This window comes from Bos grunniens, chromosome 6, assembly GCF_055505025.1.
Source record: "Bos grunniens cultivar Pamir isolate PY7600 chromosome 6, Bosgru_T2T1.0, whole genome shotgun sequence".
Classification (NCBI taxonomy): domain Eukaryota; kingdom Metazoa; phylum Chordata; class Mammalia; order Artiodactyla; family Bovidae; genus Bos; species Bos grunniens.
The window spans coordinates 29,304,809-29,593,166 of NC_141170.1; the positions used below are offsets into that span (position 1 = coordinate 29,304,809).

The 288,358-nt window shown below is 37.7% G+C and overlaps 2 protein-coding genes and 1 long non-coding RNA gene across 33 annotated transcripts; 2 read left to right on the plus strand and 1 right to left on the minus strand.

Annotated features, from left to right (window-relative positions):
* Window positions 1–18,714: 18,714 nt before the first annotated feature.
* On the minus strand, window positions 18,715–29,816 carry LOC147370489 (uncharacterized). Its single transcript, XR_015165314.1, has 2 exons — window positions 29,537–29,816; window positions 18,715–19,005 (listed from the first exon to the last, which is right to left on the minus strand). It is a non-coding gene; the product is annotated as an uncharacterized LOC147370489 (long non-coding RNA).
* A 49-nt stretch (window positions 29,817–29,865) lies between these two features.
* Window positions 29,866–195,628, plus strand: ANKRD17 (ankyrin repeat domain 17). Of its 15 annotated transcripts, none has more exons than XM_086405419.1 (35): window positions 66,795–66,920; window positions 95,227–95,362; window positions 106,497–106,650; window positions 111,531–111,687; window positions 116,325–116,472; window positions 116,732–116,879; window positions 118,041–118,274; window positions 120,982–121,076; window positions 123,003–123,240; window positions 124,342–124,533; window positions 124,895–125,028; window positions 127,160–127,247; window positions 128,654–128,781; window positions 129,026–129,169; window positions 129,812–129,914; window positions 131,379–132,131; window positions 136,513–136,661; window positions 144,731–144,842; window positions 144,972–145,117; window positions 147,892–148,034; window positions 148,445–148,658; window positions 149,684–149,859; window positions 150,908–151,070; window positions 154,363–154,458; window positions 157,233–157,349; window positions 168,095–168,266; window positions 169,538–169,985; window positions 170,435–170,590; window positions 172,610–172,759; window positions 174,105–175,741; window positions 183,352–183,549; window positions 192,583–192,831; window positions 193,377–193,555; window positions 193,956–194,120; window positions 195,023–195,628. In XM_086405419.1, exons 2-35 carry the CDS (start codon window positions 95,360–95,362, stop codon window positions 195,080–195,082), a joined length of 7,449 nt encoding a protein of 2,482 aa, XP_086261545.1. In that variant the 5' UTR covers window positions 66,795–66,920; window positions 95,227–95,359; the 3' UTR covers window positions 195,083–195,628. The 15 variants fall into 15 exon arrangements, with proteins under 15 accessions (XP_086261540.1, XP_086261541.1, XP_086261547.1 ...); XM_086405420.1 differs by having other exon boundaries at window positions 136,516–136,661; XM_086405414.1 differs by lacking the exons at window positions 66,795–66,920; window positions 95,227–95,362 and adding an exon at window positions 29,866–30,754.
* Window positions 195,629–200,870: 5,242 nt separating this feature from the next.
* On the plus strand, window positions 200,871–212,975 carry COX18 (cytochrome c oxidase assembly factor COX18). 17 transcript variants are annotated; one of them, XR_015165312.1, is made up of 6 exons: window positions 200,871–201,288; window positions 201,898–201,998; window positions 204,828–204,991; window positions 205,700–205,807; window positions 208,206–208,317; window positions 211,221–212,975. XR_015165312.1 is itself a non-coding variant. In XM_086405438.1 (6 exons), exons 3-6 carry the CDS (start codon window positions 204,847–204,849, stop codon window positions 211,404–211,406), a joined length of 564 nt encoding a protein of 187 aa, XP_086261564.1. In that variant the 5' UTR covers window positions 200,871–201,288; window positions 201,894–201,998; window positions 204,828–204,846; the 3' UTR covers window positions 211,407–212,975. The 17 variants fall into 17 exon arrangements, 15 of the variants coding, with proteins under 15 accessions (XP_086261564.1, XP_086261566.1, XP_086261568.1 ...); XR_015165311.1 differs by having other exon boundaries at window positions 208,206–208,313; XM_086405438.1 differs by having other exon boundaries at window positions 201,894–201,998; window positions 205,683–205,807; window positions 208,206–208,313.
* Window positions 212,976–288,358: the final 75,383 nt, after the last annotated feature.

The window sequence follows — 288,358 nt, forward strand, 5'->3', positions numbered from 1 at the left end:
AATTATATCATGATCCTCAGAGCTCATTAAAAACTTGTTACAATGGTTTGTCATAACTCTTCCCCTCCACATAGATTTTGTATAATTCTTAGTACTCCCACCAAGATGGGGCACAAGGTATCTTTTCCATTAGATCACATTCTGCTTCAGAGCTTTCTCCCACTTAGTTGGTAAGCTTAATAACAATAGGGGCCATGTCTGTTTTTATTCACTATTGTATCTTTATTCTAGCCCAATGCCTAATACATATATGGTAGGTGCTCAATGAGTATCCGTTAAATAAATGAAAGCTTAAGTTGACAGTCTCAAACACTAAGTGAGATAATACAGAGAAAAGACTTTGTGGCTCTTCTCATAACAGATGCATACCACCTATTATTCCTATTACTACTTTCTAACCTACACAAGAACATGGCTTCTGACCCATAAAGTAGGGGCCCTTTCACTTCTAGGTTTTCCATCCTTGCATCCCAAATTCATTTTCACTAATCCTTGTGCACATGTCCCTAGAATTTCACTCTAGTGAACTCAAATCCTTTGCAATTTACCCCAGCTGCCAGAGACAAGGAGCCAAAATACACACTAGAGAATGATCTGGACTTTGCCATTATTATAGCTAATTCTGGTACTTCATCTGGTACCTAGCAGAGGAAAACACCTATAAACAAGTATTGTGAATTTCTCATGTAGGTTCCAGTGGTTTGGATTGAGGTATGACTCCATGATCAGAAATATGGGTTATGGTCCCTACAGAAGTAGGGATTGAATACTTACAGAATAATGAAAGTGAAGCAGTTTGAAGTGGGTGTGATTATTAGAACACTCTTTTGAGAACAGGCCAAGAATCAAAAAGAAGAGACCAAACAACAAAGTCTAGTTCAAAGGACAGGAGAACTATAAATTGGGAATGGAGCCACAGTCAAAGGCCAGATGAACTATGGAATGAATGAGTGCAGATCAGAAATCTGGGAGATGTCTACACAATAATTACAGTGAACAGATCAGAGCAGGCAAATGCCTGGGGCCATAAGGTACAAAGGTGGAATAAACCTCCTACTAAAGAAAATTGATTCCTTCAAAGGCAATCCCTGGGAAAGTCTTCCCTTCCTTGAAAGGGCAAGCCGGGGTGTTTGTATAGTAGTCAGAAGGAAAATCAACCCATAATTAATTTCCTTTCATTCAGCCCCACCCTCCACATATTTAGCACATGACCCCACATCCAATAACAATCAAGCTTCAGTAATAGGCAAGCTTCTCTGGTAATTAACAGGGAGCTTCAAGTGACCCAGCTCATTTCACACTGAGAATGCTAAATCCGTTAGCCTCATTACCATCTTACTCCTTTCTCCTACTGTCTTCTTGTGTCACGCCAAATCATGACCTCTGATTTGTCTTCCAGTATTCAGCCAGTCATTCCTTGCAGCTGACAACAGATTCAGTTTCATTGACTTATTCTACAGGTTTTTGACTTCAGTTCAGTTCAGTCGTTCAGTGACTCTTTGCGACCCCATGAACTGAACGCCCCTGAATGCCAGGCCTCCCTGTCCATCACCAACACCCTGAGTTTACCCAAACTCATGTCCATTGAGTCGGTGATGCCATCCAACCATCTCGTCCTCTGTTGTCCCCTTCTCCTCCTGCCCTCAATCTTTCCCAGCATCAGGGTCTTTTCAAATGAGTCAGCTCTTTGTATCAGGTGGCCAAAATATTGGAGTTCCAGCTTCAACATCAGTCCTTCCAATGAACACTCAGGACTGATCTCCCTTAGGATGGACGGGTTGGATCTCCTTGCAGTCCAAGGGACTCTCAAGAGTCTTCTCCAATGCCACAGTTCAAAAGCATCAATTCTTCGGTGATCAACTTTCTTTATAGTACAGCTCTTACATGCATAAATGACTACTGGAAAAACCATAGCCTTGACTAGACAGACCTTTGTCAGCAAAGTAATGTCTCTGCTTTTTAATATGCTGTCTAGGTTGGTCATAGCTTTACTTCCAAGGAGCAAGCGTCTTTTAATTTCATGGCTGCAAATCACCATCTGCAGTGATTTTGGAGCCCCCCAAAATAAAATCTGTCACTGTTTCCATTGTTTCCCCATCGATTTGCCATGAAGTGATGGAACTGCATGCCATAATATTAGTTTCTAAATGCAAGGAAAGCATTTGACACAATTGAACATCCTTTCATGATAAAAAAAAAAAGAAAACTCACAAATTAGGTATAGAAGGAATGCTCCTCAACAATAATAAATGTCATATATGTCAAGCCCACATCATATTCAAAGGTAAAAAGCTGAAATCCTTTCCTATAAGATCAAGAACTCCAAAAAAAAAAAAAAAACACCTAATATATAGTCAGCTAATCTTCTACAAAGGCACCAAGAAAATAAGGCAAGAATAGATTCTTCAAGTGTTGGGAAAACTTAATATATACATGCTAAGAGTGAAACTGGACCCTTATATTACACCATACAAAAAAATCAACTCAAAATGGATTAAAGATTTAAATGTAAGATCTGAAACTGTAAAACTTACAGAAGAAAAGATGGGAAAAGCTCCTTGACATGTGTGTTAGCTATGACTTTTTGGATTTGACACCAAAAGTCAGGGCAACAAAAACAAAACTAACAAAATATCAGAGTAAAGAGTTTCTGCATAGTAAAGGAAACAATCAACAACATTAAAAGGCAACCTATGGATTGGGAGAAAATATCTATAAACCATATATCCAATAAGGGCTTAATATCCAAAATACATATGGAACTCATATAGTTCAATAGCAAAACCAAACAACCCAATTAAAAAATGGGCAAAGGATTTGAATAGACTATTTTCCAAAGAAAACGTACAAATGGTAAACAAATGTATAAAAAGATACTCATATTAGTCGTTATCAGTGAAATGCAAATCAAAATCACAATGATGTATCACCTCACACCTATTAGGATAGCTAATATCAAAAGATATCTAAAGTTGAGAGGATATGGAAAAAAGGATCCTTTGTGCACTACCGGTTGAAATGTAACTTGGTATGATCATTATTAAAAACACTATGGAGGCTTCTCAAGAAATTAAAAATAGAACTACCATATGATCCAGCAACCCCACTTCTGGATATATATTAAAAAACAAATGAAATCTATCTTGAAGAGATATTTACATTTCCATATTTGTTGAAGGATTATTCACTATAGCCAAGATATGGATCACATTAATTGTAAGTGGTCTAAATAGTCTCATTTTAAAACTGGAGACTGTACGATTGGGTAAAAAGCAAGATCCAACTATATTAACATATAGGTCTTAAAAAAAAAAAAAGGATGAAAAAAACCACCCCATGTTAAGATTAATCAATAGAAAGCTGGGATGATTATATAAATATCTAACAAAATAGATTTCAGAGCAAATATTACCTGAGTTGAAGAGGACATAAAACAGATAGGTTGCTTGAAATATACAAACTACCAAAGCTCATTGAAAAAGAAACAGATAATCTAAATAACTTTATAGCTATTAAATAAACTGAATTTTCAGTTAAAAACCTTCCTATGAGAAAACTCTAGGCTCATATAGCTTCACTGGCAAATTCTACCAAATATTTAAACAAAGAATAATACCAATTCTATACAAACTCTTTCAGAAAATTGATGAGGAGGGGATACTTCCCAAATCATTCTGTGAGGATTACATTACTCAATACCCATTTCATAAAATTACATTTTAAGAAAACTACAGACCAATATATCTCATGCTTATACATGTAAGGACATGTAACCTTAAATGGCAAAGGGGACTTGACAGGTACTATTAAGGCTCTTGTGATGTAAAGACTATACTGTATTATCCAGGTGAGCCAATGTAATCTAAGAGTTCTGAAAAGATGAAAGAGAAAGAGAGTTAAGGAAGATGTGATGATGGAAACAGAAGTTGGAGGATTGTGCTCTAAGATGGAAGAAGAGGTCACACACCAAGGAATGCAAGCAACTCTAGAAGCTAGAAAACTCAAACAGAATTTCCCCTAGAGCAGGCAAAGAGAATGCAAGCCTGACAACACTTTCCCAATTTAGCCCAGAGAAATCTATTTCAGACTTCGGATCCCAATTGTAAGATGATAAATTTGTGTTGTTTTAAACAACTACGTCTGTAGTAGTTTAATGCAACAACAGTAGGAAACAAATACCCTTGACTTACGAGAAGATTATTTTTAGAGCTTCTATTTTTGCTTGAATAAACTTATATTCTGTACAATATTGCTCTTTACAGCATTGGACCTTGCTTCTATCACCAGTCATGTCCACAGCTGGGTATTCTTTTTGCTTTGGCTCCATCCCTTCATTCTTTCTGGAGTTATTTCTCCACTGATCTCCAGTAGCATATTGGGCACCTACTGACCTGGGGAGTTTCTCTTTCAGTATCCTATCATTTTGCCTTTTCATACTGTTCACGAGGTTCTCAAGGCAAGAATACTGAAGTGATTTGCCATTCCCTTCTCCAGTGGACCACATTCTGTCAGATCTCCACCATGACCTGCCCATCTTGGGTTGCCCCACGGGCATGGCTTAGTTTCATGGAGTTAGACAAGGCTGTGGTCCTAGTGTGATTAATCCCAAAGAAAGGCAATGCCAAAGAATGCTCAAACTACCGCACAATTGCACTCATCTCACACGCTAGTAAAGTAATGCTCAAAATTCTCCAAGCCAGGCTTCAGCAATATGCGAACCGTGAACTTCCTGATATTCAAGCTGGTTTTAGAAAAGGCAGAGGAACCAGAGATCAAATTGCCAACATCCACTGGATCATGGAAAAAGCAAGAGAGTTCCAGAAAAACATCTATTTCTGCTTTATTGACTATGCCAAAGCCTTTGACTGTGTGGATCACAATAAACTGTGGAAAATTCTGAAAGAGATGGGAATACCAGACCACTTGATCTGCCTCTTGAGAAATTTGTATGCAGGTCAGGAAGCAACAGTTAGAACTGGACATGGAACAACAGACTGGTTCCAAGTAGGAAAAGGAGTACGTCAAGGCTGTATATTGTCACCCTGTTTATTTAACTTATATGCAGAGTACATCATGAGAAACACTGGACTGGAATCAAGAAAAGCTGGAATCAAGATTGCCGGGAGAAATATGAATAATCTCAGATATGCAGATGACACCACCCTTATGGCAGAAATTGAAGAGGAACTAAAAAGCCTCTTGATGAAAGTGAAAGTGGAGAGTGAAAAAGTTGGCTTAAAGCTCAGCATTCAGAAAACTAAGATCATGGCATCTGGTCCCATCACTTCATGGGAAATAGATGGGGAAGCAGTGGAAACAGTGTCAGACTTTATTTTTGTGGGCTCCAAAATCACTACAGATGGTGACTGCAGCCATGAAATTAAAAGACGCTTACTCCTTGGAAGGAAAGTTATGACCAACCTAGATAGCATATTGAAAAGCAGAGACATTACTTTGCCAACAAAGGTCCGTCTAGTCAAGGCTATGGTTTTTCCTGTGGTCATGTATGATGTGAGAGTTGGACTGTGAAGAAGGCTGAGCGCCGAAGAATTGATGCTTTTGAACTGTGGTGTTGGAGAAGACTCTTGAGAGTCCCTTGGACTGCAAGGAGATCCAACCAATCCATTCTGAAGGAGATCAGCCCTGGGATTTCTTTGGAAGGAATGATGCTAAAGGTGAAACTCCAGTACTTTGGCCACCTCATGGGAAGAGTTGACTCATTGGAAAAGACTCTGATGCTGGGAGGGATTGGGGGCAGGAGGAGAAGGGGACGACAGAGGATGAGATGGCTGGATGGCATCACTGACTCGATGGACGTGAGTCTGAGTGAACTCCGGGAGTTGGTGATGGACAGGGCGGCCTGGTGTGCTGTGATTGATGGGGTCGCAAAGAGTTGGACACGACTGAGTGACTGATCTGATCTGATATTCTGTACAAGAGTAGAATGCATCGAGAATTAACCTATTACTGTGCAACATCTGAATTTAGTATAACATTCAAAGAATTACAAATAGAGATCATTTATTTGATGAGATTTGTCTTAAAAAGATACAGTGACTGGAAGCAGGAAAGACAGTAATTGACAACATTTGGACTGAAATATTTACTTATTTAATAAAATAAAATCCAACCTGAGAAGATACTCCATTTGACATAGTTTGCTCTGAGTTTATCAGATACTTATATTAACCAATATAAAGATCATGTTTCCAAATAAAAACATTGAGGTCAAGAGAAAAGTCAACTGAGGGCATTAACAATTTAAAATTTACTAAGTGTAAAATTGCCGGGAGAAATATCAATAACCTGAATATTCACTGGAAGGACTGATGCTGAAACTCCAATATTTTGGCCACCTGATGCAAAGAGCTGACTCACTTGAAAAGACCCTGATGCTGGGAAAGACTAAAGGCAGGAGAAGGGGATGACACAGGATGAGATGGTTGGATGGCATCACCAACTCAATGGACCTGAGTTTAGGTAAACTCCGGCAGTTGGTGATGAACATGGAGGCTTGGCATGCTATGGTCGATGGGGTCACAAAGAGTCGGACACGACTGAGTGACTGAACTGAAGTGTAAAATATGTTAAAGAGTTTAGAGATATTCTTATGAAAAATTACAAACATATTACCATGTAAAATACATTCTTCAGTGTAGCTGGGTGCCAGGGAAAATGGGCAGATGTTGGGTGAAGGATACAAACTTGCAATTATAAGATGAAAAATTTCATGGGATCTAAGGTACTGTATGGTGATTATAATTAACAATAGTATATTACGTACTGGAAAGTCACTAAAGAGAGCAGATATTAAATGCTATCAATACAGAAGAGAAGGTAATTATGTGAGGTGATAGAAGTGTTAACTATATTGTGGCAATTATTTCATAGTATATATGTGTATCAAATCACACGGTACACCTTACATTTACACAATGTTAGATGTCAATTATATCTCAATGAATCTGGAAAAAATGCATTTTTCCAAAATGAAAATATACATGATATGAGACAAATATACTTGTGAAACTGATTAAAATACATAAATATGTATAGAGTAATTACTGGCTGTTATTTTGAATGTACTAATAATCAGTATTAAGCAGTTTTAATATTTTCTAGTGTATTCAGACTTCTTTTTGAAAGTTTTCAAACAGACTGTTTTATAGGGACACTAATATAATAAAAGCAATTTGTTGGTTAATACGTAGTTTAAAAAATTATGTAAGTTTAATTGTTTACTGCTCCATTTAAATTCTTAAGTGTCTCAGACTGGACAACATAATTGTTGTCATTAGGTCTTAATAGTGACTTGTGCCATTCCACAGCCACCACTATGTTCTCAGACCAATGTTCTCTGTTATTAGAATAAGCATCTGATTTCTTTAAGACCAGATCAGATCAGATCAGTCACTCAGTCGTGTCCGACTCTTTGTGATCCCATCAATCACAGCACACCAGGCCGCCCTGTCCATCACCAACTCCCGGAGTTCACTCAGACTCACGTCCATCGAGTCAGTGATGCCATCCAGCCATCTCATCCTCTGTCGTCCCCTTCTCCTCCTGCCCCCAATCCCTCCCAGCATCAGAGTCTTTTCCAATGAGTCAACTCTTCCCATGAGGTGGCCAAAGTACTGGAGTTTCACCTTTAGCATCATTCCTTCCAAAGAAATCCCAGGGCTGATCTCCTTCAGAATGGATTGGTTGGATCTCCTTGCAGTCCAAGGGACTCTCAAGAGTCTTCTCCAACACCACAGTTCAAAAGCATCAATTCTTCGGCGCTCAGCCTTCTTCACAGTCCAACTCTCACATCATACATGACCACAGGAAAAACCATAGCCTTGACTAGACGGACCTTTGTTGGCAAAGTAATGTCTCTGCTTTTCAATATGCTATCTAGGTTGGTCATAACTTTCCTTCCAAGGAGTCAGCGTCTTTTAATTTCATGGCTGCAGTCACCATCTGTAGTGATTTTGGAGCCCACAAAAATAAAGTCTGACACTGTTTCCACTGCTTCCCCATCTATTTCCCATGAAGTGATGGGACCAGATGCCATGATCTTAGTTTTCTGAATGCTGAGCTTTAAGCCAACTTTTTCACTCTCCACTTTCACTTTCATCAAGAGGCTTTTTAGTTCCTCTTCAATTTCTGCCATAAGGGTGGTGTCATCTGCATATCTGAGATTATTCATATTTCTCCCGGCAATCTTGATTCCAGCTTTTCTTGATTCCAGTCCAGTGTTTCTCATGATGTACTCTGCATATAAGTTAAATAAACAGGGTGACAATATACAGCCTTGACGTACTCCTTTTCCTACTTGGAACCAGTCTGTTGTTCCATGTCCAGTTCTAACTGTTGCTTCCTGACCTGCATACAAATTTCTCAAGAGGCAGATCAAGTGGTCTGGTATTCCCATCTCTTTCAGAATTTTCCACAGTTTATTGTGATCCACACAGTCAAAGGCTTTGGCATAGTCAATAAAGCAGAAATAGATGTTTTTCTGGAACTCTCTTGCTTTTTCCATGATCCAGTGGATGTTGGCAATTTGATCTCTGGTTCCTCTGCCTTTTCTAAAACCAGCTTGAATATCAGGAAGTTCACGGTTCGCATATTGCTGAAGCCTGGCTTGGAGAATTTTGAGCATTACATTACTAGCGTGTGAGATGAGTGCAATTGTGTGGTAGTTTGAGCATTCTTCGGCATTGCCTTTCTTTGGGATTGGAATGAAAACTGACCTTTTCCAGTCCTGTGGCCACTGCTGAGTTTTCCAAATTTGCTGGCATATTGAGTGCAGCACTTTCACAGCATTATCTTTCAGGACTTGGAATAGCTCAACTGGAATTCCATCACCTCCACTAGCTTTGTTCATAGTGATGCTTTCTAAGGCCCACTTGACTTCACATTCCAGGATGTCTGGCTCTAGGTCAGTGATCACACTATCATGATTATCTGGGTCACGAAGGTCTTTTTTGTACAGTTCTTCTGTGTATTCTTGCCATCTCTTCTTAATATCTTCTGCTTCTGTTAGGTCATACCATTTCTGGCCTTTATCGAGCTCATCTTTGCATGAAATGTTCCTTTGGTATCTCTGATTTTCTTGAAGAGATCCCTAGTCTTTCCCATTCTGTTGTTTTCCTCTATTTCTTTGCATTGATCGCTGAAGAAGGCTTTCTTATCTCTTCTTGCTATTCTTTGGAACTCTGCATTCAGATGTTTATATCTTTCCTTTTCTCCTTTGCTTTTTGCTTCTCTTCTTTTCACAGCTATTTGTAAGGCCTCCTCAGAGAGCCATTTTGCTTTTTTGCATTTCTTTTCCATGGGGATGGTCTTGATCCCTGTCTCCTGTACAATGTCACGAACCTCAATCCTTAGTTCATCAGGCACTCTGTCTATCAGATCTAGGCCCTTAAATCTATTTCTCACTTCCACTGTATAATCATCAGGGATTTGATTTAGGTCATACCTGAATGGTCTAGTGGTTTTCCCTGCTTTCTTCAATTTCAGTCTGAATTTGGCAATAAGGAGTTCATGATCTGAGCCACAATCAGCTCCTGGTCTTGTTTTTGTTGACTGTATAGGGCTTCTCCATCTTTGGCTGCAAAGAATATCCTCAATCTGATTTTTGTGTTGACCATCTGCTGATGTCCATGTGTAGAGTCTTCTCTTATGTTGCTGGAAGAGGGTATTTTTTATGACCAGTGCATTTTCTTGGCAAAGCTCTATTAGTCTTTGCCCTGCTTCATTCTGTATTCCAAGGTCAAATTTGCCTGTTACTCCAGGTGTTTCTTGACTTCCTACTTTTGCATTCCAGTCCCCTATAATGAAAAGGACATCTTTTTTGGGTGTTAGTTCTAAAAGGTCTTGTAGGTCTTCATAGAACCGTTCAACTTCAGCTTCTTCAGCGTTACTGGTTGGGGCATAGACTTGGATTACTGTGATACTGAATGGTTTGCCTTGAAAACGAACAGAGATAATTCTGTGATCTTTGAGATTGCATCCAAGTACTGCATTTTGGACTCTTTTGTTGACCATGATGGCTACTCCATTTCTTCTGAGGGATTCCTGCCCGCAGTAGTAGATATAATGGTCATCTGAGTTAAATTCACCCGTTCCAGTCCATTTTAGTTTGCTGATTCCTAGAATGTCGACATTCACTCTTGCCATCTCTTGTTTGACCACTTCCAATTTGCCTTGATTCATGGACCTGACATTCCAGGTTCCTATGCAATATTGCTCTTTACAGCATTGGACCTTGCTTCTATCACCAGTCACATCCACAGCTGAGTATTGTTTTTGCTTTGGCTCCATCCCTTCATTCTTTCTGGAGTTATTTCTCTACTGATATCCAGTAGCATATTGGGCACCTACTGACCTGAGGAGTTCCTCTTCAGTATCCTATCATTTTGCCTTTTCATACTGTTCATGGGGTTCTCAAGGCAAGAATACTGAAGTGGTTTGCCATTCCCTTCTCCAGTGGACCACATTCTGTCAGATCTCTCCACCATGACCTGCCCATCTTGGGTTGCCCCATGGGCATGGCCTAGTTTCATTGAGTTAGACAAGGCTGTGGTCCTAGTGTGATTAGATTGACTAGTTTTATGTGAGTATGGTTTCAGTTTGTCGGCCCTCTGATGCCCTCTTGCAACACCTACTGTCTTACTTGGGTTTCTCTTACCTTGTGCGTGGGATATCTCTTCATGGCTGCTCCAACAAAGCACAGTCGCTGCTCCTTACCTTGGATGAGGGGTATCTCCTCATTGCCGCCCCTTCTGACCTTCAATGTGGGAAAGCTCCTCTAGGCCCTCCTGCGCCTGCGCAGCCACCGCTCCTTGGACATGGGGTTGGTCCTCCTCAGCCGCCACCCCTAACCTCAGACGCGGGGTAGCTCCTCTCGGCTGCCGCCCCTGACCTCGGACTTGGGTAGCTCTTCTCTGCCGTTCCGGCACTGTCGCAGCCTGGCACTCTCGGCCGCTGCCCCTGACCTCAGACGTGGGGTAACTCCTCTTGGCTGCCGCCCTCTGGGCATGGGGACCTCCTGGCCTCTACCCAGACCTCGGACGTGGATTAGCTCCTCTCGGCCGCACTCAAGTGGGCCGGTCGCAGCCGCCCGCGCCTAAGAGTCACTGAAGCCACTAGTAAATGATATGACCATGTAGGTGGCTCACATCACCACCTACTCTGTGTATAATGCCACCATTCTATCAATCCACACTTCCCTGTGGTGACCAACCCAACAGGGAATTCTCTATGACCAGTTGACTCAGGAAGAAAAAATTCAATTCTGGTTTACAGATGGTTCTGGAAAATGAGCTAACATTACAGGAGGTCCCAAATATACCTGTCCCTTATTTTGCCCATGTCCCTGTATGCCCAGCCAGACTACTAACCACTACCCATAAATTGGCAAAGGACATTACTTTTCCAAATTAAAAATGAGATACACTGACTAAAGTTCTTCCCCTTGGAGTTAACTCTGAATAAGAGTGTAATGCTACAGCAATATGCTTCTGGCAGGAGCCAGCTCATTTTCCATGTAATGTACTCTGCATATAAGTTAAATAAACAGGGTGACAATATACAATCTTGTCATACACCTTTCCCAATTTTGAACCAGTCAGTTGTTCCATGTAAGGTTCTAACTGCTGCTTCTTGACACACTTACAGGTTTCTCAGGAGATGGGTAATATGGTTTGGTATTCCCATCTCTTTAAGAATTTTCCACAGTTTATTGTGATCCACACAGTCAAAGGCTTTCATGTAGTCAAAGAAGTAGATGTTTTTTCTGGAATTCCCTTACTTTCTCTATAATCCAATGAATGATGGCAATTTGATCTCTGGTTACCCTGCCTTATCTAAAACCAGCTTGTACATCTGAAAGTTTTTGATTCAAATACTGCTGAAACCTAGCTTGAAGGATTTTGAGCATAACTTTACTAGCATGGGAAGTGAACGCAATTGTCCAGTAGTCTGAACATTCTTTAGCACTGCCCTTCTTTGGAATTAGGATGAAATAAATCTGTTATAGAACCTTAATCTAAAACCTAGACCAGCTAAAAAGTTCTCTTACCTTGAGGACATTTCAAAGTTGGTAACATTAAATAGATTGGAGTAGTACATCCAAATGTAGTGTGTATGTGCTAGGTCACCTCAGTTGTGTCTGACTCTCTTGCGACCCCAAGGACTGTAGTCTGCCAGACTCTACTGTCTGTGGGATTCTCCAGGCAAGAGTAGTGGAGTGAGTAGCCATTCCCTTCTCCAGGGGATCTTCCTGATCTTCAGAGATCAAACCTGGGTTTCATGCATTGCAGGCAGATTCTTTACCATCTAAGATACCTGGGAAGTACTAAATGGTAGTATATGTTATTTTAAAAATTAGGAAGAGGCTCATCAAGTGCTTTCTTAGTGATATGGGGGAAAGGTGCACCACTTTTCCTATTGTGTTGATAGGAATACCTTGAGATGCTGAGACCAGCTGATCCTCAGAAATTTCACTCAGGTCACAGTTACCTGGATTTTCATTGGAGTTTATCTCCTGCTCCCTGAAATCCAGTCACCCCTTACTATATCATTAAACTAGTGTAATATCATGTAAAATTATAAGATGGTGAGATGTTAAAGGTCTCTGCAGGCTACATTGTAACTGAGAGCTAAAGAATTGACACAGATCAATGAAAGTGTATTTGTGTTCCTTCAACATAAAAACACTTCTTTTTGAGTCCTGTGCTAAAGCTGAAACTCCAATACTTTGGCCACCTCATGCGAAGAGTTGACTCATTGGAAAAGACTCTGATGCTGGGAGGGATTAGGGGCAGGAGGAGATGGCTGGATGGCATCACTGACTCAATGGACATGAGTTTGAGTGAACTCTGGGAGTTGGTGATGGACAGGGAGGCCTGGCATGTTGCGATTCATGGGGTTGCAAAGTCATGACTGAGTGACTGAACTGAACTGAACTGAACTGATTCTTACTGAGATGGGGCTTCCCTTGTGGGTCAGATGGTAAAGAATCTGCCTGCAATGTGGGACACCCTGCTTCGATCCCTGAGTCAGGAAGATCCCCTGGAGAAGGGAATGGAAATCCACTCTAACACTCTTGCCTAGAGAATGCCACAGGCAGAGGAGCCTGGCAGGCTACAGTCCATGGGGTTGAAAAGAGCTGGACCCAACTGAGTGACTACACTTGCACTTGCACTTTCTTACCAAGATACAGTGAAAAAAACAATTGCCAGATTAATAGCCATATTCTAACTGCTAGAGGTTATGTTGATTTACTTTATTAAAGACACCATGTCTGGAGCAGCAGCTGTAACTAGAGTCACCACCTGATTATATTTACAGTAGTTCACAGTTATTCTCCAACACTCTAAGACTGTTCTACTTAGGCAAAAGAAGATAGATAAACGTGAATAGAAAGAATCATTGCCACTACATCTGTCAAGTCTTTTTATGGTAGCACTAATCATGCAATTTTTCCAGGAATGCAGCTTTACTTTACTTATTACATAAACAACAATTCTAATCGGTGGATCACAGTGGCGCTCCAAGGCCTGAGGATTCAAGTTTGCTGAGTCAGCACCTAGTAATTCCAGGGTATTCCCTTTTCCCAATCGATCAGCTATCACTACATAACAGACTTTCCCCAAATTCAGTGGTTTACACAATTATTTATTCTTGTTCACACCCATGGGTCAGCTTCCCTAGATTGCATTAGAAAGGTTTAAGAAGCATACACAAATGCCACGCATGCATGTGTGCTAAGTTGCTTTAGTCGTGTTTGACTCTTTGCAACTCTATGGACTGTAGCCTGCCCGGCTCCCCTGTCCATGGGATTCTCCAGGCAAGAATACTGGAGTGGCTTGCCATTTCCTCCTCCAGGGAGTCTTCCCCACCCAGAGACTGCACTCGCATCTCTTCTGTCTCCTACATTGGCAGGAAGGTTCTTTACCACTTTTCCAGGTGTGGGCCACCTGGAACGCCCACACAAACACCCACATGTATTATCTCAGAAAACCCAAAGAGGCTCACTGGGTGTTTCTTTTCTTTTTTATTGGCAGCTTTGCTGATCTCAGCTGGGCTTTGACACATATCTTTAGTTGAGCTGAGGTACAAGTTTGCTAGTGTGGGTCTGTTTCACTCTTTTTCCTTGACTATGTGAAATATTAGCTAGGATGTGTTCTCATAACAGTGATAGAGAGGCAAGAAGTCAAACAGACATGTTCAAATACCTGCCACAGCTCAGAACTGGCAAAATGTTACTTCCATCTACATGATCTGGCCAAAACAAATTATAATGCTGGGCCCAAAGTAAGGAAGCAGGAAAATACTCTGTGGCAATGGTAAGGATATAGCAAGGATGTGGCTAGAGATAGGGGTAAGGAAATGGGGCCAAGCATTAGTAAATATCCATGGGTCCCTTATAGAAAGTAAGGAGAAAGGGACTTGCCTAGTAGTCCAGTGACTAAAACTCCACATTTCCAATGCAGGGGGCCCAGGTTCAACTCCTGGTCAGGGAACTATATTCCACGTGCCACAACTAAAGATCCCACAAACTGCAATGAAGATCGAAGATGCCGTGTGCCAAACTAAGATTTGACACAGCCAAATAAATAAAAATTCAAAAAAAAGTAAGGAGAAAGATGCACAGCATGTACCTGTGATGCATGTATCTTCCTCATGTGACCACTTCTTGGGGTTCTTAGAGACTGTAAAATGACTCAGGTTGAGAGATTACGTAAGAAACTGTGATTTTTAGTATGTTTTAAGTTATATCCAGGTCACTATTTTGCACAATTCAGTCAGTCAGTTCAGTCGCTCAGTCGTGTCCAGTCAGACTCTTTGTGACCCCATGGACTGCAGCATGACAGGCTTCCCTGTCCATCACCAACTCCTGGAGCTTACTAAAACTCATGTCCATTAAGTCGGTGATGCCATCTAACCATCTAATCCTCTGTCGTTCCCTTCCTCTCCTGCCTTCAATCTTTCTCAGCATCAGGGTCTTTTCCAATGAGTCAGTTCTTCATATCAGGTGGCCAAAATATTGGAGTTCAGCTTCAGCATCAATCCTTCCAGTGAATATTCAGGACTGATTTCCTTTAGGATGGACTGGTTGGATCTCCTTGGTGTCCAAGGGACTCTCAAGAGTCTTCTCCAACACCACAGTTCAAAAGCATCAATTCTTCAGTGCTTAGCTTTCTTTATAGTCCAACTCTCACATCCATACATGACTACTGGAAAAACCATAGCTTTGACTAGACAGACCTTCGTTGGTAAAGTAATGTCTCTGCTTTTTAATATGCTGTCTAGGTTGGTCATAACTTTTCTTACAAGGAGCAAGTGTCTTTTAATTTCATGGCTGCAGTCACCATCTGCAGTGATTTTGGAGTCTCCCAAAATAAAGTCTGTCACTGTTTCCATTGTTTCCCCATCTATTTGCCATGAAGTGATAGGACCAGATGCCATGATCTTTGTTTTCTGAATGTTGAGCTTTAAGCCAACTTTTTCACTCTCCTCTTTTACTTTCATCAAGAGGTTCTTTAGTTCTTCTTCACTTTCTGCCATAAGGGTGGTGTCATCTGCATAATCTGAGGTTATTGATATTTCTCCTGGCAACCCAGCATTTCTCATGATGTACTCTGCATATAAGTTAAATAAGCACAGTGACAAAATACAGCCTTCATACTCCTTTTCCTATTTGAAACCAGTCTGTTGTTCCATGTCCAGTTCTAACTGTTGCTTCCTGACCTGCACACAGGTTTCTCAGGAAGCAGGTCAGATGGTCTGGTATTCCCATCTCTTGAAGAACGTTCCACAGTTTGTTGTGATCCACACAGTCAAAGGTTTGGGCATAGTCAATAAAGCAGAAATAGATGTTTTTCTGGAACTCTCTTGCTTTTTCGATGATCCAGCAGATGTTGGCAATTTGATCTCTGGTTCCTCTGCCTTTTCTAAATCCAGCTTGAACATCTGGAAGTTCATGGTGCATATGCTGTTGAAGCCTGGCTTGGAGAATTTTGAGCATTACTTTGCTAGTGTGTGAGATGAGTGCAATCGTGGGGGTAGTTTGGCATTCTTTGGCATTGCCTTTCTTTGGGATTGGAATGAAAACTGACCTTTTTCAGTCCTGTGGCCACTGCTGAGTTTTCCAAATTTGCTGGCACATTGAGTGCAGCACTTTCAGAGCATTATCTTTCAGGACTTGGAATAGCTCAACTGGAATTCCATCACCTCCACTAGCTTTGTTCACAGCGATAATTCCTAAAGCCAGCTTGACTTCACATTCCAGGATGTCTGGCTCTAGGTGAGTGATCACACCATCATGACTGTCTGGGTCATGAGGATCTTTTTTGTATAGTTCAAGTGTGCACAATTCTCACTTGTAGTAGGTCTTGTGCTCCAAGAGATACCATCTATATAGACTACAAAGTAAATGGTTGCTAAGAGTTATGTGTAATGTGGCAACCCTGACTGTTCTTGTTAGCTGCCTATCTATTTAGTCCTAAGAAGCTTCATGATCACTTTGCCATTACCAAAGATCTTTCATTCTGAATTCCACTGTAGTCTTACAGTTATGCCAATCACATCTACTGTGTTTCTGTTGCTTAAATGCAATAAATTGATCTGTATTACTGTAGGATTATCCTATTTCTATTAAAATAAGAGGGCCTCTGTAACCCCCGACTTTATCTCCAGGCTTTTGATGATGGAAACAAGAGTGTTGAGCTTTTCAAGACTGCTGACATTTCTGTCACTACTTTGTCAGTATCTCGATGAGGAGAGTATCCTTTGGGTTCTTTTGGGAGACAATGGAAAGTAGGAGAAAGAGTGAACATGATAAATCACTCAAGTTTTTCTTTTCTCCTTAAATCTATTCATTCCTCTACATTTTGTTAAGGAACGTATGATATCTCAAATCCACTTAATTTTGTCCACCAGCAAAATACATTTCAGTTCCTCAAGCCAACGAATGATTGTAACTATTCCAAAATGATTACATCTAAATTAATTATTAATATAACTACATGGATGAGACTCCTATATCAATATTTGACTCTAAATTTGTATTCCTTCCTTTTTCCATCTTCATACGTATTTCCAGTTTGCTGAAGCTTATCAAAATCTTGCCACTTTTATTCATAGACCTCTTAATTGATTATGACTCTAGTTACAGATCTGGACTGGATACAAGAAGTGGGAGAGATATGACATGTGATAGCTCCCTCAAGTGGGTTGCTACAAGGATTTCAGGGAGGGAAAGGAAAGTCTTAACAAGAAGAGGGCTTGCTGGCAAGGAAGACACAGTGAGGTTTGATGTTTTGTGAACTTCAGAGTTATATGAATTCACCCAAATGTTCTCAGGATCCTATTATGTCCCAAATAGTCCCTGATTTTTACATATACGTCCTTGAAATCCTGTGAATTCTCAGCCTTCATTTTAACCCTGCAATTTGGAAGATCAGATTCTATGTCTTATTTTCAGGTATTATTTCTCTGGACCTAACGATGCAAGTTTTGCTTAGGGCAATTATAGAAGCTCCCCAAAACTCTAATCATGCCTAGAGCCTGGAATTTAAAATCTTGGATTTGTCATGGTCTTTATTTAAGCTTTGTTTGGTATAATTAAAAGCAGACAACCCACCCCACAAACCCGTATTCCTCATTCACATTATATTCATATGGCTTGCCAAAGTTTTGACATTAGTAAACACTTCATTCTAGGAAATTTCAAGTGATTATTTAAGCTACAGATTTCCTGAGTCCCACTCACTGATGCTAAAAGAACTCTTGCCTGTTTAAAACCCACTCAGGTCAGATAATCAATCACAAGTTCACATTGTCTTGAGAAAGTCACTGTTGGTACTATTTTATTGGTCAGAGTTAAGTTGAAAGGGGTAAATATACTGTGGTTAAGCAGAAAACAATATATTATAGGACACTGAATGGCTTATAGAATTTTTTTGATGGATAGAAGAAATGGATTTTAGGTGAACGTCCAGAATTAAGACCTACAGCCACACCTCAAAATAAGGGCACTAAAGGAGCTATCTGGAAGGGAAAATGCAACCCACTTCAGTGGAGAAAATTTTGTAGGGTACAGAATTCTACACTGGGGTTTTTACCTCTCTACGGTTTAAATATTTCACTTCACTCTCTTTTTGATTGCATGGTTTCTGGAGAGTGTTAGTCACTCAGTTGTATCTGACTCTTTACGACACCATGGATGTAGAGCTCCTCTGTCCATGGGATTCTCCAGGCAAGAACAGTGGAGCGGGTAGCCGTTCCTTTCTCCAGGGGATCTTCTTGACCCAGGGATGGAACCAGGGTCTTCTGCATTGCAGGCAGATTCTTTACCACCTGAGCCACCAGGGGAGAGTCGGGACATGACTTATCATCTGAACAACAACCACCACCAAGAAGTTAAATGCTAATTCTTATCTTTGCTCCTCTATGGGTAAGGTATTTTTTGCTTCTGGCTTCTTTCAAGACTTTATCTTTATTTTTGATTTTCTTAAGTTTTAATATGATATGTCTTCTTGTTGCTCAGTTTCTAAGTCATGTCCGACTCTTTGCACCCCATGGACTGCAGTACACCAGGCTTCCCTACAATGCCTGCCTTAAATAAATTGATATATCCATTGTATATTCAATACAAATCACATCTAATGGCATGAGAATATGCTCACATATATTAAGTAAAACAAAAAGCATGCTAAAAAAGCAGAAGAAACATTTTCATTTTATTTAAAAATACACGCCAGTTCAGTCGCTCAGCTGTGTCCAACTCTTTGCGACCCCATGGACTGCAGCACGCCAGGCCTCCCTGTCCATCACCAACTCCCAGAGCTTGCTCAAATTCATAATCCTTGAGTCAGTGATGCCATCCAACCATCTCCTCCTGTCATCCCCTTCTCCTGCCTTCAATCATTCCCAGCATCGGGGTCTTTTCCAATGTGTCAGTTTTTCTCATCAGGTGGCCAAAGTACTGGAGCTTCAGCTTCAGCATTAGTCCTTCAAATGAATATTCAGGTATGATTTCCTTTAGGATTTATTTAGGAATATCATCATTGGCTATCTCTAGCTGATGGAATGATATGTTCCTGTGTGTGTTTTTCTATTTTGTTAATGTTCTATAATCAATATGTATTGTTTTCTTTAAATCCAGATGTCAATTGTTTTCACAATTGACTTTTCACAAAGTAGAGAATTAACTCAGGTGGCAATGTCAAGCATAAGATGGAGTAGGATAGGATCAGAGACAGAGAGATTAATAGACTATTGCAATAGAATGGATGAAAGACGGTAGAAGCCAAATTAAGGCAGTGGCTGTGGGGACAAAGAAAGTAGATAATGAGAACATAGACTGAATAAATAGGATTTGATAATCCTAGATCCATTTAGGTTGTAGATAAAGGCTAAGGAAATATTAAACACTGTAAATCCACTGGTAGCCCTGGATCTATATGGGTTGGGGTGGAGGTAAGGGTTATGAATTCACTAGTCTTAACTATAGTAAATAAAATTGTGAACTTAACATGCGATTACTTAGGGACAGTTAAAATAGAAATAGGGCAATGGCCTGAATCATGGGGAACTCAATATTTAAGAGCCAGATAGAGGAAGAAAGGCTTATAAAGAATAAGTAGGATTGATTTAAAAGGTAAAGCAACTAGGTTGTCATGGAAGCTAAAGGAAGGAAATTTCAAACAGGAATTGGTCAATGGTGCTAGTAACGAAAGCATCCTGCTTCTAATGTTTACTCCCTGTGAAAGGACTTCAATCAGTTCTGGGTCTTCCTCTATACTTAAGGAGATTTGAGTGACTTACAAATAGTAAATTTCTGAAGAATGTCTGATTTGGTTTTGTCCTCCAACCTCCAAGAACAAAGTTGTCCAGAGACCGAATTTTCATTTGATCCTCCATGCTGTCCCTGTCAAGTGTTGCTAGGAATTGGAGGTATGCTGCTGCTGCTAAGTTGCTTCAGTCGTGTCCGACTCTGTGCGACCCCATAGATGGCAGCCCACCAGGCTCCCCCGACCCTGGGATTCTCCAGGCAAGAACACTGGAGTGGGTTGTCATTACCTTCTCCAATGCATGGAAGTGAAAAGTGAAAGTGAAGTTGCTCAGTCATATCCGACTCTTAGCGACCCTAGGGACTGCAGCCTACCAGGCTCTTCCGTCCATGAGACTTTCCATGCAAGAGTACTGGAGTGGGGTGCATTTGCCTTCTCCAATTGGAGGTATAAATCTGTCTAATTCTGGGGATCAGTTGGCAGGCCTATTTATCCACTAAGCAACATCAACCAACGTAACTTTATCAGTAATAAAGTGATATTTTGGTCCCCATTTCTATCCTTTAACTTGTTCAGAACCTAGGCAAGAAAAGGGGAATTGGTTTACTGGGACCACTTGGAAACTACAACTGATGTCACATTCCACATCAGGGAAGTCAGGGGTTGAAGAGACTAATGGCTAATGACTTTGGCAGTTAGGAAGTAATCATTAATCACTCTCTTCCTTAATAAAGTCGATCACAGTTTGTCCAAGGAAGGCAACTGAGGAAGTATCTCCATGGGGTTTCAGTGGGATAATATTAACTACTGCTCCAATCCTTGTTTTGTAAGATTCTCTAAGAATGGAACTATGTCACCCAGAGGACTATAGCATTTTATTTGCAAATGTATAAAACCTACCTTAAAGTAGCTTAAATGAGAATGGCAGGCATGGGAAGGAAAAAAGAACTTGGTGGCCACTTAATTAATGGATAATGGGTTAGTCTATGATCCCAGATTTCAAATGCATTTAGACTCTACTTTCTATTGCCAATATTGCCTTCTTTTCTTCTATGGGTGTAACTTGCTTTGTTAAGTTTCATTTATTGCATTTTGCAGATACTGCATTTTTTAAATATTATTGCATTTTGCAGATACTGCATTTTTTAAATAAAAGGTTTGTGGCAACTCTGCACTAAGCAAACCTATCAGCACCATTTTTCCTACATCATTTGCTCACTTTGTATCTCTGTCATATTTTGGTAATTCTCACAGCATTTCAAACATTTTTATTACTATATTTGATTTGGTGATCTGCGAAAGTAGTTGTGATGCTACTACAACTCGCTGAAGACTCAGATGATGGATAGAGTTTAATACCAATGAAGTATTTTTTGATTTACGGTATGTACATTTTTTAAAGACATAACAGTATTGTACACTTAATAGACTACAATATAGTGCAAAAATAACTTATAAACACTGGGAAACCAATAAATTCATGTGACTCACTTTATCAATATTTGCTTTATTGTGGTAGTCTGGAACCAAACCTGCAATACCTCTGAGGTAAACTTGTTTATCGAAGGCAATGGCAACCCACTCCAGTACTCTTGCCTGGAAAATCCCATGGACAGAGGAGCCTGGTAGGCTGCAGTCCATGGGGTCGCTGAGTCAGACATGACTCAGCGACTTCACTTTCACTTTTCACTTTCATGCACTGGAGAAGAAAATGGCAGCCCACTCCAGTGTTCTTGCCTGGAGAATCCCAGGGATGGCGGAGCATTGTAGGCTGCCGTCTATGGGGTCACACAGAGTCGGACACGACTGAAGCGACTTAGCAGCAGTAGCAGCAAACCTGTTTATGGTAAGATAGTTTTGCTCCCTGTTGTGTCGAAGATGGTGAGTGGCAGCTCTAGCCTAAGATTGTCATACATCACTCTGGAGATTGGCTCGATTCATGCATGCACCTATCTTTATGGCAGAGTAAAAGTCATATAACTGAGAGCTTCATTCCATAAAAGATAGGAATCTCCTGAAAAGATAGACATACTAAGTGTTGTCCACTACATTCTACCCCTTGACTATCTGGCACCTATTTATACTTGTGCTTTACTTAGTATGTAGAATTGTTTAAATATCCTGGTCTAGGACTATGTAATTATCCCAGGGACAATTGAAATACTCTCTACTCAAGGAGGAGATATGCCAAAATCTCATCCAATTTTTTCATCTTGCTTGGAAACCAAGAGTTCTAGGTGATATGCACTTCTTTTAGATAGATTTGGATGTTGCTCATCACAGTATAGCATGACAAAGATAATTTTATTAGTACATACTTAAGGAAAGTAAATGAAGTGAAGTCGCTCAGTTGTGTTAGACTGTTTGCGACCCCATGGAAAGTAGCCTGCACCAGGCTCCTCCGTCCATGGGATTTTCTAGACAAGAGTACTGGAGTGGGTTGCCATTTCCTTCTCCAGGGAAGCTTCCCGACCCAGGGATTGAACCCAGGTCTCCTGCATTGTAGACAGAAGCTTTACCATCTGAGCCACCAGGAAGCCCTGGTCAAGGAAAGGGCACTCTAATTAGTAGTAGGTGAGGTCCTTGGTCAGTTAATACATCTTGAGTTTGCTCTCTCAAAGATGCTCCCTGATCCCTTGCCCATACATCAGAGGGTATCAGAATTAAGCAAACATAGGTCTTTGTTTGCAAGGCTTTGTAAGTTTTGTCTGAACAAGTCACTTAAAATCTTAGTTGGTTACTGGTTACCTTGTTTTTTGGTAATTCCATGGTTTAGAAACCAAAAACAGATGGTGTGTTAATCTGTTTTCTGTCCCTTAGCAATGTGTTGCAAGGCTGGAAAGCAGTTTATCCTCTAGTCAACTAAATTAACTGTGTGTTACCATTTTGGCCTTTGCATCCAATATTATAAGCCGAGGAATGAGTTTAGGGATAACACTGCTAGAATTTATCTCTGTTTACTTGCCCCCATGTTGCATCTCAGGGAATGGCTACTCACAGTGGGACTAATTCGTCAACAATTGTCAGACAGGATATATACAGCAAAATGCATGAGGTGATCAAGAATCAGGGCTTTTTTCAGGATTCCGGTTATATTTTTCACTGAGTTTTCAACTCTTTACCTCTGTTGCCCTACTTTAGCTCAGGACAGAGAATATAGGTTTTCCAAACCTGCAAGATGCAGGTTTGTTTGACTCTCAGTCGCATAGGTTTCTGAGTACAATCAAAAAGGGGATGTCTAAGAAATACACAATTGTTTCTCTGTCCTCAAAAGGGACTGGTTCTAGGACCTGCCACAGACACCAAAATGTGCAGATGCTTGGGTCTAGTTGTCAGCCCTCTAGATCCGCGGATTCTAAATTTGTAGATTTAATCACATATGTGGAACTTGCCAATACTGAGGGCCAACTGTATTTATTTATAAGGGTCAACTGTATTCTTTCTTCTGCATTCCTAATGCTCGCTTGAGCTGAAATGTATCCCTTTCTTGTACACACTCCAATGGAGTGTGCTAATGGATACACTCCAAAACCTGATTCCCCTAAAATGTTAACTTTGATGTAGACATTATCTAACATCTAAAATTTAACAATTGCTTGCTGGCTGCAACACGTTAAACAAATATCAACAAACCTCCTAGCCAGGGCCAAGGAATTGTTATCAGAATGCCACCCACCCAGACTCACTAGTTTTACATTTCAGGGTATGTCAGTTGTTGACACTGGTACTACTTTATGCACTAGACAAGATTAAAAGCCTAAACCTTGCCATGTTGAGATTTCTTACCCTTTTCTAGTTTAACAGTCTGTTTTGAATTTCATGTCAATTTTGGATGCAAGTTTAGAGAATTCAAACTAACATATTATTAGGCTTTTCTCTAAGATTTTATCCTGTTGCTGGAGGTAGGTCCTTCATTATCATGGCATTGTCAGATGGGTATTTGGTCTCCCTGCTATATAAATTTGTTGCTCTAAGGTCTACCATTGATATAATTTGCAATCTAGTCTCTCAAAAAGTGATTGTTTTTTGTCTGCCCTTACTTTAGAATTTATGGGTAGGGATCTTCTATCCAAATCATGAACCCAGAGCCTGTGCCATGAGTTTCAATCATCCTGTACTACAGCAAGGAGAAGGCAATGGCAACTCACTCTAGTACTCTTGCCTGGAGAATCCCAGGGACAGAGGAGCCTGGTGGGCTACCGTCTATGGGGTGGCACAGAGTCGGACACGACTGAAGCGACTTAGAGCAGCAGCAGCAGTACTGCAGTAAGCCTATGTAGAGCAACTGGGCTGGCGAATCCAATTTATATACCTCTTATGGAATTCTGTATCTCCTTTACAGTTCACTGCAGTCAAGGAACATGCAGAAGTGGGAGTGGTTATCAATGCTGCCTGGCCCTCTGCTTAACATATTATGCTGCCATTTCTACTTGACTGAGGTTGCCTGTGTTGGGCAAAGTTCCAGGTGGGAAGCGGGGCTTAAGCCACAAGCTCCCTGCTTTTGAATTCTGAAGTCTTCCTGGCAGTATCTATCCCTTACCAATTAAGGTTTCAACTCTGAGGAGAGAGCCAACATGTGTCTCAATTCATGAGCATTTTCCCCCTCTTGCAATACCACTGAGGCTGTTTCTACTTTCTTGAAATGATTTCTCAGACAGGTTCATGCCACTTAGCAACCAAAGGCAACAGAATTTTAAATTTTTGCTTAAGTTCAGCCAGAGTGAGATGCCTTGCTCAATAAAGCTAGCCAAAATGTTAAGTTGTCTCTGACTGGCTTCCTTTTGTTAACCTTCCCATTCCTAAACCAATCACCATGACTGAGGGATTAGGGTACCCCCCTCACTCCCGTTCGATTGATTCATGGGCTCACCCCTCTGATATAAGAGTTAACACCAGGAAATGGATGGCTGCACATGGGGTAAGAAGGATAGGTCTATCCTAGTAAGGACAGACTCTCAAATCTCAGTGAGTCACACAAAAGAATGCACTGAACTCTAACACAATAGGCAGGCAGCTACCTTCCAAGTGAAGATTCAGGAAACTAGAGTCCTTCCTCCTTGCGACTTCACCATCTTTAACACATGGTTTCCAATACAAATGCTTTAAGTTGCTGGGGAATATGGAGATGCTCAAGGACTTTTCATGTGACATGTTTTATGTACCAAAGATGCAACAGGAGCACATCATTTTCACTTACATTCCACTGGTTAGAACCTAACTGGCACATCTAACGATAAGCCTAATTGCAAAGGAGGCTGGAAAATATAATTTAACTGTGTGCCCAGAAAAAGACTCTAGAGCCTGTAAGAGCTCACTATTCTGATAACTAAATATCTACTATATTTTATCTCTCTTCCCACACAAAGAACACATCCTATCCTAATAAACACAATCTAAAAGTTCTATCTAGTTACTAGGTCAGGCTTAAAGTCTAGTTTTTAGGTAATGTGCAGTCCTTTTCTTAAGGTCTAGATGCAACCTATGAATTAAATGCACAAGTTATCTCTAATATCACCCCAAGTTCCAGGAAACGATGTACAGTTTTGTTGTTGTTTGGTCGCAAGGCCGTGTCCAACTCTTTACAACCCCGTGGATTGCAGCATGCCAGGCTTCCATGTCCTTCACTAACTCCTGGAGTTTGTTCAGACTCATGTCTTTCAGTCAGTGATGCCATCCAACCATCTCATCCTCTGTTACACCCTTGTCCTCCTGCCCTCAATCTTTCGCAGCATCAGGGTCTTTTCCAGTGAATCAGCTCTTTGCATCAGGTGGTCAAAGTATTGGAACTTCAACTTTAGCATCAGTCCTTTCCATGAATATTCAGGGTTGATTTACTTTAGGATCAACTGGTTTGATCTCCTTGCAGTCCAAGGGACTCTCAAGAGTCTTCTCCAGCACCACAATTCAAAGCATCAATGCTTCAAGCATCAAGAAGCATCAAAGCCTTCTTGATGGTCCAACTCTTACATCTGTACAAGATTACTGGAAAAACCATAGCTTTGCTCTTATACACAATTTTGATGGTAAAGTGATGTCCCTGTTTTTTAATACACTGTCAAGGTTTGTCATAGCTTTTCTTCCAAGGAGCACGCATCTTTTAATTTCATGACTGCAGTCACCATCTGCAGTGATTTTGGAGCCCAAGAAAATAAAATCTGCCACTGTTTCCATTTTTCCTCCTTCTATTTGCCATGAAGTGATGGGACCAGATGCCATGATTGTAGTTTTTTGAATGTTGAATTTTAAGCCAGCTTTTTCACTCTCCTCCTTCACCCTCATCAAGAGGCTCTTTAGTTCCTCCTTGCTTTCTGCCATTAGAGTGGTATTATCTGCATATATGGGGTGGTTGATATTTCTCCTGGCAATCTTGATTCTAACTTGTGATTCACATCATGTACTCTGCATATAAGTTAAATAAACAGGATGATGATTTACAGCCTTGACATACTTCTTTCCCAGTTTTCAAACAGTCCATTGTTCTGTGTCCCATTGTAACTGTTGCTTCTTGACTTGCATGAAAGTTTCTCAGGAGGCAAGTAAGGTGGTCTGGTATTTCCACCTCTAAGTTTTCCACAGTTTGTTGTGATCTACACAGTTGTCTGATCACAACAAACTGGACCAAAATATACAGTGGTAGAGCAGAAACAGGTAACTAGAATATGCTCTCACTGGAAAAAGAGAAAACTGTGAGACACCAGGCAATATAGATATATAAAAAGGATGAAATATTGAGCAGGAATTTTCTGATCCATCTCCCCTGAGAGTGGAGGAAATTTTGATGAGATCTCAACTTAGTTTCGGAGAGAAACATGTGCCCTCTGTCTTCTATATGGCCTCATATGGGCCTCTGAACTGTTCTTTGTCCATTATTCTCCATGGCCACATCCTATGTGAATACTGGGGAGCTATAAAGCATTTATGTCCTATTTTCTACTTATGCAAATTTGGGGTTGAACAGTTCCCTCAAGTGAGCAAACTTGAATTGGGTTCATGATTTGATTAGTGGTAAAATTCCTTCAAAAGTTTAGTCCTATCATCTATTTGCTTCCAGTAACTACATCCAAAGTTCTTGCTTATGTAATTCTCAAAAATGATTTACTTCATTTCCTTGCCCCCATGTCAGTTTTGCAAGAACATCATCCCAGCTATCTTGAGACCATCTAAAATAATGGTCTTGGATGGAAAGGCCAAAGTCTTGATCTGATCTTTGTTCCAGGACTAAATCTTGACAGGACTGTACTCAAGGCCTCTTCTAGCTTTATATTTTACTCTTCAAGGTCTAGAAAAACTCTGCTTTTCCAATCTTTCCAAATACTTTTATGCATGTTCATTTCTGCAAGTGTTTTCTGAGCTTATCTTTTTAGTAATATCTTACTAAAAGTAAAACTCAAAATATAGTATTACTTTGACTCTTTTCAACTATTTCCTCCTATTACTGAGACTCTACTGGGTCACAATCTCAATAGGTGGATAATATGCTTTTAAATTATCATGGGTAACTGTTTAAACACCTCTTTTGCCACTGCAAAACATGGGTCTCCTTCCATTCTCTGATGCCAGTATCTCTAACATCTGCTACATCACCAAGGCAATGTAACATATTTTAGGTTACTGTTTTAGCAGTACTCCACTTCCAGTACCAATATCTGGGTTAGTCATGGTCATTCAAGCTCTGGAACATCTAAATTCTCAAATCTCAATTTTCTCTCATACAAGAAGTCCAAAAAGGAGTGTTTCTAATTTGGAAATATCTATATTCCAAGTAGTAATTTAGCCACTCATGATCTTTCTCTGGCTCTGGCATCTTCAACATACTCACTAGCTTCAAGTTGATGGAGAAAGAGTGAGGATGCAAGGACTTCATTAAGCCTGGAAATGAGCACATCACTTCCACTTACATTTCACAGGCTAAAAGTCAATTACAAGACCACAACTAACTAAAGGGAAGTTGGGATAATTAGTCTAGCTGTATCTCCAAGAATAAATAAGTTTCATGAATGACTCTGCTACAAGGTTCTAAAAGGAAAAAAAAAATGCTAGATAAAAATAATAGAAAGTCACTCCAGAGGCTTTGTCCATTTCAGTAGGTTCAATCTTATTCTACAAGTTCCAATAAATTATTTCCTTATTATATAAAAGATAAGAATTCATTTTCTTCTAAATAATGGGATTACTTTAGAGTATTTTTGATAGTGTGATAGATGCAGAAATTAGACTGCAGAGAGTTAATAAATGAGATTCAGATAATAAAAAGAGACATTGAACGTAGAGTACTTTTTAAAGCTTGGTTGTGGAGGAAAGGAGATAGAGTGGAAGGACAATTGTAGAAGCCTGAAGACAGAAAAGATAAAAGAGAAATACGGGATTGGAAATAGAGAACAGATGGACAATTCATCTTATGTAAGAGCAGGGAGTGTGTCATTCCACTGATATTGGAGGAAAGGAAAGATTCATAAGTACCTAAGTTTCTAGCATTTGGCAAATTGAAGGCATTTTTGTCTAATAGCATCAGCCTTCTTGTGAAGCTTGCTCAAGTTACATAATTCTACGTGGCTGGGATTTAAAGACTGCAAAAGTATTCTAGTGGGTAGGATGAAAAAGGTGCTTCAGAATATACAAGTAGGAGGGAGGAATCCACCTGAGGTTATGACTTAAATCTGTAGTGTTAAGATATACAATGTTCTGGGCTTCCCTGGTGCTCAGAAGGTAAAGAATACAGCTGTAATGCGGGAGACCTCGATCCCTGGGTTGGGAAGATCCCCTGGAGGAGGGCATGGCAACCCACTCCAGTGTTCTTGCATGGAGAATCCTCATGGACAGAGGAGCCTGGTGAGCTACAGTCCATGGGGTCGCAAAGAGTCAGACACGACTGAGCACCTTAGCTGCACAATACTGTTCTGCACTTAGCAACCACTGTACAAGAGGAACAGGCAGATGGCTAGCACTCTCTTGTGTATTTACTATAACACTTATTTCACTGCAAAGCCCCTGGAAGCAGAGACTTAGATTTTAGAAACTATGCACATAGTAGGCACATGATGAATTTTTTCTTGAATGAATCGATTCAGTCATTGCCAATTCTGCCATAGTACTCTGCAGACTACTGGCAACTGCCCACATTTCATATGGTATGCCAATGCTAAAAAGAAAAAAAAATGCTAAAAAAATTCAGGCACACTCAGCTAAACTTAGCAGTCTTAAAATGGCAACTATGTCAGCTGAGGCATACTTTTTATCTTGTGCCAGTACATCTGTCTTTGATGTTTCCTTCATTTTCCTTATGCTGCTGTGCCCTTATTGAACCTGAAAGGGATAATTGAGTTCAATAAGCTACGCTATTATTTCAAAAGTCCTCCAAGTTCTTCAGACATCCACAAACGAACTCACAACCCCTATCACAATATTCCTTCCAAGAGATCCACAGACAAGGATGATTACTTATGATGCTTACTTCACAGAGAAGTGAAAAGCCGAGAAGGTGATGGAGCGGAAGGACTAAATCGGGGTCATTCATTAAAACGTCTGCAAAGTCAGACACAGATCCTGCTTCCTTCTCCTGTCTTCAGCCCTTTAGAGGAAACTTTATAGAGTTGCAGTGATCTCAGACATCACCTAATCGAACTCCTTATGTTGGTAACACAAGTGTAAACTCAGTTTCAGGAAGTCTATGATCCAAGACTCAAACTGAGGCAAAAGGGGCTCTTTCCTTTATACTACGCCAGCTCTCAAGATCCAAAGCCCTAACTCACCATTTGGCGGTGGAAAAAATGGCCAGGAACGAAACTACGTACGGCAGTCCAGAACCAGGCCCCACCTTCCGGATCAGGCTGTCCGGGCCTCCTGCTAACAAAGCGTCTGGCCCGAGCTTCCGTACCCGCTCCCACCCGGCCCGGGCTGCTCCGCTCCAGCCCTCCCGCTCAGCCGCCCGCCCCATGCACCGCAGCACCGCCCGCTCGCGAAGGCCGGAGACCCGGCCCTCTAAGTCTCACTTTCGTCTTTCGGCCACCCGCGCGCCACCACTCAGGCGACGGCTGATGGCGTCACTTGTACTTCCGCCTGCAGCTGCGTTCTAGACACCAGCGAGGAAGGAAGAAGGGAGGTCTGAAGGGCTGTGTGTGGGGGAAATAGCGAGGAAAGAGAAGCGATCCGGGTGCTAGCGGGCGCTACGGCAGTCACCGCGGCCCTCCTCTGTCCCCGCCGTCCCCCCCATCGGAAGTCGCCCTAGGCACACTTCCCCCGATTCTCGGTAGTCTCCCCTCTGCTAGATCTCCGGGGACCCGGGTCTCCCTCTTCGCTTCCCCCACCCCCAGCTTGCTCCCTCACGCTCCCTCCCTCTCCCTCCCTCCCATCGTCAGGCTCCCCGCCCTTAGTATCGCGAGACGAGGTGAGAGCTGGCGGAGCGGCGGCGGCGGCGGCGGCAGTAGAGGTGACCGAGGCGGTGGCGGCGAAGGCGGCACCGAACGCTGTGTCGGCCCCGGTGCGGCCGAAGTCGCGGTAGAGCGTAGCCCCCACGCCCCTCCCCCGTCCGCGCCCTCCCTCTTTCCCCGGAGATGGAGAAGGCGACGGTTCCGGTGGCGGCGGCAGCGGCGGCGGCTGAGGGAGAAGGGAGCCCCCCGGCGGTGGCGGCGGTGGCGGGCCCCCCCGCGGCGGCGGCGGCGGCGGCGGCAGCGGAGGTCGGCAGCAGCATTGGCGGCGGCAGCGGGGCTCGCTCGGCCTCGTCTCCTCGTGGGATGGTGCGAGTCTGCGACCTGCTCTTGAAGAAGAAGCCGCCGCAGCAGCAGCACCACAAGGCCAAGCGTAACCGGACTTGCCGACCCCCCAGCAGCAGCGAAAGCAGCAGCGACAGCGACAACAGCGGCGGCGGTGGAGGCGGCGGCGGCGGAGGAGGAGGAGGTGGCGGCGGCACCAGCAGCAACAACAGCGAGGAAGAAGAGGACGACGACGACGAGGAAGAAGAGGTTTCTGAGGCAAGGGCCTGCTTTCAAAGGAAGAAGGGAGGAAGGGAGTGTAAAGGGTCGGGGCCAAAGGTGGGAGGGGACTTGCGAGGGGACAGATTCCTGTGGGCTTGATCTGTCTTCGGGGCTAGGCTTTACACCGCTCGCTTTCTTTCCCGGGCCGAAATCGTGAGGTGTGGACATGTGGGGGAGGGTAGCTGACACGTGGGGGTGGGAGGACCGCAGAGTCCACAGAGTTGCTGCACAGCACGTTACCCTGGCATGGTTCACACGGTTAGGGGTGGAAGGAATTGGTTAGATTCACTGTGTGCACACTCGGCGGGGTCGGCCTCAGGCCAGTAGGGCCCTGTTACTCCTGGGGCGGGGGCGGGACCAAAGCGGGAGGGGTAAGATAATAGGTAGGAGAGTCTCTTGGGGAACGATTAGGAGGTTGGTAGATTTCTCCCACTAGTGAGGTGGAGGGGAGCAGTTTGAGGGGGAGGCAAGCTTGTAATGGACTGAGAGCTCAGTGTTTGTGTATGTGAGAGACACGTGAGAAGCTGTACTTTTCCATACTGTTCTGCTGCAGGTTCCCACCGCCCCTCCACCCCCCCCATAATTGTGGCTGCTGAAGTCACCTTCACTTCCTCGATCTCTCAAAGATTTTGGATGAACGGATCTTATATCCATTTACATTGATATATGACTCAGTGGATGAAAAATGTATTTGATCCTTACATGTACATACTCATACATTTTCAAATGCTTCCTTGGTGAGGAAGAATTAAGCTAGGCCCTGTTGCTTTTCACAGAATGTGGAGCAGCCTAAGAGGCTGCTTGGGAGCCAGGCTTGGTTGTGGTGAGTTGGAATAGGAAGAAGGCCTCTTGGTCTGTCCTAGTGATCTGGTTTCATAACTGTTTATAATTTTTCCTGGGTTCACAGACAGGCGGCGTTGCAGGCCCTCATTCTTCAAAGAAGGCATTTAACCAAAAGCTCAGTAAAACATATCATACTGAGAACAAGCTAAGAGTTGGCCTTACTAGTTAGCAGGTCTTTTGTAACTCTCTTGTCTGCTTCCTGAAATGGAAGCTAGAAAATCTCGATCTGAAGAAAGAAGTTGTAACTTAAGGCAACAGAAGGAAAACCGCTTTTTAAAGGCTGATTATAAATTTAGTTATAAGAGAGAACAACTAAATTATATAAAAGTACCACTTGCCTTTTATTCTCTTCCACAAACAGCTTATTTTGATACAAGGCTTATTTTGATACAATTTTTTGAAAATTGCATTATTGGAAGTTGGGTTCCCTAATTTCAAATAAAGAAATAACCTTTTGAAGAATTTGAGACTTGTCTATTAGTAGAAGAATAGATTCTCTTTTACCTCAAACTGAATGAAGTTATATCTGAAGAGATGTAATCGTTGGAAGTATGTATACGAAAAAAATGGGCACTTGCTACTATTCCTGTTTAGCCTACTGAATTCTAAGGGTACGTTTGTATTGATAGATTTTGTATTGACCTAGTTGAATGTTTCAGAATAGTGTGTAGCTCAACTTGCATATGAAACAGTGAAAAAAGGATGGAACAGGATCCTTATTTCCAGTAAAATCTGTTATGGTAGTTAGAACTCTTCAATTGCATTATTTTTACAGAGACGAGAAAACATTTTAGAAATAATCTCATCCAACCTTCTTATTTTAAAAATGAGGATAACGAATTTTTTTTTTTTTTTTTTTAGAGGCAACTGACAGTGATGGTAGCAACAAAAGTGGAAATCAAAGTTTTGTGATGATTCAGACCAGTATACTTTTCATGACAGTTTAGTCCCTGTATCCCCCTCCTGACCTCTTTCAAAAAATAGGCAGTCCGTTGCAAGCCAACACAAACAGCTTGTGCAAAATACCCATATTTTATTAAAATTTTAAATTCTCTAACAAAATGTCAAGCTCTGGTTTGGAACTTAATATCAAGTTGAGTGCAGTACTTACTGAAATATTATTTGTCTCTAAACTTTACATTTCTAGATAGTTCTGTCCATTGGAATTTGGCTTAATAAGCAAAACTTAGTAATTCATTAAATCATGTAGAATAGGCTCAAGCTTATAGTGGTGTTAGTTTTGTAAGTTGGGTTTGGTTTTCCTTGGAAGATAGTGATATATGTTGACTGATCAGTTAGAGAAGTGTTTTCTTTATTTTTAATATGCTTTATTCTGTCTTCTGTCCAGCAGTATAAACAATGGGTTTGTCATTTGTTATGGAGATGAGTCAGGAAAAACAAGTGGAAGAAAGCACAACTATTAAAAATAAATCTATATAGGTACATGATGAAGGATAAGCAAAGAGAAGTACGGTATGTCTCTGCACCTGCCTCCATCCTTGATTAGCTTTATTTATTTATCTGTACTCTATAAGCTAAATGGATGAGTTGCGCAGTGTTTTTCGTTTTACTACCATTTTATCGACATGTCAGCAGAACTTTAACTTTACAAAGCTAGGAAATCTTAATGGCTGATAGTTGTACTTAAGTCCTTTCTCTAAGTCATCCTGTTATTTGCTACACGATGAAAAATATGGATTGCATCTTTGAGATTCTCCTTCAGATAAAAATCATCAAAAGGTTATGGTTTTGCAGTTATTTAACTTGAAAAAGTGGAGGGTAATATAACAAAAAATATCTATGTGTACTTTGAAATGCTAGCAGGATATTTTGTATATTTTCTGAAAGAGGGAACATTGGAAGGAAAGGAGATTCAATTTAAATAAAAGCTTTATTTGAATGTTTAAGAAAAAGAATCTAACTTTTTCTAAATGTTAGTGTAGGATATTGAGAATTGGATTTTCTCTTCAGTATTTCAGAATAGGATAACCATGTTGCAGATAATTTGTGCAACTTCAGATATTCCTTTACCCACCTCCCCAATCTGATGCAAAACCTTAGATCAAAAATTGAAAATTATAATAATTCTCTCAGCTTTCAATGAGTGACTGACCAATATGGAAAATAGATGGAAATGTATTTCCTAACATAAAAACTCTGATGCACTTCTTTACTGACTAGTGGATTAAATGAATTAAATAGTTTAATTTGAATAGTGTAAGAAAAAAATACGGAAATTGCAGGAGTTGATACTCCATTTCATAAACAACATTACATTCTGTTGAACCTATTTTTAAATGTAATTGAATGGCATCAGTGTTTGCTAAAGCAGACACTGATGCCTTTAATAGCTTGCTATTAAAGGTAGAACTCATGTTCAAAAGTTAACATTTTTGTTAAAGATGCATAAAATTTAATACAGTAGGAGTTGATCAGAATTCCATCTATATTTGGTAGGTAATTTGAGGTTTTAAATTTAAGTAACAAACCTAGTGAAGCTATTTCATACAAAGGGAGCCCAGTAAATAAGTTAGGACTTAACTTATTCATTCACTTTTGAAAGGATTTGCAAGGCCAGGGAGCATCTGTTTATAGACAGACATCAAAGACCTAGGGTTGTTTCAGAAGTAGATTACATTTCCTCAAGTTCAATTCCAAATCTTTTTTTTTGTTGTTAGTTTTTTCGTAGAAAAATGCCAAGTTCCTCTGTTGTTATGGTAGAATCCCAGATTAGCCCATAGAAGTTTATCTGTTGCCCTGTTTCACCTCTTAATTGACAAAGCAGTATTTGTAAATAAGATGGTAAGATCTTTGAGACAGTGGTTCTGTTATAATTAATCTTGTATCCTATTCTGCTTGAGCATAGTACTTAATAAAAATTTTTTCAGTGAATAACTAATAAGTAAGGAAGATCCAGAATTCATTTAGGAAACCAAGAGTAGGTATAGAGTTCCTTCCTTCTTGGATCCATGGCTGTCCAATAACTGAAATTTGGATTTTAACATCGTTCAATTACTTAATTACTTCTCTTAGTAATAGTGAGCTCATAGGTATTAAGGGAAAGCCATTTAAACCAAGACATTGATTGTTGATTGCCTGATAAGTACCTAAAGATAGATTTATATTTATCAAATCGAGTACCTTAGGGAGATTTACATTTTGAAAGCATAATACAATCTATTATTCAGTACCAGTCTAATGTAATGGTTAAGGGCAGGAATGGAGCTTGAATTCATACCCTTGATCCATCACACACATTTGTAATCTTGGGCAAGTTACCTAATGTCACTCCGGTTTCCTCATATTTAAATGATGATAATAGTAGATTCTACCTTATAGCATTGTTTTGAGAATTAAATGAGTGAATTTAGTTTTCATATATTCCCATTTTCACCGTAGTGCTATGATGTCATCATATTTGTTTCATTATTCATAAATGTTTGTAGTTTCTATTATATAGGAGGAATTTTGCTGTAATAAGTAAGTAACAGTGAGCAAAACTATTTTAAGACACACTGATTTAAAATGCACCAATGATTAAATAAAAGTTTGAGGAAGTATGAGAGTGAAAGCAAATGGTTAAATGTATATCCCGAATAAAGTATGAGAGGTATACAAATGTTGGGAGGGGATATTCATCATATTCATTTAAAATGCAAAGATACAAGGTTAGAAGGGTTTTAGGTAACTTCATCAGGGCCACATAGCTGCTAAGTGGCAAAGTGGAACTTAACCTTTGATTCAAAGCCTGCCTATTCATTCATATATTGACATGCTCTGTTATGCTGTATGATGTTGAGTACAACTTTATCTGATGTTGACATATCAGCTAAAGTTAAAATAAATTCAGATGACATAGGGGAGGATACTTTTTGGTAGTAAGGTAGTCACTGAAGACAAATTACCTACCCTGAACATTGCTTTTCTTGTTCTATAAAGTTGGTGGGTTGGGAGGAGAAATACAGAGAGCACAGATAAGTATATTCACATTTTCACCATTTAGAATTAGCAGTTAACATAATGAAGCTTTATAGTGAAAACCACCTCCTCTACTGGCAATCTTTTGCTTCTCCCTGCCTTTTAAGACTTAAACATTTCAAGGTTATCTTTATTAAGCTAAGAAAAAAAAATTCCTTTTAAATAGGAGATGTTAAGTTGGGGTCTGGATAAGCTAAGAATACCTTGGAGTTAAATAAACTCAAGATTTTGTTGAAGGTGCTTATATATATATATATATATATTTTTTTTTTTTTTTTCTTTTCTTCCCTTCACCTATAGTATGTGTGTAAAACTTCCATTAGATACCATATTCAGAGAAGCATTTGACTTCCCTCCCTCCTGAAACATTCTTACTGCAGTGGTTGTAGGAAATTAGGCAAGCATTTATATGGATTGTTTAGAATTGGGAAACTTGTTTCTAAGGTAATGTGGTAATGAAGAAGGCATAATTGTGTTGTGAAGTAGGAGATCCAAAATTTATTTGTTTTCCTGGTTAATTAACACTGTGCCTACTCTCCTCTTAAATCCTTATATTTTGCCTTTTAATTGATGAAACGCTTTTATCTAGTCTGCTGTGTTCTGTCAGATCTCAAGACAGAAACCCTTATCTTCTGCATCTCTATACCTCTACTGTATTCTACCGTACTATACCATGTGTGTTATACCTGTGTCAGGTTTTGGTGAAGTCGAATCTCTGAAGTAAAAATAGTTTGTAAATATATCTTCTTTAGTCACTTACTCTGGAAATATTTGGGACCTCAAATCTTAAGTCTTAAGGTTATAGAACTTGGTTGCAACTATTTATGGTGGACCCCTGTCAGATGCTTTTATTAGATTATAATTATTGTTTAGTCTCGTCATTAACTTCACCAACTTAATTGGAGTTAGTATTTTAAAATTTTCGATGTGGAATAATCATCAAAGCAGTATGTTTTGACTCCCAGAAATTGACTGGACTATTCGCTAGTTTGCTTCTACTGACATCCAAAGTCAACCAGCTGTTGACTAGGAGGTCGATTTTCAGGTCCTTGAAACAGTGTGTTTGCACTCTGTAGTTTTTTCTGCATTTTTGTAAGGATAATTTAGAGAGTTAGGAAATGTGGATGTAATGAGCTTCCTTGTAATTTTTCCATACTTTATTATAGATGAGAAGGAATTTTCACTTCATAATGATATGTGAATTACTGCCTACTGATACTACTTATATTTTTGTTAGGACCGATAGGGGGCACCAACATCCACGGTAGCCTATGCCAAATCTGACTTCTTTCAGCTTTCACCTTTTGAAAAAACAAGTCATTAGGAAATAGAAGGTGGTAGATAAATATGAATACTCCTTCTAGTCCCTGGAACCTTACCTTTATGGTAGAGTTGTACCTATCCACTTGCCACACAGAAGCAAAATACCCTTTCTGACTTAGTGTTTTTACTTAACTTTTTTTTTCTTTTGTCTTTAGAAACTATTTTTATCCAATCAAAGTGCAAGTGGAATTGTGGAGCATTATAGGTATTATTTTATCATGATTTGTAATTTAGGGTTTTAATTATTGAAAAGGGACATGCTGGAAATTTTATCTTCCCCAAAAATGCTGTGAAAAAATTGATATAGACCTAATTATTGAAAGCATAACTTCAGTTGACTTCTGTCATCCTGTGAAACTCATAAACATTACCTGATCTTTTTAGAGTTGGCTTTTTAAGTTTCTTTCAGGGTGAAGCTAGAGATAAAAGTGGGTCAAGTAGAAAAAAATGTAAAGATCACGGTACTTTACGAATTCTTTGTAGAGCCGATATTATTGTTTTTATAAATAATTTTGACATAATAAAGTCTCAAAGTATGCAGGTATTGTTGAATTGTACTGATGGAAATGGACAACAAGATTATTGAGAATAGATTAAAAAGGTTAAATAGGGTTATATGAGTCAGGTAAAAAATGAGCTTTTTTGATTAAATGGTCTGAAAGACCATTTTGCTGCACTTTCAGCAAAAGTGCAGTATAATGTTGAACAAGATTGAATAAGGTTTTGGAGATAACCAAAGTCATAATTCTTATTTTAAATAATGATAAGGTACAACTGCACAAAATAGGTTATATGTATTTCTGTCTGCTGTACCATGAAAATGAAATGATGACCAAAACTAGGCAAGTTCTAGAGCGAGAGCTGAAAACTGATTGGATGGGGATGGATTCCATGATCAAGGAGGACTGCAGATTATACAGTTATATTCTCATTACTCCAGTAACTCACATAGAGTCACAAAATAAAGAAAATGTGAGGTGTATTAGATAGTGTTAGTTCAATTTTGAAAATAAGTAAACTCATTTCTTGAGATTATTTGAAAGTATAGACTAAACATGGCAAATATATGAAACTAGTTTGTAGCTACGCATCTCTAGCAGGGCATATTCTCCTCTCAAGCTGTCATTTACTCTCATTTAATCTTCCATTTTTTTAATCCTCCCTGCCCCCAATAAAAGAACAGAACAGAAAAGAAAAAAAGAAAAGTGAAGAAATAAAGACCTATCCTAAAATTAATTCTTGGTCTGGTTTTTCCTTGTGAATTGTTTTTCAATTAAAGAACCTTTGAGTGAAAAATATTTCAGAGAGATCTGTAGAAAAATTGGTGTTGTCAGTTTTGAATTTGGAATAAAAAAATATTAACATGAAGTTCTATTCCTTTTCTTTCCTATTGCCCTAAACCTGAAACCTGAGAAGAAAAGGAAATCTTATGTTTGTGTTGTACCAGGTCTATTTCCAATTCTGTCTTTGACCCCCAATATTGTCTTTTTCCTTCTCTGTGCCACGTTTCCCTCTTGTTTTTTATATGAAGTTAATAACAAAACTAGTCCTGTTGCAAAGCCTCTAGTGTAGTTCTTTCTGGTGTGAGATTCAGTATAGGAGTATACTGCCGAACATTTATTGTGTATCTGCTATGTGTGGCTGTTTTTAGTCTATGTTGTAATAGTCTCAGTCATTTCCTTCTCAGTGAATATGAGTTAGCCATATTTAAAATCATAGCTGTATGCATTATAGTTAGGAAAACTTTTAAACTTGCATACATGAAAACTTAGCACAGTGTTGGAACTGTGTTTTTTATGGTTTTTAGAAGATAGGTATCGCTATTAGTATATTTTTCTAAGTTTTTTTTAAGATGCATTATTGAGACCTAGCATAACTACTTAGGAATTATGAGGATTTTGGAAACACTGAGACATTATTCCCAGCTTCATGAAATTTAAATCTCATTGAGACAAAATTAATAATAATTAAAAACTGTGAGGATGTTTTTAATCCTGTGTAATTACCTGGAAGTCTAACATTTTTCAGTGTATCTGTTTGCTTTTAGAATTGGTTTCATTATAGAGATTGTTCTGTTTTTGCATACCAGTGGGGTGGACTCTATATCTTTTATGTGTGTCTCTTAGAATACTCACTAATTCTTGGTATTATGCTCTTTTTTTCTTTTAACAATGAGATCTGTATGTGACTTTTTTTAGAGTGTCCAAGACTCCTAAATTACACCAAAGAATCATCCATTCTAATTTGACCTTGAAGATTTTGTAAGAAAAGAGGTAGCTATACTAATATGCTTATGGTTGCTACAGGTAGAGATGTGTAAAAATATGAAAAATTGAATTACAGGACAGTGCAGAATGTAACGTTAAATATCTTTTAAGTTAGATTTTAAATACAGTGTTTATATAATTGTTTTAATTCATTTCCTAAGTTGTGCCCAATTCTGCAGCCCTATTGACTGTAGCACGCCAGACTCCTCTGTTCCCCACTGTCTCCTGGAGTTTACTCAAATTCATGTCCATTGAGTCAGTGATGCTTTGAGTTCCTATAATTAAGTGTACATATTTGTAGAAACTTACAGATATTTGTTGAAAGTTTGGCAAAATCAAAGAAATCTGAGAAATACAAAAATCACTTATAATCCTCTTTCCAGAATTAATCATTATTATTTGAAATCATCTTTGCATTCTTTTTTCTTCATGTATATTAATCAAATTATTATACAAAGCAGAGCTGTCACTTACACATTTTGTCTTCTGTGTTTCATTTGTGATCATTCTTAGAACATATCAGTTAAGGAGATGTTTTCATGTAATGATTACATACTTATTTAGCTGTAAGAACTAGTGATACTTGCATACTTTAAAAAAAATAGAGTCTTCTAACACATAAAGGTTTTATCCAGCGCTTAGAGTAAACACTGCTAGTTTGGTGTATGTCAAATGTTTTAGTTTCTTTCTTGGTGAGAGTAAGTGAATGAGAGAGAAGGGGTGAGTGTGGGTGTGTGTGTTGAGGGGTGTGTCTGCGAGTATATTAAGATTTGACTTGGTCTCATTTACTTATGAATGTTTCATAGTGTGCTGTTTGTAGTTTATTTGATCTTTTATGTTGGTAGACATTTAGACTGTTTCAGTACATTGCTATACATATTCTACATTGTTGAAGCAAACATCCTTTTACATTATTTTTGACTACAAATGTATTTCTTTGGAATGGATTCCTGGAAATGGAATTTGAGGGCGAGAAGTTATTCACGTACTACATTTGATAAATTCTCTCGTTTTACTTCTTTCAAAAATGTTTAAGAATGATATTGGATTTGATCATCTTAGTTTTTAAAATCTGTTAAATAAAAATTAGTGTTTTGGTTTTGTCTTCATTCTCCTTATTACTGTTGACATTGAGCAAATTTTCATGGTTATATTTTATTTGGATTTATTTTGAAATTTTCCTCTTTTATCCTTATTATTCTAGCATTTTTTTTTCTTTTAGTGGTATGTGGTTGTATCTATATTTATGGCTATTAATCCTTCATGGTGTCATTTGTTACACATATTCTCTATCAGTTTACTGTATTTCTACAATGTAGAAAATTTTTTATTTTTTTGTAATAAGTTGTTCTAGAAATATGACTTCTAGAGACCTTCTTTACCCCAGTATTTAAACAAAATTTCTTAGATAGTTTCTTTTGATATTTCTGATTTTTCCCCCAAAGATACATGGATTTTGTTTTGGATATAGTATTTAATTGTTTCATTAGCATTTGACCCTGTTGACCAATCCTTGTCTCTTAAAAAGTACTGTTCTCTTTGCTGGTGTAATACCAGCCTCTCCTGTTTTTACATTACTAACTGGTTTTTTTGGTCTTACTGCTTGCTCCTACCTCCTTCATTGTATATCCTTTGGTTATTTGGTACCACATTGCTCTTCCTGGACCTTTTCGTCTTGTATCTGCTCACTTTTTAGGTGTTTTTATCTCATTTTGTGTCTTTATATATGCAGTTGCTAATGACTCAATTTTATGTCTCCGATTTAAACCTTCTTGAGTACCAGACTGAAACTTCTGGCCACTTAACAGTTGTACAAACCTTTCTTCCAATGTGTAGTTTTCTTTCTCAAGAGAATCTATCCAGAGTCCTAGCTGGAAACTACATATAGGTCAGTGTAGGATGTCTGCATAATGCTTTTCTCCTTAATTCAGTCCAGGTGTCTGTAAAATAAACAACATTATCTATCCTTCTTTTGCTCAACCCATTGTACAGTGGTGAGTAGGAACAGGATAATCATAATAACAGCTTCTTTGGAGAAGAAAAGAATAGGTAGACCACAGTCCTTGGTCCATAGTAATAATGAAATCCTTCTGGACAGAAGACTGCCCTGGCAGCTATGTAAAATCCTTGATAAAATTCTTGGTTTTGCTCTATAGGAGAAATGCCTTTTTGACTATTGTGTGTATCCTTGGCTTTGTTCTTAGGTGATTCTTTCTTGTTATCCTCCTTTGCTGCATCTGAAGTAGTAGGTATTTGAGAGTGTGACATTCCTAAGATTGCAAAGTTTTATAGCACCATACCAGTTGGCATACATTTAGAGGCTGCAGGGTTACTTAAACTTCAGTTATAGAGTTTTATAGGCCAGTAATGTGGTTTGATGGTAAAACTCAAACATTTATTTAATTGATTTCTAAGTTAGCACCATGTGATACTAACTACAGCGGAAGATCTCTTTTTGTTATATTTTTTGAAATCAGCTCATTCTCCTCTCTCTACTAGACTTTTTCCTTTCTCCCTGTGTTACCTGGCTTCCTTGAGAGCATCTGAAATGTTTAGCTCAGGTGACATATCAGTCACAGTTTAACCAGAGAGGCAGAATGAGTAGATTTATATATGTTAGGTATGTAGATAGGTAGGTAGGTAGGTATTAAGAGCATACAAGGAATTGGCTTATACAATTCTGAGGGCTGGCTAACAAATATGAAATTTGTAAGGTAAGGAGTTTGTTAAGAGCTCACCCAAGCTGGAACCCACGGATATATGCTGAAGCTGTTGTTCATAGGCAATTAAAAAAGAAATATCCAGCGAAGGGTTACCAGTTATAGACTTAGTATTTGGAGTCACACTCATCAGGAAGAACCCAATCTTTTACAAGCTCATCTGACTAATTTAGGCTCAGTAAAGGTGATCACTCTGGCTTAAAACAATCAACTTATTAGAGACTTTAACTATATCTGCAAATCCCCCCATGCAATCCCAAAGAGCAGCACCTAGACTAGTGTTTGAATAACTGAGAGAAAGTATTTACAAAATGACTGTTGCCCTTCTTTCCTCTTAGTTTTCCCTAACCAACTTGACACATCAAAAATCATCATAGGTGGGAAAGCAGCACTCTTTACCTGATCTTTGCTATATCTGACGAAGAATCTTTGAGGTCACAAAGTTAACTCGTGGTATTTGGAATTGCAAGACACTTGCCTTTCCCAAACCCAAGAGACCTCCAGATTACTGGGCTCTTACAGGTAGAGTTTGCTATAGAGAGATCTTCTCTCAGTGGCACTATTTTTATATCTATTTCTGCTTGCTGCTGCTGCTAAGTCGCTTCAGTCGTGTCTGACTCTGTGCGATCCCATAGATGGAAGCCAACCAGGCTCCCCCATCCCTGGGATTCTCCAGGCAATAGTACTGGAGTGGGCTGCCATTTCCTTCTCCAATGCATGAAAGTGAAAAGTGAAAGTGAAGTTGCTCAGTCGTGTCCGACTCTTAGCAACTCCATGGACTGCAGCCTACCAGGCTCCGCCACCCATGGGATTTTCCAGGCAAGAGTACTGGAGTGGGGTGCCATTGCCTTCTCCCCTAGCTCTGCTTACAAACTGCTTAAACTCATAGGTGAGTTGCTGTTTCTAGTCATTCATTAAACAGCTAACACATCAGTGTTTTTAGTTTTTCTAACTGCTTTTCTTATAGCCCCATACCTGGTAGTTAGGTGATTTGCCTTACTCATTATTGCAGGCAAGAGTTTTACAAAATGGTTTTGCTTCTGCATAACAGAGGTTGCTAGGTTCCCAGCCTGAAATATGCTTCCTTGCCACCTGTTCTTCTAAACCTTATCAGAGTTTTTTGATTAGTTACAGTATAGGATAGCTTATTGGAACAAAAAGACTCCAAAACACATGAAGTTCAAGCAAGGAAGATTATGTGATAACCTGGGGGTAGTCACTATCTTCAGGTCATTTTGTGTAGCTTAAGTTTCTGATCTTTTGTTATACCATCACTTAACCTGTGCTGTCTAGTATGGTAATGACTAGCCACATATGGCTAGTGCGTGCTTGAAATGTAGCTACTACGACTGACAGTCTGGATTTTTAATCTTATTTAATTAAATGAGCGTTTGTGGCTACCATATTGGAGAATGAAGGTCTAGAAAGTTTCTGTCATCACAAAGTTTTATTGAACAGCTCTGCCTTAGAGTGTTAACTTCATCTACAAGGTCTGATCATTGGCTTACCAGCATTATGTTCATGTTTCATCCTGTTATTATCTGAATTGTATTTCCTCAAAATTCATGCTGAAACCCTAACCCCCAGTATCTCAGGATATGGTTATATGTAAGAATATAACTTTAAAAAGGTAATTAAAGTTAAGTCAGGTCATGTGGATGTTCTCTAATCCAGTCTGACAGGCATCCTTATAAGAAGAACTGTGGACATAAAAAGAGACCCCAGGGATGTGTGCATGCAGAGAAAGGCCATGTGAGGACACAGTGAGATGGCCATCTCTAAGCTAAGGAGAGAGGCCTCAGAGGCCTACTGGCACCTTGATCTTGGACTTCTAGTTTTAATAACTGTGAGAAAATAAACTGCTGTTGTTCAAGCCACCCAGTCTATATATTTTGTAAGGCAGCCCTAGCAAACTAATACATAGCCTGTGAGAAATAAGAAATAGAAAAATGAGCACAGATAACTTCCTTTTGAGGAATTGACCAAGAAATTGCAAACATAACTTCATGTTATATCCTATTGGCCAGAGCTTAGTTATGCATCTATACCTAAGACCTAGCTCTTGCTCTGTGTCCATTATACCCAGATATAACTTGTGGGAGAAGTGTTTTACTAAAAGAAAAAAGGGAATGTGGATATTGAAGATAATTAACGTCTTATATAAGTATAATTTTAGGATTACATTGTTCTTATGGCTAGCAATATAAGAAAAAAAGTCACTCCTGGTTCCTGAAATAATCTTTTGGGCCTTGCTTGGGTCACATGTCCATTCCTGAACCAGCAACTTCAACTATGGAAGAAGAGTTTTGTTCAGACCTCCATCATGTCTTTTCCACTCCATCTAACATGTGGACAAGGAGAGGTTGTTCCCACTTGAACCTCATGAAATGGTTTCCCAAAGTGACTGTTTCTGTTGCCAAAAAGGTGATGTAGGAGAATGGGAAGGGAAAGGGTATTGGACATAAGACCTCCAAATTATACCTTGAAACTTCCTACCACACTCCACCTTTGTTGCCATTACCTTGGCACTTGCTGTTTTCTTACTTAGACTTCATATAGCGGCTTCCTAATTTGATCTTGCTCTCTTCTCTTGTCTACCATATTTCACTTATTATTCATGCAACATTTAGGCTAGTCTTTCTGAAATGTAAATTATCATTTGACTTCTCATTGCTCTTAAAGCCCAAACTTCTAACTTGGCTGTAAGGTTTTATATGCCTACTCCTTGTTGTTCTAGCCTCATTTTGTATCACTTTCAGTGCATTCTAATCACACTGACCTTTTTCTTAGAACATGTGGACTTTCTCACTTGGGGTCTATTTACTTTCTTTCCAGGATGGTCTTCACTTGGCCCTTCATTTCTTCTCATCTTTTAGGTTTCACCTTATATATCCTTCTCTGTACAGGATTGTTTGCAGGAACTTTTCTCCCCTACTTTTTTCCACCTTCCCTTTCAGCTTTTTGTATGTACCTGGGTAGATTTAACTGGGGTGAGAAATAGACAGCTCTGTTGCTCTTTGACAAAGCTTTATTAGTATTAAATATTTCAGTGGACTCATATCTGTTTCTTACCACTTTAAAAGGAATTTGTGGGTAGTAAGAGTGGGGGGAGTTGAAGTGTTTTAACATCCCCAAATTCCTAACAGCTATTTGTTTTATTCATATGTCCATATCAATTTTAGCTGTTAGGTTGCACCTTTTGAAATTGTTTTTTGTACATCACAAGTCATCAAAAATATGATTTCTGTGGTTCAGCCTAATGTGTTAACATGTCTTAGAGGCAATTCTTCCATATTGATCTTCAAGAATTTGGGATATTGTGTGTTTAACTTGTCAGATGGCTTTTGTAAATTGTCATTGAATATGCCTATTGAGATTTTGATTGAAATACATTGAAATTTGGATTAATTTGAGGAGAGATAGATGTATAGTACGAAACATTCCTATCTTGAAAATATAGCATGCCTGTATTTTTCAGGTCCTTTGTTTATGTTTAATAAAAGTTTACAGTTTTCATGTAAGTTTTACACATTTGTTGTGGAGTTTATTCCAAATTATTTATAGTTCTTATTGCTATCTTGAATGGTATTTTTTCTTCTGTTACCCTTTCTAATTTAGTTATTTTTGGAGTCTAGGAACATATTGATTTTAATATTTTCATCTTTGTGTATATGGCCACTGAACTTAATTCGTCTAAGTCAGTTTTTTTTTTTTGACTAAAATGCTATATTGAGTCCAATAATGATTGTCTTCTCTTTTTTAGTATGTACATCTGTGGTTCTTCTTTTCTTATTGCATCAGTTTCGAATACTCCCAAAATGCTGAATAAAAGTAATATAGGCTATCTTTATCTTTCCCTTGTAATGGAAGTGCTGTTTGGTCTTCAAGTATAATCCTATATTAATTTTGGCTTCCTAGGTGGCGCTAGTGGTAAAGAATCCTCCTGCCAAAGCAGGAGACGCAGGAGACATGGGTTCGATCCCTGAGTCAGGAAGATCCCCTGAAGTAGGAAATGGCAACACACTCCAGTATTCTTGCCTGGAAAAATCCATGGACAAAGGAGCCTACTGGACAAAGTAGGCTACAGTCCATGAACCGCAAAGAGTTGGGCACAACTGAGTGACTGAGCATGCATGCACGCATAAACATACTCCGTTCTTTATGAGCTTCCCTGGTGGTTCAATTCAGGAGACCTGGGTTTGATCCCTGAGTCAGAATGATCCCCTGGAGAAGAAAGGCTAAACACTGAAGTATTCTTGCCTGGAGAATTCCATGCACAGAGAAGCTGAGAAGCCTGGTGGGCTACAGTCCATGGTGTTGCAAAGAGTCAGACACAACAGAGCAACTAACACTTTCACTTTATCAATTTAATATATCTCTTTCTCTTACCCTACTAAATAGTATCAGAAAAGGTATACTGAATTTTATCAAATGCTTTTTTGACATCTATTGAAAAGATAATTATTTCTTTCTTCCCCCTCCCAAGCTATTCATATAGTGAATTGCAATAATAAATTTACTAATATTAAACTGTGTTTGAAATATTATGATGTAGTTTTAACATTCTGTTGGGTTTTATTTTATTAACATTTTAATTTGTATTTTCTATGGAGATTATTCATTTCATATTAGAGTTTTAAACTTATTGGGAGAAACTATAATTTCAGTCTTATATCAGTCTTAAAAAAATTGTGCTTTACAGATTTAATTTATATGTAGCCTTTTACTTTTAACCTTACATGTTTTATTTTTAACTGTTTTGCCATTGAGCTGCTAGAAGTTTGATCAAGTGCTTTATTTGATCTCTTTATAGTTAAGTAATTGTTTAGTGGTTTAAGTAATTTAGTGTGTACTTCTTAATTTTTTATAATTAAAATAATTGTGGCTACCAATACAACATAAAATTTATTATTTTAGCCATTTACGTGTACAGCTAAGTAATGTTATATACGTTCACATTGTTGTGTAGTAGATCTGCCGAACTTTTTCATCTTGTAAAAGTGAAGTTCTATACTCATTGGACAACAGTTTTCCATTTCCCTTTTCTCCAGTACCTGGCAGCCAATGTTTACTTCCTGTTTCTATGATTTTTGACTAGATACTTCATATATGTAGAATCATATGGTACTTGTCTTTTTGTGACTGGCTTATTTCATTTAGCTTAAGATTCATCCATGTTGTTCTAGGACTAAATATTCTATTGTATGTATATACTACATTTTGTTTCATCCATTCATCCATTGATGGACATTTGAGTTGCTTCTACCTCTTGGCTATTGAGCCTCTTAATTTTACATTTAATTCATGTGATTCGAATTTATATTGACTTTGGAGGAAGATAGGAACTTAGTCTTATGTTTCCAAATAGTTAATTAATTTAGCTATTTCATCATCTGTCATTTCATATATTTAAATAATAGAACAATAGACTGGATTATACCTGCTCAGTACGTGCATCTTTATATGTATTACATTTGTATAAGCTTAAGGTCCTTAAAATTAGTTGTTAACACTAAGCAGTTTCCTGTACTTTTTAATAAGTAGCTAACATCCGTAGGATTTTATGGTTAACAAAGTAATTTTCCATATTTTGCACTTTACTTAGTGGTCTTTTTAAATCCATGTGTGTGTATATATATATATGTATGTATGTATATTTTTCTTCCTGTAAGCCGGCTTGGCTTCTTTCTTTCCTTTCTTCCCTCCCTCTCTTCCAAATTTCTGCTGAAGAAGTAAAGGTCCTTTCAGCACCAGCATCTATGTTGTTGTTTAGTTGCTAAGTCGTGTCCGACTCTTTATGACTGCATGGACTACTGAGCTGCCGGGGAAGCTACCAGCATCCAGTGTGCTGTGCTTAGTCACTCAGTCGTGTTTGACTTTTTGCGACCCCAGGACCTTTTGCCCACCAGGTTCCTCTGTCCATGGGGATTCTCCAGGCAAGAATACTGGAGTGAGTTGCCATGCCTTCCTCCAGGGGATCTTCCCAACCCAGGGATTGAACCCAGGTCCCCTGCATTGCAAGCGGATTCTTTACCATCTGAGACACCAGGGAAGCCCAAGAATACTGGCGTGTAGTGTATCCCTTCTCCAGGGGATCTTCCTGACCCAGTAATCGAACAGGGGTCTCCTGCATTGCAGCTGTATTCCTTACCAGCTGAGCTACCGGGGAAGCTCACCGGATCTATAGCATGTTCTTATTGATTTGTGATGTTGCTAGTCTTAATATGCTGCCTTTGAACTTGAACACCTCCATACACTTTTAGGGCAGGATCAAGAAACTATGGATGTGTTTTAGTTCTCTTGCATTATCATTCTAGTATTCTTTAGTTTTGTTTCAATATTTTAAAAATATATTTCACATAAGCCAGGAATAATGTAATACTTATGCAGTTGCTATTTAGGAAATGCCAAAATAGAAGAACTGCTATATGACCTGAGACAGACAAGTCTTAATTGTACTGAATCCTTTAAATTAAACCTTGGCTGAAGTATGCAGCCAAGTATGCAGCCAAACTGTGACTGATGTTTATTTTGTTTGTTTAATGTTGGTGGAATCTTAAAGGGAGATTGCATTATCTTTTTTTCATCTTTTTCTATTTTTTTTTATTGAAGTATAATTGCCTAATACTGCTATGTCAGTTTCTACTGTACAGCAAAGTGAATCAGCTATATGTATGCATACATCACTTTTTTTTTCTTCCCTCTTCCCCCATCCCCCTTTTTTTGGATTTCCTTCCCTTTTAGGTCACTACAGAGCCCTGAGTATGCATTATCTTCTTTCTGTTTTTATTGTCATGTAGTAAGTATAAATTGTAAACATTTAAACAGTAGAGGAAGATAAAGTATGAGTCAAAGCTCCCTTCTTCTGTAGCCCAAGGTATAGATTTTAGTCACCAAGTCACGTCTGACTCTTTTGCAACCCCATGACCTGTAGCCCACCAGGCTCCTCCGTCCATGAGATTTCCCAGGCAAGAATACTGGAGTCAGTTGCCATTTCCTTCACCAGGGGATCTTCCTGATGGGTGAATTCTTTACCATTGAGACACCAGGGAAGCCCCCAAGGTATAAATTTTAAGTGTGTACATTTCATGGCTTTATATGTATTTGCACATATATATCTTCACATGTATCTGTGTAAGCAAATTTTTGTTTTATATAAAGGGGGTCATTATATAGATATTCTGAAATTTTCTTTTTAAAATTAATAATCTTATCATAGACTCTTCCAGTGTAAATGCACATATTGATTATCTTATTCCTCGTAATGGCTGTGAAATGTTCCCTTGTCATGTATCATGACTTCCCTGATTTTGTTGAGTGTTTGTACCCAGTGTTTTGGTTTTGTCCAGTGTTCTTCCATTACAAATAATACTGCAGTGGATTCTTTTTGATATGTATCTGTGTCTGTGTATGTTTGTATTTTAGGATATATTTCAGTGGTGAAAGTGCCGGACCAAAGGTACATGGGTCTGTTTCTGTAACTGACATTTTATTATGTGAATGAGCTCTGTATTTTTTAAACTACAGTGGGTTTTTAGTGGTTTAGTATGTTTTAGAATGTGCTATGTCATATGTTGGGTTACAAGCCCCATTGATATCTAGTCTCTGTGGATGTCATTCTCTGTTAAATGTTTTATCCATTAAGAGACAGATAAAATATCACCTCTTTCCTGAAAGTATTCATAACACTTAGAACATTGGGTAATTATAACCCCAATAACTAATATTTTAATGAGTGCTTACTATATACTATAATTATGTGTAGTGTCTTATTTAATCCTCACAACTCTAAGAGGTAGATAATACTATTATCCACAGTTTGTAGTTGAAAAAAAAATCAAGGAAAAGAATAACTTGCTCAAGGTCACAGTAAATGATGGAAATAGAATATAAACATGAGCAGTCTCACATCAAAGTCTGCTTTTTTTTAACTGGTATAGGTCACTGGTTCCCTTCTGTTCCCTGATCTCCCTAATAATTGGCTCAAGAGATATTTGGTATAAATTATAGAACTCACTAGCTCATTTAATCTTGTATTTAGGTCTTATTTACAGATCTGTGTGAATGACGTCTTTTTCTAATTTATGACATACCTCTGGGTCATTATACATAAGGCAATGGCAACCCACTCCAGTACTCTTGCCTGGAAAATCCCATGGACGGAGGAGCCTGGTAGGCTGCAGTCCATGGGGTCCCTGGGAGTAGGACACGACTGAACGACTTCACTTTCACTTTCATGCATTGGAGAAGGAAATGGCAACCCACTCCAGTGTTCTTTGCTGGAGAATCCCAGGGACGGAGGAGCCTGGTGGGCTGCAGTCTATGGGGTCACATACAGTCGGACATGACTGAGGCGACTTAGCAGCAGCAGCAGCAGCAGCAACAGTAATAGTCCTGGTACGTTTAAGAGTTGTTTAGAACACCATATTATAGAACTGCACCCCACCTCCTTAAAAAAAAGACTTTATTGGAGTATAGTTAACGTTGCTCTGTTATGTTACATTTTGTTATTTCCCTGAGTCCATCTTTAGCAAAATTCATGTGATCCTGAGATGGATTTCATAGATTGTGAGTGAATAGTATACTATTCTGTACCTTTTGTGGAACATCAAATCAAAATACATAACTTGTAGATAAGTTGTTAAGATGTGAAGTGAGAAGTATGCTGTCTTAGACTTACCACATGTCTTAATTCATGCTGTCAAGTAAGTGTGATAGGCAAGCTGAATCTCAGAGCCTAACATAAAAGGGACATCATAATACCTTCTTTTGGGTGGGGGGTCAGATGAGATGATTGTGTCAAAACATTTGTGAACTATAACAGTCTCCATAAATACTAGTTTTTAAAACTGAGGTTTGAGGAATAATGGAGAGCATTGTGAATTGGGTTACTGTTTAGTAGTATGTTTGGCTATTTTTAAAAAGTACAATTTAAAATCTGTAATTAAAAAAATTTTGACTCTCTTATTTTCTTTCCTAACTCCATTTAATTTGATTATTTTATTAATTCATAGATTGCCAGTAAAACTCTTTGGCTGTAATTGTGCATGTGGATTAATTTATTTTAGGTGGAGTCAGTGTTAGCATAGGAAGTGGGATTCTGTAGTGAAGTGTTAGTCACTCAGTCATGTCCTATTCTTTGTGACTCCGTGGGCTGTAGCCTGCCAGGCTCCTCTGTCCATAGAATTCTCCAGGCAAGAATACTGGAGTTGGTTGCCATTCCCTTCTCCAATTCTGTAGTGAAGATTTTACAAATGATAGTTGTATGGGTTAGATGATCTTTTAGGATTATATTCAGAATTCGTTAGATCTTTAGTACTTAAATAGAATATATTCTTCAGTTCCTCTAGAATTTAATATTTTTTACTGCTTAACCATACTGTTAATAAAGAGGGAGAGATAAGAGTAATGGGGAATGCAGCATCCTTTTCTTATTCTTATCGGCTCTTCTGGGAATGATGAAGCAAACCATATTTTGATGACTTCTCTGCTGTAAGCTTAGCAGGTGATTCAGTGGTTCTAGATAAAATGGCAAAGTATAAAGCAAAAATCTGACTATACTGTTTTCTTAAATCTCAGAATCTTTAAAACATAGCCCTAACTTGCTTTGTGGATTGGTCTTTCATTTGTACCTTTCCTGCTTTGCTTTTCTTACTCTGCCCAGTATTACCATCTCCCAGTTTGAGATCCTCTCCACTGTTTGACCCAGCTTTCTGGCTACAACCCAAACTCTGATACTGAATTCTCTTAGTCAGAACCTAGTTCTGGAATATATTTTAAGTTGTTAATGTGTCTTAGGTATGTGGGAGGTTGTTCCATATGTAGAAGTTCTTACCTACTTTGGCCCTATCACCAGATTCTCTTATTATCTTGTATCCAAGACATAAAAAACATGGGCTTGGTATTGCAGCTTTTTGTCTTCCATGCATGAGAAACTTCGTTTTGTTTCCCACAGAGCTCAGAAGAACAGAATAGCAAGAGGACCCATTCATTGAGTCTTGAATGTTAAGATTCATGAATCTCAATCAAATACTAAGGTCTCTTGACCTCACTTCTAGAAGCAGAAGTTTCCATAAAAATATTAATTGAAGGGTATTCCAGTTTCATTAAATCCTAGACATGTGAATACCTGACAATTTCTGTGCCCAACATAATATTACATTCCATTATGAAATAACCCATTGCCTTTTATTTTCTAATATTTCTCCTGGAGCGGAGGGGGTGCAGGGGGTGGGGGCATTGTATAGAAAGATTTAATTCAAGGTGGGAAACTTGCTTTTGTATCCTGCTTTAATACTATGTGACTTTGGGAAAGTTACTACTTAACTTCCTTTTGTTCATCCATATTGGAACTAATAATTTTTTCTAAAGAATGGAGATAATGTAAACATCTAGTACACTATTTTATGTATTGAAGGTATTGATTACTTGGAAATTTTGTATTTAACTGTAAATGTAATATTTGAATTAAGTCCTCGTTGTTCTTTTACAATCAGGAGCGGTTTTCTTTACCTTTTATAGCTCCTGGATTTTAGTTAGATTCTGATGAAAACTGTGGACCTGTGCTCCCTCACATGTACTTAAATATATTCATACAATATTTTGCAGATTTTTCAGTAGGATAATCTTTTGAGACATAGGTCTTTGAACCTTGGATTATTTGTATTAGTTGAAGAGTACCAGATTTCATCTTTCATCCATTGAGATCAATGACCTTCTGTGCTTTTTATCATCTCTAAAATTAAACAGTAAACAACTCCTTCCATACCTCTCCCCAAAGAATCGTGTCAAAGATAAAGAATTTTTCTTCTAGAAATTGACACTATATAACCTTTCAAAGGATTTTCTTTGGGGATGTAATAGATTAGAACATTATAAATCACTACCAAAAATTTTCCTTCCTTGTTCTTTTTGAAATCATTGGAATCTTAACTCAGGGGAAAAACTTGTTGAGAGATAACTGGTTTTTGTATCTGCCTTTCTTCCCCCTATAGGTATGACAGATGTCTTAGGGAATGATAAGATATACTTAATATTTATAGCTATTTCCTCATTCTATGTTCAACACCAAACTGTAAATTTTAATTTGACTTCTTCCGGCTTATTTTACAATTTTTGTCTTTTCTTTTTAATATGGTGCATTGATTGCATTCCTTTAACTTTCTTTGTTCCCAGCATCCCACTTAGGTTATTTAAAGATTGAACTAAACCACAGTTTTGAAAAGCAAGAAACAGATATTATTACATTGGTCAAACTACCTTAAAGAGAAGCAAAAGAACCTCATTAGCTCTTTAACTTTGTGTGTACTCAGATGTGTGTGGGGAAGAAGGGAAGAAGATCCAACTTTAGGCATAGATAAGTCCAGATTTGAATAATATTATCAGTACTGGTTTTCTCACAACATTTTTACTCTCCCTTTTCTTCTTGAATTAGTTTTATTTTCAGCTAGGCAAAGATGGCTGCCAAAGGAGAGGGGGCTGGGATATTCTAGCCAGTGGTGGCTGGGAAGACTCACCTCTACCCAAATCACATGAAATATTTTCCCCACAGACATGAGGGATTATATTACTAGAAAGGTGGGCCGGGGATAAAGCATGTTGAATAGTAAAATTACAGTTCACAGTCCACTACAGGTACCATCAGAGGACCAGAAATTTTGAAGAAGATAGAAAGCTCACGGGATCGCATTGACAGCAAAATCTCAAAGGAAACTGGAACTCAAGATACCAGAGGTAAGCTCAGGTTTTCCTAGGGGAACCTTGGAAAGGCTCCAGGCTTGGAGTCAACAAGGACAGAGAACAGTAGTAATTGAGTAATAATCAGGAATTTTTTAAAGAGTTACTTGCCAGAGTGCTGGGTTAGTTGGACCTCCATCCTCCCCTTCCTCCAGTCTAAACAGCTCTGGTGGCAGTGGTGCCTGCCCTCAGGCCTGAAGTCTAAGAACTGTTCTCTTTTAAGAAAGTAGACTAACAGTTCAGTAGGACATCTGAGATCTTGGAATCTGAGAGAGGAGCAGAGGCACTGAAGCTTGCTTCTTCAGAGAAAAACACTTTTGGTGGATCCCGGCAGGCTTGACTTCTTGTTTAGGTACCTTTCTGGGGTGCCTGCTTATCTGTATGCCCTGACTACTTAAATGGGATCACACTCCCATTTAAGTGAGACACCATTTGCAAAAACAAGTCCGAACAACATCAGAGAAAGCCAAAAGTAATCTTTTATAAGCCAGTATAAATAAACAATTGAGGAGAATCAAGATGGAAGACGATTAAGAGGAATGAAAGAGCAACTGACCTCAGATAAAATTCCGAAGAAAACTTCAAAGAAAAAAAAATGTAATACATATTTTACTAAGATTTAAGAACATGTTGCAATGATTAATCAGAGTTTCACTGAAAAAGTGGCAGAGAAGCAGAAAAGATTTTGAAAATTACAATGATAAATGTTAATGATTGGGTTAAATAACAATTTAGCATTAATCAAGACTGGGTTATTGATTTTGCGCTAAAGACGAAGAACTCTAGATATGAAGCAAAAGAAAAAAAGATCTGGAAAAATGGAGAGGTATGGAAAATATATCACAAAGTTTTCACATCTGTAAACATTAATTCTAGAAAAAGTACAGAAAGTGGGAAGGAGACAAATACTGAAAGAAATAATTGAAATTTCATGAGCCGAAGAAAGATAAAAAATTTCAGATTAAAGGAGCCCATCTAGTACCACGCAGGAGGAATGAAAAAAGACCTACATCTAGACACATCTGGTAAAATTTCAGAACTCTAACATAAAAAGAAAATTCTCAGTTACAGCTAGAGAGCGGGAATAAAAAATGGAAAATCCAATAACTGAAATCTTAGGAGCCATACTGAATGCTTGAAGACAAGCAGTATTTTCACCATTTAGGGAAAAATAGAGTCAGACACGACTGAGCAACTTCACTTTCACTTTTCATTTCACTTTCATGCATTGGAGAAGGAAATGGCAACCCACTCCAGTGTTCTTGCCTGGAGAATCCCAGGGATGGGGGAGCCTGGTGGGCCGCTGTCTATGGGGTCGCACAGAGTCGGACACGACTGAAGCGATTTAGCAGCAGCAGCAGCAGCAGCAGATTTGCACCTAAATTTTTTATACTGTACTAGTTATCATGTGAAGACAAGTAAATTTTTACCCTGAGAAAAAACTATGTATCTTATATAACTATATTTGAGATATTATTATACAATGGAAAATATAATCTGAGATAGATGATACGGTAGTAGGGAAGTGTCAGGGGAAGAAACTGGTAGCTACAGTGGCAATCTTGGACCTTCAAAAAGAACTAAAGAAAACTAGAAGAAAATTCTTAGACTACATGGACACTTCTTGTTCAACCAGTAATGTCTAAATGATATAAAATTGCATTTCCTTCAGGGATTAGGATTTACCTAGTCATGTTATAAATGCAGTTAATTTTTAGTTTTTAGAATCAACCTGCTGCTGCTGCTGCTGCTGCTAAGTCGCTTCAGTCGTTTCCGACTCTTGGCAACCCCATGGACTGCAGCCCACTGGGCTCCTCTGTCCATGGGATTCTCCAGGCAAGAAGAGTACTGGAGTGGGGTGCCATTAGAATCAACCTAGAAAATATATAAAATAGATTTAATTATAGTTGTGAAATAGTTAAGGAGTATAGTTATAAACTTTCATAATAAAAAAATGTTATAACCCTTAAAATTGGGAGATAGAGGGCAACAAAGAAAGAGTCAGTGTTCATTTCTTCAGTGGGCGGTAAATAGATAACACATAAAAATTAATAAATCAAGAAACAGAAGTCAAGTAACAAACTTAACAGATATTGAAATTAAGCTTGTAATCACACTACAAATCAGTTAACAATGTAACAATGTATTGCTATTTTATTGCAGGCAAGTAACAAAAAGATTTACTGTTCATCTTGTGCCTTTGCAGCCTTTGTATCTTTAAAAATCCCACCTTCGTGCATCATATTTATAATATTGAAAACATTGCAGATGTGTTGTATTTACCTAGTTAGATAATGATACTTTTATTTATAAAGTAACAGTCCAGGACCACATAGTTATTAGAAACTATGTGAGGTGGAAATATTGGACACATGAAATTAATTCCAGGAATTTGGGGAGTTGCATAGAATATATGAATATTTTTACGTAAGATGCATAAGTATTTCTTCACTGACTTTCCCTCTTGATTTTGTATGTCAATTCTGGACTCATTTCCATGATTCTTTTTTTTAAAAAAAGTTTGTTAAAAATTTAGATGTATTAGAAAAATTTGAGTCCTTCCCACCAATGGCCCTAAATAAAATGACATTTTCTCTGGCATACTGAAGACTGGGATTAGAAGCATGGTTTGTTCATAAGAAGGAAGTCATGTGATCAGGGAGAGCTACAGCTACTGGAGACATGATTATCTTCTGGAAGAACTGGAAGAGTTGAAAGATGGGAATAGAAATGGCCTTTGTTATCCTTCTAAAGATGGGTCTTATGTCCCTGACTGGACAATGCTTATTGAGTGAAGGAATTAATTTTATTTTGATACCACTTCAACTTAAAGATAGGTTGGCATTCCTGTTTATACTGTACATAGGTAAAATGTTTTTTGAAAGCCTAATTTTAGGAGTGTTGCATCAGAAATATATTTTGGGAAGCGTATTTCTAATTGTATGTTTTTCGTATTTGATTTTAAAAATTATAAAATCCTATGCTATTATATGTCTTTAAGTATTGAAAGTGTAAAATACAAAAGACCCTAAGACCTATGTACATTATAATGATTCTACTTAAATTACATGTAGTTTTCTAAGCAAGCTGAAGTTCTAAAAAAAAAAAATAATAACTTATGCAAATATATACTCTTAAAATATTTTATGAGAAGTACTTTTAAAAAGAAGCATTATACTGGAAATCGGGGAATTTGTGTAAGAGAGTTTACCTGAACATAATATATTTGGCAGTTCTGTTACACTTTTAAACACTTTGTAAGCTATTAGTTTTTCAGTGGCTACCATTTAAACTATTAATTACTTTCACAGAGAGATGTTATGATACATGTTCTTGAAGAGGATGGAAATTGTCGATTGGTGAGGGACCTTTGGAAAGATATGAATGTGGGTTAAGTTTGCTTTCGTAAAACATGGTAGTAATTTCATAAAATATGCTAATGTTTATCTGTTACACACATAAAAGTTGTAAATATTAACTTCCATTTACTTATATTGTGTTAGTTTTTGTTGGCAATTTGGTAGTAAAACTAAATATTTGAAATTTGTGAGAGAAGTTGAAAGTAATGGTAACATTGCTTCTAACATAGCTATGTTGTGGGATATCCTCCTGATGACCAAAGAGTCACAGTTACAGTGAATGAAATCAGTATTTATACACACACACACACACACACATATATACTTAAGTATATATGTGTGTATGTATGAGGGTGCTTGTATTCAGATTCTGTCTGTAGATCCACCTTGGAAACTTTAGAATGTCAGAATTATGCTCTGAGATTTTCCTTTTATGAAGACCCCTGAAGATTCTCTATCTCTAGTCAGGATCAGATTAGTGGAAAAGGGACCTCGCTTTGCAATTTTTGGCCTAGTTTTTTGAGAACACAGACAATTGAAATGTAATACATTTCTTAGGAGATGGATTATGAATCTGAAAGAGTACTTGCAGCAGTTGGCGTGCAGGCGGAACTTTCAAGATTTGTGGTGAACAGATAGGCCAGGAACAGCAGAGTGGTAATAGGCATTGTGACAAAGCAGACTGATGGAGCTTGTTGCCAGCAACTCCAGACCGTCAAACAACCAGAGAGATGAGATTGCAAGGTTGCCTGGATAGTTTTTACATCCTGATTATCTTCCATGCCTTTGGTACTATTGTAAGTGACCTGGAACTGTTTGTTATGTCCCCTGGAGTAGAATAGTTGTCCTTTAGAAAGGTAGTAGATTGGGTTTGGGCTTGTCATTCGTTGTTATTTGTGTTTTGTCCTCATCCTCTCTACTCTCCCCACCACTGTGTCTGTGGAGTGATGGTAGGGAGGTAGGCTCTGTGTGTGTGTGTTGGGGAGGCAGTGTATTTATTTTGCAAGTAGATACTTACTCCTTTTAAATATAGGACATTTAATGTATTGCTCACCAAATTGAGAGTGCTTTACTGTCAATAGATTTAGCCTATTTGAAACAAAACCCGAAAACATTGAACTTATTCCCATTATATATGTACTGGTTTTTCTTTTTGAAATGTTGTACAGACAAATTTGGGAGGTGAACATTCACTAAAAACAATAAATATCGTATCAATTTTGTATGAAAGTGAAAATGTTAATCACTAGACCCTATTGTGAAATACTAGGAAAGAATGAATTCATGGTGTGACCCATCATGGGTGGAGACAAGAAATGCAAGTGTCCAGCAGGCACAACTGTAATTGCAGATGTGAAAGGAGGGAAAGCTGCTTTGTTTTTTACTTTGCTTAGTATATTACTTATATTTGGACAAGATTGTGCTTGTATTCAGTTCTGTTCTGGATGGAATCTATGTCTGAATGAAATATTTGTTTATAATAATACTTTTTATACTGTTCTTAGTGGAGTTTTGAGTTTTATTTATTAAAGAAAAATGGAAAGGAACTATGTATCAGAGAAGATGGAAAAAATCATTGAAGATTTTGATTTTAAACTTTATGAAGAATCAGGATCAAGTTTTTCTAAATAATAGACTCTTGAAGGTACAGTAACTTTGTCATTCTATATCCACTGTGTAGTATAAAGCCTGTCACCTAGTAAACACTCAGTAAATAGTTGTATAAATGAATGATAGTTATAATGGTCTTTCTGAAAAAGTTTACTGAAGCCTTTTTATCATGTTAGACTTGAGAAAAATTTTATTTAAGAAATAAATACTCTTTGTCATGTTTAGAATATACTACTACATGGTCTTTGCATGATTTTATGTATGCGAGTATAATTTTATATATCCTTACTTAATTCTTTGTTACCTAAGCCTTTTAGCTGTTCCTCACATATCTAAAAACCTGTCCAACTGTTAACATTTATTTTGGAGGTTCTGGTGAAGTTTCAGTCATCCTTATTTTAAAATATTATCATCAAAATTAGACCTGGAATATATGTGAGGAGACTATGAGAGAAGCTGTTTAATGCTGTTTGTGTTAATAAAACCCCGTCTTTTTCTTAGTTTGCATTCAATTTTTTTCCCAATAATGATGGAAGGATTACTTTAGAATTTTATATTTTCAAAAGGAATAGTTTGAAGTAAATGTGGAAGGCAGACTAACACTATTTTATTAGTTTAGTAAGAACATAACCAAAAAAAATCGTACAGAATTATTATATGCAGAATCCTTATAATACTAAATTCTGACAGAAACTTCACAACTTACTAAGTTAAAGAATCCATTAAACCTAGATGGGATTTGTATTTAAGAGGAACAGAATTTTTAGAAAATTAGATAATTTGTCAGTTTTATTTTTTTATAATTTTATTTTATTTTTGGCTGCATTGGGTCTTTGCTGCAGAGCCCAGGCTCTTTGTTGCCCTGCTCGGGCTTTCTCTGGTTGTGACAGTAGTCGCGGCTACTCTCTAGCTGCGGTGTGCAGGCTTCTCATTGAGGTGACTCTCTCGTTGCAGAGCATGGGCTCTAGAGCACAGGCTCAGCTGCTCTGAGGTATGTAGGATCATAGTTCCCAGACCATGGATCAAACCTGTGTACCCTGCATTGGCAGGTGAATTCTTAACCACTGGGTGCCAAGGAAGTCCCAACATAAAGTTTTTTTTTTGTTTTTTTTTAAACTGAAGGATAACTGCTTTACAATGTTGTGTTGGTTTTTTGCCATACATAAACATGAATCAGCCATGGGTTTACATATATCCCCTCCTTCATGAACCTCCCTCCCCGTCCCACCTCTCTAGGTGATCACAGAGCAGCAAATTGAGCTTCCTCCATCATACAGCAAATGCCCACTAGCTATCTATTTTGCACATGGTAATGTATATGTTTCAATGCTACTCTTTGAATTTGTCCCACTCTCTCCTTCCTGCTCTGTGTTGAAAGTCTCTCCTTTATGTCTGGAACTCTATTGTTGCCCTACAAATAGGTTCATCAGTACCATTTTTCTAAATTACACATATATGCATTAATGTACAATATTTCTTTTTCTGATTTCACACTGTGTAACAGCCTCTAGGTGTATCCATCTCACTAGAACTGATTCAGATATGTCCATTTTTATGGCTGAGTAGTATTCCATGGTACATATGCACCACAACTTCCTTATCCATTCATCTGTCAGTGGACATCTTGGTTGCTTCCATGTCCTGGGTCTTGTAGATAGTGCTGCACTGAACATGTGTCTTTTAGAATTGTGGCTTTCTCAGGGTATTTGCCAAATAGTGGGATTGCTGGGTCATATGGTACTTTTATTCTTAGTTCTTTTTCTTTAAGAAATCTCCATACTGTTCTCCAGAGTGGCTATATCAATTTACATTCCCACCAACAGTACAGAGTTCCCTTTTCTTCACATCCTCTCCAGCATTTATTGTTTGTAGATTTTTTGATGATGGCCATTCTGACCAATGTGAGGTGATACCTCATTGCAATTTTGATTTGCATTTCTCTAATATGAGTGATGCTGAGCATCTTTTCACGTGTTTATTAGCCATCTGTATGTCTTCTTTGGAGAAATGTCTGTTTAGATCTTCTGCCTGTTTTTTGATTGGGTTGTTTGTTTTTCTGATGTTGATCTGCCTGAGCTGCTTGTATATTTTATAGGTTAATCTTTTGTCAATTGCTTCACTTGGAATTATTTTCTCCCAGTCTGAGGATTGCCTTTTCATCCTGTTTATGGTTTCCTTTGCTGTGCAAAAGCTTTTAATAAGATCCCATTTATTTATTTTTGTTTTTAGTTCCATTACTCTGGGATGTGGGTCATTGAGTATCTTGCTATGATTTATGTCAAAGAGTCAAACATCAGGTTTTTTTTTTTAAGCTAGAGATTTATTGTTATTTTGTAATTAATAAATTGTCAAGTTGGTTATGACACTACCCCACACTGTATACCACCATTTGCTAGTACAAAAGCTTTTAAACCATACTGAGGCATAGGGCAGAGAGAGCAGAGACACATGAATATCATCCTTAACAACTTCCTCTTAGTCATGCCTCTGTCTTAATCTTTGTACATGTTTTCTTCCAGGGGAGAGTGTCAGAACAGTGCATAAAATAGTGGGCAACCTGCCATTTACCGTTTTAATACCAAGCAACTTACAGAAATAATGGAATTCAGCTTGTGTTTCCCTTGATTTTACTAGTCTGAACTCATTTTAGGTTACTTTAACATTTTAATTTCCCTTAACTGTACATAAGAGAATATGATGACTAAGAGAATACTGAACCAGAGTCAGCCAAATATACTACTGACCCCAAAATTATGTTTTAATAGGTCCTAAAGGAATGTGGCTCAAATGGTAAAGAATCTGCCAGCAATGCAGGAGATCCCAATTTGATCTGTGGGTCAGAAAGATCCCCTGGAGAAGGGAATGGCTACCCACTCCAGTATTCTTGCATGGAGAATTCCATGGACAGAGGAACCTGGTGGGCTGCAATCCATGGGGTAGCAAAGAGTCAGACATGACTGATTGACTAACAGAGGAATGTACCACCCCAGTGGTTTGAGAGTTCATCAGTGACATAGTTTTAAATCCATGTTTCCATCAAGAAATTTACTGTACAGTAATATTCAAGTATATGCAGAGTATGTGGGCCCTTTTGTTGGGCATATTCATTGCAATATTACAAAATGTTGGAGCAATACAAATGTCCATCAAAGGGGAACTGATTATAGTACAGGATTTTATTAGTGAAATTTGAATAACAATCAAAATCAGAGAGAGATATACAAATACTAATCTGAAACAATTATGGAATATTACATTTTAAAATGGAGATGTAGGAAAGTATGTACAATATCCTTCTGTTTTTATAAAAGAAAATCTTGCACTAAGATATGCTTCATATATGTAGGTTATTTCTGGAAGAATATACAATTTGTGCCTTTTAGGGGTTGGTGAGAGAGAGGTTTACTTCTCCCTATATTGTCTTTTATACAGGAATGTTTTCTATGTTTGTGCATTGCTTTTGTAGATAAAAACCATAGTTTAAAGAAAAAGAAAGTAACCTATGAAGGTAACAAAAAGCATTTACTATGGTGTATTAGATATATCAAAAAGCTCCAGTCATATAATAGCATGATTGGTTTAGGAGAAATATAAGGTAAATTTATAGAGATAGTTATATATAGTTATTTTAGTAATGTATATAGACTATCAGAAATTTGACCAGATTTTGTTAGCCTTTTAATTTAAATTCTATTTAACTTTTTAAGGTATGTATGTCAGTTATGCTTGGTCCAGGCTATTTTACACTTCTACTGAAATAGAGTAGAAAAGAGAAAAATAGAGATGTAATGACTACATTTCATACATTTTAAGAGGTGAGATTGGTTCAGATTTTCTTTTTCTAATAGTTTGTTTTTATGTAGATGGGTGAAATAATTATGTTTCTGCTGCAACCAATTAAGTGTCTTTGTTTTGTTTAAAAATGTGGATTTTGAAAAAGTCTTGCCGTTTCCTAAGTAGAAAAAAAAAAAAAAATTGATGGGAGCAGAGCTTTACAAGGAAGATTTGATTGGAAAAAAACACAATGTTTTATGTGGAGGAACAAAACCATACAAAATAGAGTTGCTTGCTTGTCAACAAATCTGTGTGTGTGTGCGCGCGCGCGCGTGTGTGTTTGGTTTTCTTTTTCCTTGTTCAAAGAAATAAGTGCTGGGCCTAAATGAAACGGTGCATTTTAGAAGATTCCTGTATTTAGTCTTGCTATTTATTGAGCTTCTTCTGTCATTTTCCTCTACTTTTTATGAGAAGCTTTTCTCTTCACTTTGGACATTTGGAGCTTATTGTGTTAAGTATTCTCCTTTATGATTTAAGTAACTTTTGTTCGTTTGTGTTTGTTTGCATAACTGTTAGTAGGTTAACTATTAATTATACTTTAATGCTTTTGCCCTAGATGAAAATTAAAGATTTTAAAATCCATTTTAGGCAAATGGGGAAACAGATTTTTTTGCCTTCAAACTGATTGAACTAGAAGGATGTTAGCTTACTATTAGGATGTAGAATCTTATAGCAGATGTATATGAATCTCCTTTCACATACCCTTTCCCCCAGAGTAACCTGTGCTGTGGCATAGGTCCTCATATTAACAAAAGAACCAGAAAATAAAATTAAGAAGAAATTATTATTTTGCTGTATAACAAAGAATTACAGAAAGTCTCAAAAGTAGATTATGTTTAAATTCAGTATTTCTAATATCTTATTTCAATGGCCTAAAGATAATAATCACAGAACAAGTAAGTCTTAGTGGTAGCAATAATTTAAAAGGGATTAGGAGAGCTTCCCTGATGGTCCAGTGGTTAAGAATTCACCTGCCAATGCAGAGGATACAAGTTCAATCCCTAGTCTGGGATGATTCTACCTGCCACGGATATGCCACAGCTACTAAACCCACTTGCCCTAGGGCCCATGCTCTGCAACAAGAGAAGCCTGTGCACCGCAACAGAGAGTAGCCTCCGCTGACTACAACTAGAGAAAGCCCACACATAGCAACGAAAACCCACCACAGCCAAAAATAAATAAGATAAAGGGATTAGGATGCATAACTGGATATCAGATGATTCCTTTATTCATGCATTTGTTAATTTAATCAACAAATACTTAAGTCCTTGCTCTCTGCCAGAGACTGCTGGCTCTGGGCATACATTGCCAAACAAAGCATTGCCTGCTTTCATCAAGCTTGTGATCTGTAAGGGAGAGACATGATACATGATATATAAACATCTATAATTCTGTAAGAAAGCTATAATGACATATTTATTAGTGAAAATTTAACAGTAAATGTCAGAAAAGCTTAAGAGCAGCACCATATTATCCTAGTACAGAGGAGAAAGAGACAGTGAATGGTTTGATTGACTTGAACCTTAGGGGCTGGATGATTTGTCAAAGTTAGAAAGCCTATTCTTATCTTATGAGAAATAAGAGTGTTTGAATGTTGAGTTCCTTGAATTCAAATTTGTCATTTCTTGCTTCTGTTGGAAAAAGGTTTGAGAAAGAAACTTTGTTGTTGACTTCTCTTAATCTACTGCTAAGTCACTTCAGTCATGTCTGATTCTGTGTGACCCCATAGATGGCAGCCCACCAGGCTCCGCCGTCCCGGGGATTCTCCAGGCAAGAACACTGGAGTGGGTTGCCATTTCCTTCAATGAATGAAAGGGAAAAGTGAAAGTGAAGTCTCTCAGTCGTGTCCTCTTAGCGACCCCATGGACTGCAGCCTTCCAGGCTCCTCCGCCCATGGGATTTTCCAGGCAAGAGTACTGGAGTGGGGTGCTGTTGCCTTCTCTGTCTCTTAATCTAAGGATGAGGCAGTTTATTTCAGGTAAGGAACGGACTGAACTGGAAGGAGGGAAATAGTGAGAACCAGTTTTCTAGTTCTTCATAAGCTATGTCTTTACACTGGACATTATTTTGTTTGAGAAGCTTCCAAACAGAAATGTAAGCACTATATATGATCTTGGAAAAATGTTTTTACTATCATTTGTTTTCCATTAATTTCACACATCCTTTGGAGTCAGACTATTCTGGGTTTGAATTCTACCTCCACTTTATAACTGTGTACTGTGTGCAACTTGATTTTCTTATCTGTAAAACGAGGATCATATCATCTGGTGGAAGTATAGTAGATAGTTCAGAGGACAAACTCTGGAGCCAATTACCTGGGTTCAAATCTTAGCTTGTTAATTTAGTTGAGAGTAAGTTGGGAGAGGTGCTTAACTTCTCTGTACCTCAGTTTCCAGAATGGAGATAATAATAGTTCCTGCCTTTTATTGAGATTTAATGAGTTAATATATACAAAATGCTTAAAATAGTTTATCACATAAGTAAGCACATGGTAGTTATTAATGTTATTAGTTTCAATTATTACCACCTAGGGTATTGTGAAGGTTAAATAACTTGTTTATTTAAAAAATAATGATTTGTATATTGCCTGACACAATAAAAATATCTCCTAAATAATCAGAAACTGAGGAGTAGATACTTCATCTCATTGAGTCTTCATATATACCTGTTTAGAAGAAATTTTATCTGTCGTGTTTATTGTACCTAGGATAGTTTCTGATATACAGTAGACAGTACCTTTTTGTTTTTTGTTTTAAAGATTTGTTTATTTTTGGCTGTGTTGGCTTTTCTCTAGTTGCTGCGAGTGGGGGCTACTCTCTAGTTCCCTGCACAGGCTTCTCGGTCCACTGGTTTCTCTTGTTGCAGAGTACGGGCTCTAGGGTGCTTTGGCTTCAGTGGTTCTGGGTCCTGGGCTCTAAGAGCACAGGCTCAGTAGTTGTGGTACACAGGCTTAGTTGCTCTGCGGCATGTGGGGCCCTCGTGGACCAGGGATCGAATGCGTGTGGACAGGTGGACTTTTTACCACTGAGTCATCAGGGATGCCCAACAATCCATTGTTGAGTTAATGTTATCACATTTTACAAATAAATAAACTAAGGCCCAAGAAAATTACAAGGTGTTTATACTAAAAAATAACATCACTTTGAGGAGACATTACTGGAAAGGCCATTCATATCATCACTTAGAGTTGACCATATGTGTTAATAATAACTCCCTCTAATTTTTTCCTTTTTCCTTCTCTTTAAAAATATTCACTTTCTTTAGTTAGGTTAGAAAAATTTAGACTAGAGGAACTGTTCACCTTAGAGTTACAATTAAAGTTGTTAATCTAATTGAGTGATTACTACAAATTCAGTTCGTATGGCACTCTTAAAGTGCAGGGTTGTTTTGTTAATACTACAGAATAGAGCATAAAACATTTTTCTTTTCCCATTGTGTTTTCTATATTCTAGATTATATAAGGAAGAAATTTGACAGGGTATTGGGTTGACCAAAAAGTTTTGAATTTTTCTGTAAGATATTATGGAAAGCCCCAAGCAAACTTTCTGGTCAACTCAATAGTTTCACTCAACTGAGGTTCTATTACAGTAGTAAATATAATAAAAAATTAGCTCTACCATGAGTCACCCATATTTGCTATTTAATGATCCAGAACCAGTGTTTCTAAATTTCATGCATCTGAAATATTTTAATCTTTTGTAGTATTATTATAAGGGAGGGAGAGGTCATTTCTTTGGTTAGTAAATAAAGTTAAAGGCATTTCTAGAAAATGCATATAATCTTGATGTGTTGTGGCTTGCTTCAATGACTGTGAATCTGTTGAATATTAATCTCATTTCTCTTAGATATTTCCAAACGATTAGTTTATAGAATACCAGATTACCATTAAAAAGCTACATTAAATTATTATTTTAACACCTGCAAGTCAACTCCTATATGTATTATATAATGCATATGCCTGATGTAACAAATTCCTAGTTTGATAGCACCTTGCCTCCCTCTTTGTGTATTTAATACAGCCATTAATCTCACTACAAGGCTTTACTAAGGATAAATTGCTACGTAACCCACTTCAACCTCTTTTGTTCAACCAGGAAGCCAGACATGTTTAAGCTTTTTAAAAAATACATTATTATTTCTTTTTTGAAATTTTGGAGTTTTAAAATTTGAAATGGTAAAATATAAGAGACTGTATCTATTTTGTCTGTTGAAATTACTTGGCTGAAGTTTGCTTTGGAATAGAGCTTCTGTATCTTTAAAAAATACACAGTGAGTCACCCCCTGCTCTTTTGGTAGATGCCTGGCTAGTGAACAGCTAAGCTGCTTTAGGCATGTAATAGAACATTCCATTTCCTGTTCCCTTGCTGACACAGAGGAGTGTTCCTGCTGGCAATGATCTAATCATAGTGCAGTAAGAAACATGGCAGTTTGATAAAACATGGTGGAGACAGCGGCTGAAATGGAAGCATATGTTCTAGAAGACATTCTTGAGGTAGGGCTAGGTTTGTAAATGAAATGAAAGTTGAAATCTGAACAAAGAAATCTTATCTGCCGGAATTATTTTACAGATGAATAGATTAGAGGAGAGAGCAAAGAGAGGCAGAGCATAAAAGCAAGATACGGTCAGACCTTATTCCGTGTGAGAATGTGGCAATCTAGTTCACATGATTACTAAATAAGTCTAGAATTAATTTGTTTAAACTTAATGTTTTGTAAATTGTAGATATATGTTTGATAGGGGGAAAAAAGAAAGAAGGAAAGGGCTTTGGACTTAATAAAAAGCCTTGTGCTGGTGGTGACCTTTAGATTAACTCATTAGAAGGTGGGGTCTGCAAAGCAGCTTTGAGTAGGTTTAGTATCATATGTCTTAGAATTCATTTACATATCTAAGCCCACAACTCTTGCTTGCAGTTAACTATTAAAAACAGCTGCTTATTTTAGTTTCTAGGGTAAAATTAAGCATATATATCAATCTATTTGCCTAATTTAGCTGGTACATCTGGTTCAAGGTTTTTCATGTGACTTTAATTATTATAAAATAAATTATTCAATTAAAAATTAAAAGACTGTAAAATTTAAGGCACCAGTGCTTGAGAGCTCACAAAAATCTGTATTTTCAGTCATGAAAATTTGAATTGTATTTTCTCTTTTTTCCTCCTTGTGTCAGTGTTATAGAACCTATTTGCGTATAAATCAGTGCAAGGAAATACATGTCAAAGTGAAACTATAATTGGTTTTGGCCTTGGATGTAGTATACCATCATATTTTTATTTATAGATATAAATATTTAAATAATTTTCTTATTTTGGGGGGTGTAGGGTTTTTCCCTCCTCATTAAAAAAAAAAAAACTGGCTAATTTTTATGATGATTTAATGATGATGAGTGATATTCCTAATACTTAGACTCTTAAGATAATTTATTAAATATTTTACTGTCCTCAGGAAAAGAATTTGTTATGGGGAGAGGGCTTAGGAGAATAAACTGCAAAGGGAAGCCAGGCGGGGTTAACAGGAGAAAAAAGCCTATGCGCATTATAAAGTGCTGCATGATCAATGAGCATTTTCTGGAGTCCCTCAGTGTGTGCTTGGAGCTGACATTGCAGCAAGTCTCATGGTTGTTCTGCAGAATGAAAACTGATTCTATTGTGTTATCTAGCTCCTTGCAGACACCTGCCAATGTACTCTTTCCCCCTCTCCTTAGAGTTTTATTGTCTGAGTTGAATTCTCTGGTTAATTTCCATTCTTTTCCTCTTTTCTTTTTTTAATTTTGATACTGTTAGTGAGTTTCCTTAGAAATGGTATGGTAAATTATCCACTTAGAAATAGTGATATATATTTTCATTGAGGAACTTCTGTAATTAGCAGTGGTCACATGGCTATTAGTAGTTCAGATTAAAGAAGTCTGTTTATAAAGTTCTAGGAGGACATTTTTATTTGCTTTTTAAAACTTTTGCTTTGAATTTTAAAAGAAGCGTACCTTATAGATTTCAGTAAATTCATCTGACATTTTCTTTGGTCGTTTTAAATTTCAGCATATAATAGATTTTAGAAGTCTATTTATTTTCTGGGAAAAGCCTACTTGGGCATAGTTTTGTGTCTTAAGTATAAATTTTTCTAATACTTCCTTAAGAGTTGACTTTTCATTATTCCCACTAAAGCACTAAAAGTGTTTAATGTCATGGTAAGATTTTACGTTACCTAACTTGTTCATAGTTACTAGTTAGTTGCAGAGGTTATTTACTGTCTGTAATTTTAATTATTTGTCCTAATTCTCTCTCTCTTAATTTGATTCCTATATACCTGTCACATTAAACCATACTAAGTGAGTAGTTTCGTCTTTGTTTCATGTTATTTTATTTAAATGAGTATTTGTCAAGTATTGGCAGACTAGAAGTGAAAAATTTCCAACTAGTAATGAAATATTCTTCTTTTCAAAAATTAGAAGTACTCATAATGGGGATGTCCCTGATGGTCCAGTGGCTAAGACTGTTAATGCAGGGAGCCCCAGGTTCAATACCTGGTCAGGGAACTAGATCCCACATGGCACAACTAAGAGTTTGCATATCATAGCTAAAGATCCTGCATGCTGCAACCAAGACCTGGCACAGCCAAATAAGTATTTTTTTAAAAAGTACTCTTGATGACCTAATGCTAATAGTAAAAGTTAAAAAAGAATAAACTTCCTAACTCTGAAGCTAAATGTACCATTTTCTAAAGTACCTCATATGGCATATTTTATACAATGAGCTTCCTAGAAAAAAATTTTAATGAGTTAACTCATTGTGTAAATGTCTAATAATGAATAATGAAGTTCATCTATATACCACAGTGATAATTTTATTATTGTATCTAATATTAAGCCATTTGAAGTTTATCACCATATTTTTTTCCATAATTTTTATCATTATGACTTATTTATTGAGCATCTGGAATTTTATGTAGATTTCTGATTATTTACATTAAACACTGAATTCCTTTTTTTTTTTCTGTCTTTGAATATAACTTGGTCTTTTGAATCATACATTTTACAAGGTACTTTTATTTAAGTCTTAATAAAAAGAAAGCTTAAAATCAGCATCGTTAGTGATTTAGTGCAGATTAATTCTTGTAATGCAGTGGTTTACCTTTTAAATTGTGATTGTTTATTGTATATACCCACATTTATTTAATGTACATTTTTAAGTGATCATCAGTCTTGAGTAAAATACTGTGTTTCTAAAACTTATAGTACAACAGAAAAAGATTGATTTCAACTTATATCATTGCTTCTCAGCTCTCTATAGTAATGGATTAATAGAATAATTTAGTTATTTAAATTATCTAGATAATCTGGTCAGTGATTTTTTTCCTCCAAACTGAAGTAGTCAAAGTGTTTCTGTTCCTTTTGCCCACCTTAACTAATATTCAGGAAAATGGCCACCTACAGATGATAGGGAGCCTACATAAATACCTCTTTCTCTTTTTTTTTTGCTTATATTATTTTTGCTGAGACATGATTATAATTTTAGAACTTTGATGTTCTTCCTCTGAGTCGTATATAATAATGGATCTTAGTACTTAGAAAGATCAAGAAGAAAAAAAAGTTCTCCAAACTTTTAATTTTGAGGGGGGGAGGGGTGTTTCCAAGTTTGTGTGTCCAGGTGCTATGCATATAAACCTGAGATATTATATAAGCTTTTTAAATATGAAAACAAAACATATGAGAGGTCAGATACTCGATTACTATATATTGTAGTTTTATTCTCTTTGAACTATGTTTAGTAGTTTTCTATAAGAATTGCTTTAGAAATGAAAAATTTTTATAAGTATTTCTTTTAATTTTAATCAAGTTCAAAATACTTTCTTCAGGGTATAGCATTTGATACATTTTTGCCTTAAAAATACCAGTGTTTTGAAAATAAAAATATTTACATTTTTAAGAGTAGTAACTTGCCCAGTCTTGTTCCTTTGTCAGCTAGATCCAGAGTGTCTAGCTTCATCTGTACTTCATTTTACAGGTTGTAATATGTAAGCTAAAAGCCCTTATATCTCTGTGGTTGTTCCTTAGATATTCAGTGGGTTGAGGATTTGGCTGAACGTTTTAGGGTTTAATTAAATTAAGGATTCGATTAAACATATTAAGTAGGTTTATTATGGAACTATTTCTTGCATTTGTATTTATCTTGAGATTGGAGGGGTTTTAATCTTGAAAGAGTCGCAGGGACATTGTTGTTTCTTTTTGATTTGTCACCATTATGGGCTAGTGGTAAATAGTGCATTTTCATCTAAACAGGGGAATTCCACTTGCTATTTATTTAAAAATTATTTTTAGTAATGATATAAAAGCTCTTCAGAGTAAACTCTTTTGACAGTGTCCTGCTATATTTATTTTTATTCTATGAAATACATTGGCTTATGTAATACATATTCTTCATATGTTATATCAGTAAGTCTTCCATGAATTTCTAAATTCTATATCTATGTAGTTAGTATAATGCTTTTGACATTTTTCACTAGGAAGATTTGGAGTTACTCGTATGTGTGTGTGTTCACACGCACCCACTCAGTCATGTCCGATTGTGCGACCCCGTAGACTGTAGCCCGTCAGGCTTCTCTGTTCATGGAATTTTCCAGGCAAGAATACTGGAGTGGGTTCTCATTCTCTACTTGAGGGGAATCTCCCTTACCCAGGAATAGAACCTGCAGTATCTTGAAAGAAAGAAAGTGAAGTTGCTCAGTCGTGTCCGACTGTTTGCGACCCCACGGACTGTAGCCTACCAGACTCCTCTGTCCGTGGGATTTTCCAGGCATGAATACTGGAGTGGGTTGTCATCGCCTTTTCCATCATTTCATGAGGCACCTGGTATTCTAATCATTAGCAAAAAACAGCCAGAGAGAGTCTCAGCTGTATACAAGAAAACAGTGCCCCAATGGACCCAGGCAAAACAGGAAAGCGTTCCACTTGTCTCTTTGTCTAGTCTTCGCCAGGATGATTGATATAAAATGATTGATATTGGCAGGCAGATTCTTTACAATTGTGCCACCTGGGAAGCCCCTGGGAGTTATTCTTGGGACAAATATAATTTGATCTAGAGACAGAAAAGTTTAGCTAAATATATAAGTTATTTGAATTAATAAATGTAACATTTTCCATTCATTAAGAGGTTTTGGAGACATTAGACATGTTGGCTATATCGAGTCTTATAATTTCACTCCAGAATTTATTGAGCATCTTCAATATGCTAAGCAGTTGAAATTCAGTGAGATTAGTCCAGCTAGCTTTGCTTCATCAAAGTAAAAATTCAGTAGACAGAATGTCTGTCATTGGTATTTAAACATTCTTAAATTCAGGATGTGTACAGATGTATGTTTGAATGCTTGTATCTTACTTCATTTGTTTTTCTGGATAGTTTTAGCATTCTGATTTTTTTAGTAAGCAAATATTTTTCTTTAAGTACTTTTAAGTTTTGTGTGTGTGTGTGTGTGCTTATCTAATTGTTATGCGTATTTATGAATGTCAGGCTGTCTAGAAAGTCCCCTAGATGTCATTGTCATCTATTTATTTGTAAAGATTTTGCTGTTGCCAGTTATATCAGTATGTTGTTATACATATGTTCATATAACACGCTCACATATACTTGCTTCTATATACTCTGTGTACAAACATTCACGTCTCTGCTATATTATGCTTTATGAATACTCTTATTTGAAAGTTGAGTCTGTCTTGAATGGAGGGGCAGAAGTTGCAACATTGCTTTCACACACCAACTTTGAGAGAATGCGTACGAGAGTAGTAGAAGATGACTAAAAGATAGACTTAACGTTAGTAATCCCTCTAAAGAAGACTAATATTTTAGTGGAGTAGTTTCAAACCTTTCAAGTGAAGGTTTCAAACAGCTTGCAAAAGATAGTGTAACTACAGATATGTAAATTAATGTTACTCTCACAAGAAAGTAATGTCAGGATTGTCCAAATGCTACTAGTCCCACGTTAATTCAACACAGTCTGGTGCTTAAGGTGGAACATATTGTGAAACATGCATTAGGAAAGGTCTACGTCATGTGTTACCTGCATATACATGTAGCAGCATTGGCACTTTCTGAAGTATTTGGGTCCTTGTTCTGATGCTTGACTGAATAACTCATTCTGGTGTTGAAGTGACTTGATCACCACAGACTTGCTGAATATCAAAGTCTTGCTTAATCACTGGTTTGGTTTTAGTACATAGCTTCCAGATTTGCCAAAACAAAGGTCTTTCAGGAGGTGTTTACAAATATCTTGAGGTAACTTTTGGTTTTGGTTTAATGAGTGGCTAGATTGTTGGCCATTAATATTGGTCTTGGATGGAACCATGCTTCTAACTAACTGGCTATATATGGACAGATAGATATATGTTATATGTAGGATACCCACATAATTTTATAGTGGCAATGGAAATTGACCACATTAGTTAACAATTTGTTGAAAATTTAAGTTATTATACAGAAGGATTGTGCTATTACAGTTTTACTTAATTTTATAAAAATAACTTTTCCGAAAGAAAACAACTGAGAAGAATGGCATTATTTTAGATTTTTACAAATACCTTTGAAGTCTGGCTTAATAGAAGATATGTCTGGTTTTATATTTAGTCTGTTGCAATACATTATTTTAGAGGAAGTCTAAGAAAAAGTACCGTCTTAACATTTAGAATATTTTAATAGCCATTTTGATAAATGTGAATATTTTTCTTTGATACCAGTCCTAAAACTATGATGGTTTCCTGGAGGTTAGTTATAGTGTAGAATCTGAAACATTATCAGCGAATTTTTTGAACTTTGTTCAATTAAAACCCACTGGTTTTTTGTGTATCTTGAGTAGATCATTTGGTGCATGATTTTGTAGCATCGTACTCTGGTCAATTGGAAAATACTGATTTACTGAGTTCCAAATATTGCTGCCTTTTATTCCACGATATAAAAAAATAACATTTACTAATACATCACTCTTCTCCTTAGAAAAATAAAGAACTGGAAAGCTGTCACATTCAGTGACAGATATAAATTTTCCAAAATTATAATGTATACTTGAAAGTTTGAATTTATCACTGATGAGAAAGAGAGTTGTTTTTGTTGAAATGATATCAGTGTTCCATGAAAAAAAGGTATTGGTTTAGATCACATTTACACAGGTGTTTTTCTTGAGACAACTGCAGTATCTAGGTATGCAGCAGAAATGTTTTCCATTTTGTTACACTGAATATTAAAAGGTAATATACTCAAGGTGGAAAATTTAAAAATTAGTACTTTTTATTGCTTCATAATGGAAATTCACCCTTAATTTTTTTCACTTAATTATGAGTGCATGGCAGACAAGATATGATGATTGGTGATATGGCCATGATTTGTGTTAAGGGAATAGCAGTTTTTACCCACCATTATTTTTGTATCATCAATTTAATGTCAACAGTGAAACAGGCAAATAACATTTTAGTACTGTATTATAAAAATAGTTTTGACTTCACAGAGCCTCTGAAAGAGTTTTGAGGATCTCTACGGATCTCGCGGATCATAGTTGAGTAACTGCTAGTTTAGTATATTGCCCAAGTTTACAGTCAGTAATGGCATAAAACTAAGATTTAGATTTAAGTCTACTCGATTAAAATGTTTTCTTTTACCATATTATCAAATTTTAAAATTTATTACATAGTCCCAACTTCTCTAACTTCTTTTGTCACTCTAGGTTTCTCTATCCTTCAACTACAATACAGCAGATATAAAACGAGGGAAAAATTTTGTGGAAAAAAATTTAAATATGTTTTGCAATTCGTCATTCAGAATTTATACAAAAGGATTTTGAAGATTCCTGAGTGAAGGAGGACAGATATAAGTAGAAGTGGTTCTGCTTCCAGAATAACATTATGTAATACTTTTAATTTTGATAAAGATGAATAAAGATTAAAAACTTAAATGGGTTATGAATTTCGTCAAATGTCTTGTTATAGTTCAGAATGATTAGGAAAGGAGTTTATATATTATAACTGTTTGAATTACTCATATGTTAGCGAGTGGAAACAAATAGATGAAGTATGTGTCAAATTCAAATATTTTTCTCTTTAAAGATTTTAGGCTTTTTTCATGTATTTATTTAGATGCTTTGGGGGTTAGTTATGGTGCGTAGGTTCTTTTTCATTGTGGTGCACAGGCTCTGAAGTGTGTGGGTTCAGTAGTTTTGGAGCTCAGTAGTTGTGCACAGGCTTAGTTGCCCTGCAACTAAGGATCTTATCTTAGTTCCCTGACCAGGAACTGAACCCATGTGCCCTGATGTTGGTTATCCAAAGACTAAGCCATTTCACCTTCCTCTGCAAAGTAGCAAATTAAGTTGTTTAAAATCTACTTTATACTTTCCTCTTGTATTTGTATGTACTATGTTTTTGCCACAAATTAATTTTGAAATTGGCACTGAAATCATGTGGTCTCATAGGAAAAAAGGATCTATAACATCTGCACATCTCTTGTCTTTATGCTTCTTAAATGCTGAATACAACTCTTCTCCCCACCTACCAAATTCCAAGTGACTGTTGGAAGATTCCCTTGGAGAAGGGCATGGCAATCCACTCCAGTATTCTTGCCTTGAGAATCCCATGGACAGAGGAGCCTGGTGGGGTTGCAAAGAGTTGGAAGTGACTTAGCATGCACACATTCATTGAGATAAGAAGCAATGTTGAGCCAGTGTTAACACAGCTTGTTGGTGATCTCTATAGTCTGGATTCCTTCTTTAGTCTCAAGCCTTTTATCATTTATCCTGCTTCTGACTTTTGATACTTGCTGTCCACTTTGTTTTGATTTCTTACTCCTGCTACAGATTATTTAGATTCTGCTCCTCCTCTTGATGTTTGGATATTATGAACAGCCTAACTCCTCATTTGTTGAGCTTCTTATTTTTCTAATTAGTGTTTATCCTTAACTGGTTCTAACCTTGAATTTGTTCTGTTGCCATTTCTTCAGTCTTTGTCACATTCTACACTTGTAATTTATGCCCTGTCATCATACAAAGATCAACATATATTTGTATGAACTATTTAAGCAAGTATGAGAAATAGTTTCTAAATTCTTATGTTCCATAAGGAAGTACTGGTTAAGATTTTCCAAAAATTTGTGCTGGTGTTGAAGTGTTCACAAATATTGGAAAATTTTCCTTTCTATTATTTTGTCACATTTGTACAATATTATCTTCTCAAGAATCTTTCTCAGTTTATTTTTCCTATTTTTTTTAAGTTTTATTTATGAAATAAATGGAGATAGGACTGGATAGAAAGTTGCTTTCTTCTAAATGTATTTATTTAAGAAACCAAAATATTAAGATTAGGCTTTATATATGCCATATGAAAAAAGTCTTCTTAGGTAGATCATTTTGTAAATATTTTATGAATTACAAAGAATATATCTTTTATAAAGTATGATAAGTGAGAATGCTAAATTACATCAACATTGACTTTTAAGTATTTTTATATTTAATAGGCTTCCTTTTTAATTGTCTTGAGCTTCTAGTGAGATTGTATGATTTTCTGTGAATAGTTTTATTCTTCTTGATGTCCTCAGTGACGTAGCATTGTATCTTGAACACAGTAAATGCTTGTTTTTCATTTGGAGTTACACATGTACAATGAAGGAATTACTGTACTGTGTTTTTATCTTGGAAAGTTCTCTGAACTCTTAGTTTTGGTTAGGTATATACATGGAATGAGGCAGAAGAGTAACAGTTAATCACGTTATTCAGATCAACCCAGGTGATCTGTAGGTTGGAGTTCTAACATAGTCTTTGTATGTTATTTGAAATAATATTTTTCTTTTTATTCTTGCACTTTTTGGTCTCTAAAGTTAAATTGTACTGTATAGTTTTTCTAAGATCCCTTCTATATATATTAAAGTCTTGACTAGAACTCTAAAGATAGTAGCTTCAGTAACTTCTAAACAAAAAGTTTGACATGATGGTGTGTTTTACAAGTTTTAAAACTTCTTTTGCTTTGTTATTTCACATTTAAGAAGCAAATACAAGTGCAGTGTTGCACCTGAACTATTATTTGACATCCTTCTATCCACCCAACTTTATTTTTACATTTAATCTGAATTGTTTATTTTTACATTGTATTATAATATTCTGTTACTACTTACAGTGTTTACCTGCTGCCCTCTTCAACATCTATTCATTATTCAAAATTCTCCTTCCCTAGGGTTTTTTCCCTCTCTAGCCTTTCTTTCAAGTTCATTATCTCTTATCCTGTCCTACTCTTAAAAAGTAACGTTAGAGTGTGTACATTAGAAATATTTTAATGTCTCTGTAATGTGCTTGATAAATGTTGAATTCTTTAATGTGGATGCCTTGACTCTCTTTAAAAAAAAATGCTTTCTGCATTTATGTAAAAGATATTTCATTCCACAAGAGAATTTGAAGTGTCTTATAAGAGTATACTGAACTGAACTGATGAGTATATATATTCTGAAAAATAAAAATACAAAAATCAGAAGTAGTAAATTAATACCAGTGGTAAAATTGACTTCAGTTCATTCACTCAGTTGTGTCCGACTCTTTGCAACCCCATGAATTGTAGCACACCAGGCCTCCCTGTCCATCACCAACTCCCGGAGTTCACGAAAACTCATGTCCATAGAGTCGGTGATGCCATCCAGCCATCTCATCCTCTGTCGTCCCCTTCTCCTCCTGCCCTCAATCCCTCCCAGCATCCAGGTCTTTTCCAATAAGTCAACTCTTCGCATGAGGTGGCCAAAGTACTGGAGTTTCACCTTTAGCATCAGTCCTTCCAAAGAAATCCCAGGGCTGATCTCCTTCAGAATGGACTGGTTGGATCTCCTTGCAGTCCAAGGGACTCTCAAGAGTCTTCTCCAACACCACAGTTCAAAAGCATCAATTCTTTGGCACTCAGCTTTCTTCACAGTCCAATTCTCACATCCATACATGACCAGTGGAAAAACCATAGCCTTGACTAGACGGACCTTTGTTGGCAAAGTAATGTCTCTGCTTTTGAATATGCTATCTAGGTTGGTCATAACTTTCCTTCCAAGGAGTAAGCGTCTTTTAATTTCATGGCTGCAATCACCTGTAGTGATTTTGGAGCCCCCCCAAAATAAAGTCTGACACTGTTTCCACTGTTTCCACACTATTTGCCCATCTGTTTCCCATGAAGTGATGGGACCAGATGCCATGATCTTAGTTTTCTAAATGTTGATGTAGATTGAATTAACTAGCAACAAGAGCCAAATTAGAAACTTGATAAGTTTTGAGATTTGTGTTGTTCATAAACTCTGTAAGCATGGTGGATGTTCTGGAGAATTGATAAATTTTGTGCAATTTAGATCTTAGAAAATAATTTCTCTTTGTGCCCCTGTATTGGACCTACTGCTTATTGTATTAAATAACTCCATCTTCTAAAACTAAACAAACTTGATATTAGTTTCTACAAAATGTAAGCCAAGGATTTACTGATAAAATTCGGTTGGGTTTAAAAAACTAGTACTGTAGCCTGAGTACTCAGTTTTCTGGTAGTCTGGTTTGTTTCAAGGATAAAATTTAGAACACTCAGAGCAGAGATTGCAAACTCATGGCTTCTTAGCTGTATCAGACTTAGGAATGTATTTTGTATAGCTGACATAATGTTGGCCCACGTGATGGTCATTTATTTAGATTTAAAAAAAAAATTCATCTCAGAAGTTTTGTGTAGTTTTCACTGTTTGGGCCTTACAAATGTTCTATTAAATTTTTCCCTGTAAGGGATGGAAGACTTCTCTACCCTCTTAGATTCAGTGGTTGAGATGTGCAAATTGAAAAGAAGTCAAAACCGAAAGAAGCAATTAGGCCTGGGAGCTTATATGCAATTTTTTTTTTTTGGTTCCATAAGGTCTTAGTTGTGGCACATGGGCTTAGTTGCCCCATGGCAGGTGGGATCTTCGGGTCGTAGTTCCCTGACCAGGGATTGAACCAGTGTCCCCTGCAGTGGAAGGCAGATTCTTTACCACTGAACCACCTGGGAAGTCCTGCTTATATGCCATCTTAACAACGGATGATAAATGGTGTCCTAACTAGCCAAAGGAATGGAGAAGGCAATGGCACCCCACTCCAGTACTCTTGCCTGGAAAATCCCATGGACAGAGGATCCTGGTAGGCTGCAGTCCATGGGGTCGCGAAGAGTTGGATACGACTGAGCTACTTCACTTTCACTTCTCACTTTCATGCATTGGAGAAGGAAATGGCAACCCACTCCAGTGTTCTTGCCTGGAGAATCCCAGGGACAGGAGAGCCTGGTGGGCTGCCGGCGACTTAGCAGCAGTAGCAGCAGCCAAAGGAAAAAGAATTTGGACTTCTCGGATGTAGGAGGGCAACGATATAGGAAAACTGATTGGTAAATGTTGTTGTTCAGTCGTCCAGTTGTGTCTGACACTTTGTGACCCCATGGACTGCAGCACGCCAGGCCTGTCTGTTCCTCACCATCTCCCAGAATTTGCCCAAGTTCATGTCCATTACATCGGCAAAGCCATCCAGTCATCTCGTCCTCTGATACCGTCTTCTCCTGCGCTCAGTCTTTCCCAGCATCAGCAACTTTTCCAGTGAATCAGCTATTCGCATCAGATTACCAAAATACTGGAGTTTTAGCTTCAGTATCAGTCTTTCCAGCAAGTATTCAGGTTGATTTCCCTTAAGATTGACTGGTTTGATCTCCTTACTGTCCAAGTAACTGGGTTATCTATTGAAGTTTCTTATGCGGAGTTAAGTTTGAGCCATCACCAGTGATAAGAGTCATCTCCAATGACAGTGATTAAGAGTCTTTCTCCTCTTCCTGGTTTAGGAGAGGCCAAGATGAAATACTTAGATTATTGTAAATGATAATTCTTTATATTTTATTTGGCAGTTGTTTGTCCAATATACAAATAGACATTTGTATATTGATCTTATATCCTATTGGCTTGCTAAATTCACTTGGTTAACCAGGGTTGTTTTTTGTTTGTTTGTTTGATGGTAGAATTTTCTACATGCATGGTCATCTCTGCAAATTAAGTCAGTTTATCTCTCCTTCTCCCCTATTTTTAATTTCTTGCCTTGTTGGCCTACGTAGGACCTCCAGTAAAATACTGAATAGAATTGGTGACTTATTGGACCAAGTTGCCTTGTTCCTGATCTTAGCGGGGGAAGTGTTCAATTTTTCCTAATTAAGTATGATGTTCTTTATACTTTTTTCTAGATTCCCTTATCTGGTTAAGATATCTACCCCTAGTTTGCTAAAAAATTTTATTATCAGAAGATACTGAACTGTCAGGTCTTTTATCTGATTCTGTTGAGATGATCCTTGATTTTCCTTCTTTGTTCTGTCATTATGTGAATTATATTAATTGACTCTTGGATTTTTAAGCCAACTTTGTATTCTTAGAATAAACTGCATTTGGTCATGATATATGACCCCTTTTGGATATGGCTGGATTTGGTTTACTAGTATATTATTAAGGATTCTTGTTCTTCACAAGGCATATTGATCTTTAGTTTTCTTAAAAAAAAAATCTGGCTATTGTGTATCAGAGAAATGTTAGCCTTATAACGTGTTTGGAAGTACATCTTTCTTTACGATTTTCTGAAAATTTGTTTGAGTGATTGAGTTGAGCAATGAAGCCATCTGTACCTTGTGTTTTATTTGTGGGAACATTTTTAATGAAAAATCCATTTCCTTTGATAGATACATGGCTATTTAGCTTTTCTTTGTCAGTTTTGAAAATTTTAATTCTTTTTGCGTAATTTGTGTATTTCAGTCTAAGTTGTTGAATTAATTGACATAAGGTTGTTCATAGTGGTCTTTATTATTTTAAATGATGGTAATCAGCCATGAAATTAAAAGACGCTTACTCCTTGGAAGGAAAGTTATGACCAACCTAGATAGCATATTGAAAAGCAGAGACATTACTTTGCCAACAAAGGTCCGTCTAGTCAAGGCTATGGTTTTTCCTGTGGTCATGTATGGATGTGAAAGTTGGACTGTGAAGAAGGCTGAGTGCCGAAGAACTGATGCTTTTGAACTGTGGTGTTGGAGAAGACTCTTGAGAGTCCCTTGGACTGCAAGAAGATCCAACCAGTCCGTTCTGAAGGAGATCAGCCCTGGGATTTCTTTGGAAGGACTGATGCTAAAGCTGAAACTCCAGTACTTTGGCCACCTCATGCGAAGAGTTGACTCATTGGAAAAGACTCTGATGCTGGGAGGGATTGGGGGCAAGAGGAGAAGGGGACGACAGAGGATGAGATGGCTGGACGGCATCACCGACTTGATGGATGTGAGTCTGAGTGAACTCCGGGAGTTGGTGATGGACAGGGAGGCCTGGCATGCTGTGATTCATGGGGTAGCAAAGAGTTAGACACGACTGAGCGACTGATCTGATCTGATCTGAATCTGTAATTATTCTTTAGTAATTCTTTCAGTTCTGATAGTGATAATTTGTATTTTCTCTTTTGTTCTTGTAAAACCTTTATCAGTTTTTTTTTCTATAAACTTTAATTTTTATTTCATGTCATTGACTTTTCTATGTTATTTTCATTTTCTGTGTCATTGACCTATGCTCTTATATTTCCTATGTAGATTTAATTTGTTCTTATTTGGTTATTTTAAATGGAAGCTTAGATTATTGTTTTTAATGTTTCATCTTTTTTACTGTATTAAAGGCTGTAAATACCCTTTCTGTGCACTGCTTTAGGTATATACCACACATTTTTATGTGTTGTGTTTTCATTATAATATTTAGTTCTAAATGCTTTATAATTTTCCTTGTGATTCCCTCTTTGATTCATTCTGCCTTTCTCAACTGCGGTTTCATGGGAAAATTACACTTTAATGCTTAAGACATCTCTTTTCTCTTGTGCATATATAATCATGTTGTTTATATAACATCCTTGGGAGAATGGAGAAGATAGTCTCTCAAGTTATTTATGGTCATCTTGTCACTCAGATGAGGAACTATTTTTCAGAAAGTTTGTGGATTATTTAAAAGTATTATATGTGGTCAGAGAATATACTGTACTGCAATTTCAGTTCTTTTAGGTATATTGAAGCTTGTTTTATGGTCGAAAATATGTTTCATTTTTGACAAAAGTTCATGCATATCTAGAAAGAATATATTTTCTGCAGTTGTGGGGTGAGTGTTCCATAAATATCAATTATGTTAATTAATAATGTTCAAGTCTTTTATGTTCTGACTGATTTTCTGTCTACTTGCCTAGCAAGGACTAAGATGAGTTTCAAAATTTAAACTATAATTATGAAGAGTCTTGTTTTTTTCTTTCTGATCTGTCAGTTTTTGCTCCATTATATTTTGGAGCTCTGTTACAAGGTATTAAAGATTTAGGTTTATTATATGTTCTTGCTAAATTGATCCTTTTATGTAATTAAATGTCCCTTTTTATCTTTGTTAGTATTCCTTGTTTTATCTCAATTCTGCTTTGTCTGATATTAATAATAGCTCTACCAGCTTTGCCACAGCTGATATTTTCATGATATGTCTTTTTCTATTCTTTTAACCTCTCTCTGTCTTTATACTTAAAGTACGTTTCTTTTAGGCATCATATATTTAGCTCTTGCTTTTTTATCCAGACTGTCAGTCTCTGCCTTTTAATCAGTGTATTTGATCCATTTTTACTTAATGTAGTTATCAGTGTTTTGTGTTTAAGTCTACTATTTTGCTAATTGTTTTGTTTGTCCCACTTTGTTATTGCCCCTTTTTCCATTGTTCATATATTTCAATAGATTGAGTATTTTTAATATTTCATTTTATTACCTCTATTGGGGCTTCCCAGATGGTGCAGCGGTAAAGAATCTACCTGCCAGTGCAGGAGAGGTGGGTTCAGTCACTGGGTTGGGAAGATCCCCTGGAGTAGGAAATGGCAACCCACTCCAGTATTCTTGCCTGGAAATTCCATGGACAGAGGAGCCTGGCAGACCATGGGGCTGTACTGTGGGGCTGTAAAGAGTCAGACACAGCTTAGTGACTGAGCATGTAAGCACAACATCCTGCTAAAAGTGACATTGCCTCTGTATTTTTTTTTGTTTTTTTTTTTTCCTTCAAAGTTTAGTTCAAATAGTATTTATTGCTCTGTCTCAAGTTCATTGGTCCTTCTGCAGTGTCATCCAGTTCATTTTTAATAACAGATACTTTATTCAGCAGTGGAAATTCTCTTTGATCTTTCAGTTTTGTAGATTTTTATTTCTTGCAGCAATTTGTTCACATTGTCTTTGTATCCGTGAACATTATTTTAAAGAGCTTTAAAGTTTTGTTTGCTCATTCCATTCCTGTCATTTCAAGATCTGTTTCTATTATGTTTTTTCCCTAGTTACTGGACGTACTTTCTTTTTTGCAAGTCTAGTAATTTTTGTTTGATGCTGAATAATGTGATTATTGGGCTTCTTAAAGAGTGCACTTGCTAATGCAGGAGATGCAAGAGATGTCGGTTCAGTCCCTGGGTCAGGAAGATTTGGAGAAGGAAATGACAACCTGCTCCAGTACACTTGCCTAAAAAATCTCGTGGACAGAGGAGCCTGGAAGGCTACAGTTCATGGGGTTGTGAAGAGTTGGATATGACTGAGTACACATACACTTAACTTAGTGTGATTATTACATTGTCAAATATCTAAATATTATTGTACTTCTTTAAGAAGTATTGAATTTAATTTTGACTAGCAAGTTACTTGCAAATAAGATTAATTCTTTTGAGGCTTGTTTTGAAGCGTTCTTATGGCATCTTTCTAGTATTTATACACCAAAGTTAGAGAAGCCCCTCTCATTCATATATGTGACCTTTCTGGATTCTCTACCAAATACCTGAAGTGGTCAGTGAAATCCTTTTCCTCTGGCTGGTTGAATCTCTTCCTACAGGGTTGAATCCAACCCTATAGGAGCCCTTATAGTTGTTAGGTTATAGCTCTGTAATGATTCTGTTCCTGGTTCTTCTCTCCAATTTTCTGCCTCATAAATTTTAGCATTCTCAGCTTCTCCAATTTCTGGTCTTTGTCTCCTGAACGAAATAGGGCTTAGTTCTCTGCTTTGTTTTCCTCAAATAATGCTGGATGTAGTAGAAAGATGAAGAGGTAGTAGGATTCACTTCTTTCTTTGCAGTTATCATACCCCTGTTTTGTCTAAAGAAATGGGAAGCTAACAGTTACTTTGTTGTAACTCTAAACCATATAGTCACTGTATGTAAACTGCTGGGTTGTGGAGAGAGTTATACTAAAATAGACCAAGTTGTGGCAGATTTGCAGTGAAATATCTATGGTGGCCAATGCTGCTGCTGCTGCTAAGTCACTTCAGTCGTGTCTGACTCTCTGCAACCCCATAGACGGCAGCCTATCAGGCTTCCCCGTCCCTGGAATTCTCCAGGCAAGAACACTGGAGTGGGTTGTCATTTCCTTCTCCAATGCATGAAAGTGAAAAGTGAAAGTGAAGTCTCTCAGTTGTGCCTGACTCTTCATGACGCCATGGACTGCAGCCTACCAGGCTCTTCCATCCATGGGATTTTCCAGGCAAGAGTACTATGGTGGCCAATAGAATGTCACATCTTACAGTCTTTCTAACTCTTACTGTTTAGTTGTAAAGTTATTTCATAACTTATACATGCAGTATTTACTCAACAGGTACAGTGTCAAACAAGTCCATTGTAAATGCTTCTGACACAATCAATTGCCAGTATTAACTGTTTATAGCATACTGTGTTTTTGCAGCAGCATTTAATATACTTTTCATAGTACATTTTAAAGAAGCCTGCTGCTGCTGCTAAGTTGCTTCAGTCATGTCTGACTCTGTGCAACCCCATAGACGGCAGCCCACCAGGCTTCCCCGTCCCTGGAATTCTCCAGGCAAGAACACTGGAGTGGGTTGTCATTTCCTTCTCCAATGCATGAAAGTGAAAAGTGAAAGTGAAAGTGAAGTCGCTCAGTCGTGTCCAACTCTTAGTGACCCCATGGACTGTAGCCCACCAGGCTCCTCCATCCCTGGGATTTTCCAGGCAAGAGTACTGGAGTGGGTGCCAATTGCCTTCTCCGTTAAAGAAGCCTAATCATGTTTAATGAGAAATTCTAAAAATTGCTCTCAGCTGCCTATGTTCTGGAAAGTAAATACGTTTTGAAGCAGTTAAAAAAAAAACAAAACTGTTTAATGTTATTACTAATGGCAAACACTGTATTGTCAGGTCTTTAGGAATGAGATGGAAAGCTTCATTAATTATAAAATTTCATAGAAAACTTGAAAATTTTTAAATGGTTCAAAGAAAGATAAAATGAGCAATGCTAAATTTTGCTGTTTCCTTTTAGTCATATGTTATGCAGATAGTTACATGCACTTTTTTAACAAATCGGGACTCTGTTATTTAAAAATATTATATATCTTGATTTTTCCCGCCACACATTGTATTTTTAATTTATTTTTTAATTGGAAGAAAATCACTTTACAATGTTGTGTTTGTTTGTGCTGTACAACAATGCAAATTAGCCATAATTATATATATATTCCTCTCCCTTTTGAGCTTCCCACCCCGTAGAGCTCCAGGTTGTGCTCCTTATGTTATATAGTAATTTCTCACCAGCTATCTATTTTATACATGATAGTGTATATTGTACGGAGAAGGCAATGGCACCCCACTCCAGTACTCTTGCTTGGAAAATCCCATGGACGGAGGAGCCTGGTAGGCTGCAATCCATGGGGTCGCTAAGAGTCGGACACAACTGAGCGACTTCACTTTCACTTTACACTTTCATGCATTGGAGAAGGAAATGGCAGCCCACTCCAGTGTTGTTGCCTGGAGAATCCCAGGGACAGGGGAGCCTGGTGGGCTGCCGTCTCTGGGGTCGCACAGAGTCGGACACGACTGAAGTGACTTAGCATAGCATAGCATAGCATAGTGTATATTGTAAATGCTACTTTCTCTATTCATCCCACTCTCCTTCCCCACTGTGTCTATAAGTCAGTTCTCTACATCTGCATCTCCATCACTTCCCGGAAAAAATTCATCAATACCATTTTTCTTTATTCTGTATATTAATATCTTGATATATGATATTTTTCTCTTTCTGACTTACTTCACTCTATAACAGGCTCTAGGTTCATCTACCTCACTAGAACTGACTCAAATTCGTTCTTTTTTATGGCTGAGTAATATTCCATTGTATACATGTACGATACCATCTTTATCCATCCATGGATAGATGGACATCTAGGTTGCTTCCACATCCTGGCTATTGTAAATAATGCTGCAGTGAAAATTAGGGTACGTGTATCTTTTAGAATTGTGGCTTTCTCATGGTATATGCTCAGTAGTGGGATCCTTGGTCCCCACAGAGTGGGATTGCTCGGTCATATAGTAGATTTAGTCCTAGTGTTTGTTTTTTTTTTTTTATGAAATCTCTATACTGTTCTCCATAATGGCTGTACTAGTTTACACTCCCACCAACAGTGCAGAAGGGTTCCCTTTTCTCCACATCCTCTCCAGCGTTTATTGTTTGTAGGTTTTTTTGATGATGGCCATTCTGACTGTTGTGAGGTGACAACCCATGTAGTTTTTTTAAATGAACTAATTTATTTTTGGCTGTGCTGTGCCTTTGTTGCTGCACGGACTTTTCTCTAGTTGCGGAGAGCTGGGGCTGCTGTCTAGGCGCAGTATGTGGGCTTCTCATTGCAGTGACTTATCTTGTTGTGGAGCACGGGCTCTAGGGTGTGCAGGCTTCAGTAGTTTTGGCTCCTGGTCTTTAGAGCACAGGCTCAATAGTTGTGGTGCACGAGCTTAGTTGCTCCGTAGCATGTGGAATGTTCCCAGACCAAGGATCGAACTTGTGTCTCCTCCTTTGGCAAGATGATTCTTTATCACTGAGCCACTGGGAAAGCCCTCATCTTTGATTTCTTTCATCAGTGTCTTCAGGTTTTCTGCATACAAGTCTTTCGTCTCTTTAGGTGAGTTTATTCCTAGGTCTTTTATGGTTTTAGTTGCAACAGTGAATGGCATTGTTTTCTTAATTTCTGTTGTGGACTTTTCCTTGTTAGAGTGTTTAGGAATGTGAGGTATTTCTGTGTATTAATTTTGTATCTTGTGACTTTGCTATATTCGTTGATTAGCTCTAGTTAATTTTCTGGTGGCATCTTTAGGGTTTTCTATGTATTAGTAAATATGTCATCTGTAAACAGTGAGAGTTTTACTTTTTCTTTTCCAATCTGGTTTCTTTTTATTTCCTTCCCTTCTCTGATTGTCGTGGCTAGGACTTCCAAAGCTGTATTGAATAATAGTGGCCAGAGTGGGCACCCTTGTCTTATTCTTAATCCTAGAGGAATTGCTTTCAGTTTTTCACCATTGAGAATAATGTTTGCTGTGGGTTTGTCATATATCACCATTATTATGTTGAGGTATGTTCCTTCTATACCTATTTTCTGGAGAGTTTTACTGTAAAGGAATGTTGAAGTTTGTCAAAAGCTTTCCCTGCATCTGTTGAGATGATTATATGGTTTTTATCTTTTAATTTGTTAATATCACATTGATTGCTTTGCATATATTAAAGACTTCTTGCAGCCCTGGGATAAAGCCCACTTGATCATAATGTATGTTCCTTTTAATGTGTTGTTGGATTCTGTTTGCTAGAATTCATCCAAAACAGTAGATTGGACTTGTTATTCAAGTGCACATGGAACATTCTCCAGAATGCATGTGGAACATTTTCCACATCTTGGGTCACAAATCAAGCTTTGGTAAATTTTTAAAAATTGCAATCATTTCAAGTATTTTTTTCTGACCACAGTGCTTTAAGATTAGATATCACCTTTGCTGACAAATGTCGAAATAGTTAAGGCTGTGGTCTTTCCAGTAATCATGTATGGATGGGAGAGCTGGACCGTAAGGAAGGCAGAATACCAAAGAATTGATCCTTTCGAACTGTGGTCCTGAGGAAGACTCTTGAGAGTCCCTTGAACAGCATGGAGATCAAACCAGTCAATCTTGAAATCAACCCTGAATACTCATTGGAAGGGCTGGTGCTGGAGTTTAAGCTCCAATCCTTTGGCCAGCTGAAATGGGAAGAGCCGACTCATTGGAAAAGACCCTGATGCTGGGGAAAATTGAAGGCAAAAGAAGAAGAGGGCAACAGAGGATGAGATGGTTGGATAGCATCACTGATTCAGTGGACATGAACTTGGGCAAACTCTAGGAAATGGTGAAGGACAGGGAACCCTGTCATGCTGCAGTCCATGGAGTCGTGAAGAGTTGGACACTGCTTGGCAACTGAACAACAATCACTGATGAAAATAGATGCAAAAGTCTCCTCACACATTATTTATATTTTGCTGTATCCTTATATTTTGCTGTATCCTTATATTTATATTTTGCTGTATCCTTATATTTATATTTTGCTGTATCCTTATATTTATATTTTGCTGTATCCTTAAATATTTTCTGGAAGTATCAATTTAAATGTGTCAGTTTTTTTCTTTTGCTATTATAAATAATTTAGCAATGAGTATTTTCCTGTGTTTTCTGTATTTCAGAAAACTTCTAGTAGATTTCTAGATCAAAGGATATGGATTTTGAAACCTTAATTACATTAATATATATTTTGTGTAAAGATTTTGAAGCATAAGGAAAAAGCATATCTTAATACTTGTGTCTTGCTCTTTTGCTCACATCTGATATATTTTTACTAGACTTGAGAATATTATATCCTAATTTTTAATATATATATACCTTGAGCGTTTTTCTATTTTGGTGATTGCATAATATTCTAGCTGAAGAATATAACTGACTGCTTTTATATTGTTGGATACTTGGGTTATTTTTAGGTTTTCTACTGGAAAAACATTTTTAAAATGTCAGTTGGTCATTTTCTAAGGAAATACGGCTTTATTTTTTGAAGAAATCTCTATGTACTGATGTGAATCTTTGTCAAATATGATAAATTTTTTCTGGGAAATTTACATTTTATATAAGGGTATTTTATATGTATATGATTTTTAATTTACTTTTTAATTGAGGGATAACTTCTTTACAGAAATTTGTTGTTTTCTGTCAAACATCAGTGAGAATCAGCCATTAAGTATATATATGTCCCCTCTCTCTTGAACATCCCTCCCATCTCCCCCCATCCCACCCCTCTAGATTGTTACAGAGCCCCTGTTTGACTTCCCCTGAGTCATACAACAAATTCCCATTAACTGTCTTTTTTACATATTGTAAATTTCCAAGTTACTCTCTCCATATATCTCACCATCTCCCTCCTGTGTATCTTTGTGAAGATTGTCTTCTTTTATATTTAAAAACATCTTTTCCTCTTCTGGAGATCAGCTAATATTTATCTATATATTTTTTGATCCAGTTCTACTGGAGTTTATTTTATATTGTGATACATGATGTGAAAAAAAGTTGAGAATCTTAACTTTTTCCCCTAGCACTATTTAATGAGATGATTAATTAGTGAGGTCATTTTGTATTTCAGGGCACCTGTTCTTTACAGTATCAACATCTCTTTGACTAGGATTGACTAAATTCTATGAATAATCCTTGAGTAAGAACAGAGTTAAACTTGAACACTAGTCCTCCAAAAGTGTACATTTGGCATTATAGTTGTTCTTTGATGGACTGATACAGTCCAACCCCTGATGGAAAGTAGAGTGTGATCATGGTGGTAGTTGAGGTAAGGACATCTTAAAGGTAGGAGTGAATGCTTGATCACAAGAATACAGTGATCCAGCTTTATTCATCAGTGCCTAGCATAGTGCTGAGTACATTAGAAGTATTTTGATGTGTTTAATAACTGAGAGAAAGTGTGAGAAAGATTCTGACGCCCTTTATGTGATTTAGAAAATATTTGATTGTTTTTGAATATAAACAAAGGCTAATGGCATTTAGAATTGTTAAATGCCTTTCAATTAAGAGAAGCTGTTTTTGTCTTCATACATAAGCTACTTTCATGATGGAGTTAATTAATCTTCACCTTTTGAGCAGTGGTTTAACCTTGGTCTTGCATTTGCATTACCTAGGAGCTTTTAAAAATTCTTAATGCCCAAGCCATACCCCTACAAGATTAAATATCTAAGGTTATCTCCCAGGCATTAGTACTTTTTCTGTTAATTCTGTTGTATAGCTAAATTTCAGAACCACTGCTCTAAGACTGGTTAAACAGAATATAAAGCAATATACCCCCTAATTCTCCAGATGTCTTACTCTATTTGGGCTGCTATAACAAAGTACCATAGATTAAGTGGTTTGTAAACAGAAATTTACATTTCATAGTTCTGGAGGCTGGAAGTCTGAGATCTCAGGGTGCTGGCGTGGTGTTAGGTTCTACTGAGGACCCTCTTTCTTTCATGTTGCAGAGAGCCATCTTGTATTTTCATGTGTTGGAGTGCAAAAAGAGGAAGCATGTTCTCTTATAAGGGCACTGATCCCATTGACCGTGTCTTCCTCATGACTTCTAATCCTATTACTTCCCAAAGGCCTCACTGCAGTATCATTACATTGTGAGGTAGATTTCAGCATACGATTTTGTGGGGGACACAAACATTGTAGTCCATACTACCAAGGAAGTAAAGTTGCATCTTTATTAAATGCTGAATAGAAGCAGACCTTTGAGTTGGCTGACATTTCGTAAAAAAATTCAGAAGAGGAGATTCTCCAGTCTATTATGATAGACTTTTTCAGTGTTTAAATAATCTGGACAAAAATGTTCTTTCTGTATTTTATAATATAAACCTATTTTGTTCTATAATCAGTGCAGACAGAGACAAAAGCTCTCCTGTGTTTCTTTTTTAGGATTCTGAAATTCATGATGGGTTAAAAATACAAGTCAATCTCTGTTAGGACAAGAACATTTTTAGTGTTTAATGTCTTTCTGGCCTCAAAAAAGGATATATACTAAACTGTATGAATTTTCATTGCAATTATACTCCTCTAGGTGAAAAAGATATAATTCATGGATATACTCTGCTGTCAGAAATATTTTTAAGATGATAAAAAATGGAAAGCATGGAGGTGTATTTCAGGGTTTCAAAATAAAGGACTTGTCAAAGTTAAATATCTTTAATGATATAACTTAATGACATAATTCAAGAAATATTTATTGACTGCTTCCTTGGTGTACTGCTCTTGGCTTAGACAACAGCAATGAAAAGATAGATGAAGTTCCTACTTTCTTGGGACTTTTATTTTAGTTGAAAAGACTGACAGTATGTAATTTGACTAGAAAATAAATAATAGAAGTTAATATTATCATTATTACTATTGGAAAATGAAGTCAAGGTGATGGGGATGAACCATGACAGAGAGAAGGAGGGTTCATAGGGTCACAAAATCATACTCTGCTGCTGCTGCTAAGTCACTTCAGTCGTGTCCGACTCTATGCGACCCCATAGATGGAAGCCCACCAGGCTCCTCTGTCCCTGGGATTCTCTAGGCAAGAACACTGGAGTGGGTTGCCATTTCCTTCTCCAATGCAGGAAAAGTGAAAAGTGAAAGTGAAGTCACTCAGTCGTGTCCGACTCTTAGCGAACCCATAGATGGAAGCCCACCAGGCTCCTCCGTCCATGGGATTTTCCAGGCAAGAGTACTGGAGTGGGGTGCCATTGCCTTCTCCGCAAAATCATACTCTAAGGAATGACAAATTTAAGTGAAACCTGAGTGATCAGAAGAAACTAGCCATTTGAAAATCTTAGTAAATGGCAGCAGAGAGGGAACTGTAATTGTAAATTTCTAGGGTATACCTCTGCATTTAACTTTTTTAAAACCTTTATCTTCATTTTTAATTTTGGCCACGTTGAGTCTTGATTGCTGTTTGTGGGCCTTCTTTAAGTGTGGAGAGTGGCACATGGGCTTCTAACTGTGGCGGCTTCTCTCGTGGAGCACAGGCTCTAGGGCGCACAGGCTTCAGTAGTTGCAGCATGTGGGCTCTAGTCCCTTGTGGCGCAAGGGACTTCGTTGCCCTGCAGCATGTGGGATCTTCCTGGACCCAGGGTTGAACCCTTGTCACCATCATTTGCAGGCAGATTCTTAACCATTGGACCACCAGGGAAGTCCTACATAATGTTACGAAGGGGATTGGAAGAGGTTGAATTAATGATTCAACCTTGTATTTTATATAAGGTAATGGAAAATTGAGAAAATGTTTTCTTCAGAAAAATAGATGACTTCAGGCTGGAAGGTGCCTGATATCCTATTTCTTTGTCCTGCTGGATTTTTTTTCCCCTTTCTTTTCCCTCCCACTTTCCTTGTCTCTTTCCACCCACCTTTATTGCCATAATTTGAGGCAGTTGGAGCCACAAATAGAAAAAGATGTGTTGGGGAAAGAAAGGCTAATTTTTAGAATGTGCTATAGCTACTTTCTCTTGGATGGGCTCACAGGAAGTAAGAGTTGTTAAGATCTTTGATATCAAACTCTTCAAATTCTTGTATATCTTTCTCATTGTGTGCTCAGTTGCTCAGTGGTATCTGACTCTTCGGAGCCCCATGGACTGTAGCCTGCCAGGCTCCTCTGTCCTTAAATTTTCCGAGGAAGAATACTGGAGTGGGTTGCCATTCCTTACTCCTGGGGATCTTCCAGACCCATATTGATTTATTTATTTTCTTGGCTGCACTGGATCTTCATTGCTGCATGCAGGCTTTTTCTAATTGTGAGTGGAAGCTATCTCTAGTTGCAGTGCGCTAGCATCTCTTGTTGCGGAGTGCTAGCTCTAGGGCATGAGTGCTTCAGTAGTTGTGGCACATGGGCTCGGTAGTTGCATCTCTAGGGCTCTAGAGCATAGACTCAGAATGCTGGAGTGGATTGTCATGCGCGTCTCCAGGGGATCTTTCCAACCCAGGGATTGAACCTGCATCTCTTATGTCTCCTGCATTGGCAGGCAGGTTCTTTACCACGAATGCCACCTGGGAAGCCCTACATTAATATCTAGAGTGGAGGAATTAAAGAAATAAAAAACTGACAATATCAAATGCTAGTGAGAATCCAAAGCATCCAGAACTCTCATACATTGCAGGTGGGAATGCAAAATGGTATTGTCATTTATAAAAGTCTGCTGTTTTCTTAAAAATTTAAAAACACATTCTTTTTCTCGTGTGTTTATCCATAGGAAATGAAAACATGCCCACATAAAGCCTAGTACTCAAATATTCATTAATTACTGAATAGCTAAGCAAAGAGATATATCCATATGATGGAAAGGTATTCAGAAATAAAAGGGAATGAACTACTGATGCGATGCGTGCTGTAGAGTAGATGAATTTTAAAGGCATTGTGCATTTGTAAAAGAGGCTGCACTCAAAACTTTGAATAATTCCATTTCCTTCTGGAAAAGAGAAAAATGAAAGTAACAGAAAGCATGATTACTAGGGTGGTGATAAGAGATTGCCTATAAAGGAGCAGGAGAAATGTTTGCGTATAAGAAATACTGTCTATCTTGATTGTGGTGAAAATTATATAACTATATATTTGCCAATATCCATAGATTTGTATGGGACTTCCCTGGTGGCTCAAGATGGTAAAGAATCTGCCTGCAGTGCAGGAGATGCAGATTCGATCCCTGGGTCAGGAAGATCCCCTGGAGAAGGGACTGGCTACCCACTCCAGTATTCTTGCCTGGAGAATTCCATGGACAGAAAAGTCTGGCCAGTTACAGTCCGTGATGTCACAGAGTCTGACACAACTGAGCGACTAACCCTTCACTTGCAATCTTCCCTCCAATAGATTTATACAACTAAAAATGGGTGAACTTTATTCTAACTTATACTTTGATAAACCTGATTTTCAAAGAAATTTAATTGGCTATAGGAAGAAAAAGAATGGAGGGAAATACAGTGTTCTCTTGATTTTACTTCTCTTGGGAAAACAAGCTGTTGCTGTAACTGAATCTTACAGTGACTTAATATTGATGTCAGGCTGTGCTGTGCTTAGTTGCTCAGTCCTCTCTCTGTGACCTCATGAAATGTGTAGCCTGCCAGGCTCCTCTGTCCATGGAATTCTCCAGGCAAGACTACTGGAGTGGGTTGTCATGCCCTCCTCCAGGTGATATTCCCAACCCAGGGATCAAACCCAGGTCTCCCACATTGCAGGCTGATTCTTTACCATTTGAGGCACCAGGAAGCCCGATGCCAAGACTTTTTTTTTCTGTTTACTTAAAAAGTATTTCTGTTGCATGTGCATTTCAGACTGAATTACATATACTAGCAAGTTAATCCTATATACCTCAAAATAATACAAATTGTTTTGATACTTCTTTTGTAATTTTTGTTAGAAATATGGAAATAAGTTATTCTTGATATTTTTGAGGATCTAGAATTTAAAGTATTAAATTTTCTTTGAAGATCTAAATTATTAAATTATTTGCTAGGATTACACAGTAGAAAACTATGTTGTCCTTTTATTGGTATTTTTATAAGGTAAGCAGTATAGAAGAGTACAGATAAGTAAAATTCTCTTGATGATTTCACTCCTTGATCACCACTTGAGTTATATATTTTGAAATTTTTGTTTTCTTGAATATACATATATTTTGTTTTTAATCAACTTAAGCAGACATATACCATGCCTGCTTTTCTGAGACTTAAATTTTTCACCTAATGAAATGTAATATTGATACTTTTCGACATCAGTGTTTGTGTATTCATTCAGGAAATATGTTTGAGTTTAAGCTTAATGTTTTTAAGGCCCTGTTCTGTTTGCAAAGCAAGGAACAAAGTATGGTCCTTGCCTAAGTGAATTTATATTCAAATAAGATAATAAACAAGTTGGAAAATGTCACTGCAGTGTTAAGTTTCATAAAGATAAATAAGTCTAAAGAGATGAAAATTAAAGGGACAGAAAGAATAGAGTAAGTACATTTAAATAGTCATGGTATAAGTCTTTATATGTAGATCTGCTTTATTCTTCAGATGGTTGTTCATTGCTTCATAACCCAAAACTATTATTCTGTTGATGGGTATATGGATTACATAATTTTTTCTGTTATCAGTTCTATAATAAACATACTTGTACATTTTTTTTTTTTGCTGACATATACAAGTATTTCTGCAGTCTAAATTCCTAGAATGAAAATTGCATTTTAAATGTTGATTATAGAGTCTACCATATTATTCCCCAAAACAGACACTATCTGTCAATGGATAAAAAATAATACCTCATTTTAATTTGTATTTGCCTGATTGCCAGTGAGGTTGAGCATATTTGTTGGTCATTTGTTATGTCTTGTATAAATTGCCTACTCATATCATTTTGCCTATTGTGGGGTTTGCCTTTTTCTTACTGAAATTTTAGGATTTCATTAAAATTCTGTTTATAATATAACCATCATATTTTATGACATTTTCTGCTAACCTGTCAATTGTCTTACTTTATGGAATCTTTGGATTTTTCATTTTTATACTGTCGAAATCTATCAGTCTTTTCCTTCCTAGCTTCTAGGTTTTGTGTCTTTTCCTGAAAAGCCTTCTTATAGTAATTTAGCCTTTTATGTTTTCTTCTACTATGTCTTCAGTTTTATTTATGTTTCTAGTAGATTTTAATTCATCTGGAATTTTTAAAATATATGTTTTATGGCTGAGACCTAACTAATTTTTTCAGTTTTGTAACCATTCTCCCAAAATAATTTATTGAACAATGTCTTTTTTTCCCACTGACTTGAAGTATCATCTGTATCATAATTTAAAAGTCCAAAATATGTTTGTTCTGGATTTAATACTCCATTGTTTTGATGATTATCATTTTATATTTGACATCTGGTAGGGCACCCCTCCCCATTGTCTTTTTCAAAAAAATTTTGGCAATTTCTGTGTATTTTCTCTTCCAGATGAACTTTAGAATCAACATGTCAAGTTCCATTAAAAATCCCTTTGGGATTTTGATTGGAAGTGCATTGAATTTACAGATTAATTTGGGGAGAATTGACATCTTTACACTATTGAATCTTCCCATCCAGGAACATGGTATGCCTCTCCATTTCTTCAGGTGTTCTTTTATGTCCTTTAGTAAATTTTATTGGTTTTTTTTTTTTTCATGTAGGTCTTACATTTTTCTTGTTAGGTTTATTCCTGGGTATTTCGTAGTTTTTGTTGTTACCGTGAATTACATCTTTTCTTCCATTTTGCACTTTATTTTTCAATTGGTTATTGCTAGTATATAGGAAATCTGCTGATTTTTGTATGTTGATCTTACCATTTACTTAATTGTTGATTGATTCTCTTGAAATTTCTAGAAGGATGATTATGTTTTCTGCAAATGATGGCATTTTGTTGTTTCCCTTTTCAGTATTTATACTTCTCTATTTTTTGTTTTGTTTTCTGGTCTTATTGCATTGCTTAGGTTTCCAGACCTGTTCCCTACTAGTTCTGATTTGGACATCTTTTCTGATTTAAATGGAATGCTTCTAATTTTTAAACTTCTACATTTATATATGCCTTAGATTTCTGATAGAATACCTTGTCAGAAACAAAAGTAACCTTCTTGGCTTAAAAGTATTTCTGTGGTAATAGATAATATGTTTTATCATGTGTTTTTGTTAAGATGATACATATTCTTTTCACCTAGCAGTTTAATGTAGTATATTACATTAATATATTTGCCTAATATTGGTAATGGTGTTTGTCATTTTTAGTATTTATTCAGCAAGTGTTTGGATGCTTGTAATATTGTATTGCATTGTGCCAGGAACTTTGCCACAAACTGGTGATAGCGCTGAGTAAGTCTGATTGGTTCCTCTCTTTTTTAAATGGAGAAGAGAGATAATAAGCAAGTACTCAAGAACAAGATAATTTTAGACTATGGTAGTACTGTGGAGGAAATAAAGAGAATGGTGTGGTAGAGAAATGAGGAGAGTACCTCTGATATTATCATCTGAGAAGGTAAAATATAAACTAAGACCTGAAGAATGGTGAAAGCATTGGCAAAAGCATTCCAGGTAGGGGAAGATCACATATGACTGTGTCTCATGTTTTCTCGATCCCCTTTCATGTATGTGTTGTGCACTGTACTTTTTATACAACTGCCAAATTAACTTTGTAAATAATATAATAATGTTATGTTCCTTCTGAAAGGTAGATGTATAACTATTGTTAAGGTTTCTTCTGTGGATATATTCTATTACATTTCTACCTTTCCTTGAGGTAATTTTGATGATTTCTTTTCTTAGAAAATCATCCATTTTTTTTTTAGACTTTCCCATTTACTGATGTATCAGTTGTGCTTAGTTCTCTAATTTTAATGATTCCTTGTATTTTTTATTCTCTGGTTTTCCATAATCAAACTTGTTAAAGGCTGTTTCTCTTGTCAGACTTACCCAAGAAGTAGTGTTTGGTTTTATTTATTACTTTTGTATCTCTGAATTTCTTCATTTCTATGTTTATCACTGTAAGTTATATTGATATATTTTTATTTGTATTTTATTTTTGAAACTTTTTATGTGTTTAAACCTTTTTTGTGTTATACTGAATATATTTAAGGCTTTAAATTTTTCTTTAAGAATTGCTGGGACCAATTCCATTTCAAATGATATGCTCACAATGTTAGTTTTCACTTTCTCTATATTCTAAGAGTTCATTAGTAGGTTATTTTCTTTTCTTTTAAAATTCTCAAGTGTAGTGTTATCCTTTTATTGATAATTTTTAGTTTCCTTTAGCTTTATGGACCTCGGATGTAGCCTGTGTTATTTTAAAAAAAAACCTGTTGAGATTTTCCTTTGCTTAAGATATAATCAGGTTTTTATTTGCTTTCAAAGACTATGTTCTTTGTTCATATGATATACTAAGTTCTGTTTCACTATGAAATATAAGTATAGTTTGTTAATTCTATTTTTGAAGTGCCCATACCTGTATTGTCTACTTGATTTCCTCATTTTCTGATAGGTATTTGGAAAGTTTCCCGCTAAGTTGTGTGAATTTTCAAGTTGCTTAAGTTTCTAATATTTTTACTTTATATGTTTCTGTGTTGCATTGTCAGGGTATGTAGAAGTTGAGCTGTCACACACTCCCAGTATATTGTATCTATTATTATTATAGATTTTTTTTTCTATGTAATATGTTTTGCCTTGAATTCTTCCTTTATTCATGTTAATAATGGCACCTTTGATTAAGATTGCTTTTTTACACCTCTTTTCAACTTTTATGACAAAATATTTTAGATTTTTTTCTCTTGTAGTACCATGTAGTTGAGTTTTTTCCTTTTTTCTTATTTAAATCCTAATCTATAAGATTTTCCACTCTCTTTTATATTAAATAGTTAAGTCTTTGGGTTTTTGTTTTTTTTTCCTAACATCGACAATTAATGACAAAGATGCATTTTCTTATTATCCCACAACCTGTCCCTCTTGTGTTTAACTGAATTTGAGTTTTTAAAATTGTTTCCCTCCCAGTTTGAAAAATGTTTTCTTCCTGTTCTTCAGAAGGCATTTGATTGAATTTAAACAGTATTTGTAACTAGTTGCTTCCTTTTTTATTAAAAAGTATCTGAAATGTTAACAATAAATTATATTCTACTAATTTCTTTTTTAACTGCTTGGTCTTATGATTTCTTGGCTGTCCTTTTCTTGGATTCATTTTAGTTGTTGAAGGCATAAATTCTCTAAATTCAGAACTGTTTGTGGTTTTTAAATTTTAAAAGTACTTGCATGTCTAAAAATTATTTTGTTCTACAGTTTAGAATTTTTTAAAAGTTAATTGTGCTTCACTTCTTTTCAGATTGTCTTCTAGCATTTAGTTTTGTATTTGAGAAGTAAATTTTACCAGGTTATGACTCTAGGCGGGGTGTGTGTGTAATGTGTGTGTGTGTGTGTGTGTGTGTGTGTGTAATCTGTATGTGTGTGTGTGTTTAATCTGTATGTGTATGTATATTTGCATGTACATTTTAATGCCATTTTACAAGAAATTGTTTTATTTTGAGGCTATTTTTATGATAATTGATGAATAATGATATATACCAGAAGTAGGCTAAATTTATAACTAAATTATTTTGTACTGTTGTTATTGGATTTAAGGAAATCCTTGAAATAATATGTATCTTTAATTCTGTTAGCAAGAAATCTACTTACAAACTCTAGATATGAGGATTCCATAGAATTTTTACTTATTTTAACCATTAATAATTTGTCCACTTTATAAAGTTTATAGTTTCCAAATTTTCACACTAAACTGTTGTAATTTCATAGTGAGCTATTGCAGGCAGATAAGTACTTTGAAGCATAAGAAAAGAAATCATGTTGTACTATTGGGCTTTGTGTTTCTTTATACCACTGATTCTTAGCATATTCCCAGGTCTTGACTGAAATTTATTAGAAGGATAGATAAGTATGAATGAAAGAATGTAGATATTAATCAATCATAAATCAATGAATAGACTTTTGAAAGCTAAATTTATTTTAGTCAAATTTTCTTCAGTTTTATTTATTTTAATCTTAAGATACCAGTACCATAATGTCAGGCTCTTTGTTGATATTCTTTTTCCAGGGACTTTTAAGTGGGCTCTTATTTATTTTCTTATTTTATTTTAATGTATATGTAAATCAGTGTTCAGTGACTCTACTACTACTGGAAAAGTGTATCCCAAATATACTAATTTTGGAATAGTTTAGTCTTTATTAAGAATTGTACTATTTTAGCTGGATTTTACCCTATTTAAGACCATAAAAAATACAGAGCAAAGAAATTTTTATTAGGCTTCAGGATCATGTATGGAAGAGAATAATTATGATGACTATATATTTCTTATTTTATGTATAATAAATCTATATTCAAAGAACTAAGAAGAACACGTACTATGTTTCTCTGGGCTTGTTTCAAAGATATAGTGTAAACTATTAAGAATTACTCAATCAGTGTTACAAAATTTCAAATTAGTCTTTTTTTTTATATTCACCTGTTTATGTGTGACCTTTTGATATTATTATTATCTTGAAATTCAGGTTACCAGCTTGACATTCAATGATAAGTGGAGGGTAGTTTTCAGAACAGCAAAAACAGTAATAAATTGAGATAGTGATGGCATAGGAGGATGGGAGTGTTAAAGTTCAAGATATCCAAATTCTGTAGTTGATAGCATTCTCATTTTTTAAATTATGTTTACTCTTTAAGACTGACTCTTTTTCCTATCCCCACTTTGCATAATCTTTCATTTGATATATTGATCAAATGATTGATAATTCCTAATTAGTTTCTTTATGTCTGTTGTCCTGTATGTTTAAAACCATCTTTCACATGGCCTCTTTCTAAAACACTGTTTTAATGCTTAAACCCTTCAGAAGCTACCATATAAACTGTGGACTTCTCCGCATAATACTGAAAGGCTCCATCTTTTTTAAGCATTATTCTTTTTTACTATTTTCACTTGGAAATATTTTTTCCTTCGTCTTTACAGTCTCTGTATTAGCACCTGTTTAGTACTGCTTTCCAATCTTGTTTGATACAGTTAGCTATTTGTACATAAAGTTGCCTTTAGAGTTGCCTTTTTTATATAATATTTGTGGGAGGCATTGATTGTTAAAAAATCATTTTGTATTACCATTCTCCCTTGGCTGTCCTACTACTTTGCGCATAGTATGTAATTGGCAGTGAATATTTGTTAAATTGAATGGAATTTGTAAATATGATACCTAGTTAATCAGAATATACTATATTCTTATTCTTTGGCTTCCCTGGTGACTCAGATGGTAAAGAATCTGCCTACAATGCTGGAGACCTGGAATCGATTCCTGGGTTGGGAAGTTCGCCTGGAGAAGGGAATGGCAACCCACTCCAATATTCTTGCCTGGAGAATTTCATGGACAGAGCGGCCTGGTGGGCTATACAGTCCATGGGATCACAAAGAGTCAGGCACCACTGAGGGACTAACACTTTCACTTTCACTGTGTTCTTTGGCGTGAATACTAGTTTATTACACTATAAAATGGACTGCTTTTCTCTAATATAGCAGTGATAATATATTTGTTCTGAAGAGGAGTTAGTTTGAAATGTTATGCTAATGTTCACAATCGGTCCAGATGACCCTTTATTTCCATGTTTTCACGTGACTTTGTGTTTTGAGTATTCAAGGACTAGGACTTCCATTAATAGCATTAACAAATTCATTCACCGCTGACCATTGGTAAAAAGACTTTGGCTTTTATTGTTAAGCATTTGTGTTCAGTTTATTTTGAGATGAAAGTAAAAAAATACTTTGTTAATTGGATAGTATTACTTTTAAGTAATTTTTTTTAAACACAAGCAACATCTGTAGTAAAACATCACCCTGAAACTTTAAAAGGATTTAATGTACACGAAAGTATAAAGACTAGTGAAATAAAACCTCTGTAAATCTCCTTTTCAGAGATTTAGCATTATCAAGAATTTGCTACTCAACTTTCGTTTTCCTGAAATACTTTATGGCAAATTCCTGACAGTATTTGTGTATACTCCCAACATGCATCTCTAAAAGATAAAAGCAGTTTCTTACCTAACCAGAGTGATTCCTTTATACTATACTATACCAACTCATATTCAGATTTCTTCATTTGCCTTGAAAATTTCAAATAAGGCCTATATTATTTTGCTGGTATGTCTCTGGAATGTCTCTAATTTAGAACAGTTCTTCCCTTTTACTGTCTTTCTCTCTCTTTTACAACATATTCTATATTTTAGTTGTTTTTGTTTGCTTCTGTTTAACTCAGTGGTTCTCAACTTCCCATCCCTAGAATTTTTGGTTTTTGTTATTTCCTCCAAGGGGAGATTTGGCACTGTCTGGAGATACTTTTGGTGTTGCAACCTGTGATAGGATTGCTATTGGCACCTAGTGGGTAGAGGCCAGGGATGCTGCTAAACATCCTGAAGCGTGTAGGACAGCTCCCAACAACAAAGAATTATCTGGCTCATAATGTCAGTGATGCCAAGATTGAGAAGCCCCAATTTAATTTGTTCCAGATACTTGCCTTAATAATTTTTATAAACTAGAAGTTAATTCAAGGAGGCAACAGTACTTCATAGGAGGTACTGTATATTTTATGTTGCATAAATCAGGGACATATAATGTTTAGTTGTCTCACTTCTTTTAATTGAACATTGGGTTCAGGTGATGGCAGCTTTATCCCTTAAATACGGAATTTAAAGTTAGCTTTTCTAGAGCACAGTGAAACAACAGCCTCTTTTACTGGTAGAAAGAATATTGGAACTTGTTAATTGTATAACTGATCTCTTTTTGTTAGATGTTTAGAAACTTGCTGTTTAAATACAGATCCTGTGCTTCTGTTTCCTCATCTGTAGCAATAAACTGAACCTGGCGATTTCTAAGACTATTGCATTTTGATGGGACTATTGCATTTTGATGGTGATTTCTAAGACTTGTGCATTTTGTTCTTTGCATTAGATAAGAATTTGATGCACATACACCATTTTATAAAATATCCAGCTAGACAAAACCACACATCCAAAGTAGTTTAGATATAATTTAAATTGTCATGCTTTGAATATCGATAACTTTGACAGATTATTTTCTTTAGGGAAGAATGAATTTAATAAGGACATTCATTTCCTTCTGTCTCTCCCCTCTTCATGAAAGTTATTTATACATTTCATCTAAGGAGTTTCAGAATATTTATGTGAATTTATTATTCAAACCATTTTTAATGTTCCAGAACTTAGCTGTGACTGAAAATGAATTTTTTCTATAGAAATAATATGATAAAAATGAGTTAGGTTTGAATCTAGCCTAATTGTATTTTGGTTTTTAATCTGAGTTTCCTTAGCTAAGGACATGTTAAGGAGGTGTATGCCCATAACTTAGTTGACATTTGAATAGAGTTACTTATTTTTGTATTTTTGTGACTACATCTCCTTATATCTACATGTTCTATAATGTTGTTCAACAATCTTTTCAGGTAGGAAGAGAATTGGTGTTAAAGGAAGGAGCTGTCTTCTACTTCCTCTTCAGAACTCCTATGACGCTTTTTTTCTCTTTCTCTCTCTTTTTACCTTATGCACTTCTGCTCTGTATTATTGTTATTGTTTCATTCTCACATTAAAGAAGTAAGTTCCTAGATACAAGGCCTAATTTTACACATGTGATAGTAGTAAACAGCAGTATCTCTTACTCAAAATTGGTAATAAAAGTGTATTTAATATATCAATGAATATAGCATTTTGTCATACCTGCTACCTAATACTTGACTTTTCTGTGTCTAGAAAATATACCTTTATATAACTACCTCTCCCTTCCCCAAATACACAACCTTTTAGTATCTGAAAAGAAAGGAGCCTCAAATCATCTCTTATTTATTAAAGAATGATTTGAGTCCTCACAATGAGATAGGCATCATTCTAGTGGCTCCATACCAGCTCTGCAAACAAATTCCCTATTTCTGTGGAGTTTAGATAGACAAAATATATGTATATATCTTAGTCAAAATTTATAACAAAATTATGCAGAAAAAGTGTTTAGAGATGGATGAGATAACTTGCTTAGCTTTCATAGGTAGCAAATGAAGCAGTAATGGTACCTAGGTCTTTAGATCCTGATGGTATCCTTGAAATTAGTTTCTTTTTCATAAATTGGGAGGTAGGGCAGGATGTAATAGACATCCACTCCTGTTTTCTTTATCGTATGCCTTTTAAAATTTATAGAGCGTTTCATAGGCATTTGAATCTACTGTTTTTTAAAATATCAGGTTCTTCACATAGTAAAAATAGTAGGGGTTTACCAGGTGGGTCAGTGGTTAAGAATCCGCCTGCCAAGCAAGAGTCAAGGCTGGATCCCTGGGTTGGGAAGATCCCTTGGAGTCTCAAATGGGAACCCTCTCCAGTATTCTTGCCTGGGAAAATCCCATGGACAGAGAAGCCTGAAGGACTACAAGTCCATGGGTCACAAAAGAGTCAGACATAACTTAGAGACTATACAACAACAACAACAAAAAATAGTGGGCTTTAAAATTTAAAAATCAGTGTAAGAGCTTTCAAAAACATTGATTAAGCTATTTGGCTGTGTGGGGTCTTAGTTGCAGCATGTGGGCTCTTCATTTTGGGACACGGGCTTTTCTCTAGTTGCGGCATATGGACCCGGTAGTTCTGGTGGCTAGGGCTTAGGTACTCCCCCTTCTTAAGTATGTAGGATCTTAGTTCCCCAACGAGGGATTGAATCCCCTGTGTTGGAAGGTGGGATTTTTAACCACTGGACCACCAGGGAAATCCCTGTAAGAACTTTTATGGATGGAAATTTTCTTGGGATCCAGTGGTTAGTACTCCTGGCTTTCACTGCTGAGTGCGCAGATTGAATTCCTAGGCCGGGGAATTAAGATCCTTGAAGTTGCATAGCCAAAAAAAGAACTGTCATGGAATTGATTTAATAAAACATATTTCTGCATTTAGTATGCCTCATGAAAAGATTGAGGTGTATTTTTCTTAGTAAATTTTCACCAAACTTAGTTAAGATGAGGTGTGGCATAAGGGGACCTTATATCAGGAAATTGCTTTTGATTGAGATTTAATACCTTCTATGATCTACTTTGTAACTTTCTGACTTTTCCTATAGTAAATCCTATATTCTAGCATGTAGAAAGTTTATGTTTGTCTACCAGTACTGTATTCCTTTTCCTTTTGTCTTATACCAATTAGTTATTTTGGTCAAAATCCCTTTATATTTTTTTTTTTTGCATGCATTGTCTCCTTTGAACAGTTTTAGTACCTTTTCTCTGTACTTTTGGTTTGGCAGTCTGCACTGCTCTTTGGCTCAGATGGTAAAGAATCTGCCTGCAATGCAGGAGACCCAGGTTTGATCCCTGGGTCACAAAGATCCCCTGGAAGAGGGAATGGCTACCCACTTCAGTATTCTTGCCTAGAGAATTCCATGGACAGAGGAGCCTAGCAGGCTACAGTTCATGGCGTCGCCGAGTCAGACACAACTGAGTGACTAACACGCTTTCACTGCTTTTTGATACATTTTGTTTTCTAAAACATTAATTTGAAATATTTAATTTTTCATCTGTTCATTTTACCTATGTACATTTTTTTCATGGTTATTTACTCCTTTTTTTTTTTTGTCTTCTATTGTATTGAAAACCTGTAGATACTTTAACAGAAAATATCATTGGGATGCAATGTTTTCTCTAGAAAGACTCATATTCTGAACCATGGTTAAAGATAAAAAGACATAGTTTTTACCATGCTTAAATTTTGAATCACATATTTCTATGACCAAACCATGGTGAAAAGTCCACTTTCTAATATATAACACTTAAGCTTTCACTGCTTCCTTTATAAATAATTTAAAGTTTATTTAAGAAGTTTATTTTAATCTCCTACCCATCATAGCAATTGTTATAGATTTTTAAAGTTAATATACAGCAAAGTTTTGGAAAGTTTTCAAAGATTTAGAGATTATTTTCAGACTATTCTCTGTGTATTTATATTTGAAATATTAGAAATATGAAATATTATTTCATATTAAACTGTATTGGCTTAAGGGAAATTTTGAAAGAAACATTATCTCCCCCAAATTTAACATTCAGTATTAAATATGTATAGATTAAAAATAGGATTTATGTCTGATTGCTAAACAGGTGACTTTCAAAGATGGAATGATACAGAGTTTCTGATGTTATATTGGTTAAGAATTTATTTCATTTTAGTTATTACAATGTTAAAAGTACTTTAAACTTGTGAAATAAATTTTACCCAAATATGTTAGTGATATTTTATATAATAACTATCACCTTTTTATCAGCAAAATAAAAAAAATACATCTTTCTACATATTCTTAAGTTGCACTATGACAAGGGATGTCAAAATAAAACTTTTCCCTTAAAAGTCTTAAGAGCTGCTATTTCTAATTCTTTACATTTCTTTTCATTGAGTCTGGTATATGTTACTGTATCAGTGGTTCTCATTGTATGATCTGCAGCCCTCTCAAGTTCTCAGAAATCAATTAGAGTGTTCAAAAGGTCAAAATTGTTTTCATCACTATACTAATATGTTACTTGCCTTTTTACTGGGTTGATTTATTTGCACTGATGATACAAAAGCAATAGTAGGTAAAATTGCTGGCCTCTTAAGGCCATGGCCTCAAATTATACTAGTATCATTGTATTTATCATTACCATATACTCAGAGTTATAAAATTAAAAAGCCACTTTCACCTGAAGAATAATCTTGATAAAGCAGTAAATACTGATTTTTTGAAATCTCCATATGTGACTACATACCCTATTAATGTTATTATGTGATAAAATGGGACGTACACATAAAGCACTACCGCTGACAGACACACTGTGTCTATCAAACTTAAGACATTTGGCAGATGTTCTCAAAAATGATCGAAGTGAGCCTATCACTTTAAGGAAAACAGTCAGTACTTGTTATTAGTGATAAAATTAAGCTTACAGGCACAAATTAGAATTTCGGAAGTTTTATTTGCCTGAGCTTCACAGCTTTGCAGTACTTAAAAACTTTTGTAATGAAACCAGTAGTGATATTAATGATGTGATTTTTGATATTGCTGGAGAAGGAAATGGCAACCCACTCCAGTATTCTTGCCTGGAGAATCCCATGGACAGAGTAGCCTGGCAGGCTATACAGTCCATGGGGTCACAAAGTTGGACATGACTGAAGCGACTAACACTTTGATATTGTAGTTTGATTTTGAATTTGGTAAATATTAGTAAATATAACCCCTAAGGGAAGTCTTTGGGAGCAGTACAGTACTTTATAGGTGTATAAGGGTGTCCTGAGAACAAAAGATTTGAGAATAGCTGATTTAAGTCTTCTACTGCAGTCAAACATGTCTAACTAAGTATTAACATCATAACCTCCCTCATGCGCTACCCTCCCCCCATGAAAATAGACGAACACCTATGATTTCAGTAAGGAAAACAAATAGATTACATATGATATGAATAATACTTTCTTAAAATATTCTACAAATTTAATTTTCTACTTTGAACTGTGGGCTTATATATTCCATTGAAATTATTTAGGATTGCCTTGTATTTATCACTGATACTGACGTTAAAATATTTTTCTCTCTTCTTCCTTTTTCTTCTGTTTGTTTCTCTTCCCACTTCCCTTTTCTCCTTTCATTTCTCCCTTCCTTCCATTTTTGGTATTTGTTTTCTAGGTGGAGTCTTTCATTTTGGATCAAGATGATTTGGAAAATCCAATGCTGGAAACGGCTTCCAAGTTACTTTTGTCAGGTACTGCTGATGGTGCAGACCTCAGGACAGTAGATCCAGAAACACAAGCTAGACTGGAAGCTTTACTAGAAGCTGCAGGTAAGTCTGTAAACTCTACATATATAATAAGCCTACCTAATTTTCCAAAGTTCATATGACTCTTAAAAATTCTAGTTATTATAAATGTATGATCTTAGATATTTAGTATAAGGCTATTGATAAAAGTTAAGGATTACTTTCTGGAGAATTACATGGAACATTTCATGAAAGCACGTTTTCATTGCCAGAATACAATTGACAGGTTACTGTAAACCTTATAAACAGAAACTTCATATACGGTCAGTTTATATTCATCTTGAATTCTATTTTTGCACATTCATCCACTATATAAAATGTATTTATATCCCCATATTAATACTCACAGCACTTTCTGTCTTTTATAGAAACTTTTGATTTATTCTTTGTGCATGTTTTCTGCTGAGATGATGCTCTGTGCCTTCTTGTGTTAGCTCTCATAATCAAGTGTCCTTTCCACAATCTACTTTGGGTTACATTTTCCACATTTTTGTGCCTTTTGTTGGTAATTTCACTGTTTAAAATGGCTCCCAAGTATAATGCCGAAGTGCTCTCTAGTGTTCTAAATGTGAGCAGGTTGTGATGTGCCTTGTGGAGAAAATAGGTGTATTAGGTAAGCCTTTTCAGCTCAAGTTGTAGTGCTGTTGCCTGTGAGTTCAGTGTTAAAGAATCAAGTATAATATATTAAAAACACACATGAAACAAGCTTATTATTGACTGGTTAATGCAGATGCTCAGGCCAGAGTCTTTCAGGCACCTAGCCCTGTATTTCCTTTTGGAGGAGTATTCATTAATTGAGTGTTCCCAGTGATTTTACAGAACATCACTGTATAATTACCATGAATAATAAGAATTGACTGTGTATAATTCCTTCCACTTTTTGCATCATACACTGTTTTTAAAACCTTGTAAAGTGAGGGAAATGAAAATTGTGAAATTATTTAAAAATATGTCATAAGAGTAACAGGGAATGATTCTCCTGAAGATGAAGAGACTTGAATTGAATATAAGAGAGCTGTTTGTTTTCTCTTGTCCGAAGAGGCAAAACCAGGTTTAAAGATGCTACATGAAGGTATATTTCAGCTGAAAGGAGCTATCTTTGGAGATAGAATTCCTTTTTATAGAATGCTAATAGTTGCTTTGTTTTTCTCATCTTTGTGTTTATTCCCATTTTTTCCCGTTTTCTTTACAGTAGCTAACAATCAAGATATCAGCTAAGCTGAGTTCTCATCTGTAGGCTATAGAAGAAAATTCACTTCCAAGTTTATGTTGGTAGTGGAATTCAGTTCCTTGGAAATGTGGGACTGAAATCTTGATATTTGTACAGACTGTCAACTGGAACTGCTCTCTTGTATAGCAAACCTGTTTGAGACTGTCCACATTTCCTTCATCTCCATATCAACATGGCATGTAGAATCCTTGTGCCTTGAATCTCTGACTTCTTTTTCCAATTTCCAATTTCCAATTTCCAGCTATAGAAATTTCTTTGCTCTTCCTGGGGTCATGTTTGATAGGGTCAGGCCCACCCAGATAACCTTGTTATCTTCAGGTCAGCTATTCCATGGGAAAAGTGAAAGTGAAAGTCGCTCAGTCATGTTGACTCTTTGCAACCCCATGGACTATACAGTTCATGAAATTCTCCAGGCCAGAATACCGGAGTGGGTAGCCTTTCCCTTCTCCAGGGGATCTTCCCAATCAGGGATTGAACCCAGGTCTCCCGCATTGGAGGTGGATTCTTTACCAGCTGAGCCACAAAGAAATCCAAGAATACTGGAGTGGGTAGCCTATCCCTTCTCCAGTGGATCTTCCCGATTCAGGAACCAAACTGGGGTCTCCTGCATTACAGGTGAATTTTTTGCCAGCTGAGCTATCAGTGAAGCTAATCATGAGGATAAAAATCTGTCAAATTCACAGTCCCAAAGATTATATATAGTGTGTACACCAGAGCTGGGTATTCTTGGGAACATTTTAGAATTCCTAGTATACCAATGATTGTACAGAAGCCACTCTATTTCTTTGAAACCCCAAATGTCAATATCTTTAAGTCTTTTCTCTGTGGCTGTTTCATTTCTTGCCTGTTTTTGTCTAGGCTTCCCTGGTGTCTTAGATGGTAAAGAATCTGCCTGCAATGCAGGAGACCTGAGTTTGATCCCTGGGTCGGGAAGATCCCCTGGAGAAGGGAATGGCAACCCATTCTTGTATTCTTGCCTGGAGAATCCCATGGATGGAGGAGTCTGGTGGGCTACAGTCCAAGAGTCAAACATGACTGAGTGACACACACATTTTTGTCTAGTGAAATAGAAATGCTGGCTGCCAGCGTTTTGAGAGCTGAGAGTAGAAAGGGGGCCAAGGATCTCACTGTTTATCATGCATATGCTCATCTGATCCTCATTTTCAGTTTAGTATTATCTTTTCTTCATCTATACTTGATGTGTCCTAGCCCAGGGTCTTTCTGGTTTAGTTTATTTAGGGAACAGTCATCTGCTGTGCAGTTTGTGGATGGAGTCTTAAATGTCTAAATGCTCCTCATAGGAGTTCAGCCAGTCTCTCTGTTTTCCAACCCAAACCTTACCCTTGTACCTGGAACCTGTATATAGCTACAGGGCCGATCACCTTATTTCTCTTGATTATCTATGGTTCTGCTTACTTTGTTTTGCCAAGTCAGTTACATCTCGTCTTTACTTTGTATTCATTAATATTAGCTTTGATTTATAAACTTCTTCTAGTTTTATCAAAGATGAAGTTCCTGTTATATTTTAGTTTTCCTCTGAGTAAGTTCTAAGAAGAAAAAGGGCAGAAATAATTATCTTAAAATAATCTTGAAATAAGAAATCTAATCTTTTAATTCACCTTTTCTCTGAAGTTATATGGTTCTGTTGATTAAATGTCATAACTTGGAAAAAATAATCTGGTCATGTATGTTTTATTTGATCTCAACTGATTAATATCTAATAATTGAATAAGACTAGTAAAAAAGATCACAGTAATCCAGAATGGTGAGATTAATTTTCAATCATTATTTATTTGAAAGGTTGCTATATATTTCTTAGATTACTTCCTAGTTATTTTTATAAAATAGATATCTTATGAAGATACAAGAAATCCATAAAAATTTAATATAGAATATTTTGTTCTCAATGTTATTTCTTTTTAAAACAGAAATTACTTTCTACTGATCCAGATGTATTCTCTTGTTTAACGGTTTTTTTGCTGTCATTGACAAACGGTTGTTAAATAGCCAGCGAGGGCTGGCTGAAATGTTGGGGCTAATTCTCTCCTGTGAGAATGCATCTGTAAGCTTGATCTTAATAATGTTAGGATATTTAACTAACCACAGATGTCTTATTGACTAAATACTACTATAGCAGGTTTAGACTATAGCTGGCTTTTGGTATTAGTAATAGGAATTATACAGTAGGTATCTGTCTTATCAAACCAAGACTGCTTTTATTCTCTGTACATCTTGATTGTAACAGACAATAATTTGATTGCTCCTTACATTTGTTACATCTAAAATCAGAAAGACTTCTTGCCAGATTTATTCCATAGATGTTATATTTCATATCTTGAATTTTTCAGAAAGGAAAGCAAATGCATGTAAACTTTTTATAAACTTCAAACACAAACTTATATGATATTTTTGAGTCTTTCCACTATTAAAAGAAATCTGCTCAAATATGTTTATTATCATCATTTGGGAGATCTTTTTGGTCTGTGTCTTAGTTAAATAGTTTCTTTAAAAACTTATATTTGAATCATTTAGGGGTCTTCTTTAAAATTGTAGGTTATCAGTTGGTAATTTTGGGTTCTGAGATTCTGCATTTCTAACAAATTGCCAAATGACAGTAATGCTTTTTGTTTATGAACCATGTGTTATGTAGTGGGGTTCCTTAATATCCCTTATAACATTAGATATTTTATCTTCAAGTTAGAGCAAAGATTCTTAAATCCTGGCTGTACATCAACATCTCCTTAAGAGTTTTTAAAATATGTAGATCCCTAGGCCTCACTTTTACCTGAATTATATCTTTAGATATAGGAGAGCTCAACATCTGAATTCTTGAAAGGCTTCACTGATGGGTGGCCTGTATTAAGCACTGCTGAGTTAGAATAGTAACTAAGAGAGATCAGCTTGCTTTATAGTAATATCTAGAATAGCAACAAGTTATGTCTCATGCACATGGTAACTAACCATTTCTGTTTTTGAAACTTAAAAAAAAAATTTGCTATTCTAAATGTCTTTTTTAGACATGATGCTTTTAGACATGATTTTGGGTATGTGTATTAAGTTGTAGTTGTAATTTGAAGCAAATAGATACTCACAGGTAGGTTATCTTTTATGTAGCCTGTGGTGTCTTTTCAGTCCATTTTTTGGTCACAAGTGGTAGTAGCCCAACTAAGTGTTCTTAAGCTAAAGTGGCCATATACCAAAAGTATGGGGTTGGTGCTAGCTTCTGGCACTGCTAGAATCAATGAATCAAATAAAACTTTATCAGTAATATCTCCTTTGTATTTCTCTGCTCTCCTCTATATTAACTTATTTTGGGTAGTCTTTTTCTCCTTGTGATAAAAGTGGCTAAATAGCACTTGGCAATTTGGCAACCTTTAAACATAGGTTCTTCTTCTAATGTATAGCAAACCTCTATGGATACCCAGTTGTTCCAGCATATACCAGCGACCCATTTCTAGAACCAGAGAGTCACAGAGTTGAGCATGTATGGACTACATAAAAGGAGTAAGATTATTAGACAGTTGGAGAACAGTGCTTTCCCAAGATTCTAGCCAGGCAATATATATCTGTCCACTATATCATTTGGAAGTTAACATAAATAGTTAAGTAACTTGAATTTTGCTTTGTTTCTCCTTTTGGGTATATCCAAATTGGTGTGAAAATAATATAATAGGAATAGGCAAATTATCTACGGCTGATGGTAAAGCCTTTGCAGATCCTGAAGTGCTTCGGAGGTTGACGTCATCTGTTAGTTGTGCGTTGGATGAAGCTGCTGCTGCACTTACTCGCATGAGAGCTGAAAGCACAGCAAATGCAGGGCAGTCGGACAAGTAAGTATATTTCTATTGTGATCAGTATAAAAATATTTTCTTAAAGATAATAAAAAAGCTAACATTTACTGAGCATATTTTTTGTGCCTGACACTGTACTAAATAACCACTTTACATTTGATACCTTGTTTATACTAAAAAAAAACCTAGGTATAGATTTTATTTTTATTTCCATTTTATTTATGAAAAACTGAAAAGAAGTAACTTAATCAAGATCAAATAAATAACAGGCAGCAGAGCCAGAACACCCCTATCTGTCTGACTACAAAACTGACTTCATAGCTAATATGTTATAAAAGACCTGTTGCTGATTTAGATTTTGTTTTCTTTTTTTTTTTTTAATGTTTTCCTGATAAAGAAGTCAATGATTTCTAATTAGTCATACCATTTTCTACTTCATGTGCATGAGAAAAAAAAAGTGAAAGTTGCTCAGTCATGTCCCAGTCTTTGTTATCCCATGAACTGTAGCCCGCCAGGATCTTCTATCCATGAAATTCTCCAGGCAGGAATACTGGAGTGGGTTGTCATTACCTTCTCCAGGGGATCTTTCCAACCCAGGGATCGAACCCTGATCTACGTTGAAGGCAGTTTCTTTATGGTCTGAGCCACCAGGGAAGCCCACTTCATGTGTATGGTAGTGGTGGTGGTTTAGTCGCTAAGTCACGTCCAACTCTTGCGACCCCATGGACTATAGCCTGCCAGGCTCCTCTGTCCATAGGGTTCTCCAGGCAAGAATACTGGAGTGGGTTGCCATTTCCTTCTCCATTTATGTCATTGCTATTGCTAAGTCATTCAGTCGTGTCCGACTGTGTGTGACCCCATAGACGGCAGCCCACCAGGCTCCCCTGTCCCTGGGATTCTCCAGGCAAGAACATTGGAGTGGGTTGCCATTTCCTTCTCCAGTGCATGAAAGTGAAAAGTGAAAGTCATGTCATAGTTCTGACCATTTTGAAGGGATGGTTTTTATTTGTTTTTGAATGTTCAAAAATTTTGTAGATGTAGTTTCCATAACTTGGATATGATTATGATATTCAAGGATGTTACCTTTCTGTGTCCTGTAGTTCCTTTTATATAATACTTCACATTTAGTAAGAACTCAGTAAATATTTTGTGACTTGGCCTATTAAGTTTTTCTAATGATGTTGTGCAATAAAAAAAAAATCACGTCATCTTGTATATAAAACAATTATGGATAGTATAGTTAAAAATATAATGCCAGGGAAGCAGCTGGAAAAGAACCATTAATAACATGTTACTGTCTTGATTCCTCAAAGCCTTCTTTTTTTCCCTGTAATTAAAAACAAGCCATTAAGCCATTTTGTTTACAGTCGACCCTTGAACAACACAGGTCTGACTGCACAGGTCCATTTATACACAGGTTTATTTTTTTCTTTCTTTTTTTGGCTGCACTGCAGAGCTTGTGGGATCTCAGTTTCCTGACTAGAAATTAAACCTGGGCCACGGCAGTGGCTACCAAATCCTAACCTATAGACTACCAGGGAACTCCTAGCACAGGATTTTTTTGATAATAAATACTGTACTGCTGCACAGTCTGTGGTTGGTTGAATATATAGATATAGAAACATAGATATAGAGGAACTATAGATACAGAGGAACTACATATATGGATGGCTGACTGTTAAGTTATTTGCAGATTTTCAACTGAGTGGAGTGTGGTTATCCCTCACCCCCATGTTGTTCAGGGGTCAACTGCATTTTAGCCATTGCCTTTAAACAGTTGAGGAAATAGGAATATTCTTTTGTGTATGAATTTAGAGAATAAAAAATAACATTCGAGAATTGTCTTTTGTATAATAGTATTTTTAAGACTGAAGGAGAGGTTATATAATATTAGCAAGAGTGTGAATTTGCTGTTTCTCTTAACTGTCTTCATTCATCTAATTCTTCATTCATTTTATTAATTTATTTTACCATCCTTCTCATTGATTGACTCTAGTTAACCTCAGGTTCTGTTCCTTAGTTACCATTCAGTTTTAGTAGCCTACAATATTATTGATATTCTTTAGATGTTTTTCAATGTAGTGCCTTCTGAGACTGGCAAGAGAAGAGATTTTAAACACCTTGGAGAGTATAGTTCAAACGGGAAATAGGAACAATAAAGAGTCATTGATTCTTTGGCATTGAAAGTACTAGACGTGATCAGCAAAACAGTAGAGCATGTTTGTGACAGTCATATTTGTTCAGCAAAGTTTGAGAACCAAGGGGAGTGCAGTGATGCTATGTGCCAGATTTTACATTAGTTAAGTGTGGAGCCATGTGCCAAATTTAACATACATTTTGCTTGGAAGTTTTGAACTTCAGCTGTTGCTAGAGTAGTTCCTGAAAGGCTGTTTTAAAGCTAACACACCTAAGGAAATGGAGTGAAAGTTCAAATGGGAAAATAGAGGAGAATGTGTGCCTGAGGGGCAAAGAAAGAACGAGTGTGTTTTTTTACAGGAAATGTCATGTGGGAGGGATTTGTCCTGAACTTACTTAAAGGTGATAGAGAACACTGAGTCTAGAGACTGTCAGTGCCTGTAAAATGCAAGATTAAGAGAAACTTATTAAGTGCTGTTTAAGACTTTCACTTTGGCAAGGGTCAGTACAGTTAACAAGGGACTTTGGGCAGAAAACATCGAATGGAAAAGTGCTAAGGTAGTGTTTGGGGTTGGAGGTCATGTTGCATTTTTAATAGAGTAATCAGGGATATTCTCACATAGAAGGTGGTTTTTTAGCAAAGACTTGAAATAGATAACATTGAGTTATTTGGGACTTTCCTGGTGGCTCAGATGGTAAAGCATCTGCCTACAACGCGGGAGACCCGGGTTCAGTCCCTGCGTTGGGAAGATCTCCTGGAGAAAAGGCAATGATCTGTGCCTGAAAGAAGTTCTCTTGTCAGGGGGATAGCAGATACATAAATCTTGGCCTTGCAGCCGAACTAGCATGTTTAATGAAAAACATGAAATCCAACTTGGCTAAAGTAGAAAGAGTAAGAGTGAGAATAGTAGGTGATGAAACCAGAGAAGTAAAAGGAGTATGAGATCCTCCCACTGGACAGGATAAGAATTTAACTTTTACTCTGAGTAAGGTTAGAGGCTGGTGGAGGATTCTGAGCAGAGGAGTCACATGATCGACTTCCCTTTTTAAACAAGATCTCTCTGGTACCATCATTGAAAAGCCTGGAGGAGAGCAGGGGTAAAAGCAGGGAGACTGCTTAGGAGACTTTACCATAATCATGACCAAGGATGATGTTGAAACTGAGTTTTAGTGGTAGTAGGGGAATGGAAAAGAGGTTATCCTTGGATGCCTTTAGTACCTAAAGTGTCAGGGCCATGTTTTAATAAGAAGCTGTAAGAATTGAGGTTTATTTTAAATAAAGAGAATATTAATTGAGACTTAGATTTAGTGTTTTGCTAAGAATGAATTTTATCTATAAGTGAAAGAATCTTTAGAAATGTCCATAATTGAAATTCTTATGGGTGATTTACAGGGCAAAAACTTACACTTTCAGTCTAATTTTCTGTTGTTCTACCACTTCTTTGACTCTCCTTTTTGCTTGAATTAAGCCTTTGCCTTACCTGCGTGTTTTTCATACTTGCCCAAAATGTGGTGGTATAAGTAAATACTTCGAAAAAAAAAGAATCTGCTTATCAGTTATTTATCAGTTCAGTTCAGTCACTCATTCATGTCTGACTCTTTGCGTCCCCATGGACTGCAGCATCCAGGCTTCCCTGTCTAACACCAACTCCCGGAGCTCGCTCAAACTCGTGTCCATTAAGTCGGTGATGCCAGCCAACCATCTCATCCTCTGTCATCCCCTTCTCCTCCTGCCTTCAAATTTTCCCTGCATCAGGGTCTTTTCCAGTAAGTCGGCTCTTCGCATCAGGTAGCCAAAGTATTGGAACTTCAGCTTCAGCATCAGTCCTTCCAATGAATATTTGGGACTGGTTTTTTTTAGATTTGACTGGTTTGATCTTGCAGTTCAAGGGACTCTCAAGAGTCTTCTCCAGCACCATAGTTATTTCTAGATTAGTCCAAAGTATATGCTCAAAACTTTCTTGTCTCATTTCCTTTTACTTAATTGTAGAACCCAGATAGGCCTTTATAATTAGTGAAAGTTTTATCCATTTCATTAAATTTTATAAAATTTTTCTAGGGGCTGAGCTTTGCAAACAGAACTATAGTTGTAACTCAAATTTTTCTTCATGTGATCTTCTATACAATTTTATGTTTTAAACTTTGGGTTGTTTTTTTTTTCCTACAAATAGTAAATAAGACTGTCTTTCAGCTACATGACGAAAAACAGTTTATAATGTTAATAATTTTAATTGAGTGACTTTTATATGTAGATTTTAAAAACTCAGGCTTCCCTGGTGGCTCAGATGTTAAAGAATCTGCCTGCAATGAGGGAGACCTGGGTTCACTCCCTGGGTTGGGAAGATCCCATGGAGAAGGGAATGGCTACCCACTCCACTCAGTGAACTGAATCATTTTATTTTCTTTTTGTTATGAGTCATATTGAAATAATCATTCTTATTTAGTGCTACTGTCCAGATTAACTTCAAAAATCAATACTTAATGCCAGGCAATTTTTTATTTTCTTACATCCTGATATCATACTATTCTTCTCCTAATAGCCGCAGTTTGGCAGAAGCCTGTTCAGAAGGAGATGTAAATGCTGTGCGAAAGTTACTCATTGAAGGGCGAAGTGTAAATGAACATACCGAGGAAGGGGAGAGCCTTCTTTGTTTAGCTTGTTCTGCTGGATATTATGAGCTTGCACAGGTTTGTATTATCAAAATAAAGCTCACAGGTTTTTTTTGTTTTGTTTTGCTTGTTTTGTCAAAATTTGGCCTGTGTATTAAGGAAATAAAATGAAATCAACCATCAGGCTCATTTCAAGAAATAGTTTTGTTAGATATAATTTTTGTTTATTGGCTTTTTTCTGTAATATGACTAGGTAGGTGTTAATGTAAATGTATGTTCAAGAAATTTTGATGAATACATAATTTTCTAATATCCTTTCAACTTTTTCTTTTGTAAGGTTTTGTTGGCAATGCATGCGAATGTGGAAGATAGGGGGATCAAAGGTGACATTACACCCTTAATGGCTGCTGCTAATGGAGGACATGTCAAAATTGTGAAGTTGCTGCTAGCTCATAAAGCTGATGTCAATGCACAGTCTTCAACAGGTTTTGCATACCTCTTTTTCAGTATTTAAATCTTAACACCCTCTATTAGTAATTAATTCAGATGAAAGTGCTCATTAGTGATGCTTTTGCAGTTATCAATACTGTAGATTTGTGTACATCTGGGCATTAGGCTTAAAGTACATACAATGTGTTTTGAATGAAATATCTCCTGTTTTATGTATGAGGGCTATCTTGGCCTTGGTTCTTTTATATTAAACACTGACTGGGTTAGACGGACCATTTTCTCAGAAGTAAAGAAGTACAGGCTACACCTCCCAAACACAGGTTTTCTATTTATCAGGGAAGAAGGGAAGGGAAGATAGGGAGAAGAACAAGAAGGATATGGAGCAGAAGGTAGGTCTGTCATTGTCTAGTGCTATTAAATTGTGGCCTAGAGGAAAACAAAGGCATTATGCTCCACAAGAGACAGAATGTTAATCTAAATCAATTTTTTTTTTCTTTCAAACTTGGGCATAGATGAATTTGTATCCAAGCTCTAAAATATATGAAAATATATTTTGTGCATTTCCTTCATGCAAGATTTTCAAATTTATTAAATATTTTAAATAATTTTAAAGGTCTGTATAGGTTCTGATTTGAGGAGGTTTTAGGAATCCTTATTTTACCCAGAAGTTAAGTTTTTTACCCCCTCTTAACATGGGAAATTTTTATCATTAAGAGGGAATGTTTTTGAAATTATTTTAACTTTGACTACCAGTTAATTGATGTTTAAAGTTGTAGTAAAAGCAATGTGTGATTAAAAGGACCAGTATGAGGTATATCTATATACGATGAATAATTGCAATCTAAAGAACAAATACACTTTGGGAAACATTTCTCAGATTTAAAGTTAGAATGAATGTGACTTTTTTCTCATGAGAAAAGTTTGTTTCAGAATTGCTCAGTTCTTTTATAACCCTACAGTTGTGATAAATGTATATGATTTTCCTCATGTGTTTAACCCTGATTTTGAAATGGAAAAAATAGGGAGTTGGTTTCAGTAAGATAAAATGTAATAAAGAAAAGAATTATATGTATAAGTGTAATGGCTAAATTTATTAAAGTTTTATAGTCTCCTATGTCAGTTTTCTCTTTGATACTAAATAAACCTGTTTTATTTTGCTATTTTATCTGAATGTCTATTTTTCTTCCTTAAAATAGGCAATACAGCACTTACATATGCTTGTGCTGGAGGGTATGTAGATGTTGTAAAGGTGCTCTTGGAATCCGGTGCTAGTATTGAGGACCATAATGAAAATGGTCATACTCCTCTTATGGAAGCTGGAAGTGCTGGACATGTGGAAGTAGCCAGATTGCTGCTAGAAAATGGGGCTGGCATTAATACGCATTCCAATGAATTTAAAGAGAGTGCCCTTACATTAGCTTGTTACAAAGGTACAGTAAAAAAAAACTGTTTTTTTTTTTTTTAAATGAAGTTTTTAAACTCATGAAATGACAGTTCATGTAGTATGGTTATTCACTTAAAAAATAAAAGATGGTAATAGTATGTAGTATGTTATAAATAAAAGTGTTTAAAGTATTTCAGAGGTTAAAAGTTTTTAGTATGTGGAGTTTATATAATTTTAAAAATATTCAATATTATAAATATTGTCAATGAAAAATAGTAATTGACCCAGTTTTTATCAGAAACATAATTTTAATATGCATTGTACTTTTTAATGTTTATGCTTGTGTTTTCACTGGTTTACACAAAAGTATCCTATTGAATTCAGACGTATTTAGGCTGTAAATTTAAACGCAGTGGAAATCAAAACGATTTATTAACAAGAAGGTATGTAAGCTGTTTCTCATGAAGAAGGAGAAAAATGGAAAAGAAAGGGAGGATATATGCAAAAAAATTAAAAGTGATGTGGAGGCAGTTTGTATTCAAAAGAACAATTTTTTAGAGTATCATCAACACGTGTAATAAAGGAAGAGCTGGTTGAAATTGAATCTACCTGCCCAGATATAGTTGTGCAAAGAGGTTAGTAACATAGTCTTCTAAGTGACATCAGTCAACCTGAAAATGTCGATAACAGTAAAGTATCTTATTTTGGGGGTGAAGATAATTGTCTGAATAAATATTTAATTTTCAGCTAGCTTATGATTTAGATTCTGGATTCTAAAATGATAGCCACAGAGCCATATATTTTTCAGAATCAACCTTTATGACAGATAACTGTCTATAAATGAAGAAACTTTTCAAAATGAAAATCTCATGAAATATTATATGTGCCTAGCTATTCAATTCAATGTTTTCTACCATCTGCAGCTGTGTCTTGTTTCTATCATAAAATAAGTGATACATTTTTGACCCAGAAGCATCAAGAAAAAGCTCTTGAAAGGCAAAATACAAAATTTAAGGAAGCACTCACTCTGAGTGGCTGAAGCTTCATATCCACTAGCTTTTGAGTGAAAGGGAAGTCACTCGGTTGTGTCCGACTCTTCGTGACCCCATGGACTGCAGCCTACCAGGCTCCTCCGTCTGTGGGATTTTCCAGGCAAGAGTACTGGAGTGGGGTGCCATCGCCTTCTCCGAGCTTTTGAGTGAATGTCTCCTTAAATTTTGCACCCAGGACTTTGATTCCCTCACTCTGGTGTTGGCCCCAATGTTGTTTTTCTATTTCAGAGCAGCCAAAGTTTTGTTAGGTCTTTAGGAATAATTTCAGTTAAAAACATGGCTAAAATAATCCTTATACAAATAAATGACTAAAATTTAAGTTAAATGTTAAAATAGGCTCCCAAGGACTTTTGATTATCTGGTGTTACAGATAATTCAGATTAAGGGTGCTTAGGAAGCCCAGCTGAGGTCTCTTAGTTCTCTACTTCTGTTTGGTAGTTAAGCAGAGGTTGATCTTCATTGTGAGGAGAGGAATTAAGCCTTGGGACAGCCTCTAGGGCAGGCTGATTGGGTGGCTTTCTCTCACCTTTTCACAAATAGTTTGAAAGCAAAACTGGCTCCATTTTATCACTGAAAGCCACCTGGCCAGTGAGCATTGAGATGGGGTTATATATAACTACTCTTCCCTCTCTGCTTTGCTTATAGCCCCATCCTGCTGAGATTAGGGCTTGCAGGCTTTTATTAAAGAAACTGGATAAAGAACTGAGCTCCGGGAGAACATTTCTACTACTTCCAGGGATCTGTGCACACTCTTAACTTTGCTCTATTTCTCGTGAGGTCTCCTGGGATACCTCCATTGACATGGAGGAGATGGGGAAGGGATAGCATTCAGGCCAGGACTAAACATTGATGTGGACTTTGGGAAGGGAGAATGACAGAGAAGAAGGAAATAAAATTTGTTAGCAAAAACAAGGTATGGCATATACAACACTTACTCACCAAAGTTAATTTAGTTTTAACTATGATTCCGCTATCCAGTCCTTCCCTCCATTCCCAGTTGATTGAGAATTGACTGAAGCTCATTCCAGATACAGTTGGGGAAAAAATTAGTAACTTTTCTATTGTTTCTTACATGGTATCTGAAGTCCTTTTAAAAATATAATCGGTAATCCTTGTAACTACTCATAAGGTAATCATTATGTGAATTGAAGTTTATGGTTTAGTTGAAACTATGTGAATATATATGTATGTGTCTAAATGGATAAATATAAATGGTGTTGTTTAAAGGGTATTTTTATATATGCAGTTTCCAACTTACATACAGCTTGTTCCTAAAACATCTGTGAGTTTGTTATTGAAACTTAAAGCTCATTGCCTCATAAAAATAACTTCATTGGTGATTTTTCATCCCAGGCTGCAGTTCACAAAAGCTAATTTAGTCTATAGTATAAATAACTGTGACATGCCTGGGCTTAACAAGGTTGTGGAGGGGATATTCCAGGTGCTGCATTTTAGTGCCAACCTTGTTCACCTGCAGCGAGGATTCTAGTAACAGCATTTTCTGGGGCAAAAGGGTAAGGAGTAGAACAGCACAGATTACTTGTATAATTTGTGTTGGGCCGTCAAGGATGGCTTGTAGCTGATTTTAGTATTCTGCTGATATATTTATTACTGTAAGTTAAATACAAGTTGTCAAAATATAACTTTACTTTTTTGGACTAATAAAATATTTTTAAGTAATCTTATAAACTTTTGGTTTAGGACATCTAGAGATGGTGCGATTTCTTTTGGAAGCAGGCGCAGATCAAGAGCATAAAACAGATGAAATGCACACTGCTTTAATGGAGGCTTGCATGGTAAGATTGGTGAAATACATACTTAAAATTTATATATTAGATAGAGACAGAGCCAGTGGATAATGGGTGCCATTTCCCTGGGTTCCAAGATTCTATTTATCATGACTTACCATGATCAGAACCTTAGCTATCTGAGTTATCAGTCGTTTTCAGAGCCAGTTGAACAACATTAACTTTTATCAGAGTGCTTTCTGAAGCTTTGTAGCACAACCTTCATTTTCTTGGTCTCACATAACTATACTGGTTTTATATAATTGGTGCAAAAATGACTTTCTGACAGATTGATCAAGAATGTTAAAGATGAGATCATAATCCACAAGAGTATGTACATAATACAAAGTAAACATGTTCATCAAACCCACAATTTAAAATCTATGAAAAATTTGAGATTAGAATATTGTTTGTATTACATAATTCTTCCTCTGTCATAGTCTTTTCTCAACCCCGAATTCCCTTTTTGAAGAACTTTAGTTTGTTCTTGAGAATGTGTAAGAATAGTACTCTTAAACTTTTGTATTTCAGTCTATGACTTGTGGCACAGAAATGTATCATAATAACTTTATAGAGAGATTTATGAGAAAACATACCAAAGATAGAATGACCCCAAATTAATTTGGTTTCTTGTCTCAAATTCCCTTCAGAGAATGATTATTGAAATGATGTTAAATTTTAATTAGTAATTTAAAAAATATTAAGTAGCCATTTAAGCCATTTTTGTTTTTCTTATTGCCATACCAGTGTTAAATCATTCTTTTGAACAAACAGGTTTTCTTGGAGGGTTTAGAGTTCCCCACCTGTTAAAATGAGGATAATATCCTTCTCTAGGGTTGTTTTGAGGATTAAATGACAAAATGTGTGTAAAATGCTCAGTAATATCCCCATGATAAGGAACTTAAAACAGTTTTGCCACCCCCACTAGAGAGACAACTTATGTGTAGATTAAATAATTAAAATGAAATAGTCTGTGGACCTACTCTTCATGCAATGGAATTAAATGTTAAAGCAAATGAAAGATATTAGTAGAGGCCATAGGTTTAGAGACTTGCTATGAGACTGAGATTTTAAACTGGACTTTGAAGGAAATGTAAGAGTTGACTGCTTATGGAGGAAGAAAAGTCTGAGCTTAAAGGAACAGCATGGTAACAGCCAATAAGTAAAATAGTCATAAAACCATTAAAGTTGTGTAGTATGGCAAGTACCAAGGTAACAATGGGCATGACATGTTCGAAAGAAGGTGAAATATCTGTGAGGTGATGAAGAAGGAAAAAGTATATCAAAAAAAGAAAGAATGGAAAAGTGAGCCGTGGAGTTGCCAACAGTGTGGGAAAGGGAGGAAAGCTGTGGGAAAGGGATACCGATAAAGGAAACAGAGATATTAAGTGAGAACTTCTTTTTCTTAATTTTCACTGGCATTTGATTGTGAATAACAAAGGAAGTACCATGTACATACTGTGTTTCCCTTTCACTAATACATCATGCTGAATTCCCCCACTCTAAAAAGTATTGCATTTTTCTTTTTCTACCTAATCAGAAATTTGCTTGTCCTTAAGATTCCTATGAAAATCCTACTTTCCCCTTTCTAAACTTTATCCTTTTGGCATTTAAGCTTATACTATTTAGTATTGATGTTATCTCACAGTAATCTCTTGTTTTGTGTACTTAACTGTGTTTTTTTCCTGTTGGTAAATAAGTTTTTTGATTGGAAGCATTTTTCTACATATTTTATATCCTCAGTCTCTGTTTACCACTACAATAAATACTGAAGGAATAGAAATAGGTCAGCTTGCTTATTCAACTCTTAAATGTAGATTTATTAATTCTTATTTGAATTGATATCAGTGAACTTCATTGTATAGCAGTTGAGAAGTATTTTTAACGATTTTTTAAAATGTTGCTGATTCACTTTTTTAATTACATTGTAATCAGGATGGCCATGTTGAAGTAGCTAGGTTGCTTCTTGACAGTGGTGCCCAAGTGAACATGCCTGCTGATTCATTTGAATCGCCGTTGACCTTGGCTGCATGTGGTGGGCACGTGGAACTTGCAGCTTTACTTATTGAAAGGGGAGCTAGCCTGGAAGAAGTCAATGATGAAGGCTATACACCACTGATGGAAGCCGCTCGTGAAGGACATGAAGAAATGGTGGCTTTACTTTTAGGCCAAGGTAACCAATACCAATCAAGATACTAAGGCATAATAAATGTGTAACATGTAAGATGATAATTTATAAAGTTGAATTTAATTATTTTATCTTTCCTTATTTTTTCTTTCAGTAGATTCATAATGGGGTGCTAAAGTATTTGCTCTGAAAATAACTCCCATACTGTGCTATTTTAATATTTAAGAGCTTTCAGAGCCTTTGTGTGCTGTGTGAATAAAAACAGAAAACTGGGGGTGGGGTAGGGTTATAGGTTATATATTTCTTTCTGTGCCTTAAAAATTATCATCTCTAGTAGTATTGTGAGTTTATAGATATGTATAAAGCTTTTAGGACATTTTTGTCATATAGTGCCAGTTAAGACGGAGCAGGCAATGGCACCCCACTCCAGTACTCTTGCCTGGAAAATCCCATGGACGGAGGAGCCTGGTAGGCTGCAATCCATGGGGTCACTAAGAGTCGGGCACGACTGAGCAACTTCACTTTGACTTTTCACTTTCATGTATTGGAGAAGGAAATGGCAACCCACTCCAGTGTTCTTGCCTGGAAAATCCCAGGGGTGGAACAGAGTCGGACACGACTGAAGCGACTTAGCAGCAGCAGCAGCAGCAGCCAGTTAAGTGTTAGCTGTAGTGATGGTGGTAGTAGTGATGATAATGTTCTTCTGACCTTGGACAAGTTAATTAATCTCATTTCCTTAGCTGCAAAAATGGAGCTAATAAAAATATGTAAAATGCATTAAATATTGCCTGACAAATAATAGCATGTTAAATATATATTATTTTCATCAGCATCTTGACCATCATTATTTTGGATCTTTATAACAAGGGGCTACACTTTATTTTTTCTAAGTCCTTAAACCACCTTGACTTGGATCAACTCCTTCTGGCTGAATCTTATTCCAGCAGTGTATATCAAATATGGCCTCATGGATGTGGTTTTGATAGTTTTCTTAATTTTTAACTGCCTCTTGAAGTTGGGGGAGAAGCACTTTATCATTTAGTGAAGTAATATAAATGTTCATTTTTGAAATATAGTTTATTAGGAAATAACCATTCTTTGCTTATCTCTGGAATAAGTTAATGACTTTCTTTAAATATATTTTAGGAGCAAATATCAATGCACAGACAGAAGAAACTCAAGAAACTGCCTTGACTTTGGCTTGCTGTGGAGGGTTTCTGGAAGTGGCAGACTTTTTAATTAAGGCAGGAGCTGATATAGAACTGGGGTGTTCTACCCCTTTAATGGAAGCTGCTCAAGAGGGTCATTTGGAGTTAGTTAAATACTTATTAGCTGCAGGTAGGCATTTTTGCATTTGGGAGGTGTTTTTGTTTTTTTGCATGATTTATATAAGTAAAAGTGTTACAATGCAAATAACTTTTTTCTGATGTATGATGCACTGGATGTGTGTAGAAAAAAAGATACGTTTTTGTGTGTATTCTGAATAAATAATTTACCTTATTGCTGTTCAGAGTATCTGCAGTCTTAATTTTAAGCAGTAGTCTGTTTCTAGTTTTTTTTCTTTTTTGCTTTTAAACATGCAGACAATATTCTCTATTTCTATACATGAATAAGGCTATTTTGTGTAATCTGAGGTGATATGGCTTCTCTAAAAGGAATTTCAGTATCCACATTTGTGTTTTATGATTCTTTTGTTAAGGCTGTGTGTCTAACACCACTGCAGGAGCTAATGTTCATGCAACAACAGCAACAGGGGATACAGCACTAACATATGCCTGTGAAAATGGTCATACTGATGTAGCCGATGTCTTACTTCAGGCAGGAGCAGATCTGGTAAGCCATGGCACTTTCTAAATCTTAGTAATTAAAGCTAAGACAAGAAATTAACTTAAAATCCTGTGGAGACTGTAGACAAAAGGTATTTCTTTACTTCTAATTTTTTGTTCACCTTTTCACCATTGTTTATTCATCTAGTCATATTTTTTCCCTAAGCTGTTTTGTGTCCATTCTTATTTCCTCGTTAGCAGCAGTATCCAGTCAAATACCCCTTTCCCACTACAAAAAGGGGAAAATTTTGTGTTTGATATGTTAATAATTAATGGTAATAATTAGTATAAGTTTTCTTTTAGGTACTTAACTATTTTTAGAAGTTTCTTTGATTTGTCATAAAAAGGCACATATTGCTTAGGGGCATTTCATTGTAGTTTAGGAAATAAATTGTACCTGTACCATTCAAAGCATTATTAAATAAAGGAGTTAAAAAGATAAGTAATATTTTCTTTCAGATACCTTTTTTTTTGTTTTAAAAGACTTATTTATTTAATTTTTTGTCTGTGCTGGGGCTTTTTCTAGTTATGCTTCTTGGGCTTTTTCTAGTTATGGCAAGTGGGGCGGTGCTCTTAGATGCAGTACGTGGGCTTCTCAATGCAGTGGCTTCTCTTGTTGTGGAGCACAGGCCTCAGTAATTGTGGCTCCCTGGGCTCTAGAGCGCGAACTGAGTAGTTATGGTACAGGGGTTTCATTGTTCTGCGGCATGTGGGATCTTCCCAGATCAGGGATTGAATTCCTGTCTCCTGTATAGGCAGGTGGATTTTTTTTGCCACTGATCCACCAGGGCAGTGCCCTCAGATAACTTTTAGTGAGAAGGGTGAAATACTGAGGTCATTCTTAGATTATAAAGAGGTGTCATAGGGAAAGGATAAGCAGAAAGCTCAGAACAGGTGAAGACGTCATCTGAGATGTTATGTTTGGGGCTGGATAAGGTTTAGAAAGATAGATACCGTGATGTTGTAACAAAAGAGGTTCCTCCAGTTGGAAAAATTAGTAGGAGTACAGACTGAGAGATAGGGAAAAATAAAGCAATTCTGTGTGGGGGAATAAAGGCATTCTTCCAGTTTAACCTGTGTGGGAGTAAGAAAAGTAGGTTTTAGTTAAACCATGAGCACCTGTGTGTTTTCATGTAGCAGTTCATGGTTTATAACAGAAACTCACACAGGCAGAAACAGGCTCCTCAATTAACTGGTTTCTTAAAATTTATTTAACTTCTCATTTTGTGAAAGGAAAAGATTAGATTACTGTTGTGGTCTCTTTTGGCTCTGTGTTAGCACAACTCTTGAAGAGCTTACGACTCATGTTATATTCTAGCTGTAGTTATGTGCCTATCTCTCTTAGGTTTTGACCTACTTCAGCTCAGGGGCTGTATTTCCAGTGTTTACCACAGTGACTGTGAAACATGGCAGCAGTGTAATCTTGCTTAGTTAATTGCAGTTAAAACAACTTAGTGTATGACTTAAGAGAAAAATCATGAGATGTAAGTGTAAAAAGATTGACATATAAAATGCTTTATAAAAGGTAGTTTTCTCAAACCTTTATACTGTAAGACCTGTAAGTTTTTCCTGTGCTGATATTCTGAATCACAAGAATGCAGTTGGTTCTCCATCCTTTTGAAACCTAGAAATCTGTAGTAATATCTTGTCATTGGTAGTATTAAAAAGATATTCAAATTATCACTGTCTGTGTAAGGTAAAATAGAAGTAATGAGAAGTATATAAGAGAGTGGTATACTTTAGAAATTCATACAGCTAAGATAAAAACTTATGAAACGAAAATTACTTGTAGTGGTTGGAGATAATGTTGATTGTTTGGAGAGGGCTGTGCTAGAGTGCCATTCATTGCTCGAGTTCTACAATCCCTTTTGTAGAGATAGAAGGAAAAATTAGCTAGATGGTTTCAGATAATGGCATAGCAATCACTGAATATAATTTCAGTTCTTAATATATTTCTAAAGAGCATGCTTCTAATTTGAGATAGTTTAAAGAATGTATTCCTTGATTTACTTCAGAGCAGGTTATTTAATATATTTAGATGCCAAAATTAGTCCAATTCTTTTCCTTTTGATTTTCATGAAAAAGAATAATTGTTCACTGGAAATTAAATATCAAATAAGTCTGTACTTTTTAAACAGGAGCATGAATCTGAAGGTGGAAGAACTCCTTTAATGAAAGCTGCACGAGCTGGCCATGTTTGTACTGTTCAGTTCCTAATTAGTAAAGGTAGGTTTGTGTAAGGCAGTGATTATTTCCCAGAGATGTCTATTCCCTGCCCTTGGGTATTAAGAGATTTAGAGGTAAAGGACATTTTGTGGGTATCATGTGATGGAGGAATGCTACTGAGATTTTTGTGAGTGGGTAGTCAATAAATACCCTGCAACACATAGAACCATTCCATGAAGAGTTGTCATACTGGGTACACACTTGTTGAGTAACATTTCAATAAAGAAAAATTTTTCTATGTAAATGAGGGCTTAGATTGCCTGAAGTCTGTTCTGTTCATGTAATAATTTATCTTGAAACCTGGATTTTTGTGCCAAGTTTCTGCCACTGATTAACTTGAAGGCAAGACACTTTTCTCCTTTATTTATATTTCCCTGGGCCTAGGTTTCCTTCTTTGTAAACTATAAAGAAGTAATCATAAAAATAGCACAGCCCACCCAAAAAAAGCTAAAAATTGAAATGGAAAAAATATGCCAAAAATGCATTTTCATTCGTGGTCGTTTATTCTGTTTGAAAACCAACATCCTTATTAACAAAAGTAGCATATTATTACTTTCTTTAAATTATCTCTTTGGTATTTACTATATGAGTTCAAGTTGAAACTTTTTCATGAACTTCAGTATAGGAGATTAAAGATTTTGCTTTTGATTCAACATTGATAAAGAGAGACTATGTAGATGATATACAATTAAAAAAGCAATATATGCCATTTCTTTTTTACCAAAAATACTGAAGTTTGTTAATAAATAAGAAATAATTTATTGGTCAAATTATTTTAGGCAATTTAAACACGTGTTACATGTTTATGAATAACACATGATATTCAAGAATGAAATTATTTTCAGTTATTATCTCTTCTCTTCCTTTGTTTAATTTTAGTGAATCTGATTCCAGTTTCTTCCTGCTATTTTTTCCATTTCCCACATGCTGCAAAGTGCTGCAAATCAGGGATGAGAATTTTACTACTATTACTTCATATATTTTGTTAATTCCTTCCATTATTTGGCCCATAGAGGGCAGTGTGATTTATTTATTTATTTATTGGTTTTTAGTCATCTTGCCCACTGAAGATACAAAAATTTAGATAAAATTTTATATTTTACTTTTATAAAACAGTGATTATATTGAGTGATATATACTTTTATCCTAAATTTTTAATGTTGCATACTTAAACATTTATGGGTGAAATTATATGTTTGGAATTTATTTTAGAATAGTTCAAGATGGGAGAGGAGAATGGATGTGGATATATGTGAAATGAGATTGGCCATGTTTATAATCATTGAAGCTGGGTAATGAATATGTGGGGCTTCATTATCCTGTTCTCTCTACTCTTTGATTTTGAAGTCTACCATAATTTAAGAAACGTTTTATTAACATTATTTTTCATGGATTGTCTGTTTTAGGAGCAAATGTGAATAGAACCACAGCTAATAATGACCATACTGTACTGTCCCTGGCTTGTGCAGGGGGTCATCTGGCAGTAGTGGAACTACTTTTGGCTCATGGGGCAGATCCAACTCACCGTTTAAAAGTATGTAACTCAAATGTTTCAGGTAGTATTGTGAATTAATCTTCACTCGAGCATAACACGTTATCTACAAGTTCAACTTGTATTGACATTCTGAATGTGTTCATTTTCTGTTTTTAGAGGAAAGTGTTCTTTCCTAAAATTGGAAACTGTAATGTGTCTGGGACCTGTTGGCTTTATCTTCCTTAATGGTTCTGTAAATTAATTTGAAAAACTGTTTCTTCCCTTTCCATATTCACTCTTTTAGGATGGCTCAACTATGTTGATAGAAGCAGCAAAAGGTGGTCATACAAGCGTTGTTTGCTATCTTTTGGACTATCCTAATAATTTGCTTTCAGCCCCTCCACCAGATGTCACTCAATTAACGCCCCCATCCCACGATTTAAATAGGGTAAGATTCTAAACTAAAGCATTTTTATATTATATTATCTTTATCCCTTTTTTAGTCATAGTTCCGGATTAAACTAGAATGATTGTTTTTTGTTATAATATGCAATTCTCATTAAAGATAATGTATTTGATACAGTTAATGACCATTTAGTATAATACTCACATTCTAGATTGATATCATTTTGCTTTGCTTTCTGTTTTAAAAAAATATCTTGGAGGGATTTCCTTGTCCCAGTGGATGGGACTTTTGTGGTGTGGCCAGAAAAAGAAAAGTCATGGAAATAATTTGATATCAGCATATTTTAAGTAAATATATTGTTTCCTGAGATTATGTTAAAAAATACTTTGAATGGATCTTCATAACTTATTCTTCATTCTGTGGCATCCAATCGCACAGTCATATCCAACTCTTTGCGACCCCATGCATTGCAGCCCACCAGGCTCCTCTGTCCATGGGGATTCTCCAGGCAAAAATACTGGAGTGGGTTGCCATGCCCTCCTCCAGGGAATTTTCCCAACCCAGGGATCGAACCCCGGTCTGCCACATTGCAGGCAGATTCTTTACCAACTGAATAATTTAAAGCATATTATTTAGTGGAAGGTATAGGAAAGGCAGAAATATAATCAGTTTTATTTGTCTTAGGCTCCGCGAGTACCAGTTCAAGCACTGCCCATGGTTGTCCCACCTCAGGAGCCTGACAAACCACCTGCCAATGTTGCCACCACTCTTCCCATCAGGAATAAAGGTCAGTTATACTTCTAAAGCCTTCAGGTTGTCCAAGTAAAAATAAGATTCAAAAAAAAATAGCCATTTAAAATTATTTTTCCACAAAGAAATGAATTTTACTAAGTTGGCATAAAGATTTTTTTTTTAAACAATGAAAAAAGCATGTTATTGGGAAAGAACATAGTTGAGAGCATGGATTTGTGCTGGAATGAGAAGTATTAATAGAAATTCAGATGCTCATCTTTGATGCAATTCTGATTATCTGTGATTTTCTCTAATAACTAGTAATTTCTATTCATGTTAAAATATTAGACTGGGTATAATTGGGTGACATTTTTGTAAATTACTGAAATTTCTGTAGTGATATAAGGCATAATATTAATAGCTAGATCAAAATTAAATTTTATTTTAGAGTAACTGGTTTAATATAGATTTTATATCTGAAATGCCTTTTCTCAACCAAGAATTCAAAGTTACTTCAGATATGGTTGTGTGTTTCTTTAGAACTCTCAGGTCCATATTTTACTTGTGGATGTTACATCATGTATGATTCATAAGTCATGTCCCGAAACAGCGACTAGTTTGAATCAGTTTTTCTTTTTAGAGAGTTTTACCTGAAGCACCAGTGTGGCTTTAACTTTTTGGTTTTTGGCTCCCTGTATTATTTTACCAACAGTAATACTAAGTATTTCCACCAGTTCTTTTCAATCACTGCTACCAATCTAGAGCCTTGGCACCTTTTTCACTTGGTATACCAAGCAAATGATTGCTATACCGATAGCCAGATACGTTTATTCACCTGGCTGTCGGAAGATACGATGAATGTCATAGTTCAGCATCTTTTCTTCCAGGGAAACTGAATTCCAGTTGTCTACTGGCCAAGTAGCTTTATGAATATGTGAATTTCTATCTTACCTTTATCAGTCTTGAAGATGGTAGGCCCCAACAAATATTTATTTTAGTTGAATTTTAATTTCTTGGTACTTCTTAGTGGTTTGAGTACTCTTTGTGTGTATGTGTGTGTGTTTAAAAGGCACAGATTATTAAATGTAGAAAAACCTTGACTTAGAGGTTTAAGTTTTCTCTACATCATAATAATTTAGCATTATTTTTCTGTTCTTATGATAAGTTTTTACATCTTTATGATCAGGTGAAGTATCTATCTACACATAGTCTTAGATTTTGTTTTAATTGTACCACTTTGATATCACAAATCTGCATCCCTCTATTGTCTAATTTTAGCCATGTGGTATTTTTAAAATTCTGAAATTGATTTCCCAAAGATTATTCTATGCACATAAAATACATACATTTTATATTTATGATGAAGAAGGTGGATTTGTTTTTAACTCCTTAATGCATTTTCACCTTCTGTGGATATAATAACTTGGTGCATAACTGTTGGCACTAAACCTCCCAACAGTAACTCTGTAATGAGGATGCCATTCATGTGCACTTCTGAGGGGGTTTCTTTTTCACACAGCTGCTTCTAAACAAAAGTCCAGCAGCCATTTGCCAGCAAACAGCCAGGATGTACAGGGTTACATCACCAATCAGTCTCCAGAGAGCATTGTAGAAGAGGCTCAGGGAAAGTTAACAGAACTGGAACAGAGGATAAAAGAAGCCATAGAAAAGAATGCACAGCTGCAGTCGTTGGAACTGGCTCATGCTGACCAACTTACCAAGGAGAAGATCGAGGAGCTGAACAAAACAAGGGAGGAACAAATCCAGAAGAAACAAAAGATTTTGGAGGAACTACAGAAAGTAGAACGAGAGTTACAACTGAAAACTCAGCAGCAGCTAAAAAAGCAGTATCTAGAGGTTAAAGCTCAAAGAATTCAACTTCAGCAGCAGCAGCAACAGTCTTGCCAACATCTGGGACTGCTGACTCCGGTTGGGGTTGGAGAACAGCTTTCTGAGGGAGACTATGCACGGTTACAGCAAGTGGATCCCGTTTTGCTTAAAGATGAACCCCAGCAAACTGCTGCTCAGATGGGTTTTGCACCAATCCAGCCTCTGGCCATGCCTCAAGCTTTGCCTCTGGCGGCAGGTCCCTTGCCTCCAGGGTCCATCGCAAATCTTACAGAACTGCAAGGAGTGATAGTTGGACAGCCAGTACTGGGCCAAGCACAGTTGGCAGGGCTGGGGCAAGGAATTCTGACAGAAACACAACAAGGGTTAATGGTAGCCAGCCCTGCTCAGACCCTCAATGACACGCTGGATGACATCATGGCAGGTGGGTTTATATTGTTACGAGCAGGTATCAAATATGATTTGCTTAAGGCGAGTAAGAGTGTGCCAGAATTTTTTGCCGTTACCCAACTTAAGAACTATTTCTGGACTCTTGACCCATGTATATCTTTAGAAATATTATTTCAATCTCAGAAGTTCTCAGATGGATACAGGTCAAATTAAAAATTAGTTCATTCAGTGCAAGTGACTGAAACTTTCTGGCTTAGGTGGGTAGGCTGGGAATCTAAGTTTTTTGGTAGTCGGGTTGATGTTTAATTTTTTGTTTGTTTGTTTCTTGTTTTTTCTAAGTTAAGAATACTGATAGAATTTTGGCTTTTTTGCTTCTGTATTCACACCAGGGGAAGTTGATAGAAGTTGAACTGCAAAACTAGTAGGATACATCAGAAATCTTATTTGTGAACAGAAATACTTTATATCCTGATGGATCAGACTTCAAATCTGATGAATATTTTTTAAAAAATGTAAATACTTTTACAACACTAAAAAAGTACCACCAAATAAGATTTGATTATATAGTATGTCAGTGATTTATCCTTTATGAATGTTAATGTGTAGTTTCTCTCTAATTGTAATTGTATTATGGAAAGGAGTAGTCCCCTGACAGTATCATAAATGATATATCTTTAACTGGGTAACCAGAGAATTTTTTAAACATTTTAATTAGTCTCATTGGCAAAAAAAAATATTTTAGGAAGTTGTTTCAGTGGTTCTAGTTCTATTTACTTACTGAATATTTTTCGTGAGTTTTATAACAAACTAGTAGAATGAGATTTCACAGGGTTATGAACCGTAAGAATACTATACTGAAAAGGACATTTTTTTCCATTAAAAAAAAAAAACGAACCAGAAAAGGAAGGAACAGGGGAAAACAAAGGGATTAAATAGGTGAATTTTGATAATTTTTATCTGCTCTCTTCTCCCTTTTTAATTCTTTGGTTTATATTTAAAGGATGCTTGAAGTTTTGAAACTATGTTTACATAGCATTATATATGATAGATTATATATAGTTTAACTTTTAATTTTTTAAAAGAATAAGAGAAAACTAAATTGTATAGTGTTGAGATATTTAGTTGGGCCTCCTGGCTATTCAGTGGTAAAGAATCCACCTGCAGTGTAGGAGATGTGGGTTCCATCCCTGGGTAGGGAAGATCCCCTGGAGGAGGGCATGGCAACCACTCCAGTGTTCTTGCCTGGAGAATCCCATGGACAGAGCCTGGTGGGCTACAGCCTGTAGGATCTTAAAGAGTTGGATATGACTGATGTGAAGAGCAGGTATATATGAGATATTTAGTAGGTAACATTAAGAAACTAAGAAACCAACTAATGAGACAGATATTGTACTTAGAAATTAAAATAGAAAGTTTCCTAGTTCTCTTCTAGTATCACCTCAACAGTAATATGTGGAATGAAAATTTCTGATCTTAGAGGGTCCAGTAACTACATCAGAAAAAAATGCTGTTAATCATTAGTAAGAACAATAAAGATTCTTGTGTTAAGAAGTATAAATTTTTTATAGATTTGAAAATTACTACCAATCACCATTAGCTATTTATAATAATTGGGAATGTAATTTTAAAAACAGTAGATATATTATGAAAGTTGAAGCATACATTATTAGCTCCAAATCCCAAATTTGATATTTCTTTCATGACCATTCATTTAGATCGTAATGGTATTCTTTCTATTATGTAAATTGAACTACCAAAGAATGTATAGAATTGAGTTACTCATTCAGTTAAGTGAAGAATTGACATTGCATACCAATGAATATTTTTAAAATTTTGATATGCTATCAGAATTTACTTGATGTTCTTGGGCATAGTTATCAATAATGATTTGCCAATTGTATGATTTTTATGCCAGTCAGAATCATTGGAGGCTTGTAAAGTAGTTTTTCTGTGATTTGTTTACCAAACAAAATAATTAAATTCTCCCTGTGTTACAGTATCTTCATATACAATTTTTTTAAAGTAAAAAACTTTTCAGGAAATATGACAAATACTTGTCATATTATAAAAATACTTTGCTTGTTTATTCTCATTTATATGGGGAGAGGAGAGATGGCCAGAATAAACAGAATTAAAAACCACCAGCTACCTCCCTGCAACCTATCCCTGCATCATGCATGTACACATGCATAAACATACACATATACACTCACTTCCACAGCATTTCTTTAAACTTTTCTGTGGTAGTACTTGTTATTTCAGTTAAGTAATAACCATTTCCATTTCTTTGGATTTTTAAATATCTTACAACTTCATTAGGCTTAGTCTTGTCTTTCTTTTTTCCTTAAACATAATCTCTGTCCTTTATTCATTAGTCCCAGTTTATTAGATGCTCTTATAAGGTTCAGTCGCTTTTTCTCTAGCACTTGGCTGGCCAAGATCTTCTATCTTCCCTGGTTTCTATACTAGCCAAAGCAAGATCAGTTCCTTGTTTAACCAGTCTTAACACCTTGCTTTGCTGTGCTCTCAAGATCTCCTCTTTCCTTACCTGTTGTTAAAACCTCTGAACTCTTAACACCAAGGAAGTTCCACATGTAAAGATCTGGTCTGTACCATAGTTCCTTCAGGTACCTACATATTTACAATTATTAATTTTAATTGTAGAGAATGGATGAGTGACAGGCAGTTATTTAGTTTTAGTAAAACAATTTCATAGGTACCTGAAAGGAAGCGATATGAGGAAATTGATTTTTCCTATTTCCTTGACCAAAAATAAGAAAACCAATTTAATATGTTCTTTAGAAGAACTTACTCTAATGGAAATATAAATTATAATTTAGCCATTTAATGGTAAACTAGACTTTTTTGTTGTTTAGTATCATGAAGTAAAAATCAATTTTTTGGACAGACTGATGTTCATTCTGTTTAAGCTAATTTTGTGTTTAGGTTAGCATTTTTATTTGTGAATATCTAATCAAAGGAGAATATGGAATCTATTTTAAGAGCCATAGATTTTATATGGTTTTGAAATTTTTATCTAAAATGTGTGAATTGTCTTGATCTTTTTCTTAACATACAAAACTACCAGCATGGAGTAACAATATCAAGGCCATTAGGTGATTAATAAAATAGTACGTACCCTTTTCTATTGATCTGGATCCCTAAGGATTTGAAGAGTGTGTTTTGTTTGTTTTGTTTCCTCCTCTGTTTTTGTTTTGGCTTTTAAGTGGACTTAAAAATGTATAATTATAGAATGTGTGTTGCTATAATGTATAGTGTATGTTTGTGCCTGAACTGAGGATTTCATGTAAAATAGATTTTTTTAATTGACAATCATGTTTATAATTGTTATAATAAGGTCAATTTCAGTTTTGTTCTTGGTAGTATCATAAATAACCTCTTGCTGGTTTCAGATCCAGTTGTGAATCATGATTATTTTCTGTCTGATGTAGTTGATAACTACGTTGGTAACTTACATCCATACTACTGTTGATCATTCAAGATTAGCATTTTCAATAAGGGGGGAAAGGATTGATATTCACATGTCAACTCCAAAAGTCAGTTGATGAGGGAGTAAAGTACCCTCAACTGCTACCACCTTGAAATTCTCCCAGCTCAAGTACTGACCTAATTAGCCCCTTCTTAATTTGCTTATTTTGGTGAAAATAATATCATGGCAAAATTACACTTATAAGAACTAACAATAATCTACATTTGAAGGATGGTTGCGTGCATGCATTTATTTCTACCCTAATCTTTAATTTCATCCTTCTAAGTCCAGTGTGATTGCTTGATTGATTGGGCATTGTACCTCCTTCAGAATAATTTCTGTACATGAGAAACTGTTTCTGTGTGAGGATCAAATTTATATATATACATACTGTCATACTGAGGGCCACCCCCTGTCTATAGCTAATAAATGAATAGGAAGTATTTTAAATAGTCCATAGTGAATATCCCCAGTGATATTACTTTCATTAGTTCTAGACTGTGAGGTGTGAAATTGGCAGGTAAAAGTCATATTTTCTCCTTCTGAACTTGACTATTTTAACTTTTATTCCTTTTCTGATTAAGAAGACATATGGATAACCGTTTGCATGTATTACTTTTAATTCATAAAAATATTTTTGTTTTCAGGGTTATTTTGAACTAAAATTTTATGATTACATACCATAAGAGGGGAATTTGTTTTCCACATGGATTATTGTTTAGCAAATGGGTTACTTTCAATATATATTTAAATTTTGCTCTATGTCCAATGTCAGAAATAACCAGGAAAATGAGTTATTAGTGCTCTGGCAGTCTCTCTGTAGATATTTTGTTTTTAAATATCTTTAACTATTTTCTAATAATTATTTCTTGCTGTTACCTAACAGTGTTTCATCCTTATTAAGTGCAGTTATTTTGTCCAACAGCAGTCAGTGGAAGAGCATCTGCAATGTCAAACACTCCTACCCACAGTATCGCTGCTTCCATTTCCCAACCTCAGACTCCAACTCCAAGCCCTATCATCTCTCCTTCAGCCATGCTTCCTATCTACCCTGCCATTGACATTGACGCGCAGGTAAGTCCACACTCAGGAGTGACAGCTCTAACTGCATTATATCATTGTGAAACTTTCATCAGTGATTTAAATCATCCTAGACTGCTTTTGCTTTGTCTCTGGGCAAAGACTTGAGCCACAAATGTAAATTACAAAATCCACATTTAAAGCAATAAAATTCCAAGCACAGATTATTACTGATAATTACTGTGAATATTTGGTTTCCACAGTCATCAAGTAATCTTTTTTTCTTAAACTTTAGAACAGGATGTCAAGAGACAAAACTTAAGATTTGTGTATTTTATCTAAACTTTAATTAGAAGCTGTATTTTAAAATTCATACTGGATTCCATCTAATATCATGTATATACTCAGTTGCATTTATATTGTCTTTGAAAATTCTGATCTTACTGACAGAAGTATGTAATAAGTCTGTGTGTCTGTATATAACACCTGTTAAGTTCTTTAAAAAAAAAAAGTTATTTTAAAACATTCACTTACCATGAAACCTCAGAGCAAAGTGAGGTTGGGAAGAAAGGATAGCTTGTATTTCTTCCTGAAGTAATGCCAAGAGGCCTAGCTTACAAGACTGCTGAAGGAGGTAAGGGTATGTGGCTTTCTTTAGGACTGAGAAATGTTTGCAGTTTATTTAGTTTTGTGTTTTGATTAATACCTGATAGAGAGACTAGTATGAGAGTGGTGGTGTACATTATAAAACTTGTTTTATAAATGATCAGTTCTTTATAATTATCAGTTTTAGGGAAGGAGACAGGGAGAGAGAAAGTGTGTGTGTGTAACATTGCACCATTAAGGGGCTGTACTATTAAGCTATTGAAAATAAAGCCTCCTTTTCATTAAAATGTTTCTTGGTAATACTGTGGAAAAGGAATTTAATTTGTTCTTACTTGCTTTTCTTATTATAAGAGCTAACTTTGTTTTGTTTTGAGCACTTAAAATTGTCAGGGGCTATTTTTAAGAAATAACCTTATTTAATCTTCAGACTACGCATATGAGTAGCTACTCCTAAAACCCCATTTTCCAGATGAAAAAATCAAGGCTAAAAGAGACATTAAGAATTGGGCTTACAATCACTTCATTTAACTAAGAAGTGGTGGGGCTGGTAGTCAAACTTAGGTTTGTTTAACTTCAAAGGTACTCTTCCAGATACCATACTATAAGCCTCATTTTTCATTAAAAAAAGAAAGACATTGATTTGATGAACCACAGTGGTTTACATTTCTTAAGGATTGTATTATAGAATTGGATTGAACTTTTTATTGAATTTGCATTATTTTCTCCAATCTGTTTTGCTCTGAATCTATTAATGTTTTAACCAGAAGTATTTTTTCTAGTTTTTATGGGATCAAAAATTGGTCCATAAGTAAAAATGAAACTTCACCAAAATATAAAAGGATTTCTTTTTTAATGCTTTAAAATAAAACAGCCCCAGAAAAGGTTCCATTAAGTATGATCATGAATTTATTGAATTTGAGATTATTACAATGAAATATCTAACTTTACCACTTAGCCAGCATAAATTAATTTCTAAGAAGCTGCATAAAAATACTTTTAAAATATTAAAATTTAAAATACAATATACATTTTAAATGTAGTACACATTTTTATTAAAAAAAATTTGACTATGGCTCCTTAAAAATCTGCTTCTTTACATGAGGTTTTTCAGATGGGTTAGGCTAATTTGAGTCACAATACTTTTCTTGAAGTTTACCATAATTGAATAGTTAGGAATTAGAAATTTCTTGCATCACATGTTTTAGAATACATAGTACAGAATTAATATTCAGAAATAATTGCTTACCACTTTTTCTTTAACTTTCAGTGTTGCTTTTTTAAATTTACTAGTTTTTATGATACCAAGAAGTTACTTAAAGTGGTATATATAAGATTCTTTGGTGCTTAATCCATCTGAAGTTCTTATTAGATTCTCAAATACAAATGCCATGAGATTTTACATAATGCATATTTTGATTTATATGTGACAGTACTGTGCTATTATAGACAGGTGATATGATGAAAAAGTTAGTACCAAGATTCTTCTATTATGAAAGATTAAAAGTTCTCTAATTGAATCCTTCATGTGTTTATTTAACAAAACTTAAACTTTTTGTTCTTAACACTTTACAGATACTTACTTCTTTTTCTTTAACTTAATCTTTATAACAGTACCATGAAGTAGGTACTGTTACTATTCCCATTTTATAGGTGAGGAGAGAGGTCTTACCTAAAAGCCAATTTTTAGTGCAGCCAGCTTTCAAATGACTGAACACTTTGGGTCTAGAATCTAAAAAATGAATCTGGCTAGATAACAAGATGTCATGTGTGTTTAATCTTTGCATTGTTTTAGCATATTTCCTAGATGTACCACATATTTATCACAAATTTTAAGGAAGAACAGAAGTTTAATTTTTAATGCTTCAGTACGTCTCGTTTTGGGGCTTCCCTGATGGCTCAGACATTAAAGATTCTGCCTGCAATGTAGGAAACCTGGGTTCCATCCATGGGTCAGGAAGATGCCCTGGAGAAAGGAATCGCAGCCCACTCCAGTATTCTTGCCTGGAGAATTCCATGGACAGAGGAGCCTGTCACAAAGAGTTGTACATGACTGAGTGACTAACACACACACACACACACACACACACACCTCCTTTCGAAATGCTAATGATTCTTGGAAAATGGTTGTTTAGTTGATCATTATAGTTGGGAACTAATATTTGATTTCATTTATTCATTTATTTATTTTGTTATGCTTGGTCTTCATTGCTGTACTCAGTCTTTCTCTAGTTGGAGTGATTGGGGACTACTCTTCCTTGCAGTGTGTGGGCTTCTCATTGTGGTAGCTTCGCTTGTTGCAGAGCATTTTCTATAGGCACACAGGCTTAGTTGTTCCGCTTAATTTCTGACCCTTAAAGAGTGCTAAAGATAACAAGTTTGCATTTTTTATAAGAGTCCTCAAATCTTATGTTCTATAACTAGAAATCACCCTTGGTGTTGTTTGTATTGAATTGTTTGGATATTTTCCAGACTTTTAAGATTACTAATACCGCACGCTATGCTGGTACCAGAATTTATTTTAGCAAACATCAATAAATGATAGTTTGAAGTGATTATTTGGGACTGTTTTACTATATATTCTGATAACATAGCTCTGCTCTCTATTTTTATTTTGCTTAAGTGATATAATAAAACTTATACCTGGATACTCTAGATATAGAAACATGTAGATAGGAATCATGTAGAGATTTTTAAGAGCTATGGTTTTATATGAAACAGTAAATCTGGTTGTCAGAGTTGAATCCCTTGAATTAATTAAATATTTTCTATATATTATTGTATTAAATTTTAATTAACTGTGCTGCCGCTGCTGCTAAGTCGCTTCAGTTGTGTCCGACTCTGTGTTGCCCCATAGACAGCAGCCCACCAGGTTCCCCCATCCTGGGATTCTCCAGGCAAGAACACTGGAGTGGGTTGCCATTTCCTTCTCCAAGGCGTGAAAGTGAAAAGTGAAAGTGAAGTCGCTCAGTCGTGTCCGACCCTCAGCGACCCCATGGACTGCAGCCCACCAGGCTCCTCCGTCCATGGGATTTTCCAGACAAGAGTAATGGAGTGGGGTGCCATTGTCTTCTCCTTAATTAACTCTGCTGCTGCTGCTGCTAAGTCACTTCAGTCGTGTCCGACTCTGTGCGACCCCATAGACGGCAGCCCATCAGGCTCCCCTGTCCCTGGGATTCTCCAGGCAAGAACACTGAAGTGGGTTGCCATTTCCCTCTCCAGTGCATGAAAGTGAAAAGTGAAAGTGAAGTCGCTTAGTCATGTAGGACTCTTAGCGACCCCATGGACTGCAGCCTACCAGGCTCCTCCGTCGCTAGACACTAAAAGTGAGAAAGAATTAGTTGTTCTGTTCATGAGTTCTAAAACCTGTGTTCTGGCATGAACTGAACTTGTGTTCCAGTTCTAAACTACTTGACACTTTTTTCCTCAAATTTCTAAAGGCTTTCCTTAAACTTGGAGTATCTTATTGCAGTACATCTCAAAAACAGAAAAAGTAAAAGCTTTCTAAGTAATTTTGATGACTTCTCTTCTGTTTTTAATAATTAGCATATATCTGTTATCTTTTAAAGAAGGTAAATACATATCAAGACTGAAATTGTAAAACTATGTTTTACCTTTAGTGGTATAAATATCATTTGGTACTTCTCTCTTTTTCCTGTCTTTGCAACTTGGAAAATAGTTTCATCATGATTTAATGAAATAAATTAAGGAGACCAGAATAAAATGAATTGATAGTAATATGTAATACTCTGCCATTAAAGCATTCTACCTTAAAATGCACCTATTTTCTACTTGTTTATATGAAATGTTTTAAGTGGGTTGTTACTATCTTACTGATTTGTCTCATTTATTGAATGCCCTAAAGTGCTATCCTTTTTGATCTTATATATGACCCCTGATATGGTTAGAGAATGAGATGTTTGGGATTGTGGAGGTCTACGAGTGTTCGTCTCTTTAAATTCTAACAGTTTTCAAAGTACTTTAATAAATTTCTTTTTTTATAGTTCAGATATATTTTTTCAATTATATTCCAACTCATTAAAAGTTGCCTTTTCCTTTAATATTGCATTTGTCTTATGATTCTTCCTTGGTTTTTTTTTCCTCTTATAAAATTGAGTAATCATTCCTGGTAACTTATAAACCTGAATCATGATAACAACATAGTATGATACAGAATGGTATATTTCATGATATTGTGAGCTAAATGAAAATTTTCTTTAGAATATAAACCTGGAAAGCTCTTAACAAAGCTCTTTTTTCCAGATTTCTCTCAATATATGACCAAGAATGTGACTTAATAACCAGTATAATGTAAATTCAGTGTTACTTTACCTTCTAGAAAATCATCATCTGTGTTTCATTTCCTAGATTAAAAATATTCAAAAGCGCTTTTTTAAAAAATATATATATCTTGTCAGTAGTTAATTTTAACCCAAATTCCTACTTTAGTTAAATTGTTTCTTGATGTATTGCAAATCAGGATATTTCTTACTGTTTTGGGAATGCATAGGTATGTATTTGAGAGGGTGAAAGTTTCATTTCAGGACCTTTAAGTTTGTTCTTTATTGTTCTAATAGGTTGTTGTAAAGTATTAGCTGCTTTAATTTCCCCTTAATGCAGAAATACAGTGAAGTGACCTACTTTTAAGTTCCCCAAGGAATTTGACTAACCAACCACCCTCCTCAACTTTAAATATTTTTTCCTCCAACTCTTAAATTATTCACATTTCTCTCTTAGTTTGAACCTAAATTTCCTTTGTACAGTACCTGTAAACTTCTAGTAAGCAGAGACTCTTTTACCTTTGTCAGCCCTGGAGTTCCTTACAGAGTACTTTGACTAAAAGATGCTTAATAAATGTCAACTGAATTGATATTTTATAATGTGGAAAAAAACCCAATTTTACTGATTCTCTAAAATTTTTCATGCTTACTTTTTCGAAACTTTGTCTCTTCATTCTCTGTTAAGAGTGACACCGGTTTCCTAAATTACTCTTTAACCCTCAGAAAACTTTTAGAAAACTTAATAAACTTGGTAAAGTTGACTCTTCGTCATAAAGATGGCTCTTCTACTGATAGTCTGTACACTAACATAGAGAGTGCATAATACAGTTAGACTTAATATTACGCTTCCCTCAGTTGGCTGTGCCTTAGGGCTGCGCTGTGATGTTATAGGGTAAGCAGCATTTTGTTACCCAAGATCCTCTTGGTTTTCTTACACCAATCTTTATCACTCATTAGCATGTGTGACCATTAGGTTATTTCTCTGACATTTGTCTCCATTTCTCTAAAGTCAGACACAATAATTCCTTCCTTATAGACCTGAAATGAAGATCAAATACTATAACACAATCAGAGCTGTCACTCATTTAAGTATTCATGTCCTCCATTGTTGTAGTTGGTGCATCTCTCCCTTGGGGCCAGTCTATCCCTGATCTCTGCAGTCAGTAGCTCTGCTCTCTGCAGCCTTTTCTGCAGAGCAGCTTTTGCAGTCACCCTCTTCATCCCTGACTAGTAGGCTTTTTCTTATTTCTTGATTCTATTTTTTCCTTCTGTGTCTTGTTACTCAGTTTTTTATAATGGAGCTTGGTTTTTAGAGTTACTGAACTTGTGGGAGATTATGCCTGTCCTTTTTGCATTTATTATATGACATAATATATATATATCATATATGTAGTCTTATTTTAATTAGCGATAGTCTTTGATTCTATTACCCTTATAGCTACTGTCATTTGTTCAACTTAATTCTCATCTGTTGTTTCCTAGGCAATACATCACTAAGGTAGAGAATGCAAGCATAAATAAGACATATTCATTACCTTCCAGGAAAAGATAGTCCCATGAGGGTGATAGATACATAATTGTACATTTTCTGGTAGCCACATTTTAAAAAAGCAAAAAGAAATAGGAATTAATTATAAGGCTATATTTCACATAATATATCCATAATATTATTTAAACATACAATCAATACTAAAAAGTTATTGACGTATTTTACATTTTTACTTCATACTAAAGTCTTTAAAATTTAGTGTGCATGTTATACTTACAGGTTAGAATGGTCAAATCATAAGTCATAAACTTTCCTGACTTTAGCACCAAAAGCCTCTCATCCCAGAAACCGCCTCCATACTGGGCAAATCCAGATGGCTTGCCACTCTATTTCTAAATATATATCTCAATATAACTTCATTGGAAATACTTGATTTGCGTTTAGATTTGATTAAATGACTGAAAAAGTAGGTATCATTATTTAATTTCCCCCAGACATACAGAAAAGGTTTCTAATAACCGAATTATCAGTTTTTAAGTTAAAATTAAATAAAATTTAGAATTCAGTTCCTCAGTCACTGTAGCCATATTTCAAATACTAATAGCCACATATGGCTAGTAGTTAACTTTTTTGTATAGCACCGGCTTAGAGTAATAAAAACGTGAGGACTTAATTCACTAAATAAGTATTTAAACCATGATAGAGTATGACCACTGGTAAATCCAGTGTTTGTCCCTATCCATTGGTAGAAGTCAGAAGTAAACTATATATTAACAGTGTCATCATGTCTTAATTTATAGGTCTTTGTGTTTCAAAGTACTCTGTATCTTATGTATATTTTTTGTTCCTTTGACTTTTTATGGGCTTTGTTCCTTGAATCCAGTTGCTTGAAAATAGTGTTTTCATTTCAAGACTTGTTTTTCAGCTTTCTTAGTTGAGTCCACAGTAGCTAATTTGGCCCAATAGCTGAGGATTCTTTTCAATATTCTGTGTGTTTTGAGGGCCTTTCTGCTCTGCTGTGGGAATCAAACCATTCCCAGTCCTGTTTAACCTCTTGGTGTTGTTCAGCCCCTTCTAGTGGTCTTTCCCTGGCCTCCAATAATTTTCCTTATGCACATGTGCTGATCAGAGCTCAGCTGAAGATTCTAGGGGAGCCCTCTGTGGATCTCTGGAGAACTGTCTGAATGTAGCACCTTCCTCCCCAGTAGTCTGCCCCATGAATTCTAGCCCCCTTCACTTCTCCAAACTCTTTTTCAATTCCAGGGAGACTGCTGGACTCTTTTTGGGTATCCTTTCCCTTCACTTTAGCCTGGAAACTCTCTGGGCAATACAGTATCATTTCTGTCTGCAGTGATCAGTGTTATGTATTGCCTGTCATTTCACATAACCTTCCTTTTTTGTTTGGAATGGGAAAATAAATCTTGTCTGTGCTACTCCATTTATGTGTAGAAGAGAAAGTGAGTCCGCAGTAGTATTTCTTAAAACATGTAGCTGAAAATAGCATGTGGTTGGAAAATCATACTTTTTTTCTTGCTTGCTTTAAGAATTGCCCATAAAGTTCAAATATTAGTCTTTATTAAAAAAAATTCACAAGTTAACTGCTAATGGGGAGAAAAAGATTTAATATCCAATTATTTGATACAGTAGAGTGGTATATGTGTGGGTGTGTATTTGGTATATGTACATATTATGCAATTGATGCTAACATTTTTAACTGTCTAATGAACTAATCAACAATTAATTTTTTACAGACTGAGAGTAATCATGACACAGCGCTAACGCTTGCCTGTGCTGGTGGTCACGAGGAACTGGTACAAACTCTGCTAGAAAGAGGAGCTAGTATTGAGCACCGAGACAAGAAAGGTAGATAAGAAAAGTTCATTAACTTTTTTCTAAATTTGTATCTACTACTTGTAGTCCTATATTGATGCTTAGATAGAATAGAAAATAGCACTGTTCCTTTGCTTAGCTAAGATCTTTATTTTACTTCAGGTTTTACTCCACTCATATTGGCTGCTACAGCTGGTCATGTTGGTGTTGTTGAAATATTGCTGGACAACGGTGCAGACATTGAAGCCCAGTCAGAAAGAACCAAGGATACACCACTATCTTTGGCTTGTTCTGGGGGAAGACAGGAGGTATTGTTGTTCCCAAGTATAATTTCTTTTCCTCCCTCCATTTAACAAATATATGGTTTAATTTATATGATTTTGTAGGAACAGTGGACAGACATTAAGATTTATCACAGTAATGAATCTATTAGCTTTTTAGCAAAAGGATAAGAATTAATGTTAGCATAAGCTGTCTTGCCAAAAAAAGCATACACTGTTTATTATCCTATTCATCTATAAGTACTGACTGCCGTGGAAATCCCTCTATCCTGCATTCAGACTAATAGAATGATTAAGACATCCCAAATCAAGTCAGCAAGCTTCCCATAAACAGGGCCTGTATTCATTCATCTTTTCCTCTCCCAGAGTATTTAGTATGAAAAGTACTTAAGCTCAGCCTCTGTTGCTGTCTACATATAAGATTAGTAGGGAATTAAGAGTGTTCAATTTTTAGTTGTTTTGAGTAATTTTATCTTTTAATTGTTCCCAACCCTTCTTAACTCTAAAGGTTGGTTCTTGGGTAATATTATATAATCTTTTAGCTTTTTTTAGCTAGAACAGCTGGTGTACTTAGGTGTGGACTCAAGAACTTATAACTTACTCACTTGTGTGTCTTCTTTGGACATTTAATAATCAGTTGGATAACCCCATTTTAAATCCATTTTTTAAATCCAGTTATATTCACCAGTTGTGCTGTCTCTTTGGATTGATAACTTCTCAATAGGGAGTTGTTGAGTCTTATATTTAGGAAGCACTCTAGGTCATTCTCTTTTTCTATTTCACCATTCTCATTATTTTATGTATTCCACAGTGGAGGTGATTCTACCAGTCAGAATTGTAAATGTTCTGTTTTTGGAATATAATGAATAAAATTTTGACTTAACTGAAATTTTTGATCACTGTGTGATTTGAAGAGCTTCCCAGCAAATCTATATATCTCAATTTAAACTTCATTGGAAATACTTGATCTGTGTGTGTGTGTGCTCAGTCACTCAGTCATGAATGACTCTTTGCAACCTTATGGACTGAGAGACTAAGCGCACGCACACAAACACACACACACTTTATTGCTTAAGGGACTCCTTGTAAGATAAAATAACCTAATGCCAATTTGGGAACTTGATTTATAATCTTATTACATAAGCCACTTAGGCTTACTGACTAAAGGAAAAATCTGATAGAAAGTCACAGCTTCAGAAAAAGACAAAAATTGTATGATATTGCTTACATGTGAAATTAAAAAAAAATGATACTAATGAACTTATATACAAAGCAGAAATAGACTCACAAACACGGAAAACAAGCTTACAGCTACCAAAGGGGAAAGGAGTAGCTGATGAATAAAACAGGAGTTAGGGATTAACATATCCTCACTACTATATATGGAATAGATGACCAACAAGGACCTACTATATAGCACAGGGAACTATACTCAAAATTTTAGAATAACCTATAAGGGAAAAGAATTTGAAAAGGAAAAAATTATATATGTATATAACTGAATACATACGTGTTCAGTATATATATGTATATACAACTGAATTATTTTGCTATACACCTGAAACTAACACACAGTAAATCAAATATGCTTCAATAAAAAAATAAAATTTAAAAAAGAAAGTGGTTAAGAATGTGAACTTAAAAAGACAAAAAAATGGTATAATAGACTAAAAGACCCCTGAATGACACTTAAGTAAATGCTAATATTCTCAGCTATCGGGGAATGTAAATTAAGACCCAGTGAGATATCACATCTACTAGAATGGCTAAATTAAAGATTGACAGTACTAAATTTTGCCAAATTGCCAAAACTAGAAACAGTAGTGATGTTCATCAATAGAATAGATAAACTAGTGTATTCATTTAATGGAATGCTGCACAATACATACAAATTACTCTCAAACACTGTGTGATTCATTTATATGAAGATCTATGGTAAATGAAACTAGCCTGTGGGTAGAATTGACTGGGAAGGAACATGAATAAATAACAAATGGGAGAGAGATTCAGGAGGGAAGGGACATGGATATACCTATGGCTGATTCTTACTGATGTTTGACAGAAAACATATACAAAATTCTGTATAGCAGTTATCCCTCAATTAAAAAAATAATAAAGTGGAAAAAGCAGATTTAAATTAGTTTTATCCATTTGTCAATACTTGGTGAATATACAGTTTAAGTTTTGTGCATTTATTTAAAGTTACAGATTTCACCTAAAAAAAAAAAACCTGAAAAAAAATAAGAGGTTAGTTAATTGTACACTTGCTGATGTATTTAAGGGAAATTGTAGGTGTCTACACCTTACTTAGAAACAAAATGCATCAATGATGAACAGACAAGTAACTGTGATAGAAAAGTAAGCATAATAGAATATTAATAGTAGAATCTACATGATGAATGTATGTAATTTTTTTCAATTTTTCCATGTGCTTGAAAATTTTTTAGTAAAATTTTGGGGAAAAATAAGTATTAGCTTTACTCCAAAATTGTTTTTTACATTTAGTTTTTAAGGACATTTACATGTACAAATGAAAAAATCTATATAACGCGTGAAGTATAAATCTTTCAATGAAAATACTGTCATTTCAACAGATTGCAAAATGGATTTTACTTATCCCTTTGTTGACTTCTAAGACCTTTTGCTTTTCATTTGAGACTGATTTTGTGCAAAGGATGAAAGGACTTTCCCTTTCTTTTATTATAGACAATATACCAGAAAAAAAGAGAAATCATAAATATACACCTTGCAAATTGTCTCGCCATAAGAAGAAAGCCATTTTTTCCCTTTTCTTTTCCCAGGTGGTGGAGCTGTTGTTAGCTCGAGGGGCAAATAAAGAGCACAGGAATGTTTCTGATTACACACCTCTAAGCCTGGCTGCTTCTGGTGGCTATGTGAATATTATCAAAATATTACTAAATGCAGGAGCTGAGATTAATTCTAGGTAAGTTTTAGTCTCTCTCTCCAAGTCCCTTAAGAGCGTAATGTTAAAGATATTTGTAGAACAACACATCTTTAATGCCATACTTAGGAAATGCCTACATTACAGATTTAGAATTCAAATTTAAAATTATTGACATACAACTTGAAAAAATTATCAATTGCTGTATTTCTTACGGAATTCAGTAACTTCACTTTAATAATGAGTTAATTTGATTTTAGTCCAAGTTATTGTACAGAAAGTATTCTGGTTCTGGGTAGTAAAAGATTTGAAGTGTGTTCTTAAATAAGTCTACAGAATAAAGAATCTTAATCTTCAATCATGAGATAGAATTCTGTATTATCATCCAATTTTTCCAGGACATTTAAAAATGTATATTTTTCCTTCTGTTCTTCCCATACTTCCACCCCCAGAACTGGTAGCAAATTGGGCATTTCTCCTCTGATGTTAGCAGCTATGAATGGGCACACAGCTGCCGTTAAGCTCCTGTTAGACATGGGCTCTGACATTAATGCTCAAATAGAAACCAATCGGAATACTGCCCTTACCTTAGCCTGCTTCCAAGGAAGAACTGAAGTGGTTAGTCTTCTGCTTGATAGAAAAGCAAATGTGGAACACAGAGCTAAGGTAAGAAGAGGTCTGAGATTAGCCTATGGATTTATTTCTTTGACATTTAAGGTATACATTGGCAATATGCTTATTATAATTCTAGTACTTTGTAGTAATCTCTTTGTAGTCATCTCTTACATATATATTTATACATTTAAACAGAAGCCATTCTATATGACTCGGTTAAGCATCACCTCTTTAAAATACCTTAGCAACTTCTTTTTTTTTAATCTTTGAGAGAGACATTGCTTTCTTTTTCTTTATTTTTTAAAATTTATTTGTTTATGGCTGTGAAAGGTGTATCTGTGGCACGTGGAATACTCTTTGTGGGCATGCAGATCCCTCCATTACACATGTGGGCTCTTCACTGCTACACATGGGCTTCTCTCTAGTTGTGGTCCATGGGCTTAGTTGTCCTGCAGCATATGGAATCTTAGTTCCCTGATCAAGGATCGAACCCATGTCCCCTGCATTAGAAGGTGGATTCTTAAGCACTGGGCCACCAGGGAAGTCCCAGCAATAGATTTTTGTAGGTAATAATGACATTAGGGTTGTCAGCTAAAAACTATATACTATCATTAAAGAGAAGAGAGGAACAGAGCTTCCCTGGTGGCTCAGTGTTAAAGAATCTACCTGCAATGCAGGAGACCAGGTTCAGTTCCTGGGTCGTGAAGATCCTCTGGAGGAGGAAACGGCAACCCCTTCCAGTATTCTTGCCTGGAGAATCCCATGGACAGAGGAGCCTGGCAGGTTACAGTCCATAGCATCACAAAGAGTTGGACACGACTAAGTGACTAACACTTTTCACTTTCATATGCCAAGTACTTTCATCGTTTTTTCCCCCCACAAATTAACATTAGGCAGAATCATCTGCTTTCAGTAGATGTCACTGTAACTGAGAGAGGTTAGTAGTGTCAGTGTTGGAATTGAGATATGAATTTTGGTAACAGCTATATAATATAATTCCCCCAAATTATTATTCTTTAACATTTTGGTACTTTCTCGTCTCTTATGTGTTGTTTTTTATTTTTCACTAAACCTAGACTGGCCTCACACCACTAATGGAAGCTGCCTCTGGTGGTTATGCAGAGGTGGGCCGAGTCCTTTTGGATAAAGGTGCTGATGTTAATGCCCCTCCAGTGCCCTCCTCGAGAGATACAGCTTTAACCATAGCAGCAGATAAAGGGCATTATAAATTCTGTGAGCTTCTTATTGGCAGGTATGATGTTACCATACTCCACATGTGATACGGGGTTACTAGTGATGACTATTCTCTGTGCAGATTGTACTATTTAAAAATCAGATGTGATTACTTCTATTAACAGTGTATTTTTTTTTTTTTTAATGTTTTAAACCTACCTATGTTATTTTCCACCCATACAGAGCTATGCTGCATTGTTATTTTCAGTGCAGCCCAGGAATACTTTACTTCCTTTTTTGTCTGGGTATACACTTTTTAAGTGCTATAATAAGCTGTTGTCAGCCATAGTCCCATCACCCTCATAGTTTTGCAGAGATGTCACCCTAATTCGTGTAAGTCTGGCAATAATCTAGGCTTCACCATTGATTTTTCATGTTCTTTATGGTAATTAGGGCTTTTAAGTGAGTTATGAAACTGTTCAAGATATAAGATAGAGTCCAGAATGTTTTTTATTTTAAGTCACTTAGAGGTTGCCTGCCAGTCTTTCAGAGTTGCTTGTCTGCTAAATTTGATTGGCATGGTGCCCTAATAGTAGTATTTAGTAGTAGCTACTATCAACTACTGTTATTTGCCATGAGTCTTATTCACCATGGTGCCCACTGAGTGCTAAACCTTCATGTTATTTTAGGATTCATTCTTTTCCAAAACCACATAATATAAATACATGAATACGAATAATCTGAAAGATATAATCACCTCATAGGATACTGTTTGTGCTCTAGGATACTGTTTAGTATATTATGATATTAACAGGATGTATCTTCTTATTTCTCCAAAAAATTTTTACATTTTCTCAGGATTTAAAATCAAAATTATGCACAAAGAATGAATTATTTTTAATTTAAAATAAGAAAAGCAGTTATTGATGTATGGTTAATTTTGATTTAGTGGCTTTTAATTTGATGAATGGAAATTCTTTATAATGTAATTTTGAGAGAAATACATTTTAGTCCTATGTATTTTTAAATAATTTTTTTTCTTTAAAGAATATTTTCACAAGTTAATAGTTGACTTTTATTATCATTTGTGTCATATATTTGAAAGTGATATTGTGTCATTCATTTAGGGGAGCCCATATCGATGTACGTAATAAGAAGGGGAACACTCCGTTGTGGCTGGCAGCAAATGGCGGACACCTGGATGTGGTTCAGTTACTGGTGCAAGCAGGTGCAGATGTGGATGCAGCCGACAACCGCAAGATAACTCCTCTTATGGCAGCATTTAGAAAGGTAGAAGTCTTTCATTCTCATCCACTTGGGTGTTTTTCACTTAGACTAGGAAGTTCATCATTTAATTATCACTAAAGACCCTCATTTTAGGAGCTAACAGCAAAGGTAAAAACAGTAAGATAATAAGCAAATAATCACTCTGATGGCAACATTGAAAGTTAGATAATAGGTATCCCAGAAAAGCTATCAATAGTATCAGTATTGGATGTCAAAGCTAAGTAAACTTTTAAAAATTGTACTATGTAGAATTTTCAAATTCTAGTTGCAGTCTTACTCTTTTGCAAAATATGAATCCACCTAAGAGTAATTAATTACTTATTTATGAATGAGTGTTTTCTTGTATTAGCACACAGAAAAATTTAACTTAAATTGATTTTATTTTTAATTATTCACATTAATTTCTAGAGAAAAAAAAGAAAAATGAAAATTGAGCTGCCAATATTTGAAACCTTCAGAAGTAGAAATAAATTTTGTGAAATTAAAACTTTCTGTAGTGCATAACATAGAACTATATCTAAGTTACTTGATTTAATGATTTGATCTCCTAAATGCAGGTCTGATTTGTTATTTGGAAAGCCAGTTTATTATTCTAGGGATTATAGTTTTGAGCTTTCTCATTCAGTAGGTAAAATCTCATACAGATTCTAAATTATTTTGTTGTATTGAAAAATTGTTTTTTAAAAAAATCATCTTTTCCTTTTTTCTCTTATTAATTTCTCTTATTCTTTATACCATCTCTTCCCTGGGTGTTCCAGGCTACCTTCCCACTGACTCTGAATTTTCTTTCCTCTCTAATCATACTTATTCTCAGTGACTAGCTCCCTCTTCAAGCAAGCTAGCATATCAAGTTTATCTTCCTAACCATTTCACTCTGTTAGTATCCTCTTCAGGAAACTTTTCCTGTCTCGCCAGTCTCTGTAATCCTCTGAAACCGAATCTTAGCTGTTATTCAGAGACTAGTCTAGTGCCCTTTGAACTCATCTCGCATTGAGTCCCTCATGTGATTTTTCTACTTGGGCTTTTTTGTGTCACTGTCTCTCATATCACCTTTGTTCTCATCTCAGGAATGCCAATGTCCTTCCTCAATTTTCTAAAATTACTCATTTCTTGGGTGCAGTGTAAATCTCCCCTTCTACAGAAACTCTTCCCATTCCATTTGAGCTCACATTGAAATACCTTATCTCTTATAACATACATATATCTCATGTTTCCAAATAGACTTAGCTCCTTAAGCAGGGCACTTACCTTTTATACTCTTTCGTTATTCATTTCATTACTTATTTTCTTATTACCTACTGTGTACAATTGTACAGATTCCAAGTGTTGCATTTTGTACAAAATGTAATCATCATAGATCCACAGGCAAAATTAGGTAACTGAATTGTCCCATATAAATATTTTTAAATACTGTAGAAGTGTTAATGAGGCATCAAGCAAAGGTGCAAATGCCATTTAAGGTATTCATTAAAAGATACAGGTAGTTTTTAAAAATTAATTAATTTATTTTAATTGGAGGATAATTACTTTACAGTATTGTGGTGGTTTTTGCCATACATCAACATGAATCAGCCATGGGTGCACGTATCCCTTCATCCTGAATCCCTCTCCCACCTCCCTCCCCACCCCATCCTTCTGTGTTGTCTTAGAGCACCGGCTTTGAGTGCCCAGCATCATGCATTGAACTTGAACTAGTCATCTGTTTTACATATGGTAATATACATGTTTCAGTGCTATTCTCTCAAATCATCCCACCCTCGCCTTCTCCCACGTAGTCTAAAAGTTTGTTCTTTACATCTGTGTCTCTTTTGCTGTCTTGCATATAAGGTAGTCGTTACTATCTTTCTAAATTCCATTATTTGCATTAATATACTGTATTGGTGTTTCTCTTTCTAACTTGCTTCACTCTGTATAATAGGGTCCAGTTTCATCCACCTCATTAGACCTGACTCAAATACATTCTTTTTTATAGCTGAGTAATATTCCATTCCGTATATTACCACAACTTCCTTATCCTTTGCCTGCCAATGGACATCTATGTTGCTTCCATGCCTTAGCTATTGTAAATAGTGCTGCAGTGAACATTGGGGTACATGTGTCTCTTTCACTTCTGGTTTCCCTGGGGTGTATACTCAGCAGTGGAATTGCTGGGTCATATGGCAGTTCTATTTCCAGTTTTTTAAGGAATCTCCACACTGTTCTCCATAGTGGCTGTACCAGTTTGCATTCCCACCAACAGTGTAAGAGGGTTCCTTTTTCTCCACACCCTCTCCAGCATTTATTGTTTGTAGACTTTGATGGTGGCCATTCTGACCCACGTGAGATGATACTTCTTTGTGGTTTTGATTTACATTTCTGAAATAGTGAATAATGCTGAGCATCTTTTCATGTGTCTATTAGCCATCTGTATGTCTTCGGAGAAATGTCTGTTTAGTTAAAAGGTACAGGTAATTTTAAAAGATGTAGATGAGAAGGTAAAAAATAAAGGCAACAGAGGAAATGTACTGACTATAAACATATGTTTATCCATCTGTTTAGAGGTGTTTTGTCAATAATAGTATAGATTAGAGAAAGTAGAGAGTCTCTTGAATAGGGTCTAAAGATTTTTAACATAGAGAATTTTGTTAATAGTAAATAATAAAACCATTGTTCAAGCTTTAGGCAAGTGTATCTTATTTTCTTTTAATACCTAATACAGTACTATCTGTTCAGTTTTCACCTGAAAAAAAGAACAAAATTGTTATTTCTACTCTTCTGATGCTTAAAATGGAAATAGGACGCTAAGATCTAATGAGTTAGCTGGGGCTGGAGGGGAAGGTGAGGTTTTTCTTTCACACATATCATGTATTTCTTCATACTGACTTTTGGTTATCTTTTTAAAAATTCAGAATGGTTTAGACTAACACTGACTGACTGACTAGAATTTTAGCTCAAATTATTCTATATCTTTTCAGGAGTTGGAATGAAAGTGAACGGTGTAGATTTATCTAATTCATTAAAACCAAAGCCTGTCTCTTTTTTTGTTTGTGTGCTCAGTCGCTCAGTCATGTCTGACCCTTTGCGACCCCATGGACTGTAGCCTGCCTGGCTCCTCTGTCCATGGAATTTTCTAGGCAAGAATACGGGAGTGGGTTGCCATTTCCTATTTCACTTTTTTATTTGAAATGCCAATAATACCCAACTTAACTCTTTATTTTGTGGCACGAATGCCAATGAAATCATTGTTCAGACAGACTAGATTTACTGAATTCTGATAGAGTTTGTTTTCAGTCTGACACTGATATCTGTTTTTTAGGGTCATGTGAAAGTGGTGCGCTACTTAGTCAAAGAAGTCAATCAGTTTCCATCAGACTCTGAATGTATGAGATACATAGCAACGATCACTGATAAGGTAATACACTGATTAAATTCATCCCCACTGTACGAACTTGGGATCCCATTTGGCTTTTTTATATTTGTATATTCCACATTAAGAAAAGAAGCCTTAGTTTGAGCAATAATGTGTGGCATATAACTATTTTCATTTATGTAGTATTTGGGAATGAAGTATGCTGTTTAAGAAACTCTTCAGAGTATTTACTTACCTAATGAAGAATATGAAGTCAAATAGGCCTTAGAAAGCATCACTACGAACAAAGTTAGTGGAGGTGATGGAATTCCACTTGAGCTATTTCAGATCCTGAAAGATGATGCTGTGAAAGTGCTGCACTCAATATGCCAGCAGATTTGGAAAACTCAGCAATGGCCACAGGACTGGAAAAGATGTTTTCATTCCAATCCCAAAGAAAGGCAGTGCCAAAGAATGCTCAAACTACCACACAATTGCACTCATCTCACACGCTAGTAAAGTAATGCTCAAAATTCTCCAAGCCAGGCTTCAGCAATACGTGAACCGTGAACTTCCAGATGTTCAAGCTCGCTTTAGAAGAGGCAGAAGAACCAGAGATCAAATTGCCAACATCCGCTGGATCATCAAAAAAGCAAGAGAGTTCCAGAAAAACATCTATTTCTGCTTTATTGACCATGCCAAAGCCTTTGACTGTGTGGATCACAATAAACTGTGGAAAATTCTGAAAGAGACGGGAATACCAGACCACCTGACCTGCCTCTTGAGAAACCTATATGCAGGTCAGGAAGCAACAGTTAGAACTGGACATGGAACAGCACACTGGTTCCAAATAGGAAAAGGAGTACGTCAAGGCTGTATATCCTCACCCTGCTTATTTAACTTCTATGCAGAGTACATCATGAGAAATGCTGGACTGGAAGAAGCACAAGCTGGAATCAAGATTGCCGGGAGAAATATCAATAACCTCAGATATGCAGATGACGCCACCCTTATGGCAGAAAGTGAAGAGGAACTAAAAAGCCTCCTGATGAAAGTGAAAGAGGAGAGTGAAAAAGTTGGCTTCAAGCTCAATATTCAGAAAACGAAGATCATGGCATCTGGTCCTATCACTTCATGGGAAATAGATGGGGAAACAGTGTCAGACTTTATATTTTTGTTCTCCAAAATCACTGCAGATGGTGACTGCAGCCATGAAATTAAAAGACGCTTCCTCCTTGGAAGAAAAGTTATGACCAACCTAGATACCATATTGAAAAGCAGAGATATTACTTTGCCAACAAAGGGCCGTCTAGTCAAGGCTATGGTTTTTCCATATGGATAGATGTGAGAGTTGGACTGTGAAGAAAGCTGAGTGCCAAAGAATTGATGCTTTTGAACTGTGGTGTTGGAGGAGACTCCTGAGAGTCCCTTGGACTGCAAGGAGATCCAACCAGTCCATTCTAAAGGAGATCAGCCCTAGGTGTTCTTTGGAAGGAATGATGCTAAAGCTGAAACTCCAGTACTTTGGCCACCTGATGCGAAGAGTTGACTCATTGGAAAAGACTCTGATGCTGGGATGGATTGGGGGCAGGAGAAAAAGGGGACGACAGAACATGAGATGGCTGGATGGCATCACTGACTTGATGGAGGTGAATCTGAGTGAACTCCGGGAGTTGGTGATGGACAGGGAGGCCTGGCGTGCTGCGATTCATGGGGTCGCAAAGAATCAGACACGACTGAGCGACTGAACAGAACTGAACTGAATGAAGTAATAAAACATTTTCTATGATAGAATTACTTTAGTTTTTTAGATAGTACTTAAGCTAATTTAATTTTAATGTTGATGATAAACAACCTAAAGCAAGTTATTGTTACTATTCATTAGTGATATAATCTAACCAGACTGATAACTCTTCTGAGAGGAACAAGTCAGTGAATTTTTTTTATACTTAAGCAAAAATTAGCATAGTACTCTTACTTATGGTCAAGAAAACTCTTAACATGTTCAACATAATATAAAAATCAGACTGTCAGCTTAAGAATGAATTTGCTAGGATATTTTTGCAGGAAAGGAAGAGAACATAAAATAAATCCCCTTAGAATTCTAATTGAAATCAAAATATTGGAATGAAATCCTAAGACATGCCTCTGAAAAATGTGAAAATGTCTTTCATTTTCTCAGTTATTATGTGACAGCAACTTTTCTCATTAATTTTTGATTTAACATAGCTAATCCACTGTCTTGCCTGCCTCTAGATTTTTTCATGAGAATTAGTATTCCTAGATATCTATGTAGGGGGACAGAAATTGAAAATAAGGCTTTATCTTAGTATGGAAATATCCCTTTCCTGTCAAAAAGTGTGTTCTGAAAATGAAATAAGAGAAAAGTCTATAAATATTGTTTTTTATGAATGATTCAGCATAAGAAGTTACAGAAACAAAGTATTTGAGAACAGTTCTTGCCAAATAAGTATTTAAAAAGTTTTTAAACCCATTCTCTTTTGTTGACATTGCCTTTCCTTTAGCCTGTTAACGACCTAACAGATTATTGCAGGTCTATTTGCAGTATGATTTCTCATTTTTAAAATTATAGGACTAAATAATTTTAGTACCAGTCAAATGGATATTATTTTGAAGAACAGTAGAGGCTCTTTGCTTATGTATTTTAAAAAACATGCCATTTAAATTATGTTTTTATGTGTACCCTTTTTGCCCTACTATTGATCTTTACTGCTTATGTTCATTCGAGTACCTTATTTAATATTTTCATATTTTCAGGAATCTCTCTAAATGTTAATTATTTTGAGGTTAGAAACATCTTAATTTTTTTGTTTTAGGAGATGCTGAAGAAGTGTCACCTTTGTATGGAATCAATAGTACAAGCCAAAGATAGACAGGCTGCTGAAGCAAACAAAAATGCCAGCATTTTATTAGAGGAGTTAGACTTGGAAAAGGTAACCTTTCCATATGATAACCTTTACATATGAAAAATATTATCTACTTTTTTCCTTTCTGCTTTTCTTCCTCCTTATTTGTAATCTGTGGTTTTTTGCTTTGTTTTGCTTTTGCTTTAAATTATGTTCATGGTTTTCTCTCCAAGTTTGGCTCAACTGGTAGAATTGAGTATTTTAAATATTGTTATATCATTAAAGTAGTTTTCTTTATGGTTAAATTAACAAAATGTTATTGTAGGAATTGCATTGATCTGGAAGTGAGAGAGCCTGGCCTCTAGTGTTCAGTTATCTTAACAAATGTTCTGTTAATCCCCATCCAAATCTCTTTCAGGCATACTACAGCATCATCCCCATTATTCCTGCAGGGAGTAAAATACTCCAAACATTGTATAGTTTGGACAGACCCATAGCTGCTTCTTTACTCTCTGTTCTATCACTGTCCTCTAGAATGTAATATTATAGAAATAGTAATCATAGAAGGAAAAGAATTGGTTGGTATTGAATATTATAGAATATATATTCTGCCATGTTTTATCTTTTTTAAAAAGGTTAAAAATGCTCTAAAGTTTAACATGAAGTTTTAAATATGCAGTAATAGTGGGGCTGGAGCACTGGCCCCTCCCCCACGCAGCGGAAAATCCACATGTAACTTTAGAATTGGGCTCTACGTATCTGCCGTTTCAAGTCCATGGATTTCAACCAACTGCAATTTGTGTAGTATTGTAGTACTTACTTATTTTAAGGAGTTCGCATGAAATGGGCCTGTTGAAGCCCATGTTGTTCACAAGTTATTTGTATATTAGAATATTTTTCATTAGAGTCAGGTACATTCTTTTTGTTTAGACTTACTATGTTAAGCTACACATTTCATCTTGCATGAAGAAAATAAAATTATTTTAAACATTTTTTTCTAAAGTCAATGTAAAAATACTCTATTTTCTGAAAAATATATTTAATATTAAGGTTTTTCATTTAAAAAATTTTTCTAGTTTATATTCTGATCAAATAAAAATTAGCTTTTTCTTGGCCACTTTGAGGTTTTAATTGAATATGAACATATTGTTATAATCACTGTAACGATTGTTATAGTGATTGTTACAGGCTATTATAATACAGTATTATAGTATTATAATATCCTGAGAACAATTTGTTATAATCACCGTAACGATTACTTTACCTGTCTGGAAGTTAGAGAGCCTAGCCTCTATAATGCTCAGTAATCTCAACTAATGTTTTCTTAATCCTCATCCAAATCTGTACTACATTGATCCTGAACCTTGTAATTTGTTGCCAACAGATTTATCAGAAGTACCAAATGCACTAGGAAGACATACACGACCAAGGCATAACCAGCTAGTGAAATATGACCAGTTCCATCTAGTATTTATTTAATGTTTACTAAAATACCAGGCGATATATAGGGCCAAATTATAGGAGAGAATGTAAATTATTTGAGTCTTCTCTATAAAAGTGTTATTACCCTCATATTACAGATGGAGAAACTAAATCTATGGGATAATAAGTAATTTACCTAATCTAGGATAGGATTTAAATCTACTTTTTTATTCTAAGTTCCCTGGTTTCCTTGCTCCCCTTAATTGAAGTCCACCTGCGTTTTAGTGCTTCCTCCTTACAGTATTATAATGTCCTGTTTTTGTATTACTCTCTCATTTTTAAATGTTAGATTCTCTAAGTATTATTTAATGATACTGTTTCTTTTTGCATTGTTATAAATCTCAGAAGGGCTTCCTTGGTGGCTCAGTGGTAAAGAACCCTCCTGCCAATGCAAAGGACACAAATTTGATCCATGGGTCAGGAAGATCCCCTGGAGAAGGAAATGGCAAGCCACTCCAGTATTCTTGCCTGGGAAATCCAATGGATAGAGGAGCCTAGAAGGCTACAGTCCTTGGGGTCACAAAGGAGTGGGGCACGACTTAGCAACTAAACAAAAACACAGTTGTAGAAAGCATCCTTTTTTTTAGCTGAGACATAGATGTCTGTTTTTAAATAAAATTTTTGTTTCATCCCTTTGTTGTTTATACGTTACATGAAATACATTTAGGAATATACTGCAAGCCTGTGGATTACAAAGTCAAACAGCATTTAGGCATATGTCCAGTTGTGCATGTCTATTCTTAATGTGAATGGGTTTTTCTTTGTTACAATATGTGCAGTGTAAACTGTGAACTCTGCAAAGTTGACTCATAGTCTCCCTTTCACATCTTTCTACTCTTCTTCCCTTCTTTATTTTCATGTTCTGATATTCTAAATACTACAGTTTACTTGTTTGTCTCTCTCTACCACTAGAGTGTATGAACCACAAAATGATGTCTGGCATGTTAGTAAACATTTGTTGAACACATAAATATTCATGTATGTGAAGATAGTATACTTGAAAAATAAAAGAATGATGTGAACATAATACTCTAATACTTGCTTTTCCCACTCTCAATAACTGAAAAATATTTTCAGTTGATAGTGATTTATAACTGCGTAATATACTACATAGTAAGTTTCCAGTATTGTCACTACACATAATGTTGCAATAAACATTATTATACATATTTTGCTATATTTTGGCACTTTTATTTTTATGGAATAAGTTTCTTTCTTCACATGAGTCAGTATATTTTAGATTTGATACTTCCAGAATATTTCCCTAATACCATCAGCAGTACATAGTGTTGTTTCCTTGAATTCTTGCCAGCCTTTCTTAACCTTGATGTTAATGTTTTCAGAGCCTCAGATTTAAAGCAATTCGATAGGAACTTCCTTCAGTGTCATTGCATATTTCCCCATAATATTAATTCTTAATCATAAATTAATTAGATGTAAATTATTCCATATGCATTGATACTTTATAAGCAGTTTTGAATGAGGGTGGTATATAGATAGAATTTTAGATTATGGAGGAGACTATTCTGCCTGAACTGCAGCTTCTTTCTAGTGTATTTGGTAAATTATCAGATTGAGATGTGTTACGGTTTGGTTCACAATTTTTTGCTTATGACTTACATCTAGAAAAATACACCTTTTTGCCATTTGAGACTTGGTACATTCTGGCTCCACCATTTCTGATTTAGAAACATCACTGAAGTTGGTCTTATTTAGTTTAACTTGGATGTTCTACATGGATAACTTATTACTTTGATCAACCTTTCTAATTTGAAAATGTTGGTTAATAGGTTTGTGAAAATTGCTGCTCAATACGGCTTGTTATATTTATCAGATTACCTTATGCTTATGCAGCAAACATTTGATTCACTGAGTATTTACTATGTGCAAGAGTTCATGCTCTGGAGCAGTTCCTCTGGTCTAACTTTGGAATACTCGCAGTTAGTTGCTTGATCTCTTAGGACATTAACAACTAGGTTATGCTTTGGGCTGTTAGAATCCATGGTGGATGTTATTGGTCTGCATTTTTAATGTTTTTACCCCTGTACTTTATCACTTCTTATTTCTCCCCTTTGTAAACTTTCATTAATCTTTTAGGGAATTATGTAGGGTATATTTTTAAAATATTTCTAATGGATGTTTTCTTTTTTGTCCGTTTTTGAACTGATTCATATGCCCACCTCACAATCACAGTTCTATACATTTCATTCTCTGATTATCACCTCTTTTCAGCTTTACTCCCTCTAGAGTAAAGCTGCCTCCAACAATCCTGAAAACATTCTGTCTACCAGTAAATAGTCAGATCTATTTATAATGCCACCCTTCACTGGCCTGACTCTTCTTTTTCCTTATTCTTACCTCAAGCCTAGTAACTAAGTTTCTAAGAGGGGGGAAAAAAGCATCAATCTTGATGACTAATTTTACTTTAAATGTGTGACAGTGAACCCTTTAATGCTGCCCAGTAGTCATACTATATATTTCCCTAGTTTATTCTGCCTCTCATCTAGACCACTGTTTCTTTCTCCTTTATCCTGTGACATCTAGTATATCCTCTTTTTTCAACCTCAGTTGATGATCTTGCATCCTACTCCAATCAGTGAGAAAACCGAAGCACCAGAAGAAAACTGCCAGAGACATCCCCCCTGTACCCATATACCTCCTACTAGTTACTGGATAAACTTATTGTAACCAATCCCTCCAATTGTGAGCTAGATCATATTTTCTGTCTGCTATGGCTTACTCAAAAACATTGTTGTAGCAATTGTGTTTTCTTCTATATCATTTTGCTCTCTTTCCTGAATCATCCTCATCAACATGCACATTTCTTTATCCAGTCTTAAGAAAGCTTTTGATTTCTCCAGTACCTCTCTCCTGCCCCTGTTTCTTTGGCTGCAAGCCCATTTCTGTGCTCCCATTTGCAGCAGAACTCCTTGTCTACTTTGGTAATTTCCAATTCCTTTTTTCTTGAGTCTACTCCTGCTAGGTTGTCACTCCCTCAGCTCTACCAAACTATGTTTTTATGGTCTCCAGGGACTCTCATGTAGCTAAATCCAATGATTACTTCTCTATCCTTATCTTACTAAACCTAGTAACACGTGACATACTGTCTTTACTTAGCCTCCATTACACACTCTTGGTTTTTCTCTTAATCTTTCTGAGTATTCCTTCTTGTGTCTCTAGTTCCTCCTCATCTCTTCTCTTAATTGGTAAGCCATTTAGCTTTTTACAGGATCTTCTTTATCCATTGATCATCTCATCCTGCTTCTTACTTTTATATAATAGCTGATCCAAAATCTATATCTTTAGCCCAGACCTCTTCCCTACACTCTAGTCTCTTATATCCAGCTAGCTACTCAACATGTCCTTCTGGAAACCTAATTAAACATCTCATACTTAATGTCCAAATATGAGCTCCTGATCTTTGCCTACTCCAAACCCACAACTCTATAATTGCCCAGGCTAAAAATCTTGATATGATCTTTGATTTTTTCTCCACTGTGTTGCAAAATTGAGTGACCTTTGCCTTGGATCTCTATCTGAAATCCTAGTCTCTATTCATCTCTTCTCACTCTGGTTCAAGTCACTAATATCATCTCTTACCTTTATTTCCACAGTAGTCATTTAACTAATCTCCCTGATTCCATCACTGCTCTGCAATCTGTTCTCTGTTTAACACTTAAAGTGATCATCTTGTATCACTTAGACCAGATCACTCTTTTGCCCAAAACCCCACAGTACCATTTCACTCAGAGTAAAAGATAAAAGTTTTAAAAATCCCTCTTGGGATGTGTCTGGTGGTGAAAGTAAAGTCTGATGCTGTAAAGAGCAGTATTGTATGGGAACATAGAATGTTAGGTTCATTAATCAAGGTAAATAGGATGTGGTCTGACAGGAGATGGCAAGAGTGAATCAGTGAACTAAAAATGGATGGGAATGGGTGAATTTAATTCAGATGACCATTATATCTACTACTGTGGCAAGAATGCCTTAGAAGAAATGGAGTTGCCCTCATAGTCAACAGGAGTCTGTGATGTAGTACTTGGATGCAATCTCAAAAACGACAGAATGATCTCGGTTCGTTTCCAAGGCAAACCATTCAGCATCACAGTAATCTAAGTCTATGCCCTAACCACTAATGCTGAAGAAGCTGAAGTTGACCGGTTCTTTGAAGACCTACAAGACCTTCAGAACTAACACCACAAAAAAGATTTCCTTTTCATCATGGGAAACTGGAAGGTAAAAGTAGGAAGTCAAGAGATACCTGGAGTAACAGGCAAGTTTGGCCGTGGAGTACAAAATGAAGCAGGGCAAAGACTAATGGAGTTTTGCCAAGAGAACATACTGGCCATAGCAAACATCCTTTTCCAGAAACACAAGAGACGACTGTACATATGGAGATCACCAGATGGTCAATACCAAAATCAGACTGGTTATATTCTTTGCAGCCAAAGTTAGAAAAACTATATACAGTCAGTGAAAACAAGATTTGGAGCTGAGTGTGGCTCAGATCATGAACTCCTTATTGCCAAATTCAGACTTAAATTGAAGAAAGTAGGGAAAACCACTAGGCCATTCAGGTATAACCTAAATCATGTCCCTTATGATTATACAGTGGACGTGACAAATAGATTCGAGTGATTAGATCTGTTAGAGGGCCTGAAGAACTATGGATGTAGGTTAACATTGTACAGGAGATGGTGACAAAAACCATGCCCAAGGGAAAAAAAAAATGCAACAGGCAGAATTGTTGTCTGAGGAGGCCTTACAAATAACTGAGAAAAGAGAAATGAGAGACTTCCCTGGTGGCCCAGTGTCTAAGACTCTGAACTCTCAATGCAGGGGGCCTGGGTTTGATTCCTGGTTAGGGAACTAGATCCCACATGCCACAGCTAAGACCCAATGTGTATATATATATTTATATTTTTAAGAGAAGCGAAAGGCAAAAGTGAAAGTTATATCCAACTGAATGCAGAGTTCTGAAGAATAGCAAGGAGAGACAAGAAAGAAAGCCTTCTTAAGTGAATAATGCAGAGAAACAGAGGTGGCAAGAATATACAGACGAACTGTACAAAAAAGATCTTAATGACCCAGATTACCACAATGGTGTGGTCACTCATCTAACGGCAGACATCCTATAGTGTCAACTCAAGTTGGCCTTAGGAAGCATTACTACAAACAAAGCTAGTGGAGGTGATCGAATTCCAGCTGAGCTGTTTCAAATCCTAAACAATGATGCTGTTAAAGTTCTGCACTCATGCCAGCAAATTTGGAAAACTCACCAGTAGCCACAGGACTGGAACAGGTTTTCTCTTTCTATCCTAAAGAAGGGCAATGCCAAAGAACGTTGAAACTACCACACAATTGTGCTCATCTCACATGCTAGCAAGGTAATGCTCAAAATCCTTCAGCCTAGGCTTCAACAATATGTGAACCGATAAATTCCAGGTATACAAGCTGGATTTAGAAAAGCCAAGGAACTAGAGATCAGATTGCCAACATCTGTTGGATCATAGAAAAAGCAAGAAAGTTCCAGAAAAACATCTACTTCTGCTTCATTAATACACTAACACCTTTGACTGTGTGAATCACAAAAAACTGTGGAAAATTCTTAAAGAGATGGGAATACCAGACCACCTTACCTGTCTCCTGAGAAATATGTACGCATGTCAAGAAGCAGGTTAGAACCGGACATGGAACAATGGACTGGTATGGAATGGTTCAAAACTGATAAAGGAGTACCTCAAGGCTGCATATTGTTACCCTGCTTATTTAACTTATATGCAGAGTACGTCATGCAAATTGCCAGGTTGGATGAATCACAAACTGGAATCAAGATTGCTAGAAGCAGTATCAATAACCTCAGATATGCAGATGATACCACCCTAATGGCAGAAAGCCAAGAGGAACCAAAGAGCCTCTTAGTGAAGGTGAAAGAGGAGAGAGAAAAAGCTGGCTTAAAACTCAACGTGCAAAAACCTTAAGATCATGGCATCTGGTCCCATCACTTCATGGAAGATAAGATGGGGAACAATAGAAACAGTGACAGACTTTCTTTTCTTGGGCTCCAAAATCACCTGCAGATGGTGACTGCAGCCATGAAATTAAAAAATGCTTGCTCCTTGAAACAAAAGCTGTGACAGCCTAGACAGCATACTAAAAATCAGGGACATCACTTTTCTGACAGAGGTCCATATAGTCAAAACTATGGTTTTTCCAGTTGTTATGTACACATGTGAGAATTGGACATTAAGAAGACTGAGCACCAAAGAATTGATGCTTTTGGACTGTGGTGCTTGAGAAGATTCTTGAGAATCCTTTGGACAGCAAGGAGATCAAACCACTCAATCCTATAGGAAATCAGTCCTGAATATTCATTGGAAGGACTGATACTAAAGCTGAAGGTCCAATGCTTTGACCACCTGATTCAGAGAACCAACTGTTTGGGAAAGAGCCTGAAGCTGAGAAAGATTGAGGGCAGAAGAGTAGGAGGCCACAGAGGATGAGATGGTTAGATAGCATTTATCAACTCAACAGACATAAGTTTGCGACATTCCCAGTGACAGTGAAGGACAGGGAAGCCTGGTATGCTTCAGTCCATCTGGTCACAAAGAGTTAGACATGACTGAGCAACTGAACAACAAGAACAACTACAGTGTCATTTCCAGCAGAGTAAAAGATAAAAGTCTTTAAATGCCCTGTTGGACCTTAGGTAATCAAGACCACTGATATGCTATCTGAAGTGATTTTCTACTATTCTCAATCAAACTGGCCTACATAAACATGCCAAAGAATGTTCAAAACTACCACACAATTGCACTCATCTCACATGCTAGTAAAGTAATGCTCAAATTCTCCAAGCCAGGCTTCAACAGTACGTGAACCGTGAACTTCAAGATGTTCAAGCTGGATTTAGAAAAGGCAGAGGAACCAGAGATCAAATTGCTAACATCCGTTGGATCAGAAAAAGCAAGAGAATTCCAGAAAAACATCTATTTCTGCAATATTGATTACGCCAAAGCCTTTGACTGTGTAGATCACAACAAACTGTGGAAAATTCTGAAAGAGATGGGAATATCAGACCACCTTACCTGCCTCCTGAGAAATCTTTGTGCAGTTCAAGAAGCAACAGTTAGTACCGGACATGGAACAACAGACTGGTTCCAGAATGGGAAAGGAGCACGTTAAGACTGTATATTGTCACCCTGCATATTTAATTTACATGCAGAGTACATCATGTGAAATGCTGGGGTGGATGAAGCACAAGCTGGAATCAAGATTGCCAGGAGAAATATCAATAACCTCGGATATGCAGATGACACCACCCTTATGGCAGAAATGGAAGAAGAACTAAAGAGTCTCTTGATGAAAGTGAAAGAGGAGAGTGAAAAAGCTGGCTTAAAACTCAAGATTCAAAAAACTAAGATCATGGCATCCAGTCCCATCACTTCATGGCAAATAGATGGGGAAACAGTGGAAACAGTGTCAGACTTTATTTTTGGGGGGCTCCAAAATCACTGCAGATGGTGACTGCAGCCATGAAATTAAAAGACACTTACTCCTTGGAAGGAAAGTTATGACCAACCTAGATAGCATATTGAAAAGCAGAGACATTACTTTGTCAACAAAGGTTCGTCTAGTAAGGCTATGGTTTTTCCAGTGGTCATGTATGGATGTGAGAGTTGGACTGTGAAGGAAGCCAGGTGCCAAAGAATTGATGCTTTTGAACTGTGGTGTTGGAGAAGATTCTTGAGAGTGTCTTGGACTGCAAGGAGATCCAACTAGTCAATCCTAAAGGAAAGGAAATCAGTCCTGAATATTCATTGGAAGAACTGATGCTGAAGCTGTAGCTCCAATCCTTTGGCCACCTGATGCAAAGAAGTGACCCTGATGCTGGGAAAGATAGAAGGCAGGAGGAGAAGAGGACATCAGAAGATGAGATGGTTGGATGGCATCACTGACTCGATGGACATGAGTTTGAGCAGGCTCTGGGAGTTCGTGATGGACAGGGAAGCCTGGCATGCTGCAGTCCATGGAGTCACAAAGAGTCAGACCCAACAGAGCGACTGAACTGATCTGAACTGAGAGGAAACTTAGGTACTTTTGAAAGATCAGCAAAAGTTTCTAGGGGGCAGATACTATGCAAACAAATTCTATATCTCCAGTTTCCATTTGTGTTTTTTCCTGAAATCCATCTGCTTGAGAAAGTATCTCTGATTTTCTATAGATTCTCCTTAATTATTTATCTTTCCAAAAACAAAAATCTTATCTCTTACCCAAGAGAATGTAATTATGGTGCATTGCCTCTGGATGTGAAAACTTTCAACGTGGCAAAACCTTTCAGTCACCCTGAACAGGGATTATTTCAAAAGGGAGGAGGGGTGACTAACAAAGGCTGGAGACTAAAAAAATGAAATCAGACTGTTTCTCAAGAAACTTAAGTCTGATTTGGCTTATCAGCTTGTCTCTAAGCACTGGTTTCATTAGTTAGGCTATTGTGACATTTTCCATAAACTGAGTATCACTGTTTTGACATATATTTAAAATGCACATAAAATATATAGATAGCTTCCCAGGTGACACCAGTAGTAAAGAATTTGCCTGCCAGTGCAGGAGATGCAGGAGAGGTGGGTTCGATCTCTGGGTCAAGAAGATTCTCTGGAGGTGAAAATGGCAATCCACTCCAGTATATCTTGCCTGGAGAATCCCATGGACAGAGGAGCCTGGTGGGCTCAGTCCCTGGGGTTGCAAAGAGTCCAACATAACTGGGCATGTGAGCACAGCTCAGTGTTCTGTAAATGTATACTGTTGTTAATTTATCCCCACCCTGGATCTCACCACATGAATTTGCCTGTTTCCTTTTACTACCATAGTAATCAACTTTTGCAATGGAAAGTATTAAACCTGTATTTTTCTACTAGAGGTAGACATTTTATAGAATATATTCTTAGGATAAGCAGTTTGTAATTTTCATAGAAGGCTTTCAAATTACCTTTCCAAAAACTCTGATATCTATACCAATGGCAGTGTAGGAAAGAATTCATTTTCCCAAACTTTTGCTATCTGATACCTCTTATAATCTACATTTCCTTAGTGACTATGGAGTTATATATATCTTTATCAATCATCCATTTTGAAATTAGGTTGTCTTTTATCATTAATTTGATCTTGACATTTAAAAATAGTATCTTCTCTTTACAGTGACTTGAGTATGATTTTGATCAGTGAGTTGAACGAAGATAACTTTGAATTTTATGGTATCCCAGTACCTTTATGATGAATGACATTATGTGACAACATTTTTCCAATGAAAATTCCAGTGTTATAATTCTGTTTTATTGATTCTTTAACAGTTAAGGGAAGAAAGTCGAAGGCTGGCTTTGGCTGCCAAACGAGAAAAGAGAAAGGAGAAGAGACGAAAGAAAAAGGAAGAACAAAGAAGAAAACTAGAAGAAATTGAAGCCAAAAATAAAGAAAACTTTGAACTCCAAGCTGCTCAAGAAAAAGAAAAACATAAAGTTGAAGGTATTTTCTCTAAATCGTCTAATTTCTTTCATATAATGCTTTCTATTCAAAATTATATTTCATTAAATATAAATAACTTAAGATAACATTAAATATCAATGAGTCAAGATAACAGTAGATCTTTTATATTATTAAACCCAAAAGTATTTCTATGCCCTTTTTATTTATTGAATTCATCCCAACTTTCCATTGTAAACAATTCCAAACCTATACACAAGTTGAAAGAATGACAAAACAAACACTTGAATACCCTTCACCTAATTTAAAAACAAACATTTTACTATATTTGCTTTATCTTTTTCTCTAAGTGTATATACATATTTTTTTCCTTAAGCTATCTGAAAATAAATTGCTGATTTCTGACATTGCACCTGGAATAAATACATAAAATCGTAAAAAAAAAATTATCAGTACTTCCATAATTTCATATACAGTCAAGACCATGTTCAGATTTTTTCTTAAATGAGGAAATCACTTTTAATTACTTCCTAACTAAAAATCATTTGAGGTAAGGATAACGTTAGAAAGAACCATTGTCATTAAACCACCATATATGTATGGTGTGTATGTGTGTATTTCCCTCTCTTCCAGTCTTTTATTTTGAAAAATTTCAGGCTACAGAAAATTTTAAGAGTTAGTATGATGAATACCTGCAAGTCACCTAGATTCATATAACATTGTGGCACGTTTATATTTTTCCTCTTTTTTTTTTTGAATAGTCTTATATATACTGTACACAACAATAACATTATTACAATTGAGAAATTGAATAATTATGAATAATATGTAATATATAGTAACGTATTCATTCCTAAAATAATTCCAAATTTTTAAAAAATGTTTATATATTTGTCTGCACCAGGTCTTAGTTGCAGGACACAGGATTCTTTTTTAGTTGCGGCATATAGAGTCTTTACTTGCAGTATGTAAGATTTTATCTGTGGCATGATGGATCTAGTTCCCTGACCAGTAATCAAACGTGGGTCCCCTGCATTGAGAGTATAGTGTCTTAGCCACTGGACTATCAAGAAGGTCCCCTGAAATATTTTTTTATAACTTCCTAGTATATGTTATTTAGAACTTAGGAACAGAGAGGAGAATAGATAAATCATATCCATCTCATCACTAGTGAATGATGGAATGACTGATGACTTTACATCTAAAAGTAGTAGTAGTAAAGTAGCCTCTCGGTTTATTTTTGTCAAGTGCTTAAAGCTAAATGTATGGCCAGAACACTAGAACTTGCTAATTCGGTATTACTGCTTCTACAGATGAACCTGAAGTCTTGACAGAGCCTCCAAGTGCCACAACCACTACTACCATAGGTATATCTGCAACCTGGACCACTTTGGCAGGTTCCCATGGTAAAAGAAATAATACCATAACTACAACCAGTTCAAAGAGGAAAAACAGGAAAAATAAAATTCCTCCGGAAAACGTTCAAATTATATTTGATGATCCACTACCAATCTCATACAGTCAGCCAGAGAAGGTGAACGGAGAGTCCAAGAGCAGCAGTACCAGCGAGAGTGGAGATAGTGATAACATGAGAATTTCCAGTTGCAGTGATGAAAGTAGTAACAGCAACAGCAGCCGAAAGAGTGACAATCATTCACCTGCTGTGGTCACTACCACTGTGACCAGCAAGAAACAGCCATCAGTTCTGGTTACATTTCCAAAGGAGGAGAGAAAATCTGTTTCTGGCAAAACTTCAATAAAGTGAGTTCCAATTTTTATTTTCACAATTTACAGTATCGTTATGAAACACTTTGTTGCTGAATTTTTTAGTAAAGCAGTCAAATGAAAAAGACAAAGTAAGTGTTAATCTTTGTTCTAAAGAAGGCACACTTCTTTAAAGAATTACTGTGTAATTTCTTCATTTGGGTTGTTAACCCATGAAGTATCAGTTATGATTTTTCAGAGATTGTTATTGTATTTCAGTTCCGCTATATTTGACTTCTAGATAATATCTTTTTAAAATTGCCCCTTCATATTATGCCTAGTATTGGAAAATGAAAAATAAATTTCTCATTTATTCATAATATTCAGAAAATAAAGAATAAAATCATGTGTTAGTTTGCTGTTATCATTAAAAAATTCTTCATCTGTTCTATATTTGTTGTTGTTGTTGTTCTATATTTAATTTGTGTTTTTCCTCTTTGTTAAAGATTGTCAGAGACTATCAGTGAAGTGACCAGTAATTCTCTCTCCACTTGCACAAAATCTGGTCCATCTCCCCTTTCCTCTCCAAATGGGAAATTAACAGTAGCAAGTCCCAAGCGTGGACAGAAGAGGGAAGAAGGATGGAAAGAGGTTGTAAGGAGGTAATTGATTATTTCTTTGTTTTTCTCATTCTTTTTATATGTGCTCTATTTCAAAAAGAAGTATAGTCTACCTTGTGATTAAATTCCCCAGCTGTTCCAAATGCTGCAAACAAACTGGTGGCCCAGGGCTGCCAATGGAGACAACCTATACTATATTTTATATGGAAAAAAGTATATGTTAATACTTTCAAAGCTGGGAGATTTTACATAAAAAGTTAGGTCATTGTGTGTCTGCTTCACCTGCATAGATATGGCTTTTGGTAGTGAACTAATTTCTTTAAGGTAATAGATTGTCTTATTCTTCCTTGTAACCTTGAAGCCCAGTAGGTAGTGTCTATCACATGCTTATAAATATATGGAGAATAAATAAATATTGGTTTTAAACTATTCTTGTCTTCAAATCATAGAATATTTCTACTTCAAGAGTTTTAGAACTAAAATATTTTACTGTATTTTGCTTGGGATTTTTAAAATAATGTGTGTTAAAAAGTAAAACAGTATCCCAGAAACTGAAAGGTGGTAAGATACCACCTACCCAGAAAGGATGTGATCCAAAAAAAGTATAATGTTCATTTCTTTTCCTGTTTTCGGCCAAGACTTCCCCTCAACCTCCATCTCTGTCTTCATCTCTGTCTGTCACATGGCTATTAAACTAATTAAAATCGTAACACCAGAGTTCATTTTCACTGTTAGTCACTCAGTCATGTCCAACTCTTTGCAGCCCCATGGACTGGGACTCACCAGGTTCCATTATCCATGCTCTCATATAAAAAGATAATTCTGATTTTTGCATGCAGTTTTATTTATTTTTGGCGGTACCAGGTCTTCATTGCTGTTGCGGGCATCTCCTGTTGCAGCACTTAGGCTCCTCTTGTGGTTTGTGGGCTTCACTTGTTATAGCAAACAGACTCTGGAGCACTCAGGCTCTCTAGTTGTGGGTGCCTGGGCTTAGTTGCCCCAGGGCATGTGGGAATCTTAGTTCCCCAACCAGGGAACAAATTTCCATCCCCTCCTTTGGAAGGCAGATTCCCAAACATTAGACCACCAAGGGAAGTCCCTGCATGCATCTTATATTATAGTATACAAACAAATTCTTAACTAATTTAAAATAATGATCCCTGAGTTATGTTATTTAAGGGAAAAGGAATTATCAGGTGACTTAGTTATATATATAAAAGGGCAGAGAGGCAAGGTTTTTTAAAAAATTCTAATTTAATATTTAATCTATTGTGAATAAATAATTTACTTATTCATTGAAGCCTAATTGGCTCATTCTTTTTATTGGGAGTTATACTGTTTTTCTTTTAGAAGTATTCTTTAGTTTAGACTTGTAAGAAATTTATATCTACCTTTGCTGAATCTGAGTAATTTTGTGTTAGGTGGGTTTTGCTTTTTGGAATTCCAACAGGCTTTTCTGTTTCCTCACACAACTAAACATACCTTAGCAAGTGTCCATATTTGTGGATAATCATTTGAAGGCCTCTAGAAGAATGCAGGAAAACATGAATTTTCAGTATCATCCTTTCAGTTAAATATTGGGTAATAAAAACAAGAATATAAGGTGCAAGTCAGACACCTAAAGGCACTCACAAGAAACCTTGTTAACTCTTTGGGCTAGATTAGATACCCCATCAGTGTGTCTCTATGATACCCTGTTAGAGCACTTACGACATCGTGTTATGTTTCTTACTTGGTTTCTGCATAGTCATTATATGTGGGTGGGAACCCGTCTGTCTTATTTGCCATTAGTAGTTGCGTTTACACAGTGTATGTCTACATGGATGTGCTTTGTAGATCATAATGAAGGATAAAAGTCAAAAAAGCAAACAGTTTTTGGTAAACTAACTCTCTTTTTTTCTGTGGCTCTTAGTTGCCTTGTATCATTTAGGATGAGACTAGGTAGAAGAGGCTTATTCAACAATGTTCTGCATTTTTTATTATAAAATTAGTATAACTGTCTTAATTACAACCATTGATATTTATGATTTATCTTAATTTATTTTTCTAACCATTAAACAGGTCAAAGAAAGTATCTGTTCCATCAACTGTGATATCCAGAGTGATTGGAAGAGGAGGCTGTAATATTAATGCGATTCGGGAGTTCACTGGTGCACACATAGATATTGATAAGCAGAAGGACAAGACGGGAGACCGGATAATAACTATAAGGCAAAATTTTGTCTCTTTTTTTTTTCCCTTTATATTTATTGCATTAGAGCTTAAAAATTATAGACAAGCATTTGAGTTTTCAATGGAACTTTGTATTTAATAGCCTACTTTTAAATGAGAATTTGATTCATTTTAGAGAAAATAACTCTTAAAATTTGTTTTTCTAATTTATATGTTCTTATGAAGTATTTCAAAGGACTTTAAAAGAATTTTTCTTTTTTGTGTGTATGACAAAGATTTGAATAATTTTTCCTTATATAAACATTTAATAAGGCATTCTTAAAACTTATTCTGAGAATTTTTTAGAAGGAATGGATTTCTAACTCATTTTAGTAGTTTTCCATCTTTCTCTTAAATTAGCATTTGAGATTTATTATTCTCAGATTGTATACTTAGAGTATGAGCTCAGTAATAGATTTAAATCTAAAGTAGATATTTGTTTTGAATTAATATTTGAGTATTTCTAAGCTGTAATATCCTTAAAATAAAGATGATATTGTAAGAAATCATAAATTTGGTTGTGATAGACTGGTGCCCTTCATAGTAATAGAGGAGCTGATAGTTTAATAACTTGCCTCAACAGGAAGAAGGCAATTAACTCACTCTGCTTTATACTTATTCTCCTCTCCTATCTTTTTTATGCCTCTTCTTGGGTAGGTGTGGTCACACTTGCCTTATCCAGAGAAGAGGGAAAGCAGAAACCCTCCACCTCTGGGTTTCCATAAGGTTTTCCTGTCAATCACATATACTCCTAAACATTGAAGACTGGGTTTTGACCTTATTATGGCCATTGTTGGCATTATCAGGATTCTTTTCTCATTTTGAGACATCTGTCCAAAATAGTTAAAATAATCACTCTACTTATAAAGAAACCAGTAGTAAACATGCTGTAAATAGTCATTTTATATACCTGAATTTAAAAGACTGTTTTCTTACTCAGTGATATTATTGTTCTTGCTTACTTGTACTGTTTTTAATGTTGATCAATTGTTTAACTTAATGGTAACAGTATGGATTATGTAGGATTTTAAGTGCAGTGATTTTTCGATCTAGAATGTATTTCACAGTAGGAAAATGATTGCTTAGCCTGAGGAAACAATAGTGAAATTAAATTTTTTGGAAAGAAGTAATGTTTCTCCTTTGAAAAATATAGTGGTGTGTTGGACAGTTTATCGCTTTGCTTGCAAAATACCTCAAAAATAGAAAACTTGCTGCTTACCTTTTAATCTGTTCTCTGTATATATGTGCATACATATGCAGTGCACACACAAATGAATTTAGGCCTTATATATCTTAAAAAGGGGAAATTGGACCTAATTTTTTTTTTTTTTTGATCAACTTGTAGAGGTGGCACTGAATCAACAAGACAGGCAACTCAGTTGATCAATGCTCTGATCAAGGATCCAGACAAAGAAATTGATGAACTCATTCCAAAGAATCGTTTGAAAAGCTCCTCAGCAAATTCCAAAATAGGGTCATCAGCACCTACCACCACTGCTGCTAACAGTTCCTTAATGGGAATTAAAATGACGACTGTAGCTCTGTCATCAACATCTCAAACTGCCACAGCACTTACTGTGCCTGCAATTTCTTCTGCATCTACTCACAAAACCATTAAGAATCCAGTGAATAATGTGAGGCCTGGTTTTCCAGTTTCTCTTCCATTAGCATATCCTCCTCCACAGTTTGCACATGCTTTGCTTGCTGCTCAGACTTTCCAGCAGATCCGTCCACCAAGGTTGCCCATGACCCACTTTGGAGGTACTTTTCCACCAGCTCAATCCACTTGGGGTCCTTTTCCTGTCAGGCCTTTGAGCCCTGCCAGAGCTACTAACTCGCCTAAGCCTCACATGGTGCCTCGCCATAGCAATCAGAATAGCAGTGGTTCTCAGGTGAATTCAGCAGGTTCTTTAACTTCAAGTCCAACAACTACAACCAGTTCATCAGCTTCAACGGTGCCTGGTACATCTACAAATGGCAGTCCGAGTTCACCTTCTGTTAGAAGGCAGCTTTTTGTCACAGTTGTGAAGACATCCAATGCCACCACCACAACGGTCACAACCACAGCAAGCAACAACAGCACTGCACCCACAAATGCCACATATCCTATGCCTACTGCCAAAGAACACTACCCAGTATCATCCCCATCTTCCCCGTCACCACCAGCCCAGCCAGGAGGAGTTTCTAGAAACAGCCCTTTGGATTGTGGAACAGCATCTCCAAATAAAGGGGCATCTTCCTCTGAACCGGAAGCAGGTAGTCCACCAGTAGTAGAAACAACAAACGGTAGACCTCCAAACAGCAGCAGTTCTTCTGGGAGTTCATCAGTTCATTCTACTCAGCAACAGCCTCCGGGATCTGCTTCTCAGGAGCCAAGACCACCTCTTCAGCAGTCTCAGGTTCCTCCCCCGGAAGTCAGAATGACTGTTACTCCTTTAGCAACCACAAGTTCTGCTCCAGTGGCGGTGCCTTCTACTGCCCCAGTGACTTACCCTATGCCTCAGACACAAATGGGATGCTCCCAGCCTCCTCCTAAAATGGAACCACCTGCTATTAGACCACCCTCTCATGGCACAACTGCCCCTCACAAGAATCCAGCTCCAGTGCAAAATTCATCTGTTGCAGTCCTCAGTGTCAATCACATTAAAAGACCTCACAGTGTTCCCTCCTCTGTCCAGCTACCTTCGACCTTAAGTACACAAAGTGCTTGTCAAAATTCAGTACATCCAGCAAATAAACCTATTGCTCCCAATTTCAGTGCCCCCTTACCATTTGGGCCCTTTAGCACATTGTTTGAAAATAGCCCGACTTCTGCTCATGCCTTCTGGGGAGGATCTGTTGTTTCATCTCAGTCAACACCAGAATCTATGCTATCAGGAAAATCCTCATATTTGCCAAATTCAGATCCCTTACATCAATCTGATACTTCTAAAGCTCCAGGTTTCAGACCACCATTACAGAGACCTGCTCCAAGTCCCTCAGGTAGGTGGTATTTTCTGACATTCTTCACCTGCTCATTTACACAGATGATGCAAAAACTCTGGTTATTTTCTAGTACTTTTACTCTGACTAGGCCAGATGGACAAACTGTTTTACTAAATCAAATGCTGTTGTGAGTATTGAGTGTATTTAGTATGGCATTATTATTTTTTTTTAATCTTTTTAGAAACTGCAATGGATTTTACCTTAAATTTACCATAAGTAAATTTCTTCATCAGATACATTTTTCTCTCTCAAAGTAAAAAAAACAATCTCTCATATTTTAAATTAATAAGAAATGCCATCAAAAGTTTGCTTTTTCAAATAAAAACTACCACATATTTTTAAAATTTTATTTTACTTCCGCTTTACAGTCAACTCTACCTTCAATCTGCAGCCCCCACCCACCTCTGATATCCACAAATCTGATCTTTTTCAGTGAGTTTGTTTGCTTTAAATTCTACATATAAATGAAAATATAAACTTGTCTTTCTCTGTCTGACTTGTTTTACTTAGTTTGATGCCCTCATGGCACATCCATTTATCAGAAATGGCAGAATTTCCTTCTTTTTTAATATATATATGGCTGAATAACATCCCACTGTGTGTGTTTATATGCCACACACACACACAGTGGAATATCCATATTAAAAAAAAAAGTGTATGTGGGCCACAACTGCTTTTCCATTCATCCATGAATGGATACTTAGGTTTTTTCCCATGTCTTAGCAATTATAAATAATGCTATTATGAACATGGGAGCGTAGGTATATTTTCAAGTTAATATTTTTGTTTCTTCTGAATATATTTCCAGAAGAGGAATTTCAGGATCGTTGTGGTAGTTCCATTTTCAGTTCTTAAGAAGATCCTCCTGTTTTCCAAGACACTGTTTTCCATAGTGTCTGTAGGCTGATCATATTTCAAGTGCTTACTTAATGAGCAGATGTAACTGGTAGCTGCCATATTGCACAGTGCAGATGTTGAACACATCTGTTAACATAAAAAGTTCTATTGGGCAGTGCTGATATTTAAAGAAGATCTAAAGATCTGGTTTTGAGTGGTTGCTTTTTCTTTTTTAACTTTTTACTTTGAAATTTTTTTTATAGAAGTGTTCTTCTATAACTTCTATAATTATCCCAACTTCCCCTAGTGTAAACGTCTTACATAAACATGATGTATTTATTAAAACATAGAAATTAATATTGGAACACTATAACTAACTAGACTAGAGACTTTATTCATACTCCACAATTTTCCAATAATGTTCTTTTTCTATTTCCATGCTTTACTGATGTCTAAAAATATTATTTATGCCTTTACAGAAAGGTTGCCAACTTGATGTGTGTTATTGAAGAGATGACATTCTGGGACTAATGGGAACTGATTGTTATGTTTACCTATTAGCACATAAATGTAATGAACATGATCAGTAAATATTTCTTTGCTGGGAGTTGATTGAAACATTTTTTATGAATTTTCAAAAGCAGTTTCTCTTGAGTCCTAAAACAATAGAATCGATATAATTTATTGTAAAGCTTCATATGCTAATACATTGTAATGCTTTTTTTTTAAATTTTATTGGAGTATATTTGATTTACAATGTTGTGTTAGTTTCAAGTGTACAACAAAATGAATTAGTTATATACATACATATGTCCACTCTTTTTAAGATTGTCTCCCCATATAGGCCATTACAGAGGAGTAGGTAGAGTTCCCTGTGTTGTACAGTAGGTTCTTATTATTTATTTTATATACAGCAGTGTATATATGTCAATCCTAATCTCCCAGTTGGTCCCTTACCCCCTGGTACCCATAAGTTTTGTTTTCTACATATGTACAGAGCTACATCTGTAACTTTATTTTTGTTTTGTAGATAAGTTTTTTTTATTTATACTCTTTTCTTGGATTCCATATACAAACTATATCATATATCTGTCTTTCTCTGTCTGACTTCACTCAGTATGACAATTCTAGGGCCATCCATGTTACTACAAATGGCATTATTTCATTCTTTTTTACGGCTGAGTAATATTTCATTGTACATATGTACCACATCTTCTTTATCCATTCCTCTGTTAATGGACATTTGGATTGCTTATATGTCCTTGCTATTATAAATAGTGCTGCAGTGAACATTGAGGTGAACATATCTTTTCAAATTATGGTATATGCCCAGGAGTGGGATTGCTGGGTCACATACTATGTTAATTGCTCAGTCGTGTCCAACTGTTTGCAACCCCATGGACTGTAGCCTGCCAGGTTCCCCTGTCCATGGCATTTTCCAGGCAAGAATACTAGAGTAGCTTGCCATTTCCTTCTCCAGGAGATCTCCCCGACCTAGGGATCGAACCCAGGTCTCCCACATTGCAGGCAGATTCTTTTACCTCTGAGTCAGAGACCAGGGATCACATAGTAGCTGTTTTTAATTTTCTAAGGAACCTCCATACTGTTCTCCATAGTGGCTATATGAATTTACATGCTTACCGATAGTGTAAGAGGGTACCCTTTTCTCCATACTCCCTCCAGCATTTATTGTTTATGGGCTTTTTGATGGTGGCCATTCTGACCAGTATAAGGTGATACCTCGTGTAGTTCTGATTTGTGTTTCTCTAATAATTAGTGATGTTGAGCATCTTTTCATTTGCTTTTTAGCCATCTGTATGTCTGCTTAGAGAAATGTCTGTTATTTAATTTTTTAAAGTTGGAATTTAGTGAAAATACTTCACTTTTCAAAAAATGTAACATCTAGGTAATAATGTTCAGTTCAGTTAAGTTGCTCAGTCATATCCGACTATGCGACCCCATGACTGCAGGACGCCAGGCCTCCCTGTCCATCACCAACTCCCAGAGTTTAACCAAACTCATGTCCATTGAGTCGGTGATGCCATCCAGCCATCTCATCCTCTGTCATCCCCTTTTCCTGCCTTCAACCTGTCCCAGCATCAGGGTCTTTTCAAATGAATCAGCTCTTCACATCAGGTGGCCAAAGTATTGGAGTTTCAGCTTCAACATTAGTCCTTCCAGTGAACACTGAGGACTGATTTCCTTTAGTATGGACTGGTTGGATCTCCTTGCAGTCCAAGGGACTCTCAAGAGTCTTCTCCAACACCACAGTTCAAAAGCATCAAATCTTTGGCACTCAGCTTTCTTTATAATCCAACTCTCACATCCATACATGACCACTGGAAAAACCATAGCCTTGAAGAAACAGATCTTTGTTGACAAAGTAATGTATATGCTTTTTAATATGCTATCTAGGTTGGTCATAACTTTCCTTCCAAGAAAAGCATCTTTTAATTTCCTGGCTGCAATCATCATCTGCAGTGGTTTTGGAGCCCCAAAAAAATAGTCAGCTACTGTTTCCACTGTTTCCCCATCTGTTTGCCATGAAGTGATAGGACTGGATGCCATGATCCTAGTTTTCTGAATGTTGAGCTTTAAGCATACTTTTTCACTCTCCTCTTTCACTTTCATCAAGAGGCTCTTTAGTTCTTCTTTCTGCCATAAGGGTGGTATCATCTGCATATCTGAGGTTACTGATATTTCTCCTGCCAGTCTTGACTCCAGCTTGGGCTTCATCCAGTCCAGCATTTCTCATGATGTACTCTGCATATAAGTTGAATAAGCAGGGGGACAATATACAGCTTTGATGTACTACTTTTCCTATTTGGAACCAGTCTGTTGTTCCATGTCCAGTTCTAACTGTTGCTTCCTGACCTGCATACACAGGTTTCTCAAGAGGCAGGTCAGGTGGTCTGGTATTCCCATCTCTTTCAGAATTCCCCACAGTTTATTGTGATCCACACACACAAAGGCTTTGGCAAACTCAATAAAGCACAAATAGATGTTTTTCTGGAACTCTCTTGTTTTTTCGATGATCCAGCAGTTGTTGGCAATTTGACCTCTGGTTCCTCTGCCTTTTCTAAAATCAGCTTGAATATCTGGAAGTTCATGGTTCACATATTGCTGAAGCCTGGCTTGGAGAATTTTGAGCATTACTTTGGTAGCATGTGAGAAGAGTGCAATTGTGCGGTAGTTTGAGCATTCTTTGGCATTGCCTTTCTTTGGGATTGGAATGCAAACTGACCTTTTCCAGTCCTGTGGCCACTGCTGAGTTTTCCAAATTTGCTGGCATGTTGAATGCAGCACTTTCACAGCATCATCTTTTAGGATGTGAAATAGCTTGACTGGAATTCCATCACCTCCACTAGCTTTGTTCGTAGTGATGCTTCCTAAGGCCCACTTGACTCTTCACATTCCAGGATGTCTGGCTCTAGGTGAGTGATCACACCATTATGATTATCTGGGTTATGAAGATCTTTTTTGTGTAGTTCTCCTGTGTGGCCACCTCTTCTTAGTATCTTCTGCTTCTGTTAGGTCCATACCGTTTCTGTCCTGTACTGAGCCCATCTTTGCATGAAATGTCCTCTCGGTATCTCTTATTTTCTTGAAGAGATCTCTAGTCTTTCCCATTCTATTGTTTCCTCTATTTACTTGCACTGATCACTGAGGAAGGCTTTTTTATCTCTCCTTGCTGTTCTTTGGAACCCTGCATTCAAATGGATATATTGTTCCTTTTCTCCTTTGCTTTTCACTTCTTTTCACAGCTATTTGTAAGGCCTCCTCAGATAGCCATTTTCTTTTTTGCATTTCTTTTCCATGGGGATGGTCTTGATCCCTGTCTCCTGTACAATGTCATGAACCTCCGACCATAGTTCATCAGATCTAGTCCCTTAAATCTATTTCTCACTTCTACTGTATAATTGTAAGGGATTTGATTTAGGTCATACCTGAATGGTCTAGTGCTTTTCCTTACTTTATTCAATTTAAGTCTGAATTTGGCAATAAGGAGTTCATGATCTGAGCCATAATCAGCTCCCGGTCTTGTTTTTGCTGACTGTATAGAGCTTCTCCATATTTGGCTGCAAAGAATGTAATCAATCTGATTTCAGTGTTGGCCATCTTGTGATGTCCATGTGTAGAATCTTCTCTTGTGTTGTTGGAAGAGGGTGTTTGCTATGACCAGTGCATTCTCTCGGCAAAACTCTATTAGCCTTTGCCCTGCTTCATCCTGTACTCCAAGGCCAAATCTGCCTGATACTTCAGGTTTCTCTTGAGTTCCTACTTTTGCATTCCAGTCCCCTATAATGAAAAGAACATCCCTTTTGGGTGTTAGTTCTAAAAGGTCTTGTAGGTCTTCATAGAACCGTTCAACTTCAGCTTCTTCAGTGTTACTAGTCAGGGCATAGACTTGAATTACTCTGGTATTGAATGGTTTGCCTTGGAAACGAACAGAGATCATTCTGTCATCTTTGAGATTGCATCCAAGTACTGCATTTTGGATTCATTTGTTAACACTATGATGGCTACTCCATTTCTTCTAAGGGATTCTTGCCCACAGTCATAGATATAATGGTCATCTGATTTAAATTCACCCATTCCAGTCCATTTTAGTTTGCTGATTCCTAAAATGTCGACATTCACTCTTGCCATCTCCTGTTTGATCACTTCCAATTTGCCTTGATTCATGGACCTAACATTCCAGGTTCCTATGCAGTATTGCTCTTTACAGCATCAGACCTTGCTTCTATCACCAGTCACATCCACCACTGGGTGTTGTTTTTGCTTTGGCTCCATCTCTTCATTCCTTCTGGAGTTATTTTTCCACTAATCTCCAGCAGCATATTGGGCACCTACTGATCTGGAGAGTTCCTCTTTCAGTGTCCTATCTTTTGCCTTTTCATACTATTCATGGGCGTTTTCAAGGTAGAATACTGAAGTGGTTCGCCATTCCCTTCTCCAGTAGACCACATTTTGTTAGAAATATGTTAAGAAAGACTAAAATTTGGAGAAGAAAATGGCAATCCACTCCAGTACTCTTGCCTGTGAAATCCCTGGACAGAGGAGCCTGGTGAGCTGCAGTCCATGGGGTCGCAAGAGTCAGACACGACTTAGCAACTAAACCACCCACCACCACAAAGTGAATATATGCCTAAAGATAACATGTGAAAGGATATTTGCCATATACTAGCTAGTTTTTTGGGGGGCGGTGGGGGTGGGAATTAACCAAGAAAACTTGGGATTTTCCATCAACTTCCATTTTATATTTATGTATAATGACCATTATTTTTACTAATACTGTAAAACTATGAATAATATTACTAAATGTTAAAAACATACTAAAATTAAGATTTAGAGAAAAAGGAAATACCGGTTTTTTTTGAAAAGTATAGGAGAAGGACACAGTCATAGGGAGGTGAAGTTTTAAGGGGTATACAGTGATTAGAGCCAAAATTAGCCATGAAGTTCAACTTGGGAGTCCATCAGAGGGAAGTATTAGATTCAGGTCAAGACAGGCACATTTGCCTTCACAGCTATTTCTACCACTATTTGTACACCCTAGAAAGGGAAAATTAACGCAGTAATAGCACTCAATATGTAGAACCATCATGCCAGATATATCCTTTATGCCTATACATTCTATTTTATCTTTTTGATGCAGCCATCAAGGTTCACACATTGCTTTTGGCTACTATGTCTCTTTGATCTCCTCCAGTCAAAAACATCTCACCACCTTCTTTTGTTCTTATCCACATTGAATCCTTTGAAGAATGTCCTACATTTCAGATTTGCCTGTTTTCTCAATCCATGGTTACATTTTGATTAAACATTTCTAGCAGGAACATCAGATAGGTAATGTTTGAATCTCACACTGCATCATATCAGGAGGTACTCAGTAACAGACTGTCTCAATTAGCTATGGAAAGCATGGTCACTTTAGTTAAGGTGCTGATCATCAGATCTCTTTATTACAAGAGTATATCTACAGTCCTTTCTTTCTGTAGCTTTTTTATTTCATTTTTTGAAGGTTTTTTTTTTTTTTTTTTTTTTAAGTAGCACTCTTAAGTTCACAGCAAAATTGAGAGAAAAGTACAACGATTTCCCATACCATCTGCCTCCATACAGGCCTAGCTTCTTTTATTACCAACATCCCACTCTAGAGTAGTACTTTTGTTACAATTGATGAATGTACATTCACACATCCTTATCAAAGTCTATAGTTTACATGAGGGTTCACTCTTGTAATGCTGTACATTCTGTGAATTTGAACAAAAGTCTGGTGATGTGTATTCACCATCATTCTATCATCCAGAGTATTTTCAGTATCTTAAATATCCTCTGTGATTTGCCTACTCATCCCTCCCTCCCCTTAAGTGTTTTTTTTTTTTTTAATGTTTATTTATTTTTAATTGATTGATTTCTGTAAGTTTTTTTAAAGATAAAATTTGATCCAACTCCTTGCCCACCAAACCTATGTAAATTCTAGTGTTATATTAAATCTCCATGTTTCTATAATAAATAATAATCTGTCAAAATTAACATTAAATATAAAATATTTTTCATGTTAATTTCCTTTTTATAGCTATCTTTATAAAATAAAGGGGGAGGTAATGAGTCAGTGAACTGGAAGAAGTAAACAAGGAGCAATTTTTTTAATAATCCAAAATATATTTGCATTTATTAGGAACCTCTTGGAATTTTAGGTTTTTCTAGTTTAGTTATATATCTTAAGGATAACTATTATAAATTATGATTTATCTTCTACGTTGTAGGTATTGTCAATATGGACTCGCCATATGGTTCTGTAACACCTTCCTCTACACATTTGGGAAACTTTGCCTCAAACCTTTCAGGAGGTCAAATGTATGGACCTGGGGCACCCCTTGGAGGAGCACCCACAGCTGCTAACTTTAACAGACAACATTTTTCCCCACTTAGTTTGTTGACTCCATGTTCATCAGCATCAAATGGTGAGTAATACACAGTAATTCTAGAGGAAGAGTTTGCCTTTATGTTCCCTTAAAAAAAAGTTTTAAAGTTTTTCAAAGTTTGGAGTTTTTAAGTTTTAAACCTCTTAATAAGTTAAATACTATACCTGGAGAAGGGAATGGCAGCCCACTCCATTATTCTTGCCTGGAGAATCCCATGGACAGAGGAACCTGGTGGGCTATAGTCCATGGGGTCACAAAGAGTGGAATGGGACTGAAGTCCCTTCAGTTCAGTTCAATTCAGTAGCTCAGTTGTGTCCAACTCTTTGCAACACCATGAATCGCAGCACACCGGGCCTCCCTGCCCATCACCAACTCCTGGAGTTCACTCAAACTCATGTCCTTTGAGTCAGTGATGCCATCTAGCCATCTCATCCTCTGTGGTCCCCTTCTCCTCCTGCCCTCAATCCCTCCCAGCATCAGAGTCTTTTCCAATGAGTCAGCTCTTGGCATGAGGTGGCCAAAGTATTGGAGTTTCAGCTTTAACATCAGTCCTTCCAATGAACACCCAGGACTGATCCCCTTTAGAGTGGACTATTGGATCTCCTTGCAGTCTAAGGGACTCTCAAGAGTCTTCTCCAATACCATAGTTCAAAAGCATCAATTCTTCGGCACTCAGCTTTCTTCACAGTCCAACTCTCATATCCATACATGACCACTGGAAAAACCATAGCCTTGACTAGATGGACCTTTGTTGGCAAAGTAGTGTCTCTTTTCAATGTGCTATGTAGGTTGGTCATAACTTTCCTTCCAAGGAGTAAGTGTCTTTTAATTTCATGGCTGTAATCACCATCTGCATTGATTTTGGAGCCCAAAAATATAAAGTCTGACACTGTTTCCACTGCTTCCCCATCTATTTGCCATGAAGTGATGGGACCAAATGCCATGATCTTTGTTTTCTAAATGTTGAGCTTTAAGCCAACTTTTTCACTCTCCTCTTTCACTTTCATCAAGAGGCTTTTTAGTTCCTCTTCACTTTCTGCCATAAGGGTGGCGTCATCTGCATATCTGAGGCTATTGAATTTCTCCCGGCAATCTTGATTCCAGCTTGTTCTTCCTCCAGCCCAGCGTTTCTCATGATGTACTCTGCATATAAGTTAAATAAGCAGGGTGACAATATACAGCCTTGACATACTCCTTTTCCTATTTGGAACCAGTCTGTTGTTCCATGTCCAGTTCTAACTGTTGCTTCCTGACATGCATATAGATTTCTCAAGAGGCAGGTGAGGTGGTCTGGTATTCACATCTCTTTCAGAATTTTCCAGTCTATTGTGATCCCCACAGTCAAAGGCTTTGACACAGTCAATAAAGCAGAAATAGGTGTTTTTCTGGAACTCTCTTCCTTTTTTGTTGATCCAGCGGATGTTGGCAATTTGACCTCTGGTTCCTCTGCCTTTTCTAAAACCCGCTTGAACATCTGGAAGTTCATGTCCACATATTGCTGAAGCCTGGCTTGGAGAATTTTAAGCATTACTAGAGTGTGAGATGAGTGCAATTGTACAGTAGTTTAAGCATTCTTTGGTATTGCCTTTCTTAGGGATTGGAATGAAAACTGACCTTTTCCAGTCCAGTGGCCACTGCTGAGTTTTCCAGATTTGCTGGCATACTAGCACACAATAAACCATAATTAAAAAGAATATGGAAAGCAGTATATACGTACATGTACCTGTGTGTGTGTGTGTGTGTGTGTGTGTGTGTGTGTGTGTGTGTATAGGGAAAGATTGAAGGCAAAAGAAGAAGAGTGTGTATTATACACCAGAAACTAACAAAAAGTTGTAAATCCTATACCTCAATAAATAAATAAATACTATAAAAGGTGTAATTTATGTTCTTGGCAATCTGAAATTAGGAGGAATTTAAATAGAGTCTCCAGGTTTTTAAAGTATTAGAATCAACTTCAGTTCTATCAAATATAGAATATTGTGTTTTTGAGGTTTATTTCTAAGATGGATCATTTTTTGAGAATCAGAAGTCTTGTTTTATCACCTGTTGATTTACATTTACTTTTAGATTTGAGAATGTAGCTTCCATGAAGAAGGATTTGTAGCCTTATAGTATAAGGCTACTTTTTTGTCTACTTTAAATCTCATCTGCTACGTAAACAGAGAATTCAGCACATTAAGAGAATTCTGTAATAAGGGTAGTAGGTTTTTTTGTATTTGTCGTTATTTATTTATTTAGTGAGGATAAAGACATCAAATTGCTTTCACTTTGAGGGAATTTTAATAAGAATCCTTTTTTGTTTTTTTTTTAAGTTTTAACAATTTCTTCTAACAACATTAGAGCTCAGTTAATAGAGACTGGTTAACTGAGTGAAAGAATTAAAAAAAAAAATTCATATTTGAGAGATTTGCATGTCTGCCAGTGAAAGCTTGAACATATATAGTGAATTTACATATTGTGTAGTTTTTCTTGTGTTTATCAAATAACAAAGACTGTCACATGGAATATTACATATCCTTGTACTGCTAAGGTGCTTCAGTCGTGTCCGACTCTGTGCGACCCCATAGATGGCAGCCCACCAGGCTCCGCCCTCCCTGGGATTCTCCAGGCAAGAACACTGGAGTGGGTTGCCATTTCCTTCTCCAATGCATGAAAAGTGAAAAGTGAAAGTGAAGTCGCTCAGTCGTGTCTGACTCTATGTGACCCCATAGACAGCAGCCCACCAGGCTCCTCTGTCCATGGGATTTTCCAAGCAAGAGTACTGGAGTGGGTTACCATTGCCTTCTCCTATCCTTGTACCGGTGTCCCTAAGTTAAAATAAATGGTTTAAGAAAGAATAAATAAATAAGATGACTATGACAAAATCATGCCAGAAATAATGTAATAAGTATGCAAATAAGGTACCAAGAAAAAAGGAGAGAAGTTCATAGCGATTCCTGTTGAGGAATCTATCTTTTACCTATCTTTGAAAAAGCTGAAGAACGTTTCTTAAGAATCATAATTGAGATAAAGTGAATATAGTATAACATAGCTATTTAGCCTGGTTTATCTAAACTTAAACTATTAATAGAACATTGAAAGTAAATATAACTATAAGGAATAACTGATTATGACATTTTAGTCTTAACTATCTGGCTTATAATAAAAAGTTACAGCCTCAGTTATTTAAAGCTGTATTCAGTACAACATAAATTTGTGTACTGGAGGAATATGGATATTTATTTATTTAGTTCATTACAAGAAAGATCGATGGGGCTTCCCAGGTGGCACTAGTGGTGAAGAACCCACCTGCCAATGCAAAAAACATAAGACATGCAGGCTGGGTCCCTGAGTCAGGAAGATCCCCTGGAGGAGGTGATGGCATCCCACACCAGTATTCTTACCTGGAGAATCCAACGGTCAGAGAAGTCTGGCAGGCTACAATCCATGGGGTCACAAAGAGTCGGACACAACTAAGAACACACACACACAGTTGTCCTAAAACATTTTTATAGGTCTTTTCTGCTTTTGAACCATGAACCACTTAAGGTAAATGTGTTGTGTTTTCTTTTTAAGGTAAACATGTTGCATTTGTTTATATCTCTAGGGTCCTTTAAGATAGCATAAAGAACCCTTGTATATTTCCCCACGCCCATTCACTACTTGTTAACATGTTACCACATTCCTCCCTTTCCCTGCTGTGTATCTGTGTGTGTGTGTGAGAGGAGAGAGAGAAAGAAAGAGTGTGTGTGTGTGTGTGTGTGTGTGTGTGTGTGTGTGTGTGTGTGTAAAATATGTGTGTGTAGGGATTGTAGGGCTTTCTTCAGTTCAGTTCAGTCGCTCAGTCGTGTCCAAATTTTTGCAACCCCATGAATCGCAGCACGCCAGGTGTCCCTGTCCATCACCAATTCCCAGAGTTCACTCAGACTCACGTCCATCGAGTCAGTGATGCCATCCAGCCATCTCATCCTCTGTCGTCCCCTTCTCCTCCTGCCCTCAATCCCTCCCAGCATCAGAGTCTTTTCCAGTGAGTCAACTCTTCCCATGAGGTGGCCAAAGTACTGGAGTTTCAGCTTTAGCATCATTCCTTCCAAAGAAATCCCAGGGCTGATCTCCTTCAGAATGGACTGGTTGGATCTCCTTGCAGTCCAAGGGACTCTCAAGAGTCTTCTCCAACACCACAGTTCAAAAGCATCAATTCTTCGGCACTCAGCTTTCTTCACAGTCCAACTCTCACATCCATACATGACCACTGGAAAAACCATAGCCTTGACTAGACGGACCTTTGTTGGCAAAGTAATGTCTCTGCTTTTCAATATGCTATGCAGGTTGGTCATAACTTTTCTTCCAAGGAGTAAATGTCTTAATTTCATGGCTGCAGTCATCATCTGCAGGGGTTTCTTACTGTACCATTTTACAGTTAGTTGCAGATACAGACTGATTTCCCCTAAATACTCCAGATTATAATATTTTAGAATCACAAGAACTTTCTCTTTCAAAACTGCAATGCAGTTAATCAACTTCTGCAAATTTTACTTTGATACATTATAATCTAATATATAGTCCATACTCATATTTCACCAGTTATCCCAATAATGCCTTTAATATCTCCTCTTTTTCAAGATTAAAATCAGTGTCACAGACTGCATGTAATTCCCATGTCTTTTTAGTTTCAAATAACCTGGAAGTGTTTGCTTAGACTTTATGAATCTTTCAAAGAAAGCTTTTTTTTTTTTAAGGTTACAGATCAGTTGTTTGGTAAAATGGTTCAATTTGTTTTTCTGATATTTCTTCATTTTTAAGTTTAAGTTATGTATTTTTGACAGGAACATCCCTATTAGTGTTTCAGCCTTCTCACGGTATTACATTAGAAAATATAAAATGTCAGTTTGTGCTGTTTACTTTGATCACTTGGTTTCATAGGTTTCTACACTATCAAATTATCACTTTTCCCTTTGTAATTTGTAAAGTAATCTGTGGGCACTTACTTTGAAACTGCTTTTATTCCTCATCAGACTTTGAGGTAGAATGTAAGGAAATAGGGAAGAAGGAGAACTTTTCTCAGTAGAAATAATAGTTTTGTTTTTGTAACCATGTTAATATTCACAAATTTAAAACAGAACCAACCTTGATGAAGGGAAAAACACTAAAATTGAAAATAAATAAAAACAAGTAAACCTATCTGCATTTTAAATTACTAACATAAACCTACTAAATGAAAAAGAAACAATCTAAAAACTTTTGAAGACATTGGTATTTAGTAAACCCAAAAGACAAATAGACTACAGACAAAATCTTCACTTCTACTTAGGACATTTGTATTTTATGTTATGGATGAGTGATTTTAAACCTACATGGGTTATATTATAGGGCTGAGCAAATGAATAAATAAGAATATTGAAAATGATGTAATCCAGGGCTCTGATTGTAGGAAAAGAAGAATGTAGAGTAAGGCAAAGAAGAATGCTATGAAATTGTATTGGAATTAGAGGATCAATATGAACTCATGATTTTAAAATGATGTTATGTTTCGGATTGAATCACATAAAGTTGCCATTTTCCCCCCAGAACTATCTACTGAAAAGGGCCTAGAAGCCATGGATCTTCAGTAGCAGTAAGCACATTCAGCATCCAGATCTGTCTGTTAAATGTTTTAATCCACTAAAAGAAACTAGGGCTTGTTGGGGAAATAGCTGATTTGAGAGCTGGGGCAGGAAGAGTATAAGAGAAGTCTGCAAAAAGTCTTGTAGTGTTAGAAAGTAATTAAGTGTTTAGATGGTTGGGGCATGTCAGAGGAATGCAGCATATAGCTTGAAGGAGCTCCCACTAGCCAAATTCAGGACAATTTAACCATCAAAATGAATAATGTCAGCTCACTGGATAAAACAAGAATCCATGGAGTACGTAATGGTTATAAATAAAATTTTACAATGCAGACGGGGGACTTACAATGTCATTACAATATAATGACAACTCATAAATGTAAAAGCAATTACAATTTGAGTCATCATTTTGCAACTATTAGACTGGTTGATCAGCCAAGATTCTCAGACTTTTCCCTTTATTACTGAACTTTTAACTAGTTTGCATTTCATTACCTACCCAGGTTCGATCCCTGGGTTGAGAAGATCTCCTGGAGAAGGGAATGGCAACCCACTCCAGTATTCTTGCCTGGAGAATTCCATGGACAGAGGAGCCTGGTGGGCTACAGTCCATGGGGTCACCAAGGGTTGGACACAACTGAGCGACTAACAGTACTACTACTACTAATAAAAATCTTAATACTTTTTAATGACCATTTAGTTTGTTTTACCTGACTTCTGATTATTCTTTAAGTTATCTGTTCACATAAATGTCATTTCATAGCTTTGTTTATTTATGGTAGTCTTTCAAAATTTTGTTTTTCATATTTATCTATATATTTTTCATAAAAATTGCCATTCTGCATGCTGTTGGAAAACTAACCCAAGAAGCATTACTTATTCTTCACAATGTATGTATCTGGTTTTAGGTATTTGAACAGCTTTTATCAACATTTCTCCGTGCATTCCACTTCTTTTTTTCCCTTCTCCTCTATAGAATGTCAGGACATGATATTAGGACTCTGGCAAATTAAACTAGGATATGTGGGACATGGGTCCCTTACTTCCAAATAAAAAAGTTAAAAAAAGAAAGCAGAAAACCTTCCTGAGGCTGCAAAACAACAGGCTGGTGATATCCAAGATCCTTCTGCATACAGGCTAGGCAGAGATCCCCTGAGCCCGTATCCCACTCAGACTGCTAAGGTCTATCCTGTCAGTGCTCAACCCGTCCATGCTTTGAGTACTGATCACTGGTGCTCTGTGAGTTTCAGGCTTTGGCAAATCTAGTCAGTGGGTCACTTTGACATTTCAATCTTATAAGGCTCTTTTGTATCCAAAAGCAGTAAAAATAATAATAATGACAGGTTTTTTTAAGGAAAAAATTAATTTTACATCATGACTCAGTATGCATATACCTGTGTGTGACTGAAATATATCTATAAAACAGTACTTACATCCTTACAGTATATGTTCATGCTGCTGTTTTTTTTTCATGCTGTTATTTTCTCTTCTGTTTTCTTTAACCTTGAAAAAAAATTTTTGTTACTCATAACTAACCACAGTCATCTCATGATCTACTGTAGTTCAGCTAACACTGAACTGAGGCGTGACAATGCAGTGCAGTTTTCCTGCAGGAGCACTTTTTCCATTTGTAAGTCACATTGCTCTTCCAATTTGAATTCAGAACTGAAGTGGATTTACTGAAACTTAAGTTTCAGGGTATCTCATTTGCAAGGGGCCCTGCCAAGGTCCTGTACCGAGTTTTGTACTTGTATTTTTTTTTTTTTCTAAAACAGATTCCCAAGATTGTATTCCATCAAAACCTATAAAATCTGTTTTTTCTCTATAAGTTAGCATATTTAATAACATGACTCTGAATTAGATTTTTCTTGTTTATTCTAATTAAAGAAATTATAATAATTAGGGATAAGAACAAAAATTATAATTAGGCTCTTTTCGTAGCAAGGACTGTAGACCTGGGGATCTCAAGGAAAGTGGTGCTTACCTCAAGGCTATGCAGGGTGATCTTTGAAACCATCTAAGATTTGAGACAGCTATTACCTCTCTGTCTCTCTTTAGAGGATTTATGGTCTCTCACTCATAGTCTGTTTCTTGTTAGTCCTCTTACTACTGACTCTCTTTACATATAGGCTTCTTCATAATCTCATCTTGTATGTAGCCCTCAAAGATTCAGTTCATATTTAAACCAGTTATTTCTGTTTTCAAATAAATTGTAGCTATGTACTATGCAGGTAACTGTTTTGACTTTCTAAGCTTCAAGTTCCTCTACAGTTTAGCCTCTATTTAATTTTAAATATGCTTTATATTTAGACTTTAATAAGAAAAGTATGATTGGTTTTGGTTTTCCTTCTTCACTGTGGTGGCTTCCCTGGTGACTCAGTTGGTAAAGAATCCTTCTGCAATGCAGGAGATCCAGATTCGATCCCTGGGTGGGGAAAATCCCCTGGAGAAGGAAATGGCAATCCACTCCAGTATTCTTGCCTGGAAAATTCTATGGACAGAGGAGCCTGGTGGACTACAGTCCATGGGGTCACAAAGAGTCAGACACTACTGAGCATCTGAGCATGTATAAAAAAAAGTAAAAGAGCTTGAAATATATCCCAAGTTCTACTCCAAAGAAGGTTGTTATTGTTTTGGGCTTCCCTTGTGGTTCAGCTGATAAGGAATCTGCCTGCAGTGCAGGAGACCTGGGTTCGATCCCTGGGTTGGGAAGATTCCCCTGGAGAAGGGAAAGGCAACCCACTCCAGTATTCTGGCCTGGAGAAATCCATGAACTGTGTGTATAATCCATGGGGTCACAAAGAGTTGGACACGACTGATCGACTTTCACTTTCTTTCACTTTCTTCACTATAGTGTATAAAGAGACTAAATCACTAATGAATATTCCCAAATTGTGTGTATTAAGAACTAGCCTTGTTTTGATAAGTAAAATTTAAATTGCCACTTCTAAGAGTGTGTTCTGTGGAATATCCACAAGGTACAGTGAATCAGTTGGGTTATGAAACATAGCCTTCTGTTGGTATTTTATCAGCATATTAAAGTTCTGTGAAGTCCTGATTTAAAGAAACTTACTTATTTTTTTTTAACATACAACCAAGGGACAAATATTCCCAAGGAAAATAGTTTGAAAATTGCCAATACAATCAGTGATTTTCCCCACCTCCATTTTGTTGTCGTTGTTTCTTTTTAATTTAAATGTTGTCTTCTCATTGCTCTGGTGTTATATTTTACTTATGGTCAAGGGCAAATTAATTTAAATATTAATTAGTGTGCAGGCAGCATTCACATTTCGCATTCTGCTATCCCAAAACTAAATAGGAAAATTGTGAGCCAAATTAAAAAATGACTGCAAAGTCACAGAACTTTAACCAGATTTTAATATACATAATTTATTATGTAAGCATTATACTCATATTTCTAAAATTTTGTTTACAAAATTACAGGCTCTATAGAGACAGTGTATATTATTTCCCAATATCTTTTCTCTAGATTCTCCTGCACAGTCAGTATCCTCTGGAGTTCGTGCACCTTCTCCTGCCCCATCATCAGTACCTTTAGGGTCAGAAAAGCCCAGCAACGTCTCTCAGGATAGAAAAGTTCCAGTCCCTATTGGGACGGAACGTTCTGCACGTATCAGGCAAACTGGAACTTCAGCTCCATCTGTTATTGGGAGTAATTTGTCCACATCAGTAGGACACAGTGGCATCTGGTCCTTTGAAGGGATTGCTGGCAATCAAGGTATGGTATGCTATTCTGCTTATTGGAAGTTAAGTTTATATATTTAACCAAAATATTAAAATATTTAAATAATTTTAATTTAAAAAGCAGTATTTAATTATCATAAACATTCTTTTAAGAAAATATGTGTTCATATCTCTTCATTTTGACTAATCAATTTATTTAAGAGTTTGAAACTTTTTTTGTTCACCTGTGATCTCTCACTGAGTTAATCATTGCTGAGTATAGTTTAATGCAAGCATATTATTTTCTTCATTTCATCATATTAAGGAAATATTAATATTTCCTTTGGGGCTCTTTAGTTTTATCTTAGCTTTTTTTTTGTTTTGTAACACAAAGTGGTTTAGGTTACATTACGAGGCTATTGTTTCACTACCTACAAACATGGAAATATTGTGGTAAAGATATAAAAGTAGGTCATTATTCTGAAGGAATTCACATCCAATGTAGAAAATATTAGACATATATAAAGTTTTTTTTTTTTGCTGTTTTCTGATTTTAAATATCTCCCAATTATTTTTTTCTGCCTCTTCATCTTCCCTCAGACAAAGTAGACTGGTGTAACCCTGGGATGGGAAATCCTATGATTCACAGGCCAATGTCTGATCCAGGAGTGTTTTCACAGCATCAAGCAATGGAGCGAGAGAGTACAGGAATTGTAACTCCTTCTGGTACATTCCATCAGCATGTTCCTGCAGGATACATGGACTTTCCTAAAGTTGGGGTAATGGTGATTTAAAAGCATGTTCATTAGTTCTAAATGATTTTCTGATTATTAGCCTTATTTTACTTCCCATGTATAAGCATTTGTGAAATGGTGCTGGAGCTTTGGCTTGAAATTATAGGTGAAAATCTAGCTAAAATATAAATATTTATAAATCCTGATTTTGTCTGAGTTGTTTAGAGAAATGTTTTTTGACAAAAGATTTTATATACTAGGCTTGCACTGTCTTCTGTCTAATGCTGGAAGAAATCATATTGGAAAATAATTTTTAAATCACTTAGATAGCTTACATGTTCCAAAATGAGGTGAAGTTTCAAATACAATTTTAGGGTATTGATTATACTGGGAAAAATAATAACCAGTGACTTCAATGTGCATAATCCTTGTTTTCTTTTTTAAGGGTATGCCTTTTTCTGTGTATGGGAATGCAATGATTCCTCCAGTAGCACCACTTCCTGATGGTGCTGGAGGACCCATATTTAACGGCCCTCATGCTGCGGACCCCTCTTGGAATTCCCTGATAAAGATGGTTTCAAGCTCCACAGAAAATAATGGCCCTCAAACGGTAAGGCTGATCATTCCATGAACATTTATTTAATGATTATGAGCTTCCAAGGGGCTTCCCTGGTGGCTCAGACAGTAAAGAATCCAGCTGCAATGCGGGAGACCTGAGTTTGATCTCTGGGTTGGGAAGATCCCCTGGAGGAGCGCATGGCAACGCACTCCAGTATTCTGACCTGGAGAATTCCATGGACAGAGGAGCCTGATGAGCTACAGTCCATGGGGTCGCAGAGCGTCGGACACGACTGAGCAACTAAGCATAGCACCTAGCTGCCAAGACAAATGTAATAGAGATAAATCATGGTTGTGAGAGAGTTTGGTGAATATGGGCAGTTGGGGAAATTGAGGGAAATTTATTATAGCTGAAATATAGCAGAGGGATATGGAAAAGGGTACCAAAGGTAGTGGTTTGGGGCCAAAATTAGGAAAGACATAATATATTCCATTGAGTAGCAGGTGGTAGGTAAAAAATTTTAAGTTGTAAAGTATCAAAATTTAGTTGTGCAAAAAGGTCCATCTAGAGGTTATTTATTAAAAGTATTATAAATGTCAAAATAGTATGTGAGTGTGAAAATGCTTAGAGATGGTTGTATATTTTAACTTATTGTGGTATATATTTAATACCTGATTTTCATTCCACAATCATCAACCTGTATGTACTCAGATAACAGTTTTTTAAAAATGATGGTAATTCAGATCCTGTTCGAGGGGTAAGAGTAGAGGCAGGAAAACAACAGATAATAGTGGTTTATCACTGCTTTTCTTTATTGTTTCCCAGTATGTTGCCAGTTAACTGAGAAACTTAGCTGGTTTAGCTCATAAATATTCCTTAGTGTTTAAGAGTTTTATTTTAATCAAGTATATGTTAAATACATATTTAATAAAACGTGTGCTTTATATTCATAGGTGTGGACTGGACCCTGGGCACCTCACATGAACAGTGTGCATATGAACCAGCTTGGCTGATGAGGATCAGCTTGTTAGCCTGCAGATTCCTTTTCATTCAGAGGAAATCACAAGTGGCCGAAAAAAAAATTTACGCTCCCAAATCATTCTACTGATGTGCTTGACTGAAGTGTGTAGGCTTTTTGCAGAAGAACTTACTAACTGACCTATTTTCTGTGAACATTTGTGACTGCCCATTCCCCATCATCATCCGTTTTACCTTAGTTAGCCTTTTTCTTATCATTTTTCTTTTTTTCTTTTCCCTCTTCCCCTTTGGACATAACTTTCTGTTGAAGCTGTTCTTTGGCTGGTTGGTTTTAGTACTGTAAACTGCTTCTGAGCAAACACGGAAATTTAGCAAAATTATGTAAACTTGATCCTGAAGTTTTAGAATGGCAAATAAATGTACAATTGTTTACATAACAGAAAAGGCTAAGCAGAAAGTAAATTTCAATATGTCAGTATAGAGGCTCTACTTTACGTAGACTTAAATTAATGTGAGATATGTACCTTCATATTCAGAAATCTGGATGTTTCCTTCATACATTAAACTATTAATAAGTATAACTTTTCTGCTTGTGTAATTTAAGTATAAAGTAAAACAATGGGCATTATCAGTGAATGTTTCCCGACGCTGGCTTTTAAAATACCCGTGCTGCTCTCCTTTTGAGTTTGTTTGCAGCAAGGCACATATAGAGTAAGAAATTTTAACACTTTTTCATGTCTTTTTATTACCTTGTCACACTTTTAAAAACTAATACACACTTCTCTCTTCACTCTTTTGTTTCTCTCCTCACCCTTGCCACTAATACCAGTAAAATTTTCTTTCTGATCGTGAAATAATTCTATAAAGATTTTTACTCTAATGGCTGCTACAGAGAGATGGAGAATCTGCATCATCACCTGTGGTTTCTTCTAATCATAAAACATTCAGTCTTTCTGAGAATTTAAAAAGCCACCACTGGTTCCCAGTCAGCATATACAAGCTCTTATATACTGTTTATTATTAAACAATTCAGTGTACCATTTTATATTGGATAATATTGATTCTTAACATTGGGTTTGGAGTCATCAGGAATCAACATAAAAATTCCAGTTTTCAATAATTTAAAGGTTTTTTCCCCCCATATTTTAAAGCCTTCTTAATTTCTACACTTGTTTGTATATTATCAGTGAAAGGGATCAACAGCTAACTTGGGGCAAGTAATAAATTTGGCGTTGTCATTAAGACAACTTATGGTAGACATGAATACACAGGTTACAAAATAAAGCCTCCTGTTTAACCTGTTTATGTAAGACACAGGGCCACACTAAACTACTCAGTGGGATTTATCTATTCATTTCACTTGAAAAAATAAACAGTAACATATTCCAAGAAGAATATGTGTCCTACCCTGTCTCATGTGATATAATAAATTATATGGTTGAAATAGAAAGTAAGCATAAAAGTGAAGTAATGTCTTTAAAAAATAATAGACATAATTCCTCATTGGTGAAACATAAACATTAACTAAAATTCAGATAGATCACCCAGGTTAACAATATTAATATGGTTCCTTGACTGTTCAAGAAAATGAAATGATTTCTTTTACTCTGGTTACCTAAGTAAAGAGTAAAAAGATTTCTCAAACATATCCAGAAATTTATAAACACATTTGTATCTTTTAATTTAGAAGGTGGTCTTAAAATACATAAATTTGTTTTTCTCCCTGTCTGTGATTGATACAACCATATTTAAAGGAAAAGCTAAATGATATCCTACAAATAAATGTAGCTATGACATAAAATTATTGCACTTTACTAAGAAAGGGGTATAATGCTATTTAACAGAGTATTTTATGTATGACTTTTGCCACTATCCTATAACTTTTTGCTTAGTTTCTTTTCTGTGTTTACTAGGGTTATTTTCTAATTAAAATAATCCTGCTAGATAACAGATACCACCCAGTATTTATCACAACACATGACCTTGTGTTGACTCACAACAGTGGGTTTCTTAAGATAGGGTGTCTTGCTAAAAAACAGAGAGAAAAACTATTTTTTTTTTTTTACTTCAAAGCTATGGGACAGGGGACTATTGATTGGAATGCTCCTAATTTAGTTTTTGGGGTCAGGCTTGTTAAATATAATACCATGGTTTTAGAAGTCTGTACTGGGAACATTTTTCAGATACATTTTTTATATTTCAGATGTAATGCAGTGCACTTTTATTTGAATAATAAAAAAATCATCTTTTGAGACCATGCAGGTCTTTTTTTTCCCCCTTTTTGGAAAGTATGTGGTATGTATAATTGCAGACTACATAAGGTATTTCTTTTCTCTTATCCTTTTAAGAAGTAGCTTAACTCTTAGATTTAACAGTTAGGTTAGTTCACACTTTAAATCCCAAAAGAATTAATATCCCAATTATTGTGTAATCTGTTTATACCAATCATTCCATTTTAGAAATGATTTTGTGTACTGGTGCCAAGAGAATTCCCATGGTATGCCTTTTCAACATATATTTCAGCATATACCAGTATATTCAAAAAAGTGATTTTACTATTTATGTGAAAGGTATTTTTCCCTTCTGTTTCCTCTTACTACAAAGTTAAATCAATCTATTAGTAATTGAAAATTACTTTTTTTGGGGTAATAACTATACTTATCTTACAGTCATTTTTCTTCTCAGGAAAAAGGAGGTAAATAGTTTAATAGTTCCTGTCTTGTTTATCATGAAAATATTATTCTATTTTTCTATTGATTAAAATGACCTAATTATACATTTCATACATATTTTTGCACACTTTATTTTTAAAAACAATACAAAGTGTTAGATTAAACAGATAAATCTGGCATGACATTTAAGAATGCTAGAACTTTCAAATAAAGTTTTAACTCAGGATTATTTCAGAATGATTCAAAATATCAAAGGAAAACCATTTCACTGTTTTCCATTACTAACATGGAGATTGAGTATACCAATACTCTGTATTTTTACTTTAGATAAATGTATCTATTCAGATGTCTTTTAATATTAATGTTTGGGATATTTATAATTTGTAAATTCTAGATGCTCCTGAATCTTTTTGGAAATATATCCCAGATTAAGCAAGTCACAACACTCAGTTAACTGAATTAACTAACTGTTAATTGCAAATGATTGGGATTTAGGATGAGAGCATCATTAATGCTCTAATATTTAATCTACCATGGTATACACCTTGATTGCAAAAACACCATCACTTATATTTTGGATAAGTGAATACAGAGAAAAATGTGTTACTGTGGCTTTGACATAAATAAGAATTTCTTTATGTGACAGTAAAAATATAGGACTAATACATGGGTCATAAGAGGTTTCATATTAGACTTCTACCTTGAAATCAGTTCCCACTTTTGAAAGTAAAAGCCAATATCGTATACTTAGTACTTAAAAGTCAATGATAATTCAAGAGAATTTTTTTTTAATGAGGAAAAAAGCTAATACTACATTAGGTAACTTTGATTTTAAAAGCAGTGCATTAATAGGAAAAAGAAATGTGATTCCAAGGGATCACTTTAAGTTGCTCATGAAAATATCCTTTAAAGTTTCTTTTGGTAAACACTTAAGAAGGTGTATTTGGGAAGAGAGAAATTTAAATGACTGTACATATAGACAGTCTATATATATATATATATATATATAATAGCCTATATTCACATTTTGACCTCCATTCCTGTGTTCAGCACAGTGATGAATAAGAATTTCAGAAACTTCTGACAGTAAATATATAGTCTTTGTTTTTCAGGAGCTTTAAATAAAATTAAGAAAAAAGTTAGCTATGTGATGTAGTATGAATAAAAAGGAATGAGCTAATAAGTAGTTGAACTTTTTAGAAATGTTAAAAATGTTTTTTAAATGAACTTTTTAAACATAATATATCCATTTGCAAAGTATTAGGGTTGGCATCATTTCAGCTGGTTTGCCCAATATTTGTATAGTCACTCTGTAGTATACTTTTCCACTCAAAATACTCAGAGTATCACAATGTTTGTTACCAGTACATACATATACACTTTGTATTTGCATTGGGCTTTGTAATTGACAAATACTTCTCCCTACATTCTATACCAAGTAGATAGCCAGTCCTGATCATCTCCATTAACCAAATTGTAATCAGTATGTTTTAAGTATATGAAATTAGGTTAAATATTCATAAATTGTATTTAGATCACAATAGTCAAACTTAAAGCAGTGGAACATTTTTAAATGAGACTATAATCTGTGACCCCAAAATGTAGCACAAAAGGTGAGCCTACACTCATTGAAGAAGTTCCAGCCCCGACTCCTGAATACAAATCCACAGAAGGAAGTCTTAGGAATTTGATGAATAGCTTAAAAATTCTTGATTTAAATTATCTGAATAGTGAATGCATAAACGTGGAGTTTTTATTTTAGGATCTTTTTCCTTTCATCAACTCCTTTTCTCCTACATATCAAAAGGTCACAGTCCTTAGGCTTAAATGACGCTGTGGAAAGTCCAACTCCTAATGTTATCAGGTCTCTGCAACGAGAGGAGTGCAGCAGCATAGAAGTTGTTCCTTTGCTCCCTCAACCTTCAGGCCAAGATAATTCCATGTAAAATTCTTTTCCACTTTAAACCAGTAGTCGGTACCAATAGGTTGCTTGTTTTAACTTGACAAACAGATAGGGAGACAGTGATACAGGCTTTTACTTTAGGAAAAGAAATTCTATAACATATGTTGGGATGTGTGTGTTAACATATAAAATGTCATGAATGGATTTAATCATGTAATTTGAAGGAAGATCACTTCCTGAACCCAGAGAAAACATCTGGTACCCCTGGGTAGGTGCACAGTGAAGCAAGAACAGTAGCTCCAGTTTGACATTACCCCAATATTGGCCGGCACCTTCGTTTTAATCAATGATTTTGTTCCTCAACACAATTTGGCCTTTAGGTCTAGGGATGATCATTATGTTAAGAAACTCCATGTCATCCCATTGTGTTCCCAGGAACACAAAGCTAAAAACTAGTCCATGTACATTTTAGCCTGCTCCTTTTAAACAGAAGACAGCTGATGTTGCTGTTCAGGCTCCTGAAAGTTTATACACGATGTTAAGCCCCAATAAAGAAGTCACCGTGCTGCCAGTGATAACTCCCCTTAACTCAGGAGATGGTTCTTTATTCTTAATAAACTTTACTGCCCTTTATAATGAAAGATGAAACACTAAAACTGGTTCTGAAAATGCTTATTAGGACAGATGAGGCAATTAAATAATTTATACCACAGACTAAAGTATGCTTAGAGCATAAAGACTTGATTTTAACAACACAGAAACTCACGCCTCTCCAAACTGGCATTTCAGCAACGCGTTCAAGATAGATTGAGTATAATCTATCTCAATCCCTAGCGGAAGCAATCGGGGTGCACATAAAGACGTGGGGGGCTACCTTCTGATCACAAAAAGCACCCACAAAGTTTAAACCATGACATGATTAAGTCAAAAAGAACGGAAAGGTATATGCCGAAGACAGAATTTACAAGACGAGAGCTTCCTAGAGAACGCCTCGCCGGGCTCCGGGCACCAAGTCCCACCCGCAACACTACAATTCCGGTCTAGGCTCGAGGAGCTCCACCACAGCAGCGCGAAAGTTTCGTGTCTGCGCAGTAGGCTTGCTAGGTGCCGCGTGAGAAAGGTGGGACATTTCTGCCTCGTGCGTCATCTCTAGTGCGACTCAATACGTCACTGGCTTGACCGGGAAGGTCAATTGTGGCCACCCGCGAACTCACGCCCACTTTACGCCGGGGTTGCCGGCGCATGCGCGTAGCGGCCTAGGCGGAGCGGTGCGAGTGCGCGTGGTCTGTGAGGCCGGCGTTTCGGACCCAACTCTGGCGCGGAGATGCTGTGCCGGCTCAGCGTTAGGTGGCTGCGGCCCCGGCCTGCCCTGCAGGTCCGTGTCCTGGACCCATTGCTCGCACGGGCCCCAGCAGGCGGCGCCAAGAGCTCTGCTCTGCCAGTGTGGGCGGTGGCATCGGTCTCCGCAGTTGGCCCGAGCGGCGCGGGAGGCTGGTACGAGGCCTTGGCTACCTCGGCGCCGGTGCAGGGCGCAGAGGACGTGCTGCTCTTCGCCCACACCGCCTCGGGCCTGCCCTGGTGGGGCAGCATTCTCCTCACCACCGTGGTCCTGCGCGGGGCCGTCACACTACCCCTGGCTGCCTACCAGCACTACATCCTGGCCAAGGTGAGGGGTGCCGAGCCGCGCGTGGACCGTGCGTACCCACTTCCGTGGTGAGGAGGGTCAAAGTCTCACCTGGGGCTTAAGATCCCCAGATACTTCCGGAGTACTTACTGTTAATCATCAGCACCTCTAAGGCAGTAAGCTTACAGAAAGGAATTAACACAGGCAGAAGTAAATGCAGATTCTCTTATGGCTCTGTAGCTACAAAGAGCATATTAAAGACACTTAATAGACTACCGTTTCTTCAGTTTATATTACTGGAAAACCCACGGATTGAAACATTAAAAGTGTGGAGTGTAGGGCTTATTTAATCCTTAAAATAACCCTGTGAAGTAGGTGCTGTTATACATTTTATATAAGAGGGAACAAGACTTTAGAGGTTGAATAATTTGCCCAACATCACACTGCTAAGTGTATAAGTTGGAATTTTAATTTGATTGCAATTGAGGATATCATAAATTAACATCTTGTGAGAAATCTTCGAGTTTCTTGACACAACCAGTAAACCACATGTTTTTAAATGAGTTTAGGGAATAGAGAGTAAACTTATGAATGGTTATGAATACAGATCTTTAATGTGCTCATAACAAAGTCTACTTTTTCTTTAGCTAGGTGGAAAATTTGCAGCCAGAAATAAAAAACATTGCACGACATCTTAACCAAGAAGTTGCAGTTCGTGCACATCAGTTGGGATGGTCCAAGAGAGTTGCCAGGTAAGCTAATTCTCTGCATATAAGACCATGAAAAAAAAAAATATGTATGTATGTCTTTATTACAGGAGAAGGCAATGTCACCCCACTCCAGTACTCTTGCCTGGAAAATCCCATGGACGGAGGAGCCTGGTAGGCTGCAGTCCATGAGGTTGCTAAGAGTCTGACACGACTGAGCAACTTCACTTTCACTTTTCACTTTCATGCATTGGAGAAGGAAATGGCAATCCACTCCAGTGTTCTTGCCTGGAGAATCCCAGAGACAGAAGAGCCTGGTAGGAGGCCGTCTATGGGGTCGCAAAGAGTCGGACACGACTGAAGCTACTTAGCAGCAGCAGCAGCAGCAGCATGTCTTTTTTACAGGGTGTGGTATTCTGTAGCTTTAGCAGCAAAGTCGTTCTTTTTACTTTTTAATATTTTAAAAAGTTTTTGTGGCGTGATAGGTTTATATACTGGACTGAAAGCAAAAAAAGAGACAAAGCAGAGTTCCTTGATCTTAAAGGACTCCAGACTACTGAAAAAGACAGATGTGTAAACAAATAATGACTGGATTAAGTAACTAAAAAAGATTATGTACAAGGAGTTAAGTCATCATGGAAAGTTAGGGAAGGCTTCACAGGATACAGATACTGTGCCACTTTGTTGAGATTTTAGTCAACAAAAGATACAAGTTATTTACAAACTTAACCTTTTGACAGCATAGAGCAGGTAGCTGCCCAAAAGAATGAGGAGACAGAAAATATAAATGCCATGGTAAAAGCAACTGGGTAGGCCAGGAGTTGTTACTCTGCTGTAGTTATCCTGTGTTGCTGTCTCCCTGAGCTCTTTGAGAGCCCTTGCCTAAGGGTGCTTGACCATGTTGTAGTTCCATGTGGGCAGCCATCCACTAAGAATTTTTGTGAGATGCTGACAAAGTGTTCAGCATCTCACAGCAATGAGAAAAATAAGGGTGTTTTAGTATGAATATGTAATGTGTATATATATGGGTATATGTGTGTATTAGTCAGTCATGTCCAACTCTTTGTGACCCCAGAGACTCTAGCCTGCCAGGCTCCTCTGTCTCTGGAATTCTCCAGGTAAGAATACTGGAGTGGATTGCCAGTTCCTTCTCCAGGGTATCTTCCCCACCCAGGGATCACACCCAAGTCTCCCACATTACAGGCAGATTCTTTACCATTTGAGCCACCAGGGAAGGCCCTATCCATATATTTTTATCTATATAGGTATAAATTTGCCACCTATCTACAATATGAAATTGAGTCCCTCTTTAGTGTTAAAAAGACCTGCCATTTTAAAAAAATCATTCTTATAGCTTAATGTCTTTACTTGATAAAAAGTTGGTAAACCTATAGTTTTGAAGTTCTACTGATCAAGGAAGTCTAAGGGCTACAGCTCTAGACCAGAAGAACACATTAGTAGCTGCTCACATGGGTTATAAATACAGCCTAGGTAAGACTGTGCTACCGTACTTATGCATCCCTGGCAGGATGATTGTCCGGACACATCCTTACACAGATGAATGACTTTCTAGAGGAAGACATTATCTGCGGGTTTCCTGTATTGTCAGTTTAACTGGGTTTTGAAGAATGAAAAGGAGTTTGTCAGGTGAACAAACAGCCAGGATAGTGGACAGTCTTCAAAGATGATGTAATAACTTCCAGGGCATGCTGATGTGAAAGTCTGAGTTGTTGGATGACCCAGGTCATTCAAGGGACAAGAAAAAGAGTAACAGGAAATAATGTTGAAAGAGTGGGCGAAGACTGAATTACAAGGAGCCTGGAATGTCTCTGTGTACTGTCTTAATTCAGTGCATTATAATTTGATTAAATTCTGCAAACCTATTGAAAACCTACCTTGTACAAAACATGCCACAAGAGATTTAAAGATGAAGACCCATCCAATATTGTAGTCTAGCAAGTGGGACGTAAGAACAGGAGTTGAAAACAGCAACAAAAACAACAGAGGAGTAACTAATATGGTTAACAGAGAAGCAGTAAGAAAATCTTTATGAAAGAGTTGATTGAAGAATGGAGACTGTTTAGACAGGTCAGGAGCATACATGGTACAAAACCACATTGCTCTGAAAGGTATGTTCAGGGATCAGGTGATTGAATTTGGCTGGAGTGGAGAAATTTGAGTAAAATGTGTTTTAACCTCTAGTATTTCTGATTCAAATTTTGGTCGTACCATGTTAGTAGTGAAATTTCCTTTGTTAAAGCCTAGTTTGCCTAAGACCTCCAGAAATAAAGCCTGAAGTTTGACAGTGGCGGATTTCTCAAATTGTTATGTAATTTGCTTACATTGTGAACAAACTTTGAGTAAAAGGTTTTATTTTCCTTTTTTTCCGGCAACCACTTGGTGTAGCTTAGGGGCTTCCCTTTTAGCTCAGTTGATAAAGAATCAGTCTGCAATGCAGGAGATGCCGGTTCAATTCATCGGTCAGGAAGATCTGCTAGAGAAGGGCTAGGCTACTCATTCCAATATTCTTGGGCTTCCCTGGTGGCTCAGCTGGTAAAGAATCCATCTGCAATACGGGAGACCTGGGTTCTGTCCCTTGGTTGGGAAGATCTCCTGGAGATGGGAAGGGCTACCCACTCCAGTATTCTGGCCTGGAAAATTCCATGGAGTATGTAGTCCATGGGGTTGCAAAGAGTCAGACACTACTGAGCGACTTTCACTTCACTTTGGTATAGCTTCTGACAGTCAAAAATCCTGCATAAATCCTTTAGCCAGTAACCATAGTATAGGTGTGTTTATCCTGTAGGGATGAAGCACAGCTAGTATCCAAATGATGTTTTCTCCTTTCCCTTTTTCCCTCTTCCCTCAAACTAGGCTCACTTACCTAAAGACTATGCGGAGGCTTGTTTCAGAGCTCTATGTTCGGGATAACTGCCACCCCTTCAAAGCCACTGTGCTGGTCTGGATTCAGCTTCCAATGTGGATCTTCATGTCTGTCGCTCTCCGAAACTTTAGCACAGGGGCAGCACATTCAGAAGGTAGTTACTATTGAAAGTAATTCCCCCAAGCAAGTTCTCTAACACTGTCTTGTATTCTAAAGAAAAAGCAAAAAAAAAAAAAAATAATAATAAAAAACATCCATACTTTCTGTAACTGGAATACACTTTAATCATCTCCCTTACACAAGTATAGAATTTCAAATATTAAGTGTAACCAAACTAGCTGTATTGAGAATATAAATCAGTTTAGGAAGGATGTCACTAGTACTACTTGGAAGTTTAATAAAATTAGTGTTATAATTCCATAATATGGTTTCAGGGCCATGAATTTTTTCTATTTATGAATTGGAGAAGCCAGAAGAACTTTCACAGTTATAAGTGTAAATATTAATATGAAAGGTTACAAACTAAGGGGCTTGTTTTTACTTTCATTTAAAGGCATTTCTAACCATAAAGTAATCTAAATTGACTTGAAAGAAAGCAGCCTATAGACAAGTAAGTTTTAAAATTTCAGTCTGTAAAGGTTACTGCTACACATCTTTAGTGTCTCCACATCCGTTTGCTCCAGAAACTTCTTACCTCTTTCTCAGTATAAGAACTAGCTTATGTTGTGGAGTGAAAATAACCTGAATAAAAAATGCAAGTCTTCAGTGTGAGGAACACCTTATTGGAATCACTTCCATCTGCTGTTTTTAGAAATTCTTCTGTTTCATTTATAAAAATGTTTCAGCAGGTTTTTCTGTTCAGGAGCAGTTAACTGCTGGTGGGGTCCTGTGGTTTCATGACCTCACTGCTCTGGATTCCACTTGGATTCTGCCTGTCTCCGTTGGTGTCATCAATTTATTAATAGTGGAGGTCAGTGGTTTTAAATAAGATTTGTTTGCCATTTAAATCATTGAGATTCTGTTGCTGTCCTGACATCAGATAGAAATGAATTTGAGTTACTGGTGATAGCTCTGAGCTAACGTTGAGATTCCTTGTTTTTTGTTTTTTTAATATATATTTGGTTATTTATTTGACTGTACTGGGTCTTAGTTGTGACGTGTAGGAACTTTGAGTTGTGGCATATTGGGTCTACTTCCCTGACCAGGGATCGAACCTGGGCCGCCTGCATTGTGGGTGCAGAGTCTTAGCTAGTCATGAGACCCCTTGGTTTTGGTCGCAGATCAGTTGTTGATTAATTTTCTGGGGCCAGTTCCTTAACCTCTCTGGGGATCATAATTTAAAATAAGAGATCTGAATTGGAACAGTTCCAAAATCTCCTTCAACTGTAAAATGGTACGATGCTAGTACATAACAGTTCTTTGATTTGCTTTTTGGTAAAGGCAGCAATTAAGATGTCAGTCTGGTCTTATTCCCACAATATGTTGATGTTTTGTTTATATGTTTAATATGTCAATTAAACATACCTGACTGCCATTTTTAGTCATAGAATTTCTTTATAAAATGAAATGGAGAAACATATGTATAAAATACAATCTCTTAGCCATATCTTACCATTAGCTCATGCTACTTTACTCAACTTGAGTTTAGGGGAAACTTGTCTTTAGTTCCATAAAGAATTGTTCTTAGACTCTTGAAAAGAACATAGACCCTTTAACTAGAAGAAATCTTCAGTTCAGTTCAGTCGCTCAGTCGTGTCCGACTCTGCGACCCCATGAATCGCAGCACGCCAGGCCTCCCTGTCCATCACCAACTCCCAGAGTTCACTCAGACTCATGTCCATCGAGTCAGTGATGCCATCCAGCCATCTCATCCTCTGTCATCCCCTTCTCCTCCTGCCCCCAATCCCTCCCAGCATCAGAGTCTTTTCCAACGAGTCAGCTCTTCGCATGAGGTGGCCAAAGTACTGGAGTTTCAGCTTTAGCATCATTCCTTCCAAAGAAATCCCAGGGCTGATCTCCTTCAGAATGGACTGGTTGGATCTCCTTGCAGTCCAAGGGACTCTCAAGAGTCTTCTCCAACACCACAGTTCAAAAGCATCAATTCTTCGGCGCCCAGCCTTCTTCACAATCCAACTGTCACATCCATACATGACCACAGGAAAAACCATAGCCTTGACTAGACGAACCTTTGTTGGCAAAGTAATGTCTCTGCTTTTGAATATGCTATCTAGGTTGGTCATAACTTTCCTTCCAAGGAGTAAGCATCTTTTAATTTCATGGCTGCAGTCACCATCTGCAGTGATTTTGGAGGAAAGATCTAATGCAGTTGAGATTTCACAGACCTCATATCTGCTGATTGCTATTTGGGAAATCTAATACATCACTTACTTTTTCAGATGAGAAATATAAAGATTCTCAGGTCTTAGGTGAAGGTTTCCTGAGGAAAGACGCTATGTGTAGTCTTAAGTGTTTTACCCTAAGAGCATCTAGCATAGTTCTGTGAACTTGGTTAGTAATTAGTATTTCTTAGGAAGAAGGAAGTGATGACACAAGGTCCCAGTGAATTGACGTCAGTCCTCTCATCTTTCCTTTATTCCATCTAACAACCCAGCATGCATAAATTTAATAAAAGCCTATTCTTGCTTAACATTTACTGTGTACCAGGCACTATTGTAAGCAATTCACATGAATTAACTCATTTAATTCTTAACAATAGTCCCATGATGTAGGTGCTGTTATTATCCCAGTCTTAAGGTGGAGAATGGGAGGCACGGAAAGGTGAAGTAACTTGCCCAAAGTCACATAACCACTAAATGCAGGGCTGCCATGTGAATCTCGTAATTTGAGTGTGCAATTGCAGAATCTGTGCTCATAATCATTAAGCTAAGCTGCCTTGTAAGTAATTCATAAACCATAACTCCTCTTCCTAGCCTTCTTAGTTCTTTTCTGTCATCCATGTAACCAGATCACAAACCTTTCAGATACCTGTTAAGTTCTTTCTCTGTGCCAGGCCCTGTATTTAGGTGCCAAAAAAAAAAAAAAAAAGGTAATGATTCATACATAATACCTATCTTGAAGGGACTTCAGTTTTACAATCTTTAAAAAACACTGACCTATAAAAATTATGCTTTGATCCTATTTAATATAGATGAATCTCTTTATTGCTGTTACTTAGTTCCATTTAAGAATTAAAGAGTTGATCAACCAGTGATAGTTAATCAACAAATCAGTGTTTTGTTTTTTAATTTTTATTGCTTTTGTTAAAATGTAGGTAGAGGCCAATCAAAAATCACTTTGCATTTTAAAGCTTGTCTCATTTAATGTATATTTAGATAATCAGCATGTGTGTGTTTATTTTACCCTTTCAGATTTTTGCCCTGCAAAAACTTGGAAAGTCTCGTTTTCAGACGTACATTACGCACTTTGTTCGTGCAGTCTCGGTGTTGATGATCCCAGTAGCGGCAACAGTGCCTTCAGTGAGTAAGCACCAGCATTGTGTGAAGCATGAGCTAAGTGTAAATCCTCTCTGTTTTTAGCTTAGACTGACTGACATTGTGCCTCTTCTGTCGTGCTTCCTCTGACTACTTGATCCTTTACTGGTTTCTGATTTCTGTAATAACAAATCTACTGACTCTATCACCAAGTGACACCTGAATATTTCTTGGGATTGGTTAATCTTCCTTTACGTGAATGTGTCTTAACCCTCCATTTTCCTTTTTTTTTTTTTTTTTTAAATATTGCAGAGTACTATGAACAGTACTATGAATGTAGCATTTGCTCTGTTTGATTAGTTGATGTATTGAATTCTTTTTGTCTTCACAGAGGGATCCAAGGAATTTAGCATTTAAAAAAGAAACAAAAATTTTCCCCACCAAGGATCCACATGGGTTCATATGTAATATTATTTGATCTCATAGAAATTTTATGAGATAGGTATACTTGTCCCCATTTATATGTAATTAAACTTCTATAGAAATAGAAAAATAATGTTATATTTGCAGTTATTTCATTTTTTTAGCCTTTTGCATATTTTTCATGGATACTTTAGTGCTCAGTTGAGTAAAGCTGTCAGTGTATCTGTCTTTGCTCAGAATCAACACAGAGACCATAAAGTAGTTGTCATTTGTTGCTGGTAGTTCAAGTTCTGTCCCTTGTATAAAAGTACTTCATAGGACTTGTCTTAAAAATCTGAAATAGTATGTTTTCAGCATCAGAAATGTCTGTTAAATACTATTCATGTGTCACTTAGTCATAATACTGTCATTAATCCTGTGTAAAATAAGTTTCCTCATTTCTAAAAGAGACACCATAATGTCTATGAAAATTAATGAAATAATAAGTGCCTGTTATAGTACTTCTCATATAATGATAATGTTATAAAATACTCTATAAAAACAGAATAATGCAAATTCACTACATTTCTAAGGAGAAATAATACCAATTATAACTGAGGAAAACCACAGATCAAGTAAAATAGCAGTAAAGTTCTAATGAGAAGTTGGGTTCCAAGTGAGTAACAGAGACCTTTTCATATATAGGAAAGTCAGAATTAGGCATTTAGTGTAGAGCTGATGTGGCAGCTCTGTGAAGACATGAGAAAGACTGCCTAGTTCCCTCTCAATGCTGCATCGTCCACAACCTGTCATTCTTGTCTTGAAAGCCGCAGGATAGTCGTGATGGCCACTGAAGCTTGTTATCTTGCAAGAATAGTAAAAGGGTGCTTCAGCTACAGTCAGATGCTTCAACTACAGTCAACCACTTAAGGACCCTTGCCAGATGCCCTACCAAACACTTGTGCTTACATCTTAAATATGTGGTCATACCGAACTGCAAAAGAGGATGAAAAGTATAGTCTTTTTTTTTCCAGATAGCAATATACTTTGCTGAAGATTAGGATTTTATTACTAACGAAGATGAGTGATACTTAGTAGGCAGTTTGTAGTCTGAAGTAGTTGGGCCCAGGGAACTGTTTGCTTCATAGATGAGTTTGATGATGATGCTAGCTAATATTTATTCAACATGAACTTTGTTCCAGGCCCTGTTTTAAGTCATTTATGTACATACACACACACACACACACATGTATTAGTACATGTATTTCTCCCAACAGTGCACTGAAGTAGGTGCTATTATAATCTCCAATTTAACCCTGAGGCACAGAGAGGTTAAGTAACTCATGGTCACTCATCTGTTCAGTGGCAGAGTCTTCACACACATCCAGGTATTTTGGCTCTTACTCTTTAGCTACTGTACTAATAATCTGCCTTTAAGATTTCATTACTTCCCTTAAAAACTTGTTCTGGAACAAATAAATGCTTAATATGAGCCACTTACTGTGCTTACCACACTACATGAATTTTCTCATTTATTCTTCACAGCATCCCTGGGTACAGTCTGTCCCTCATTTTATAGAAGAGAAAACTGAAACAAGAAAAAAAAATAACTTGCCAAAAGCTAATAAATAGATTTCAAACTCAGGCAGTTTGATCCCAGGACTGGACTCAGCCAGGACATGGTCTTGCCTCTAGGGCCTGCTTACCTTCTGATGCCAAAGAAAAGTTTAGAAAAGATGTATGTTTGTATGTATATATGGGGATGTTTCAAGAGGCTGCAGACTAAAAGACTACCAATTATAACTGAGGAAACCCCTAGATCAAGTAAAGTAACAGTAAAGTTCTAATGAAAAGTTGGGTTCCAAGTGAGTAACAGAGACCAAAAAAACGTCTTAAATATCCAAAGTGGATTCTTTCATATATAGGAAAGTCAGAATTAGGCAACTTAATGTAAAAGCTCTGTGAAGACATGAGAAAGACAGCTCTTTGACCTAAATAACTGAATCTCAGTGGTGGTTAAAAAAAAAAAAAAAAAAAAAGAGGGTTGGGCTGAGATGCTTTGTCTCAGGAAAAGGCAAAGATAATCTATTCCTGACTACACTTAGAAACTAGTTCCTGGGAAAATTTGGAAGATAGGTGACTCTGTATAGGTGTAGGGAAGCTAAGTTTGCCATCGTGAATGGCCATGCCTCCAGTAGCCTGCCTGCTGTGTAGCAGTTTGTCGAGACTCTTGGTGGGGAAGCAGTATGCTTAATTGCCAAAGAAGGAAATGGGATCTCTCTTGGACCCCTGCCTGGGAGCCGTTCTCTGCCATCCACTTTCTGTCACCAGTACCTCTCCATTTGGTTTCTTTTTGTTTGGGGGTCTTCTTTTCAACTTTTTTACCTATCTGTTAGATCTGACCCAGGTATCTATTAGCTCCTGAAGGTCTCTTTCAGTCCTGGTGCTCTGTTTACAGAGATTGTTAATTTTCTTTTTTATTGCCTGCCTGTCTCTAGACCTTGGAGAATGGAGAGATGCTAACGTTCATGTCCTTTCTTCTCGTTGCAGTCAATTGTCCTCTACTGGTTGTGCTCCAGCTTCGTGGGCCTTTCACAGAACTTGCTGCTCCGTTCTCCTGGGTTTCGCCAACTTTGCAGGATCCCGTTGACCAAGTTAGATTCAGACACTCCTTATAAGGACCTCTTGGCTGCCTTTCACTCCAAGTTCATTTCAAGAAAATCACGTACTTTCTAGTAATTTTTGAAACAATTACAGGTTTCACTGCTAATGTATTTAGAAGATTTAGAACTTCAGGTATGATTTAATTTGCTTTTGTTTAAAATCATGAACTCTGTGAAGTACTGTGGATTAAGATATAATCCAGATGTATATAACAATACTTAAAATCTTTTCAGTGCTAAGCGTGTAGTATATTTAATTGTATGCTAAGACTGTAAAAGTGGAATCAAAGTGTCAGGCCCTGTTTATAAAATTACAACTTGCTAGAGATTCCAGAACTTTGGAGAACAGGACTAGAAAAGTTTATAAAATAAGAGAATCCAATGGGATGATTTCTAAAATTTGTAGGATGTGGAGGATCATAGACCTGTTTAATCTTTTAATAAAGCCCTGGTTTTCTCTTCAGAAAAGTCCTTGAAATACAAATGGAGGCCTTTTTTGAGCCCCTCTCCCAACTCCTGAAGGCCTTCTGGTAATTCCTGGTTAATAAATTATTCTAATGGAACAAGTTAATATATGATTTTAAAATGAAAGGGACTTGAGATACATGCTGTGGAGTAGTCCACACATGTAAGAAAGTACATAACACGGTAGGTGGTGTTGCTTTTCAGCTGTGCTCTGAAAGAATATAAAAAGTGTACATTCCTTTCTTTCTAATTTAAGAAGTCTGCAATACAGGGTATAGCACTGAGTACTGCTGGAACCCAAAGTAGAAAATCTTAAGCTAATCGTAAGAGAATATGAAGGAACTCAGTATCTCTGATAACCTGTTAAGTAAGTAAAAATTTTGTATTAGGGTCAAGATAATGCTAGTCGCAGATTTCTTTATACCTGTTCGTCTTGATGTGATAATACATAACATTAAGTTGGTCTGAGAATATCATATATTACCTAATTCATAATTACATAGCTTAAAAAAGAGCCAAATTTTAAAAGCTTGAATGATCAGGATAGTATTTATCAAGTTTTAATAATTACTGAATACATGAAAATACATTAGTTTCAGTGTTACTAGAAATTAAACAGTACGTGAAGAATCAGCTTATTCAGCCAGAAAGCATGCATATGAACAGCGTGTCTTCAGTCATTAGAGATGTAATCGTTGATCACATGATTGTGAAATAGGATTGTTTTGTGGAATTCTGGAGATGGAGTTGAGTCTTTTCTATAATCTCAGAGTACAGTAGACCCTTCTCTTTTGTGGTCCCAAAGCCACAACCACTAAGAGCTTTAAACTGTCAGCAGCTGGAATCCCAACAAACAGCTGGATCAAACTTCATTAACTGAGAACTTACACAGCCATGGGGAGGAAATGATTCCATGATTCCTGTACATAATAACTGGCCTGCCATCATTTGTGGAATACAGTCTAAAAATAAAAAGGACTATTAAAAATCTTTGAACTTTATTTGGTAATTGTATGGCCCTTGTGAGTATTGTGTTTCTGTTTTGGAACTCTTATTCTCAGATAAAGTAAAATGATATGTACTGGTATATTTGTTTTCTGTGGATGCTGTTAACAAAATCTTCATGCTGCTTATGCACCAAGAGGAAGATGCTGTTGAATAAATTGGATATTATATATCTCTATCAAATTTTTCTTTTAAGGGGTACATTTAGGGATTGCCCTTGAGAAAGAAATAGGTCCTACAAGAGGGTCCTCCCCACAGTTCACCACTGCTATACTCAGAAAGCCTAGCCTTCATGTCTGTTTCACCTAAGACTTCCCATAACTCAGTTAAGAATTGATAAAATTATTGTTTTATAGCAAAATAAAAGCTAACAGTTTTTCTTCACCCCTTTGGGCTTCCTCCCTCCCCTTTAGTTCATCTGCATAAACCAGAGCTCCTTAGGAGATGACATTCCATCTTAATCTCATCAGTGGACACAAGGAGATACACTTCCTTCTTTTTTTTTTTTGTTTTGGTTATTAGTACTCAATCAAAAAGCCCACACACAAACAGATCCTCCCATACTCCTGCTTGTAAGGAACTGTGATGACCTGTGACCCACTATTCCTGTGGGTCTGGATTGTGTAAACTCTAAATAGCATAAACGATCAGTGTCATACTATCATTTGACATAAACCCAAAAGGCTTTCCCAGTGGTTCAGTGGTAAAGAATCCACCTGCCAACGCAGGAGACACAGGTTTGATCCCTGGGTTTGGAAAGATCCCCTACAGTACGGGGGATACAACCCACTCCAGTATTCCTTGCCTTGGAAATCCCATGGACAGAGAAGCCTGGCAGGCTACAGTCCATGAGCTCACAGAATCAAACTCAACTGAGCGACTGATTACCCACCACCAATCCTCATCTTTGTCTCCAAAACTTTCGTGCTTTGACCTCTAATTGGCAGCACAGCCCCTAGAGCTTTCTGACTGTCTCCCAGATTATAATCCTCAAATCGGCTTGAATAAAATTTTCCATCTTTTTTCTTAGACTTAATTTTTTCTGTTGGCAAAGCTGTATTAAAGCATTTTAATCCTGGTTGATTTCCTGTCCATAGGAACTGCAAGACCTAGCAGTTACCACAAGAAAGAAAAATTACCAGTTGAGGAATGGCAGCAAAAGATTAAATAGAGGGAGCTCTTTTATAAAGAAGCCTTGCCTAGTTCTTAAAACACTAACTTTTTGCTTTTCTGTAACTCGAACATGAGAGAAATATACAACTGTCCCAAAGGAATATATAACAAATCCTTGTTCCTTTGAACTCTACCACTGACTACCTCTTGACTACCCAGTTTTTACATAACTTTTGCAAGATCGTCTAATTGATTAGGCCTATCCTGCTGATTTTGTTTTGTAAAATGAGGACTCCGGGGTGTTTGAGAACAAAAACATTGATGGCAAGACCTAAAATAAAAGTAAATGCTTCAGGAAAGCACCCAGTCTTATTGAGTTGTTCTAAGGCAACAACAACAACAAAGTTTCTGTCCTTGAAGATCCCTACTAGACCCCAGAGGGCCAAGCACTACATGACAAGCCTCTAGGGACCATTTTAAGGAAATTTCAGTGGGCATACTTCTCCTCTTGTATCCCTGATAAGGCGATTATATTTGTTTTTCCGTAGTTGAGAAGGCAGCATTATATTTAGCTTTGGTTTTTGTCTTCTGCCTAAGTTGTAGCTCTCCAGGAAAACTTAAAACTGGAGTATAAAATAGACTGAACTATATCCCTTCCATTGCAGCTGCATTTCTGCATGTTTCAACAGTGGTATAATGAATAACTTGAGGAATTTCTTCTAATTATAACCTCAAACTTCCTGGATTTTCTGAGGGTAAAGAGTATTTAAAATACCAATTCTGTATCTATGTAAGAATTAACAGCCTCTTATTTCATGCTCTTCAAAATGTATCCCATGCGTTGCTACACTTGGGAAAACTGTGAAGTTCCATTGTAGAAGCTTCAGTTATGCTTGTATGAAGCTTCAAATACAGATGTTTCACTTGGGGATCCAGATAAAAACTAGAAATTCCCATGTAAAATTACAGTCACGGTTTAAATGTCAAGTCCTAGTAAAAGGTAATGAGTGCTTGTAAAAAAAAAAATTACAGGACTTCCCTGGCAGTCTAGTGATTAAGATTCTGGGGATGCAGAGGGAGTGGGTTCAGTCCCAGGTTGGGGAACTAAGATTCCATATGCTGCATGATGGCCAAAATAAGATAAAAGTCACAACCAAGTAGAGATTTTGAAATTGTTCTCCCTTATCTTTGTTGTTTGTTATTGAGTCACTCAGTTTTCTCAACTCTTCACGACCCCATGGACTGCAGCATGCCAGGCTTCCCTGTCCTTCACCAGCTCCTGGAGCATGCTCAAACTCCTGTCCTTCGAATCGGTGATGCCATCCAACCATCTCATCCTCTGTCATCCCCTTCTCCTGCCTTCAATCTTTCCCAGTATAAGGGTCTTTTCCAATGAGTCAGTTCTTTGCATCAAATGCCAAAGTATTGGAGCTTCACCTTCAGCAATAGTCCTTCCAATCAATATTCAGGACTGTTTTCCTTTAGGATTGACTGGTTGGATCTCCTTGCAATCCTAGGACTCTCAGGAGTCTTCTCCAATATCACAGTTCAAAAGCATCAGTTCTTCAGTGTTAAGCTTTATGGTCCAACTCTCACATCCAAAAATGACTACTGGAAAAACCATAGCTTTGACTAGAAAGACCTTTGTCGGCCAAGTGATGGCTATGCTTTTTAATATGCTGTCTAGGTTGGTCATAGCTTTTCTTCCAAGGAGCAAGCATCTTTAATTTCATGGCTGCAGTCACCATCTGCAGTGATTTTGGAGCCCCAAAAAATAAAGTCTCTCAGTGTTTCCAGTATTTCCCCATCTATTTGCCATGAAGTGATGAAACCAGATGCCATGATATTAGTTTTCTGAATGTTGCATTTTAAGCCTACTTTTTCACTCTCCTCTTTCACTTTCATCAAGAGGCTCTTTAGTTCTTCACTTTCTGCCATAAGGGTGGTGTCATCTGTGTGAAAGTGAAGTTGCACAGTCCTGTCAGACTGTTTGTGACCCCATGGACTGTAGCCTACGAGACTCCTCCATCCATGGGATTTTCCATGCAAGAGTACTGGAGTGGGTTGCCATTTCCTTCTCCAGGGTATCTTCCCAACCCGGGGATCAAACCCAGGTCTCCTGCATTGCAGGAAGATGCTTTACTATCTGAGCCGCCAAGGAAGTGTGTCTGAGGTTATTGATATTTCTCCCAGCATCTTGATTCCGGCTTGTCTTTCATCCAGTCCAACATTTCTCATGATGTACTCTGCATGTAAGTTAAATAAACAGGGTGACAATATACAGTCTTGACGTACTCCCTTCCCGATTTGGAACCAGTCTGTTCCATGTCCAGTTCTAACTGTTGCTTCCTGATCTACATACAGATTTCTCAAGAGGCAGGTCAGGTGGACTGGTATTCCCATCTCTTTCAGAATTTTCCACAGTTTATTGTGATCCACACAGTCAAAGGCTTTGGCATAGTCAATAAAGCAGAAATAGATGTTTTTCTGGAATTCTCTTGCTTTTTCGATGATCCAGCAGATGTTGGCAATTTGGTCTATGGTTCCTCTGCCTTTTCTAAAACCAGCTTGAACATCTGGAAGTTCACAGTTCACGTATTGCTGAAGCCTGGCTTGGAGAATTTTGAGCATTACTTTACCAGCCTGTGAGATGAGTGCAGTTGTGTGGTAGTTTGAGCATTCTTTGGCATTGCCTTTCTTTGGGATTGGAATGAAAACTGACCTTTTCCAGTCCTGTGACCTCTGCTGAGTTTTCCAAATTTGCTGGCATATTGAGTGCAGCACTTTCACAGCATCATCTTTCAGGATTTGAAAGAGCTCAGCTGGAATTCCATCACCTCCACTAGCTTTGTTCAAATGGGTATATCTTTCCTTTTCTCCTTTGCCTTTGGCTTCATTACCGTCATTACCCCTACCATAGTTTGGGAACAGGATCTGGGGTCTAGTTCTCACCTAATTGATGTGTAGTTACCTCTTTCAGCTGGGTGAGGGCCTTAGTTCCTTCAGGACTTCAAAGGTATGTATCAGATGGTTATTGTATGTCCCTTGAGGAAGAACTGGGACTCTCTCTTATCTTTGAACTGTTTGATTCTTGACTGCTCTTCCTTTGTTCCTGCATTTCCTTATGATAGTTGATGACCTGTTCAAGGGCAAGCACTATAGGCAGGCTTAGATCACAGAACGGCTTAGGCCAAAAATGGCTTCTCTTACGTTGGACAGCTGTGCCTGGGTCACCCCCTACCATATCTGCTTGCAGAGTCAGTACAGATGACACAGACCCACAAGATTGCCCCTTCCCTCACTTGAGCACCAATCTCAGGTACTACCTACAACTTTTGCCTGACTAGGTTGCAAATCTGCGGTTCCCATAACCCCTTCCTTGGGTGTGATAATTTGCTAGGACAGCTCACAAAACTCAGGAGAGCATTTTACTGACTAATATCTGTCTATATTAAAGGATGCAATTCAAGAACAGCTATTTGGAAGGACTGCATGGGTCAGTGTGTGTAGGGCTGAGAACACAGAACTCCCGTGCTTTGGAGGCTTCATTATGTAGGTGTGAGTGAATACAGCATTGGTCAGTGGTGATTGAATTCAGTCTCCAGCCCCTGTCCTCAGATGGGAGGTTAAGGGATGGGGCTGAAAATTTCAACCCTGTAATATTGTGATTGGTTTCTCTTGTAATATTCAGCCTCCATCTTTGGTTATCTAGGAGAGGATTTCTGAAAATTACCTTGTTACCATAAACTCAGCTGTGTTTGCAAGGCCTTGTTATGAATAACAAACTCACAGCTCCTTTAGGAACAGTTTCAGAAGCATAAAAGACCAAATAGTATAAGTAAAGATCCTTCTGTTGTTCTTTTCACCTAGGAAATTACAAGTGTTTTAGGAGCTGTTTGCCAGGAATCAAGGCCAAATACATCTTTTTTATATATATTACAGTATCACAGAGTTTTAGTTGATGAAATTAGTGGCTTTTTAATCACCACAATTGATATTTGAAATGGGTTCTCATTGATCACATTAGTTGCATGAAGGCATTTGGATTGGTTGAGATAGTTTAGAGACCTGCGTACATTTGAATGAATGTTGTTCATTTGCTGAACAACTGACTCTTTGCAATCTGACTCTTTGTGTCTGACTCTTTGTGATCCCATGGACTGCAGCACTCCAGGCTCCTCTGTCCTCCACTGTCCCCCAGAGTTTTCTCAAATTCATATCCCTTGAGTCTGTGATGGTATGTAACCATCTGTACCTACAACCTCAGTGATGGTCCTAAGGCTTAATCTGTGTGAGTAGTTCTGATTTCCTTTCTAGTATAGCAGAACCCTGCCTGTAGTGAGTCTTCATGTCAGATGTGATGAGGTCACCTGAAAGAGACTGGGATTTCATAGAGCTCAGAGCACAGAGCTGCACTTTTTATGTCTACTTGCTAATCACTTGCTAATTTTTTTCTTGTTTCATAAATGTATATGTGGTAGAAGTTAGTCTGAGACTTCCTTTCATTTTAATTTGCTAGGGAAATTGGAAAGTAAGATGCAGGAATAACTAACAGTCACCCCTATCAAACTCGTGAAAGAGAGCCAGATTGACTCATTTGTTTCTTTTATTTATTTTTTTATAGTCAATATTTTATAGTAACTATAAATGGAATATAACCTTTAAAAATTGTGGAGCACTATGTCGTATACCTATAACATATAATATCATACATGAACTGTTATTTTTTAGTTGCTTAATCATGTCTGACCCTTTTGCAACCACATGGACTGTAGACCATCAGGCTCCTCTGTCTATGGGATTTCCCAGGCAAGAACACTGGAGCAGGTTACCTTTCCTTCTCCAGGGGATTTTTCCAACCCAGGGGTCAAGTCTCTATCTCCTGCATTGGTAGGTGGATTATTTACCACTGAGCCACCAATGAAGCCTCACACATAAACTATAGTTCAATTAAAAAAAATTATTGAAGCAAAAAAAAAAAAAAAGATTCTTCTGTTTCCCACTCTTCCCCTAGGAGCCTCCATCAGCTCTCCAGGACAGTGCTGCCATGATTCAAATGGTCCAAATTATATCAAAGAAGTTTTTTTTTTTTTAAACTTTACATAATTGTATTAGTTTTGCCAAATATCGAAATGAATCCGCCACAGGTATACATGTGTTCCCCATCCTGAACCCTCCTCCCTCCTCCCTCCCCATACCATCCCTCTGGGTCGTCCCAGTGCACTAGCCCCAAGCATCCAGTATCGTGCATCGAACCTGGACTGGCAATTCGTTTCTTACATGATATTTTACATGTTTCAATGTCATTCTCCCAAATCTTCCCACCCTCTCCCTCTCCCACAGAGTCCATAAGACTGTTCTATACATCAGTGTCTCTTTTGCTGTCTCGTACACTGGGTTATTGTTACCATCTTTCTAAATTCCATATATATGCGTTAGTATACTGTATTTATGTTTTTCCTTCTGGCTTACTTCACTCTGTATAATAGGCTCCAGTTTCATCCACCTCATTAGAACTGATTCAAATGTATTCTTTTTAATGGCTGAGTAATACTCCATTGTGTATATGTACCACAGCTTTCTTATCCATTCATCTGCTGATGGACATCTAGGTTGCTTCCATGTCCTGGCTATTATAAACAGTGCTGCAATGAACTGTTTCATTTGTTTCTTTTAAAACCCACTGTCCCCAAACTATTGTTATGGTGAGAAAAAAAAAAAAAAGAGCTTTTGAAAAGACATTGTCATCAAGATGTTCTGTGAATTGGTGTTTTTAAGAAATATTTTAAGAACTTTTCCAATAGTAGTAAAAGAAAACTAGAGTGGCTGGCCTACTGGGATTGGTCCCTGGGACCAGATTTCAGCACTGGCCTGCTCTTACGAGCTAGGACAAGCTCAGAAACACAACTCTTTTTTGTTGTTGTTTAATTTGTTGACGTACTTATTTGGCTGCACTGGGTCTTAGCTGTGGCACTCAGGACCTTTAGTTGTGGCCTATGGGATCTAGTTCCCTGACCAGAGTTGAACCCAGGCCCACTGCGCTGGGAGTACAGAATCTTAGCCACCGGACCACTAGGGATGTCCCAGAAACACAGCCCTTCCAGGCCTCAGAAGGTGCCTCTGAGCAGACCCCAACCCCTGCACAGCTAAAGCTCATTATTTGGGAAAACACATGGTTGGCTAAATCCATTGTGCGTGATCATTTTCTGTTATCTGTTCTCTCTGAAACTGTCATTCTGATCTAGGTTTCCCTTCTCTTAACTAAGCCTCCCACTGTACCCCTACTCTCCCAAACGTCTCCACTCTGCTTATCTGTCTTATTTCCATGATAAACAGAACTCCTCAGAGTGTTCACATCCCTTTCAGCTCTTTTTTCATTTCCCTAGTGATGAGGATGGTGAATGGTGAGGACCTCTTAACTTTTACTCATAGATTACTATTTCCCTTACTTTTCCCCAAGAAAAATAACTTTTTCTTGATGCACATGCCAACTGGGTATAGCACTACCTACCCTCCATTTTTCCTGACATCTACTGACTGCCTCGTCACCCCTCTTTTTAATGGCTTCCTCTATGTCCTCACTCCTGTCATCGCACTGGGTGAGTTTGGTAGCTAAACAGAGTTTCCATCAGACAACTTTGCCACTCAGTTGTTCTAGCTGTCTGATATGTTTGTAATTTCCCCTCCACCCTTCAGGAGTAAGATTTTTTGTTTTATAACCCATTGACAATTCATTCCATTGCAGGCCATAGATGACTGGGTCAGGGTTGTTCAAGTAGCCCAAGCTGGACTGATTAAATCTCTCTTGGAAATTTGAATTCAGATAAGGAGATCAGGACTTCCCTGGTGGCTCAGTCAGTAAAGAAACCACCTGCAATGCTAGGGACCTGGGTTTGATCCCTGGGTCAGGAAGATTCCCTGGAGAAGGAAATGGCAACCCACTCTTGTATTCTTGCCTGGAGCATCCCATGGACAGAGGAGCCTGATGGACTACAGTCCATGTCACAAAGAATAGGACATAATTGAGTGACTAACACTTTCAAGGAGACCAAGGGCTTACCAGGTGGTGCTAGTGGTAAAGAATCCATGTGCAATGCAGGAGATGCAACAGATGTGGGTTCGATCCCTGGGTTGGGAAGATCCCCTAGAGGAAAGCATAGCAATCAACTCCAGTATTCTTGCCTGGAGAATCCAATGGACAGAGGAGCCTGACTATAGTCCACAGGGTCAGAAAGAGTTGGACATGATTGAAGTGACTTAGCATGGCAAGGAGACCAAGTCGGCTGGGGAACAGATTCATGCACAGTGAATGCTAGACCAGCCATCCACAGCCCAAGCCCACATGATGATAAAGCTAGGATGTTGCAAAGCAGGCAAGGGTACCAGAAGAAAGCCTATATGATAAGAGGGGAGGCAAAATTATACCATCTTACAAAAGGAAGCTGAGATTGAGCCATCTCAGAGTTTCCACCCGCTTAAGAGATGGAGCAGTTAGACACATACACATTCTTATCACATACTATTTTCCTATTGCTGCTATAGTGAATTACCACAAACTTAATGACTTAGTGTGTGCTTAAGTCACTCAGTCCTGTTCGACTCTTTGCGACCCCATGGCCTGTAGTCCGCCAGGCTCCTCTGTCCATGGAATTCTCCAGGCAAGAATACTGGAATGGTTAGCCATTCCCTTCTCAAGGAGATCTTCCCGCCCCATGGATCAAACCCGCATCTCCTGTGTCTCTAGCAGTGCAGATGAATTCTTTACCTGCTGAGCCACTGGGGAAGTCCTTAAAACAACCTACATTTGCTGTCGTACAACTCTGGAGGGCACATGTCTGCAATGGGTCCCCAGGGCTGCATTCTTTCTGGAAGCTCTCAGGGAGACTAGTTCTTGTCTTTTTCAGCTTCTGGAGGCTGCTCAAGTTCCTTGGCTTATGATCTCTGCCCCATCCCCCCAGGTCTCTTTCTATTGTCACATCTCTTTCTTTCACTGTGACCCTCCTGCCTGCCTCTTTTAAGGACTCCTGTGCTTTTATTGGGCCACTCTGATAATTCACCCTGGAGAAGGAAATGGCAACCTACTCCAGTTATTCTTGCCTGGAGAACTCCGTGGACAGAGGAGCCTGGCAGGCTACAGTTCATGGGATGGCAAGAGTCAGACATGATTTAGTACCATCTTTCTTTTCTGATAATTCAGGATAATCTTCCCATCTCAGAATCCTTAATTTAGGCATGTCTTTGGCCTTGTTTCTCAGGTCCAAGCCCTAGTGCTTGTAGATTAAGAGCAGTGGGGATGAATGCACTCCTCCAGTGTCGTGTTGCCATTACTGTGTCTAGATCCAAGGAGTCACTCCATCTCCCATAATCTCCCCCCTTTTTCTTCCTATCTGTAGTCTGCGAAGATGGAGGTAGGGAGAGCAGAGTCATTTTCTGATGCTCTTTAGAGGAACCTCTCCGATTTGTGTCCTGCCCAGTGCCTTGGGCAGGGTGCGTTTTCTCCTTTCCATCTTCCTGGAGGCAGGAGTTTATTAAAATACCTTACCAGGATGGTCCTGACCATGGTCTCTGGCTCATCCATCTCAGGGGTCCTACCCTGCCCACCACTACATGTGGTAAGCTTCCAGTAGTCAGTCGTTTGTACGTCCAAAATGCACGTGTGACATTTCTGGACCCGATACCTGGTTTGCTATTCCTGTTGCTGCCCCTGAGTAACTTTGTCTTTTCTGTATATCAGTGATGTGCTGAACTCCCCAGAAAGTAAGATGTGCATTCTCCCAACTCAGCCCCAGCTTAACCTGACACCTTGTCACTTACTCTAAAATTGTTTAATGGAATCAGGGCACACAGAGATCAAAAAAGGTGAGGCAGTCATGCAGCTGGTAATTCCTCGTGGCCTTGTAGGTATGGCAACTCACACACTGGCCCTGCTGTTGTTTTTCTTCTATGTGCAAAGTTGCTCACATTGTCAATGAGATTCTATTAAAATTCTCAAGACTGGGATTTTTCTGAGATTAGGGATAGACTTTTTTTCCTTTGAAAATAATTTTAATTGGAAAAATATCACTAGTATCTTTTTTTATTAAACTTTTAAATTTTGTATTGGAGTACAGCCAATTAAAAATGTGATAGATTCAGGTGGACAACAAAGGCATTCAGTCATACATATACATGGGGAATAGACCTTTTTTTAATAAGAAAACCCTGCCAAATGATACATTTCTTTAGTAGCCACCTCTCAGTCTTTCCCTATTGACCACACAAAGTAAAGCAAAGATATTTTTCTCCATGATATTTAAGCTAGAATTTGGCCTTCATAAGTGTAGGGAGGAAAGTGATCCATCAACAGAAGTGTGTATATAGGTTTTACTCTTTGATGTTATGAAAAAGCTTCATGGACGTGAATTCTATGAGTTTGTTAAAATTAGCCAGGGAAGCCTGCTGTGGTGGGTAATGTATGCTCAAATGAATGCACTGGCCACCAGAGTCACATTATCAGTCAAGACACTCCGCTCTCTTTGTCCTGAAGAAATATTTCTGCAAGAGCTCTCGAGGTGCTCCCCAAGTGTCTAGAGGTAAGATGTACAACCTCAGCCTCCCATGGGCAGCATTTCTCAGGAGATGGCAACTGTACCCACAGCCATTTTTTTTTTTTTAAGAAAGCTTTTATTTCCATTTCATCCTCACAAGTAAGGGCCCAGTTCTCCCCTTCACCCATGTCTGAAGCTTCAGATGTTTTAGATAAAGTTTTACCAGTTCTCAAGGTCTATCTGAGATACAGACAGTAGGGTTAGGATTAAATAATTTAGGACTTCATATGCGCCCAGGGCTTCCCTGATAGCTCAGTCAGTAAAGAATCTGCCCACAATGCAGGAGAGTTGGGTGTGATTCCTGGGTCAGGAAGATCCACTGCAGAAGGGAAAGGCTACCCACTCCAGTATTCTTGGACTTCCCTTGTGGCTCTGGTGGTAAAAAGTCCGCCTGCAATTCAGAAGACCTGGGTTTGATCCCTGGGTTGGGGAGATCCCCTGGAGAAGCAACAGGCTATCCACTCCAGTGTTCTGGCCTGGAGAATTCCATGGACTGTATAGTCCATGAGGTCACGAAAGAGTCGGACATGACTGAGCGACTTTCACTTTCACCTTCACATGCCCAGGTAGAGAGGCATGGATTGTGGGGGACCCATCTACTCACCACTTTCTCTCTCCTCCAGTATTCCATACTGTTCTGATGATCTTGCTGGTGGACACCTAAATCTCCATGGTTACCCCAGACGGAAAATAGATGCTGAAGTTATAGTTTGAGAATACCAACTTACAGTAGTCCTGGGACATGTCCAGTTTATACAAACTAAAAAGATAAGGGAGTAATGATGAGCCCATGCTTGAAATCATTCCATCAATTTATATCTAATAGCCCACTCCAGTTCTAAAGTTTCTAATTTTTTTTTTGGCCACACTACTCAGCTCGTGGGATCTTAGTTCCCTGACCAGGGATTGAATCTAGGACCACAACAATGGAAATAGAGAGTCCTAACCACTGGACCATCAGGGAATTCCCTAAAAAATCAGATTTATAAGTGGGATAGAAAGCTCTGTAATTCCATATACCTTCAACTAGCAAAAGCAACAAACTGTTCCTATTCTTTTCTTCTCTGGAATTGTATTACACAGACCCCCAAGCCTTCTGGGACTTCCTCTGTGGCAGCAGAGGTAAAGAACCCACCTGCCAATACAAGAGACATTAGATATGTGGGTTCAATCCCTGGGTCTAGAAGATCCCCTGGAGGAGGGCATGGCAACCCACTCCAGTGTTCTTGCCTGGAGAATCCCACGGACAGAGGAATCTGGCAGGCTACGATCCATGGGGTGGCAAAGAGTAGGACATGACAGAAGTGACTTAGCACGCATGCACCCAAGCCTTCCACACAGATGTGAGGGTGTCCTGTGTAGGTCCAGTATTGGTGCAGCGACACTGAGTTACATACAGAATGCTCAACATACAGAATGCTTCTTCGTCAGTACCAGGATAGAATGGCCCCATCCCTCTTGCAGTGCCCAAGGCTGCCGGGGGTCATCAGAGGAGAGAGAAAACAAGGTGGTTCCCTAGCAAAAGTGTAACCTCAAGTGAAAATGGTGAGAAGAATTGGAAATCCAGATCCTTACAAACAACAGCCCGCCTGTAACTCCCAGGTATAATGTTTCTAGTTCTCTACAGTGGATGGGACAGGGCCAGTGTTTGAGCAAGTATTCCAAGCAGTTGTGTTTGCCTTTGGCTGAAATAACAAGTACACACATATTTAACATGGATGCAGTACATTAGACGAGCTCCACAGGGAAGTTTCAGATGTGTTTCTCTAAAGCTGTCCACTGCTTTGAAGTATCTTGTTCTTCCAAACACAATGAGATTGTCTTGATGCACCATTGTGTCCAAGGACTATGCATTTCCAAGCACTTTCTCCAGATCAGGTGCTGAAAGGTGGTTGGGGTCCCCAAGACTTAGTGTTTTGTTCTCTAAAATGTGGAATTAATTATTTTTTCCCTCTAAGCTAGACGTTTCCTTTATTTTATCTTAATTTTCCTTTTTCTCCCCCATTAGATGGCTATTGACTTGTCTACAAGATTTTTCTTCCCTTTATTCCCAGGTATAGTCAGATATTATGTACCCACTAGCCTCTGTCTGGGGGCAGGGGTCTTCAAATGGGTTTAAAATGGTATCTGTTCAGTTGGTCTAAGGGGTCAGACTGCAAGTCTGCCACCATCAACCAAGACTTTCCTGGCTCTGAAGGGAAAGATTCTTTCCTGCTGTTTTGGGAAAGAAATTGTGGAACTGCTGCTGCTGCTAAGTCGCTTCAGTTGTGTTTGACTCTGTGCGACCCCATAGACGGCAGCCCGCCAGGCTCCCCCGTCCCTGGGATTCTCCAGGCAAGAACACTGGAGTGGGTTGCCATTTCCTTCTCCAATGCATGAAAGTGAAAAGTGAAAGTGAAGTTGCTCAGTCGTGTCTGACTCTTAGTGACCCCATGGACTGCAGCGACCAGGCTCTTTCATCCATGGGATTTTCCAGTCAAGAGTACTGGAGTGGGGTGCAACGTTTCTCACCTCATGCAGTATATTGAAGGGAAAGGGGTTGGTTCCCCTTCTCTTCTGTTGTAGACAGTAATCACCCAGAGCAACATTAGAATGAAACTTTGCTCTAAAATACTGACCTAAGAACATTCTGACTTAGGGGAGGAAGGTAAAATTGTACAGAAGCTTGTGGGAAGGGTCATTTGACATTTCAGTTCAGTTCAGTCACTCAGTCGTGTCCAACTCTTTGTGACCCCATGAACCACAGCACACCAGGTTTCCCTGTCCATCACCAACTCCTGGAGTTTACCCAAACCCATGTCCATTGAGTTGGTGATGCTATCCAACCATCTCATCCTCTGTCGTCCCCTTCTCCTCCTGCCTTCAATCTTTCCCAGTATCAGGGTCTTTTCATATGAGTCAGCACTTCACATCAGGTGCCCAAAGTATTGGAGTTTCAGCTTCAGCATCAGTCCTTCCAATGAACACCCAGGACTGATCTGCTTTGGGATGGATTGGTTGGATCTCCTTGCAGTCCAAGGGACTCGCAAGGGTCTTCTCCAACACCACAGTCCAAAAGCATATTCATCGGGCCTCAGCTTTCCTTATAGTCCAACTCTCACATCCATACATGACCACTGGAAGAACCATAGCCTTGACTAGACGGACCTTTGTTGACAAAGTAATGTCTCTGCTTTTTAACATGCTGTCCATATTCATTTAATATGCTGGTCATAACTTTCCTTCTAAGGAGTGAGCGTCTTTTAATTTCCTGGCTGTGATCACCATCTGCAGTGACTTTGGAGCCCAGAAAAATAAAGTCAGCCACTGTTTCCACTGTTTCCCCATCTATTTCCCATGAAGTGATGGGACCAGATGCCATGATCTTAGTTTTCTGAATGTTGAGCTTTAAGCCAGCTTTTTTACTCTCCTCTTTCACTCTCATCAAGAGGCTTTTTAGTTCCTCTTCACTTTCTGCCATAAGGGTAGTATCATCTGCATATCTGAGGTTATTGATATCTCTCCCGGCAATCTTGATTCCAGCTTGTGCTTCCTCCAGCCCAGCGTTTCTCATGATGTGTTCTGCATATAAGTTAAATAAGCAGGGTGACAATATACAGCCTTGATGTACTCCTTTTCCTATTTGGAACCAGTCTGTTGTTCCATGTCCAGTTCTTTTTTTTTTTTTTTCGTTTTCTTTTTTTTTTTAATGTATTTTATTTTATTTTTTAACTTTACAGTATTGTACTGGCTTTGCCATACATCAACATGAATCTGCCACAGGTATACACGTGCTCCCCATCATGAACCCTCCACGCTCCTCCCTCCCCGTACCATCCCTCCGGGTCGTCTCAGTGCACCAGCCCCAAGCATCCATAATATCATATATGAGGCGAGTCGCCAGTCCAGATTCGATGCACGGTGCTGGATCCATGTCCAGTTCTAACTGTTGCTTCCTGACCTGCATACAGATTTCTCAAGAGGCAGGTATTACACTTAGTGAAAAAAAGTCAAAGAAAAATACTGTTATCATTTAGGTGGAATTTAAAAACTAAAAGTAGTGAATATAACAAAACAGACTCACACATATAGAGGACAAATTAGTAGTGATTACCAGTAGGGAGAGGTGAGAAGGGAGGGGCAATATAAGTACAGGGAATCAGGAAGTACAAACTATTATATATGAAACAAATAAGCTTGAAGGATAGATTGTACAGCACAGGGAATATAACCAATATTTTATACGTATAAATGGGGTATAATTTTTAAAAATTGTGAATCACTATGTTGTACACCTGAAACTTGTATTATATATCAATTATACCTCAATGAAAAATAAATTAAAAAAAGCAAAAGTTGTTACACCAAAGAAAAGCCACAAAATATAAAGTGATATTTTCAAACTATTAAAGGGCTTCTTGTTTTTCCGTGATTTTTCTGAGCAATTTCTAAAGTTAAAAATAGTGAAACATTTGCCATCATAAAAAAGGTAGTTATACATGTCTTTTCAGAAACATTTGGATAAAGCAAAGATTTGTATTATTATATAAATTTATATAATTGTTTTCATTAAGATCTTAAGTCTTTTTTTTTAAATTAAATTTATTTATTTTAATTGGAGGCTAATTGCTTTACAATATTGTGTTGGTTTTGCCATACATCAACATGAATCCGCCACGGGTGTACACTGCTCCCCATCCTGAACCCTCCTCCCACCTCCCTCCCCATACCATCCCTCTGGGTCATCCAGGTGCATATTATAATTTTAATGAGTTAATATGTTAATTGAAGTGATTAATTAAAGCTTGAGCTAAAAATACCAGAGTGGAGCCTAATGATTAACTTCTGGTGAAAATGAAATGAAATCTAATGCTGAGACTTAATTCTTTAGACTTTTCTTGATCTTCGTGGTTGGTGGGTATTATAGCACAGGTGAGATAGTACTGTTAGAGCAACGGGCAGGAGGGCTGCTGACGGTTCTGAGAAGCTGCAGGAATTCGCTTTGCCCACCCTACAGGTAGTTTATCTTAACCAGATAGCCCAACACTGCCCACTAGTGGTTTTTAGAAAGAATCAGTTCTAATAAAGACCAGATGTTTTAATAGGCTTTTATTCCACAGAGGACTTTCAAATTATCAGGAAATATTTGTATGCCTTAGAACTTTATAATTCATAAGAAACAGCCTCTTTATTTTACAGATGAGAAACTGAAAAGTTAAATGAGTAGCCATAGATTCCAAAACTAGGTAGTGATATAGAGGCTAGAACCTGGGACTTCAGTGTCTATAGCCAACATTATTTCTGCCAAGCTGAGCTCCTAAAAGTTAAAAAAAAAAGTGTGAGGTATTTGTAAAACTCAGTCCTGGGTTGTAGGCTCAGTTAATAAATCATAGGAAGCCCATGCTTGTGAAGGCTAAGTGGCTTCAGTCATGTCCAACTCTATGACTCTATGGACTGTAGCCCGCCAGGCTCTTCTGTCCATGGAACTTACGAGGCCAGAATGCTGGAGTGGGTTGCCATGCCCTCCTCCAGGGGATCTTCCCGACCCAGGGTTTGAACCCTTGTCTCTTATGTCTCCTGCATTGACAGGTGGGTTCTTTACTACTGGTATAACCTGGGCCCAGGAAGCCCAAAGTCCCTTATTTAAACTGTCTCTTAACTTTGGTGATTTGTAATACCTTGGGTGTAGATTAGCCTTTGAATACTGGGGACTCTGTTTATGTATTCCAGTTAGATAAGATGTGCAGATGATCAATTTAAAATGATACCCAGATATCTTGTTATTGCTGATTAGATAAAGCCGGCACACGAAAGATTAACTTTTGTGTTAATGGAAATGGAATCCTTGTCCCTCATAGCAATGGTAACTGGAGGATCTATTAATAACATAATTTATTGCGGACACATTTTCATTGTTTTAAAAGGGCACGCTATTTCTTGAGTTAAGGCTTGTGTGCAATTATTGTGCTAATGGTTTCATTATCTCCTGATCCCCCCCAAAGGTGGAATTGTGGGCTTTGTGTTGTACATCTTTCTTGTGGAATAGGCAGCAGGGGAAACCAAACATGCTAATGAATGAGATGGAGACAGACAAGCCAACCATTTGACAGGGTGGGTCTGTTTGCACATCTCTTCCTTTAGTCTAAGTCACTTCTCCTGACAGCCTTTAGAGATGGGAACACCTTACTTGATTAATTTTCAAGTCTGTGACTAGAGGAAGAACTCATCTGGATTTTGAACTGACTTCAATCAGTTCACAGCAGTAAGAGTCAGATGGAGGATTAATGCCTCTAGGTGGTGCCTGTGACCTACATTTGGATCTGGCAGCTTTGTCAGAAGCCGAGGAAAAACACTGTGGGGGAGGGGGAAGGGACTTTTGCGGGTGCCTGCATGCCTCTGTGTGTATTTTCTTCTCTCCAAGCTCTGTGGGGAGACAGTGTGAAAGACCCAAAGGAGCCTGGGGACCCTATATAGTTGGAGTTCTCATTTTCCCAATTCCTTTTGTTTTCTTCCTTTTTAGAACCAGAGTTCACAAAATTGATACAAATAAGACTATGCTCAAACTACCATACAATTGCACTCATCTCACACACTAGCAAAGTAATGCTCAGAATTCTCCAAGCCAGGCTTAAGCAATACGTGAACCGTGAACTTCCAGATGTTCAAGCTGGTTTTAGAAAAGGCAGAGGAATCAGAGATCAAATTGCCAACATCCCCTGGATCATCAAAAAAGTGAAAGAGTTCCAGAAAAACATCTATTTCTGCTTTATTGACTATGCCAAAGCCTTTGACTGTATGGATCACAATAAACTGTGGAAAATTCTGAAAGAGATGGGGATACCAGACCACCTCACCTGCCTCTTGAGAAACCTATATGCAGGTCAGGAAGCAACAGTTAGAACTGGACATGGAACAACAGACTGGTTCCAAATAGGAAAAGGAGTACATCAAGGCTGTATATTGTCACCCTGCTTATTTAACTTCTATGCAGAGTACATCATGAGAAACGCTGGGCTGGAAGAAACACAAGCTGGAATCAAGATTGCCAGGAGAAATATCAATAACCTCAGATACGCAGATGACACCACCCTTATGGCAGAAAGTGAAGAAGAACTAAAGAGCCTCTTGATGAAAGTGAAAGTGGAGAATGAAAAAGCTGGCTTAAAGCTCAACATTCAGAAAACTAAGATCATGGCATCTGGTCCCATCACTTCATGGGAAATAGATGGGGAAACAGTGGAAGCAATGTCAGACTTTATATTTTTGGGGCTCCAAAATCACTTCAGATAGTGATTGCAGCCATGAAATTAAAAGACGCTTACTCCTTGGAAGGAAAGTTATGACCAACCTAGATAGCATATTGAAAAGCAGAGATGTTACTTTGCCAACAAAGGTCCGTCTAGTCAAGGCTATGGTTTTTCCAGTGGTCATGTATGAATGTGAGAGTTGGACTGTGAAGAAAGCTGAGCGCCAAAGAATTGATGCTTTTGAACTGTGGTGTTGGAGAAGACTCTTGAGAGTCCCTTGGACTGCAAGGAGATCCAAACAGTCCATTCTGAAGGAGATCAGTCCTGGGTGTTCATTGGAGGGACTGATGTTGAAGCTGAAACTCCAATACTTTGTCCACCTCATGCAAAGAGTTGACTCATTGGAAAAGATTCTGATGCTGGGAAAGATTGAAGGCAGGAGGAGAAGGGGACAACAGAGGATGAGATGGCTGGATGGCATCACCGACTCAATGGACATGAGTTTGGGTGAACTCCGGGAGTTGGTGATGGACGGGGAGGCCTGGCGTGCTGCGATTCATGGGGTCGCAAGGAGTCGGACACGACTGAGCAACTGAACTGAACTGAACTGAAGACTATGAAGTTCAAGAAGAAAATTTGGAATTTTAAAATCTCATAACTAAAATTTTCTGTTTTTAGGAGTGAGGAAATTATACTTTCATGTGTACATTAGCGTATAATAGTTGTGTGACAAGCATATACAGAAGGCATTCTGTTTGAATTCTAATCTTTCTCAGTGATGTTCATGTGCAGACTGTCTTTTCCTCTTCCTTTGCATTTCAGTCCGAATCAATAGAATATCCATTGTTTTCAGCTCATCGGTGTTAATTTTATCACTAGAGTGTATTTTTCCAGTTGACTTCCATGTATTAGCTTAGAAAGCAGAACTGGAAGGACCTTTAGAAATCAGCAAGGAACCAAGTTTTCAGATCTTTGGTTTATTAGATCAACAACCCTTTCAAGTGGAGAGGGTTTAATCACATCTTGGTCACATAATCTGTAATTAATATATTCTGGGGCTTTCCTGGTGGCTCAGCTGTAAAGAATTTGCCTGCAATGCAGGAGATGCAGGTTCAATCCCTGGCTCAGGAAGATTTCCTGGAGAAGGAAATGGCAACCCATTTCAGTCTTCTTGTCTGGAGAATCCCATGCACTGAGGAGCCTGGTGGGCTACCATCCATGCAGTTACAAAGTTAGCAGCTGAGCATGCACACACACACAGGTTAAAGCCTGGGTCAGCCAGTCTCCGGATTGAACTGTCTTTTTGCCATACACACTCTTTCAGAAAAAAAATTTTTTCAGTAGATTTCCAATGATATCATAGGCCCCAGATTAGGGGTCAGTTTTGGGTTGGCGATGTTTTACTTAAAAAGAACATTCAAGCCACCCCTAAGATCAGGTCATTATTGCTTCGTAGAAGGAGGACTGTTTTAACACCAAATGGGTAAGAAGATTTGTTCTCAGAACAAATGGCAATCTTTTACTTTAGTAATTTAATTTCATGTAAGAAATTAAATTTCTTACATGATTTCTACGTTGTTCATTTCACCTAGAGCAAATGAACTCTTCTTTGTTGGTGTCCCAAGGGCTGTATTAGAGAGTCACTGATCTATGACAATCTCTCCCTTTCTTCAAATGGAGAAACTGAGGCCCCAATAAATTAAGTGATATGTTTGAGGTTGTATGTCCAATGAGTAGCAGAGAACTGAGTGTTCCTTTTTCGTTTCAGTAGTTAGGAATATGGATGGTTTTTTCCCACTCTTTTCAGCTGTTGCTAAACGAAGGGTTAGCAAAGAAGAATCAGTATATGGCAGGCAGATAGTAGGTCTCATAATGAAAATTTCAATCCTGTGTCATTATGGCAGTTTGATTTTCTGTCAAATCCATTTTCTTTCTTTCTTTTTTCCTTTTTTGCTGTTTTGTTTTTATTTCCCCCCAGGTTTATAATTAAAAAATAAAATTGCATATTCTTAAGGTGAACAACCTGATGATTTGATAGGCTAATACAATGTGAAATTCTTACCATGATCAAGATAATTAACATATCCATCTATTCCTATAGACACCATTAGTGTATGTGTGTGAAAGGCCTGTTTTGTTTCTGAACCCTAGTTAGGTATCGATCATTAGTTATTCTGGGGAAAGAAATAATGTTTACTGAATACATGCTTTATGGCAGGCACTTTGTGAGGTGTTTTGCATACTTGTGTCATTTTTGCTTATCTCACAGGAAAGAGTGAAATCTTTATGAATGACATTAAAAGCCTAAGTTTTCCACACCACTGATTTTCATGATGTTTGATATTTTCTTTAGAAGTGCAAAACAATATCTTCTTGCCAATGGAATTAACCGTATTATCGTCTATATATGTATACAAATTCTCTCTAGTTCTTTTACTATAGCTGTCGTCAAAGGAGGGGCTTTTTAGAAGCACCAAACAGTAGAATTTGGGGAGGGAAATAAATTGTGATGAGCTGAATTTGTGTGCAGATTAATGAAAGAGGAAGGGTTGAAGATTCATCAATGTCATTTCATCTTTTGGAACCATTTCCAATTTAAGAAAAATGAATGAAAATCCCCAGGGCAACCAGTCTCCCTACATGACCACCAGAGGGCGTTTGACACTGTCGGATTGCAGTGGTCCTCTCTCCAGTAAAATTATAGCACCACAGTTTTTCTGTAATTATGTCTTTTCTTTCTGTCCATTCTTACATTTTCAGAAAAAGTTCACTAGGCAGACACTTTATTCTTTAATGTGTCTTGACTTCTGATGCTCTAATAAGATTTCATGTAAAATAAATAGTCCTTTTATGAGGTTAGATTATATACTATATATGAAGTGTTAACCTTTACCTTGAGATTGCGTCCTAGGACAAACTTTCTAGAACATTCCATCAAGACGATTCTGCAGGATGAACATGCCACTCGAATGCCTTCAGGCTCCCGTTTCCAGTTTTCCCATTCCATGCCAGCCTGTCCTGTACAGTCAAAACTTAAATTCCTTTCTCTTTGATGAATTTTTTTCCTGGCCCCTTGGTTATCACAGAACTTCCTTCTGAAGTATTTCGGTGTCAAAGTCTCCACTTAGTCCTGTCTTGTCTAATATCATTAATTTCTCAAGTGTTTCTTTCCTCCACCAAGTCGAGGACTCCTGGAGAATGAACAATTGAAAACTTTCTCCCCAGGCCATAATGGTATAAGGATGAAACTGTGCTCTCCATAACTTACTCATTTTGTGAGAATCCCAGCTCCCCCAGATTCTTCCAAACTAGTTCTGCTTAGAGTCTGCCTAGACTTTCTTCTGTGTGTTTCTCAGTCAGTTGTAGTGGCTTTCAGGGGTGCACGCTCTTTCTTCCCTCCTGCAGTGACACCTGGAGTCCCAGCTGCGTGGGTGGTTCATGCCAGCTCTGCAACACTACCCGGGCTGCCCACCAAGCAGGCCTTCTTGCTGACTTCTTCAGCAGATGAGGTCCCTTTGGCCTCCCTGCCCAGGCCTCTGTGCTACAAAGGAGATCTGAAGGGGGCGGGTAGTTGTGACCCTCACTTGTGCTATGTTATGAAGCATAACTCAATACAGTATAAACTTGCATCATCACAGAAATCTTAGAAAAGTAGGTATTTTAGTGCTTAGTACCGGTGGCCCCTGCAATGCAGGAGACCCGGGTTCAATCCCTGGGCTGGAAAGATCCCTTGGAGGAGGGCATGGCAACCCACTCAGTATTCTGGCCTGGGAAACTGAGTAACTGACATTTTCACTTTCACTCTTTGTATACCCATATCCTTAATAAAAAGCCATCCTTTAAATGTTTCCAATTTACAAAATTTGCTCTTACTTTATTTTGACCTTTCAAACCCACATGAGTGAGATTTACAGATTTTTGTATTTTAGACCCTCCTTGGTCACCTCTGCTATTTTGGTTGTGCTAGCTTAATAAAATGAACTGAATTACCTGCCAATAAAGTTGTCTGGTCCTAAAATCTTTCATTAGAGGTCATTAGTTGATAACATTCAATTCCTTTCAACTTTATCTATTTTTTTTGTTTGACATTTTTCTTGACTTAGTTTTTATTATATATATATATATATATATATATATATGTTTCCTGTCAACCTTTTATTTTGTGGAGATTTTGAAGTTTATCAGCACAGGCTTGTAGATTGTAATTATTTAATTTCAGAAAAATCCCATCTCTCTTTTCACTGTAAGGCCCTCCCTTCCTGTCCCTGGGACTTAAGCATGAGTACATAGGAGCAGGACTGGGAGAATGTCTCAGAAACTGAGATTGAGCTTGACTTATTTGCTCTTCTTTCATCATCTGTGAGCCATACATGATTTGAGGTATGTTATTCTATTTGTCAAAAATTAAATTATTATAGAAAAGAAGCTATTTGTTTGTTCTCCTGTATTTGTAGACTGTGATTCCTATGTACCGTTCCACAGCCAGATTTTTATTAGAATGAATGACTTCTTTTCCAGGAAGCTATCCAATTCCTCCTACAAATAATACTCTAGACTGAATTCAGGTTCCCTTTTTTTCAGACAATCCCAGGTATGTCTGAGTCCTAGGATGTGATCTTTCAAGATGACGTCTATATGACGTATATTGGAGCTCTTCAATGTGGCTCCAAACTGAAAAATTATCAGTAGGCAGAAGATATACGAAGTTGGACTTGGAATCAGTGTAAAGAAGAATTTTTAATAAATCGTGTCCGAAGCTAGGATGGGCTTCTTTGGATGGTTATATTCTCATCATTGGAGGTATCTGAAAATTGACCAAATACTCATTCAGTGAATGTTTCAGAAGGGACTCAAGCCTTTGAGGGAAGCAATTCAACTGGGTAGTAGTCTCATCCTGTTCTGGGAGTCTATGGTTATGCTCTTGGAATCTCCCACAGTGCACAGTTAAGTGCCTTATCATCGAGTGAGCAGGAAGTCAAAATTAATAAACTAAAAGTAATCTGCAACAATACTTCAGAGTTATAGGAAGCAGAGAAACATCATATTGCCTTTATTCAGTGATTCATGAGTTGGGCAGCATTTCACCTAACAAAGAGAAAGGAGCTCCCAGCAGGTGTACAAAAATGAAATTTTTTAAAGGCAGAAAGGAGGTGGGACAAGGAAGTTATAAACGAAATAATTTCTTTTTTCCCCAGCAAAATCACCTTCCTTTGTGGGAAGAGTGGGGTCTGCCTTGCAGATTACCTCACCAGTACTAATCAGGTAATTCCCCAGATTGACTAGTTAAAGGTCACACTCTTGGGAAATACTGAAACTGTAATTAAGTCTTGGCTTGCTGACATGGGACTCAGCATAAGTGACTCCATTTGGTGCTTGTTATTTCTTTTTAAACAATACTAATCGTAGTAACCCTGATGATAACTACCATCAACTGAGCCCCTACATATTGACTGTCTATAGCAAGCATTTTGTCCATGATGTTTTATTTATAGTTCACAAGTGCTCTGTGAATGAGACATCATTTGCCCGATTTTATGAACTGGTACCCTATAGTTAAAATAAGGAAACTGGACTCTTGAGAGTCCCTTGGACTGCCAGGAGATCAAATCAGTCAATCCTAAAGGAAATCAATCCTGAATATTCATTGGAAGGCCTGATGCTGAAGCTGAAGCTCCAATACTTTGGCCACCCGATGCAAAGGGCCGACTCATAAGAAAAGACCCCGATCCTGGGAAAGACTGAAGGCATGAGGAGAAGGGGACGACAGAGGATGAACTGGTTGGATAGAATCACTGGCTCAATAAACATGAGTTTGAGAAAACTCTGGAAGATGGTGAAGGACAGGGAAGCCTGACGAGCTGCAATCCATGGGGTTGCAAAGAGTCGGACATGACTGAGTGATTGCACAACAACAACAAGGGTTGTGTATGCAGATCGATTGTAGGAATGCCCACATGATCCTCTTAGCCCTGGAGATGGGTTGCTGCTGCTAAGTCACTTCAGGCATGTCCGACTCTGTGCAACCCCATAGACGGCAGCCCACCAGGCTCCCCCGTCCCTGGGATTCTCCAGGCAAGAACACTGGAGTGGGTTGTCATTTCCTTCTCCAATGCATGAAAGTGAAAAGTGAAAGTGAAGTCGCTCAGTTGTGTCTGACTCTTAGCGACCCCATGGACTACAACCTACCAGGCTCCTCCATCCATGGGATTTTCCAGGCAAGAGTGTTGGAGTGGGGTGCCATTGCCTTCTCCAGGAGATGGGTAGGAAGAGCATGAAACACTTGGATTTCTAGACCAATTACCTTTGACTAAGTGCTACCTCTCCCCAGTGTTCTATAGAAATATTATAATTCTCTATGCCTACCAAGGCGTGAAAATTGGAAAGCACATCAAACTACCTAGCTAAGGTGACAAGCTTTGGAAAGTGAAAGTGAGGTCGCTCAGTCGTGTCTGACTCTTTGCGACCCTGTGGACTGTAGCCCACCAGCCTCCTCAGTCCATGGGCTTTGGTAGAGCCTAATTAGAGATCCAAACCAAGGTGTGTATGACACCAAAGTTCACTTTCTTTCCTCGATACCTCACCGTCTTTAAAGATTTGAGCCGTGATATTATAGAAATGTCAAGTCCTTCAGATGGAAGCAGAGGGAGGCAGTAGAAGATGGCTAATTATGTTACATGGGTTTCAGATAGAAGATATAGATTTGAACACTTCAGCACCTCAGGGGCTGGACTTAATGTACGCTAGCAAACTTAAGATTGAGTTCTGTTGTCAGTCTGTCTGGATTTAAAACCAAACTCCATGCCTTACTAGCTGTTTGACTTTGGGAAAATTATTCTGCTTCTATGTGCTTCAGGCTTCTCATTTTTGAAATAAAGATTTATTTACTGAATGAGTCAACAAATATTTGCTGAAAGACTTCTATTTGTTAGGTACTATTCTAGAGTAAGGCAATGGCACCCCACTCCAGTACTCTTGCCTGGAAAATCCCAGGGACGGAGGAGCCTGGTAGGCTGCAGTCCATGGGGTCGCTAAGAGTTGGACACGACTGAGTGACTTCACTTTCACTCTTCACTTTCATGTGTTGGAGAAGGAAATGGCAACCCACTCCAGTGTTCTTGCCTGGAGAATCCCAGGGACAGAGGAGCCTGGTGGGCTGCCGTCTATGGGGTCGCAGAGTCGGACACGACTGAATCGAGTTAGCAGCAGCAGCAGCAGTCCCACTTGCTTATTTTTGCTTGTTACTTGTGTTTTTTGTGTCAGAGATTTTCTTCTATGTTTTCTTCTAGGAATTCTACAATTTCAGGCACTCCATTTATGTTTTTAACCTATTTTAAGTTAATTGACGGGGGTGGGGTGGTTAGAGATAAAGATCCAATTTTTCTTCTTTTTCTTTTTTTGGTATGTGATTATTTCGTTTTTCTAACAACATTTATTGAAGAAATTATCCTTTTCCCACATAAGTATTCTTTGGCTCCCTTGTCAAATATTAGTTAACTGTTAGATTAATTTTTTATACCAAGTCTGAAAAGTTGTTAACTGTTTATTCACATTTTTTCCTGCCACTTTCTCTTTATTTTCTACTTCCATGACTTTCACTGTGCATATTTTGACAGCTTGATGGTTTCTCATAGGTATATGAAACTCTTTTCATTTTCATTAGTTTTTCTTTCTTTTACTTAACCTGCTGCTGCTGCTGTCGCTTCAGTTGTGTCCGACTCTGTGTCACCCCATAGACGGCAGCCCACTAGGCTCCTCTGTCCCTGGGATTCTCCAGGCAAGAACACTGGAGTGTATTGCCATTTCCTTCTCCAATGCATGAAAGGGAAAAGTCAAAGTGAGGTCGCTCAGTCGTGTCCGACTCTTTGCGACCCCATGGACTGCAGCCCACCAGGCTCCTCTGTCCATGGGATTTTCCAGGCAAGAGTACTGGAGTTGGTGGCCATTGCCTTCTCCATTACTTAACCTAGATAATCTCAATTGACCTGTTTTCTGATTCTTTTTCTTCCAGTTCTGCTATGAAGGAGCAGCAGAGAGTAATGTTCAAGGTGGTGTTACTTTATCTCTGGTACATATGGAAGCCCTCTGAGGAGGTGACATTTGACTTGTGACTTGACAATGATTAAATAAATGCTTCCTAAACATGGTGGGCTGTTCTCAGGCTGAATTGTAGATTCTCATTCCATAGGTTGGAGAAGGGGATCAATCCTTTCCTGGTGATCTCCATAAACGAATGCATTTGATGGACATTTCTGTGTCTCTACTTGAGCTCTCCAGATACGCAATACAAATAAATGTTCTGGTTCTGAGGGCTTTATTTGTTAAAATAATTCATTGCTGATAGTTCTAAAATCCTTTGCATTTGCACAGGAACCTTTATTATTTAGGCAGACTTGATTTTTTTTTTCATGGAGAAGTAGGAGGACTTAATTATAGTTTCAACACACATTGGCATGCTTGGAACAATTCAGAAGGAAGTAAAAAAATTTTGAGAATGTAAGCCAAGATACTTATGCCATCTTAATAATGTTGTGACTTGATGTTTATTTTACTGCTAAATATTCCCAGAAGTATCAGGTAATTGGGCTTTATTCTATGGCCTGAAGGCCAATATTTCTGAACTTGGTGAAACCAACTGAAAAAGATGAATTCCAAAGATGGAATCTCTCCATGGAAAATGTGTTGCTTCCAACCCTTGGTATTCACACCTAAGGCCTGTTGGCAGCTGTTCTTTGGCCAGCTGAAACAAGTATGCTACTACGTAAAGGTAGTTTCTATGGAAACCTGAACTCAAATGATACTGAGGCTTTGATGATCAAAGGCAACACCCTGAATTGTTTGGAGAGCCCAGTGAAGGTTTCAGAACTTTATTGTTCTCCACAGAAAACAGAACTTTATTGTTCTCCACTATAGCCTAGACTTTGAAATGTTTTATTCTCCAGGTACATTAGAGCCATGCAGACGAGATAGAATTTTGAACTTTGCTTGCGAATTTACCTTTTCTAATTATTTTACCAGCTACTTTACAACATATATCTCTGCCATAAAGAAAATTAGCGTCTTCCGTTTTCCCTTTCTCATCTTTACTTGATTAAATATGTGAAGCCATAAGACACATAGAATATGCTGAACTTGTACTTTTGGTCTCAGATAATGATTCCTCCCTTTCATAAATCATGGATAATTTATTCAGTATATCATTTTTTTCACACTTTAAAAAATAAATACAAATGACCACATTGCCAGATGCACACACAGCTGAATTGCAGTTGTGCCTGTAGAGATTTGATCTACAATAGTGATCCCTTATATAGTGTAGTCTTTGAACTGATTCCTTTAGTACTTATGACTCAAACTCTGTTATCACAACCGTATCAGAAATTAAAGTACAATAAAATATTTTCCCATGAATGTGTCTTCCCTAGAGTACATCTTGTGTTTATTTTGTGGATCTTGACATAGATATGTTTCTTCTAACAAGTTCCTATTTTATAAAAGCTCTGTTGAATAACAATGGGGCATATTCTTCCTTGTTGATAGATATTGTCAAGATAAAATATCTGAATTTATGTATTTATCTGTGGGCATTGATGTTCTTGGTTTCAGGGCCATTGTAGAGTGGCTGGATATACTGTGTGTGGTTAGTTACAGTATTCAAATGCACCATATTCAACAGGAAGTAATAAAATGAAGACTATGTGTGTTACACCAAGATTTACAGTTAATCTATGTACATAAAATATGGAGAATGGGAATGGTACAATTTAATCTTCATGACTTCTCAGAGATGTCCAGAACCAAAGTAGTAAAGCTACCTAGACTGTATTTACTGGAGTCTAGTTTTTACAACATTCCTGCAGGGAGAAGTTCCTTTTTTCCACCTTGAAAAAGCAAACTTTCTCTGCGCCTTCTCCTTGGGACAGTTCCATTTTGTCTCAGCTCCATTTCCAGGTAGTTTCTATGTATTCCCTTTACTTCTCCCTCTTGCTTTTATCCCTCGTCTATAGAGAATCAGGTGTCCATTTGTCAAAGTCTTCTCTCATTATAACTCTATTTTCTCCTTCCCCTACCATGAAGAAAGGACATTTGACTTAGGATTGTGACATACTTTAATCTGGAATTTTGACTCTTATGTAAAGCATTAGATTTCAATAGTGATTTATACCTGGGGTTTTAATCAAACTGGCAAACAGCATGTTTGCCGTTTAATATACAGATTCATAGGATGCAAAATATAGAAGGGACTTTGGGGAGTGTTTGTCAGTATTTTGCAATCATTTTCCACTAAGGGATTTCTATTACAGAAGAAAAAGAGCCTATTCATCAGATGTCTGGAGGAATAGAGATAGTTCCACTCAGAACGAGCATCATATGTCTTTGAAGTTTCCTATTTTATCTTTTAAAAATCCTACAACTTCAAAATTGACTCCAAGTTGTATTTTTCAAAAATTTTGTTTTTAAGTTTTGTTTTGTGGTATAGCTGATTCAAACAATGTTATGAGGGTTTCAGGTGGACAGCGAAGGGGCTCAGTCATACATACACATGTATGATTGTCCCTCAAACTCCCCTCCCATCCAGGCTGTCACATAACATTGAGCAGAGTTCCATGGCTATATAATAGGTCCTTGTTGGTTATTCATTTTAAATACAGTAGGGTATACAGGCAACTATAATTTCGTCCTCTAAGTCTGTGAGTCTTTTTCTGTTGTGTAAGCAAGTTCCTTTGTATAATTTCTTTTTAGATTCCACACATAAGAGATGTCACACAATATTTCTCATTACCTGTCTGACTTACTTCACTGAGTATGAAAATCTCTAGGTCCATCCTCCAATTATATATTTACTTATTTTCTATTAAAAGAAGTATTTTAAATTACTTACCAATGAGTATAATGGTCCCTACCCTTCCCCTTTATGTACCATTTAGCACATGTCCAATATTAAAATATAGACTATATATATATATATATACACAATGTATCCTATAGTAAATGAATGAACTGACACCATGAAATGTAAGGAGATTTGCTTAAGATCATGGTAGAATCAGCAGAGAACTGAGGACTAGTGCCTTCCAGCCCAGTGGGTTTCCCATCAAACTCTGACAGATGTTTCTACCTGATGTCTTTTCCACATGGGTTCCTGGAAATTAGAGTTTCTGGAAGTCGGGAAAATCTGGAACCTGACTGACCCCATTTAACCTGTAAGTAAAAGTAAGTAAACCTAGAAAAGCACTGTAAGAGTAGTGTACATCTATATATGTGCTATATATGTGTCTTATAGCAGCCTATTTCCAAAGGGGAGTTGTGGGGATGTGTGTGTGGGGGGGGGGGGTGGGGGGGAGAGAGAGAGAGAGAGACAGTGGATAAATGAAGGGTGAGAGGCAGTAGTGGCAGCAGTGGTGGGTAGCTTCCAACAGTAGATCATCATATTTTCCCATTCTCTGAAACCACAACTCTTTCCTGAAGCCCATTAGTCCAGTTCAGGCTTCAGGCTGCTGGAGGAAAACATCATTTGGTGGGTGCTGTAGGAGCTGATTCTTGTGGAACCCATGAGAGTTAGATCTTGCTGAAGTCAAAATTTTCATGGGATTTTGAATTTTCAGAGACATTTTGTACTCTGCTTGTGAGCTTGATATAAACAGTCTTGTTCTTTCTCTCCCAGATGAAATCCATGGAGAAAAAGAACTTAATTTGTCCCCTATGGAAGATAGAAAATATATTTGAGTGGCTGAATAGATAAATCTTTGTGGATGATCATCACTCAAATTTAAATTGCCATTTTCATGAAAGGTGTGGAGGGATTTGCTATTTTAAACCTAATCGAAGAGTAGAGATAGGTAACAGTGCATCCATTGAAAGACTGTAATAGAAGAAAAATGTACATAATCTAATCAATCAAACAGAAATAAGAAAAGAACTTTGCTGCTTCCTCTCATTGGTCAAACTGGAGAATTCTGGCTCCTCTCTTTGGTCAGGTGAACTACTTACGGGTATTTACTAAGTGAATGCGTTCATCCATCTCAGGTGAAAGTCGGGAATACAAAGATGACAAAGGTCATTTGAGCCTCAAGTTTCTTACAATCCAGTGAAAAGACAACTTTGTGAATAATTAACCAGAGTATAATATAATTAACAAATTTTATGCTAGTGATGTAAACCAGAAGAGGGATTGTGTTCATTGATCTTATCTTGGGATATTAAGGAGGGTTTCACTACAAAGATAAGTTGAAATTCAAGGATGTATAAACCTTTTTTTCCAGGCAGAAAAAGGGAAAAGGCATTGTGGAAGGAAGAGTGCAAAGGACCCCCAGTGGGTGAATGTGGGAAAGTGCCGAGCTTGACCTCTTGGGGATAGAAAGTTGCATGTAATGAGAAAGTGGCAGGTCTAGGAACTGTATAAGGAAAGAATAAAAAGCTCTTTAATTTTTTTATTTTTATTATTGGCTGCGCTGAGTCTTCATTGCTGTGCTCGGGCTTTCTCTAGTTGCGGTGTGCTGGGCCACTCTCCAGTGCAGCGTGTGGGCTTCCTGTTGCTGTGGCTTCTCTTGCTGCAGAGCGCAGCACGGGCTGTAGGCCGCATGGGCTCAGCAGTTGTGGTGCACTGGCTCAGCTGCTCCTCGGTGTGTGGAATCTTTCTGAACCTGGGAGGAGCCCGTGGCCTTGCTTTGGCAGGCATACTCTTAACCGCTGGACCACTGGGAAGTCCTAAAAACTCTTTAAAAGAAGAAATTCAGAAAATGATTTGTCTGATGTTGTAGATATATTAGAAGCAGTTACAATATTATCTTTTAGCCAAGAGAGAGGAATGAGAGAACATAGAGAAGGTATATTCATATTATGCATTTATTTATTTATTCTGCATGATTTAATATTAAAAGAAAAATATATAGGTAAGAAACTTAAAAAAAAAGACATATCCCCCAACCCTCAATAGGCAAACTCCTCAGCTACCAACATCCTGCATCAGAGTGGTACATTTGTTAAACTGATCAACCTACATTAAGGCATTATCTTCACCCAGAGTCCCTGCTTCATATTAAGGTTCAGTCTTGGTGTTGTATCTTCCAGGGGTTTGGACAAATGTGTGATGTCATATATCCACCATTACTGTGCCTTTCAGAATGGTTTCACTGCACTAAAAATCCTCTGCACTTTGTAAAAAATTTTGATAATCAATTACACTTTTAAAGAAACATGTGATATACATATGATACATGTATGTAAAAATTAGAATTAAATTAGGCAGCTTGTTTTTTGTTTTCTGAGTTTTTTATTTTTTGGCTGCATTTAATGGCATGCAGAATCTTAGTTTCCCAACTAGGGATCAAACTTGCGCCCCCTGCAGTGAGAGTGCAGTGTCAACCACTAGACTGCCAGGGAAGTCCCCAGCAGTATGTTTTAAGAGTCCTGATTCTGGCTTAAAGATTCAGATTTCCTGCTTACTCACAGGGCATACCACCATCATTTCCTGTCATCTGGCCTTTTACTAGATTACTCTACACCCAGTGGGCATGTTTCATCATCAGACCTAACAATGGAGAGATTTGTGTCAGGAGACAATTCCTTTTTTTTCATGAAAATTTGCAATAAATTATGGGGGGGGGGCGGGGAAGAGGCTCCACTTAACTCCATATAAGAGCAGTGAAATAAACGTGCTGCTGCTGCTAAGTTGCTTCAGTCGTGTCCGACTCTGTGCGACCCCATAGACAGCAGCCCACCAGGCTCCCCCGTCCCAGGGATTCTCCAGGCAAGAACACTGGAGTGGGTTGCCATTTCCTTCTCCAATGCATGAAAGTGAAAAGGGAAAGGAAGTCGCTCAGTCATGTCCGACTCTTAGCGACCCCATGGACTGCAGCCTACCAGGCTCCTCCGTCCATGGAATTTTCTAGGCAAGAGTACTGGAGTGGGGTGCCATTGCCTTCTCCAAATAAACGTGCTAGGGACCTCTAAATAATTTCAGCATATCTGTCTTGTTGGTGAAAGAGGGGAGTCATTTAGAGCCTCAAGTGCTCATATCACTGTCCTTTCAGACCCTATGACGGCAGAGTGAACGAGCTAAGAAATCCCAGCACATCCAGCTGCAAAGCGGCTGCAGTCGGGTGGTGCATGGGTTTAGTTATGGGTTCAAATGGAATGGGTTCAAAAGGAATTTTCATAGCATTCTTTAAATAGTTCTAGTTCTGTCTGAAGATCGGTGGATAGTTACAGGATTTTAGACAAGAGAGAAAGCCCAAGTTCATGGACAGTCTTAGAAAAGGAAAGACTGGTATTTTAATAAAATCCAAAATTAGAATATTTAAAAAGAGGAAATAATTGGTGGTATTTTATGGGATGAAAGAATAATCCTTAGAATGCTTTTTATTTTGTCCATTACCCTCACTCCCTGTGAATTAAATGTGGGCAGAGTTGCCTTGCTGCGGTGAGCAGAGGAGAGGAGATACCCTATGTCCAAAGTCAGTAGCAGCAGCCATGAGGAAATACCCCATGCCCAAGTAAGGAGCAGCAGCTGCACTTTGCTGGAGCAGCCGTGAAGAGATACCCCATGTAAGAGAAACCCCAGTAAGACGGTAGGTGCTGAGAGAGGGCATCAGAGGGCAGACAGACTGAAACCACAATCATAGAAACTAACCAATCTAATCACATAGACCACAGCCTTGACTAACTCAATGAAACTAGGCCATGCTATGTAGGGCCACCCAAGACGGATGGGTCTTGTTGGAGAGCTCTGACAGAATGTGGTCCACTGGAGAAGGCAATGGTAAACCACTTCAGTATTCTTTCTTGAGAACCCCATTAACAGTAGGAAAAGGCAAAAAGGACACTGAAAGATGAACTCCCCAGGTCAGTAGATGCCCAATATGCTAAGGGAGATCAGTGGAGAAATAACCCCCGAAAGAATGAAAAGACGGAGCCAAAGCAAAACAACACCCAGTTGTGGATGTGAGTGGTGATAGAAGCAAGGTCCAATGCTGTAAAGAGCAATATTGCATAGGACCCAGGAATGAAAGCAAATTGGAAGTGGTCGAACAGAAGATGGCAAGAATGAACGTTGACATTCTAGGAATCAGCAAACTAAAATGGACTGGAATGGGCAAATTTAATGAGCATTATATCTACTACTGTGGGCAAGAATCCCTTAGAAGAAACGGAGTAACCATCATAGTCAACAAAAGAGTCCGAAATGCAGTACTTGGATGCAATCTCAAAAACAACAGAATGGCCTCTGTTCATTTCCAAGGCAAACCATTCAATATCACAGTAATCCTAGTCTATGCCCCAACCAGTAACGCTGAAGAAGCTGAAGTTGAATGGCCCTATGAAGACCTACAAGACCTTTTAGGACTAACACCCAAAAAAGATGTCCTCTTCAATATAGGGGACTGGAATGCAAAAGTCAAAAAACCCCTGGAATAACAGTCAGATTTGGCCTTGGAGTACAGAATGAAGTAGGGCAAAGGCTAATAGAGTTTTGCCAAGAGAACGCACTAGTCATATCTAACACCCTCTTCCAACAATACAAGAAAAGACTCTACACATGGACTTCACAAGATGGCCAACACCGAAATCAGATTGATTATATTCTTTGCAGCCAAAGATGGAGAAGCTCTATACAGTCAGCAAAAACAAGACCAGGAGCTCACTGTGGCTCAGATCATGAACTCCTTATTGCCAAATTCAGATTTAAATTGAAGAAACCATTCAGGTATGACCTAAATCAAATCCCTTATGATTATACAGTGGAAGTGAGAAATAGATTTAAGGGACTAGATCTGATAAACATAGTGCCTGATGAACTATGGAGGGAGGTTTGTGACATTGTACAGGAGACAGGGATCAAGACCATCCCCAAGAAAAGAAATGCAAAAAAGCAAAATGGCTGTCTAAGGAGGCCTTACAAATAGTTGTGAACAGAAGAGAAGTGAAAAGCAAAGGAGAAAAGGAAAGATATAAGCATCTGAATGTAGAGTTCCAAAGAATAGCAAGGAGAGATAAGAAAGCCTTCCTCAGTGATCAATGCAAAGAAATAGAGGAATACAATAAAATGGGAAAGACTAGAGATCTCTTCAAGAAAATTACAGATACCAAGGGAACATTTCATGCAAAGATGGGCTCAATGAAGGCCAGACATGATATGGACCTAACTGAAGCAGAAGTTATTAAGAGGTGGCAAGAATACACAGAAGAGCTATACAAAAAGATCTTCATGACTGAGATAATCATGATGGTGTGCTCACTCACCTAGAGCCAGACATCCTGGAATGTGAAGTCAAGTGGGACTTAGAAAGCATCACTATGAACAAAGCTAGTGGAGGTGATGGCATTGCAGTTGAGCTCTTTCAAATCCTAAAAGATGATGCTGTGGAAGCGCTGCACTCAATATGCCAGCAAATTTGGAAAACTCAGCAGTGGCCACAGGACTGGAAAAGGTCAGTTTTCATTCCAATCCCAAAGAAAGGCAATGCCAAAGAATGCTCAAACTACTGCACAATTGCACTCATCTCACATGCTAGTAAAGTAAGGCTCAAAATTCTCCAAGCCAGGCTTCAGCAATACGTGAACCGTGAACTTCCAGATGTTCAAGCTGGTTTTAGAAAAGGCAGAGGAACCAGAGATCAAATTGCCAACATCTGCTGGATCATCAAAAAAGCAAGAGAGTTCCAGAAAAACATCTATTTCTGCTTTATTGACTATGCCAAAGCCTTTGACTGTGTGGATCACCACAAACTGTGGAAAATTCTGAAAGAGATGGGAATACCAGACCACCTGACCTGTCTCTTGAGAAACCTGTATGCAGGTCAGGAAGCAACAGTTAGAACTGGACATGGAACAACAGTCTGGTTCCAAATAGGAAAAGGAGTACGTCAAGGCTGTATATTGTCACCCTACTTATTTAACTTATATGCATAGTACATCATGAGAAATGCTGGGCTGGATGAAGCACAAGCCAGAATCAAGATTGCCAGGAGAGATATCAATAACCTCAGATATGCAGATGACACCACCCTTATGGCAGAAAGTGAAGAACTAAAGAGCCTCTTGATGAAAGTGAAAGTGGAGAGTGAAAAAGTTGGCTTAAAGCTCAACATTCAGAAAACTAAGATCATGGCATCTGGTCCCCTCACTTCATGGCAAATAGATGGGGAAATGGTGATAACAGTGGCAGAATTCATTTTTTGGGGCTCCAAAATCACTGCAGATGGTGGTTGCAGCCATGAAATTAAAAGATGCTTACTCCTTGGAAGGAAAGTTATGACCAACCTAGATAGCATATTCAAAAGTAAAGACATTACTTTGTCAACAAAGATCCATCTCGTCAAGGCTGTGGTTTTTCCAGTAGTCGTGTATGGATGTGAGAGTTGGACTATAAAGAAAGCTGAGTGCTGAAAAATTGATGCTTTGAACTGTGGTGTTGGAGAAGACTCTTGAGAGTCCCTTGGACTGCAAGGAGATCAAACCAGTCCGTCCTAAAGGACATCAGTCCTGCGTGTTCACTGGAAGGACTGATGTTGAATCTGAAACTCTAATACTTTGGCCACCTCATGCGAAGGACTGACTCATTGGAAAAGACCCTGATGCTGGGAAAGATTGAAGGCAGGAGGAGAAGGGGATGACAGAGGATGAGATGGTTGGATGGCATCATTGACTAAATGGAGATGAGATTGAGTAGACTCTGGGAGTTGGTGATGGACTGGGAGGCCTGGCGTGCTGTGGTCCATGAGGTTGTGAAGAGTCAGACACAACTGAGCAACTGAACTGAACTGAACTGAACAGTTGCCTTCTTAAAACATTGGAATGCCACCTTTTGAAATACATTCCATTATTTATATATATTTTTTGCTGTGTTGGGTCTTAGTTGGAGCATGTTGGATCTGGTTCCCTGACCAGAGATGGAACCTAAGCCCCCTGCATTGGGAGCGCAGAGTCTTAGCCACTGGATCACCAGGGAAGTCCCTGAATCCCTGAAATACTTTTCATTTTTTAAAATGCCATGTTAAATAAGAACATATTTTGGATATGCTTGAGAATACACGAAAGATTTGGTTATATGGAAATCTATATCCAGCTATAAATCCATTATCTTTATCTGTTGATTTCTGAAGCCAGTGGTGAGAGAGAGCACAGCATGTGGCGAGTATATGGATAGAGACAAAAGGATTTCTTGCTCTGCTCTGAGGCCAGTTTCTCCACTCCTCCCCTGCCCTCACCTTTTCTAGAGTTTTCTAGAGTTCTAGTGAAGCGCATGTCTCTTCTTCAGAGCCCTGTTCACAGTGTCAATGTGTGTTCCATCTCTGAGCTGCTTCTGTGTAAATAATAAGTGCTGCTTTATCAAAATCAATAGATGCCAGGGTATAGACTAAATATCAAACCTTCAAACTTTTTTCCTGACAAAATCACCAGTGCTAACTCTAATTCATTATTTATGTAGCAGAAGCAATTAGCCTTCAAATAAATTAATTAAAAAAAAAGTGTGAGTGGCAGTAGAGGAGGGCGGGAAGGTGTTTCTGCTCACATAAAGATGTTAGGATATCAGGAACTCTTATCAAAATTCCTTTTTTGCAAGAGGTTCTCTAAGACTTCTGAGAAAAGCTAACTAATTGGCTCTCTAACTGGCCTCCTGCCGCTGCTGCTGCTAAGTCGCTTCAGTCGTGTCCGACTCTGTGCGACCCCATAGACGGCAGCCCACCAGGCTCCCCTGGCCCTGGGATTCTCCAGGCAAGAACACTGGAGTGGGTTGCCATTTCCTTCTCCAATGCATGAAAGTGAAAAGTGAAAGTGATGTCGCCCAGTCGTGTCCGACTCTTCACGACCCCATGGACTTGCAGCCTACCAGGCTCCTCCTTCCATGGGATTTTCCAGGCAAGAGTACTGGAGTGGGTTGCCGCTGCCTTCTCCGCTAACTGGCCTACTAACAACAGCAAAGAGAGATTCACTGAACTGGACGCTTGTGCTGTGTGTAGCCTTCTAAATATACAATACATTTAACAACATTTACATTAAGAAATAGTGAATAGGAGGGTGTTTTAAGAAGGAGGGGATATACATATACCTATGGCTGATTCATGTTGATGTACGGCAGAAACCAACACAATATTGTAAACCAATACCCTCCAATTAAAAATAAGTAAATTTGAAAAAAGGGAACAGAACACAAGAAAACAAAAAAGAAATAGTGGGAAGAGTATTTGGGGATTGGCAGCTACCCAGGCCACTGGGATTTAAACAGTAAAGAGAGAAATACTGATGCTGGTTTCTAGTGAAAAATATCACCTCCAGGTAGGCAATTCACCTGGAGATAGCCAACAACTGGCCCTAGAACTTGGGATACTGTTTGATTGTTCTGGGGGAGAAATGTTTTGAGACTATCACTTAAAAAAAAAAACACTCTTCATCATAGCTCTAGGGGAGTGTGTCCCACCTTCCATCAGGGAGGGGGCCATAAATATTGAACTAGCAATCTGTATTTTAGTTGTCAAACATATACTTGTACAGTTGCAGATGGATGCTTGAGAATCAGAAAGAGAAATTTATCAAAGATGAGATATGAGAATTTGTTAAGAAGTGGTCCAGCAGTGATGCAAGCAAGACTTCTAGAAGAATGGAAACGAAAGCAATAACAAAACTGATTGGAGATTTTAATCCAAGGAGAAAATGACCCCTGACCTCTCCAGGACTCAGTGATACAGGGAAGTGTTAAGGATTTGAACCTCAGAGCTTAATATTCAAATACAACTAAGATTCACACCTACACATTTAATTGTCCCTATAATTTCCTCCTCTCCACCCTAACCCCGCTCCTTATAAGTGACTTGGGGAAACAGGGTTATATTCTAATTGCTATTTTAATTGTCATCATATCTTGATTGTTTCTTAAATGGGAATGAGTTCAGGAAATAAGGTTTACATTTTAAAATAGCTTGAGTGTGGAGGATGGACTTCATTTAAAACATGTATGTATGAAAGTATAAACCATGGACAGAGGTGGGCTACAGTCCACAGGGTTGCAAAAGAGTCAGACACAACTTAGCTACTAAACAGCAGCGACAATATTTAATCCTCTCTTATGGCATTACTTACTTCACACATAGATATTAAGCAACTTGTTTATTTAGGGTATTGTGCTAAGTGACAAGTAGGGTACATGTTAAGACCTAGTCTCAGCTCTGAAGAAATTCATCGAGAGAACTGATAAACTATTAATCCGTTTCCAGATTTTTAGTCCTAGGACTGAGGGGTGGTTTGTGTAATGAATTATTCAAGATAGGCTAATTGCTGTAAAAACAAAACAATTCCCAAACTGAGCAACTTACATGTCACAGTTTGTTACAGGTCATTGGGGGGGAGGGGGGCGTGGTGAGTGAAGGATCTAGTCCATGCAGTAATTTAGAGCCCTGGATTCCTTCTATGGAAGGAATATGCAATATGTTCTATGCCTCTGTATCATGCAAAGTCTTGAAGTCCTTCCTTGGATTCGCTGCTTCTGGGCTTCAGTTAGAGGCCAAGCCTGGAAGAGTTTTTCAGTCAGTAGGTTTGAAAGTAATGAATGTCACTTCTTCTACATTCTAATGGTCACATGACCCACTGACTGAAAGGAGATCTGATTATTGCAGTCTTTCTGTGTTCACAGAGGAAAACAAAGTTGAGCCTCAATGATGTACATCATAGTCTATGCCATTGGAAGGAAACTCTCAGGATGACATTTTCTAATTTCTGGGAGCTTCAAATGGGTTTGATTATCAGTCATTAAGTTTCCCACCATTTAGTAGGAAATGAATGCATGGATGACAAGGAACACATCAGTTGTCTACTGCATACCTGAGCACATATGTGCCAGGTTGCTTCAGTCATGTCTGACTCTTTGCAACCCTATGCACTGTTGCCTGCTAGGCTCCTCTGTCCATGGGATTCTACAGGCAAGAATACTGGAGTGGATTGCCATGCCCTCCTCCAGGGGATCTTCCCAATCCAGGGTTCGAACCCACATCTCTTAAATCTCCTGCGTTGGCAGGCGGGTTCTTTACCACTAGTACCATCTGGGAAACCCATTATGATCTCAATGAGCCCTCAAACAAGCTACTTCAATGGGTATTATTCTAGATTACATATGCAGTTGCTGAAGCTAGGAGAGATTAGGCAGCTTGCTTGAGGATAGTTAGAGAATATTGATGGAATAAGTATAGGTCCCCATGGGTGTTTCCAAGGCTTTTGCTCTTTCATTATCTCTGAAGTATGAAGTTTTGTTCAGGATGAACAAATATTTGTTGAATGAATGAAAAGGTGAAAGAATTAAGTTATACAAAAAGACAAAAGTAAGCAGTTCTGAAAATAAGAAACATTTATGGGGTTTAATAAAGAAGAAGAAAAAATAAAAGAAAAAGTAAAATGTGTGTGCTTAGAATGATAAGAAATAGATGCTCATCACTTAGCATCCTAATCCTAGGAAGCAGTGATTGGTTCTTTTGTTTTTAAACCATTCATTCATTCAATAGCCATTTAATGAAAGCCAACCATGTATATAGGATACTCTGGTGGCTCATTTAGTAAAGAATCCACCTGCAGTGTAGGAGACCCTGGTTCGATCCCTGGGTCAGGAAGAGCCCCTGGAGAATGGAATGGATAGCTACTCTAGAATTATCCCCTGGAGAATTCCATGGACAGAGAAGCCTGGCCGGCTACAGTCCACGGGGTCACAAAGAATTGGATATGACTTAGCGACTTTCACTTCACTTCAACCACGTATATGTAACATGCGGGGATAAAGAAGACATAGTTGTTTCCCTCATGAAGCAACTTTACACACACATGACGTATGAATAACCGCTCTTGTACAGCTTTTGTTGGATTTGGGCAGCCCTTTCATTTTTCTGCCTGCTGTGGTTGAACCTACCTAATGAGAGCTTTGTCCTTTCCAGGCAGAGGAAGAATTCCTTCTTGTAAAGCAGGGATTTGAGAATTATTTTATTTGAGGAAGTGCAGTAATAAGAAAATTGTTTCTTATAACTGAAGCCTTCCAACCACCAGTCTGCTTTTCTTGAAGTTGTTGGATGGCTTCTCCCAGACACAAAGGAGAGCATAACATTTAACTGTAATATCCAAAAGCTTCTTTGGAGTAGTGTGGTTAAATAGGTTCTTAAAGGTTGAGGTTACATCTTTTCAGCTCAGCAAAATTAGCCTCTATCAGCTTATATATGTGCATCCTTCTTAACTAAATGTGGTGATTTTTCATTTCCTAAATTGATCTGTGGCAGAAAGATCTCTATGACTGGGGATGTGAAGAGGAAATGTCAGGTGCTGGGCCAGACTTTTTCACTAACTCTGCAGCTGGAGAGTCCCTGAATGAAAACCACACCATAAAATACAACATTACAAAACAAACAAACAAACCCATGATTATTTCTTTAAAAATAAGATTCTAATTATAATTTTAACACATATTGAGGTGCTAATCTATAACACAATTATTTTTAAGTCAGATTAAGTTCACTATATTCAGTAGCCAATGAGCTAATCCTTCTCCATATATACCATCTCTTTCTGAAGTTCTCTGATATGTCAGTTTGGAAAAGCAGCTTTCTCCTGTTGAAGTGTTAATCAGATGTATTTAATTTTTTGGTCACTTGAAAATGTTATTAAATCACATCAATATTTCTTGAATGTTTCCAGAATTACTCACTTTGTTCTCTTTGTATGGGTAAATTAAATTTTCTTTTTCTATCATGCAAAAAATAATCATCTAGCGTTTCTATGTATCAGGCCCTGTACTAGGAATAATCTATGAACCAACTGGAAAAAGTCCCTATCTTTGACGTTGGCTCTAGCAGAGGGAGATAGACAATAAACACTAAGAGTAGTACATTATGTGGCTTATGTTTTTAGGGTAGCCCTCCTTGAGAAGGTGACTTTAGAACAAAGACTGGAAGGAGATGAGGGAGTAACCCTGCGTATATCTTGATGAAGAGGCTTCCAGACAGCAGGAGCGCTCGCTGCAAAGGCCCTGAGGCAGGATCATGCTTGGCATATTTGAGGAGCGGGGAGGTCAGCGCCTGGAGCAAAGAGGGAGGGGAGATGAGCTCAGAGGGATAAACAGGGCCAGTTGACAGTGGAGGTGTAGGCCATTGTGAAGATCCTGGCTTTCATTCTGAAGGAAGTAAGGATTTCGGAATTTCGCTCCATCTATTTTCTTCTGTTCTAACCCTCTTTTGCTGTCAGACATTTTTGTAATATTTATAATGGTGTTATTAGTAGTCTCCAATCATACATAGGGCTTCCCTAGTGGCTCAGTCCATAAAGAATCCTCCTGCAAAGCAGTATACCTGGGTCTGATCCCTGGGTTGGGAAGATCCCCTGGAGGAGGGCATGGCAAACCCAGTCCAGTATTCTTGCCTGGAGAATCCCCATGGACAGAGGAGCCTGGAGGGCTCCAGTCTATGGGGTCGCAGAGTTGGACACGACTGAGCGACTACACACACACAGTCAAGAATAAATTCAAAGTTTTATCTGGTATCTGTTGCCTACAGAATACAAAATAGAGACTGCTACAGCTTACTTATGTAAACAAACAATTTTCTCTTTGTAGGATTTCAAGTGGTCAGGAGATTTCTGCATTCTGATTGACTGACTGCTTGTGACCCAGTCAGTCCAAATATCAGCCTGGATGTACATTTACAGAGTGCCGATTTTAGTATCTCATCTTCCAATGAAGTCATATTTGCACATTTTGTAACTTACTGATTCTATTTCTTCTAGATGGATCTTTGAACCTTTACATTTTAATCAGTTTTCCCAGATGAAAGCTTTCTCCATGTATGCAATGACTCCCTTGTATGTTTGATAACAGGAGAAAGCATGTGTTTTAAAGTTTACATCCTCCGCCCTTCCGTGATGGAGGTGTGGGACCCGTCATGTGCTATGACAGAGTATTCTGTGTTTTCCAGTTAGCTTCAGAGGGTGTTTTAGATATCGCCCCACAGGCATGGTCTGGAGACGTCGTTGCCCAGGTTCCCCTATTCTCTTCAGGGTAACGGCCAGGTAGTTAAGTGTGTGAACCCATGGAGTTACGTGCTCCTGACTTCAAGTACTGGATCCTTTTGAGGAGAAAAGTTGTGGTTCTAGAAGAGCCACAGATTTTCCAGCTGCATACAATTTCACACAGAAACCTTGAGAACTGAATAAGATTTATCTGAGTTTGATCATAACTGCATATAAAAAAGTTTTCATAATCTATAAACTCCTAGAAGATAACATAGGAGAATAAATTTATGATCCTTTTTTGTTTAAGGAGTCCCAAATACATTTTTATTTTCAACACTTAGGCTTTTCTCCTCTGTGTCAGCTCTCTTGGGAAACAACCAATAATTACTTTTTGGAGTCAGTAATTTAAATTGTGTACTCTTCTCAAACCAATTTCTGTCCCCATTAAATTGCTTCCTTCAGTTCAAGAAAAAGATTGCTTTAGTACACAAATATTTTAAGATTCAAAACAGTTTTTTTGAAATGTGAAATATCATTAGAAAATGAAAGGCAGGATAGCCACAATCGTTAACACTACTTTAATTAGCTATTATTTATATATGCTCTTATACTATACTGAAGAATTAGTTATTTCATTATCATTCTTCATTTTCATTCAAAGTTTAAATATTGAAAGAATCATTTAAATGCCTTCTTAATTTCTTTGCCAATTCATACACATTATGACTCACATATAAAAGTTCACTGCTTTGTTTATGAAATTTAGATTCCACTGAGATTGAAAGTGAATAAGAACTAAAGAGCCTCTTGATGAAAGTGAAAGAGGAGAGTGAAAAAGTTGACTTAAAACTCAACATTCAGAAAACTAAGATCATGACATCTGGTCCCATCACTTCATGGAAAGGTCCATCTAGTCAAAGCTATAGTTTTTCCAGTAGTCAGGTATGGATGTGAGAGTTGGACTATAAAGAAAGCTGAGCACTCAAGAATTGATGCTTTTAAACTGTGATGTTGGAGAAGACTCTGGAGAGTACCTTGGACTGCGGGGAGATCAAACCAGTAAATCCTAAAGGAAATTGGTTGTGAATATTCAGTGGAAGAACTGATGCTGAAGCTGAAACTCCAATACTTTGGCCACCTGATGCAAAGAATGCAATGACACAAGGAATTCCAATGATGCAAGGTCATTGGAAAAGACCTTGATGCTGGGAAAGATTTAAGACAGGAGGAGAAGGGGATGCCAGAGGGTGAGATGGTTGGATGGCATCACCGACTCGATGGACATGAGTTTGAGCAAGCTCCAGAAGTTTGTGATGGACAGGGAAGCCTGGCATGCTGCAGTCCATGGGGTTGCAAAGAGTCGGACATGACTGAGCAACTGAACTGAGATTGTTTACCTATCTGAAACTTCCCAACCAGTTAAGTACCAAGCTCAGCTGGAATTTAACACTCTTCTCATTTTCCCTTTAATACGTTTCTGATCTTGATGTAGGGAAATATTTTTTAAACAATATACACACACACCTTTTGGAGAATGTAATAAGCACTCTGGGCCTTCTTCTCCAGCTTCCTAAATTTTGTTTACAACATGAGGGAGTTTGTGGATCTTAAAAACTATTGAGGTAGGTGTCTCATAATGAGGAGACACTAGACAGAAGTCTCTGTCTCATCAGTGAGGATAGGTTAGAGGATGTTTCAGTAAGAAACAAAGCTGAAAATTTCATTGGCCTAAGACTAAAAAGTTTATTTTTTACTCATACTTCATTTTCATTGTGTGTCAGCTGGAGGTCTCTGATTCAAGTTACCCTCACTCTGGGATCAAAGCTGGAATAGCAGCTAGAATGTGGAAGGTTGCTAGTTGCTCTTGGGGGGTCTCAGCAATAATGCAACATTCTTCCTGGAAGTGACATACATCACTTCTGCCTCCAGCTCTTCTATTAGAACTAGTTATTTGGCCCTGCCCAAGCAGAATGGGAAGTACATTCGTTCCATATACCAGGAAGGAGAAAGACTAGAAGCATTTCAGGAACAATACTGCTGACCATCATGTGGGACCACTCCTACCTCAACTAGGAAACAATTTTGTACTTTCTGAGATCCCATTTTCCCTTCCTACATATAGTCTTTAATATTTTTCTCCACTTTCTAACACAGTGTCTTTCTTCCTAGGAAGGGGATATCTAAAATAATTAAAAACAAATCTTAGTAACTGTGAGCTGACATGAAAGGCACAGATAAATTTCATATCAAAATCTAATTATCATTCAGTTGTATAAGGTGATGGGCAATTAGGACATTAAGTATGTAATAACTAGTCAGGGGAGAAGTCTATTTGATAGTAGGAAGGAAAGGTATCAAGGTAGCTACAGACTAGACTAGTTGGTGATCAGTATGCTCTGATTTACTTCCTGTTTACAGCTGGTGTACATTCTGATTTGGCGAATACATCCATTCTGATGTATTTTTCATGTCATGCCTGTTCCAAATACTTTGAGTATAATCTCTAGTTAGTAGGAATAAGTGAATTAAATTAGTGAATTTAGGAGAAAAGACAGGTCAGCAGGAACTTATGAAGATATAGACAAAACATGTAAGTCAGAAGAACTATGAAATGTTTTACCATCTTACGTCTATAAAATTGAGATGAGTCAACAGCATAGTTGGAATTTGATCAGTTAGAAGATCCAACTGAGGCTGACCTTATGCCCTCCTGGTTGCCCTGGCAACAGGGCCCTCTTCCCATATTAGCAATATTATAGGGTGAGTGAAGTAAGAATTGGGGATAGAGAAATATGTGTTCATGTCAACTTCTACTTATGGGAAAGTTAGGGGAATAGTTTACTAAAGCTTTTATGTTTACTAAAGCTTAATAGTTTACTAAAGTTTTCATGAGCTCATGAAAGGGAAATAATTTCAATTAAAAACTAAAAAGAAAAAAAAATTAAGTATGCCCTAAGCCTTAAAGCTCCTGGGCATAGCACTCCATATAGCAAAATTTCTTTCCTGACTTTTGCTGAAGGCAGGTAGATAGTAAATCATATGATTGCATATCTACATTCTCTCTTCCACCATAATCCAGAAAAAGCACTGGACTGGAAAACTGTGACCTGTGTAAACTGGCTTGTATTGGAGCCATCTGTTGTGTGGATTGCTCTGCCTGCTCTTAATGTTCCTTAGGAAATTCTCATTTGCCTGAAAGGGTCAAGAAGGAGTCAGAACAACTTTCCCCATATTTTCTGTGAATTTATTTTGTTTTTGTTGTTATTTTTAATTTTTGGAAGTGGAAGTGAAAGTTACTCAGTAGTGTCTAACTCTTTGCGATCCCATGGACTGTCCATGGAATTCTCCAGGCCAGAACATTGGAGTGGGTTGCCTTATCCTTCTCCAGGGGATCTTCCTAATCCAGGGATTGAACCCAGGTCTCCTGCATTGCAGGCAGATTCTTTACCAACTGAGCCACAATTTTAGCTGTGCTGGGTCTTTGTTGCTTTGGATGTGTTTTCTCTAGTTGCAGTGAGTTAGGACTACTTGGTTGAAGTGTGCAGGCTTCTCATTGTGATGGCTTCTCTTGTTTCGAGGCACAGACCCTAGGTATGTGAGTTCAGTATTCGTGGCACATGGGCTTAATTGCCCCATGGCAAGTGGAATCTCCAGGGATCAAACTACATTGGCAGGTGGGTTCTTATCCACTGTGCCACCAGGAAAGTCCTAGCTAGCTTTGTTTTTAATGTTGTCCTTGCTGCTACTGCTGCTGCTAAGTTGCTTCAGTCGTGTCCGACTCTGTGCAACCCCAGAGACGGCAGCCCACCCGGCTTTCCCGTCTCTGGGATTCTCCAGGCAAGAATACTGGAGTGGGTTGCCATTTCCTTCTCCAATGCATGAAAGTGAAAAGTGAAAGTGAAGTCTCTCAGTCGTGTCTGACTCCTAGTGATCCCGTGGACTGCAGCCTACCAGGCTCCTCCGTCCATGGGATTTTCCAGGCAAGAGTACTGGAGTGGGTTGCCATTGCCTTCTCCAATGTTGTCCTTAGGTGTATTTTATTCTTGCCAAGTACTTTCCAAATTTTGAAAACAGAATTTTTGCATTGCATATTTGGGGGCAACGTATTTTAGTTTCCTTTGGTGGACTGTCTACGGTAGCTGTAAAAAATTTTTAAAAAAGGGTGAGAGAAGCATCAGTTTGCTGATCATACAGGTCAGAGGCACAGAAGCAATCCTCAAATCTTCCATAGTGTTCAGCTTTCTCACCAGAACAAAGGGCTTCATCAAGGCTCCAAGACAGTGAGATGATTTCAGTTCTTTAGCCTTGTTCTCTATGTGTGTATATTTTTCCAGCCACTTAGCAGGACAGACATTATGATTTTCATGGGCATCTGGCAAAATTGATTTAATTTATCTCCTTCCTCCAAAAAACTATTGAGAATTATGTTTTATGTTGGTATGAAGTGTCTTAGCATGCATACACATCTAGCACACAAAGATTAATATTAAGGCTTCCCTGGTGGCTCAGTGGTAAAGAATCCATCTACAAATACAGGAGATGTGGATTTGATCCCTGTGTCAGGAAGATCCCCTGGAGAGGTAAATAGCAACCCCACTCCGGTATTGTTGCCTGGGAAATCCCATGGACAGAGGAGCCTGAAGAGCTATAGTCCATGGGGTTGCAGAAGAGTCTGACATGACTTAGCAACTAAACAACAATAAAGACAAATATTATATTTTAAAATATTTTCTGATCTATAAGTTTATTTTCTCTCTGCTTCTAAAAGAAATTAAAACATTCTCATGAGCAGTTGGAGAGAACAGAAGAGAGAAGAGTGACCAAGCAGTTATAATATAGGTTGTCACACTTTACTGAGGGAGAAAGTGATGGTTCTGAGAAAGCTTAGGGGAAGAGTACCTAACTCAGACGAAGTGAAATCACAGTTGAAGATTGTAGGGTAAGTAGAAATTAGCAGATGAAGAAAAGGAAGAGGAGTGGGGGAGGAGGAGCAAGAGGGGATCATGGGAAGATCTCAAACTGCCAGAAGAGAGTGTAAACATTGGGTGGGCGGCAAGGAGGGTAACAGTGGGGAAAAGAGGGTGCATTAGAGGAACCACAGAGAGTTTGGTATAGATGGAACATAGTACTATGGGGGAAAAAGGAGAATCTAGAGAGTTGGGCAGAAACCATAAAAACAGGGTGTTGAAAATCATGATGAAGGTTTGAACTTTAATATAAAAGCAGCAGGGAGCCATGAGGAGTTTTAAGCAGCGGGGTGACATGTTTGTGTTTGCATTTAAAGGTCATCCTGATTTTAGGATAGACTGAAAAGAGAAGAGTATATGTGGGGGAGAGATAAGGGTCCATTGCCATTAATCCAGGCAAAGAAGATGGTGAGGACTTGAGCTATACTAATGGCAGTGTCTATGCAGAAAAACAGATGTGTCTGAAAGATATCTTTCTCAGAGTTCTCATTGACAAGAGGTGTGATCGACTGTGGAAGCTGAGAAACCATACCCCGGTTTGGGGTGTGCATGCTCAGGTGCTCAGTTGTGTCCAACTTTTTGTGACCCTATGGACTGTAGCCAGCCAGGTTCCTCTGTCCATGGGATTCTCCAGCCAAGAATACTGGAGTGGATTGCCATGCCCTCCTCCAGGGGAATCTTCCCCACCCAGGTATCAAAGCCACATCTCTTGTCTCCTGCATTGGCAGACAGATTCTTTACCACTAGCACCATCTGGGAAGCCCACCCTGGTTTGGGGGCTAATACAATTTATTTGTGGTATTGTTCAACAAAAGAGAGGGACTAGAAAGTGAATTGAAATAAAAATCACAGGGAAGATCTTTGCAGATTAACACTGAATTCAGCCTGATCACATCTAGGTGTGATAATCCTATAAAACTGATGCCCAATTTGGCCTCTATCATAACTACGTACGTGGTAGCACCATTCTGTACAATTACCTTATCTCCTTGTCTTTGTCCTCTTCCTTTCATCCTATAAGCGTACCATTTTTCACTCCAACTCCCATGCCTTTATAGAAGAAACGGCCCCAGAACGCCAGTCTCACAGTAGGGCTGTTTTCAGTAGGAGACTCAGGCAGGATCAGCAGCTCTGGCAGCACCTTGCTCTGGCTATTGGATGAAAGCCCTAGACAAGAATGTGCTGCAGTTTATTTGGGCATCACTTGATTTTTGAATTGGCCAAGGAACACTATTGCCTTAGCAATTTGCAGAGAAAAGCAGATTGTTACTAAATTTTCACCACACAACCTCTAAGGCTGCCAAACTTGCCTCAATCTGGACTAGAGGTGATTCCATCTTGGGTTAAATTTAAGGGAAAGAATCCTGGAGTGGTGAGTGAGTGAGTGGAAGTTTAAGGATACAAGTCCTATCAGATATTTTCTCTGAAGATGGTGTTTTTCTCTGAAAAAAGATTATTGCTTCTTTTTCTTTTCCCCATCCTTCTCCTTTTTTCTCCTCTCCCTCCTTCTTTAACATGCACTCTCCATCTCCTCTAATTGTGTCTTGCAATCCACAGATGTTTGCCTGGCAAGTATGATTAAGGCAGTCAGAAAAATGAAACAGCAGCCGAGAATTCAGTGTGCCAGGTACTGGGGCGTGAGCTTTAAAGGAGGCAGTGCTTTCCCAGTGCCTGGTGAACAGTGAACATGTTTTACTCCCAATCCTCCTTTTTTTGGAGGGGGGTTGTTAGAAGAGGGTTGGGTGGGAAAGTTGGGTCGGACTGGAAAAAGGGAAGAAGAATGCGGAAGTGTTTTTCTGTAGAATGGCTGAAGTCTTTGGACCATATCTTGTGTTTGGTTTACTTTTCATGGGCTCATAGTTTAAATACATACCAGTTAGGTGCCAAAAGGATTGAAAAGTCATTTGGAATAACGATACGAGCTGTACATGACCTCATGGGAAGAATGTTGCTCAGTGGAGACAAGTGGGAAACTTACACAGATGTGGGAGATTGACACATTGTTCACTTTCCAGGGGAGGCCTGGTGGCGGAAGCAGGCCAATGCTGGTAAAATGTTCTCAAGGGCAAACCTTGCATGGCCTGAGCTTTGGGAATTTTAGGTTGGTTTCTTTCTATTGCTTCATTTTCCAACTCCTTCTTGGGCATAGGAAAGCTCTCTTCAATTTTCTCGTAGGCTGTTAATTTCCTAATATGTAGGCCTTTGTCTCATTGACTAAATCCAAGCCAAAGGTGAACAAATGAGAATTTATGGTCTCATAGTTCTGTGAAAATTGAGGTTATGCTGCCATAAGCCAAGGAACTAGCAGAAGCTGGGAGAGGGGCTTGGAACAGATCCTTCTCTAGCAGCTTTGGAGGGAGTGTGGCCCTGCTGACACCTTGATCTACAACGTCTAGCCTCCAAACTGTGGGGCAGTAAATCTGTTTTTAAGCCATTCATTTTGTGGTACTTTGTTGTGACATCCCTGGGAAGCTAATACACACTCCAAACCCTTTAGCAAAGTGAGAACCAGGGTCTGTGCTTCACGGGCCTTCTCGCTTTTAAAAAAATATTTATTTATTGAATTTATTTGACCGCACTGGGTCTTACTTGTGGCACACGGGATCTTTCCCAGGGGCATGTGGACTCTCTAGTTGTGACACACAGACTCCAGAGCGCAAGAGCTTCAGTAGTTGCGGTTCACAGGCTTAGTTGCTCTGCGGCATATGGGATCTCAGTTCCCTAATCAGGGATCAAATCCATGTCCCCTCCACTGCAAGGCAGATTCTTAACCACCAGACCACCAAAGAAGTCCCCTCTTTGTCTCTTTCACAAACATTTCTCTCTGGCAGGAAGATATTAATACCTAGCTCACAGATGGAGTCTTTGCAATATCATTACCAGTAGTTTTGCTTCTTTGCCATTTCTGCCTATGTGGTTGAGGTAAGCATTGCTGAGTTATGTGAATCAAAGTATTTCAGAATAGACCTCAATATGAGCTCTGGATGAATACATCCTTTATTTTTGATAGTTCTTAAAAATATTTGAAAAAAAAACTTTTGTGTTTTTAGATGGATTTCAAGGACGGCTAAACACTTCCTGCATGTAAATAACTGTTAGAATGAGTGAAGTTGGACAACCTCAGGTAAGTCATTTACCTCTCTGAATAATACTTATGTTTTAAAAATGATGGTAACAACAGTTTCCTGATTATTTAAAAGGGTTTCTTTAAAAAACAAACTAAAGAGTGTGAAAGGCCTTTATGAACTATAAAATATTATACACTCTTGTTGTTGACATTCAGCAATTATATGATTTTTGCTTTATCTCTAATTTTTACTCTGAATTCTTAGACAACTTACAATGAAATTCACAAACTCTAAGATGATTAAAATAGAAAACAGAACTATTTATGGAAAAGAGAACACAAATATACCCCAAATTCTAACCTAGAATAGTGTGGTGGAGATTGCCCTAGCAAAGAGCTAGACTACAGTTCCCAGCCTTCTTTGCAGTTAGAGTAGCCATGTGACTTGGTTCTAACCAATGAGTCTGACCAGATGGACGTGGTCTGTGCCAGTTGCAGACCTGACTCATAAAGCTTCTTCCTACAGGGGCTTCCCTGGTAGCCCAGTTGGTAAAGAATCCACCCGCAATGCAGGAGACCCCGGTTCAACCCCCAGGTTGGGAAGATCCCCTGGAGAAGGGAACAGCTACCCACTCCAGTATTCTGGCCTGGAGAAATGACTGAGCGACTTTCATAGGGTGCTTCTCATGCCATAGCTCATTCATAAAGGATGAAATGACGACATGAAGACAAGAGTGAGCTTGGAAGTCATACACTGAACATGGCAGAGGTTTGTTAGCCTAGCATTATGGTTAGAAACTTATCCTTTCTTTCCTCCCCAAGGTAATCAAGAGCACCTGCCCTTGCCTGTTATCTGAGCATGTAACGAACCTCTGCTCTTAGTACATTTTGGGTCTGCTTGTTATAGAGGTTTATGCTAATATTCAGCTCAGTTCAGTTCAGTCCCTTAGCCCTGTCCAACTCTTTGCGACCACATGAATCACAGCATGCCAGGCCTCCCTGTCCATCACCAACTCCTGGAGTTCACCCGAACTCATGTCCATCGAGTCGGTGATGCCATCCAGCCATCTCATCCTCTGTCGTCCCCTTCTCCTCCTGCTCCCAATCCCTCTCAGCATCAGGGTCTTTTCCAATGAGTCAACTCTTCTCACGAGGTGGCCAAAGTATTGGAGTTTCAGCTTCAGCATCAGTCCTTCCAATGAACCACCCAGGACCCGTATCCTTTAGAATGGACTGTTTGGATCTCCTTGCAGTCCAAGGGACTCCCAAGAGTCTTCTCCTACACCACAGTTCAAAAGCATCAATTCTTCAGCACTCAGCTTTCTTCACCATCCAACTCTCACATTCATACATGACCACTGGAAAAACCATAGCCTTGACTAGACGGACCTTTGTTGGCAAAGTAATGTTTCTGCTTTTTAATATGCTATCTAGTTGGGTTGGCCCAAAAGTTCATTCACTCCATAAGATATTACAGGAAAACCCAAACGAACTTTTGATCAACCCAATATATACAGTTATTGTATTTTAGTATTAAATTTAGCAATCAAAATGCTTGAATCACGGACTTCTACAACTGGAAGACACTTTAGAGATCTGGTCCACTCCACTCAAACTTTTCAAGTTGCCATATCTTTCTGTTTCAAATCCCCCAGTGTCCCTAGATTGCCTTTGTAATTCAATTCAAAGTTCTTAACATGGTTCACAATCCATGTTCCAATTTCTCCCTACTTCTCCATCTTCTTTCTTGCCACTGTTTTCTTGTAGATCCTTCTCCAATTAAAAAGAAAAACTGGCCTTTCCTCTAGCCTTCTCATTTCTGTGCTTCTGGACTATTATGAAAATATCTCAACCTCACCTCCTTTGGAAACCTTTTCCTAACTCCCCCTGTCTCCTGACTGGTTGGATGCCCCTGTTTCATGTTTCCACAACACTCCATGTGAATGATTCTCACACTTTGTTCCATTACAATCACTAGTTTGATTTAGGGACTTGCTAACTAGATTAGAGTTCATTGATGGCAGAAGACATTCTCTGAGACATTTTTTCTCCCTAATTCCTAACTTAGTATCTGGAATGTTTCCAAATAAGTGAACAATTTATTTCAGCAAATATTTATCCAGTGCTTCCCATGGGGCAGGCATCTGGTTAAGTGCTGGGAATCAAGGGCAACCCAAAATTGACAAGGCTCAGTTGCAATCGGAGATTACAGTCTAGTGAAGGAGACTGATATGAATCAAATAATCACACAATCAGAAATACAACCTTGGTAAGTGCTGCACATATATATTAGCTACTAGTTCCTTTCCAGTCTGACTTTTCAGCACTTGAGCAGAATAAATTTATAATTTGGCATGCAAAATTACAAAATTTGAGTTTCAGAGGACTTCCATCATGGTTCTGTGGTTAAGACTCTGCTTCCACTGCAGGAGGTACAGATTCGAACCCTGGTCAGGGATCTAAGATCCTGCATGTTGCATGCTCCCTCCCCGCCCCCCCAAAATTGGTGCAGTTTCTGAGCATGTAGAATCATTGAATCCCATAAGTGATAATCTTAACTATCACATTTGAGCCCTTTTGTGGGTAAGGCACTGAAGGATTAGCACATTAATATCTCATTGAATCCTCATGAAAATCCTATCAGCTACTGCAAGGAAATGAATTTATAATTAGGGTCTGCAGACCAGATTCAGAATTAGAACCATCCATATAGGAGTGTAGTCAGGCACAGATAGGGGAGCTGATTTTCAGATATGCCTCAGAATAGCTCAGATCGAACACCCAGGGTTGTCTGGGAATTGACCTATAACTCACCTTTCTTCACAGAGGGAATTAAACAATTGGGTGCTTTTTAGACTCTCTCTAACCTCATGCGAAGAGTTGACTCATTGGAAAAGATTCTGATGCTGGGAGGGATTGGGGGCAGGAGGAGAAGGGGACGACAGAGGATGAGATGGCTGGATGGCATCACTGACTCGATGGACCTGAGTCTGGGTGAACTCCGGGAGTTGGTGTTGGACAGGGAGGCCTGGCGTGTTGCGATTCTTGGGGTCACAAAGAGTCGGACACGACTGAGCGACTGAACTGAACTGAACTAAAATGAGTAGTATCACTGGCATCTGTATATTCCCCTGATTCTTGGGGAGGCCTGGGAAAGTATCTCCACTTGAAAATTTACTGCCTGCTTCCTCCCTCCCTCCCTCCCTCTCACCTTTCTTTCTTTCTCTTTCCCACCATTTCCTGCTACCACACAGTTATCCCCATTTTTCAGGTAAGACAGTTGGAACTTAGAGGGATTGTGTTATAGAGATAATAGGTGATAAATCTAGAGATGCAATGTGAGTTGACTAAATTCAGTTAGGAAAAAATAAAGAAAGCTTTGTTTTCATACATATGAGAATAGATGACTTATAGAGATAAGAAAAACTAGGTTTATAATTTCAGTTATCTTTAAAAAAAAAGGGAGCACTCCAGTTTTTTAGGTGATACACTTTTGGCCTTTAATTACAGAAGGAATTGTTTAGAATTTTGCTATTCATTCATTCATTCATTTACTCTTTCACATATGAGAGTGAGAATGTTCCATAGAACATTGTCCTTACTCTGGAGGAAAATGAAGGAGCTATAGCAAACACAGGAAGGAACCGGCATTTGATCTGGTCCCTTTGTGTGTGTGCTAAGTCACTTCAGTTGTGTCTGACTCTTTGTGACCCTATGGACTGTAGCCCTCCAGGCTCTGCAGTCCATTCTCCAGGCAAGAATACTGGAGTGGGTTTCCACGCTCTCCTCCAGGGGATCCTCCCAACCCAGGCATTGAACTTCTGTCACTTGTGTCTGCTGCATTGGCAGGCGGATTCTTCACCACTAGGGCCACCCGGGAAGCCCCTCAACCCCATCCCTTTAGTCTGAGTGAAAATTCATGAAACAGAGAAGAGAGAAGGTAGACACTAGGTAGACGTTCAGAGTGTAAATGAGCTTGAAAGTATTACTGGGCATGTAGGTAAAGAACAGAGTTGAACATTCTTGTCACAGAGGCGATGGGAAAGTGGTGGTGGTGAGAGTGGGTGGGCGGCCAGACCGTGGAAGTCTTTATAGGCTATGACTAGAAGTTCAGACATTATCTTACAAGAAATAATAAAATGTGAGGTTAATTAAAATGTTCAGGACAGGAAAAAGACATAATCGTGTTGGTGTTTTCAAATGGTAGAGCTGAAGATAGAAAAGGGGAATTGCTTTGAGGAGCATCTTTTCAAGATAAATTTAGGGGATAGAATCTATGGGACCTCATGGCAAAAGTGATTTAGGTGATATGAAGGACTAAAGTTGTGCTTTCCCATTCGACAACCACATGTGGCTTAACAGTGACATGACTCCAAAACCACTGTAGATGGTGACTGCAGCCATGAAATTAAATGATGCTTGCTCCTTGGAAGAAAAGCTATGACCAACCTAGACAGAGTATTAAAAAGCAGAGACATTACTTTGCTAACAAAGGTCCATCTAGTCAAAGCTATGGTTTTTCCAGGAGTCATGTATGGATGTGAGAGTTGAACAAAATGAGCATTGAAGAACTGATGCTTCTGAATCATGGTGCTGGAGAAGAAGTCTCCTTGGACTGCAAGGAGACCAAACTAGTCAATCCTAAAGGAAATAAACCCTGCATATTCATTTAAAGGACTGATGCTGAAGCTGAAGCTCCAGTTCTTTGGCCACCTGATGTGAAAAGCTGACTCACTGGAAAAGACCCTGATGCTGGGAAAGATTGAGGGCAGGAAAAGAAGGGGGCAACAGAGGAAGAGATGATTGGATGGCATCACTGACTCAATGGACATGAGTTTGAGTAAACTCCTGGAGACAGGGAAGGACAGGGAAGCCTGGCATGCTGCAGTCCGTGGGGTCACAAAGAGTTGGACATGACTTAGCGACTGAACAACAATGTGACTATTTAAATTTAAATGAATTAACATTAAATGCAATAGAAATCCATTTCCTCAGTCCTACTAGACATGTTTCATGTGCTCTGTAGCCACAAGTGGTTATTACTACCATCTTGAACAGAATAGACACAGGACATTCCCATCATCACAGAAAGTTCTGTTGGACAACACTGGAGTAGAGAATTAGTCTGTTTTAAATTTGAACAGTGAATGACAATGGCACTTATATAGGGAATATAAAAGAAAGAGAAAGTTTGCAAGAAAAAGAAGAGTACTTGTATTTTGGATACCATGAATTTGAGATGCTGTTGGGCAGTCAGCTGAAAATGTCAAGTATGCTACTGGAAATTAGGTCTGGCACTCAGGATAGAGGCAAGAGTTAGAGAGATTGCAGTCTTCACTTTGTAAGTACTAACAGAAGACTTGGCAATGGGTATGAGAAGAGAACCAGGAATAAATATCCCATGGTTTTCCTCCACTTGAAGGGGAGCAGAGGAATAGTAGTGCAGTTCAAAAAGTAGTCCAGGGAATAATCTGAAAAGTCAGAGGGAGAATCCAGAGAGTGATAATCCTGAAGTCAATAAAGACAAGTCAGTCAAAGATGTCCAGAGCCTTAGAGCATCCAAATAGGACTGGTTCATGGAAACACTCCTTTGGTTTTTAGAGGTCTGGAAGGCATTAGTAATTTTGCCTGGAGAGGTTTCAATGAGTGCTAAAAGATGGTAGAAGAAGCTTAATTGCAGCAGAGTCAGGATGAAATTGATGTGTATGGGTAAGTGGGATGGGCTGGGGAGAGGAGGGGGGCTTGTATAATATGAGAGCTCTCCCTCCTTTGCTAAGTTTGGCTGTGAGGATGACAAAGAGAGGTTATTAGCTTAAGGGACAGGAAAGAATAAGGGAAAGTTTATTTTTTTTTTTTAGAAAATGTGAACTTGAATTTTCTTTACCTGCAAATAAAGAGTGGGCGGAGTGGAAAAGACTTCAGTGAGCTTGGAGTGAAGGTGTAATTACTGAGCCAAGTGTCAGAGATAGTGGAAGAAAGGGTGGGTGAACCTCGGAAAGGGAAAAAGATTCTTCTGTTTCTCAGATCCAAGATGGAAGGAAAGAATGATTAATATCTGAGGCTTGAGGCAGAGAAACTTGGAACTGTTAACATCTTAGTTCTGTAATATATTGTTTCAACTATGATTTGTAGACAGTACAAAAATATTATATGTATGGATAATGTTGAACCTTGATAAAATCCAAAAGTGTGTGTTCAGCATATAACTTAATTCATGTAATTTTGCACTGTGGAAAGCTAATGAGGTCCAAATGAACAATAGTCTAGACTGGAATGACTTGATATTACATTCATTAGGGTAGCTCTTCATATGTCAGTGTTTTAATTAGACAACCATAGACCTGATTATTCATCAGCTCCCCTTAAATTTTGTGGTTAAGTGAGATCCAAGGAAGACTAAATAAACAAATAAATGAATCTACACTTGGACACATCATCATTAAACTGCACAACACTAAAGACAGAACATAAAACCTGAAAAACTAACAGTGAAGAAAAAGTATTATCTGCAAAGGTAGATAATTAGGTTAGATTGGCAACAAACTTCTCAGTGGCAGGACAGAAGAAAAATACGTTTTAAAGAAATCTGAGTTGATGATCTAGAACACCCAACTAAATTATGATTTAGGGGCAAAAGTAAAAGGATGACATTTAACAATAATCTTGAAAGAATTTACTATTCATTTGCATTGAAAAAATTACTCAAGAAAACACTTTAAAGGAATTAAAACACTGCAAGTAGAAGAAAAGAATGAGAAGGACAAGAAGAAATTGGTAAATATTAGTGTATCTAAATAATCACTGACTCTGTACAATGACAAAAGTAATACTGATTACTTTGAAGGTAAAATACAAGTGGAAATAAAATACTAAACAATAATAGTGTATAAAATAGAATGTGATTGGAATGAAAAATTCCTGAGACCTTTTATTGTTCAGGAAGAAGAGGGATAAATTGTTTAGATTTCAAGTCAAACTACGCATGTGGAAGCACTAAGGGTGAGCACAAAAGTTGTAGAAATAGAGTAAATAAATTCTAATAATTCAAAATCTGAAAACAAGATAAAAGAAAACTTAAGCCAAGTAACAGACAGAAAAAGAATTGTAGAGAATTTTTCACAATGTGGCAGCTAGTTTTTAAAATTTTAATTAAAACATTTCTCACTATTAATGAATAACTTTGAGTATATGGGCTGAGGGAGAAGGGAGAATGTGCTGTGGTCCTCTCTGCCTACTATGTGCCAGGCAGCATAATGCTAATAGTGTTATGCACTGTCAGTTTGGTGGTGAAATGATCATATCCATAGAAATTACAACAGAGTTAACAGAAAACTTAGACTATAAAGAGAATTTAGGAAAGTTTTGGGTACAAAACCAAATATTTTTCCTATACCAGCAACTATCAACTAGAAAATACAATTGAAATAAGATGCTATTTATAATATCACTCAAAGTGAATAAATTTCTAAGAATCAGCCTAATAAAAAATATTTCTTTGTGGAGAAATATTTAAAACTCTATTAAAGACATATGAAAAGTTTTGAATAAATGGATAGGCCAATTCAATATAGTAAAGAAGTTAATTTTCCTCTAATGAATCTATAAACACAATACAGTTACAGTCAAAATTCCATCTATGTTTTCGGAAGAACTTGAAAAACTCTTCCAAAATTTATTTGGGAAAATGATGGTCCATGAAGAGCTAAGCCACAATGAGAAAGAAGAGAAAGGCAAAATTTACTATATTAGATATTAAGACAGTTGACAATTACGTGGTTTAAAAAGCACATAATTGAAAAAATACAAAATAAAAAGCACATAATTGGTTATGGAACAGACAAATAGATCAGTGGAAATCAATCAGAACAATCAGAAATCAAACTGTGCATATGGAGGACTTATACAACTGACACAGAGAAGGCAATGGCACCCCACTCCAGTACTCTTGCCTGGAAAATCCCATGGACGGAGAAGCCTGGTAGGCTGCAGTCCATGGGGTCGCTAGGAGTCAGACACGACTGAGCGACTTCACTTTCACTTTTCACTTTCATGCATTGGAGAAGGAAATGGCAACCCACTCCAGTGTTCTTGCCTAGAGAATCCCTGGGACGGGGGAGCCTGGTGGGCTGCTGTCTATGGGGTCGCACAGAGTCGGACACGACTGAAGCAACTTAGCAGCGGCAGCAGCAGCAGCATACAACTAACAGATAAAGTGGCAAGAGAATTAAAGAACAGATTATTTTAGCGGCATTGGAAAAATTTTCACTCATAAATTTTCACTGTATACAGAGGCAATTCAGCATAAATTAAAGACATCATTGTGAAAGTTAAATCTTGTAAATCTAATAGACAAAAGTATTCATAGAAAAACATCAGCATAAACAAAAAACAATAAGAAACTCAGGGAAGAAATGGGTTGGGACTATGTAAAGGCAATGTAGAGAGGGAAATCTGAATGGCTAACAAGTTCACAGAGTTCGCAAATGCTTTGATCAGAGAAATTAAAGCAACAGTGAGATGCCATGTTAGTGCTATCAAAACACAAACATTAGAAATATGCATGCAAAGTGCTGGTCAGGATATGTAGTGGTAAACACTGTTATGTTTTTCTATGGATCTGTGAAGTGGCATGTTCATTGTTGTTATGCCCTGTGACCTAACTTATTCTTGGGTTTTTATCTCAGAGAATTTTTTGCATGTATCTATGAAGATACACAAAAGCAATGTTAAAACATGAAATAACGTGTGTCTCAGAACTGATGAAAGTATGAAATATTTGAAGAGAGGAGAAAGTAGGGTAGATTGGTCTGATGCCAGTAAAATTATCCTTTCTTTGGGGTTTGAGTCTTGTGGGAAGCCCATAAAGCCATCTGGATAGGTATGAGGGAATCCTGAAGTGTCTGGATTATTTGTGCAGGTCGTTACGCAAAGCCTTGCTTTTTGGCTTGAGCCACATCTAACATGAAGAGAGAAGGAAAGAAACACAAGTGGAGAACAGTGTCTGGAGAAATAAACCAGAGGTACGGTGCCTTGTTCCACAGTGCAGAAGGCAGTGAAAGGACTGGAGACTGGACTCAGGAAAAAGAGGCAGCCCTGTGTGGGGACTTTTTGAGGACAAACCAATGACTGTGTCCACTGGCTTCAGCAGTGGGTGCCCACGTGATGCTCCATGGGGTTGGAGCATTTCAGTAGACATCATCATAAAATGCCCAGGGCCAAACCATGTCCAGCTGCATCACAAACCCAGGTATACCAAGAAGAGGCATGTGTGAAGTGAATGTCAGTTGCTCAGTTGTGTCTGACTCTTGGTGACACCATGGACTGTAACCCACCAGGCTCCTAAGTCCTTGGAATGCTCCAGGCAAGAATACTGAAGTGGGTAGCTATTCCCTTCTCCAGGGGATCTTCCTGATCTGGGGATTGAACCCAGGTCTCCCACATTGTGGGCAGATTCTCTACTGTCTGAGCCACCAGGGAGGCCCCGATAAAAAGCCTAATTAATACAAGTGAGGAATGTAAGCCCTTTTGCTTTTGATGGTTAAAATCACATGAGTTCCCTTATACTTCCAGAAACTGGAGAGGAGAGAGGGGAAGAGGAGATGTTCTAAAAAGGCAGAAAACTTACCGAAAAGAGAGTTAACTTGAAAGAAGTAGTTAAACAGGAAGAAAGGAGATACCTTTAATTGGCATGGAAGATTAGATCAGTTTTAAAATAAGACAAAGCTGTATTTCCCCCTATACACCTGACATAAAGTCTGTGGCATGTTCTTGCTATATTGCCATATGCATTTTCATTGTACAGCATTAAACATGTGATCCAGGCAATTCTTTTTCACATTCGATCTAGACAGATGGAAACCCCATGGAGTAAATTACAGGATGATTCAGTGCAGGAAACACACTTTCACAAGGAAACAAGAATCATGAGGCCATGGTATTCATGTGTAATGGGTTCACCTACAACTTATTAAACAGAAGTCCTTCTGGAATAAAAGCAACTTCCATAAATCCTAATAGTTTTGACAAGCTGGGAAGCTTGAGTCAGCCTCACTCAGATGAGTTCAGGGTTCCATAAGCTTGTCCCCATTAGAAAAAAATTGTCCTGACAGAGGCTGTCCTTTGCTTAACAATCCTAATTTAAAGTCTTTATTTTCCATTCAAATGCATGCAACTCAACTTAATGTTGATTTAAAGCAATTTTCTCCAACAGAGAGAATTTATTGTAAGATACCTGTTCTTAATTTTAATTAATCAAAGATATGGAACAGTTTGGGGCTTCCCAGGTAGCTTCCCACCACCAGGGGTCAAGAACCCACCTGCCAATGCAGGAGACATAAGAGATTCGTGTTGGATCACTGGCTGGAGAAGATCCTCTGCAGGAGGGCATGGCAACCCACTCCAGTATTCTAACCTAGAGAATCACATGGACAGAGGAGCCTGGTGGGCTACAGTCCATAGGGTCACAAAGAATTGGACACAACTGAAGCAACTTAATATGCATGCATGAATGCATAAACAGTTTAAATTAGAAATTTTTGTCGGCATCTTGAGCTAGCTCTTATCACTTCACTTCCTTGGTATTCTCCAGGCTAAAATTACCTCCGCCATACACATTTACCGCTTCCAACGCCTCTAAAATGGAGGCAGAGTGAACTAAGAAGCTAGTATTGTGCAGTTAGAGGGAAAGGACGTGGTTAGTTATTGAATCAGGTCACATCCTAGCTTGGGACAGGGACGCCTGGTGTGCTGCAGTCCATGGGGTTGCAAAGAGTTGGACATGACTGGGTGACTGAACAACAAGATCTTAAACTGAGTCTCAGTTGTGTAAAGAGGATAATAGGACTTCCTGCACTGTCGTGGGGAAATTTTTTTGGTTCAATATGTGTAAATGTTCCTTATATTTCATATAGTTTGTCATAGTTATTCTAATTTCAGGAGTTGTTTATAAGAAAGTGGCCTAATATATGGAGACATTTATGTACACAGACCTATTTGGTAAGCATTATTTATGTATAAGTACAGTATTTTAGTTTTGCCCTATTTTTATTTAACTTTACTGCTGGAAACAAGTGTTAGTTGCTCAGTATGTCCAACTCTTTGGGACCCCATGGACTGTAGTCCTCCAGGCTCCTCTGTCCATGTGATTCTCCAGGCAAGAATAATGGAGTGAGTTGCCATTTTATCTTACAGGAGATCTTCCTGACCCAGGGATTGAGCCCACATCTTCTGCATTGCCGGCAGATTCTTTACCATTTGAGCCACCAGGGAAGCCCCGTTGTAAACAAGGAGGCTCTAAATAAGAATAAAAGCTAAAATTAGTAGTTATTTAAGAAGATTTGGTGAATTCTTTGTTGAAATTCCTCCCAGAAATTGAGACAGTGAAGGACTCTAAAGTGGGTAACAATGGTTTTCCCAGTGAACTACTTTCCAATTCTTTAACTAATCAGCTGACAGATCATTTAACAAATTTTAATTATAGAACACTATTAGTTTCCTGGGCCCACTGTAACAAAGTACTACAAACTGGGTAGCTGAGAACAGCAGGAAGTGATTGTCTTACAGTTCTAGAGGCTAGAAGCCTGATATCAAGGTGTGAGTAGGGCCGATCCTCTCTTAAATCTGTCACTGAGAATCCTCTTGGCCACTTCTAGCTTCCGTTGTTTGCCAGCAATTGCTGATATTCCTCGGTGTGGAGATGCATTGCTCTAATCTGTTGTCAGATGGCTATCCTCCTCGCATGTGCCTTTTCCTCATCTTCCCTCTGTGAGTGTCTCTGTCTCCATTTCGCCTTTTTGTAAGGGCACCAGTCATATTGGATTGGGCTTCCCTGGTGGCTCAGACAGTAAAGGATCTGCCTGCAATGTGGGAGACCTGGGTTCAATTTCTGGGTCAGGAAGATCGCCTGGAGGAGGGCATGGCAACCCAGTCCAGTATTCTTTCCTGGAGAATCCCCATGGACAGAGGAGCCTGGCAAGCTGCAGTCCATGGGATTGCAAAAAGTTGGATGTGACGGAGCGACTAAACACAGCACAGCATATTGGATTAGAGGCCCACCCTGCTCCAGCATGACCTCATCTTAACCTAACTGCTCCTGAAACAACCCTATTTCCAAATAAGGTCACATCTTAACATACTTGCAGTTAGAACTTCAACATATGAATTTGGGGGAGTAGAGAAGGCAAGGGGCACCATTCAACCCAGGGTTTCCCTGGTGGCTCAGATGGTAAAGAATCTGACTGCAATGAAAGACCTGAGTTCAATCCTTGGGTTGGGAAGATCCCCTGAAGAAGGAAATGGCAACCCACTCCAGTGTTCTTGCCTGGGAAATCCCGTGGACAGAGGAGCCTGGTGGGCTACAGTTCATGGGGGTGCAGAGTCAGACGCGACTGAGAGACTAACGCACTAACATACATTAACTATTCAACCCATAATAAGAAAGTTAGAATTTTAGAGGAAAGAAATTGCCAACTCACAGCCAGACGATTGACCAAGAACCTTGATAATTCTGTATGTTTTATGTTTTTTTTTTCCAGGCTTTGAGTCAATAAAATTTGGGAGTTAACTGAGTCCCTGGTTGGAGAGCTCTTTGAAGGCTGTAGGTCCATCAGAAGCATAATTCTATTCCAAGGCAGCTTGGTATATGGACCCCTCATGGTTAAAGGCAGTGGTAACGTGTCAGCGAGTCAGCAGGAGAGGTGGATGAGTCCAGACACAAGTTGAAAACGATCTTTCTACTCCAGTTTCACTTCCCAGCACGTCACAGGAAGAAATTCCCACCAGACCCAGGGAAAGCAGCTATCCTTTCAATAGAATGGTGACCCTCTCCTTCCAGAGTCTCAGATTTATGAGTTTTTCTGTTGATTTCTTTATTTTCATTTCCCTAGTTGCCTTAGAGGAAAATTGGGATAATTTTGAAAGTAGAGCTTTCAACCTAAGGTCTTTTATTGCTCCTGAGTTTGTGGTTTTGTGTATTACTCATACATTTACATCCACAAAGTAAGCCTGAGTTGTTGAAATGTGGTCATTAATTAATCAATTAATCTAAGTAAAACCTTCCTTGTTAAGCATTTCTTATATCATCTTTCTAGTGAATTTGAAACCAGGTTTCCAATACTTTCTGATCATGAAGTATCCTCTGGCTTAGGACTCATGGTGGAGAAGTTCATGGAAAGCCTAGGGTGTTAGCTTCTTTCCCGGCTACATTCCAGCTGGTTTTAAATCCCTTTGCTTGCTTTGGCTTTCCCACATTACCTCTTTATGTGGGTGTTATTGGAACCTTCCTCTCAGTGTCCAATAAAACTCACCCCTTCCCTTTTGATCTTGCTACAAAAGGTTGGAAAAAACCCAGTGATGATCTTACCTTAAAATTAAGGCCAAAGGATAGGCAGAGGCAACTAAGAGGGTGAAGTTAGGAGTGATTATAATTTTTCACACCGAACTGTTTGTGAGCAACAGTTAGGAAAGGGCCCCACAGAGAATATGGCCCTTTATGTAATGAGTTCTTTGGAGGAAATATGAGTCTCATGAGAATTAGAGGTTCGCCTAGAGGTTTAAGAAAGGATTAGCAATTTGTATGTGCTACCGGTCAAAGGCAAAAGGAAGTTGTTCTTGGGTAGTGGGTGGTCAAATGTCCTCAGAGCTGTGGGATTGTCCAACAGAGATAAACAGCAAAGGAGAAAAATAAGGAAGGGATTTCTTCTAAGAAGATAGCTGGACTATTAAGTCATCCAAGCACTGAGCACTGAGGGCAATGCTTAAATGTGGAGAGCACCACACATTCCCAGGAACCCCAAGGACTGGGCTTTTGTGTCTGTTCTGCCGTTAAGTAGGTGAAAGATTGAGTGCAATCCCTTCATGTCTTTGAATCTCACTTTCTGAACTTAACACTCTTGACCATTGGCTCTGGTTCAAGTAACTTTTTCATGGATCTGTCCTTTTGCTTAAAAGCTCTTTCGACCTAAATTTTGTTTCAGTTCAGTTGCTCAGTCGTGTCCGACTCTTTGAGACCCCATGAATCTCAGCATGCCAGGCCTCCCTGTCCATCACCAACTCCTGGAGTTCACTCAAACTCATGCCCATTGAATCAGTGATGCCATCCAGCCATCACATCCTCTGTCGTCCCCTTCTCCTCCTGCCACCAATCCCTCCCAACATCAGGGTCTTTTCCAATGAGTGAACTCTTTTAAATACACATATATGCATTTGGGAGGAATACTATTAATATTAGTGCTTTTTAAAAAATGCTATTACTGGTATTGAGTCATGAGGGCAACTCTGTGACAAGCACCACAATTTGAGTGGTTGATATATGCCACTTTCTTTAATCCTAATGGTAATCCTAAGAAGAGGTTGTTGTTCAGTTGCTAAGCTGTGTCCAACTCATTGTGACTCCATGGACTGCAGCATACCAGGCTTCCCTGTCCTTCACTATCTCCCAGAGTTTGCTCAAACTCATGTCCATTGAGTTGGTAATACCATCCAATCATCTCATCCTCTGTTTCCCCCTTCTCCTGCTGCCCTCAGTCTTCCCCAGCATCAGGGTCTTTTCCAGTGAATTAGTTCTTCGCATCAAGTAGCCAAAGTATTGGAGTTTCAGCTTCAGCATCAGTCCTTCCAATGAAAACTCAGGACTGATTTCCTTTAGGGTGGACTGGTTTCCTTTAGAGTGGACTGGTTTGATCTCCTTGCAGTCCAAGGGACTCTAAAGAGTCTTGTCCAGCACCACAGTTTGAGAAGCATGATCATCCTTTATAGCTGGCTATTAATGCATTCAAGTGGAAATGTTAGTTAAAAAGCACCCAGCCAGTCAATAGGTCCAATGGAAATGGGACTCAGGCTGATGAGACTGTAAAGCGGGGGGGAAAGGCCTGTGATGAGGCTGGGGCAATAGGGGCTGCCTTGCTCAGGGAAGGGGCAAAGAGAAGTGTTTGGAGGACGTGACGGTGCTGAGCATCTCAAGAAAGAACCAAAAAACAGGGCAAAGTACAGGAAAGGAAGATGCTAAAAGACAAGATTTTCATTAAAAACCATTTCCCCCTTTTTATAATTATGAAAATAACATATGCACATTGAAGAATAATCAGATGATACAGAAAAAATTAAGGAACTGAAGAAAAACATACTATAGACCTTCTTCCACAATTATTTTCATTGTTGTATATTACCTTATCCTGTGGATGATACCACTCTAATTGCAGAAAGCAGAGGAGCTAAACAGCCTCTTGCTGAGGGTGGAAAAGGAGAGTTAATGAGTCGGCTTAAAACTAAATATTAAAAAAACTAAGATCATGACATTTGGCCTCATTGCTGCTGCTGCTAAGTCACTTCAGTCGTGTCCGACTCTGTGCGACTCCATAGATGGCAGCCCACCAGGCTCCCCCTTCCCTGGGATTTTCCAGGCAAGAACACTGGAGTGGGTTGCCATTTCCTCCTCCAATGCATGAAAGTGAAGAGTGAAAGTAAAGTCCCTCAGCCATGTCCGACCCTCAGTGACCCCATGGACTGCAGCCTTCCAGGCTCCTCCATCCATGGGATTTTCTAGGTTAGAGTACTGGAGTGGGGTGCCATTGGCCTCATTACTTCATGGCAAATAGAAGGGGAAAAGGTGAAAGTGACATATTTCCTGTTCTTGGGCTCTAAAATCACTGTGGATGGTGACTGCCGCCATGAAATCAGAAGACATTTGCCTCTTGGCAGGAAAGCTATGACAAACCTAGACAGTGTGTTGAAAAGCAGAGACATTACTCTGCCGACAATGGTCTGTATAGTCAAGGCTATGGTTTTCCCAGTGGTCACATACAGTTGTGAGATCAGGACTGTAAAGGCAGAGCACTAAAGAACTGAGGCTTTCAAACTGTGGTGCTGGACTTCTCCAGCACCTGAGAGTGCCTTGGACAGCAAGGAGATCAAAGCAGTCAATCTTTAGGGAAATCAACCCTGAATACTCGTTGAAAGGACTGATGCTGAAGCTGAAACTCCAGTATTCTGGACATCAGATGGGAATAGCTGACCCATTGGAAAAGTCCCTGATGCTGGAAAAGATTGAGGCCAGAGAAGAGGGCGTCAGAGGATGAGACGGCTGGATGGATGGCATCACCAATGCAATGGATGTGAACTTAGGCAAACTTTGGGAGATGGTGAGGGACAGAGAGACCTGGTGTGCTGCAGTCCATGGGGTTGAAAATAGTCAGACATGACTGCGTGACTGAACAACAACAACAACAACATATTACCTTCTAATTTTTGTCTAACATTCTAATTTTCCTCAGGTTGCAATCTGCTTAATATTAAATCATAAACATTTTCCTATGTTGTCATATAATCTGTATTATCAATATTATCATTGTACATGGGGACATACTAGTTCATATTATATATAAAAAACTATTTCTCCATGGTTGGATAATGGTAGCGATGCAATTTTTTATGGGTAACTTGTGTGAAATGAAAATATCTCCTGCCATGTCAATAAACAAGAAATGTCACAGCCATCAGTGATTTCTGGCCTCCAAATGTGAATGAGGGCTCTCAAAACTGCGATCCAGCAGACTCCACCAGCGCCCACAGAGATTGCTGAGGAGCTGGGGGAATGCAAGAACCAAGGTGAAAAAGGAAACAGGACGGCCCTGATAGCTGAGTTGCATATGAAAGGAATAATCTTCCCATACACAGAATGCTAAATTCTTCAGATATTTGATCTTTGAAGTTCAGACTTCCTGCTCCCTTTGTTGCAAACTTTTACATAGCCTGACTTCCCCTCTGTCTCCTTGGAGCAGTTTTCTCAGAGCTACTGATATGCTGTCTCCCGGGCTTGGAGTCCTAAACATTCCCACCAAATAAAATAATGCCTCTTTCAGGTTGTGACTATATTTTTCAGTTGACACTTGAAATAAATTTTTTCATAGGTGGTACGTTGATTCATTACATTCGGAGGAATCTGGTTTCTAGGGACACTCTTGGGTTCAATGGACCTATGAATTTATTAAAAATGAGAGTTACCCAGTATCTATTCTACCGGCTGTTTGTAGAAAATAAATATTGGAAAGTTGCTAGCAGGGAATTAGTATTCTAAAAAAAGATTAAGAAAGAATAAAGGAGTGGAAAGTGCTCCTTGGGTATCAAGGAGAGTCAAAGAGTAATTTAAGACATCAATAGAGAGATTAGTGACTGTAATAATGTATTTCTGTGTTCCGTATAAGAAGCATACAGCATAGTCTGTGCAAAATGAAGCCAGAATTCCAAGCAGAAATGGAATAACTTTAAGAAAACTTTTCTTGGCACTGTAAGCTCACACATGTACTTTTATATGCTACAAAGTTGAAAAAAAAAGTTAAAAAATTCTGAAGTATTGAGGCCATAGCTATAAAAAAATTAAGGTTTTAAACTAGATTTGTGAGAGTAAGAAAATATGTGTTCTGGTATGCTGCTATTCTGTACAGTACTTTTTCATGCTGGCAAATATTCTGTTTCTGCCAATGTGAACAATTATTTTTTCTGGCAAAAACAGTTTGAATAAAAATAGTAGCAAGCCACCATTTCTTAACATAGTAAAGTTGAAAATTTTAAACATTTAATGGAAATTATTTACACATTTATTTCATTGCTATTCAAAGGAAGTAGTAGGAATTCCATGAAAGTTTGTGTTATGAAAAAAGTAAATCGCTAATGTAAAGGCATTTGGAAGCTAGAAGAATGATAAAAAGGAGATGATTTAGAAAGAAACAAGTGTATCTATTTTAAAACATTGTTATTATTAGCTTCAACCTTCTCTGACTTGACAAGACTCCCACAGACTGGAAAAGATAGGGCAAGTAGACTACCAAATATGTATTTCTTTCTTCTTTGTATTTAACAGAAACTGAATTTTGCTCAGTACATCCATGGTCCAGGTAAAGTACTTTCCCAGACTTGTTTGCAGTTACGGGTGACTATATGACATTTTCAGCTGATGAAATAATGGACAAAACTTGCTAGGTTCTGCCCCTTTGCTCTTTCTTTCTTCTTGTTCTTGCCCGGAAAGCAGGTAGTGAGGTTGAAGGTAACGCCCAATCTGAGACCATCTCACAGCAAGGATGAAGAATTAAGCTACGCAGTGAAGACGTGTGCTTAGTTGCTCAAGCCTGTCCGACTCTTTGCAGCCCCATGGACTGTAGCGCCCCAGGTTCCTCTGCCCATGGAATTTTCCAGGCAAGAATATTTGAGTGGGGTGCCTAGGGGATCTTCCCAACCCATGGGTAGAACCTGTGTCTCTTTCATCTCCTGAATGGGGAAGTGAAAAAGAAGTAGAATCGTGTGGCACTGATGAAACCATGGAACCACTGGGTCACTCTTCTCTGCACTTTGCTTATGAGGCCAATTATGTGAAGCTATTTAGTTAAGCCACTGTCATCAGATTTCCGTGACATCCAGCGCACACAAATCCTAAATAACACAAGAGCCCTTGATGTAGTCTCTGTTTGTAACCTGTACTTTTATTTATAAACTGCCCATTATGATGAGTTCAATGATTTATGTTCTCAAACCGTCTGAGCTATTAATTACATCAGCAAGTTAACATTTATTAAGTATTCCCTTTTCCTCATCCTTGTATTTAATACCAAAAAGTATCTGACAAGTTGTGTGCACTTAATAAATATTTACTTACCAGCAATTTGGAAAGTTGTTTTGACTCCAAAGTGAGTGTGTATGTATATACATACATGCACATATCTTTACATAAACATGTAGATGAGTAAACACTATATATAATTATAAATTATATGTGTGAAAATACTTATATGGATTTTAAATACTCAGATATTAACGAATTACTCTATGAGAATCAGTTCAGTCGCTCAGTCATGTCTGACTCTTTGCAACCATGGACTGAAGCACGCCAGGCTTCCCTGTCCATCACCAACTCCTGAAGCTTGCTCAAACTCATGTTCATTGAGTTGGTGATGCCATCCAACCATCTCATCCTCTTTCGTCCCCTTCTCCTCTTGCCTTCAGTCTTTCCCAGCATCAGTGTATTTTCCAATGAGTCAGCTCTTTGCATCAGATGGCCAAAGTATTGGAGTTTCAGCTTTAGCATCAGTCCTTCCAATGAACACCCAGGACTGATCTCCTTTAGGATGGACTAGTTGAATCTCCTTGCAGTCCAAGGGACTCTCAAGAGTCTTGTCCAACATCACAGTTCAAAAGCATCACTTCTTCGGCGCTCAGCTTTCTTTATAGTCCAACTCTCACATCCATACATGACTACTGGAAAAACCATAGCTTTGACTAGACAGACTTTTGTTGGCAAAGTAACGTCTCTGCTTTTAATATGCTATCTAAGTTGGCCATAACTTTTCTTCCAAGGAGTATTTAATTTCATGGCTGCAGTCACCATCTGCAGTGATTTTGGAGCTCCCAAAAATAAAGTCTCTCACTGTTTCCATTGTTTCCCCATCTATTTGCCATGAAGTGATGGGAACGGATGTCATGATCTTAGTTTCTGAACATTGAGTTTCAAGCCAACTTTTTCACTCTCTTCTTTCACTTTCATCAAGAGGCTCTTTAGTTCTTCTTCGCTTTCTGCCATAAGGGTGGTGTCATCTGCATATCTGAGGTTACTGATATTTCTCCTGGCAATTGTGATTCCAGCTTGTGCTTCATCCAGCCTGGCATTTTGCATGATATACTCTGCATATAAGATATACTGTATGAGAATAATTGCCACTATTTCCTTTCCAGTTAAGATTTGTATAGGGCTGTAATAATCGACACTTTGTATTGCAGTGAACTCTAAGGTGTCAGAGAGAAACACAAGAGAACTGATGTGGTAGAAAGGGGGATAAAGAAACAATGACTTTAGATTCCCTCTAGCAGCACTTGTCAGACCACCTGAATAAGCATTCTTTGTACAAACGATACAAAGGGGCTTCCTGGGTGGTGGTGCAGTGGAAAAGAATTCGCCCAGCAATGCAGGGGACATGGGTTTGATCCCTGGTCCGGGAAGATTCCATGGGGAAACCCCTGAGCCACAACTGAGCTCTGCACTCCAAAGCCCACAAACTGCAGCTAATTAGCTCTCTGTGCCGCAATTACTGAAGCCCGTGCGCCCTAAAGCCTGTGCTCCTCAACAAGAGAAACCACCACAGTGAGAAGCCTCGGCACTGCAACAACGAGTAGCTGCCGATCAGCACAGCTAGAGAAAAACCTATGCACAGCAACAAAGGCCCAGCCAACCAGAAATAAATTAAAAAAGAAAGACGACATGAAGTTTGGAAAAGGGAGGAAAACTTAACACTTTCTACAGAAGACAGAAATTCTTATTTTACCATGAGGGTGAGACATTTATTTTGTTTCCATTTTATTTTTGGTGGCCAGAAAATCTATGTAACACATAAGTGCGCATCCTTGGTGGAAAGGATGGCCTGACGAAGAGAGGAAATCTCTTGAGAAACTAGCACCCCAGAGAGAAACACCAGGGTAAAGCCATTCAAGAGCCATGACTTAATGAGCTTTCTAGAGATTTGAATATGCCGCACATACAGCTTTTTCTCCAAATTCTTGCTGTTTGGAGTTTTGATATTTTTAAATATCCAGTGATAGAAAATAAATACTGATGGCTATTAATTAAAATCCTTCTCAACATAGTACTCCAGGGAACTGCTAGCAATTGATTAGAGTAGACAAGAGACCTTATTTCTATCTGTAATATAAGACTTAATATTCTTTTTTCCAGGTCAAGTAACTTAAAATTGTTTTGTAATCACCAGGGGCTTCCCCGTTGACTCAGAGACTCGGGTTCAGTCCTTGGGTTGGGAAGATCACCTGCAGGAGGAAATGGCAACCCACTCCAGTTTTCTTGCCTGGAGGAGTCCATGGACAGAGAGACTGGTGGGCTACAGTCCACAGGGTTGCAGAGTGGACATGACTGAGCAAAGACACCATAAAATCAGCAGAATCACCTCCCTAGCATTATCTGAAGACAGGTGATTTTTTTTTCTCCTCAAATACTATTGTGGTAGTTTTAAAATAGTTTCAAATTCTTTGATATTCCTCCCTTTGGTGGAGGGGAAGGAAATTCCCTTTCCATTGAGTATGAGCTGGAGTGGACTTAACGAATCTCCTTTTTAAGGTCTTTTTTTCTTTTTTTTTGGTAAGGTGTTTTTTTTTTTTTTTTTTTTAATCCTTTAAATAAAATGTTGTTTATTTATTTATTTGGCTCTACCAGGTCTCAGTTATGGCATTTGTTGCAGCATGCAGGTTCTTTTTTATTTTCAGTTGCAGCATGTGGAATCTAGTTCTCTGACTAGAGATCGAACCTGGGCCCCCTGCATTGGGAATGTGGAGTATTAGACCCTGGACCACCAGGGAAGTCCCATGAATCTCATCTAATAAAAAGAATATAATGAAAGTGACAATGCATGGCTTTGACGACTGGGTATTTCTGCTAATTCTCTTTCTCTCTCTCTGTTAGATGATTTGCTGTGGGAAAGCCATGTGGCAATACACCAAGGCCTCCTGCAAACAGACATGTGCATGAGTCATCCAACAGTGGCTCCTCCAGCCCCAGCCAGGCCTTCAGGTGGGACTGCAGCATCTGCCAGCATCATAATTACAACCTTATGAGAGATTGAGCCAGAGTCGCCCAGCTAATCCACTTCCAAAATCCTGACCCACAAATAGTAACTGAATATGTGTTTACTATTTAAACCATGAAATGTTGGAGTAATAGTTCATGCATAAACAGATAACAATGTTGTTGTTCAGTCACCAGTTTTGTCTGATTCTTTGTGAACCCATGGACTACAGCACACCAGCCCCCCCGTCCCTTACCATCTCCCAGTTTGCCCAAATTCATGTCCATTGCATCGGTGATGCCATCCAGCCATCTCATCCTCTGATGCCATCTTCTCCTTCTGCTCTCAATCTTTCACAGCATTGGTGGCTTTTCCAGTGAGTTGGCTGTTCACATCAGATGACGAAAATACTGGAGCTTCAGCTTCAGCATCAGTCCTTCCAATGAGTATTCAAGTATTGATTTCCTTTAAGACTGACTGGTTTGATCTCCTTGCTGTCCAAGGGACTCTCAGGCATCTTTTCCAGCAGCACAGTTCGAAGGCATCAATTCTTTGTTATTATCTGGATAACAATGGTTTGATCCCCGGGTTAGGAAGATACCTGGAGGAGGGCGTGGCAACCCACTCCAGTACTCTTACCTGGAGAATCCCATGGACAGAGAAACCTGGCAGGCTACAGTCCAAAGGATTGCAAAGAGTTGGACACAACTGAAGGGACATAGCACATAGCCATATTAAATTTTTTTTTTAAAGAAATAAAACTCATTTACAGCCCCTTTTAATACTAACAGGGGCTGTTAGTCCCTGTTAAGACTATTCCCAATTTCACTACCTTAGTATTGTCAAGTTAGCTACTTACCTATCAATACTTGCTTTTTTCTTTCTTCTGCAGAAGGGTCAGAAAACCTTTTTTATACAGGGCCAGATAGTAAATAGTTTAGGTCTTATAGGCCATGTGGTCTCTGTCACAACTACTCAGCTCTGCTCTTGTGGCAGAGAGCAGCTGTAGACAATATTTAAATGAATGAATGTGGCTGTGTTCTAATAAAAGTTTATTTATGGATACTGAAATTTGAATTTCACATAATTTTCACATCATGGAATGTTATTATTCTTTTGATTTTTTTTCAGCTACTCAAAAATGTAAAAACCATTCTTAGCTTGTAGGTCACTTGAAACCAAGCCTTGGGCCAGATTTGGCCCACGGGTGTAGTGTGCTGATTCCTGTACTAAAGTAATGGAATTCTTGATATTTAGCTGGCACGTGGATGCCCAAATAAAGACATTTTTTTTTCCACATTTTTTTTTTCAGACAGTAGCCGTGTAACCACACTATGGTTAATGAAAAGTAGTTGATAAGTGCAAATTCTGAGTCATGCTCTTAAAGAAAAGTAGTGTACTCTCCTCTTTTATTCCCCCATTTTCACTTTTCACTGGCCAGGATGAAGATCACCTTGGACCATGCAGTGGCAGAAATATCCTTGGTATGGTAGAAAAAATAGAAAGAGCTCAAATTCCTGCCTCTGGACCGTGTGTGGTCATACTGCTAAAAGAATGAAAACTAAGACTACAATCATTTTGTAAAGGGACCACTGTTTTAGGGCCTTTTCACACTTTGCCAAATCTGTATTCTAACATCAGCTGGTTAGACTTTGGCTAACATCTCTAAATGTAATAACAGGCTAATGTGCTGTACTTTCAAGAAGCACTGCAGAAACTTTCAAGAAACAGCTAAGTGTGGAGTTAAAAAATTTGTTCTTGGTTCCTTATCAAGTCAAGACAGTCTGGATATAGGACAGCTTTAACTTTTTATTTAAAATCAGAATTTCTAAATATTGCAGGTGTTTTGCTTTTTCTTCTGATTGTTGATTTCCTGCAGTTTGGAAGTGAACAGCGGTGTCTTTGTATCCTTTTGCTCCTATCTCCATCACACTTACAGCCAAAGAGAAAACATTATTAATTGGGAGAAATAAACAAATTTGCTTCTTATGATCTCTGATGAATAATTAATTCACATTGTCCTTTGTGGATTTTATTTATATAAATGAATGGATTTAAAATCTAGCCTTCACTCCTACTGCCCACAAGTATCACATGGTCCTATGGATTTTCTCATTTATATGATAGCTGAAAGAAACTATAGCTGTAAGAGACATACTTATCTTGTGAGCATATTTTATTTTCCACAGCAGAACTTGGGGGGTCCCAGGCTGTAAACAGCAGTGGAAAAATGATCCCACAAACTACTATAAGAATCGTCAACTACCACTCAGCCGCACCAGGCATTGTCCAAACACGGTTGTTTGAGGTCTTGTGCTGACCCACAGTATTTCCCATTCACCTCTCTCCCCCTGTTCTCTCCTTGCCAAAAACCAAACTAGCTTTAAATAGGCACAGTCTTTCAAGTCCTGGCTGCTGTTGTCCCAAGAGATTTCAGGGAGAAGCAGTCTTGGCTGATCCTTAGAGCCAGAGGTGGAACTGTGAGGGGAACAATGTCTGGCTTTTGAGAACAGCTGGAGCTTCGGCAGGAGAAAGCAGCTTGGCGAACGAGGAAAGAATGTGCTTGTCACTTCAAGAGGCCAGAAACTTCCATTACCCCCTGCCTCAGCCAACTAGTGTTTATTGGAAAGGACAGAGTGGTGATGATGGCAGGTGACTTTGGTTTGGATTTTATGGAATTTTTCATGTTTATTTTACCTTCTCAAAGAGCAGATAAATGTAAAAATCCCACAGTTAACTATTCTGAATCCTGCTTGTGTTTTTATTGGAAAACTGAGTGTTGTTCCTCAGTTATGTTGAAGAATGCCACTCCTGGCCCATTTTAAAATGCTTCCCTTGTATGTAAGTTAATATTTGTTATAGGGGTTTTGGAGAGAAGTAGCAGAGGGTATTTAAATGGAAAGTGAAGGCCCAAGGGAGACAAGATCCTGCTCTGAGAACACGAGAGAATTTATGGTTGAGAGGATCAGGTGGGTCCATGTAGACAAAATAGTTTTAGCTGAAACCAAAGGTGAGCTTATGAAAAATTTGACATGGTGGGGGGGAAAAGTTTTTTAAGGTGTCATACTCTTTGGTCATGTTTTGATTTCTTGTTGATTTTCTTGGATTCTTATGGAAATGGATAGAACAACAGAGACTATTTTCCCATTCTGAATTCTGTTTGTTAGACTTGGAAAGTATGACCTGATTTTGAATATCACTTTAAAAATGAACAAAAAGACATTCCAATATTAATATTTGAAAAATAATGTTGCCATTTTAAAATCTCTTTCCTCTCTCTCTGAACTCTCAACATTTTTGCCTGCTTCCAGAATTCTCCCTTTAGTTGTACCTAACTTTTATTTATTTATTTAAGTTTGGCAGTAGGAATGTTAGTTGGATCTTGGGACATAAATACCTCTAAAAGTTAAAATGGGGAATAAGGTGGGAGTATGGGGAAAAAATATTTCTTGAGTTCTGCCTGTGTGATAGACCTCTTTACTAGGTCCTTTCCTTGTTAGAATCTGTGAAGTAAGAATTATTATGACCATTTGGTGGCCGGGGTGGGGGTGGGGTGGGGGGGCTGCACCTTGAGGCTTGCAGGATCTTAGTTCCCTCACCAGGGATCAAACCAGGGCCTTCAGCACTGAAAGTGCAGAGTCCTAACCACTGGACTTCCCTGCCAGGGAATTCCCTATTACAAGCATTTTAAAGAAGGGAGACTTAGGCTCTGTAAGGGTCTTTATAACTAATATTACCTGATATTCTGTTAATAGTAAAGTCAGGTTATCTGTGTTTAAACATTGTTTTGGTTCCATATTCTTTCTACTGCTCTTTGTCCACATAATAATACCTACATTGATTATGTTAAAATCGATTGTTGTTTAGTCACTAAGTTGTGTTTGACTCTGCAATTCTATGGACTGTAGCCCACCAGTCTCTTCTGTCCATGAAATTTCCCAGCAAGAATACTGGAGTGGGTTGCCATTTCCTTCTCTAGGAAGTCTTCCTGACCCAGGGATCAAGCCTGTGTCTCCTGCATTGGCAGGCAATCATTAAAAATTGATTGATCAGGTACTTCCCTGGTGGTCTAGT

Coding starts and splice junctions, on each gene's coding strand:
- COX18 (XM_086405431.1), top strand. CDS start 200,947: ATGCTGTGCCGGCTCAGCGTTAGGTGGCTGCGGCCCCGGCCTGCCCTG. Junction 201,289..201,897: donor AGCACTACATCCTGGCCAAG/GTGAGGGGTGCC, acceptor TTCTTTAGCTAG/GTGGAAAATTTGCAGCCAGA. Junction 205,808..208,205: donor TCAATTTATTAATAGTGGAG/GTCAGTGGTTTT, acceptor TTACCCTTTCAG/ATTTTTGCCCTGCAAAAACT.
- ANKRD17 (XM_086405414.1), top strand. CDS start 30,338: ATGGAGAAGGCGACGGTTCCGGTGGCGGCGGCAGCGGCGGCGGCTGAG. Junction 151,071..154,362: donor TTATGGCAGCATTTAGAAAG/GTAGAAGTCTTT, acceptor TCTGTTTTTTAG/GGTCATGTGAAAGTGGTGCG. Junction 154,459..157,232: donor TAGCAACGATCACTGATAAG/GTAATACACTGA, acceptor TTTTTGTTTTAG/GAGATGCTGAAGAAGTGTCA.